Source organism: Melopsittacus undulatus, chromosome Z (genome assembly GCF_012275295.1).
Source record: "Melopsittacus undulatus isolate bMelUnd1 chromosome Z, bMelUnd1.mat.Z, whole genome shotgun sequence".
NCBI lineage: Eukaryota > Metazoa > Chordata > Aves > Psittaciformes > Psittaculidae > Melopsittacus > Melopsittacus undulatus.
The window spans coordinates 102,818,138-103,053,638 of record NC_047557.1 but is presented as its reverse complement, the minus strand read 5'-3'; the positions used below and the strand labels follow the sequence as shown (position 1 = coordinate 103,053,638).

Genomic DNA, 235,501 nt, shown 5'->3' with positions numbered 1-235,501 from the left:
ACGTTGGAGGGAAGTTCTGCTATCTTGCAATGTCCTGTCTGGCTGAGATCACAACTTGGACCTTATAAAAACCGTTCAGATTCTCAAACACAAGGACTGACATGCTGCCAGTTTTTCTTGCCTTCCTGGCAGAAAGGCTGATTTAGGAGACTGCAAGTGTCTCTCTTGTGTTTATTTATATTTATTTAGAGGGATGAGTTAGATCCTGGTGTCACAGTACACCTGAAAGAGTTGTGTGGTGGGATGGCTCACATTTTCTGCATCCTAAGTGTATGACATCGTAAGAGTCAATGTGATCACCATGCACTGGTAAACGCCACAGAAAGAGATCTTCCGTTCAAAGCAGAGGGAGTTCAGGTGTTTTCTAGCTGGCGCCACTAAAGCTGTAGAGGAAAGATGGAAGTTCATGGCTCTGCAAGATTAAGTGTGACAGAAAGCTTCAGTGTGGCTGCTCTCACAAGAGCCATGCATGATGTCCTGTACTGGTCACTGGATTTTGAGTATTTCTGCATTTTTGTGGTTTGAAATGCACAAGGAAAACCCTGCTCCTTGCAGAAAAGAAACTTGACAGAAATCTTCAAAAAAAAGGAACTCCATGTGTCAATTGCTCATCACTTTTATGGGGATGAAGGCAACAAAGCAGAACTCTGGCTTTTGGAAACAGCTTATTTGACAAGGATGTTGTATACAATCACTGTGGTTGCTTCACAAATCATCATTTATAGATGATAGAAAGGAAATACAGAAGTCAGGCAAGCACCAGAATGCATTGGAGCAGAGGTGCAGTATCTGTGCTAAATCCCAGTCAGAGCAAGTTCCTCCCAAGCCAAAGCATATCTTGACCCACATGTGGCTTCCAGAACAAGGAAAAATGTGATGTCCTCTATGAGACATCTCTCCAAGGGCAGGCTGGTGAGCTCCTTCAGTCTTGTTGCTATGGCCTTTCCATTGTATTCAAGGTAAGTTTTAAAGTTGTATTTTGATTTAGAAGCAGTTTGAGATAGATAGACTTGTCTGAGTTGGCACTGGAGGACCCAAAGTTGCAGTAGGCCAGAGGAAGGATGGCGGGCAGCTCCCTTCCTCCTCTAATCTGCTTGCAGTTGAAACATCTCTGTAAGTAGTTCTTTCACAAAAGAGCTTAGTTGCCCTGTCCTGGTTTCAACTGGGATAGTTTTCTTAATATTACTATTTTCTCCTTACTACCAACCCATGCTCGAACTGATTTTATTGTTGTTTATCTGCCTTTTCAGTTTTTTTACGGAATGACATAAAAAGGTATTTGACCATGGCTGCACTCTGCCCTAGAGCTGTCTGTTCAATAGCAGAAAGGAGGGAATCCATAATCCAGGAAAAGCCTTGCTGGATCTTATCCCCATGTCTTACAAAATAATGCAGTGGCAACACTCATTTATTGTCTTCATTATACTATAGTACTCTAACATCTCAAGTGGTGGGGGAATGGGAAAATGGGAAAACAGGAGATAAAGAAAGAAGCTTGGAGCCCTATGCAGGTAGGCCTCCAAGAATCAGGTCTCATGATACTTTACCACACCTAACACAAGAAAATAGTAAGAAAATAAATTTGCTTATTCAGCTTTTGAATTAATTTCACTGACCAGCTTCAGCATTCTTTATGTACATACGCGGTCTAAAGCCAGAAATCAGCACTTGCACTGAAGCTTGGAGTAGAATAGCTAGTCTAGAGTTGGGAGGAACAACAGCAGAGCTGAAACATGCATAGTCCACAGCATGCACTAGAGTACAGAAGACCCTATGCTGGCACCAGGAAATGTCATTCAGACCTATTGACAGTAACTGTTTGCTCTGGCAAGGTTTCCCGGATCACTGACCCAAGTCAACTAAGCTAAGGGAACACAATACATGACAAAGCAAAGGGGTCATGTAGGTCTGTGCTCTCAGCACTGTGAGACCCAGTGCCAGACAGACAAAACACAAGAAAGATCCAGGGATTCTGCCTCTCAGAAGCCTTCCCCACTGCTGGGATCCCAGGCTGAAGGCCACTATAGAAGATACAACCCCAACCTTGTTCTGACCAGTTGTTAAGCTTAGCCAGCCAGCTTTTAGGTGCCTGCCAGCTGCTGAAAGCCTTATGAGGCTGTGTTCTTTGTGGCTGACCTGTCAGTAGCAGGGCTTTGCCCATTATGAGCTTTCCTTCTTCTCCAGAGCTCCTCTGCCCTCTCACAGTCTGGTTTGCAATGTCCCTCCCAGTCTCTTCCAGGAAGTGTTGTCTCCCAGAACACTGCTGCTGCCTCCTCTTGCACCGTCGCTCCCTAGCCACTTGTTCTTATGGAAACATACCTGTGCCGTGTGCCAAGCGTTTCTGTCCTCCAGCATCATGGGTAATGCCTCCATAATAAAGCAGCTCATCTGACCTCTAACAAGCCTGTACCCCCTGGAAAGATGAGGTTATACAGCAGCTCTCATGTACAAAGAAGCTTTGCTCAGGCACCATCCCCTGAGGCCTCCTCACTATCCCACTCCCAAGCCATGTGTGAGCCTCAGCTGAGTGCCCCTGAGGCTGGGCACTGCTTCCCCAGGTCTGGGTGCACTCAGGGCAGACCACTTCTCATGTGGATGTGCACTCAGACCACATCCTCCCTCTGCAGGTGCTGGGTGGCTGCACGCTGGTGGAGGGCAGGACAGTTCAGACAGGCTCTCGTGGCCCAGGGCCATGGCCCCACTGCAGGAAGATGCTCAGGGCTGCTCCAGCCTGAGGCTTGCTGGCAGCAAGGGCTGCTGGAAGACAGAGATAGCAAGGAGAGGTCCATGGCTGTGCTGGGCTGTCCTCAGGTTCCTGAGGCACTGGGGAGGCGATGACCTCCCTTGCTGGCAGGGGTGGTTTGGCCAAACCTGCCTGCAGTGCCCATTTGTGCTGCTGGGACTTTGGACACTGAGGGTTGGATGTGAGCTGAGAAATTCCTTCGTTTCCCAAGCACCAGGCACAAGGCTGCAAGCCTGCTCCAGGGAATACACTGGTGCTCCCTAGCTAGACAGGGAGTATGGCTGTGGGTCCATGTATGAGCCAGCACAGGCAGGACACAGGAACAACCACATATCCACAGATTAAATGAAACCTTCCCCAGCAATACTCTGTTGTTTTCCCACAATCAGCCAAAAAGGCACCAAAGGAGATCTGTCAAAGCCCCTCAGACCTTATCTGAGCATCTGAGGAAGAGCAGCTCCAGACCTGTGTCTTGGCTTCTTCCATGGCTTCAGTGAAGAAGGGGCTTTCTTTAACACAAAGCACCTCTAAATGCCAGCTTAGGCTAGTTTGTGTGGCTGGCATGGTGCTCTGTGTGACAGCCACACTATGACATATAGCATCAGTGAGTATAATGCCTGAAAGCTTTTACCAGCACGTCTGTGGTTTAGTGCTAGTTTGCTATTGCAGTAGGGAAAACCTAGGTGTGGTCAAAAGGCAGTGTTGTGTTTGCAGATCGTGGCAATAGAGGATGTGGCCCTGAGAAATCTAAATATTTTGAGATTTATGAGCTATGCATATGCCTGCTTATCTGGTTCTCAGTGTCCTTGGCCAAATGCTGCGGGGCTAAGAAGAAATTGAGTGGTTGCAGAATATTTGCATGTCAACAGACATCTCTGAGGGCAATTTGAAAGGGCTCCATGGCTGATGTTATGACTTGGACATTATAATGTTAATGACGTGGTTTAGTGGTGGAATTGGCAGTACTGGGATAACAGTTGGACTTGATAATTTCAAAGGTCTTTTACAAGCTGGATGATTCTGTGATCCTGTGAAGAGAGAGGAACCTGAAAGGAGTAATTTTCTCTAAAAGCAATATCTGTTCAACGGGAATGGGAACTGAAATGGCAATGGGAACTGAAGTCACAGAACCCAATATATATGGAGAAGAGTTCAAGGAGACACATGAAGCTTGACAGCTGTAGCAGATGCAAAACATCATAACAATGCAACAACACCATGCTGTAAAGTTCTTCCTCCACAGACATTTCACACACCACCCTACTTATTATTTGTCAATGTTTGGTCATAAACACCTCAGGTTATTTGGCTTTGTTTGGAGTTCTAATGGCCCGAAATCTCTGAAGCTGTCTACAATTCACCCATTCTCCCTTTTTGTTCTGGGATTGCTCCCATTGAAGGGAAAGGATGTAGTATGGACACTCAGCTGGTGTATCAATGACCTTTCCACACACTGTTATCTTTCTCATATAGATACCTCTGCTCTGATGGAGAGCTGGTACCAAGACTTTGCCCTGGGCAGGGGAAGAGAAGGCAGTGAGATGTCTACAGAACCTGGCAGGAGGTCTGACAGTGTGCAGTCTAGACTTAGCTCACTTTTCCGATCAGTGGGAAGGCAGTGTTGACCCATGGATCCCAATTCTGCAGGAGGCCAGGTGAATAGAGCTGTAGGTGGGAGGCTGCACTCTGCCTGTCACCCTTCAACCAGTTTCAGAGGGGGCTCCCCAACCCCCTGAGCAGCTTACCAGGACAGGTTGCCTGGTGAGCACTGGCATCTCTTGACTGCACAGGCACTCCTTCTGTTTCCATGGGATGAATGGACACCAGGCCACCAGTTCCTTATTACTTTATGGAGCTGATGTGTTTGGCAATTGGTTGAAATATCCAATTGAGAAACATTGACTCTGTGCATGCATTTGCAATTCTAAGGAGTACTACAAGCCTTTTTGTACTATTAAAAAACAGTACAAAGCAGCTCTGTTAAAACTAGAGCTAATGGACGGTGGAGGCCAAGCACGGACAAGGTTTGAAGGGACTAAATGCTGGCACTGCTGGCACATCACAAGCATGCTGTAGTGTGGGAGCATGATTCACCCCTGCAGGAGGAAATGCCTAGCTGACTTGGCCTTCAAATCTCAGGCAGCAGCACCCAGCATGGCTGGCTCTGCGCAGTTGTGGCAGCAAACCTCTGGCACCAGTGGGCAGGAACAAACAGCCCCTGTACCCGGCTTGCAGGGCCATCCTGCTCTCAGGCCTGGTGGGTGCCTTTGAGGGTCTGAGCATGCCCTCCATGCTCCTTAGTGAGGGGCAGAGGGGGGCCTAGGCACTGCAGCACCAGGGGCAAACAGGGGTGTTCCCCCAGAGCTGGCACAACAGGAGCACAGTGCAGGGACTGGCACGTCAGACTGTTTATTAATAAAAAAGTCACAATAACTTACTCCCTTTGTCACACAAAGGGCTCAGTATAAAGAGCTCTGGCATCTGAAGGTTGACATGGGTAAGTTAGAGGTGGGTGCTCTTCTCTTGTCATCCCCAGGGAAGCACAGCCAGCACACTGGCCACGCAGGGCCACGGCACAGGAGCAGCCTCTGCCTGCAGTTGGCTCAGAGGCAAACACAGCGGATGTACTGACCAAAGGCATTGGGTGCCAGAGGGTATGCAGGGTATGGTGAAGGAGCAGAGAGAAGTGGCTGCTTCTTCCCAGAGTGCTGAAGGGTCTGAGGAGCACAAAGTGAAGCAACAGGACAGTGGCTGTTGCAGGCAGGGGCACGTGGGGCTGGCTGAAAGCAGCCCTGCCTCCCCGGCTGCTGCCTAACACAAGGTCGAGCCTGGCAGAGGCAGGAGGGGAGCTGGGGCTATTTGTCACACTCCAGATCCTGGGCCCCCTCAGCACCCTGGTAGTGCATCTCACAGAACTCCTGGATGCGACTGCAGGCCTCCAAGATCATCTCCTCAGGCACGGTGATCACCACACGGAAGAAGTTTGGGTACTCAAAGCACTGAAATGAGAAAGGATGAAGCTGGCACATCACCTGGGACAGTGCTGTAGGTTTAGAGTCCCACCTTGAGGTCACATACTGTGTCAGCAAGGGAAAATGGTCAGTGTTGGACGGCAGGGCTGGGCTATTGCTCCCTTAGGTTTGGGGTATTTTTGGTGGGTTTTGTTTGTTTGCTTGGTTTTGGTTGGTTGTTTTTTGAGGGTTTGGTTTAGGATTTTTTTTTGTTCCATGCATATTTCCCATCTTTATCTGTGTAGATATGATGCTGCAAGGGTGACAGGCCATACACAGTCTTTTGGACTATGCAGGACCCCAGGAATGGGCTGGAGAGTACCTAAGGACCCATCCATATTCAGCAGAGGAAGGGGAACTGGAGGGAAGTTGGCACTGGGCACAGATGTTCTCAGCCTGTAGTCTAGCCTTGGGCCTGCAGGAGTGCAGGACTGAAAACAGCAAAGAAAGGAACATAGGTGGGAGCAGTCCCAGGCCCCTTAGGGAGCAGGAAGGTGGGGGGGTACATAGGGTTCAGGACTATAGTGTTATCTGCCAGCTTGAGAAATACAGACTAAGCCTGAAGCTGACAAGATCCTGGCAGCCTGAGGGCTACTGGTGAGGCAGAGGCTGCCAGTACCCAAGCCCATCCACCCAAACAGCACTTGGAGTTCACAGCCAGGACAAACACACCATTGCAGACCATGGACTGCACACACAACTCCCAGCCTGTCCCCAGACCTAAGGGCTGCAAACCTTTACTGCTTCCCTGCCCATGATTTGGCCCCACAGCCCCCTGGGCTCTCAGCGTTAGGCTCACCGTGGCTGGCAGGCAGAACACAGACTGCTCTGAGATGAGGCGCTCCGTGAACTCCACATCGTTTTCAAACTCAGGGAAATGTTCCATCTCAATCTCAACCTGCAGCACAGTGATGTAACATGACAACCGAGGGCACCAAACCAGTGTCCCTGCTCACCCGCATGACCCAGCACCTTCCCAGTCAAGTGCAGCTGTCTGCCCTCATGTTTCACTCAGGATGTGGGCCGTCTAGAATATAAGGCTGTAAAAGAGGCAACAGCCTAGGCAGAAGACAGATATGGTGGTAGGAAGAAGGTTCCATCTTCAACCGGACATAGGATAAACTGATGTGTGGTGTGGGGGCTTCCCATTGCCATCTGGCTTCAAATCCGGGTAAAACAATATTGTCTTGCAAAGTACAAGTCACTGAGTTTTGTGGAGGAGCAAGTGAGAGAAGTGTACTATCCTCTGCTATGTGAGAAGTGGAGAACATAGTCCAGCCATCTAAAGTGACCAAGGGACACATCTACTGCACAGGGCAGTGTGAAAATGCATGGAAATGGAGACCTGGTGCTAAGGACCAATCTGAAAGCACTGACAAGGAGTGGAAACAAGACTTAGTGTGAGTGATGATGATCTGGAAATGGCATGTCACCCTCGTTGCTTACCATGAGGTACATGGCTCCAGCGGGCCGGACAGGACGGAGGCCAGGGATAGCAGATAAGGCAGTATAACAAAGGTCAGCATTGGACTGAAAAGCAGAAAGGAGAAATTTCAAAACAGGATAAATTCCAGGAAGCAGCTTGGCGAATAGAAACCAAGCTCTGGACCAGAGTTATAAACACGTTTGCCCACTGCAAATAAAGGGAACACAAATGCAAACAGCATGGGTGGTCATGGCCTTGAGTGCAGGAGGTGTGACTGTGCTGAGCTCAGCAAGCCAGTGCCAGGCTTCCAGCCCCCCGGGTCACCAGCTGCAGGGCTGGGATGTGTAAAACCTACTGCAGCAGTATTTCTGCCCCAGTTAACCATGCTTCCTGCTGGAATTTGATTTGTTGGGCTCCCCTAGTCACAGACAGAACTGTACCTTCAAGTGGCATGGGGAGGGATTAAGAGCTCGAGGGATATGACACCTTCCAAACAATCCATGAACAAATTGCACTGGCCTGTTACAGCACGATTACCTTGAGGATGCTGAGGGTGTTGTGGTAGAACTCAGGGGGTGTTTGGCGCAAGATACGTTCCAGTGCTCCTTGGACAAGTGTACAGGGCCCTAGGATCCTTTGACTCAGTCTTACAAGGCCATCTCTGATCTGAAAAAAACATGGGGATATTCACAGCTCAGACAGTGCTTTGGTGAAGGGGCAACTATTTCCATATTGCTACAGCTGCTTACACCCCTCCCTGCAATGAGCATACAGAGTACTACTGAACATCTGCTTGATTGTATGATGGATATTTGCAGAGGATTTACAGTATTGTCCTCTGTTCCACAGTTGCAGATTGCAATGTCAACAGAGACAACCTTCAGAGCATTCCAATCTGACTGAAACCAGGCTGGAATATAGCTAATACAAATAAAGGCAGAGCTGTTCCAAATATCCTCAGGTTTGGGCCCACAATCCATGCTTTCAAAGCCAGGTAGGGACAACCAACATTAGCTCTTTTGCTCACTCAGCTGGTCCTCTCTTCTCCTTCTTCCTCTGCAGAAAGCCCTCTAGGTGGAAAGGTCACTGCATCAGATGGTTGTTATTCTAACACAGCTGAACAAAGAAGCAGGTAAAGCACTGACAGTACTGCCAGGTGCTTTGTTCTTTCAAGACAAACCATGTAAGAGCACATAGAGACCATGCATGGACTCCATGTGCTCGATGCAATACACATGCAGTACTTCCAGTGGAGACTGGAGCTATTTGAGAAAAGAAGGAATTAGGACACAAAAGGAAGAAGTAGCAGCAGAGACAAAGAGTGTGTTACAGCATAGATGTGAGTAGAAAGCCATGTATGTGAGCAGATGGAGTAAGGAAGGAACATGAGAAGCTGAGAGGTGTAGAAAAGCATGTAAACAACTGGGTGACACCCATGTAAGAGTAGTACATGCCTGCACCAATTAAAGCCATAGTGATCCACACGCTGAAGACACTACAGGTCTGGTGCAGTGACACCAACACTGCAGTTCTCACCTCATTACCAAAGATGTCTCTTCTGTCATGAATTAGGATCCAGCCCATGCGCCAGCCAGGGACAAGCCACCGCTTTGCCAAGCCACCACAGGACAAGATCGGCACATTGGTGCTGAGGGTTGCAATGGGCTCAAATTTGCAGTCATCAAACACCTGTGATGGGAGGTTACATTAGGGCTGCTCCTGCCTCTCACTGTGAGAGCAGTGGGGTGTGCATGAGGCACAGCAAGGTCGGCAGGGAAGCAATGGGAAAATGGTGACAAAAGCTCACAGCTTTGGGGTATGAACGTAAAGTGCGCTCACATGAGAGTGAGTCATTTGGGAAGAGGAAGGTCACTGGACATGAGGGATACACACGTGACTGCATCAGAGAACTGGGAGCTCCAGGCATGGACCCAGGCACCATAGAGGGGAGTGGAGTTTTCACTCACCTCTGGAGACCCGGCTGCCAGCCACAGAGCAGTGCATCAGAAAGGACAGGCAGCATGAGGGTGCAAAGGACTGCACCAGACACTCACCATGTCTCCATAGATCTCATCAGCAAGGATGGGCACGCACTGTCTTGATGCCACTGTGAGAGAGAGGGCATTTAGCCTGGCCACCCTGCATCCTCCATGGGAGCACACTTGCCCTTTGCTGGAGGGCTGACTGGGCTCTGAGGGAAGCTCAGGGCAGAGGTTCCCTGTTTTCCTCCCAGAGCAGTGTATCCTGACAGCCCAGGCACTGGAGATCCCTGTGAGGGCTGAGCCTAGTTCTGCTCTTGCCTGTGGGAGCAGGCAGCACAACCTCCCACCGACAGGCCAGGGCTTGGGAAGCATAGTGCTCCCTACGAACATGCTCCCACTATGGAGCCAGAGTGGAGAAATGAGCAATCCAACCCACACAGAGCATTTAGGGGACAGCAAGACACACACTCTGCATGTTCTTGCCCGGATAAAGCAGCACTTTCACACTGAACAAGTCCTGCTTCCTGAGCTGGAGTCAGTCCTAAAGTGAGAATCAAAGCCCTTTAGCCATGATGCCACAGTGCCTGAGACACGGGCAATCATGCCCACATATGCACAGGCAGACTCACCTGCCAGGATCTTCTGGAGGTGTCTCTTGCTGAACACAGAGCCACAGGGGTTGGACGGGTTGTTCACAATGAGACAAGCAGTCTTCTCATCCACCAGAGACTCCAAGTGCTTCAAATCAATTTCCCAGGCTTTCTCTGGCTAATGAAGAGAAATGGAAGCAACAGCTGATGAACTGGGCTTGCCACACGAGGAGAGGTGGGACAGGGTGCTCAGTGCTGCTCATGGCATCTTCGCTCAGTTCCCAGGTAGCACCAGGGTATTTCTGGGAGGCAGGAATGTCAGAGCTGCCCTTCCCAGGTTTGCCATCACTTACCAACAGGTTGTAGAGTTTGACCTCAATCCCCATAGACAAAGCCAAAGTCTTGTAGAGCGAGAAGCCAGGCCGTGGCACCAGGATGTTCTGGCCTGGGTTGGCCAGCACTGCCAAGGCAAGCTCTATGGCCTGGCTGCAGCCACTTGTTAGGATGACATCCTGCAAAGAGGACAGTGTAAAGCACAGCCATACGAAGGGCCCCAGCCATGCGGGGCTGACATGGTGCCCAGGCTGCTCAGCCAAGAGGACAAGTCCTGTCCAAGAGCAGGAAACCTCCAACAAAGGGGAAGCTCAGCTCCTCCTGGGGAGCAGGTAAAAGGGCTCAGGGCAGGGATGGGAGCAGGAGGGTGCTGTGGGGTAGGGCCATGGGGTAGGCTTCTGTACCTTGGCCTCCAGCGGTGCCTCTGGGCTGGTGTAGAACGCAGCCACAGCTTCCCGGCAGGACTGGTACCCTGGGGAGAGAGGAGCCAAGCACAAAGGGAGCTTTAATGAACCATCTCCTTCTGTCACTGGAGCAAGGCTCACATGGGGAAACACGTTTGTTGGTGACGCTGTCCCACGGTGGCAGAGCCTGTCCTGCCCCAGGCCGAGTGCAGTGCAGCCCCAGCTGGGACAGGCAGGGACACAGCCCAGCCACCAGCACATCCCTGACACAGAGCTGGCAGGAGCAGGGTGAGGGGAGCTACAGAGCTGCAGGAGGACAGGAGCTCTGGCTTGGCCTCCACTGTTCAGTGATGGATGGCACAGGGCAGCCTGCCCGTCACCACTGTGTCCTGTGGGGCTGGTGTGAGCTATGCTCTGAGCACTATGTGCAAATAGGGCTCATGTTGTCTGGCAGTGCGAGATCTGAAAGGAGCACAGCTGCAACCCTGAGCCCTTCTGAGTGCCTGGAACTCTGCCTGTCCCAATGGTGGTGGGGGCAAACACAGCTTCTGCAGGAGGCTCTGGGCCTCAGATCACGTATAGATGGGTCCTCAGTGTATCTAGGGGACACACGTGCTTGTGTGTGCATGGAACTACTGCAGAGGGCAGCTGCAGGGTGCTACAGGAAAGCTGTCTGTGGGCCCCAGGTACCTGCTGTGGGGTAGGAGCTGGCACACACTTTCATTCCACTCTCACAGGAAGAGCTTTGTCAACTTACCAACAGATGGAGCATAACCATTGCAACGTCCTGAGTCCAAAACCTCCTTCACAGCCCGAGTGACCTCATTGTTTGTGGGGAGGTTTCCAAACACCGTTGGGTCTCCTTTGAGATTGAAAGACAGTGAAGTTCTCACTGATGTGTGGCAGACAGAGCTGTGTGGTTGTCTGGCCTGTCTGTGGCTGTTTGCACAACCTTTGTGCTTCAGAGCCCTCCAGTCTGCCAGCACACAGCAAACCCACTGCCCGGTGGCTTTAGCCACAGCACTGTGCTCACCTAAGGACAAGGAGATCATGGCTTTCTTTGGGTTGGGCTCCACCTTCATGCTGTCTACGATGGCTCGGACAGGATTGAAGGTCTTCTTGGACATCTCAGAAGCCCTGACAGCCCATCTTGGCTTCCGGCCCTTTGCCTTCCCCAGAGGTATGCTGTTCCCATTGGTCTTGAGTTGAACATCCAGCATAGCGTGGTCTCCATGCTCATCATGGCCATTCACTTGGATCAGGTAGGACTCCATCCCGAGAGCTGTCAGTGTGAAGTGGATTCCTGGGCTTAGTTAACACATGCCAAACAAGGGATGTGTCCATCTGGAGACACAGCCGATGGCTCTCCATAAGAAAAACTCAAAGCCACAGACCCTACCTACTGCCTATGGACAGCTCAGCAGCAGCAATTAGGGCAATATTCAGGGCCATGATGGAGTGAAAGCCTACGTATATGTGAGGGCACCATGCAGTGGGAAAGACAGAGGCACCCCTCTGTCCTAAATGTGCCACATGGACTTGCAGTGCTGAGGAGAAACAAGGCCCACTGGAGCCACTGGCTGAGTGTTAACAGCACGTTGTAGTTACCGTTTGGCTGCAGACTCAATGTTCTTCTGACAGAAGAGACAGGACGTCCTCCTCCTCCCTCTGCTATCAGCCTGCACAGTTCAACCCTAAGAAGCACATCCAGAGCATCCTTCCAGTCTGCTACAGAAATGCAGCACTGTTTGAATCAAATCTCTGATGCCAGAAAGGCAGTTCTAGTCCAACATTGTCAGGATGCTAAGGGCAGTGGCAGGGTGTAGGTTACATACACTTGCCTCTGTCAGCAATCACCAGCCCCAAGACCCTGGATCAAAATACAGTGCTTAGAAAATGGTGCAAGACCAGTACAGCCAAGAGGGAAATAAAGGAGGTGACACTGACACAGGCAAAGGGCTATAGCCCTGCCTGAGACTGGGTAACAAGCAAGGCATAGCAGAGGAACAGCTGCCTTTTAGGCCTCAAAATGCACACAAATGTGACTCACACACCACAGCATGTGTACCCAGAGCATGAGCCTGCCCCACTAGCATACGTCTTGCTTACAAATACAGCTTTCCATCTGCAGGACGCTAGGGACCAGGTACAGGGCAGGCAGAGGCATCGTGAACCACCAAGGCCATTCTTGCTGATACTGCCATGCTATCTTGTAATCCTGCCACAAACTGCTTATGCTGTCTGTACCGCACTATTTGCCTTATCCACTGAAAGGCAATTAGTGAACAGTGGCTGTTTCCTGATGGTAGTTACTTAGCCCATTCACAACACAGTTACCCCTCACTTGCCGCAGAGACCAAGCTGAAAGGGCTGTAGCATTGCCTGATTCAGGTGGGATTTGCCTTCTGAGCAAACTTCTCACTGCTTCAGTGAAGTTTGTACCTCGAGATGCTCCATGCTGCTGCAGTTACCCTGCCAGCATACCTTGTTAGGCTGCTTGTGGCCATTTAGGCTGATCTAGTAGGGTCACAAAGCAAGACTTCGGCATCTTTCTCCGCTACTAACACCTAACACCTTCTGAGTCTCATTTCTGCCTAAGCAAGGCAGCTGAAGGAACATGCAGCAGGGATGCATAGAAACTGAGCAAAGAAAGGAGTTTGTATCTGAGCTCAACAGCAGGGCTGAGTCCCACATGCCCAGGGCAGATCCATCCCAGCAGAGCCTTCACACCACCCTACAACACGGTTCTTGTGCAAAGGGGAGCTGCGGACACAGGCACAGTAGATGCCTTCAGCATAGGCAAGATCTCCCCACTTCTCCCCCGAAAGAAGGAAAGTCCCAGAGCAGAGCACGTTACCTTCTTCAGCAAAGAGGGAGCCACCAATAACCTTGGGGGTCCAGTCCCTGCTTTTCATCCAGGACAAATCCCCTTGAGAAGAAATCCCTGCGGATTCTTGCCCATGAAATAAGCCCCAAAACTGGGCGTTGGGACTGAATCATTTGGCCATTGGCTCCCAGAGAGGGCTGCTCTCCCCACCCAAAACCACCCTCTCCTCCCCATTGCAGCTGTGTTCAAACACATAGGACATGCCTGTGCATTAACTCTTTCTGGGAGCAGGTGAAGAGGGACAGAGCTTGGCTTCCTGGGGGCCCGGCTGTCCCCTTCAGCACAGAACTCAAAGGCTGTGGGGGCAAATCTGCACAGAGCCCAGGTAGCCCAGCCCCAGCATCTTGTAATGCATCAAGAGTGAATTGATGGACCCCAAAGCTTGTGGAAGACATCAGTCTGCCCTGATCTCAAACGCTCTCGGCTCCTAATGCACCAGCTGAGAGTGTTGTGGCATTGTTACAACAGGAGACATCTTCCTCCATGGGCTGAAGGGAGGCAGGCACTTCCCCAGCTGGTGTCTTGGAGGAAGCAGGACCTGAACTGCTCGAGGAAGCTCTATTTGCCATGGGCTTGGTGGGGTTTGGTGGGGTTTTCTTTTTTTTTCTTTTTTTTGTGTTTGCTGGAAGATCCAAACAAACTCCTGATTTTGACAGAAATGATCCAATTCTTCCCTTTCTGGTGCAAAAGCACAGATGACGTCATTTACAGAAGGCCCTTCTTTGCTAAGTGACGTGAAATCTGTGCCTTCTTGGCCCTTGCCTCCTGCAGGCATCTGACCCTTCCTGTCTCCCAAGGGCTGCTCCAGGTGCTCCCTTACTTGGCAGCAAACAGGCAGAGATCAGAGAGCTGCTCATGGACAAGAGGGAACCTTGGAAACCGATGAACGCCTTCCCTGCGAAGGGCAGCGGTGACTGTAACTCTGCCTGTTTCCTCCTGCTGCTTGTCCTGGAGGAAGCACCACTGGCACTCACCCTGTGCTCATCACACCAGTGACAGGGCTGCACCTCCTCGGGCACAGCAGGGGCCCCTTCCTTCCTCAGTGGGGTGATGTGGGGTCTGTGACCCACCAATGACCACACTGGGCAGTGCTGTAGTGGGCACTGCTGGGGCTGCAGGAGGCTTGGACTGGGGGCAGCAGGAGGTGGTGGGTGCAGCCCCCCCACTGCAGCCAACCCAGGGGTTTGGGCAAGGAACAGCACCTTCTAACACACTCCATACACAGGCTCCTGTCCTGAAGCTGCACACGTCCACACTGTTTTCTTTCTGTTTCTCTACAGAAGCCTGACGGGAGCGACCCTCAGACGCCCATGCAGTCCTCGTCAAGGGACCTATGGGTTATTTCCTTCCTTCCCATCTCTTGCCGTGCTGCAGCCCTGCCAGGGTTAAATGTGGCACTGGGAGGCCTCAAGGACGATGCTGAATGTTCTGCCTAGCAACAACCCTGAGCTGATGCAACCCCCTCTACCGTAACACTGCACAGTAGTGAGGTTCAGGGGAGGGCATGGCGGTGCCCGCTGCCAACAGGGCTCTGGAGACAGACCCAGTTACATAAGGCCGAGCTCCTGGCCAGACGCAGGGGCAGGACAGGGTGTGCAGTGGGGTCAGTGTGTTCCTCCTGCTCTTACTGTGCCTTCCTCATCCCTTCCTGACTCCACACCTCTGGGTGCTCTCACAAGGGGTCTGCAGCCCCCCAAGGCCATGGAGCCTCCTAGGGCTGAAGCAGGAGCACACAGATCAGCAATTCACATTGTAAGAACCTGTCTGAGCACCCCTCATGTGGAGCAGTGACAGAGGTGGCCGAGCCCTGCGCTGCCTGTCCTGCCTGTACCCCAGCAGCCCTGAGCAGCCTCCCTGCTGCAGTGTGCTCCTCTTCCTCAGCAGCTCTCCCCACACACCTCTTCTGCTCCCTCTTCCTGTGTACCTTGGGAAATGGATTTTCATCCTTTCTCAGTGGAAGGAGGTACTGGTGATGGCTTCAGTGGTAATGGCTTCAGTGGTAATGGCTTCAGTGGTAATGGCTTTAGTGGTAATGGCTTCAGTGGTAATGGCTTCAGTGGTAATGGCTTCAGTGTGGCTTTGGTACTGCCTTGGTCTAGTACTGAGACTGCCCAAAACCCCATTCCTGTGAACAGGGGCCAAGCCAGCAAGAGCAAGCAGATGCCTCTCTCAGGACCAGTCCGGTTACAAAGCAGGACTGGAGCAGAGGCTCAAGCATCTCTGCCCCGACAGACGTGTGTCTGTCAGGCTGTGGGCTGGGACACCCATCAGTGGATCAGTGCCCCACAGACAGACCCCTGGTGTGCACTGATCCACCAGGGTCAGTGAGGAACAGCACCCGTTACCTCCTCACACTGAGTTCCAGTGATTTCTGTCTGCTCCGTTCTGACACTGGTACAGCCCCACCAAGCTCAGGGTTGGTATCCACGAATACGTGTGTAGCCTGACCTCAGGGCTTTGCATCTCCAGTTGAATCAGCATTTAATAACCAAGTATGTGACTTTTCCTTTTTCTTCCTTTTTTTTTTGAATCAACTTACTGTTAATTTCTCATTTAGAAGATCAAACAGCCATGAAGCCTCCTTGGCTCTCATTAATTTTGTGACAGCCTATTAATTCCCACAGCACACTTATAACACTGGAGCAGGTTTCCTGAAGTGCAGGGACAAGCCTTGTCTGTTACAGGTCAGGCCACTCAGAAAACACATTCACAGTTCAATCTGCCTGTGGCATGGGCAGGGCTGCTGTGCTAAACCTACATACATCTGCATGAGTCTCTGATCAAGCCATGATGATGGCCCTGCCTCCAGCAATCTGAATTGCCTGGCATTCATCTGAAACAAAGCACAACCTCTGTCATCTCCTTGCACAACCAGAGCAGAAGATCAATGCCAAGAACCCAGCTAAGCCGTGCAAAGCTGCACAGACGTTGTTGAAGAGCCAGAAAGTTGCCACAATCCACACGGTGACTCCAAACCAGTAACCAAGTGACTCAAGAATGCACAGTATTTACTGCACCTCTCTGGTGTACTGAGGATCACCTTCATTTGATCTCAGAAATAAAATGAGAGGCACCAGAAAGCAAACAGCACAGAGCAGCCATGGAGCTCCTGCCTCAGCGAGCCTGGCTTCGGGATGGGCAGCACCAGCATCTGGGTCTGCTCCGATCACTGCACTCTGGCACTGACCAAGGCGCTCACCATGCAGGGCACAGTGTGCTGGGCAGGGCAGTGGCAGTGCCAGTGCCTGGGCTCCGGCACAGCTCCTGTCCACAGACCCTGCCCAGGCTCAGAGCAGGCACCAACACACCCCATGGGCAGGTGTCTCTGTCAAGTAAAGCAGGAATGTCAACCCCAAATGGTTTCGGGACTGTGACATCTTGTGGGCCTCCCACAGCACCAGTGCCTGCACATGCAGTGCTGCAGGCTGGTCCCGGCCCTCCCCAGCATGGACCAGTGCAGCACTGGAAGGGAAGGCACACTCAGAGTACACTGCTGCACACTCAGCCTGGGCACTACATTGCTTGAGGCTTCCTGAGAGACACGAGTGACCTCCAGGATCGTGGAGAGCCAGAAGCACTGGGGAGTGACAGGCCCAGCAGCCACAGCCAAGGACTTGCAGCCCTGTTACAGGTACTGAGAGGAGGGTTCCACAATGTCTGAGTGTTAATGGCTCTTGGGTACAGGCAAAGCAAAGAGAAACACCTTGTCCAGCCTTGTGCTCCAGGTAAACAGTATGTAAGTGCATACCCTGTGTTTGTTGTGACCTCAGAGACTGGAGCTGTTGCATGCCTTGTGGCAGCTGCCCCCTTGGTGGCCTTGGAGCCACAGGGACCAGCCAATGGAGATGGGATGGAGAAAGGCACAGTGGCTTTGTGGGGCAAGGGAACACCATGAACTTACAGTGAGCAGGGTGTGCAGCACCAGGCACCTTTGTCTCTCAGAGCACAGCCAGACCAGCCCCTCTCATGACTGTGAGACCAGTGATGGGAATCCATCATCTGCAGCAGCAGCTGCTCATGTCCTTACACCGTGGTGCAAGCAGGGTGTGTGTGTGAAGTACTGGGGGGGCTTGGGGGCACCTAAATCACATCCCTTTTGCTTCAAGCTAAACTCGTTGCTTCCTGACCACACCAGCAGAACATGATTCTGACATCAGCTTCATACAGGTTTGAATGCTGCTCAGACACTTCCCCATTTACAAGTGTTTGAGGTGTTAAAGAGACACCCGTCCTGTCAAACGGGAGGGCTGGGGCAAACTGCTTCTCACAGGGGGTATTTCTAGAGCTTTCTTTTGCTTTCCTCTGGATCCCCTCCAGCTGATCCACTTGCCTCTGGAAACACAGTGTGCAAGACTGGAAGCCTAACAAACAGCTCTGCAGGAGTTTCTTCATGTGTCCTACATGTGACATTCCTGTTTATACACCAGAGCAATGTTAGCTTTTTTCGCAACAGGATGACATTGTGGACCTGGGTTCAGTTTGTCAGTCACAATAACCTCCCGTTCTGTTCAGCAGCAGGGCTGCATCGTCATCATGCTGCGCTCATTGTTCCTGGGGTTATTTATTCCTGTGGGACAGTCAATAAATCTGCCTGCAGTGTCCAGGACTGATTGTGCCACAGCTCCAGCTGCCTCACACTGGAGAAATATGAGGCAGTTCATGACTTGTTCCTTCCACTTCACCCTCCAGGTTCCCAGGGAGAGCACTGAACCAGGTCAGAACTCCTGGCCCATGGCAAACCCGGCCAGGCCGTTCCCCCTGTCTGTGCAGCAGTGTTAGGAGCAGCTGGACACAGTGAAGCCAAAAACAAAGACAAGAAAAGCCAAAGCAAAGATGAAAGTTAATGATGGTGTCCTCGGTTCGACTGCTGCTGGTGCAGGGAGAACAGGGACCCAGGAGCTGGCACTGACCAAGCTCAGCTCTGGCACCTGGAGCAGGAGGGAACTGACACAAGGTGTTTTATAGACAATCCTCATACAGCAGCAGCAATGGAGCAAGACTGACTCAGTTCTGCAGCATCTTGAAGTCTGGACCTCACCTGCAGCAGCAGCTCTGTAGTAAACCTGAGTGCGTCACCAGATCAACACAGCAGCGCTGCCTAGTTCTGTCCTCGAACAAGGAGTTCTGGCACACCAGAATTCCAAAGAAAGCTTCGGCTCAGGCTGTTGGATGACCTGATGTGAATGAAACACGTATTTAATCCTCTCTTGTGACTCATGATTATGTAACTCTGTCATTCATGCCACTCTCATGGCAGTTAAAAGCTCTGCTGAGCAGAATGGCACTGCCCATGATCCTAAAAGTATACAAACAGTTGCTGAAGCTTTTAAGCTCATCCTGTCCTTGGCAGCAAAGAGGCCTAGGTCCTGGCACAGAACATGAGTGATGAACACATGCACAACACAAGGTGTGTGCCACAGCCTCACTGCTGAGCATCTGCACCATCCCCAGGGCCCTCATCCTGGGCTCCCTTTGGTCTTCCCATTTCCTAACTTACCATGATCACACAGCTCCTGTCCCTTCTATCAGAGCTGGAGGTTGAACAAAGACTTCTGTTCTGCTGCTCCCTTACCCCAAACTAAGGGAATTTAAGGTTATTTTTCTGGTCGTTCCTGAAGTCAGGCGAAGAACTGAGGAGTATTCAACAGTGCTGAGGTGCACAAGCACAGCCATTCATAGACTATAAAATCTATCGGTTGCTGCTGCTGCTCCTGCAAGGACAGAAGGGTGAAGCTACTTCACTGTTGCCACCAATCTTACAGGTGGAGGAAACGTATTTCTGCCTCATATTGACAAATCTGAACCTCTCAGGGCACTCAGACACTGAGGCCTCAGTCTAAGCCTGTGTCCAGAAAAGTCTCTGTTTTCCTAGATTCAATGGAAGTCTTTGCAATGCTAAAGCTTTTCCAGGCAGGGTTTGGTCAAACTCTTGTATGAAATCATTCACTCTGGTTTCCCAACCTGTCTCTGTGTGTCCAACTTGTTCCACTGTTGCTTTTCTCCCAGGCCAAACAGCCTCTCCAGAATCTGCCCTGAGGAGCCTGTGGGTCACTCACACATGGGTGAGCTCTTAGGCAGTTGCATTCACTCCTGCAGCCACCAATAAAGGAGCAATTCATTGCCTGTGCTGAAAGGTGTTGGCTGTGGCAGCAGCCTCCTGGGAGAGGATGGCACCAGTCCCACCATGCAGCAGGATATGAGTGTACATGGAAATGGGGCAGCCAGCAAGAAGGTCACATCACATTGTGTGAAGTGGTCTCCAGCAGACACAGGTTTGGTTCCTTATGGATCAGTACAAGGTAATGCACTTGCACACGGCCTGCAGAGCACTGGCAGCGGCACACAGGACAATACCCCAAAGCGCTGGTGCACAGAGGCACAGCCTCCCCATGACCGGGCAGCTGGAGGGGGCAGCATCCCGTGTGCTGCCAGGGGGAGCACAGGAGCAGGCAGGGTCCCGGTGCCCGTGTGCAGCCGGTGCGGGGCAGCCGGGGCAGGGGAGCCCGTCCAGGGGGGATGGAGCCGCCGCTGTGCGGGGATGGAGCCGCCGCTGTGCGGGGATGGAGCCGCCGCTGTGCGGGGATGGAGCCGCCGCTGTGCGGGGATGGAGCCGCTGCTGTGCGGGGATGGAGCCGCCGCTGTGCGGGGATGGAGCCGCTGCTGTGCGGGGATGGAGCCGCCGCTGTGCGGGACGGACGCGGCCGCAGCTCGGGTGTGCGGACGGGCAGAGCAGCAGCACCAGGCTCGGGACCGCCCGGGGCTCGCACCGAACCCACAGCGCAGGAAGAGCCGCTCCCGGTGCCAGAGCCTCCCCTCGGCCCCAGCGCTGCAGGCACCGGTACCGGGCGGGCGCACCAGGAAGCGAGCGGCACCGGGCGGGGCGGGGCCGGGCCGTGCGCAGGTGCCGGGGGAGCGGCCCCGTCCCGCCCGCTGCGCACCCTCCCCCGGCCGCAGGAGCTGCGCGGACACCGGCGCTGAACCGGACCCAGGGCCGGGCCATGGAGCAGCAGAGCAGCCCCCGAGCCCCGACGGCGGAACGCGACTGGGCGGGCGGGCAGTGAGGAGGGGACCGGAGGGGACGGGAGGGGACGGGAGGGACGGGGCTCGACGGGGCGGGCAGGGGACGGGGCGGGGATCGGGACTGGACGGGCCGGCGGCGGTGAGGGCTTGGGAGGAGGGGGAATCGGGACGGGGCGGGATTGGGCGAGCGGGCAGGCGGCCGGGAGGAGGCCGGGGGCGGTGGGATCGGGGCGGGCAGGTGGATGTGAAGGGCACAGGCTGGGATCCGGACGGGGCGGGGAGGAGGAGTGAGGGATGGGGAGGGGGGGCAGGAACCGGGACGGGACGGGCAGGAGGAGTCAGGGATGGGGACGGGGGGGGCAGGAGCCGGGGCGGGCAGGAGGGTGAGGGTGGGACCGGGGGCTCCGGGACTGCCGTTTCTATCTCCGCCGCCTCTGTCCTCAGCTCTGTGCCCGGACCGGGCCCGAAGGGGCCGCACAGCAGCCGCTCCGCCGCTCCGGGGCCGCTGTGGAGCCGCCGCTGCCGGTACCTGCGCACGGGCAGGGGTGAGCGGGCCGGGGCTGCGGGAGCCGCTTCCCCCCCTCGGTGCCGGGACCGGCCCGGCCCCCGCAGCACCTGTACCTACACTGTGCTCCCCGCAGCCTGCTGCCAGATGGTGCAGGCGCTGCTGGCCGTGCTCATCCTGGTCTGCGCCTCCGTGTCCTGCGGGCCCCCGGGCGGGTACACCGGCCTGCCCGACCTGGGCGGCATCTACTACTACCAGTTCGGCGGCGCCTACAGCGGCTTCAGCGGCGCGGACGGGCAGAGGGCTCGGGAGCTCGACCAGCGCTTCTACCGGCTGAAGCTGCCGGTCGGGAGGGCGGCCATGGCCGTCGGAGGCTGCCTCCTGGCCGCCTCCTGCATCCTCCTCTCGCTCGGGGTTCTGCGGTTACCCTGGCGCTTCCCAGCGTGGCTGCTGCTCGAGTGTGCCCTGGACGCAGTGGTCGCGCTGGGCATGGTGCCTGCGCTCTACTTCTACTTCCACTTTCTGCTGGAGGTCTATAACTCATCAGTGTGCAAAGAGAGAGAGCAGCTGTACCAAAGCAAAGGCTACCAGGGCTTCAGGTGCAGCCTGCATGCAGCAGAGGTTGCGGCCGGGCTCTGGGGCTGTGTGGTTGCCCTGGCATACCTGCTCAGTGCCGGCCTTGCAGCCAGAGCCTATGCAGCCGTTAGGACACTGAAGCAGAAGCCAGTGCAGTTGCAATGATCACTCCACCCTGGCTCTGGGTTTCTGCACCCTCCTTACACAGGAAGGCAACAGCTCCTTCCCGCTTTCCTCACTCCTGAGCAGTGCGTTCTTCATGCTGCCCCAGAGCACACACTGAACATGGGAGAGGGAAGCAGTCCCTAACCTGGATTTGCATTACTGAGTTATCAGTGGACACGAGGGTAGACCTGGTGTCTGTCTGTGCCTTGTGGCTGTCCCATAGCAGTGTGACCATCCTGCAGCTGAGCAGAAGCCTTTCCCTCCCCTGCACCAGGGCCTTGCTCTCTCCAGTGAGGTCTTGCTCCAAGTACTGCTACTACATCCTTCTGTAGCTGAGGCTCCTTACAAAGGGCATGTGACAGTTCACTAAGAACAGAGGCCCATGGTTGTGGCATCTTGTTCGTGCGTTCCTGTATGTCTGCTGGAACTAAGGACCTCTTGAACGTGGTGTGTATGGAGCCATCAGACAATCTGAAATAAACGTGGAACACGATCAGTACACTCTGCCCAAGCTGTGATTTGATGCCTTTCATACTCCTGCAGGGGGCACAGTTTTGTATAAAATGGTCATTTACAGAACTTGTATCCAAGTTTTGCTTAAGAAGATGCCCCATGCTGGGATAATCAGATGAAAGCTTTAAGAGCTCGAAGATATGGTTTAGGATAGAAGTATATTGTTTTCAAAATACATTTTTAATGTACGAGCTGAGCAAATGAGATGCTGCTCTTGCACCTTATAAAACAAAAAAAAAAATACAAATTTTACTTTTAAAAAAAACTTCTATAGGTAATTTAACAGGGAAAGAGCAGCACTGGAGACACAAAATCGTGCCTCAGAATAAAATGTCACTTCAGAGCAGTGCCCACTTTCTATGGATGTGCATTGTCCATATGAAGGTGGATCCATCACTGGTCTTAGACCTGTTTTGCCCACATTAAAAACTCCCCCAAACCCAAACCAAACATACCAGAAACGTGCTGTGTCCTGGACAGAGCTCCAGTTTCATTGGCACCAGTGGCTAAATCCTCACAATTACAATTCCATGGAACGCTGTTGGAACTAGAAACATGAAAGTAGAACAAATGCTAAACAGTAACAGTCAGTACTCCAGGCGGTGTTTGCTTTTCCTTCCCTTTCAGTAGCTGGATGTACAACCTCTTTCAGTAGGTAGGTGTGCACATACATCCTACACTAGTGCAGGGGTTTATGTGGACAGTGCACTGTTGTCTGTACCTCCTGGCTGCTGCAGCTCCTGCTGGAGCTCTACAGTCCTGGTTAGAGCAACAGCTCAGGACTCCTGGGGCAGGACACAGAAAGCTGCTCGGTAATGGGTGTCATGAATTCCACCCTCAGTGTTCTGCCCAGTACCTTCTGTATGGAGGCTGATGAGCAGAGTAGCACCAGAACACAGAGACCCTTCAGCACAGCTACTGCTCACCTCGGCTGTGTGTGACTGAGGCACTGCACAGATTCCCTCCAGCACAGTAATGGAACCAGAATATAGAGTTAGATGAAAGTAAAAACTCTTTTATTGCTAAGTCAGATGAAAAGTTGATGCAAAAATATTCTTCCTTCCTGGACTGTCCCTATACATCTGAATAAAGAATCAATGGAATAGTGTTTTCCAGCAATCTTACATGATTTGCCTCTCCAGAGAAATACAAACACAGGCTTCAGTGCTGAAGGTGCATTCACTGGACAATAAAGATGGGAATTATTATAGGTGTATGCTCGAGTGGGATACAGAGAATATTCTTTTTTAACAGGAAAAAAGATTATAAATAAACAGGTGGTGCGCTGCAATACTCCTTTAATATGCACTGGGTCATGAGAGTCAAGTTAAAAAAAAGTAACATTTTAAAATGTGAAAAAAGAGGAAAATAACCACATTTGAGTGTTCAGACAACAACAGAACATCAGACAATGACTGCCTGAAACCAAAGAGGTGAACCTATCGCCCAAAGGAGGCCTTTGGCAAATGACAGGAACCCATCCCTGCTGGAGTGCAGGAGCTCTGGGTGCCCCCAGGGCTGCCTGTGTGGCTGCATGTCCTGTGCATTAGGAGGATTTCAGCTTCACAGCAGCCTGTCCCCAAGAAGGGGAAACACTTGCTCCTTCCTGGAACAGGTTTTACCCTCTTACCCACTTGAGGATTCTCATCAGGTCCCTGATGCCGCGCTGCTTTCACCAAGCCCTGTTCTGGTGCCTGGAGGAACCTGAAGTCTACTCATTACCCGTAATCCTTCTGCCCCAGCTGCTGGTCACAATAAAACCTTTATGGGTTTTTTGGAAGCCTCTCTGGCCCGGGCAGGGCAGGCAGGTCAGTGTCTTCAGAGCACCTGTTCCCATGAAGTGTGGTCACCTGCAGAGCCAGGGCTGCTGACACAATGAACAAAGGGATTCACAGCCAAACCTGACTGACTGCATGAGCACAGCAGGTCTGCATTGCTCAGACTGCCAAGAGAACCTGATGACCCCAAGCCAAGAACACCCCTCCAATAGCAACTAAGAAATGGGACATCCTTAGTGAAGTGTCTCCATGGACATGATGTATCTGTGCAAGAACCACAAACAAAACACAGGGAAGAGACTGGAGAACAGGAAAAGAACTGGGAAAACACTTTCTATTTATCCCCTGCTATGAGTCCTTCATTAGACTTGCCCATTCATACCTGTTCCACCTACAGCAGTGCTCGCAGGGAGCTTGAAATGTAAGGCGGTATTAGTAAGAGAAAAACAAAAGAAGCAGCTTGCTACCTCGAGGAAGACAGGAGAACAAAAGATGGTGGTGGAGGAAAGCAGTCAGGATGTGCTGCCCAGAACAAGACAGTTCATGTACCAGCTTAAGCAGAGAAGGCTCTGGACTCCACCTAGTGTAAGACAGCAGTCTATGTTCTGTCATGACTGTTCACACCCATAGGAAATAGGAGCTGGCTGTATTAAACTCTCTTTCTGCTTCAAAACCTGAAACAGCACTGGGTACAAAGGCTACACAGGAATTCCTTGTGTTCCACTCTGCTACTGCTGTGAAGAGGTGCAGCTCATAAATCTGTATGCTCCACTGCACAGCTTTATGTTACTCAGTCCTTTCCCACTGAGCTAGGTAGAGCCATTCATGACTAACTCACTGTGGGCATACCAACTCCATGCAGTGCTACTGGTTCACACTTGTAAGGAAACACCAGATTTTCCACATCAGTGCAAGAAACAGATACCTGATTTGCATTAACATCTGGCACTCCCCCAGCGTGAGGCTTGTCCAGTCTTAGAAAGAAGAGTGTGTTTCTGCATCAGTCATGTACTGAACAGAAGGTGCTTAACAGCCCTGTCAGGCATCACAAAGTGCTGGGCTGGGCAAAGACATTTGGTGAAACTATCACCAATGACAACTGACAGTCACATACACTGGGCTGAGCCTTCTCTGTGCACTTACATAGAGAGAACACGAAAGAGGCTTCGGGTTTAGTCTTCTTATGTTTTCTGCTGTTGTTTATCTGCTTAACTGACCCAAATTCTGCTGTTTCTGAGAGTCTAAGAATTAGCTTTTCTCTCATTTCCAAATAAAACAGGCATTTAAACAGCGAAAATCTGTGAGAGTTTAAACCTTGCAAAAAGGTTGGGTTGTTTCATGATTGCACTGTGAGTAGCACAAGGTATATCCTGAAATGTTGCACTCTCATGCATGGTGAGAAGAAATCCAAAGTGCTGTGAAATCTCAGTAAAACTCCATTAGTGTCAGTCTAATCCCCACAAGTGTCTGCACAGTTATCTCCTTCTGAGCAGGGCCTGAGTTTGATCAAGAAAATGCAGCTCAAGCCTCTCAGAGCTCTTGAGAAGAAACTTTCAAGTTTTCTTCGTAAATAAAATAATGAAGACAAGGCACTAGCCCACATCAGGCAGGATTACTGCACCGCCAGCAGGACGGGGTAGGTGCTGCCCAGCTCTGCCAGAGTAGGACAGATCTGCATGCTCCAGGGGCAGGGGTCTACACACAGCCCTTACAAAGGGGACAACACAGGCCAGCAACCCACAGCCTGCAACAAAAGTCCTAATTGAAAGTGTATCTGCGAATGCAGACTGGCTTGTTTGCCACTAGAGGGACTGTTTAAACATCTTTTCCAATGCTGATAAAGATGCTACTAAGGTGAAAAGTTCTATTTTCCCTTTTGCATTGAAAGCTAAGCAGGAGTAACTATGCTTGCAATTTGTCTGTGGCCAAACTGGACACGTACCATGAAATGCAGGTTGCTGTGGATCTGGGGTATGACTCCAATTGCAGAGGCAAGCAAAGATGCTGTAGCTGACAATGCAGAAGTTTGTATTGGTGGAACAGAGCACTGAATGCTTCCCCAGCATAAGGGCAGCCTCACTGCTCCCTGGCTTAGAGCAGCACACCACCGTTTACAACGGCATGTCCTCTTAGACACGGTACCACTGAAACAAGCATGAGCTCCTGCTTTCACCCCATGTTTTCTGGGTAAGGAAGCCTCTACTGGGAGGCATCCATTAAGGAGGTGGCCAAGCTGCTGCTGGGCTGGGCTGCTGCTTACAGAGAGGAGCACCAGGTCTGTGTGTTAATCAACCAGCCAAGAGCTGATCTCCCTGTGGTCCCTGTGAGATGCATCAGCAGGCACCTGCTCAGCACTCAGCTCATCCCACACAGCCTGATCCCATCATGAGCTTCACACTACCTGCACCAGTGCTGATCAGAACACTGGTATCCTGAGTCCTTCACTGCCTTAACGATGTCCACTGAGAAAAGCCCCATACACACCTCCTGGGGACTGTTCTCTCCCCTGACCCTATGTAATAAAGTGCTGGGCTGAAGGGGAGCAGAACAGCTTAAGTGCAATCAATAAAAGTGCTTTCAATTATTGCAGGAAACCATTCTTGGGTCAGCTGCATTGCAACTGGCTGTATTCTTTCAAGGAATAACAAAGTCAGGTGCTGGGGAGGGTGGGGAGCTGCATCAGAATTAATGGGACTCCAAGCACTGAACATTGCCCCTCAGCAGCCTCCTCACCCCCCACGCCAGCCCCTAAGCTGCAGATCTGGCAGAACCTCAGGGTTCAAAGGGTTACAAGGCAGGTGTTGGAACATCTGCCTTCGTTCTAGTGCCTGCATGTATCCCAGGTGGTCCCTAGCACAGAGCTACTGGTCCGAGTGCTCATGGAATACCCAGGACACTACAGTGAAAAAACAACAGCCCAGACCTTGGCACACCCCAGTTCTTCCATTAAGGAAGGAGCAGATGCCTGTATTCCTTGCAGATCCCAGCTCCCCTCGGAGGTCAAGACAGCCCCTGTGGGACAGGGCTACCTGGGACAGACAGAGTGGGAGCAGTACTTGTAGGATTACAAAGCTGTGTCAAACTCCTCTGGCAGAGTTGCTGCATGTTCCTCTTTCTGTTCCTGATCTGCTCCATTCTCCTGGTGCTGCTTCATTTGTTCCTTCACTTCCTCCTCCAGATCAGGTGGCACCACAAATTGATCTTCTGGCTCCACCTGGGATGGAGCAGCAAAATAGCCTGTCTTCTTCTTGGGTGCCTCTGTGGCTACTTCTATGAGGTTTAGGCTCTCCTCCAAGGGCACTATGGAACCATTGGAAAGCTTCTTTCCATACAGACAGCATGTGGAAAGAGATTTTTGCAGTTCACATTTCTCCCTTACCCCTCTCTGCACAGTGTTCACACTGTTCTGTCTCTGAATGACAAGGACAAGCCCAGAGTCATCCTCTGGCCCTGGAGCAGAGGAGCTGTACTCTGCAGCAAGAGGTTCAAACTCCAGACCCTTTCCTTTACAGCAGTGAATGTCAACCTCTACCTCCACTTTACTACCATTTGTCATCACACCTTCCACAGGCTGCTCATCATCACTATCCAGACCATTGTCAGACTGGTTGCTAGAGAAGGTGGCACTAGAAGGCTGGCGCTGGAAGATGCTTGAGGGAGGCACAGGATGCAGACTGCAACGCCGCTCTTGCCGTGGTAGCAAACCACTATCAAGACTAACAGCATTGTGTTCATCTGAAGCAGTAGAGCCTACCTCACTGCTAACCTCAGAAGCAGACAGTTCACTGCTGAACTCTGAGGCAATTCCACTGCTGGATGAAGGTGTTGCTGGCTTGGTGGTAGAACTAAATCCCCCAGGACCTGGCAGTGTGAGGCCATGCATCTCACATGTGCAGCTGTCCTCACTGATGTTCAGACACACCACCATTGCACCTACATTGTCTTGGCAACCATAGCTTTGGGCTAAAGTGCAGAGTTTCTTTGCAGCAGCTAGCGGGTCATGCAGGTGGCGCACGGCCGAGACAGCCTCCGTGTATGAGAGGTGTTCCCAGAGAGCTTTGTTCCCTATCAATAGCAGCTCATCTTGAACAGTCAGCAGAATGGAATTCACGTGTGGTTTGGGCAGGATCCAAGGATGCAAATACGTGCAGCCCAGCATCCGCGTACAGCAAGTCACACCATTGACCTTATTGTCCTGCAGACAAAAGAAATAGGGCAATGGGTTAGATCTGCTATTAGGCCATGTGCAGAGCAGACTTTCCCCTGCCCACATATAGCTCTGCAGCCTTGAGAAATGCCAGTACACAGCACAGTACAGCGGAAAGGGATCTAGGTCAAGGGACCATAGCACAGACATTCACTGTACTTGATCACTAGGTACAGTAACTGCTCTTCACCCATGCTGGCAAAACCACACTTTTATCCAAAAAGTCATTTTGTCACATTCTGAAGAACTGCAGGAAACTGCTGTGAAATGCACAGCTCTGCCTCCTGCAGCACACCAGTTATAGAAACTCACCCAGGAGTCTTACTGAAACTTATTTTGCAGTATGAGCAAGATAGTGACTTTTTACTTCCTTGTTGCAAGGCAGATTATCCAGACATTAATTAATTTCTGTCTATTTTCTGAACTATTTCCCTCTTTATTAACATATAACTGCATTCTGAAGTGCTGACACTGCATCCTGAGGAAGAAAAGAACAAGCAGGAATATTACACTACTGCTGTAACCTGGAGGTATTACCTATTTTTTTCCTCCTTCTCTCACCAAGCTATCCTTGGTATCCTATACCTGTAGTTCTCAGGCCATAATACATATTTTACGAAATTCCATTCTGAATAGCTAATCAGCAAGAGAAGCAGGGCAGGAAGCACCATAAAAATCACTTGAACACCTTCATGCCATCCTCTCCCCTGCAGCAGAGCTCCTGTATTTCTACAAAGCTTTAAAGGAAGGGCAGAAGCTGAACTGGAGGGTACAAACCAACCTCTGTTATAATGGCTTTTTGCTCCTTGACTCTCTTGGCTTCTTCTGGGCACTGTTCAAGGCTGAAGACTTTGGAGAGAGGCAGTGGTTTTCCATTTCGGCACAGAATGGCTTGGCAAGTCCCCACATTGGCTACCGTCAGAGAAAAGTTGCTGGCTGGATCAGCCACATCGTGACGAATATAGCAAAGGACAGCAGAGGATCCCAGCTTCTGCCCAGCCATACCCAGCTTCCTGTTGGAGAAGAAGATGTAGGAGGGCTCCAGACTCCAGTGACAGGCATTCTGGAGAGCTGCCTCACCCCACTTAACACTTTAAGTGATACCTATGCAGGTCCCACCAGGACCAACTTGCTCACTGTCCTACCTGTGGGAGACCAAGAAGGTGTTGGACATGAACATGGTGTCTGACTGCTGTACCTCCTCCAGGAGCACATCGGCCATGGTGCACTGCAACAAGCGAGGCAGCTCCTCATTCTTGTCTCCATCAAACATGCCATACACAGCTTCCATCCCCTCTGCAAAGCTCCCCAGAGCCAGGGATGACACACACAGCCTGTTAGAAAAGCACACAAGCAAAGCTAATATGTCTCAGAAGATTGTATGGTCCCAAAACACACAGCCATCAGGCACCTTGACGTGAGTACTGTTTGTAGAGGGCAGCAAAGCTCCTGCCCCTCATTCACTGCCCTATGGGATGTAAAGCTGCATTTTATTATTGGAACTCCTAATCCCTCCTTGCCTACACTCAGGAGATGGCAGTGGGAACAGCACCAAGAAAAAGAAAAGGCATCTCTGCAAGGGTAGTGAGCTAAGTCCCAGGGTAAGTGTGAAAACAGGGAAAGGACAATGCTGGAGGCTTAAGTAATAAAGACTTAGCAGGAGATCTGGAGAGAAAGAGGGATGGATGAGCTCTTGAGCAAAACAGATCTTCCTGGGTACTTAGAATGAGCTCCACCCAGCATACTGAGAAGACAAAGTGTCAATGTCCAGCGGACCACAATACTCACTTATTTCTTTGGCCTGCCATCTCAGCTACTCCATGACTCCAGAAGGTGGAACTGAGTGCTGAGTCTGCTGTGAGGGAGGACTTAGCATCAATCTTCAGCGTGGTAATGTGACTAGAGAGAGAGAGAATAGAAGTCATTATCTCCTAGACCCTCCTGAGCAGTTTGTGGCCAAAGGACCTTGTCTAATCTAGAGTTTTAGACAGCAGTCTGTGGAAATAACTGCACCAAGGAGAGGAGTTTAAGGTCTTGACCTGCTGGAGATGTCTGTCTACTCCTGCCAGAGACACCTGAGAGAATCTCATACCACCTGAGAAATTGGTTGCTGCTCTGATGACTTGGCCCCAGACTTTTCCTACAAGATAGAAAACCTCAGGTGCCTCAGTGGATGGTATAACATTAAGTTAGGTGATACACACTTTACTATCCCATTTCCCCTCCCGGGAAGGGTAACTCTTCCCTGTGCAGGTCACTGCTGCGTTAGCATCACCATGGCTCACCTGAAGACATCCAGTGTCTTGTGTTCTAGCACCAGGTTTGTGTTTCCACTCAAGTCCAACTCTTGCAAGGTACCCGGCAGTGCCTCAGGGATTAGTATTTCAGTTAACTCATTGCAGCTCAAGTCCACAAACTGCAGTACCAAAGAAAGCACAATATTCTCTGTTGTGTCACATGATCAGTTACTCCAGTGCTCTTTCCAGACATCACACAACCCCACTGTTGACTGTTCCCACAAAACAGGTCACTGAGAATGGGTCTGATCTATCAGTAGAAGAACAATTTATATGCAGCAAATATTTATAACCTACTGTAGTAAGGACTCCAGTACTGAAATAATAGGTCATGTTAAAGGTAATAGCAGGCCTATACATACAGACCTGCCTAGCTATTTAACACTCCTTTTCAGACCAGAAATACATTGAGCCAGCCACAGAGGGTAAAGACTAATGAGAGATGAGACATCTTTGATCAACTCTAGATCAGTAGATCTAGAATGTATATTCTGTCCCTTCTTCCTGGGTTGTTCAAGCAGAATGCTGGCATCTCCAGTTCCTCCACTAACAGTTACTCTTCATCCCCCAGCCCAAACTTTCCCCTGATACATCTTTAACCTCTCCATCAGAATACCTGAATATGGGGCAAATGCAGGATCTCTGGAAAGATGCTGATTTCATTAGAGTGTGCAATAAGTGTGTGAAGCAGCTTGCAGTTTGCCACTGTTGTTGGAATTGTTTTCAGTTTGTTGCCACTCAGGTTCAGCTCTTCCAAGTGTTCCAGCTTACTAAGTTTGCTGAAGTGGAAACAAAAGAATACTACATCTTAAAGGCACAAACTTGGCACTTTCTAACCCTGCAGATAAGGTATCCAGAGACAGTGCCCTCTATGAGCTACATTTCTAATTTATAGACAGCAGACCAAAAGTTCTAAGAGATGCTGTTGTAAGAGCTCAGGGTCCTCAAGCCTGGCTTGTATTTATACAACAGAGAGGTCCCTTTACCCCTGACTTGTAAAGCACCGAAGCAGAAGATTATAGTGTCTTAATTTTAAAACTGGCAAAAGCCCCTAAGCCATGCCTGTACTTTGCAGGATTAAATACATTTACATGAAAGTCATGAATGTATTTATCATTATGCATAGGCAGCTGAAGTTCTCTTAAGCTATGCTTGGAAAATCATAACATCCCAGAAGCCTGGTTTGGGTTGAAGAGACCTTAAAGCTCATCTATCTCCAAGCCCCTGCCACGGGCAGGGACCCCTTCCACTGGAGCAGCTGCTCCAAGCTCCTGTGTCCAACCTGGCCTTGAGCACTGCCAGGGATGGGGCAGCAGCAGCCACAGCTTCTCTGGGCACCCTGTGTGAGGGCCTTGCCACCCTCATTGTAAGACATTCCTTTCTTATGTTCAATCTAAATCTACCCTCCTTCAGTTTAGAACTGTTGCCCCTTGTCCTGTCACTACAGGCCTTTGTTAAAAAGTCTCTCTGTGCCTTTCTCATGAGCCCCTTTTATATACTGAAAGGCCTCAGGAAGGTCTTCCTGAAGCTGCCGCTTCTCCACAAACAGCTCCAACTCTCCCAGAACAGGAACCACTGCAGCCAACAGAATCCTGTGCTAATTCCCCTTAACATGCTATTCCTCAGTTTAAGCGTGTGTAGGAATGACAGCCTCTGTCATCAAGCCACTGAAAGAGTATATTGTTTTGACCCCAATTCACACACAACTGCAGGAACACAGGCAACATCCTCCTCGTGAGCACTATCTTACCCACCAACCTCACCTACCTTGCAGGGAAAGTCTGTAGGTGGTTGTTTGCCAGATGCAGGATCCGTAGGCTCGGGTGTCCCACCAAGATAGGAATACACTGATCTGTGAGGTTATTATTGGTCAAATAAAGCAGCTGCAGCATGCTTAGACTTTCCTCCCCTGCACACGCAGAAGGCAAGGACTCCAGGCCGTTTGCAGATGCATTCAGGTACCTGAGGCTAACCATAGCAAGGGCAAAAATCAGACTTCACATCACATAAACCACTCAATTTATAGCAGGAAAAGGAGTTATACAAATGCCAGTGTGGACAAAGCAACATTAGACAGGAGGCCAGACAACACAATGTAACATCCCTACTCAAATTAAGATCTATGAGTCTACTAATGACTTACTAGCTATCTAGCACTGCAGAAGCACAGCATTTTACAGTAAAAGTGCATACTCAAGAATCTGTGAAGGGGGTGGGTAACACTGGTGAAAGCAGACTGCATGAACTCTTAGTCTTTAAAACAAGGGTTGACTCATGAATGAACAGACAGTTATGAAAAGTTGTTCATTTGTAAGGGTGTCTCCCGCTGTTCTCCAATGACTTGATGTATTTTCTGCTGAAACATCTGAAAATCCACATGGCTTTTTTCCTTTGAGCCCAAATTTACACACTACTTTTAAAGACAGAGCTCTTCAGCCAGTATCTTAGAAACAGTTGCAACTGAAGTTAATTTTTCAGTTGACTGCTGGGTTCAGCAAGCCTAATTAAACCTGTAATTAAACTATAACATGGACTGATGCCCTTGAATCAGCTTGATGACTTCCTTATGGCACCTGAATTACAACCTCTTAAAGTGCAAGCCTCATTATCTCCTATGTAAATGGCACCTTGCAAGGACAGACACACAGATGCCACTATCAGCCTTTATAGTACCAAAGGTCAGTGCAGACAAAAAATACTTGCTACAGCCACTCACTTCAGAGCCTTGACAAAGAGGGTCTCTGGGAGTTTAGTCAACAGGTTGTGCTGAATGTCCAGCACCTCCAGTGGAATCTGTTCTGCAAGAGGTGGAAGGCTCTGCAGACGATTGTGTCCCACCATCAGCTTCCGAAGGCTCAAGCTGCTGAGGATCCTAGAAAGACAAAGGGTTTTTCTGTCAGTCTGGTTCACTCATTTTCACATCCAGAGTGGGAAAAAGTAGTATTTAATCTGTTTTAATTTGACTGTACAGCAGAGAAGAATTAGAGCAGACTGATTTATAAAATGCAAACAATGACAAAGAGTAAGAACACACATGGTAGAAGGTGCCTCAAGTCACTCTGAATGCCTGCAAGTGTGTGTACGTTTTCCTCTATGCTACTGCAGATTACTAACTTGTGATAAGACTGTGAGCATTCTCTCAGGCAAACAGAAGAAAGGAAGTCACAAGCATGGATTTAAATGCCTGTTTTCATATGTAGGCAGAAGGAAGTGCTTCCCCTGTGCCAATTTAAATTCAGAGCTTTAAGCAGCTGCTTAGCATTCCTGTATTACTTCCGGGGCTGTTGTCACATTCTCCAGAACTGCAGTTCTTATTGAAGGAAAAAGCCTCTATCCCCATGAACTTCCGAGATTTGTTTACAGGAATTCTGAGAGAGGATGTCTGAACACACCTGGGCATTGCCCAGAAGCTGCCCATTTGCATGAGGTGATAATTTGGGATTGTGTTCTGAGCACTCTGAACAGAACAGCTTTGCAGAGCTGAATGTTAAAGCTTCATTAGCACACTGCTCCACGCAGATCAATTATTTCTGTCTGTATGCTGTGGCTTCTCAAAGCTAATTACACTGGCAAGGGAAAAAGAACCAAACCAAAAACCATTCAAATGAAGATACACCAATTTCCTCGTTCAAACTGATTCACACAGAGCTGGATGGGCATCTCCACCCAAAACTGTCACCACTTTCTTGCACTTAGTTGTCTCAAAAAACAGTTGTATCAGACAACTTCACAGTGAATGATGTCAACTATGTGAGGCTCTTTAAAGCTTTAGTCTGACAGATTAACCTGATAACTGGCTGAAAGTCAGCACTAGCTAAGTTGTAACTGTACACAAGACATACCATGTTAATGACAAACATACTGCAAGAGATCCACACTGGATGTAGTTAATTCTAGCACTTAGGAATCTTTAAAAAGGCATAAATATCTTGTTAGAATACGTATTTCTGCGTCTGAATTCTGCAGGTTTAACATAACATACTTAAAGTTTGGTTCTTTTCATCCACTGACATGGCTAAAACTATTTTCTAAGTTGTCATTACTGCATCCTTGTTACATCTTTTTCTTACTTTTAATGTATATAGTCTTGTCTCTGACAACCATAAGAATGTTACTGCTGAATTTTCTAACCTGATGTTTTAACTGCTTCAACCTGCTCTCTCCATTTCTTCACTGTAATCCATCCTTCCACTCTATTAAAATATAGCTTACCCTAGAATCTGTGCCTTATTCATATAATCACACCCCACCAAACACATCTGCAAAACTGCCTCAGTTCTTGGCTCCCCTTTGCCACATTTCTGCAGAAACTGAAAGGGAAACAAGGAGAAAGGACCTGGCTGATGGTATGTTTTATAAGCTACCTCTGAGATCAGACATACGGTATCTCTGCTGTCTCCCTGAGACAGATTAACAGATGGAATCTCTGAGGGGCAATGCAAGGCTTATTAGGGTCTCACCTATGACCTATGTTCACAGAAACTATGGTAACAAAAACAACTACTTCAGGTGCAAACAGCTGCAGTAGAAACCAGAAGCACAGGATTAAGTCACCTGGCCCCTATTATTCATGAAGCTGATCTGGAACTCAGTTCCTTCCAACATTTGAATAAAGAGTCTTTTGATGCTGCACAGAGAAAGTAACTGAATGATATCTCTGCAAAACAAGGAATAAAGCAAATGGAAGTGCACTATTTCTCTCTCCTCAGTCAGCTCACCATAGAAGAAAGCTCAGCTCTGTATAAGAAGGTTTGCTGACCTCAGTGGAAGCTCCACAAGGAGGTTGTGGCTCACATCCAAAACTTCCAGTTTCTTTGCTTCACAGGCCCAGTCTGGGACATACTGCAGTTGATTGCTGGAAAAAGCAAGGGGGAAAAGCTAGACACCAGCACTCCACATGGAACATACCCTGTTTGAATACCACAAGATATGAGTGACAGCCAAACCAAAAACAATAAGCAGAAAACAAACAACAGTATCTGAGCTAGTCATGTGGAATTTATCTCACAGCTAGTTGTGTAATACCAACTGAGCTGGTGCATAACTGCTAGAAAGTCCTCATGCGAGGCCCTGATGATCATGCTTTTGGTTTACAGCACTGACATCAGCAGAACAGGCCACCCTGTGTCATCCTTCTATTGTGCTTCAATCTAAAACCAAAGCAAAAGGCAATCAGGTCTCATACTGCTGCTCCAAGGGCAGCCATCAGCACTGAAGGCAAAAGCAGAGATCACTGGCAGCTACTCTAAATGTCTGCTCCACAGACTCCCACCATTCAGCCCAGCAGGCTGCTCAGTGGTCCCTGTTTGTTTTTTTGTGCTGATTACAGCCTACAGCTGAAGGACAGCCAGTCACCTAGACTAGGTTCAGAAGGGCTTCTGGTCTGGGTCATCATTCTTTAGTGCTGGGCTTTCCAGTGAAGATGGAGCGCCTTCCCTTAATTGCTCTCAACTCTTTCAAAAGACTAAAAGCTCCAGAAAGTTTCTTCAGAAAACAGCAAAGGTGTCCAGATACTTGCTTTATATTCTGTGGTGTACAGTCACTTACTGAGAGAGTTCTAGACAAGTCAGTTGATCCGGAACTCGATAAATATTGACAGCTGTCAGACCTGATGAAATAAAGCAAACAATTATGATTGCAGAGCTTCAGAGGGAAAGCAGACTAGTTAGCAAGGGAGGCTCAGTCTTACTTAATGGACACTCAAGGTCTCTACTCATCCTTCCCAAGACAGAGTTCACACTTAATAACTCTGCCATATGGCACAAGAGCTGCTCCCTATTCCATTTCTCCATCTGCCACATGGGCACCAGAACAAGGGAGAACTATATTTTTTTATTATTAGTGGATTCACAAACACATCTCACAGGCAAAAGGAATTCCCTGGACAGTAACTCAACACCACAACCTCCTTCATTACACAGTCTGCACACATACAGACATATATGATCCCTAGGAGCTGACCTCACAAGATCCAGCACACATGGTTTCACTACTGTAACATCAGTGTAAGTATTCTGTTTGTAGGTAGAAGCCTGTCCTGGGTTCAGCAGTAGCAGTCATTTTAATCCTTCTTAGTAGGTTAGCACTGTGTTTGATTTTAGTCTGGGTACAATGCTGATAACACCGATGTTTTAGTTGTTGTCAAGTAATGTTTACTTCAATCAAGGACTTTTCGGTCTCATGCTCTGCTAGGGAGGAGGGGCACAAGAAGATGGGAAGAAGCAGAGACGGGATACCTGACCCAGACTAACCAAAGGCGTATTCTATACCACAGCACATCATACTCAGTATAGAAACTGGGGGCAGTTACCCAGAACACTCAAATAGCTGTCCGGGTTGGGCTGGGTATAAGTTGGAAGGTGGTGAGCAATTGTATTGGGCATCAGTTGTGTTTGTTTCCCTCTTCCCCTTTATGTTTTCTATTCTCTCCCCTTGTTATTCCCCTCATCATTAGTATTATTGGTGGTAGCAGTAATGGTTTGTTATACCTTAGTTACTGAACTGTTCTTATCTCAACCCATGGGAGTTGCATTCTTTCCATTCTCCTCCCCATCCCTCCAGGAGCAGGGGGGGAGAAGAAGGGAGGGAGTGAGCAAGCGAGCGCCTGCGTAGTTCTTAGTTACTGCCTGGGCTTAAACCACAACAAGGGCAAAGGGCTGTTTTCTTCTGTTCTCAGGGCTTGAAAGGAAGAAAGTAAGTTAAGAAGGCAGAAAGACGTACAGTTGCTGTTGGCATAGAGGGCCCGAAGGGAGAAGCCACTCAGCGTCAACTCTTTCAGCTTATTCCGCTCACAGTGCAGCTGCTCCAGGTTGCCCAAGGAGCTCAGGTCCAGATCTGTCAACTTATTGTCTCGTAAATCCATGTAAGTCACAGATTTGTTCCCCTCCAGAGTGTCAGCTGCTGCTCTCTTCAGGTTGTTCAGCCTAAACACTCAGAGGTAAGAGTTATAAAGTCAGAAAACAGGACACTGGATGTCAGTAAGAAGAGAGAAGATGGGAGAGGAAAGGAAGAATTACGGTGAAGGCTAACGCCAAAGTTAAGCACAGACAAATGTGTGAAGAGCAATGACAGATTTCTGGTAGTGAATACAAAGAAAAATGCTTCCTTTGTCTGAACTGCTATTTGAAACTGTTTTATGTATTTCCCAGTGCTTAAGAGATTCTGAAGACCAGTCTAGAAATGAAGCCAAGCCAAGAGACAGCTCCTTTGTACTGACACAGGGAGCTAACACAGAAACTAGGTAACAGACTGCTTCACCACAAAGTTCTTTGTCCCTTTCTGAGAGCTCTGCAGTTGGCAGCCTAAATAATCTGGATCTCATCTCAGGGCCGGGGGAAGGCAAAAAAGGGTCAGAGAGATCAAAGAACTGCAGCAGCTCATAGTAACAGCATTATCAAAACAGGAAGCAAAATTAATTCCAGCACTTAGGAACTGCATTCAGTGGCTTCAGGCATTGGTCAGTTAACCTGCCTCCTCTAAGTGAACTCTGCACACCCTTAGAAACAGAACTCTCTAAAAGCTAAAGAATCAGTAAGAGAAAAAAACCCTAAACCTAGTTTATTATAAAGTGTGCTAGAAGTTACACACCTCCTCTGCTATAAATGGAAAGTAGCAATCTGCTATATAACCATATGCAGGTTTCAACCCCTTACCTCAAGTCCACACTTTTGATGTGACTCATACGGTTCAGCACTGCCAGGTCCAGGGTCTCTAACATGTTCCCTGCCAGCGCCAGTTTGTCTATGAGGATGAGCTTCTCACAAGTTGCTGGAAGTTCACAGAAGTTATTGAAGGAAAGCCCAAGACAGCTGAGCTGTTTCAGACTTCCCATCTCTTCCGGTAAGGATGTGAGGAAATTCCCATCAAGCCATAAGGTCTGGAGACTGCAGTGATGAAAAAGACAAAGAAAATAATTCAGCAAAGAGAAGCAAACATCACATTTAGCATTTTCAGTGACTTTTTTCCCTATTGCTGGCGTTAAGTACAGCTATTTTTAAAAGTACCTAACAGCTGATTTTATTCTTATGCACAAGAACTTACTGGAGTACTTTTATCATGCATGTAACAGGCTTGGAACTGCATGTATGCAATACTAAATAGTTCCTAAATTATTCTGGAGGTAAACTTCCACATTAACCTAACTAAAATACAAATCAGTAATCACATTGTAAATGAAAGATAATTTACTTAATCACTTGATTTTCTACAAATTGCACAGCTTAATCACAATTACTGTCCCATGAACACACTGGTAACAGGTTTTTACATTCTAGTTGTCCTTTCAAATCCTCAGAAATGAACAGTGTAGCTTTCTGTTGCAAGATGAATTGTTTTAAAGTTTACATGGCTTTTCAGACTGAAAGCCACAAAATACAACTCCCTCATTATGATGATGTTCCAACAAAGAACTTTCTGAACACTGCTTAGCGATGGCAGAAATGCAATCTGGGGCCATAAAAAGTTCTTACAAATAAAGCTCAAGGGGTCATAAAACATGACTGAACACATAACTAAGTTGTAAATCTCTGAAAATAATAAAGCCAGCACACAGCTCTTTCCTCATAGCCTGCAGATAGCTGAAAGATTGCTCTGGAAATTACTTGTTTATATCCAGTGTAGCTGCAGACACTCCTTTTGTAAATATACAAGCTGGGGCAGAGCAGGCCACAAGAAATGAACAGCCCAATATCATAGGATTAGCTAGGTTGGAAAAGACCTTTAAGATGATCAAGTCCAACCGTTTCCCAGCACTGCCAAGGTCACCAGCAAACCATGTCACTAAAGGTCTCATCTGTATCAGTATTTATCTAAACAAATGCAGTAACAGTCTTGCATTTAAATTTATCTAAGCTTAAGCTTTTACGTATTCTGCGTAGCTACTGGGGAAAATGGAGAGGGTTTTTATTCCAGTGAACACTTTAAGGCAAAATTTTCAGAGAGAATTGCTCAAGTATTTCCATGTTAAGACTCTCTAAGACAAACCTGAACCAATTCTGTAGAAAACCATCAAAACATACTAGTGCTGACAAAAGTCACTAGACCTCTGCAAGAAGTAACAACAATTTTACATAATAAATTAAAACTCTAATAGAAACCACACCAGCACTGAAAAGCTTAGAGGCAAATCAGAAACAGAAATTCAGAAAGTTACACACCTTTGCAGTCACAGAAAAAGGCACATTAACTTATTTAAGGATCAATGCAATTGTCTTCAGACAATTCTTGACCTGGATCATGTTTCTTCATCTTTTCCATATGAGCAGCTGTAATGTTTTCATAGTAGTGATTAAGGAATTGTACCTGTCTTTGGTCTTATGAGGTACCCTTATACTTGAAACTTGCATACGGTTAGGAAATCTGCAATCCTTTTTTGTGTGACACTTTTGAATACTGCAACAATTTAACCAGCATGCTCTTGCTCATATAAATAAGGCTAGGCCTCTGAAATTGAGAGCCATGTGTATTCTTCCCTATTTCTGCAAAGCCCCATTGGTCTCCATAGATGTTCCACTGTACCCATCTGCAGTTGTGGAAATGCCCTGACAGCATGGTTTTCAGAAACTCCTGTTTTTATGGAAACATAATATTTATGTTTACCTGATAAGGTACCATCATAACAGTTGTTAAAAAAACAAAACAAACAAGAGAATATAGGAACAAAATGAAAAGACAACAGGCAAGGGAGTGCAAGATAGCAGCTGATGCAAATAGAAAATGATGCTTCAAATTTACATAGCAATTGGACATAAACCCACAAGAAATCATACAGGTCACCCCAAAGTAAAAAAACAAACACAAACAAAACCCCACAAAAAACAACCTAGCCTTTACACTTACTCCTCTTCAGCAAGGTGGTGCCTGTGATTCAAGGCATTTTAACTGACTGTTAAGTGTCTTCCTTAGCCACTCCAAAATAGGCAAAATCCATTAATCTCTGTTAGAAAACTGATTTACACTAATATGTTTTACATAGGTAGTAGAATAGGCAGGGAGTCACAAATGATGAATGCAAACTTGCTACATAGCAGTGACTTTAAGTGGCTACTGTATAAAAATACTGCAGTATCTTCATTTTCAAGGAAAACCAAACCCTATTGGACATCTGGGTTCTTGACTTCTACTGGAAGCAAAACCATCACTCAGTCTTCATGGACAGAACAAGGTGCCCTGGCACCCACACTTTACTAAGTAGTACTCTCACCTCAGCTGTGCTCAGCCAAAGAACAAAGGATGTTTATGACCACAGATAAACAGAATATACTCACTTCAACAGTTTGCCAATCTGGCTTGGCAAGGAATGAAGTCCATTACAGGAAATATTAAGCTCTGTCAGAGTAGAGATCTCACATAGTGACACAGGAAACTCTCCCAATCTATTATGAGACAGGTTCAGGCTCTTCAACTGAGAAAACCTATTGGCAAGAATACTAGTTAATTCACAATCTCCATGGTCTGAAAGCAAACCATACAGAACAAGTAATGAAGAATTAAGTCATACACTGGTGATACAGTCAGTAACTCACTATGGGAGTTTCTGCACAAATCCAATTTTAAGTCATGGTATTTGTACCTCAGGGATGATGCTACCATGGTCTTACTGTGAGGGGAAAAAAAAGAGGGGGGGGGGGTAAGGGAGGCAAAGAACCTTCTGAACCCTGACTCCTGACAGGCTTCCTCCTGGCGACTGTTACTAAGATTATTGAGACTGAAAGCATTCGGTTCAGAAAATGCACCTTCAAAGAATTACTTAACAAGCTACAATTGTGCAGCTTGGGAAAACAGCAGCCGAAAACATTAACTGGAACTGTTCAGAGAACAGAACAGAAGAGGGGAATGTCCTTTTCAAGCTATGCACAACAGAAAGCCTAGTGGAGTTCTACAAGAGAAAACGAGGAAAGTGCTGACTTCACGCTGTGAAGCCCCAAGACCTGCACCCATAGGTCTTTCTTTGGATGAGATTCCACATCTACAGTGCCATTTATTTGCATGAGTGCCACACAAGTACTGTCACAACCTCCTCAAGTCCCCACAGTCCCACTTGTCTTTAACAGATGTTTGCCTGTTCCAGCTCCTTCTATCACTGTGCTAGGTCCACACAGAGGGAAGAAGTTGAGCATGGGCTGGGGTAATATGCAAAAGTTTCTTCTCAAAGAGTTCTCTTCCTACAGGAAACAAAAGTGTTCTTCCCCAGGTAACAACATCATCCCAAACTGGAACCATGAGAAATTAATTAGTGGGAAAATTATCATAATACTTTCATGACACAACTGTGAATCTACCAGAGAAGTACTTCTTGGAAACATGTAACTCATTGATCTGCTCTGACTGCCATATTTATTGTTAGGCAGTGGTAAGTATAAGGTTAATTAGCTATTACTCATAGCTGGAGATGTCTTAAAGCACAAGACTGAAAGGTTTGAAATCTTTTAAATTTGAAAGAAGAAATTCTTTATAGTGACTCCTTTTTCAGATTCAAAATACTTGGAACAATTTGTGTGGGAACGATGAATTAAATTTCTCTGTTTTGCTTTATAATGTTTGAAGGTGGTGGTAGTGGTGGCATTTTTTAAAAGAACAAGCATATCTGAAACTTTAACACAGGTGGTTTGTTTTGACAAATCACTTAAATAAGGGCCAGGCATTTTATATGTGCTGTGGCCACAGACAGACTCTCTTGTAATGCAAGTGAAAGATGCTGTATTGGTAACAGCCTTCCTAAAAGGAACATGTTGCTGATCTAACAAAGATTTAACAATGATACAAAAGAAATCAGAAGCCTGCACACAGAAATTCACTTTCAGTAATGGAAAAGGTGGAAACAATGAGGGCACACCTCCAGATTTGAGCATTCTCATTAACTGCTTCAACTTTAAGAGACTTAGGACAGATCACAGTTCTCAGGTTTTAAAATCAGAAAACATGTTAATGAAAGTGCTTTTTCTGGAGTTCTACAACAGCATTTTGTATGGCATCTGTCCTTAACACCAAGCAACTCTTTCTCTGTGATTAGCAGAGTGTGCTGAGAAGCTGCCCCAGGAGGCACAGCATTAAATAAAACAGCATATCCAATATTTAAAATTCATCCCTCTGGAACAATATCAAAGCAAACATAGAGAGTATTAAAGTTTCCAAAACCTGGAGGAAAGCTGGTACATTGACACAGCTGCTTCTGAGACTCCTTGAGCAGACTGTCATACTGAATGGGAAAGACAATACTCAAAAGCCCTCTGAGCTTCCATTCTGTTCCTTCTCCTTTGCCCTGACACTCTCAAGCAGTAGGGATATAGGAATGGAATGCAAACCCAACTCTCATTCAAGCTCTATATATGAACCATATATTAGAGGGAATAAGTATCCTGAAATAGTTATGGCTCAAGTTTTGGCCTGCACTTTCACAGGGCATATTGAGATTAAGCGAAGAGTTGTGCAAACACAGCCATAAATTCTCAATGGGATGCCCACCCTCTGTTCTTCAGTCCAAACTGGTGCTCGTTTGAAACACTCCCAGTTTAAAACAACATCCTGCTCTGCTGCCAAAGCATCCCAGTGCAACCCTGTATCTATTAGCTAGAATGGTGATAACAGCACACACTATGTATACACATGTGCACACACACATTTATCATGAAGATCAAACTGGATAATGCTTTCCTGTAAAGGGAGATAGCTGAAAGGCAGTACCTTACATAGAATATAAGCTGGAAGATGTAACAAAATGGGTGGGGTTATTTAATTTTCTTTGCTTAACAACTCCCTCTTAGTTAATTATTTTGTTCCATTATTACAGTTATAGCTAATTAGACCCTTAGAATGTCAAACATTTCCTCAAGGGAAGAGACCTGACCACTGCAAAGAATTCTGCTGTTTGGAATTGTCAGTCCCTGACACTTATCTGTCACTGATAAGACCTAATGGAAAGAAGTAAGTTTCTTCATTTGGGGCTGTGACCTGATAAACATCCTAAAAACCTCAGAAAGCAAAAAGGCAATGAGCAGCCTTATGTGGGCTACCTAATGCTACCTTTTTATTCAAGATTGTGTGAAGTGAGGGCTTCTTTTATGGCTTTTGTTTGTTTGAGGATTTCAGCTTCATCAGACATAGTCACTGCCAGGAAAAGAGTCGAGTTTCTGACATGTCAGATCTCTTGTTGACTACATGCAAGGTCAAAAGAAAATTCAAGCCCCTTTGCTGATCCTGTGAACCAAGGACACTGCGTTTTAGAAAATGAAGCTCTCATACAGTTTTCAAAATCATATAATGTGTGTGAAGCAGAAAGCAAAATCTTGAATAATGTTAAGCAGCTTTTCCAATAACAGAATCCATTACAACTCAGCAGTTAGAAAACATTAAGCCAAGTTCAGAATTGAAACAAAACCAATGATTCTCAATGAAAGACTTCACACAGATGAGCAATTTCCCCCCCCCGTATATCTTCTCATGGATACTTAGGCATCTCATTACTCTGTAGGAAGAAAAGTGAAATAACCTCGCAATACATTCCTAGAGATACACAAAACCAGAACAAAACAAACAAAAAATGTAGTTTTGCAAAGCTTCTCCGAATACATTTTTCTTAAGGCGTAAAATGTTACAAACACAGAGCCATTGGACAATATTACTACAGGTTTCTTAATGGCTTTCACAAGTCAGAGAGTAGTTCCTTGCATTCTTTTTGGCATGGCTAGTGTAGATATCAAGACTAACCTTCCTCTAGGTTTTTATGGTTTTCAGGAACTGATTTAAAAATACTTCTGTAAGACTCCTTCACTTACCTAAGATGCCTGTATTATGGCTCCATGCCACACAACCGCTACTCTCTTAAAAGCAGATCATTACCATTTCCCAAAACAAAGCTGAAGTCCCACAGGCCCTCTGCTAACTCTAAATGTACATGAAAAACTCACCAAAATCGGCTTTCCCAGATCTGCACTTCTCCTTACAAACACCCACAAAAGCAGCATAATGCTTTCCCTCACCTTTTATTTTATACCCCAAAATGTTCTCTCTTTAGCCAGCAGCCTTATTGCATCTTGTCCATACAAACGGCACATCACTCTACAAGGCTCACCTCAAACTTGGCACAAAAAGTTTTTGGAAGGGAGTTTATGAATGTGAATACTGTCAGTTTTGTTGGCAGCTTATGGCTGCCTGCACTACTCAGTTCTGCTTCCTGGGCCCCTCATTTGTTACAGCTTCCTGAAGATCAATCTTTTCCCCATCCCCATGAAAATGGGCAATACATTCCCCCTCTTCTCCATCCCTGGATGCGCACGACAAGAACTTCAAATGCAGAAGAAAAAGAATTCTTTGCAGACCTGCAAAGAGAGTCAAGGCTCCCTGCTCCACTCGATCTCATAAAATTGTGTCGCAGGTTGAGGTAGATGATGTCTTGACTGTAGAAGAGGTGCTCAGGTACTTCCTCAAGGCTGTAGCATGAAAGATCAACCATGCTAAGTCGCATAGACACAACCTGAAAAGGAAGAGGAAAAGCTGCAACAGGGCAACAATTTTCTCTGTACGTCTAATGTAAGGCCAAGAACTGCCAGGAGTAAACAATCTGCAAGAACCTGAAAGAACCCATTGTACCTGCAAGGTAGAGTCCATGCAGGACAGTGAGTCCACAGAGTATGAGTTTATGCCATTTGCTACTTTTGTTTCTGAAAGGCCCCTGAAAAGGATGCTTACCTGGAGACCAACAAGGACACACACACAGAAAGCCCTGCTCTGCACATGCAACTGGAACTGCCTAAAAGCTAGACTGCAAGAGAGCCAAATGGAGAAAACCCTGCCTTTGTCTGAGGAAACTGCTGAGAAAGCATAACCTCCAAATGCATTCCAAAGATCCAAATAGCAACAAGAAGCAGTCAACTTTCAGTTCAGTCCTTTAAGGTTTACAGAATCTCTGCCTGGCCTAACAATTTCTTCCTACTTTCATTACCTTATTCAGGCTATAATACTGGAAATATAATCTGTTATGATGAGAAGGCTTTATAAATGATGATTCTGCAACACATCATAAAGTCTTTGCAAATATCAGATCTCCTTTCATTAAGTATGATTTGTTTCAAGGTCTGCAGTGCTTCATTCCAGATTTTACAACCTGCTTTATCTTGAACTCATGCTGTATTTCATAATGTGTTTTATATATATATATGTATATGAGGTCAAAGTGTGGCTCAGCATTAAACTATCACCATGTAATTGTACTTTAATATGGAGTGAGGAGGCAGCTTTGAACAAAGTACACTTTCCTGATCTCTGTTAGCTCAAGCCTATCAGGGTAGCACCATGCCAGTCAGGCCACACAGTTCAGGCAGATGCAAGTACAGCAACAGGTACAACTTACAAGCTTCTATGACTGTAAAGTCAATCAGTCCCTGGAGTTTGCTGTACTGACTTGTGATTAGCTGCTCTCAGAGGAGGTGCAACAGGGCTGAAAACCATACAGAACTACCACTCCACACTGTTGCACAGGCAGAGAGAGAAAGTAAGACTAAAGGAAAATCTCTGTAGTCCTGAGCACATAAGAAATGAAAGCTGGAAAGTGTTGGGAACACTTACCGGCATCCCAGCTACATCTCTGCCTGCATCTCAAACCCCTCCTGCCCGTGCACCCACCACCCGGCTCTCAGCAGGGCCTCACCGTGGACGCCTGCCGGTGCCACCGCTGGTACTCTGCCAGTGTCTCAAAGGAAACGTGGTACGTTTGAGCCTGTGCTCCAGCAGATGTGAAAGCCAGTGTGTACTGCCGGCGCTTCATCTCTTCAACCTGCAAAGGGAAAATCACAACCACAACAGTCTGCATGAAGTCCAGCAGTTACAGTGGCTCTGAGGTGTAAGGGCAGGTACTACGAACTACCGGTAAGACTGCATTTTGCTGAAAACACTGCTGTAGTTACTGGATAGAAACACAGAGGTAAATCCATCTTAATATCTTTCTGCTGAAGTAGATCCAAGAAGCAATCATTTCTAGAATGCCCATTCTCAACACTGGCTACTAACATGAAAGCAGAACTAACGTCTAGTCCTCTGATTAGCCTTAAGACCACCTAAGCGAAGCTTGTAGAAAGGGGTTGTACAACTCTCTGCACATGTTCATGGACTAATTTGTAACAAAAGCCTAGGTTAACTTCTAGTGTGTAATACCCATCATTACAATATCTTCCTTTCTAAGCCACAGGAAACAAAACAAAACAGCCTTACCTTCCCTCCAACCAGGGGCAAGATGTGCATCTTCCCAGCATGGCTGTCTTTCACAGAGGACACAATGAGGCACGTACCACAGAGGATTACCAAGCGCTCTGCCCACTTGTGCAACTGGGTTTTTCCTTTGCGTACATTATATACTCCAGAGAGCAAGATACGATCTAACTGTTCCACTTGACATGGCTTTTCTAAAGAAAAATGGGACATTGGCATTTCTTTTCCCTTTGTTCTTCACTCTCAGCTGTGAGTTCAAACAGCAGCACAGCCGTAACGGTCAGTAATTGTACAGAACAAGTAAAGACAAAACAGGCTGCACTTTAAAGAAAAAACAATAAAACAAAGCAAACAAAACCCTGTCATGGTTTAGAGAGCAGAGAAATTTGAGAGACATCCCTAAGGAGATTGAAACATGAAGGTTGCTCTCAGTACTTGAGCAGGCCCAGAGGAGGCCATGGAAATGGTCAGATGGCTGGAACATCTCTCCTATGAAGAAAGGCTGAGAGAGTTGGGTTGTTCAGCCTGGAGAAGGCTCCAGGGAGACCTTTCTTTACCCTTTCAGTATCTAAATGGTGCTTGTAAGAAAGACACAGAGATACTTTTTACCAAGGCCTGTAGTGACAGGACAAGGGGCAACGGTTATAAACTGAAGGAGGGAGATTTAGATGAGGTCTTAAGAAGCTCTTCCCCGTAAGGGTGGCAAGGCCCTGGCACAGACTGCAGAGAAGCTGTGGCTGCCCCGTTCCTGGCAGTGTTCAAGGCCAGATGGAACATGGCTTGGAGCAAGCTGCTCTAGTGGAAGGTGTCCCTGTCTTGTGGCAGGGGGATGATCATGCCACATGATGATCATCCAGCTCATCCCATGGCAAGAACTGGATGAGCTTTAAGGCTCTTCCAACACAAACCAGCCAGGGATTCTATGAATTAATGCTGCAGGGGTTGGAAGTAGGTGGTCTTCAAAGGTCGCTTCCAACCCAAACAAAATCCCCTATGTTCTGAGCTGCAGGCTTTGCATAATCCTCCATAGCATTTCCTCTAATTACACCACTACCTTTAGAACCACTTTGTCAGCATTTCTTTTACTTTCTTAGAACAGGTCTCCTGAACACTCTTCAATCCTTACACTCCTTCCTCCACAGCCTCTGTCTAAGCAGGACTACCTTCCCATCCTGACTGAAATTACTCAATCCCATTTTTTGCCTACTTGCTTCCATGAAGTTGAGTCACTGTTCCTGAATCTTTAGTAGTTCCTGCTTGACATACACAAATTGAATTGCTAATTTTTAACTCAGAAGTTCTCTACACCCTTATACTTGATGCCTCTCCTCCTTCAGGTGAAGTAACTTCTGACTCCCTATACCTTGTGCTATAAACCCAGACTGTATAAATCCAGCACCTTACACTTATTTCCATCTCCACTATACTTCTATGCTGTTTTGCCTGTTCTGCACACAGCTCCCAAATAGAAGGGGTTTTTCTCAGGTGGAGAAGCTGAATCCTTATGATACATTTTTCTGATACTGAATAAACAATGGATGGCTAGCAGCTTAGTCAGACTATCCACTTCCACTATGCAAGAACAATTTTTTATTAAAAACACATTGATTTCTTTTCTGAAAGGCAAAAAAGAAATACACAGGTGAAGTATTTAAAAGCAATAAAATAATTTCATTATCAGCCTTTCTCTCCTTATTCCTTTTATATTTCCTCTTCAATGAATTCCTTTTCTGACTGCTAGCAGCATACACCAATGCTGTATGGGGCCTATGATTATCATTCTGTTGCTTCTTATGCATGTGGAATCCTGCTCAAACTGAGTCAACAGGCCAGTCAGAAGTCTTGCTCCTGTGGTCAAATGCACTGGGTTTCTAATGGCAGACAGCATTATTCTTAAACAGCTGGCACTTTTACTCTCTATTAAAGACCTACCTTGCCCATACCCATACACCTTTTGGAAGTGCAACCTTCAGGCATATTTAGACGGAACTGCAATGTTTCTTATCTCATTAGGATCTCTAAGGCATTGACTGTTAACACTGGAAACTAAAGACAACAGAGACATCTTGTGTCTTCCACTGGAGCTGTCTTTTCTTAAGCCACCGATAGGCCCAAGAGAACTACAGAACTGTGGGATTTCTTTTTTTTTTTTAATTAATCTTGAAAACTCATTATTTTTAAGAAATGCTTTTGGGTGTTTGATGTAGCCATTTAAAAACCCAAAAGGTCAACGACCTGGGCTTCAGCTGAGTTCCACCTCACAGTTAAACCTACAGGAATAGCAACAGTGTGCACACCCACGATTTCTTACCACTGTAAAAGCGAATCATACAGCTGAGATCAGAGTTTGCTGCCTCTTCCTGCATTCTGACAGGATCATCAAAACCCAGCCCAGCCAAGTAGTCATACACAATCTGAAGTGGTTTTTCTGTGGGCTCCAGCCGCCTGTCAAAACATACAAGAAAGTAGTTTGAGAACACAAAGAAAATGAAACAAGTCCCATTGCAGTTAAAGTGTAAGGAATACCAAAATGAGCAGGGACATCTCCAGCTAGATGAAACTGCTCAGGGTCCTATCCAACATCACACACAACAAATGACTAATGCCTCTGGTGATCAAGCTTGAAATTTCAAAGCCTCAAGATCAAGTTTGTTCAGTAAGACTTGTTTCATACTAAACTTTGTTGACTAGCATACATTGTTCACATTGCATGTCTTAACACAAAGTGTTTTATTACTGTATGTACTGAACCTTGGTGTGCTTCTCAACAGAAGAACAAAAGTATTTCTATTCTTTTTAATGATTATATTGTAGTACTTCCACTACAACAGAGAGCTTTACAAATGGCATCTCATAACTGAAGCAGAACTGATGTCATAAAATGTGCACCATTTACAACTATCTAGTCATCCAGACTTCCTTTGCAGTCAACAAGACACACCTCAAAAACTAAAATGATCTCAGGTATTTCAAAGACATACACTGAAACTCTTGACTGCACACACAGGACCCCTGGATCAGAAACAGGATTACTCTCAAAGTTAGGGTCCAAACCAATGTTTTTATCCTGAAAAGACAATGTAGTTCATATGCAGCTGATCCAGAAAACCAGTTCTTACTGTTCAATGTTTGCTAAGCCTGATTAGGGCAACTTGGCTTCCCCCTTTTTGTTCTACATGGAAACACATCAACTTGCTAGCCAGAAGTCTGTACATGAGATAACCCCCTTCCTCTCACTTCAGAACTTGTCTCTTGGAGCCTCTCCTGACTAATAAACTGATATTAGGCCTTGCAGACTCTAGTCTTTAGTCAGCCTAAATATAATTGGAAAGCTATTGGCAAATTTCAACCCATAAATAGGCTTTATTTAAGGAGGAAGACCTTGTTCTGCATCTTCAAATCCACCCACAGGATCACTCCCTGGTAGTGCTGGTTAGCTTGGAAATCTTTCTTACTCCTTCCTTGAATGGATTAGTAGAACTTACATTTTAGTTTCTGAAACATCAGCTGCCCTACCCACAGAAAATGTTTATGCATACAGTGTCTGTCACCAGTCATAATTTTGGTCAATTTTTAACAGGTTATCCTAATTTCATGAAGCTTCCAATGTGACCAAAAGCAATGTCAGAGAGAACAACTTGCTATGTACTTTAAGTACACTCCAAAACTCATACATGAGGATAATATCAATGCATTAATTTTAAGTTCAAGATGTAATCAGGTGATTGTCAGCAATGCATGGCATTGCTGCTGCTACTGCTGGTTTGTTGTGGGGGTTGGTGGTGGTGCTTTTTTTCAAAGAGAACAAGTTTTTGGATACTGACTTTCTTTGTCCCCCTTCTCTAAACCAGTGAAGAAAAGGAAATAAAGAGTGAGACAGTTTATGCAAATTCAGATAAACTTCAGCAGAAAGCACAATCCATCCCTTTCCTTAACCAGGCCTAACTATTCTCTCCTTGTACCCTCTCAGATGCTGACACACATGTATAACAATGACACAGTTTTCTGCCATGTTCCCAATTATCTGTGATTCCTTCTTTGAAGAAAAATCCTGTGAAATGTAAATACACCAAAACTTTCCAAAACAAATGGAACAAATGGTCAGAATCCACAGGAGTTCAAGGTATGTAACGCCAAGTTACTGAGCTCAGACACCTGCTGCTGTTTAACCTGCCAACAATTCAGTACAGCTATTTCTAGTCCCTGTTACACTGACTGGAAATGAGTTTAATCTCCACAGCAGGTTTAAGGCAGCACCTATTCAGGTTTAGTTATTCAGTACTAATTCCATCAAATATCAAATCTCAAGACCACATGAAAGTTGCTGGTACCATTTAACGTGTCTTAGAAGCAGAATCTAAGTTTGACTCAGTATCACAAGTATAACTTGCCTCTTGCAACTGGGATGACCCCACTTGATGTCATCCACTTCATTTCAGAAGACTTCTTATCTCATTGCAGATATAATTTGCAGAGCATATAAGCAAGGACCAGATCCCATGTGATCCAAAATAAAATGGAAAATAGTTTCCAAGCCAAATAAAACTCCCCCAAAAAGTAAACAGCAGTTAAGAATGGAAATTCAAACAGTGCTGATCACCACCTGCAGCACCACAGTCACTCTGACACTGCTCAGCTTCTTGGAACTCCTGGAAAAAGAGCCTAATCCAACTACAATAGAGCTCTTTATACAATAAGCATGAGAAGCTGATTTATGAAATGCTTTTCCTTTCCCTGTCTTGTGAGATGAACACGAGACAAGGGACTGGGGCAAAGGAGTGTAACGCCCTCAATGCTTCTTTCTCTGCAGGGATTTCTTCAGTTCAAATACAGGCTCTTGATCTTTTCAAGATCTTCTGTCCAGATCTAGCAGTTTAGAGCCAAGCACTTCAACAAATATGTAACTGAGATTTATGTTATCACTTAATTTTTTCTGCCACAGAAACAGATAGAGGTAATCTTGGAAATGACAAACTGTATCCTGGAACAGGCAAGCTACTAGAAATTGTAATAAGTAATAGATTGCACTGAACAATACTGACTTCCAATACAGTAAACTCTGATGTGTTCTCCACTCCTCAGCACAGAATTCAAGAAGAATATGAGATATTTGACTGGATCTCCAAATGCCTTGTCTGAGTTTCCCTTGGCTACACTTAGATTCCAATTTCTTTGCTATTAAAGCCTTATGCTTGCCAGAAAACAGCTTTTCTAGCATGTGACTCATGGCTCAGGAACCATAAGTGCTTGAGCATCACTCACAGAAAGAACACTTAAGTAGTCTGCATCTAGATCTCCTAAGGAAAAACCAGACACTGCAATTTGGCTGCTGAATGGACAGAGGCTTTTGTGGGTACATGCTGAATGATATGCTTGTACACCAGAATTCAGTAAGAACCTTTATATAGTAAAGGGATAAGCACTATTCACACCACACAAACTAAACCACAGTTGTACAGGTTGCTCAACACCCTCTGACACTCCTGTGGTTACCCTCCTGAAAAAGCTAGATACTGTATTCCACCATACTTTGCACTTCTGGAGATGAGATCTGATGCTTCATTATTTTTATTCTTCTCATCTTTCACTTCAGCAAGAGCTGGGCTGGTTCAGCCTGGAGAAGAGAAGGCTCCAGGGAGACCTTAGAGCAGCTCCCAGTGTCTAAAAAGGCTACAGGAAACCTCGAGAGGGGCTTTGGACAAAGGCCTGTAGGGACAGGACAAGAGGAAGGGTTATAAACTGAAGGAGGGTAGACTTAGATCAAATATTCAGAAGCTGTTCCCTGTGAGGGTGCTGAGGCGCTGGCACAGGGTGCCCAGAGAAGCTGTGGCTGCCCCATCCCTGGCAGTGCTCAAGGCCAGGTTGGACACAGGGGCTTGGAGCAGCTGCTCCAGTGGAAGGGGTCCCTGCCCATGGCAGGGGTTGGAGCTAGAGGAGCTTTAACGTCTCTTCCAACACAGACCAGTCTGGGACTCTATGAATTAAAGCTGCTGGGCATTAATTTGAATGCTGATTTGAAAACCCCCTAATTTTCTTACAAGATGTAAAGCATATTACATTGTACCCAATGTAATATGCACTGGATGCTGGCATACATAGAGAACATCCTGCCTGTCACAGCACCTGCTATTTGACACAGACAGCCCATTATATCTGCATCAGTATCACATATCAGATACTGGACACTTCCATTCATCAGAGAAGCAGCTCTGTTAAGCAAAGGTGCACAGGGTAAGGGGACAGAAAAGCCAGTAAAAAGTCGTAAGAGTTCCAAAACTCCTGCTGCAACTGCAATGTAAGCAACAGTCAAATGTTAAAACCTTTGTAGTTTAATTTTTTGTTGTGAAGGGTATCCAGATACCAAACAAGGTATCCAGATACCAAACAAGGTATCCGTGCTATTTTGTTTAATACTCCCCTCTGCTGGAAGGTGTAATTTGTAAACATGAAAGGTTGCTGACATACAGAAAGATTCTGGCTAGAAGAACTCTAAAGATCCTTGAGATGCACTGCGGAGAATAAAAGGAAGTTCTGATAGAAACTGACTCCCCTGTGCACAGACTTTAAAAGGAAACAGAAAATGATCATGAAGACACCGCTGAACACTTAGAATGAATTCTGTTATTCTTCCATTCATCATTCAGCTTTCAGTCTTCTAAGTCAGATGCCAAATCAATCTCTGCCATACTCAGTGTCTGCAAGTCACCTACTGATATCAAAGGGTGAAGAATTCAGAAGCTGTTTGGGAGGTAAAGGTACCTAGAGTAAAACGCAATCAGATTCTTAATGGAGTAATTTGTATTTGTGAACAGGTTATTACTGTAATCAGCAAACTTTGTACAAGGAAGGAATTATCTCAACAAGGCATGAGCATATCTTGAGTGTTCTGTCATCTTCCTGTGGACATGCAAGTAGGTCCCATCCAGGCCTGCTTCCTGTTACTAACACAGATGCTACTGAAGCAATACTGGTAACTCTCATGTCTCTACTGAGGGGGAAGTAATTCAGGGATCTCTTCTGTGGCAAATACATTCTGAGATTTATATGCAACAGACACTCTGCAATCAAGAACTCTTCATTAAATGAAAGACAAAGCTTGACAAAGTGCTAGACACACGGAGAGTCAACAAGAGTAGGAAGTCAACATTTACAACTCCAAAACACTGGCAGCAGGACTGATTTGGGAATCCAGTGCAAAGCCTGCAGAAATCAGATGGGCATGGCTACCCAGTCCGAGAAGAGACAGATACTGAAAACAATTCAAACACAAAAGCCATTTCAAAAGCTAAACAAAGTCAAAACATGCCCCTCTGAATACACCTACAAGCTTTGCCTACTCCCATGAGCTGCAGTAAAGGGTCTGCTCTTCTTTCTGAATGCTGGACAAATTGCTCCCTGTCAGGCTCCAAAACAAGCCAATTCCCTTATAAATTCTTCAAGCAACAAATGGAGATTTTCAGCTGCCTCAATGGCTGTGTTCAGGTGTCTATCCCTATAAATATCTATAAATCTAGATTGACTGTATGTACCTATATACAGAGCTAGAATCAGCACTTCTAACTGAACTATCCCTGGTGACACTAGCCAGACTGGACAGGGCAGGAAGGTCTCAATACTCTTTACCAGCAGCCAGTTTTAACCCCATCCTATTCTCCACATTCCTCACCACGACCTCTCCAGTTCCCTGCCTCATCCAACACGTTTTTAAAATCTGGACATGTGCAACTTAGGATTGTTTCAAGAACAAGCTACCAGTTTCACAAACCAGCTTCCAGTTTCAAGAACCAGCTACCAGTCCTCTTCAGCTGTGCTGGCACAGCTGCCCAGCCTCCAAATGTTGCTTCCCTGAGGACAGGAGTGGCAACTTTATAACTGGATCTTAAGTCCAGAAGAGCCAATGCAAAGTCTAAATCTTAACAACTCTAATGGGATGTTGTAAACCTAGAGGAGTCCGTAATACACCCACACAGCATAAAGTTCATAAACCCTGAGCTATTTTCAGCCTAAATCAACTGCAGGCATAAAATATATAACCTCATGCTTAAGCCTTCTTTATACAACCCTTACAACACTGTCTTTCTGTATACCTTTAATTATTTACCTGGCAACTCTTCTTAGCAAGAAAATTACTAAGACATAAATATTACATAACTGAAAACACTTCACATGTGTCACTTACTCAGAATAACTGTTTACAGCCTCTTCAATAGCTTAGTTTTTCTGGATGCTAAAATGTCCATAACACAGAATATAGCAAAGGAGTACATGAACAGAAGCCTCTATCTGCAGAAGGAGCACACGTTTCTGGCTGTACCATAACCAGACCCTCCCAGCTAACACACCTACGGCCTAACCAGATGTGCAGAAGGCACACCACTGCTTCTGTGTTATGGACAGCATTACTGACGGCTGCATCCAACTGCTCCTTATGGAGGCACACAGTGAAGGAGCCTGTCAGCACAAACCCGACGTTCCTCCAGGTTCATCCCTCGCAGTTCTCACCTGACAAAGTCTCCATGAAGCTGCAGAAAGAGGTTCCTGTCGCCTTCCCCACCGCATATCTCAGCCGCTGGAGTCTCCACCGTGCAGAGGACCAGGCGCAAGTCTGAAGCCGCAGCTGCAGAATCTCCGCCATAAACATAAACGCAGCCTCGTCCGACATCCTTCTTCAGCCAGTCCCTCTCCCGGGACCCAAACCGGCTCCGGTTCAGGCAGCTCCTGCTCCCGTTGCGCTTCACGTTTCTCTGCAAGGCAGCGGAACCGGAGCCTCAGCGGCTACACCCGGCGGCCCCGGTGACCGGCCCCGGTGACCCTGCAAGCGCAGGGGCCTGCAGAGCCCCGACCGGACCGGACCGGACCGGCGGCAGCGCCACGGGCACCGGGCCTCAGGCCGCGGCTGGCCCGAGGTGCGGGAGCCGGTAGCTGCCCCGCGCTGCGCAGGCCGCGGTCCCCTCACCTCACCTTCAGTACCCGGATCCCTCCGCGGGGTCCGGTCCTGCTCCCCCTCGCTGCGCCCTGCGCTGCCGCCGCCGCCTCGTCCTCCTCGGGCCCCGGCCCCGGTCCCGGTCCCGGCTCAGCCTCCCCCATCGCCGGGCGGACACCGAGAACCGCGGCAGCGGCGGCGGTGCCGCCTCCGCCCCACCCCCGCCTGGGCCCCGCCCCGGAAGCGGCCTCGCTTCCGCCCGTCCCTGCCGGCCGCCCGCAGCCCCGTGCAGCCCTGCCCCGGACACGGGGGATCCCCCGCGGGTACCTCCGAGCGCTGGGCACCGGCACCGGCACCCGGCGGCCTCCCCTCCTGTGCGGGGCCCTCCCGTTGGCTCAGGCCGCGCAGCTGCTGTCAGTAACGGTGTGCAGGTTACCAGGCCTTAACCGCTGCTCCCGGGCAGCCGGAACAGGACCAGGCACATCAGAAACAATACAACAGAAGCCTCTTGCTTTCCCTGTAACCATCAATGGTTCCAAGCACCAACACATGGCAGCCTGTCACACATTCCATTCCTGCGGCACCAATTCCTGGTCTCCCCTCAGCATCAGAATCCAAACATGCTTTACAACTATTACTGTACCAAACACTTTCAGTTCTATTACATGTTTCCTTTAAACATCTACAGCCTTTCCCTGTGTCTGTCTGTGTTCTGCTGCACAGTGCTGTGATCCATGCATGCCATTGAAACCAGTCAGTCACAGGAAAGGACACCTTAACACTTCCAGATGAGACAGCTTTAAACATAAATCAAGTTTCCACCGGGTTTTCCGTAGGGAAAGGCCTGACCGGAGTGCATGTGTGGCTGAAGCTCTGCAGTTCTGTAACCACCTTGCGTCAAGAGTATATCCATAAAGGAAATTCAATAGGCAATACAGAGGAGGCGGTAGCTGGCAGAGAGAAGTGCGGGTATGTGTTGATGAAATGTTACCTAATACAACATGACTATGACTAGAAAACACAAGGAGGAACCGTTCAGCAGGTACGTGTGCACCTCTGACACAGTGAGGTTACAACAGGCCTGTCCCAGGGCCATGTGTTGTGTACAACAGGGCTTTTTAATGAGCACAGGAATCAAGGGCAGGCTGCAAACAGGGAAACCATTCCTCACACTTGGATCTCATCACACCCTTCTAGCACCTGACAAGTACTGCTGCTGGTGATGGACCAGCTCTTCTGGGGGACAGTTCACATGAGCTGCTCAAGTGTCCTGGGCTTTACTCACTTTGCTCTCTAAAATCTCCTGGAAAGTCTTCCAGATTCTGTCATTATTTCACATCAAACATTAAGAATCAGTAACTCCAACCCCACTGCACTTGCAAAAAGCAACAATGCACAATTTTAAATCATTGAATATTGACTCATTTTATTAGTCACTTCATAATTTGTTCAACCAAAAGACAATACACACAGCAGAAGTCTAATGCATCCCATGGAAATGTTTACATCTGTTATGCTCCTCATTCACCTAAGACTCCATTTACTTTGTTTTTTCACATCTCAAAAACAGGTCTGCAGAAGTTGGAATGCCACTGGGCTCCCTGCGCAAAGGGCACGGCTTCACCTGGAATCTGGTTGGGTTTCCTGGGGGTTGGTTTTCACTTCAATGTCCAAGAGGTCGGATGGGGCTCAATGGAAGATATAAATTACAACAGCAGGAAAGAAAAGGGAATATACAGAAGAGCGACAGTTCCAAGGGAAGCAGCCCAGCAGCCCCTTCCCTCACAGCCCCAACACAAAACGAACATAGAAAGCGCACCAGCAGATGTGAAAGAAATAAAACCATCGTTGCTGCTCTGTCTTGCAGCCAGTCCCAGCTCGGGGAAGGCACAGTCACCTTTCCCACCTGCTTCAGCATCTGCTGCATTACAAACCCAAGGTACTGTATGGGTGGCAGTCTCCTCACTGCTATTGCTTCAAAAGGTTGTTCAAGGTTATATTTTGCCCCATCAAAACCTGTACGAAGTTGAACCTTAGGACCTTCCCGTGTCTCCTCCCCATTCCAGCCCATTATGGCCACTGTCCTCTCTGTCATTTTTTCACTCAGAATACATTCACTTGGAAAAAACCCACCCAGACATTCAGTCTCTCCCAGCTCCAGAATCTCCAAATAGGTATGAATAACATTAACCATGAACTCTGTATCTTGTTCCCTTTACATTCACCTTATGCTGAAGCAAGCAAAATGTTCACCAGACCTGTGAGAACTGCTGCACTGAACTAGTGGAAAAGAAACTCACCATATTTATCCTCAGAGTGCCCCAGACATGGACACACAAGTAATCCCCGGTGAGAAAACAAAGCAGCAGCACAGAGCTTGAGCTGCACTTAGGGGTCAAGGAGCAAGTATCTGGTACTGCAGACAGGACATGTGAAACCCACCTGCCCACGTAATGTTAGCACCTGGCCTGAGCTGGGAAAGGAAAGAGCTTGGAGGAATGTTCAGCTGCTACAAAGGAGTACTTCATAGCCAAGGGATGGCTTCAAGCAAAATGCATTTCAGGTATGTGAACTGCCTCCTCCAGCTCCACTCAGAAATACAGGGCCAGCACCCATTTTCCTGAACACAAACACTGTGTGTGGGGGCCAAAGGAGCCAGGAACATAGCAGGAATTTACCCTATCCACCAGACAGAGACTAACAACGAGCCCCAGCTGCTCTAGGGCATGGAAAACAAGACCAACAAGAGGGACAAGGTAAGCTGTTCCCAACCATGCTGCGACAAACAGGCCATTTGTTGACAGAAAAATGGTGAGAGACCATTTACTTCCTTCTCCCCATCTAATCTGCATCAGTACTCTTTCTCAGCAAAACCAATGGAGATGGTGGTGTGCCAGCTTTCAGTACAAGGGACCATGTACAATTCTATGAGGAGACTGGGAGAGCTTATGGAGAGTTCAGGAACTAAGGTAAAGACTTTCCATTAGCTTTGTACTTGGGATACTCTCAGATCTCACTGGAGTCAAGATCTAACAGGCTCAGCCTCCAATGCTATGGAGTTTGAGTTGGTGGGGTTAAAAAGACACAACTGCAGTGAAAGCAACAACAGAAAATGCTAAGCACCTACAAACAGACTTCAGCAATCTTCTGCAAGACTGACTGCTCCATGATGCTTCTAGCTGAAGTGCAGTATCTATCTCACCACTGATGTAAGGAAGCGATTCTTTACTGTTAGGGTGCTGAGGTACTGGAATGGGTTGCCCAGGGAAGCTGTGAATGCTCCATCCCTGGCAGTGTTCAAGGCCAGGCTGGATGAAGCCTTGGGTGATATGGTTTAGTGTGAGGTGTCCCTGCCCATGGCAGGGGGGTTGGAACTTGATGATCTTAAGGTCCTTTCCAACACTAACTGTTCTATGATTCTATGATAGACAAGGCATGACCCTACTACAGCCCACAATTACTTTTACAGAAATCATATGTCATTCTTCTAGATTTTATAATCCCATACTGAAGCCAGTTCCAGTAGAACAATAAAGCTCTTTGCTAATCCAAATGCCCACACCTGTTTAATCAGTAAGGCAGCAAAAAATCGTGCTCCAAGGAAAGGTAAACTTACTTCACTACACAGACCAGCACTTAAGCCAGTGACAATCAGTCCTATTGATATTACTTAATGAAGTTAAAACCAGACTAAGGAACCTTTAGCAGCCTCTTGCTCCCAATTCAAAGGCAGAACAGGTCTTCAATTTTCCAAGTACATTGTGCACCACTCCTGCAGTAGTTTTGGCAAGGTTTGGAGCTTAGTGTTAGCACTTCTGCAGACACAAAAAGCTGTATCTAAGCATGCCATCAGAGCACTGAATGATCCCTATCTGAAAAGTCCTGGAACAGAAATAAAGCAGATGTACCATCCGTTTCTTTTCAGAAACACTGGGTTGGGAAGGTGGAGTTCCTTCAGCTTGCCAGCACACACACAGATGAAGATGTAAGATACATCCTCCCCTCTTCCTCCCTGAAGAGAGCTCAACATCTGACTAGGTTTGTCACAATGTGCTTTACGTCCTATACATTATCTCCATGGGAACTCACAGAGCTTTACTACCTCAACAACAGTTCACCCTAGGAAGCATAAACGAACTCAGCTTTCTGTAAGCTTAGAAAAGCAGTGGACCTCACATCTTTTGATCCAAATACTCAAGCTGGCTTCCATTCAAAAAAACAGTTTAGTGACTTTCAGTCTGAACCTGAACTAGCACATTTCTCTGAAAGGGGAGCAAACTACAGGGATCAATTCAGTAACAAAATGGGAAAAGGTCTCTTTAAACTGCATGGTCTTTATTTCAGTGCCAGTATTACAGATACAACACAAATATCCCAGTCAGAAGTAACTCAAATGGGATCCAAGGGGTCTACAACAGGCTCTGGAAATAAAACTGGGGAGAACGTCTGGAATAACTGGGAAGATCAACTTTGCAGCATAGTCTTTGATAAGTCTCCCAGCAGGAACACAGCCCTTGCTCAAAGACTGATCTACAAAACCACGTATGTCTCTTCTACCCATAAATCATAATTAATGGGTTAAAAAGGCTTTGAAACCGTCTGTGGTAGAAAACCAGCTGCTCCTTGGATCTCTACATCTCAGAAATCACCAGGTTTTGGGGTACACTTGTCTGTGAATCTGCATGGCAGTAGCCATTGATGTAAAGAAGAAAATTCAGGTGTAAGCTCTTCATTTCCAAGTACAGCAGCAAAGCAATTTTATCAACTCTCACCAGCATCTATTTTCCTGCACTGTTCCGGGTCTGCAGATGAACTCTCAAGGCCTAACTTGCTCTTGGTATGTATCACGTAACTAAGAGGTGGGTGTATAGTAATGCACTGAATAGGCCATAAGCAGTTTCCAGCTCCTTCAGACATAGGGAATACAAAAAGAAAGAGTCAGGGCAGCCTGACATTCCCCAAGTGCCCAAAATCTGAGCCCCAGATGAAAGTGCCTGAAGGAATCCAGCTAGTAATGAAGGACAATACGCCTTGCCCACACCAGAGGAAAGAGACAGCAGAAAGAAAGGGCAGCTGTTCACTTGCTGCAGAGAAGAGAAAGTTTCCCTGCTAGAAATTCCAGACTCCTCTTCCAACCAGGCTCTGTTTCTTTGCAGGGGGCAGAGATGGGGAAGGAGAGAAGGGAATGTTGCTTCTGGCTGTGGATGCATGTGTGAGGGAGTGCACAGTAGCCTCCAGAAGCCACCAGCCTCATCAGCGGAGGAGAGATTAGTCTTAACAGATATGCTTCAAAGTCAGCAATCACTTCAGGAAAATTCCTCCTCATCAGCAGGTCTCATCTGTTCCCCATGCCCATGGTGCAGTTTGGGGGATTGCCAAGGATCACAACCTTCTTCCCAGAGTTCTTTTGATTGGGTGGGGTGAGAATAAGAATGGTGCCAGAGCCTCACTGCCAAGACTGAGGGGGAAAGTTGTTGACTTCTGCTAGGTCCTGCATCGCTGAGCCCTTGTGATTATACGTCAACTTGATCCGCATCCGTAGTTGTTGCTACAAGAGAAAAGGAAAAATCCAAAACAAACAGAAAACAAATTCAGGTCTCACTAAAGGTCAGTGAATCCCCACACCCAGCTCCCCTCCGCCACCCCACAAATACAAAACACAGACCCTCCCTTGCCAAAAGAGCTTGGTGGAAGAATGTGCAGGGTAAGCTATGACACTGCAGATTAGTGCTTCCTCTGACAGGGCATTGATCAGTCTCTACAACTGTCAGATCAGGTACAAACTCTCATAAAAGCCACAGCACAGCTCCTATCCACATCTCTCTATGCACTGGCCCTGTTCTCTCAAGCACTGAAGTCATTAAATACAAAAATAGATGCCTTAAAATCCCAGTTAGCAATGGAAGAAATCAGGAGGCATATCCAAACTCTGCTGCTCTGCACTGGGGCATGCAGGGAGAGGTGTCAATTTCCATACTAGCTGTTCATTCAAAACAGTTGTCTGGGAACTTCAAGTATTGCTCTGTAGCACTGTGAAGGAAATAGCCTAAGAAAGACTGGAAACAGGCTCTAGGCATATTTCCTCTGAGGCAACAGCTCAGAAGTTGTTTTATATTGTCATTTGGCTGTCATTCAGATACTAGGTGGCCCTTAATAACAGCCAAAGCACAGTGTACTCCAGCCAAGCTCCCTATTCTCACTCTCAAAAAACCTGTTTCCCAGGTTTTGCTTTAAGCAACAAAGTTGACTATTTCTGGCCTTTTCCCCCATGCCTACAGGGAAATACAAAAAAGGGACAGCAGAGGGAGGAAAGGACAACAATGACTGCTCCAAGCAGCCTCAAGACAAAGAAGCTATACCTTATCACTGACAGGTCAATATGATCAGCAGCAGTTTTTGCTATGTTTAGTATTGTTTTGTCAAAGTGGCCAGTTTTGAGCCAGCATAATGACAGTCCATGTCCAGGTGAACAGACTGATTTTTTACAATACTGACAGCTACCTCCGAAGTAGCAAGGCAACATTCCAAAGTTGCCTCAGAGTATTCCAGGTAAATACAAGGTTTCATGGAGATGGCTCTTGCAAAGCTGTACTTTCAGGCAGTAGCAATCGAAAGGACAGTAAGAGAATCACATGTGCCTGAAGTGGAAGAGTTGGCAAAGAGTGGGGAAGAGGATAGAAAAATACTATTTTGCACCTCTGTATTCTGAAGTGTTTGTAAAAGTTCTGGTGTCCAACAAGAGAGTACCCCATATCTGGATATCTGTGGGTCCCACCTGAACTGATATACTGCGACTTCTGCCACCCTACAGGAAAACTAAACCCTACCAAGTTCCTGAAGTAACTTTGAAAGTGACCTTTGAAAGGCATCCACAGCACCACAGGGAAATTGTTAACAGATGTATAAAAGACAAAGAGAATAGTCTTCTGCCTTTAGACAAAGGAGAGCACCCTACACAGAGATAAGGGGAGACGCATGGAAACCACAAAAGCTATGCACTAGAAAACAGCCATTTCAGTCAAATCTTGGGCCGAGATTTGATTTTTTCTGATTTGCACATCAGCCTAGCAGCAACACTTAGCATCTACAACACTGTTAACTTGTGAAAAACTTATGTTTTAATTTCTTAAAGATATTGAAAATCTTAAGGTCTCCCACAACCCAAGAAAGAAGTGATGCCAATTTTATTTCTCTTTCTGCTACGTGAATACTTGCAAAGCCTCTTAAGGAGGACATGTGGTCCACCCCCACCCTCCCCTCAAGTCTGTTGTATCCCAGTCTTGAAGCTTGTCTATGAAGTCTATAAACCAAACAGAATTATGATTAAATCACACCTACATATTCTTCCCATCTGCTGTTTAAAAATACACTAATCAAATTAAAAGTAAGTAACACCACTGGAGAGAGAGAATATTTTGTTAAATTAGGTATCAAGCTATTTTTGTAGAACAAACATTTCAAGTAATGCCACTACAGACAGCAAGAATGAATATTCAATGCAAGAATGTATTTCAATGCAAGATACTTGCCTTTCAGACATCACTTTTACAACTCATACAAACACCAGGTTGAGCTCCTCTAGAAAGGCCATCTAAAAACTAACAACCATTCCAATGCAAAAGACATCAAGAAGCTAGGAAAGCTGTGAATCTGTTTTAGCAGTATAACCCAACAGAAGGCAAATCCTGCACCCAGCACACCTCTTGTCTTTTTCATTAACATTTCCTAATCCTAGCAAAAATGACTGCCATTAAAACACATCATTCACTCATCACTCTTCACCTCTCAGAGATGCATCCCTGACTGACTGCCACTAAATGCACAATTCCAAGACAGTATCTTTAATTACTGTTCTTGGTATCACTCACCTTTTGTGGATTCAGGACTTTAATGACCTGTGTGATGGTCCCCGAGTTAAATGCAGGGATGACACTGCTGCTGGGAGACAGGAGCTGCAGCTGGAATGTCTGAAGAAAGGGTGAAGAGAAAACAATTTTATGCTTAATCAAGAACATAAACTGATTTGTTTGCAGACTGAAAGTGAGGAAAATTAAGAGTTCAGTTCCCAACTCTGAATAACCAGTTCTTCTAATTCCCTATCTGTAAACAACAAAACCTTCATTGGCCCACTTGCCTTCTACACAACTAAGATCCAGGTGGCAAAAATAATAGGGGGTGAGGGCTTACTGTAGCGTATCAAAACCAGCAAAGATGCATTGTTGCCAGTGTCACACACTGGAACAGTCAAGACTGGTCAGCACACCTGCAACTCCAGGACGCCCATTCTTTCCTTAATTCCTTCTATCTGTATTTTAATGGCCTCCATTCATTTGGCCCCAGTTTCATTTAGGTATAAAACCAACCCAAATCAAAGCATTACTAACTCTTAGAAGTGAATCCCCCAGAAACGAATGCCTTTTCCCAAACTTTAAGAACATTCTAATTACACCCTGCTTAAATGGTTTGCTCTACTATGAACTAGTCAATATCTGTGTCCCATATATCGTGCTGCAGCTAACTGCAAAGACAATTTGCTGCTTAAAAGGAGGACCATCACTGCTCAACCATGCCGAGACTCATTTAAACTTTCATAAGCATTTAAGGGCTTCGAGTGTTTTTTTTCCCAAGTATTCTGAGCTTCAAAGATCAATTTATATTTCTTAGAAACTAAGAATAAAGAGAAAGAGATTAGTGCCTTCACTTTTATTTTGACCTAACGTTTCTCTGACTGTGGTTTAGCAACTTTCCTAGAAAGTGGTGATTTTAAAACAAGATTTTGTCCAAGCAGAAATAGTCCAATCTAGTAGAAATCTGTGTTTTACTGCATATATAACTTTTACTTTCAGACTAGAAAGACATGACCAAATTGAGCACTAAAAGAACCTATTAACAGCTTCTGTTCTTGTTATCTTGTAAATTTCTGTCTACATGAAGGCACTGATGAAGTATTTGCAGCTGGCCCTCAACCTATCCCTGTATTCACCCTAAGAGGCTCTACCTTTGGTACTGCAGCTTGGAAAACAAAATCTGTCATATCCAGTTCTGTGCTGTTAGAGGCCTGTATCGTGATTACGGTGACACTGGGGTTGGTGTTTGACCTCTCAAAGGTGAAGTCAATCTTCAGCCCATTCTTGCTGTATGCAGTAATTGAGGGGATTCCTGTAGAAAACAAAACAACATGGAATCCATCAGTCTCCAGAATCTGGAGATAATTCCCAGCACCATAGAATGTACTTACTTTACCCCAGACATGAAATCTTCTGAAGATTAAATGCACCCCTTTCTCCCGCTCCAATGTCTCTGACACACTTCCAAACCACCCCCTCCCCTTTTTTTTTACCATCCCTTGTTTATTATTCTAGTTGGCTGCTGTGCCCCTTAGGCTAAGGATTTACATGTCCCTAACCTGCAGAAATATCATTGAAGAGAGGCTGTGACGGAAGCCCATCAAGCAGGAATGGAGGCTGTGCTATCTGGGGTGCAGGGGCAGATACTGGAGAACCTACAAGAAACATTGAAGGATTATTACGTAGCTGTCATGAAATAAAGAGCAATTACTCCTTCTCTGAAGACTGACTACTGCATATCATATTCCTTTACATCAAGATCTACAAATCATCTGTGCTGACATCCTCACCTTCTCTGCTTTCACTAACAAGGACTGTCTCCTCTTGAGCTAAAAGGCATTCAGACAGAATTCACTCCTCACATCTCCCAAATCCTTCCTGGAAAGGCTCACAGCATTCCCAAGCTAGAGCATAAAAATGCTCAAGTCTCAGCAGCTAATCATGCTGTGACTTCATTCCCTGACTCCCACCTGTATGCTACTATAGACCTTGGTAAAAGTAAGTGTGAAGTCTAGCACTTGCTAGAAAGTAAAGAACAAGCCAGTTCATCCCACCCCAGGATTGAGAACAGAGACTTTTAAGAGGTACAGGCTGCTCACCTGTCAGGTTGAGGTCTCCCAGGAGGTCAAGGAGCTCCCCACCAGCAGAAGCTGGCTTGCTTGTAGGTGCAGTGGGGATTACAGGTGTTATATCGCTTCCCCCCAACAAGTCCAATAAATCATTTGCCTAATGAAAGAGTGGATGTAATTGTTACATATTCAACTTCCTGCAGCTTTCCCTTGCAAATGTGATGGATTCTACTTGCTCTCAGATTGAAGACCAACAGAACTGCTGGCCAGTCAGAGAGGTTCTAGTTTGTCTATAGTCCCATGCCTCATAAGAGATCTAGCTCCCATGCTCTTGGGACCATGGAGATAGTGAAGGACTGAGTCTGTACACACTGAGACAGGCTGGGAGATCTACATCTTTACTTCACCCTGCTCTTGCCCCCCCCCCCAGCAATCTCCTTCACACACCTGTTCTTGACACTAGAGCCATCAGAGTTGAGATGATGCAGCCACCACCAGGCCAGCACAGCAAAGTGGCAGAGAGGGGGAGGGAGACTGTCTCAGCTTACTGTGGGCAGTGGCTAGTACAGTGTGGTCTGACAGGCAGTGGAAACTTATCCAAGATGAGTTTCCATTACCTGGCTAGCAGGCTGCAGTCCAGAGGGTGGAGGTTTGGTTTCCAGTACCGCTGGCTCTGTCTCTCCATTGGTCTGTACAATCTCAGCAGGGCCATTTGTGGTGACTTTCTCCATTACTGGCATTCTCTCAAGCAGGGCTGGCCTGAAAGAAGCTGACATAGTTACACTGTGCCATCTTCCTGGATCCCAATCCAAATACTCAGTCATTCAGGAAATTATAATCACAGGGTAACCTGCTTTCTAGCAGGGTAGCTGTAGATCTCTGTGACAGCTTGAGGTGGTCAGAAGCAATCATGGCATTCTGTGCCAGTGCAAATATATTAGACAACAGCTAAAACAAACCAACCATCCTGCCTCCTGTTTTCCCCTTGTACTTGACACACTTTCCACTGTAGTGTTAGGATAAATAACCCATTTGAGCAATGGTGGAGTAATTGTAGGCATGGGATACAACTCCTCTGTTCCATATGCACCTGAGTCAGAGTCAGCTTATTTGACTTCTCTTTGTAGAAGGGTTAACCCCTTAGAACAGGTGACAAAGGTGGACAAGGAAATCACCATGCTCTCATTTAGCCAAATCAAGTTTCCAAGAAGATTAAGTTCAGCTCTAGAGAATACCTTCCTGAAATGATACAGAAACTGAAGAGGAGGCATGGGATCCAGAATCCTGACATCAAACCAAAAATTAAGGAAACCTGTATTGACAGAACTAGTCTATATAATACAAGAAAGGCCATTACTCTTGCTGATCAAGCTGCAAAGTGCTGCATGTAATAGGGGTGAGTCACAGTCTTCTGGGCTGAAAGGAAGAATTCCAGTGCCAATAAACCCAACAGTGGGCCACATTTTTGACCATGGACAACGTCTTAATAAGCAGAAACTATTAAACATTGACCTTTACACTGTAATGAACACCAGAATATACTGGGGGAAAATATAGTTCTTCACTTGTAAATTAAACCAAGTTACACAATTTTCTGAGGTGCACCATATCCCAGCTATGAATAGGACACACTGCATGTGATCAAAAGCCAGCCGATCACTAGACACTGCTGTCTGCAATAGCCAACTCAGATCAAAAGCATTCATACTAGATTTTTCTCAGCTCACTCATATGGCTTTATATGATGCCTTAAGCATGAGCTCATATGCCCATTCTCATAAATATCACATTTCCAAGAACAATTTTGAGTTGCTGCACAGATTCCATGGGATGAGAGAAAAGTGGAAATCACAAGAATTCTGTGTTCTATAAACAGTGACTGGGATAGTACCTATGGAATAAAGGGACTGTAAAGAGTCTTTGAAACAAGACTTGGAGCCACCAGCAAATACAGGCAGTATTTAGTCACATGGCATCCCATTTTCTCTCTGTCCTTTCATCTAGACTCTAAAATGAATGCTCCTCTGTCCAATGGAATCTCATGGAAAGCTTTTTAGGGTGAATGTAGTTAATTCCCAGAAGATCTCCTCCGATCTTTTGATCCTTACTGAACAGAAGAATTTGTGGTGCTCCTACATACTGACAATTAAGTCCTGCTTACAGCAGATTAATGACTATTCTGCAAAGAATTATGGCTTTAGTTATTGAAATAAAACTGGGTTATAACTTTCTCATAAAGAATCACTTGAGAAAAGTAGTGATGAACGGGCACCTCTCAATGATAAGGTGTAAAGTGATTAAATTGCTCACAAATTTTAAAACAGAGATGCTGAGTGGTGTGGTGAAATAGTATGTCTTTGCATGCAGAATCTGAGATTTTAAGCAGATACTACAAGAAGATACTGTAAATTTAAGATCTGAAAAGATTTCTGAAAAACTGAAATATACTAACAGTTGGAAGAATTACCTCAAGTTCAGAGCATAGTTTGGGAGGACAGGTCAATGGATCTCCGCTTTATTCAAAAGACATTTTAAAACCTTACGACTGTGGTAAGGCTAGCACAGTAAAAGCTACTTGCAACACTTATTCAGCTAGCAAATGTAAGATTCAACATTTGGAAGTAAAAATTAGTCAAGTTCAAAGAGCAATGTTGCAGCAGAGAAGGTCTCTGCCAAAAGTCATAAGTTATAATCTCCCAAGATATGTTAAGTTCTTAAAACATTCACTAACTCTGTTCACTAATCCATCTATAAAGGGACTCTAGCTCCTCTATAAACCGACTAAAATCACCAAAGCTCTCAAACCACAAAGTGTGGTACATAGGAGATCAAAGTAGATTATAATGATCCTTTTCAAACTCATCAGCACTTACCTCATGTGATCATATTTCTTGAAAAGTGCATTATATTCCACTGCCCTCTGCTGCAGCTCCACATCGATGCTGCTGCCGTAAATGGAAACTACCTTCTTAATGCGACTGTGCGAGGCAAGGGGGAAACAACACCACATCATTGAGTTAGCAGAAATAAGCAAGGGATTAACATGTGTCATTCACAAGACATCCTCTGCTTAACAGGTGTACTGCCTAAGTACTCTAAAACAGTAGTGTCTGCTGTTTTCCTGGGGTATCTACGCAACATCCATTTTTGAACTGTCCCTTCACAACAGCATCAGCAGGTGATTAATATAACATCACCAGGTATAGCATCAGAAAGTTCAACTACCCACACCAACAAATCACCGGTAGGAAATAAAGCCATTTTCCTCTCCATCACCCAAAAAAGGAACTGGAAAGGACAGTCCACTGAAAGCAAGGACTTTTCTTCCCCACAAAAAGGTTTTCAAGCAACAGTAACAGCAATTATTAAGTCCCTGCACAGTAGAGGACCGCCACAGAGAAAACAGTATATATCAGCAGAAGTCTTCCACCCTGCAAGCAAAGAGGCCTGTAAAACCCAACAAATAATAAGATGATTCTTGCAAACCATGGAAGCAAAGCATGTTTAAGGAATACTTCCACTCAAGACAACTGATGCCAGCATATTTGCAACACAGCTCTGGTGCAGTACAACAATGAGAACTCACTTGACAGTGCAGGTGAACCTTGTGGAAAGCTTCATGATGGCAGTGAGAGCATAGCCTCGTGTAACAGATGCAGACATATTAGATATCAGGACACTTTCTAAAATATCAAGAACTTCATCCTCTGTTACCTGAAAAGGTATAGAAAGGTTAACCTGAGGGAGAGAGCAGCCCTGCAGCAAGCCTTGCAGGGCACACTGTAAAAACCTGTCTCATGCTTAACGGCCATGTTGTACCTCCTCTGCAACTTGGTGAGCCTGCAGCACTGTGTTCACAGTGTACAAGACACAAGCATCTATGTGGAGATCTTAGGAGATAAGTTTTAAAATACAGCTCCTGTTACACACAGTGAACAGCAGGTTTATCACCAAAATACTCAACTAACACCCTACAGCTCCCCTGCAAGCTAGGCTAGCACTGAGAGCACACTGCTCTGCCAGTTGTAGCTGCACTCCATGCTGTGAGTGTTTAGGCAGCTCACTCCTGTGGCATGGGAAGGAGATTCCTCCCACGGTCCATCACCTTCATGAACACCAGTGCTAAGTAACTGCTGCAAGCATTCCCCTCACATAGCCAGCAGCAACCAGAACCAGCCTCAGCCAGGTACAAGCCATACCTGTATTGGTTCCTCTTCTTCACACTGACCAGACACTAGAAGATCTCCATACTCTCCTATGCACCAAGAGGCCACTTGCACCAGCGGTTGCTGTTTGAAGAAATAAAAACAGATACCTGAGATAAATGGATACCTGTATGACAAATTAAGCCATCCCCATTCCCCAGAGCAAGCTTAGCCCACCTTCCAGCCAAGGATGTTCTCAGCACAAGAATCAGGAATATATGATTTGATCAAGAATTTCATAAGAGAAGTAGATCAAACAAAAAGAATATACATGAACTTAGAAAAAAAGACATGCCTGCCCTGCAGTATGTCCCTTGGAGCTACAGTGTGATGTTAACTTACCTTGCGATGCTTAGTAAACATGCTTATTGCAGTACAACAAGGAAACTGAAGCTGTTCAAGTTTGGATATTACCTGGGAGTAATCACCAAGGATGGCTTTGTAGAGTCTCTGCACAGTGTAGGCATGCATCTCCACACTATTAGTTATTAGCTGGATCAGATTGGGAACAGCATCATCACGAACGTAACTTCCTGCCTGCAAGAACAGCTGCTATTAGGTTTCACTATCCAACTTCCCAGTTAACACCCAGCATCTCCCCATAACCTTCACAGAGTTACGTGATGCATGGAAATAAATACCAACCTACTCATCCCCAAGCACTTTATGGTTAATCTTGAGTAGGCTCAGCTCAGGTGGATAGATGTACAGAACAATACATTTCCCCAGTGAACTCAACTATAACCAGAGAAATACATACTATAGATATCCTGAAATTGTCAGGAGGGCAGAGTGGGAACATAAAAATCCTGTGCTACAGGAGAAACAAAAAAAGCAACACAGAAAACTCCTCTGTTAACTGGAAGGGTTTAAGTCTAAGACCCCCTGGGGGCAAAATGCAGCTTATTCAACCACTTGCTCAAAGCAAGACTCTGCCAAACAAGCAGAGGATCTTGAATCTTGCCTGCATCTCACTCTTTGGTTAGAGGATAGGAATAATTCCAAGTTACTGCTTCACCCCTTTCTCTCTGCAAGTTACTTAAGGCTGTGTCCACTTTCCCCTGAAAACACTGTATATTGGAACCACAGACAGCACAAGAGCTATCCTGATTTAGAAGCTACTGCAGTAGAAAAACTGCTACACACTGTATTCTTGTGTTTTTGAAATCATGCTTTCCTTCTATAAAACCAGTCATATTTACCAAGTTTACATGTTTCTGACTCGAATGCTCTGAGTCACTACCATCTAAGCATACTTCTTCCTCTGTGTGGCAGCATCTGTTATCTGCCAGCCTTTATAGCCATCTCCAACTGGATGGAGATGAGTAACTTCCTACAGAAATAAGATTTGGTACATAGTCACACACAGGAGAGGCAGCTTCACTTACCGTTGTTAAGACTCTCATAATTGTGTCTATGTGCCAGCGTTTGGAAGGAGCGTATCTGACAACATTAAGAAAACAAGTTAGAGCAGTAACTGTTAGCTTTCAACACCAGCAAGAAACCCATCATCATCATAACCTCCCCCATTCAGTTATTTCCTGGCCCACTCTTTCTTGAGGGGGTAAACATCCAAAACACACACACACACACAAAAAATCCTCACAAAACAAAACACATTTCACATGCCTTGACTTTTTTGTGTTAATGCCAACAACAGAAACATGCATGAATATACAAGGCTGTATAATATAGCACAGCCGTACCTTGCACACGTAGTACTTCAAAGTCAGGCTGCTGGTTACAATGGCTCAACAGTAATGGCTCAACTCATCTCAGTTTTACAACTAACCAGAGAAGCTGTGTGTGTGGATAAGGCCAAGGACACGATGACAACACAACATGTATTCCAGTGTGTAGCAGCAGTCAGTACACTAGACTGGTTTAGTGACATAAGAGCTATCCATATGAACCATACTAGTGGGTCCTGTTCCTCAGAGTGAGTTAAAACCGACAGACGACACCACCACACACAGATAAGCAAACGGAGATGTGATCAACATATTCTCTTCTGGGGGATAAGGAAGGGAAGGAGCAACACAAGAAGCTCAGAATACTGAGAATGTACAAAAAAAATAATAGCAAGCAAATTGATCTCATACTTTTCAGCTGCAAGAAATATTCCAGATGCACAATCTGCCTTGAATTCTGGTTCACAGGAATCTAGGAAATACAGCAACTCCTTCATCATTCCACGGACATTGTTCCCATTAACAAGAGCAAAACTGAGTTCCATTGCACGCCTAGGGCAAGAGACAGAAAACAGATAAAGTATTTGCACCCAGTGAAGTAAACAAAACCACCACCACCAAAACCACCAAACCACAGGTCCAGCTACTCAAATGCACTTACCTTTTCATTAGGAGAGAAATACTAATTAACCCTGTGAGAACAGTCTTCCACATTAAATGTATCAGTGTCTTCCTGTTCATGGACAGACAATAAATACTACCCCCCAAAAAAACTAAGAGAAAGTGACATTGTGTGGTGCTCTATAAATACCTATCCACATGTCCTAAGGGCTAGAAATATCTTTCAGCCACCAGAATCCATCAACCTTAAGGTCTAACTTCCCAAGTATCTGTAATCAATGGTGGTCACTTCTGACACACAAATTCAGTAAGTAATCCATGTTATAATACACTTCCTCCAACTTCAGGGATCCGAAAGAGTCAATCTCCATATAGTAGAGATTCAAATACAGTAGAGACTTAAAATATTAACAAATAGGCTTTGCTGTATTCTGTCAGATAGACGACATAGGACTTCTAGAACCCAAAATTACCCTGGTGCTCTTCTGAGAACCCACCCCCAACTTGACACCACACCTAGACAGAGTACTGGCTTTTTGTTAATCCAGAGACTAGTATTTAGTCCTTCTACTTGAAGCTTCTGCAGCTGATTCTAGCACAACTCTTTCATTCTTCTGACTTTTTTGAATTAAGGCTACTATCTTCAAATGTGATTTGATTTCTGTACAATGTTGTCAATGAGTTATGCTAAAATGCACAAAAATAGCTTCACTAAAAAAAAATGATTGTTCTTTAAAAATTGAGCATTTGGCATAACCCAGAACCCAAACCTCCAAGTTGTGTTCTCTTCATAATATCAGGAACTTTATTCTCTGTGTGCCACTGCGACAGCCCACCAGAAGGCTAGAAAGATCCTCACAGCACATCACAGAATCATAGGTTAGGGTTGGAAAGGACCTTAAGATCATCCAGTTCCAACCCCCCTGCCATGGGCAGGGACACCTCACACTAAACCATATCACCCAAGGCTTCATCCAACCTGGCCTTGAACACTGCCAGGAATGAAGCATTTCCAACTTCCCTGGGCAACCCATTCCAGTGCCTCACCACCCTAACAGTAAAGAACTTCTTCCTCAGATCCAATCTAAACCTCCCCTGTTTAAGTTTGAACCCATTACCCCTTGTCCTATCACTACAGTCCCTAATGAACAGTCCCTCCCCAGCATCCCTGTAGGTCCCCTTCAGATACTGGAAGGCTGCTCTGAGGTCTCCATGCAGCTTCTCTTCTCCAGGCTGAACAGACCCAACTTTCTCAGCCTGTCTCCATACAGGAGGTGCTCCAGTCCCTGATCATCCTCGTGGCCTCCTCTGGACTTGTTCCAACAGTTCCATGTCCTTTCTATGTTGAGGACACCAGAACTGCACACAATGCTCCAGGTGAGGTCTCACGAGAGCAGAGCAGAGGGGCAGGATCACCTCCTTTGACCTGCTGGTCACGCTCCTTTTGATGCAGCCCAGGATACAGTTGCTTTCTGGGCTGTAAGTGCACACTGCCAGCCCATGTTCTTGCTCATGCTCATGTTCATGCCCAACCTGTAGCTGTGCCTGGGATTGCTCCAACCCAGCTGAAGGACCTTGCACTTGTCATGGTTAAACTTCATGATGTTGGCATCAGCCCAGCTCACAAGTGTGTCAAGGTCCCTCTGGATGGCATTCCTTCCCTCCAGCGGATCAACAGAACCACACAGCTTGGTGTCATGGGCAAACTTGCTGAGGGCACACTCAATCCCACTGTCCATGTCACCGACAAAGATGTTGAACAAGACCGGTCCCAACACCGATCCCTGAGGGACACCACTCGTTACTGGTCTCCAGCCGGACATTGAACCACTGACCACAACTCTTTGCATGCAGCCATCCAGCCAGTTCTTTATCCACTGAGTGCTCCATCTATCAAATTCATGTCTCCCCAGTTCAGAGACAAGGATGTCATGTGGGACAGTGTCGAATGCTTTGCACAAGTCCAGGTAGATGACGCCAACTGCTCCACCCCTGTCCATCAGTTCCATAGCCCCATCATAGAAGGCCACCAAATTGGTCAGGCAGGATTTCCCCTTAGTGAAGCCATGCTGGCTGTCACCAAGCACCTTGTTGTTTTTCATGTGCCCTAGCATGTCTTCCAGGAGAATCTGCTCCCAGATTTTGCCAGGCACAGAGGTGAGACTGACTGGTCTGTAGTTCCCTGGGTCATCCACTTTCCCCTTCTTGAACATGGGGGTTAAATTTCCTTTTTTCCAGTCATCAGGATCTTCACCTGACTGCCATGATCTTTCAAATATGATGCACAGTGGCTGAGGAACTTCATTCGTCAGCTCCTTCAGGACCCGCGGATGGATTTCATCAGGTCCCATGGACTTGTGTATGTTCCAGTTCTTAAGATGGTCTCAATCCAGATCCTCTCCTACAGTGGGCCCAAGGTCTTCATTCTCACAGTTCCTGGTGGTGTGGTCAGAGCTTTTGCCCGTGAAGACCGAGGCAAAGAAGCCATTCAGAACCTCAGCCTTCTCCAAGTCCTGTGTAGCCAGTTCTCCTGATGGCTTCTGGAGGGGGCCTACATTGTCCCTACTCTGTTTTTTAGCCGCTACATACCTATAAAATCCCTTCTCGTTATCCTTAACATCCCTAGCCAAGTTTAATTCTAACTGGCCCTTAGCTGTCATAACTTGGTCCCTTGCTTCCCGGACAACATCCCTATATTCATCCCAGGCCACCTGTCCTTGCTTCCACCTTTTATAAGCCTCTTTTTTCCTCAAATTATTTCTCAGCAGCTCCTTATCCATCCAAGGAGGTCTCCTGGCCCTCCTGCTGCACTTCCTTCTAGTTGGGATGCAACACTTCTGAGCTTGTAGTAGGTGATCCTTGAATATCAACCAACAGCCTTGTGCCCCCCTGCCCCCTAGGGCTATTTCCCATGGAGTCTTACTAAGCAAGTTCCTGAACTTCCTCCCCTATTTCAGTTATCTTTTGAAATCACCTGGATAGTTGCTGAACTATTTTATTTGCACTGCTTGTTTTCAACAAGTTACATCCAAAATTATGCCAAAAGGCCTAAAGTCTGTTTCATAATACATTCTCCAAACAGCTCAGACTTCAATGAGTGTTTGACTCAAGCGATTCTCATTAAAGTCATAATGTTGAGATGTGTGAGCTCTGCTGTCATCTTTTCACATACTTACTGGCAGCAACCCCAGGATCAGTGCCAGTCCTCCTTGCTCCAGTGCCAAGCTTGCCAACTTACCACACATTAACAGTTATCTTTTCTGATAGCTTAGTATTTTCCCAAAGTTCATGAAACATCAACAACTTAAACCAGGCATGTTACCCAATCCAACAGTATTGGGCACAAGCTATTTGTTCTCAAGAACCTAGGAACACTGGACAGCACTGCTTCTCAGTATCTCCCTTGTTATTACTGCAATCATAGAATGGTTTGGGGTGGAAGGCACCTTAAAGCTCACAGTTCCACCACTCGCCTCCCACAGGCAAGGTCAACTTCCACTAGACCAGGCTGCTCAAAGCCCCATCTGTCAATGCGTTATTTTGCTTTTTACCTAATTGTTATCCAGGGACCTAGAAAACACAAAAGTGTTCAGAATTAGGATGGAAATACTTAACTAAATAATTACCTTTTATCATCTGGATCTGTGCCTGCTTGAAGACCTATACCATTATTTGAATTGGTTTTCATCCCTCTGGTTCGTTTCCAGCTCTTTACACCTAGCCCTACTGTGTTAACAATTTTTCCATGGCTTAACTTTTCAGTTACATTACAGAAGACATATCAATACTACAGATGCACAGAGGTACACTGCAATCTTAATATTACACATTAATCTCCACACATGTAGCTTACCTTCAGTCATATTACATGGCTCATTTCTGTCACAAAGTTCTTAATAATGTAGTTCAACCATAGTAAGCAGACAGACAAGACTTGAACTAAATGGCAAAGCTGTTCTGATTTATACCACATGTACCAAAGATGCACTCAAGTGGTTAAAAGATTATGTGAGCAGATGATGCTTCAGATAAACCAAGCCAGGTATTACCTCTTTTACTCAAGTCACAGCAGTTGAAACCTGGTATCTGAGAACCCTGACACCCAGTCAATATATTGCTTAAATGAAGATATTCCATTGTCAGCACCATGAGTGTCAGGATGGCAACATCATGGTCTGCTGATGGATCACTCAAAGGCTTCATCCTTCAACAGCACTTCAGACATGAAGCTCTGTCACTTGTAGCACACTGACGCTTTCCTAGCAGACCCCAACTAAATGCTTTTGTTTCCTTCTACAAAAAACCTAGGGACTTTGCTGTTCCACAGCCTTGCCTCATGCTGGCTCTGACACTGAACAGCAACAGCATCCTGACTTGCTCAGCATATAAGATACAAGTTTGTGTTTGATTGCAACTGTAAAAACAGATTACACGATACCCATTACACAGCAGTTAAAGTCAAGTTTACAGAAGTGAGACAGATCCAATTTCTTTCCTATTCTGAATATATTAGACTGAGCAGTGCTCTTAGCAATCTAGATATGAATAAAAGATGGGCATATATTTGAAAAATACCTGTCAGAATGAGTATCTATAGCCTATCAGTTTCATAAGAGGGGAAAAAAAATAGGTTGAGCAATTTTGAAAGTATATTAATGATGTGATGATAGCCTTCAATGATGGGGCTACAAAACTGATGGACAGGGGTGGAGCAGCTGATGTTATCCACCTGGACTTGTGCAAAGCGTTTGACACTGTCCCACACGACATCCTTGTCTCTAAATTAGAGTGTCATCCATTTGATAGGTGGAGCACTCGGTGGATAAAGAACTGGCTGGATGGTCACACTCAGAGAGTTGTGGTCAATGTCTCAATGTCCGCCTGAAGACCGGTAACGAGTGGTGTCCCTCAGGGATCGGTGTTGGGACTGGTCTTGTTTAACATCTTTGTCACTGACATGGACAGTGGGATTGAGTGTGCCCTCAGCAAGTTTGCCCATGACACCAACCTGTGTGGTTCTGTTGATCTGCTGGAGGGAAGGAATGCCATCCAGAGGGACCTTGACACACCTGTGAGCTGGGCTGATGCCAACCTCATGAAGTTTAACCATGACAAGTGCAAGTTCCTACACCTGGGTCAGAGCAATCCCAGACACAGCTACAGGTTGGGCAGAGAAGAGATTCAGAGCAGCCCAAGGAGAAGGACTTGGGGTGTTGGTTGATGAGAAACTGAACACGAGTTGGCTTCAGTGTGCGCTTGCAGCCCAGAAAGCAACCGTATCCTGGGCTGCATCAAAAGAAGCATGTCCCCATGACTGACATGTCATATGCTGCACTGATCTCAGACCATCTATTATGGAAAGGATAACTATGAGGAAGAGACTTCTGATAGAAACAGCAAGCAACTGACAGCTTAAAAATTGCATCTAGATGAGCAGCATTCCATACAGGTTGGGAAAAAGTGAGATCAAAACACTCAAGAGTATCTATGAGCATCTGACAGAAACAGGAAAAAGTTACTGTTATGAGTAAAAGGAACATAATTGGACTAATGAGAAAAAGACAAGTTTAAACTGAATAGCAGAAGAAAGGTCTTCTTCTGGTTTGAAGTAAGGCTACAAGCTCTCCCACTGCCCAGAGCAGCAGCAACATACTGCTATTTAAGTGACAAATGAACACCAAGAATGCATAACAGGATGTTGTTTGTAAGCAAATTCTTTGCACTATCAAGTCTGAATTCTACCACTGTCTAATCAAATTTAATCTAGAATACATTATGTGGACAGCTTAGCACTGCTTGAAGACAACATGGCACTGTTTGCCTGGGAAGAGTAGCAATATGGAACATGTCAGAGTAGCTTTGATTAGGGTCATACGTCATGGAGCTTTCCATCTTCTGAGCACACAATCTCATCTCCACTGAGACTCCATTTTGGAAAAATTCAGGAAAACAGAAAGGGCTTTTTTGTCCACTCTTAGATGCCCAAAATGTAAAAGCAGCCTCCCAAAGAAGGTGCCTGCGCATCCTCATTACCTTCCTTGAAGTATGAGCCATACAGTGTATTAATACCAGTCTCACTCACAGTTCCCCAAGATTATTGTAATTTTCTCTCCCCTATGTCCTGTTCACTCTCCATACACTGTCAACTTGAGAGTCGATGTCACTGATATTTCAATTACCTTTTAATGGAGACATCCAGATCCTTCAGGCAGTCAACAATCGTGCTTCTGTGCCGCTGTACTGCATTATGGTCTGTCTGCACAGTTTTCAACAATGATGTCAAAGCTACATATCTGAGACAAGGACATGGAGGAGTGAATAGTCTGACAGTAAGAATTTCTATGCACAGACACTCACACTCCCAGAACTTAGTCCTGTTTTGCAACAGAACACAGCTCTTGTACTCGGTAACAAAATCTTCCAGGGAACTGTCTGGCCTGTCTTCAAAGATGAGTAACCACCTACACTGTGAGGAGCACAACAAGACCCTGATGCTGGACAAGCACTCATCCCAACTGCAATTATGTCAGTTGTTCTGTCTTCACTAAGGTTTTGAAAAATCAAGGCAATTAAACATTAGACCTCTGCAGATCATACACTCAAACCAGCATGAGTTGTAACTCCCACGGCTGGAGTCTTCTACCTACAACAGGATTTGTAATCAAAGTAACTAGAGATGGCATATCATGCACTCAGACTAATCAACTTAAAGGCAGGTCCACAGTGAAGATTTGCACAGGTAATATAATGCACCAAGAGAAAAGAAAGCTAGACAGTCATACTAACCCCAACAACAGTACTTCCCAAAGATGTCTACTGCAAAGCTCTACTGCAGTATAATCTTTACATAATTGCTTTCTCACGCACTTTAAACTGGCTGTTGATAAAACACACCTCATGCAACTTACCTAATGTTTTTGTCGTTGTTTAATAAGAAACGGCCCAGGATGTTAATGGCTAACACCTATAGAGGGAATGAGGGAAGGTCAGTGATCAAAAAAAGCTTCTGCTCATCTCTACTTTCAAGATGATCTTAAAGGCAATGTGTCCAAGTTACTACTGTGGTTCTTGGCCAAAAGCGTAACAAAGAACTCTAGAGGCAGTCTCAGCAGAAGAAAAATGAAGACAAACACAGCATAGGTTCTCTCTTGCTCTCAAGGGAGCACAGTCTGCAGGAAGTTTTGCTATCTTTTGTTATTAAAAAAAGTAAAAAAAAAAACAACAAAAAACAAATAACACTTTCTGAAGCGGCTACAGTCTTATCTAGAGCCAACTGCAGAGCTATGTCTGGGTGAAACAACTTGGCTTCATGTCCCCTACACAAATTACTCTAATACAACCTGGGGAGGGACAGAGGCATAGCAAAGGCAACTTACCCGCAGCCCACTCTCAGATTTTATGTCCATAATTGTCAGCACAGTTTCATAGAGAATGGCATTTCCCACATTTTTACTTGTTTCTGTATTAGTGGCAACCTGGAGAAAAGAAACAAAGTCAGTGACTCCAGTGCAGTCAAAGCAGATCCCCTGTGTGCTATTCGGCAAAGCATGTGGTAAAACTAACCAATTACTAGCAAACAAGCATCCCATCTAGTAATGTGTCCCTTACAGCAAAATTCAACCCAGCACAGCAAGTTGCTGTATCCTCACCAGTGCTGCTGAATCCAAAGTACTAAGAAATCAAAAGTTTAAACTGCTCATCGACCTTTCAGACCTCACCTGTGCAAGTATATCATTCATTGCTTCACTAGAATCATCATCATTTCGTCCCAAAATTCTTAGTAACCGCAGGATTCGTACCTGTTTGACAAAAACAAAGCAAAGCAAAGCTCACTGGATGGCAGTGTTTCATCCGGGGTCATGAAACACGCAGCACATTTCCTGAGGAGTAGGAAAGAAGCAAAACAAGCTGCTGATTTCAATTCCTAAGCAAAATGATTACCCTTAACAAGACCTTTACCAACAAGAACAGGCTTATGCTGTGCTCGTTTTCTTCCCAGTAGCCAGAACTGTTAAGAGTACCCCTGCCACCCACTATGGCACACACTTGCATGACTAACACATGTTGCTGCTTCCCCCTTGTCACAACTTCACATAATAGGATAAGGTACTACAACTGCTGCTCAAACTAAGCCAGGTGCCTTTCACTCAGGAAAGAGCATCTGCACAATCAGCTCTAACAAAGACACAAAATCTTAAAATCAACACAGCTGCCCTGAGGTACTCACCTCATCACACCTAAGACTCAAAACACAGTGCTAGAATTAAATCAGTTTGAATCAGTTCTTACCTGCAAAAAGGGGTCGCTGATCCCAGACACATCATGCTCTGGTGAATATCCAGACATGATAAGGTTCTTCAGAATACGAACTAATTGGGGAACAAGCTGTGAAGAAGACAGTTGTCCTGTTAGGGTGTAGTTCCTTCCCTCACCCCAGCTCTTAAGCACCGGTCCAAGAACAAATCTTGTATTTGAAATCAAGTCAGGCTATGGATTTCTCCACAAAGTTCAACCTGCACACCTAAAGCTGCTGTTACTCGAATATCTACAGCTCAGCTAAGGCACAATGAGAAACAGTTAAGCTGGGTCCTGAGCACCATGTTGCATCTTTAAAGAGCTAAATCTACCAGAGCTTGGCAGTTGAGACATGAGAGGAAATACCAACTTGAATTCCCCTCTGCATAAAAAGAGAATTTGCTGGGACTATAAAAATGGTATAATTCCAGGACTTTGCTCCAGGGCTTTACATTAGTTCCCAACTAATTCTTCGCATGCATCTCCATGGAAGCATCACGCACAGCCAAGTGTCTTATCTTTTCAAGTACTGTACTGCTATGATTACATTATTAACAACTCCTTCAAGTTTGACAATCGATTCAACTTAGCTTCTAGAAGGAAAAGCTTTGTGATCTGTTTCCTCTCTAAGAGCTTCCAAACAGGACAGAAAATGGACTTCCCTCCAGTCTTCCCCCAGGGCTCTACTGTCAGATTGTGCAAGTAGTTCCAGGGTCTGTTCTCTTCATCACAAACTTCATGCAAGAGCAGCAAAAACACTAAAATGACCAAGCTCTTTGCCTCACTGTTGTTAGAAGGGTTCTGCATAGCAACAGAGAACCTGATGGCAGCACTGCTACTATGCCAGATTTGGGAGCACAAAATCGTATCAACTTATACTGTTCATATTTTAAGGTTTCTTTCCAACTATGCGGGCTAAAAAATACTTTCAAAAGCAGTTCAGATTAGCCAGATGTTGATGTCTATGGTCTCCCAGTAGACGTATACCCATGGGAATAGGTTATCTTTCAAGACTTGTACATAGCTTTGAAGAAATGCTACCTATTTCCGAATGCTTGGTTCAATACCCTTCATCTTAGATGTATCTAGCATTTCTCCATAGCATGTCACACATGCCAAGCAACTAATCAGTTTAGGGAAGAACATAGCAAATAAGCCAATTATTAAAGCAGATAAGCTGTAACAAATTTACTATTTATCTCCAAAAACCATCATAGCAGCTATGAGTAACAAAACAGTCTTAGACATGAAGTGGAAGCTAATTTTTAACATATCCAATAAAAATCTTAGGCTGAAAGTCAGTAACTGGACTCATTTTCATTAAGCTATAAGAGAAAAAACACTCCTGGTGGATGACGTAGAGATGTAGATCTTTATAAGCTTTATTCCTTTCATAGAAGTTTCTTCCATCCCTCTCTACTGGTATCATTAAAATAATCTAGACACTGTTTGGAGATGATGTGACAAACTAGACAGAAGTGTTATGGTGGTTGCATTAAGTGGATTTTCCCTTCCTGAATCATGGCCAGCACCAGGACAGCATCATTCTCTCAACTCATGCATGACAATTAGAGTTTAGCAAAGTGTTCTCTACAAACCCTTCTCAATGTTTTAAGGTTTCACAAACTTTCCCACCCTTGAGATGGGCTGCTTCTGCATTCATGTTTGCCTACAAGTCAGGAATTGCACTCACGCTGTTACCAGATTAGAGATTGCTTCTAGTAAAGTGTCACTTCTGACAACATCAAATCACGAAGGCGCTTCAGGTTCAAGACAGACAGTAACAGAAAATGCCAAAAGCACAGCGTGACTTAAAGAGCACAACAGCTGCATGTAGACATACCACACAGGCAATGTTTTCTGGGCTGAATACCTGTACGTTTGAGGTACAGTGCAATAAGAAAACCATCGGAGTTCCCCCATCATGTCTTTTTATTCCTACCTTCACTGTTCAGGAAATACATACCCCTCTAAAAACAGGCATTTCACAAAACAAACAAAATGAAACCATGAATTTCTTATCATCTGCCTTAAAGAGGAAACCAAAAGGTGCAGCAACATCTTTTCTCAAGACAAATGGAGTGACCTGCAGAAGCATTCCTGGAACCCTGATTAACATTTTCTTTGCCTTCTAATACACAAGAGTTATCAGGACTGAGGACAGAACAAAGAGAATCATTAGAGCTATGGATATTGATTGAGGGTCACACCACACCACCCCAATCTTCTGTTGTCAAATTCAACCATGAAACACATCAGCAATGCAGCTGTAGTCAGTAGCTCCTTGCACCGCAGGAAGCCCACTTACAGGTAGGCAAGTCTCTCCTGCTCCCTTTTGGGAAGCACCCAAAGTTCAGGAAAACACAAAGCCCTGGTTTTGACAAGAAAGAAAACCAGGGCTACAGTTGGCTTAGGCAGAAAAAAATTTCCACAAGTATTCCTCAAATGAGAGTGAGCTTGAAGAAAGCAGAATCATGTCTGGAGAAGGCCACAACTGAGATTCAGGGCTGCCATGGGCATAGAGGTTTAGTGACAAGACAAGACCAGCACAAAAAAAGCATTGCACAAGTAAAATCAATCTAAGCATGTGGCACCAATCACAGATGTGGCATTAAGAGGGACTGCTTCACAAGTGATAAGCATCTACAGATTTAACGCAAGCATGCACCATCTAGAAGAATTAACTCTTACCTTTTCATTCTAACACACAGCAGGATTCCAAACAGACAAAAGGAACAAAACAGATGAAGCAGGCATTAGGGAGAAATCCATGTTATACCATTCACAGCATAAACAACTACACAGGATAGCTAGAAAAGAATGTACCTCGTACCTAAATTTTGTGGACTCAGCTCTTTTCTCTTTTCCCATCACTATCATCTCAACTGAGAACTTAGTAGCAGGGATGGCTACCTTCAAGATGACCCTAGTCCCACTTCCATTCCTGCTTTGATCTATGCAACCAGGGCAAGGGAAGATGCATGCCAAAATGCTAAGATGCATCAAAGGATGCACTGTTTGAGATCCCTAATGGTACAGACAAGCCAGGAGAAAAGAGTACATAAGCACCTTTAATACTTTTCAGAGGAGCAAACAGCCAGTTCTGTTCTACCAGCTTTGCTCAATTTCTCCTTCTTCCAAGAAGTCAGAATTCTAACCAATGCAATTTTCAGATGTCCTTCTATTGGTAGTGTTTCATACAACAATAATACTGCATGATAAACTATAACAAACAGCATGAGGAAGCTCGGGGGTGGGGAGGAGAAGCAAACATTCCTAACCAGAGGAAGTGACACTGACTCTCAAACCCTTAAGTTAAAATGATAAATACTGCAAGAAAACATGCACCAGAGCCCAGTTATCTACACAGCTAGAAGTTCCAGTGGTATTTTTGACCCAAGTTCATAAAAATATGTGGCTGTGGTTAAGGTACTGAGGTGTCAGTACAAGCTTGTTTTTCATCTTTGCCTCTTTACGTTTAACGCATTTGTGATGCCAATGTCACTATGCATTTAGCTACAAAGAGTGGAAAAAAACCCTAAGGGAATAAAGAGGATATTTTATACCTGACTTTCAGATGAGTTTCATACTGCACAATCTTCAGACTGATGTCCTGTAACTTACCCAACTTACTGAAGGGGATTAGAGCTACACACTTACAAAATTCTCAAATGTAATTATTTTTTAATTTTGATAACAAGCAGACATCTCAATGCAAATATTTCATTAAAAGACATGTACATGGCTTTTGGCAGGGATACTAAGAGGACACATAGTAAAAAAAATAAAATAAACAAATAAACAAAACAGCCCCAAAAACCCCACAACACAAAACCCTAGCAAACTAAGCCAAAACCCCCATAAACTCCTCAGCCATTCATAAACAAATCCATTAATATTAACTTTACAGTATTATCAGTTCACACTTACCTTTCTAAAGTGTGCAAGCATGTCTGGGCTTCTCTCACACATCTCTGTGAGGAGGACAACTGATGTGTGAAGAACACCTAAAAGTAAAGGGAAAAAAAGAAAAAGTATCTCCATTTAACATAATTTCACTGGTTCCAGACATTTTACAAAGATTATAAGGAAACAACAGGAAATCGTGAAAAAAAAAATCATTCTTGAATTCAACATATCTACCACAACATATTTGTGCTTGCTGCTGTGGCCAAGGGAAAGTGGACAGCAATGTGCTCATGTCTTAGAGCTGCAATTAAAAGTCAAAGGAGGTGAGGAGTGAAACTTTTGTCTGCAGAAACCTGTGTAAATATAAAGTCAGATGGTAACAGACACAGTTTGACTAGATGATTTTTAAGGTTCTTCCAACCCAAACCCTTCTATATTATATACACACAGAACCCTACAAGGACAACAGACACATTAATTGCATTGCAGGTGTTGGGTTCCTCACACTTCCTGATTTTTCTCTTCTGACTTGGGCACTGACCTGATGTGACCTCAGAAGGTCTCAGGGCTCTAGAGAAAGACTCCAGTAGCTGCGAGGCAACACCAGTGCCTGTGCACTGGCAGCCAGCTGCTGTGTGCCCTGCTGTAGCAGAACCCCGTGTAAGGAGCTCTGAAAACAGCTAGAAAAGGCACAGCATTTAGAACCCTCTTAACTAGACGTCAGTGGTGGACAGTATGTGAGAAACTTAACAGTGAGCATCACTGTACGTGCACGTTGCACTGTAACACAGCAATCTCCCTCAGATGTTACTGTCCCACACGACATCCTTGTCTCTAAATTGGAGAGACATCAATTTGATAGGTGGAGCACTCGGTGGATAAAGAACTGGCTGGATGGTCACACACAAAGAGTTGTGGTCAACGGTTCAATGTCCAGCTGGAAACCAGTAACGAGTGATGTCCCTCAGGGATCAGTGTTGGGACCGGTCTTGTTTAACATCTTTGTCACTGACATGGACAGTGGGATTGAGTGTGCCCTCAGCAAGTTTGCCCATGACACCAAGCTGTGTGGTTCTGTTGATCTGCTGGAGGGAAGGAATGCCATCCAGAGGCACCTTGACACACTTGTGAGGTGGGCTGATGCCAACCTCATGAAGTTTAACCATGACAAGTGCAAAGTCCTACACCTGGGTCAGAGCAATCCCAGGCACAGCTACAGGTTGGGCAGAGAAGAGATTCAGTGCAGCCCTGTGGAGAAGGACTTGGGGGTGTTAGTCAATGAGAAAATGAACATGAGCCGGCTGCAGTGTGTGCTTACAGCCCAGAAAGCAACCGTATCCTGGGCTGCATCAAAAGGAGCATGACCAGCAGGTCAAAGGAGGTGATCCTGCCCCTCTGCTCTGCTCTTGTGAGACCTCACTTGGAGCATTGTGCACAGTTCTGGTGTCCTCAACATAAAAAGGACTTGGAACTGTTGGAACAAGTCCAGAGGAGGCCACGAGGATGATCAGGGGCTGGAGCAGCTCCTGTATGGAGACAGGCTGAGAAAGTTGGGGCTGTTCAGCCTGGAGAAGGCTGCATGGAGACCTCATAGCAGCCTTCCAGCATCGGAAGGGGGCCTACAGGGATGCTGGGGAGGGACTCTTTACCAGGGACTGCAGTGACAGGACAAGGGGTTAACGGGTTGAAACTTAAACAGCAGAGGTTTAGATTGGATATAAGGAAGAAATTCTTCACTGTGAGGGTGCTGAGGCACTGGAATGGGTTGCCCAGTGTCCTGGTTTCAGCAGTGGCAGTCATTTTCTCTCCTTGGTAGCTGGTGCAGTGCTGTGTTTTGACTTTCGGGCTGAGAACGGTTGCTGATAACAAGTATGTTTTGAGTTACTGCTCAAAGGTTTGGTTTGTTCAAGGCCTTTTTCTGAGCTCATGCTCTGCCAGGGAGAAGGGGAGGCCGGGAGGAAGGAGAGACAGGACACCTGACCCAGGCTAGCCAAAGAGGTATTCCATACCATAGCACGTCATACCCAGGAGGTAACCAGGAGAGACCCAGAAGGGCTGGAGCTCTGGGGGAATGGAGGAGGTATCAGTCGGTGCTCGGTCAGGCAGAGTGGGGTGAGTTATGGGTCGGTGGCTCTTCACTTGTTATTTCCATTCTCATTATTATTGGTGGTAGCAGTAGTGATTTATGTTATACCTTAGTTATTAAACTATGCTTATCTCAACCCGTGGGGGCTACATTCTTTGGATTCTCCTTCCTAACTCTCCAGGAGTTGGGGGAGCAAGGGGGGGGGGGGTGCATGAACGAGCTGTGTGGATTGGTTTAAACCACGACACCCAGGGAGGTTGTGAATGCTCCATCCCTGGCAGTGTTCAAGGCCAGGTTGGATGAAGCCTTGGGTGATATGGTTTAGTGTGAGGTGTCCCTGCCCATGGCAGGGGGGTTGGAACTGTATGATCTTAAGGTCCTTTCCAATCCTAACTATTCTATGATTCTGTGATTCAGTTATTCATTTGCTGGAGCTGTTAAGTCTGCACTGGAGAGCTCCTGACTCAGAAAGTGAGCAGAAGCTTCCTTAGTAAGCAACATTTTCTACAGAGTTGACAACATTTATATTCCACAAGCTATGCAGCTTTCTTACCTACTACAGGTTCTATCCAAAATTTGTTTTGAAATGTGGATTTATCTATAAAACTTATATCCAGCTTTCTTAACACTGGTGTTGCTTACTTACCAACAAGATCTCCCAAAAGGCTGCTAAAAGGGTTTCATATATGTTCTGTTTTACAGAAAGCTCAACACAAAGCCCATGGGTAATACTAATGGAAAGGAGATGTTCATTTTTAAGGATGAGGAAAGCAGAAAGGATGATCTGGTTCTTGAATGCAGGTGAACCAAGACTCAACTTTCTGCTTACCCAACACTTTAAGAAGAGCATTCTCATCTTTAAAGAGGGAACAGGGGAAACAGAACAGCTCTAAGCTTTTTAGAGTTGCATTAAGACAAAGACAGACAATCTTGTGCTACCAAGATAGATCATGTAGGCATCATTTACTGAGTCTTACAGACCACTGCCTATGTGAAGCAGTGCCTACTCTAAATGTTCTGATCATCACATTTTAAATTAAGGTAAACTACCTGCACCATACACACCATATTCCACATGCATTGCCCGTTAGTACTACTGGCATTTACAACTACCTTGTCTTGAGACAGAACTTCTCCCTGTAATGGGTTTTCAGCACTGCAAGCATCTACTGTACACCCACCTAACATGCTTATTGCAGATGTGCCACAGGAGTAAGACTCTGGGAAGTGAGCACTAGGCTTGATGCAAATTAGTCAAGGTGTTACTATTAGAAGTTCTCTTAAATGATCTTCTAGAAGCACTTACGAAAGAAAATGCATTAAAACAGAATAATCTCACAGAGTAACACTGAAGTGAGAATCTGTTTTCTGAGGTAGTTCCGATGGAAAACAGCACTGAAGAAAGACTCTTTCCTAACAGTCATACAGGTATCTCAGTCCTGGGAATGCCTACTAAAATGATGTCGAAGAATCCCACAGTCCTATGGTAACAGAACACACATAAAAAACCCAAACTCTAAACAATGCACTTCAGAGTCTGTTTAGGCAGAGTACTGGATTAAAAAAAAAAAATCACAATCTTTCTCATTCTGCCTACTCTGAAATTTACCAAAAAACATTTGAGTGAAAAAGTTCCTTTTGTCACCTTTGCTGTGTAAAATGCCTGCTGACTGGTAAACTCATACACACCCCTTCCTCCTGAATGACATTTGCTTTCACTGCACAGAAACAGGAAGAAACAAATCACACACATACACCTCAAAAGTTCCTTCCCAACAAAACATACAGGTAGTGCACCATCCCGTAAAGAATGGCATAGCCTGACTAAGTAGAGTCTCAGGTATTACCGTGGTTCTTCTCATTCAGCAAGTTTTTGGTGGCTGGCAGGAACATTTCCATGAGTTCAGGCACCTTTCTAATGACATGAACCGCACACAATGCTGCCTGTATAGGAAAAATACCTCTGTTAGTACATACCATAATGACAACAATACACACTTTGAGAACTTCCAGTACAGTGGGAACTACAACAAATTTCATAATATACGAAGGCCTGGAAAGTTTATGCTACATTTTCCCATCTTTCTACCACATGAGATACGAAACAGCATCACAGAATTCAATAAAACTACTACAAGTGAGGAGTGGTGAGAAAAAAAAACAAAAGAAAAAAAGAGGCACTGAGCTACAGAGTAATACTTTCACTAGTAACAGCTCATTTTTACATTATTCACTTCAGAAGTGGTAACAACTGCAAAGCAGTTCTGCCTTTTAAGACTATTTCGTTCTGTCTTCCTGTTGCTAGGGAGGGCATAATGTATTGGAAGCAACCAATTAAATTTATGTCAAATGATGGCTCTTTTTTCCTGTGAATATCACCTCCTTTCCCACAAAATAACTGTAATTCCTCCCGCAGGTGATGTGTCCTGTGGAAAACAAAGAATGCTGCAGAAAAATTGCCTATTTCTTCTAGAGTACAGAAGCAACAGGATACACTGTTCTTTGCTGCTGCTTGAGAATCAAGTGAACTGAGGGCCTCTTCTCAGAATACAGCAGTATCTCCTAGCACTGCTTTTTCCTCCAATCTCTCTCTAGGTCCAGCTCTAGACAAAGAAGTAACAACTCATCTCTTCCTAAATCCTACTGACCCTCACCCTCCCTAAAACTGAACCATTAAATAAATGTAAGAGAGCAAGGGTGATTACACTTTGCAGATGCTATGGTACACTTGCTACGGAAACAACTTAAAGCTGCTTGCCTGTTTCAAGCCCTTAACTTCTCTCATACACTACTGCTGGAGACTGTCAGAATAGACACAACTGCCTCACCTGTTGGAGGCTTGTCCTTTAGAGACTTACACATCTTCTGGCTACAGACAGACAAGGAGTTTTGACCTCTGTCTGTCTTGCACCCTGGGCAAATACTCGGGCAGTGTGATTCAAGCCTTCTAGTATTCCAGATATTAGCAAGGCATCTGATCAACCTTGAGTTTTAATCCATAACGAAGTATTCAAAAGTTCCTTGAAGTACCTTCTTCCTAAGATAGGAGTTGGATGTTTTGAGGAGCTTTTCCACCTCTCCTGCAAGGTCTCTGCACATTTCTGAGGAGCCCATGCAGCCAAGAGTGCAGAGTGCCAGCCCCTGCACATACTGCGTGCTGTGATTAAGGTCACTGTAAAGGGAAAGAAAAAGAAAAAAGAGAAGTCAATAAGCATGTGCAGAGAACCTGAACACACAGGAAAAGGCATCTGTATCTGCAGTCATCTAACCAGCTGCATACCTGGTGCAGGAGAACTCTTCAGGTTCTCAGCTATTTGGGAGCATAGAATCATAGAAAAGTTAGGGTTGGAAAGGACCTTAAGATCATCTAGTTCCAACCCCTGCCGTGGCATCGTACCCCCATAGCAACTTTGAGTGCATGTGCCACAGAGTTTGCTACTACTTCTACTTAGAAACTCCAGTTACAAAGATAAAATACTTAGTTAAAACCACCAGGTGGGTATCTAGGGATTGAGCCAAGAAGACAAAAGACTCACAATTCCATTAAAACTTCTGAAGATAAAATGCTGTATTTTGGAATTTGCATGCAGAAAAGAACCTAATATGAGGTACAGTCCTTCAGTGACTCTGTGGGTTGTTCAGGTTAAATATGTTCTAAGACAGGCTTTAGCTTCTGCATTTACAACCAAACAGTGTAGAAAAATCTATGTAAAAATATCCTCTGTCCTGAGGATAGTTACAAATCCCACCACTCACACACCCTGAAAATAATCCATGCAAGAATCCTGCTCAGCAATCCTAAACATTCCTACACCTGAGAAAGTTGCAAAGCAGTCAATGAGACATTAAACCACCTAACAGTAGGTGCCATTCTTAAGGCTGGCTACCAAAGTCAGATCAGGTGTAAGACAATACAGCTCTCACATGGCAATCCCAACAGCCTTTCAAACTGATTTCTATACTACGTTTCCATCTGACTATTTGGTATTTTTGTTGCCACAGTATCCAGGATCACTGCTGAAGAAAGTAAGGGGTATGATTCCTGGCTTGGAAGCAAGGGGAGCTGCAGACTACATGATGGGAGAGCTGTGAAAGTGAGTGCTATGTAACCAAATGCTCACAACATGCAGAAGAGCCAGAGACAGTATTCTGGTTGTAACACCAAGCAGTTATGGCAACATGCAGACAAAAGTACAGACAGTACATGCCACTAAATGGGTTGGTTGTTTCCTTCCTTTAAAAGATTTTTGGCAGCTACATAAAGCTGTGTGTATAGCAAGTATGTGCTTACTTTTTTCTACCAAAAATCTAGGTTTTGTTCTAAATAATGAAAGATAATGCCATAAATCAAATGCTTTAATGTCTAGATAAAAGCAAAACAAAGTGGTAGATGCAGAAGGCAACGAAGAAAGGAATAAACAACCCACTAAGGTGGTGGGAAGCTGCCCACCCACTTTGCTCAGCTTTAGCCTGACCCATTTCCAGTTCAAACTCTAAATGCTTACACGCAAATTCATTTTAAAATAAATAATCAAGAGAATTCTTAATCTAACTGCCTGGTTGTAACAGAGAAGCCTTACAGGTATGACACTTCAATGAAAAACCCTTGAATCTTTTTGATTTCAATGAAAAATCCAAATGTCTCTTCTCTCCTAGACAACCAAGTCCAAAGTTAGCAGATCCTCAGGCCTGCAGTTTTCTCAAGTTGCTCTCCAAGCACTTTAAGACTGCAGCCCAACTGAAGATCAGTACTTCACTTGCTAGTATCTAGGAGGCTTATGCTCTAAAAGTAAATAATAATAATAAAAACAGACACCACACTAACCAACCAAGCTTCTGGATAAATCAACTAGAACGCAGTTATTCCACTCTTCCTCCCATCCATCTTGAAAAGGAGTGTTATGGGGAATGCACTAATCATCTACTAAACTATAATGTAAAACAGTCTCAGTTAAACAGCATTCTGCTGAGAGAAAAAAAGAGTAAAAAAAAGAATTTATGTTTTATCCTCTCTTGTCTGATTTTAGCACAATGCCAAGCAGACACCAAATTACAAGTTGCCATTCCTGCTTCCAAGAAAAACTATCCACCAGGACCATTAGGCCAACCTTAAAAAGAAAGCAGGACACAGTGCCTTGATCCTTAAAGTCTGACAACAATTCAGAGCTCATCAGCAGAAGTCAAGTAACCAAACCAGGCCAACACGGCTGCAGCAATATATATGACTTTGTGACATACGATGGCGATTCCAGACCACAAAGTTTTAAGAACATCCTGATTCAATTGTATTTAGAAGGTGTATGGCCCTTTACTGATGCTGCATTATGCTCCCCTGGCTCCTTCCCACTGCACACTGGGAGATAACTAATTTACAGAAATGCAGGAGAGTTCTCTGTGACACTTAGAGGTCTTCTGCACTGGCCCAGCAGCTTACTGTGGTCATTTACTTTTCCTAATTTTATTTATCTTAACATAGCCTCCAGAAACACAAACTACCATTCTGCAACACTTGTTCTATGAAGTGCTGTTTGCCACTTACATCTCTCGAGGACCAATACAATTTTATACTCTCTTCCATCTAAGGAAGCTAGACAGGATTATCCAGTACAACACAACACTGGAACAGTCTTGTATGATCAACAGCATATACCAAACTGAAGATATCAGTTTTTTAACAGAGGGGAAAATACCTAAAGTAGTCAAAATATCATTGTTAGAAGTGTGCTTTCAGATCCTGAAACCTCATAGCATGTGTTGATGGAGAGAGAGGTGGTACCCTTACTTCTTGATGCAATTGGTCATAAGAAGATGGACATCCTGTCTCTCATCCAGCAGCAACATGGCACCTAAGTACCCAATGCGCTTGTCTGTGAATTTCTGAGAGGCAATGAGCTTGAGGCACTCCAACTGGAAAAAACAAAAGGAAAAAAAAGAAGAAAAAACAAAAAGACAGAATTAGCTTAAACTACTACTTAGGTAGAGGAGAAACAGTTTGAATTTCGAAGTGTACTCGTTTAGGTGTCAGAATGCATTTTTTAAAGTATATTTTATTCCCATTTTGGCAACATGGAAACCAAAGAAAAGTTATATGACCCAAAGCTCGCAGCAAGCCAGCAGGAAAGCCACCTGAAGGAGCCAAACACTGTTGGCCTCCCATGCCTGACCTCAGATGTACCAGATATGTGGGTTTATGTCTGATCACAAAAGTAAAAGATAACATATTTATAGAAGCAAAAAACCCACCATTAAAAACAAAAAAGTAAAGATCTGGAAATCTCTATTATGCATCACGTTTGATCTGCAATGGAAATTTCTGAACTGGGCTTAAATGGGTTCATCTACCTATCAGAGAGAGGATCAGTGCTCTCTAAGTTGTCCTAACACGGGCAGTATCTGAAGGCAGCCTACAGGGATGCTGGGGAGGGACTCTTCATTAGGGACTGTAGTGATAGGACAAGGGGTAACAGGTTCAAACTGAAACAGCAGAGGTTTAGACTGGGTAAAAGGAAGAAATTCTTTACTGTGAGGGTGCTGAGGCACTGGAATGGGTTGCCCAGGGAGGTTGTGAATGCTCCATCCCTGGCAGTTTGGGTTGGATGAAGCCAGGTTGGATGAAGCCTTGGGTGATATGGTTTAGTGTGAGGTGTCCCTGCCCATGCCAGGGGGGGTTGGAACTAGATGATCTTAAGGTCCTTTCCAACCCTAACTATTCTATGATTCTATGTAGTGATAGGACAAGGGGTAATGGCTTTAAGAGGTAAAAAGAGGGCAGATTTAGAGTAGATATTAGGAAGTTCTTCCCTGTGAGGGTGCTGAGGCGCTGGCATGGAGTACCCAGAGAAGCTGTGGCTGCCCCATCCCTGGCAGTGCTCAAGGCCAGGTTGGACACAGGGGCTTGGAGCAAGCTGCTCTAGTGAAAGGTGTCCCTAATTGTGGCAGGCGGTTGGAACTGGATGTCTCCAACACAACCCTGGCTGGGATTCTATGATTCTAAAAATCAGATTTTGCTTGCTTGTTATAATCTGTAACTAACTTGCTAGCCAAGTAAACCAGAATATAGTCAGAGATAGTTAAGTTTTTGTACAGCTCTGTAATCTCTATTTGAACCCCTAAAGTCTGACTAAAACTATATGCACTGTAGCCACCACAAGCTACCCTTTAAGAATGTAGAAATGTCAACTAATGTTCAAGAGCATGAAGGAGATCCCTAAGATAACATGCATAGCTGCCACCTGCACTCAGCTGATTAAAAATTTAATTGGTAACCCATTTTTAAACTTAACAATTTCTTACTGCAAAAAGATATTAACCACATTACTACACACTAAAATGTTTCTCTATAACAGAAAACTGAGTATAATCAATATCTACTTTCTAGACAGGAAATAGCAGAAATGGCCTCTCAAAGCTGGTAAGAGCCCTGTGCCTCACAAATATATCCTGCAAATCTGTTTTACAAATTAGCTGGGGCTGCAAGGCAGTGTACACAAAGCTTGCAGCAGATCATTGTAAAGGAAGTACAGGGGCATGCACAGGCAGAAATATAGGGTGTCATGAAAAGCTTTTCATGGTCCCTACCTATAGGGAAGCTTGAATAGGGCAACAGACAAAGCGAAGATACAAGAAGCACACACAGATCGGGAAGGTAAAGTTGTACATGATACTGGTAAAGAAACTGAAGTGCCAGAGAACATAAATGCTATGGCTTAGTCACTGACAGCTCACAGCTACATGGCATCAGAACATACAACTCAACTATCCAAGAAGTTGTCGCTATGTCAGCTAGTGCAAGGTGACAAACGTTAAAAAAAAAACACACAAAAAAAACTTGAAAGAGAGTTTAGTTTGCTAGGTTTGAGGTAGCTGGAAATACAGAATAAAGAAACATTTGTGAACAATAATATCAGTCATCCATGTGCATGACTGAGTTTCAACAATGGGCACAATCAACCAGGGAAAAGGTAGAGAACACTAGATATTGACCTTTTATCCTTCCAGTGGAAAGTTATCTTAAAGTTACCTTTCTGTGAGAGAATAACGCACCTCTGAACCAACTTTCTTACCCACATTTACAAGACACAAGGCAAAAATGCAGTGTAAAATTGATGACGCTTAAGCTACAATGCAAGAGCCAAAGGCAGAAGACAAATGTCTAAGACAAAGCAGAAGGAAACTAATGACTGCAACAGATACTGTAAGATATATTTCTAGTACTTTTGAATTTGAAAGGTATAACTGACATTTACCACATGAAAGGCTGGTGAGCTCTTGTTTCACTTGTATACAAATACATGCAAGCTAGCTCCATGAGAAACATGAGAAACATTATCAGCTGAAGCTCTTACTATGTCTAATTAGTGGAAGAGATCTTGATACCATTATACGTGTTTCATTCAAGGGAACAATTAAAATCTGCTACATCAGTACTGTAACAGATACACTAGTAAAGCCTGATGTAGCCAGACTACAGCTTACCCAAGTTTTTACTTACACAGCCACTCTTCCAAAAGGATTTTTTTTGCCAAGTAGAAATAATGACAACACTAATAAAGTTATTTCATGATTTGCCCAGATTGCCTGGCAATTCTAAGCTTGCAGAAAAGGCCTTTGCACATGCTCAAGAGAGCCTGCCATCCAGTGCACTTCAGCATGCACTGGTTAAATGCAGTGCTCATGCTCCTGTTTTCGTACAACATCTCCTGGGTCAAAGCCAAGGATCCCTGACATAGAAAGCAGATCAACTATTCACTAACGCTAACACCTTCTCTAAATTCTGTTTTATTACTGATGGCAGCATCCACACTCTTAGCTGAAGTCAGCTCTACTTACACCTTTAAGAGAGGCTGTCTAACACAGCCTGTGGCCCTCTCCTGGTTTTTACCAAAACAAATTTGCTGTGCATTTATCCTGTCCCTCTCAGAAACCTCCTGTCTACAGTGTTGAACTGTCTATCTACAGCACTCCACTGCTGAAACTGCAAGCATCTTCAGCAAATCCTCAACTCATGCAAATTATACTCCACCTACACAAATTAGCACTTTGAAAGAATCCTTCCAGATATAAGCATTGAGGACATACAGAGATGTTCAACTTACTTCAAGAATACTTGTTAAAACCTCATCTCAGCCTTAGGCCCTACACCTTCCTGAAAGTGCACCTGATAAACTACACGAGAACAAGGCCACCAAATGAAGTAGTCTGTTCCCAAAATAGTTAGCACTCATGCTTCTGTTTGAGATGCAGCCACACTGGCAATAACAGATAGTGAATAGTCTGGTTTATTCTCTTCCACTGAGAGTGAAGACATAATTCTCCACTACTGACCAAAGCAGAAACTGGTCTAATCTTCCATATACAAGATTAAATACTCAAGCAAAATAATCCCAATAAAATTTAAACACGTTCCTAACGTAGGTTAAATGTAGAAATTCAAGATGACACTTATCTGTAAACACTGTTCATTTTTCTTGCAGCTATTATATACTTAGCCTTCATTTTTGCGACAGGAAGTTTCTCTCTTCAACCAGGAAGCCTGGCTACATGAGGTGTTAACAACAGGGTAATACACAAATTCACCTGCTCTTACTCAGTAAGTCATGATCCTGAGTGAATAATCCAATGAGGTTATGCACTTTATATGCAACAGCACAGCCCAGACTCACTCCTTATCACCAAGACTATTTGGAATTTGATATTGGTGGATTGAGTTTACTGTTTTATTAAAATGCCACGATTGATAAATCCAATCCTGAATGGAAAGACTCCCAGGACATGAAGCTACTTTAAGGTATACAACAATCTGACTTTAGCTTTATGGAAGGCCTAGGTTAGTTTATTGCTAACGGGACACTTACTGACTTCTAAGCAAAACAGACCAAAGACTAAGAAAGGCTCAACCTGAAGAACATCTTGCAGATCAAGAACTCTCATCTTCTTGTCTCCCTTTTCCACAATCTACCTGTGTCAAAACCAGTGTGCCACAAATAAACCAAGAGATGGAAAACTCATATGAGCATTCTCCAAGCTACCCCACTGAGATGGGCTAAGGAACACCAATTCCCTATTGCTGGGAACAGACCAGCTCTTACGCTCTTACCTGCCTAGAATAGACTGCTATAGGAAGAAAAGGGTACAGAACCTTCTTTGAAGCATCCGGTATTTTCCATCAGAGAAAGATGTTCTCACACAAAGTGCTGTTTTGAACCCACCTAAAAATACCCATGTGTACTGGACTGTGGTTCAAGAACTACTGCTCCACAGAAACATGGTTGGTGAGGAGCAGACAATATGGCAAAAGTTGACTAATCCTAATTTTCATAACAAAATATGTAACTCTCCAAACAGCACACCTCGCTAGAAGTCAAAATTAATCAATGTAGGATCAGAATATATACGAAGATAGACCTCAGAACATCCCAAAAAGCAGACAGCAAAACTGCAGCTGGGAATGCTCTAAACAAGTCAACATGCCCAAAACACACAAGAAAGACTGGCATATGCATACAGCACAGCAAGCATGGAAGTCTGACCTACCTGTCCAAAATGCGCAGGGTATCCCAGCATGTGCATGTACAGCAGCTTTGCCACATTTCTGCATCGGTATGTGTTATCTTCCTCTCGGAAGGATGACCGGATAGCAGCACATTCTTTTTGGATCATCTCACGCTCTTCTGCCTGGGTTCTTGCGGTCCGGATGGTCCGGATCAACTCCCGCAGTCTGATGGGGGCTGGCATCCTCTAGGAGAAGAAAGAGATCTGTAAACCTTGTACTGCACCTAAAGGCTTTGTAATGGTCTCACATTTTGGCATATTTTTTCTTCTTTCTTACCCTAAAATCACATACATAGAAGATTTAGGAAAATGCAGACTGCTTCAGTAACACAGTTAAAAGTAAATCTGAAACCCAGAGGAATTCACTGTACCTTACATTTGCTTTTCCAGAATATTAGAAACAGCAATTGCTATGCTTTGTGCTGTCAGACTGAGCATTACATGACTGAAACCAGCAGAAATAACACTCTGCAAGGTATGCTCTCATATTCACATCATCTGCCTCTTTCCAGAGAAGTCAAGCTTCAAAGAGAGTTGATACTAAAATCATGACAACTTAAGACAGGAATCCTTTACAAAAAGCAATGCATTTAAGAACTTGCACAAGATTTCATAGAAGTGCTTCAAATAACCTGCAAACTTGTGCCATATACTTCCTTCTTAAAGGAAATCATCAGAAAAAGCAGATGGAAGAACAGTCCGAACTGTGTGAGTATTTCAGAGAATCTTCTTTTGAAAATCAATCAATCAAGTTCACACCATCCGTATTACACACCAAACAGAACAATCCTTTCTGAAGAAAACCAAGCCTGTTGCATTACCATCTGGTGTCACTGGTATGAAAGAGTGCAGGAAAAGGGTCTTCTAAATGAACTCCAAGTAGTTTCACTTCGCCAGACAGAATAGTGATGGAACCGTTTGACCTAGAGAACAAGTTATCCTTCTGAGTGTCCCTCATGAGGAGAATTTTTCTCAAACAAAAGTCAAACTTCAGAATCATGTTCAAAAGCTGAACTTTCAGTTTAATCTCATCAGAGCTGACTTTCTGCTTTCTGAGAGATCAGGCTGTGGAAGCCTGTCTACAGTCTCCTTCCACCCACACTACATTGTGAATGTAACTAAGCCATTCTGATAACAGGTAATGTCACATCAAGTTGTAAAACATTGCCATGGCAGTTGCTACAGGTTTTGCTGAGGTCACCATCTTCCCAGTGACAGTGTGTCATATATTTCAAGCACTGCCGTATCAGAGAAAGAAGTACATTCAGATGCTGCACTAACTGGCTTGCACAACACCACAGAACGGGCAGACTGGGAAGCATACAAGAGGTAGCAAGGGACTTGTTTGCAGCAGAAAAGCAGACATGCACATCCAGAGAGGAAAGGCGGCCTCACTATAAGCCAGCTGAATGCAGCTCTATAGGTGTAGATAATAAATATGGCCTCCTGCAGAATTCATACGTAACACTGTTTCTTCAGTCAAACCATGTTTCCATGTTCATATTGCAGTTCCCTATCTTCATACCTAGAAAGTTTGAATTTACAGAAACACAAAGCATTCTGTTTTGAAAACGGAAAAGTAGAGATGCTCTTTCTGCAAAAGGAAACTGCCCCAAATTGCTGACATGTAGGATCAACATTATTGGACACATTAATCCTTAGCTTTGCCTCGCTCCCCATGTGAACTTGCAATTCTTCCTCACACTTACTGTGGTATGAATAAACTAATGCTTACTATGCAATCAGATGCTGCACTAACAAGCATCACAGAAATGGCCACTGAGAAGTATGAAATCCATCTCCAGAAAAGAATCTGAACATGCCATAAATAAAGTCTTTGTGTCAGTCATGTTCTTTTCAAGCAGCTTGCAATGCTCCTACACTGACAAGATCTTTACACAGTATCGTACACAGATCTTTACACACACACAGAGAAGCCTTTACTTACATGGAGTCTAGTGTTTAAGCTGCAACAAGGCACAATACAACCCCCTCTCAAATTCTACAAATCCATATAACATGTGCTTAAGTCCATGTTTCTGTTCTGAATAGTCATATTGGAAGTGGTCTCAATCTCCTATAAAAACAATCCTCAACTAATTCGAGTTGACACCTCACTACATGAAGAACATAGAATCATAGAACAGTTAGGGTTGGAAAGGACCTCAAGATCATCTAGTTCCAACCCCCCTGCCATGGGCAGGGACACCTCACACTAAACCATATCACCCAAGGCTTCATCCAACCTGGCCTTGAACACCACTAAGGATGGAGCATTCAGAGCTTCCCTGGGCAACCCATTCCAGTGCCTCAGCACCCTCACAGTGAAGAATTTCTTCTTTACGTCTAATATAAACTTCCCCTGTTTAAGTTTGAACCCATCACCCCGTGTCCTGTCACTACAGTCCCTAATGAACAGTCCCTCCCCAGCATCCCTGTAGGCCCCCTTCAGATACTGGAAGCTGCTCTGAGGTCTCCACGCAGCCTTCTCTTCTCCAGGCTGAACAGCCCCAACTTTCTCAGCCTGTCTTCATATGGGAGGTGCTCCAGTCCCTGATCATCCTCGTGGCCTCCTCTGGACTTGTTCCAACAGTTCCATGACCTTTTTATGTTGAGGACACCAGAACTGCACACAATGCTCCAGGTGAGGTCTCACAAGAGCAGAGTAGAGGGGCAGGATCACCTCCTTTGACCTGCTGGTCACACTCCTTTTGATGCAGCCCAGGATACAGTTGCTTTCTGGGCTGTAAGCACACACTGAAGCTGGCTCATGTTCATTTTCTCATTGACCAACACCCCCAAGTCCTTCTCCTTGGGCTGCTGTGAATCTCTTCTCTGCCCAACCTGTCACATGACTTGCCAACCCTTCACTGCTCTAATTGGGCAATCAAAGGCAGCAGAAAGTAGATCAGAAATGGCATACCCTGTGCAGTACACCCTTCCTGACAACAGCAGATGCCCGGGTCAGAGCACGAGCAGAGCAAGGAGCTAGCACCAGTTCCTCACAGTTCTCGTACAGTCTTTCAACCTTTTGCGGCCCAAGAACTTCCAAAGCCAGGAATAAGAAACAGCCTGGTTTTATCTGGAGCCCAGGTAAACTGCTGGAATTAAAGATATTCTGCAGGACACAACCTGAGTTCCACACAGCTTCGCTGCATGACATATGAAGACACAGCTACTTCTGCTCTGCACTGCCAGCTGCTTGCTTCCACGGATGCTCCCAATTACTCTACACACTTCCATTTGTCATCCTTCCCTCATCCCCCACAGTCCAAAAAATAAAGCCTCACATCTAAACCCTTCCGTAACTGATTTCCTTTGTTGTCTTGCCTGTGCATTCTACACTTTTCCCACATTCTTTCTGAAAGGGGAGACAAGCAAAATGCTGCACACAGCAGTTAAGAGGTAGATGTGCCATTGATTTGTTTGTATAAAATGTCTACTATTTTGGACACTATTATTTTCCTTATAATTGGTAACACTCAGTTTGGGGTCCAAATTGCTACAAAGTGCTCAGCTTGTGTTCTTCACGTAACAGTATCATGAACCCAGAAATCTCTTTCCTGGTTGCCAACGGTGTGCTTAAGCCCCTAACTTTTACCCTGGACTCAGCCAGTACACACACAAATCACACTGCTCTAAACTGATTTCAATAGGTCACACTCTTATGGAAAATTGTGAAGAAATAAAAAAATACTACTGCAGGAATATTTCTCTGCAGTCTATGTGCAGTATTTCCACAATCACTAAATCACCCATAAGCAGGCTCATGCTGAAAGAGGTGGCTCCAGCCCCCCCCCTGCCCTAACACTGGTATTCCTGGGACAGTGCACCACATGAGACAACCTGGACACCTGAACACCAGCTTTCTGTTTTCCTCCCAGAGTAGTCTCAAGACTCATCAGTTTGGTTTGTGCATACATGGAGGCGGCAGCAAGGACACAGCTTTGGGAGACTCAAAGGGGACTGAGAAAGACGGGAAGTGTTCCCTCCAGCAGTAAACCACACTTATGCCATGGCTCTACACCTACCTTAACTGATGTAAAACTTTAATGCTCCTGAGAAGACAGGCAGTGGTTATTACAAGTTAAAATCATAACTGACTTTCTTATTTTAAAGAAAGAATTCTTTGGAAACTTTCTTAAACACCAACACACAGTCTGCAAACAAAACTGAAGTTTGGCAGCAACTTGCCTTGATATCACAAGTCCTTCTGCTCCCACTCTGTATTTGAAGAGCTCATAAACTGCTGAACACTGATACCTACAGCCTCGGACTCGTGCAGTCACACTGCCTTCCTTGCCATGGGATCAAAACATGCTGTAGGTATGCCCACAGAGGGCTTCAGGAAGTTAAGTTTGGCACTGGATGACAGAAAGGACAAACTGACTAAATAGTTTTAGTCAATGGGAAAACTACATGGAATGAAGTTACCGTGCAGCTTTTTATGAACATTCGTTTTGCATCCTTCAACAGTTCTCAGGAAGGACTTCCCACCTCACTGAGAGCGCAGGTAAAATGAAAATAAACACCAAAAATCCATCATGCAGCCACTGAACAAAAGGAAGAGTCTATATTTACAAATGCCCTTGCATAAATAAACAACCAGCAAGCCAGCTTGTAACCACAACCACAGAAAAGCAAGCAAAAACGAGCATTTTGAAAACCAAGGAATTAAAGATTAAGACTCATGATCATGACAGCCAAGTTATGTGGAGACAGTGTTCTCACAGGAGAATGGATATTTGGTACATGAGCTCTGAATAACGCCCAGGGATACAGCAAGGCAATGGGAGGCCTGAGGAAGCCTAAGCAAGCAAGGTAAGAAGAAGCTGTAATTCACTGAGTGATGAGAACTGTGGACTGTTGCCAAGCGTTCGAGGTCAAGTTCTCACACCTGTGCTTAACCAATTCTATGTTAGTCACTAAGGGTCTTCAAGACAAGTATCCAATCATGATATGCCAAATTGCTGTAGGTGTGTGTAAGTAATAGGATATAAGGAGTTAATGCTTTGCAATAAAGGGCTTTTTGTCTGATCACACTGATCTCTGACTGAGTCGTTCCGCGGCAAAGTTACGAGGTTACCTCCTGGTTTTGCCCGTGTAACACATCAACATGCAGTTACTATATATGTAGTCCAATCTGAACTACTTCCTAAAACCAATCCTATCTCACACACACTTCCTGTCTGATATACAGCAGATCTGCTTTGAGAACATGAAGAGCAAAAGACAAAACTATGATTTATTTTCCAGCATTCAGAACTTCCATGCTTTTGCTGCAGCTCCACACTGTTCTTTTCTAGGTAGTTTTTAATTAATCATTCTGCTTTTTAAAAAATAAAATTTGAATTCTTCCCATATAAACAGTTTCACACTGATCTATATAAAATACTCATCACCTATTAATTTATTTTAGGTCATCTGTGATTTTACAGCCTTCAATTGTATCTACACCTCAGCCACCTCCCTTTCCAGGCAGTAGAGTCCTACTCTAATCTCTTCCTGTATGGAGCCATTGCACAATTCCTTCAGACTGCTTTGTACCTATTAGAATTCCACTGAAAAAGAGTAGACCTATAAAAAAAATTAAAGTAATGGGTACATTAAGAGTTTACAAAGATTTTTCTTTTCTCTGCACTTAGAAAGTTAAAAGTGTTTAAACTCACTCTGCCTGTTTGGCTGCTGGGGAATTGGCATTTCTAATAAAGATCTTATAGATGGCTTTAAGACCTTGGACTTGAGTGACAACTGAGAGCCCTTCACCATTTATTTCTCTTAACAGTAATGTCTTTTCAGTATAGGCATTGCTTTGCATTTATTGACAACAAATGCATTTTACCATCTTATTGCGTATTTCCCTTGTATCACAAAATCCTTCCACAGCTTTGGAATGAATCTATCACCTCACTACTCACTCCTTCAGAGTGCTGCAGGAACATGCTGACTGGCACAAGTTCACAGCGTACCTCTCAATAACCACCTCCTATTACGAAAGCAGACATTTTATGCCATTGGCTGAACACTTTTCTTTCTTCCCCTAGCTACTTATTAACTGACAATACAAACTCTTGTGAAAAAACATGCTATAAAAACCTTTGGTTAGAGGCTCTGTCAGGATTTCTGAAATAAAAAACACCCCAAAACCCAAGTGTTTGTAATCCTGATAATCTTTACCCATGTTCTAAGGACTTGTCAAGATCCATGCAGTTCCTGGGCCCCTCCTGGAGTCCTTTGAAAAAATTACATAGAACCACAGAATAGTTAGGGTTGGAAAGGACCTTAAGGTCATCTAGTTCCAACCCCCTGCCATGGGCAGGGACACCTCACACTAAACCATATCACCAAAGGCTTTATCCAACCTGGTCTTGAACACTGCCAGGGATGGAGCATTCACAACCTCCCTGGGCAACCCATTCCAGTGCCTCAGCACCCTAACAGTGAAGAACTTCCACCTTACGTCTAATGTAAACTTCCCCTGTTTAAATTTGAACCCATTACCCCTTGTCCTATCACTACAGTCCCTAACGAATAGTCCCTCACCAGCATCCCTGTAGGCCCCCTTCAGATACTGGAAGGCTGCTATGAGGTCTCCACGCAGCCTTCTCTTCTCCACGCTGAACAGACCCAACTTTCTCAGCCTGTCTCCATACAGGAGGTGCTCCAGTCCCTGATCATCCTCGTGGCCTCCTCTGGACTTGTTCCAACAGTTCCATGTCCTTTTTATGTTGAGGACACCAGAACTGCACACAATGCTCCAGCTGAGGTCTCACAAGAGCAGAGCAGAGGGGCAGGATCACCTCCTTTGACCTGCTGGTCACGCTCCTTTTGATGCAGCCCAGGATACGGTTGCTTTCTGAACTACAAGCGCACACGGCTGGCTCATATTCGTTTTCTCATCACATAAACTACCACCTACTCTTGTTGTAAATAAAGCACCCATTAAGATAGTGACATACCAGATTTAAAAGCTGAACAGTTCTGTGTTCCTTCAGAGATACTGTGAACTTCACTTCCTATCGGCAATTTATTACTAATTTTATGTATTCATTCCAAGAGCTGTTCTTGTGACATTCAGTTTGAGAGCATTCATCAGATTTCAACATGGGTTTTTCCATATAAAACACTGATGTAAATAATGTGGATTTATTTTTCCTATAAATTTGTCAGACTTGTAGCATATGTCTCTATTATGCATCGTATTCCTATACCAAGCAACAAAACAGTCCTACCCAGGCACATGGTGTTTAGGTGTCACCAGAACATTAAAAAAATATTAAAAAATGCATCTCATCCATGCTAAGGTACTGACAAATGAATTATGAACACCAGTTGAAAACAAGATGTCATGGTTTAAACCCAAAACCGCACAGCTCATTCACTCACTCCCTCCCTTTCTCCCCCAACTCCCGGACAGCTGGGGAGGAGAATCCAAAGAATGTAGCTCCCATGAGTTAAGTGTAGGTTAATAACTAAGGAATAACACAAATCACTACTGCTACCACCAACAATAATGATAAAGCAAACAACAAGTGAAGAGGATACAACACCTCACCAGCCACTGACACTCACCCCACCCTGCCCGACCGAGCACCGACCAGTACCTCCTCCATCCCCCCAGAGCTCCAGCCCTTCTGGGTCTCTCCCGGTTACCTCCTGGGTATGACGTGCTATGGTATGGAATACCTCTTTGGCTAGCCTGGGTCAGGTGTCCTGGCTCTGCTTCCTCCCGGCCTCCCCTCCTCCCTGGCAGAGCATGAGGCTCAGAAAAGGCCTTGGACAAACCACACATTTGAGCAGTAACTCAAAACATACTTGCTATCAGCAACCGTTCCCAGCCCGAAAGTCAAAACCCAGCACTGCACAGGCACCAAGGAGAAGAATTGACTGCTACTGCTGAACCCAGGACACAAGAATAAGGACAAGAAAATAGGTTAAGAAGTTTGTTTAAGAACATAACACCAACCCTCCCCCCCAAGAACTTCAAACAAATATTAAGTAATTATTCCTTTTTACAGGCTCTCTCAGAAACTGTTACATCTGAAAGACAGTCAGACACAGCTTCCACATACCCACCAAGAAATCAGTTCTCTCACAAGTGCCTCATGGTCTCAGTTCCCATCTATACAGCACAGGTAATACCAACCTCCCTGGGATTCTGCAGGCATAACAGCTTAAATACTCCTGTTACTGCAGTGCTATCCCAAGCAGCAGTCTGGCAAAACAAAGTCAGTCACTCCACAGAATGGCTTTCTACCAGTCCTACAGAGGCATCTGCAGAACACATACACCAGAAGATCCACAGGTTGCCCACAAAAACTTTAATTGCAGCTCTCAGCTCCCTGACTACATCAGGTGACAAGCATCAAGACGGTACTGACAGAGGGCTACTGAGTAAACAACCAGAGGACTGGGGGAATCCCAGGCAGCAGGGCCTGCTGGGGCAGAAACCACCACTTCAGTATAAACCACACCTGTATGTGCAGCTCAGGCATCTGGACAAACAGATTACCCATGAGAGTGAAAATAAAAACAATACGGAAGAATTACACAAGCAAAACATAAACAGGGTTAAACAATTTAGAGCTCAGAAGAATTAAACACTTAAGTGATCATCTAATTTTGACTATATAATTTGTCTTGAAATGAGACAGAATTTTGAATTTCACACTCGGAACCATGTGAAACCGTAAGAAAAGTCAGCTTCAGGTGAAAAACCCAAAGCTATCAGGCAGCAAACTGCCATGAAGAATAAGATTTTACACACTTCTCTATATTATACAAATGCATTTCACCGCAAAAGATGACGAACAGAGAAATGACAACCATGTCATCCAGTAATAGCAGACCTGAAGTTTAACTTTAGCTGGCTAAATGCTGCTTAGAACTTCCTTCAAGGTAGCAGGTCCTGTTCTTCAGGACTAGTTAACATTTTTCCCCAGTACAGGCAAACGTTTTTATTCTTTGCAAATTAACATAAATTACAAGGCAGTTTTTCAAAGTAGTTACCTCTTTCACCATTTTGTTTCCAGCAGCAGTTTCACTCTGCCATTTCTGTGCTAACTGCAAGCTCTAGACATCAGGGATGATCCCTGAACACCAGTTAGTATCTATAATATCAGGTAGGACTGAATCCTTCTGCCTCATTAAGTCTGTTTTCCCCTTTTCTTTTTGAAGGTCTTGCTCGTTAGAGTAACCTACTAGCAAGACCAAAGCTTGTGAAAGAGTTAGTTACCAGACTCAGTATAAGGAGTTACTGTCAGGGCTCCTTTTTAACTAGCCTCTGGATTGCATGAAAGGCATTAGCTCAGTGATTCTCTTCCCTCTCCTTTTCCTGAATTCTTCCCCTGAACCAATAAAAAAGGCATTCTTTATGCCACCCATTCTTCGTAAATGGTCAAAGGGGGAGGGGGAGAGGAAGGAAAGTAAGCAAGGGAACAAAAATCATAATGTATTAAAACCATTTATTTTCTATCTAAATTATGCTCATATACTACTGTTTTCTCCCCTTTTACAGACTTCTACTTGTTAAGCTGGTTCTGTTTCAAAGTTAAAATACTTTGTTCAAAATGACATTACGCCAGTTATTTAAGTATAGAACCTTACTAATTGTCTTTGAACACAATCATATTCAAATATAACTGTTCACCAAATAACTTTTTCTATCTACAAGAAGCACCTAATACTACCAAAACCCCACATGTAAAATGCTCATGTATTTCAGCCAAACACATGAGCCTCAACATATTCCTCTATCAGGAATTGCACTGTGACTTACTACCTTTAAACACGTAACTGAGCTGAGATCTTTCCTCTGGGAACTATTCAGGAATATTGGCTTATGTCTAAGAAAAACCCAAATAACTAACAAACCAAAACTCCCAACAATCACTCTTCCACTGTATTAATGAAATAAAAAGAAAAAAAAAGTTAACCCATTTAGAACAAGCTACTAAATCAGCAGATGTTTTAAAACTCCATTATTATTCAGCCTAAACCATAAACCCCATTCAAAGCACATGGAATTATTCACAGAAGAGCTTCACTGTTGGGGGAATTGTCTGAATTTTCAGTTCAGTAAGACATCCAGTGATAGCCTTTCTTGTAAACAGTATTTCTGAATCTGGCTCACCCTAGAGAGCAACCCAACACTGAGGAAGTGCTCATTTAAATACATCTAAACTATACAGCTTCAGTTGCTCCATCCCAGTGCATGCGCAGGTAATCACATTCCCCAGGCAAAATAGCATTTGGGAAATTATGCAATTAAAGCCTGACACCTCCCAACTGAAATCAGTAGCAGAATGCCCCTACTCACTTCAGCGTACCTGAATCAAGCATCCTGTACACAACAGCAGATGATGTCTAGACTACATGAAAGGAATAGCTGACATGATTAACTACAAAACACCAAGGGAATCAACTATCAGTGGGCTTCACACTTCTATCAGATATTAAAAATAAATAAATAAACATAAAGATATATTGTCAGTAAACCCAGAAAGGTACACTGGAGGTAGAGACAAAGCTGTGAACAAAAGCAGAGGTAGTGGTGTATGGTCTAGTGTTATCAATATTTACACAGAAAACAGTAAACATCTCAGCAAGGAGCACCACCAGCACAAAGAAGGGCAAAGAAGGGCAAAGGCAACACCAGAGTTGAGAGAAAAAAGCAATGATGCACCTAACATTCAAGGAGTACAAAGTCTCTCTTAGAAAAAGCTATCTAATACAACAGAGAGCTAGAAAGCAGAAAGCAAGTAACATCAGAAAATCAAAAATAAATTAAGGCAGGAGGGAGCTTCACACTACAGTATGGTAACAAAAGGCACCAGTGTCACACTTTCCATTATACAAAGACAGCATGGGAACAAAAAAAAAAAGACAAGTGAAGCAAGAAAAAAATGCCACAAAAGAAGAGCTAAAAAAGTCTCAGAAGAAGTGATGGTCCAATTTCCAATTTCATTCAAACCCCAAGAAATGCAGCACAAGAGTATTCAAGAGGCAAGACACAGTACTGCTCAGAGGCTGAGGGGGAAAAGAACCAGGACAGTGACAGAGGATATTATGCTGCTGTTCTTAAAAGATCTTTGTGTTGAACAGATCCTACAAGCCTGATATAGTGATCACAGCCTGACCTCTCCTCTTTGGCTTCCTGGGGCTGCAGCCCCATAAAAGCAGTCAGTGAGACAAGGTAGGTACTTCTGATGAGGTTCCCATTCCTGCCCAGCTGTACACATACGCCAAACCAAACTCCTTCTGAAATGCCTTCAAAAGGTGCTTTGCTGAGCTTGCAACCATTACAAATATTAACTTCAACAGCTGCCAGAGAAAACAGTTATTTCCCTTTCTTTAGAAGCTAGTGAATGAAACACTGTAAGAAGAGTTAGCACATGCACACAGCTGATCAGTGTGACAGTTATGATCAGAATTACAGATTTCCTGCCTTTTGTTTCTATACTTCAATCACTGCTGACCCACATTACCCTTGTATTCCTCACCTGCTTTCAGTCTCCTAACTATTTTGATCGGTAAAGGAATCTGGGTATTTTACTTCCTGCTTGTTTTCCTGCAGAATTAATACAAAAAATAAATGAATAAATAAAACCAAGCTACTAGTTGGTATTGCTTTGTGACCAAAGGCTATTGCTTTGTGACCAAAACCTCCCACTTTTCTTTACCTTGATTAATGCTGATTGCCAGACTAGATGTCACATTTTGACTTTCATTAACAGAACCTTGACAATACACCAGGTAACTTCAGCTATGCCCTAGAAAGTTCCAGTTGTAGATTTTTATCTATAACATCTCTGCCAAACCCAATAAAGGCTGCTACTATTACTTGTGATATTAACAGTCACTTGTACTCACATTAGTGTAACTGTTTCTCGTGTTGCAGTCTCATCACATATTCCTTTATTAAGTCCAAAACTCTCATCCAATGAAGTATTATTGCTGCCAAGACAGAGCAGACCCTCTTCCTCAGAGGAGTATCATTTAGAATGAAAAAATACCACTTTTGATCAGAAAAAATTGCTTTTACTGTGAGGGTGCTGAGGCGCTGGCACAGGGTGCCCAGAGAAGCTGTGGCTGCCCCATCCCTGGCAGTGCTCAAGGCCAGGTTGGACACAGGGGCTTGGAGCAGCTGTTCCAGTGGAAGGGGTCCCTGCCCATGCCAGGGAGTTGGAATTGCATAAGCTTTAACCCAAACCAGTCTGGGATTAAAAAATAAATTAAACCAAACAATACATCTTCTGAAGTTACATACACTGCCAACTCAAAAATAACAACAAATATTCACAACAAAGGCACAAGAAGCTTTATTGAATGAGTGCCATCAGCTTCAGAAGCCATTAAGATTTTTAAGAGACCTTTCACTTTGAAAGGTGACTTTCCAAACTTGAACTATACTAACCAGTGCAGTCTGTTTGCATGCTAAGAACAGACAACTCCAGTTCCTTTGCTACTCACATAACCTTCTCACACTACTGCCTGACAAATTCACTGATCTCATTGTAGCTCACAATGATGCCACCGCAAAACTCTGCACACTAAGGACTCACCAAGAATCAGAACCTTTTTGTATCCCTCACTCTCTCACTGGGATATTGCAATAAGGGTACTGCAGGATTCCTCTGTTCATATCATACCACCTTTAGGAGAGACATGAGATCAGCAGTCACACAAAAGGCATTGAGGAAGAAGTTTTTTTTGTCAAAAAACAGGGAAATCTGAAAGTTATCTTACAGACTAGAGGCAGAAAAGCTGAATTCCTTCACAATTCATAGCATCATAGAATAGTTAGGGTTGGAAAGGACCTTAAGGTCATCTAGTTCCAACCCCCTGCCATGGGCAGGGACACCTCACACTAAACCATGGCACCCAAGGCTCTGTCCAACCTGGCCTTGAACACTGCCAGGAATGAAGCATTTCCAACTTCCCTGGGCAACCCATTCCAGTGCCTCATCACCCTCACAGTGAAGAATTTCTTCCTTAGATCCAGTCTAAACCTCCCCTGTTTAAGTCTGAACCCATTACCCCTTGTCCTGTCACTACAGTCCCTAATGAACAGTCCCTCCCCAGCATCCATACAGGTCCCCTTCAGATATTGGAAGGCTGCTATGAGGTCTCCATGCAGCCTTCTCTTCTCCTGGCTGAACAGCCCCAACTTTCTCAGCCTGTCTTCATATGGGAGGTGCTGCAGTCCCTGATCATCCTCGTGGCCTCCTCTGGACTTGTTCCAACAGTTCCAAGTCCTTTCTATGTTGAGGACACCAGAACTGCACACAATACTCCAAGTGAGGTCTCACAAGAGCAGAGCAGAGGGGCAGGATCACCTCCTTTGACCTGCTGGTCATGCTCCTTTTGATGCAGCCCAGGATACAGTTGCTTTCTGGGCTGTAAGCACACACTGCAGCCGGCTCATGTTCATTTTCTCATTGACCAACACCCCCAAGTCCTTCTCCTTGGGCTGCTCTGAATCTCTTCTCTGCCCAACCTGTAGCTGTGCCTGGGATTGCTCTGACCCAGGTGTAGGACCTTGCACTTGTCATGGTTAAACTTCATGAGGTTGGCATCAGTCCACCTCACAAGTGTGTCAAGGTCCCTCTGGATGGCATTCCTTCCCTCCAGTGGATCAACTGAACCACACAGCTTGGTGTCATCGGCAAACTTGCTGAGGGTGCACTCAATCCCACTGTCCATGTCACTGACATTCCCACAGACTTAGTTTCTCCTTCTCAACTCACAGGAATTTAGAAGTGTTCCTCTCCTTTTTCCACTGTGGATGAATTGAGGGGTTCCCACTGAACCCCTCAGAAAAAGCTCACAAAGTGTCTCAGCTCCACTGGGTTCTCAGGTCCCCAGCAAAGTTCTCAAATCCTGTGCCAAATACCAGAGTGCACATGAATAGGCAAATGAAAGAACTTGGCAACAGTATGTGACATGCAAACAGTGAGAAATAACAAGTATAATTTAGAGAAGGGGAACAGAGGGAACGGGCACACAAAGCCCCTCTATGCACTGTCACACTGGAGTAGAACAGGAGAAAAAGAAAACAACACAAAAACCTCTGCCAATTTAAATCTTAGGATGCCAGGGGTGCTATCAGGGGGAAAACCACATATCTTTTACTTTGTTTAAGCCAGTATGGGCCAAACCCACTTTCCGGTCACACATCTGAAATGCCACCCTTCCAAAGGCATGTCCTGCTGGTATTCTCTTACTGTTCATTTTACATTTTAAGCATCAAAAACTAAAGGGTATTACTAGCGTTGTTAAGCATCACTTAAATGTAATAAACCACACAACTGTTCTATCTGCCATAAATACACGTGCAAACATTAAAAACAATGCTTACTACAAAAAAACTTAACATTTCTCTATAGCTGGTAAGAGGACAGAGAACTGCAGCAACCCTGAAGAAGGGACTTGAACCTGCCTTCACAGACAGATCCCCAAGCAGCAGCCTGCCGCTAACACAGACCCGTACTGGCAGCTTACTGCAAACGTCTGTGCCGAGACCACAGCGGTTCTGCTTCCATCAAAATCCACGTAACCGTAAAACAACGGGCGGAGAACTGCGTTCCAGACACGGCTGTCCCGCACACCGGAGGGGGACGGAGGCTGCTGCCCGGGGCCTCCTGCACCACGGGCAAAGTCACACCGCGCCCCGCACCGCCGGGCTCCGGGCTCCGCACCTGCCGCTGCCAGGAGCGCTGCGGGAGACCGGCCCAGTCCCACCAGAGGCGACAGAAGCCGCCGGCACCGCCGCTCCAGCGGGCACCGGCCGAGGCTCCGCCGCGCCCAGCGAGGCCACCGCCCGTCCGAGAGCCCGGGGCAGAGTCCGGGCGGGCCTGGACACCGGGTGAGGGCCACAGGCCGCGGCCGGGGACAGACGCCGGCGGGCGGCCCTCAGCAGGCCTCACCGGCAGAGGGGCCGGCAGTGGGCTGAGGCAGCCGACGGCACACGGGGACCCCGGGGGGTCGGGACCCCGCAGGCCGTGGCAGCAGGGACCCGGCCTGGCCGGTAGCGGGGGAGGGGAAGGGAGGAGCACGGAAGGGACGGGCGCTCGGAGGGGGGGCCGAGCAGCGGCGGCGGGGCCGGGGCCGCACTCACCGGGCCGGTCCCAGCACAGGAGGAAGCGGCGGCGGCCGTACACAGGCATTCAAAATGGCGGCGGCGCGGCCGCAGCACCGCTACTGCAGGCGGAGGGATCTGCGCTCAGGAGCGTTCCCTTCCGCCTCCCGGCCCCCGGAGGCCGCAGCACCGGAGCGCGGCGGCGGCCGCGGCGGGGACACCGGGGGCACGGCTCGTGGGCAGCCCCGGGGGGCGGGGGGGACCTCCCGCACTACTTTTCTTGGCGGAAGAACCCGCGGTATCGGTTCCGCGAGCGGCGATAGGTCTGCACCGTGGCAGTCAGTGATGACGTCACGCGCGGGGCGGCCCCCTCCGAGGCTCGTGCCCGTGGTGGGGCCGGGCGGGACGCGCCGCCCGCAATCAGGGTTCCGGGGCCGGGGCCGCTGCTGCAGAGCGGGCGGAGCTCCGAGCTCCGGTACAGCCGCGGCTCCGCCCGGAGGCAGTGAGGGGGGCAGGAGGGGGGAGGCTCCGGCCCCAGCACCTTTTGTGCCTGCGCTCCCCGGACCTCCCGCTCGCACCCCCGGAGGGAGGCGGGGCAGGAACAGCGCGGCCTGCACTGTCGGGGGGGAGGCAGTTGCCATGACAACCGGCGCGACACCCGCCCCGTGACGTCATCCCGGACTGCCTCGGGCATGTTGCCTCTGACCGACGGGTGAGGCACTTCCGTTGCGCGGCGTGCTGCGTCATCGGCGTCATCTGCGTCATCGGCGTGCGCCGCGGCGCTGGGAGGGGCCGGTCCGGAGGCGGCCGCGGGCGGCGCCGGGACCGATGCGGGCGGCGGAGGAGGAGGAGGAGCCGGGTGAGCACCGGGGCCGGGGGGGGCGGGGCCGGGGGGCTGTGGGGCTGTGGGGCCGGGGGCGCTTGGTGCCCGGGTCCAGGAGTGGGGCTCGGAGCGCTCGGGGGTTCTCGGTGCCCGGGTCCCGGACTGGGGCCGGGGGCGCTCGGTGCCCAGGATCCCGGAGCGGGGCTCGGGTCCCGGAGCGGGGCTCAGGAGCGGTCGGTGCCCGGGTCCCGGAGCGGCACTCACGGCTCCCTCTGTTCCTGGCGCAGGTGAGGCGGCGGCGGAGGGGACCCTGCGGGTGCCCCCATGAGCGAGCGTGGGGCACCATGAGAGCGGGCCACGAGCGGAGCCAGGAGTGCCTCCCGCCGAAGAAGCGGGACCTGCCCGGTGCCAGCGCCGGCACCGAGGCCGGACGGGCAGGGGGTGCCCAGGCCTCGGGTGAGGGCTCCGAGTGGGCCCGCACGGCCGGGCCGGTGCCCGCAGCCCTGCGCTATGGCCCCGGGGAGGCCGCGGAGGCCGTGGCGGGGCTGACCGTGGACCAGTACGGGATGCTCTACAAGGTGGCAGCGCCCGGCACCTTCTCCCCTCCGGGTCTGCACTCCGTGGTGAACGTGAGCCCCCTGCCCCCTGCCTTCAGTGTGAGCTCACCCATCATCCCGCACCCGGTGCCCTACCCTCCGGTTCACTACGCACAGATCACCCCCACATCCCTGCAGTTCATCGGCTCGCATTACACAGTGCCCTATGCGGTCCCTTCTGGCTTCCTGCCCAGTCCGCTCCTGTCTCCCTCCACCAACCTCAGCACCTCTCATGTCCCCCACTTCGTGCCATACGCCTCTCTTTTCACGGAAGAAGCCACTCATTCCCCCCAGACTACCTCTCCTACCCACACCTTCAGCAAATCCACGTCTGCAGTCTCTCCTGGCCAGATGCAGCACCATGCTGGGACCCAGCCGTTAGACACTGCACCAGGTAGAATTCCTGTTTATTATCAGATATCCCGCCTCCCACCAGGCTATTCAGCATATGAGACACCTGCAGCAGGTAGAAACCCAGAGTCTCCTCAGCAAGACAGTCAGCTGAATTCAGAGGTAGCTGCTGCCAATGGTGGACAGAGACATCTGGAGCATAATGTTTCGAGGAGGACCAGTGAGACTGTGGACTCTGCCATCACTAAAACTGAAGACTGTCTACCAGGGGCTGCAGCAGGATGTGTGGCTGATGGACAGTTCCTTTCAGGTTACCAGACGGTGGGAACAGAGGACTCTGTGCCAGCTCACAGAAGCACCCCAGATGCTGATCTGGAGGTTCAGAGGGTGGTGGGGGCGTTGGCATCTCAGGATTATCATATTCTGACAGCCCGGAGGAAAGATGACCGGAGCCCTTTAAACCTTTGCCATAATATCCCTGATCAGCAGGGGGAGTCAAAAGATGTGCTGAGGAACACAGTGGAAAGGACTGCTGCTGAGAAGATCCAGTCCAGGAGTGTGTATGTAATGTGCCCTGAAGAGCCGGTTAGACAAAGACACTTAACCAAAGGAATGGTGATAGCCAACGGAAAGCCAGTCCTGGCTCCCGCTGGATCTGAGCCCCTCAGGTCTTCCATTTCAGAAGCCCTGGTGGGGCGGAGCTCAGATGCACAGGCTCGAGGAAGCGTGCTGGAGAAGGACCCTGCCCAGCCACAGCAACCCAGCTCCTCACACTTGCCCTCTCATTTCATGAAAGGAGCCATCATCCAGCTGGCTACAGGAGAGCTGAAGCGGGTGGAGGACCTGCAGACTCAAGACTTCGTTCGCAGTGCAGAGGTGAGCGGGGGCCTGAAGATTGACTCCAGCACCGTGGTGGATATTCAGGAAAGCCAATGGCCTGGGCTAGTTGCACTGCATTTTGTGGTTGGGGAGCAGCAAAGTAAAGTGAGCATTGATGTGCCCCCAGAGCATCCCTTCTTTGTGTATGGCCAGGGCTGGTCCTCCTGTAGCCCAGGGCGGACTGCTCAGCTCTTTGCTTTGCCCTGTCACAGGCTGCAGGTGGGTGATGTCTGTATATCAATCAGTTTACAGAGCATGAATGGCAACTCCACTTCTCAGGCTAACTACACTCCCACAGATCAGTTGCTATCTACTAGAGAGACAGCTGGAAGAACAGCTCAGGGGTCCAGAGAACCATCTGACAGAGCTGCTGAAAGAAAGAGCCACACAGATAGGAACAGCGCAGCCCAGAGCTCTCATGCGGAGCCCTCTCAGCCTGAGACCAGCAGTCAGCACAGCTGGACAGCCCCAGCCTTCCAAAGATACAGTGTGCAGGCAGAGGAGCTGCGGCCTTCTCTGCTCCGTCCCTCTTTCATTCCCCAGGAGGTCAAGCTGTCTATTGAAGGGCGTTCTAATGCAGGGAAGTGAACCTTGGAGGCTGTGAGCTAGGGCATCCCTTGTAGGTGAGCCTCACCATCGGATGGAGGAATTGCACAGACTGTGTGGCAGGTTCACCAGCAAGGCTGCTTTCTGCCCTGCAGGACTGGATTTATTCCAGTTGAGTGGCTGACCAGCTCCTCTTGGGGAATCAAGAGGGCTCCAGTGCCTCAGGGAGCAGCAGCAGGCTAGATGGGGTAGAGACCAGGGGTGTGCTGATGAGCTTGAGACTGGTGTTCTGGAGCCTGGGGCTTTCTCACACCCTGAATAACTGGTTCCCTGCAGAGCAGGGTCCAAGCATTCAGGGTAGGTGGAGAGATGAGGAGGGCAGGCACGGCTTAGGGTAGCAGATAAAATTACTGAAGATTTTATTCCTCTTTTCTCATGATGGGGAGAGATGTATCCCCACTGGAGTTTAGGGGCTCTACTCCCACTATCCCTTTTCTTCACACATGCACTTTAAAAGGACCGTTCACCGATGGAGCTCTTGCGGGCAGGACAGAGATGCTTCTGTGGTGATTCTGTTCAATGTCTCTTCCACTGAATCCAACTGTTCTTTCTTCTTGCAAGGAATGTACAGATGTGAATGAATCACAGAAATTCAAGGGGAAGGACCAAAAGGATGAGTTTGGGTGTAGCTAAATAGGAAACTTGAGCACTTGGAATAGAACACGAGTTAGGATGGGAGATGTCAGTTTTCTGCTATAAAAAACATTTAATCATTTGTCATCAAATGAAATCTTCCCATCTTAATAACATTAAAAAACAAATCTCTTGGGCTTACAGCTTTTGCAGAGGCTTAGCCTGTGGATGGATGGGGGTTTGTTTGGACTTTGGTGTTTGGTTGGGGTTTTTTAAAGCTGGAGTAAAACATATTAAGCATTCTCTAGAGAGGGATGGAAACATCCCTTGAAGAGACCAAGACTATTTTGTAATTAAATCAGGAGAACACTTTCCAGATGGCTAATTCTTCCCTGCAGGCAGCTTCCTGGATAAACTCTAGACAAAAGAGGAGTTTTAGTGCATGTGCGGGCAAGGTACAAAGTTTCTGCTGAGTACAGTTCTCTGATTAATGTAGGGACTCTGAAAATACCACAGCACCATGGGGCACTTTGGGGTGGTTTTGTGTTAGTTTTTCTGATACTTCACTTCAGAGTTCCTCTGTAGAACACGGCAAAACCCAGAGTAATCTTTTTCATGGTGAGATTTAATACAAATGTATATTAATACCTCGTTATGGTAATAACACTCTTCAAGTGAAGGCTTGTGTAGTTACACTAATTTGCCCTCTCTGGTGTGTTATGACACCAGCTCTAACTACGTATCTACAATAGGAAGTACTGAGTATCATGTTGATGAAGACTCTTCCCTGACTTGGATTAAGTGTTCCTTGTATTAAGATGCCCATTTCTGTGCTAGGACCAGTCTTTTGAGAAGGTTTCTCTTAGTGTGCAGGTCCCCGGTGCATGCTGGTGCTGCTCCTGATGGTCAGCGTTCTGTTTTCCGTCTCCCTTCTCTCCTCATGTTCTGTAGGGCCTGCCTGGCTGCCAGGGCACTGCTCCTTCCTTTTGCTGAGCAGCTTCTGTGTCAGTCCCTCTGCTTGGCACAGCTGCAGTGCTGGTGTCTCTGCACACCCCAGGAATGTGTCCTGTAATTGTCTGGCTTCAGCTGTGTGACAAGGACGTGCTCTGCCTGGATACAGGCATATAGAGTCTTCAGAATGTCCCTTCCATGCAGGCCACCCGTCCCTTTCCTAGCCCATTGCTAGCCCTTTCTGTTGCCTTTGAAATGCCTGCACCAGGACAGTTTCTTTTCAGGCCTTAGGTGAGATATGTGCTACTCTTGCCTTCAGTGTTTGTGCCTCATGGGGATTTCTCCAGGATGAGGATGCTGCCTGTATCATGTGTAGCTTCCCCAAACGACACTGCTTCCGATCTCAGCTGCGTGTGCAGTGTGTGCTGTCGTGGTGAAGCTGTCATGTGAAGATGCTGCCTCCCTGGACGCAGCAGCTGCGGGAACAGATGCTGTTTTCATGTGTCAGTGAATTGTACTGTCTGGGCCCAGGAGCCTCATTCCTGTGTGTGTTTTACAGTTGCTATTCATGGGACTCTCCAACGCAAAGACCTCGATTAATGTTGGTTAGTACTTAATGCTCAGGATATCCAGGGTGTCTGTGGCCAAAGGCAGAGGAGCCTGAGTTCTGTTGCCTGTGCTTTGCATGGTGCGTGCAGAGGAGTTCAGGGCTATGGCAGGCAGCTATAAAGGATCTTGCACACCACAGTGTGTGAATGTAGCCAGCCTGGCTGCATGCATGGAGGGGATGCCTGAGCAGCTGAGGGGTGCAGGGCCCCTCATGTGCCTCCCTGAACACAGGAGTCTCGGTCTTTCAGAGGGAGGGTTGGAGAGCCTGCGCTAGCTCATGTAATTACTCATAGATTAGTTACTCATGTAACTACTGTACTTCTAGATCTCAGCAGCACTGAACAGTGGTCTGAAAGGGCAGACACTGGTGCATGAGGCAAGATGCTGTGTGGCTAAAATAGGTTTGTACTGTAGGCAGCTGAAGAGCTGTGAAGGTGCTTGCTCCGGTGCTTGCTCTGGTGCTTGCTCCGGTGCTTGCTCTGGTGCTTGCTCCGGTGTTTACCTGGCCATTGGCCTGACTTTGGCTTGCTGCTCATCTCTTGAGCATGTTTCTGAGCTCTGTGAAATGGGGGTGAATTTGACCTCGGTGCTTCTACCCGGACTCGGTGTCAGTGCCACTGCTGTGCTCTGGTGCCAGCTCTCCTATGGAGGCAGCCATGGGGCACACCTCGTGGCAGGGCAGTGACAGGAGGGGTCTGGGGATCAGTCCTTGCCCCAGAGGTGGGAGGCAGGAGGGGCCCTGGCTGCCGTCCGACCCACATTAGCAGTGCCTGTGATTGCTGGGCTCTGTCCTGGCTCTGCTGGCCTGTGCTGCTCAGCCCGTGGTGGTTGTGCTGAGCGCTGAGGCTGTCCTGACATAGGGGATTGTGAGGCAGGCGCTGCTGCAGACATGCTATAAATGAGCCCATGGAGGAGGCTTTTATGTTTTAGGTTTACAGGGAATGGAGGAGGTAAAGGCAGGAAAACGCTGTGGAATGAGATGGTTATCTGGGCCTTTCTGCTGGCAGAGCTGTGATAGGCTTCTTGGAGGAATATACTGTTTTCCTGCTGCTATTGTGAAGGGGAGGGAGCTGTGGAAGAGGCCTCCTGGCCTTACCTGGCTCACATTCCATGGCAGGAGTCTGTAGGATGTAATAATGGGTGTCTGTATCCATCTGTCCCATCTCACAGACCACTCCTGGGGCCCAATGCCCAGCAGAGGCCGGGCCTGGTTGTAGGCTCTGCATCACTGCAGCCCCAGGAACATGAGGCTTGTGACAAGCGCTCGTCATGAGCAGACTATGCAGAGGAAGCTCTGCCTGGAAAGAAGGACAGCGGCAGGGGCTCCTCTGCCTCCCCTTTCCAGCAGGAGTATAATGCACTTTCACATTAAGTGTCCCTGTCCCTGCTCCCCACCCCACACTTGAAGTCACTTTGCCCGGTAGAGAACTAACACCCCTCGTTACTCAGAAAACACTGTAACAGATGACAGCAGCTTGAGCAGCCCCGTGCTGGCTCCTGCCCACAGCAGCACATGTGCCTTCCCCAGCGCCACTCACAACTGCTCCTTGTCTTTCAGGCTGTCCTAGGGCCTCAAACCTTGCAGAACCTGCTAAGGTGGCTCCAAATGCACACTCTGCACAGAGTCAGGCCCAGGGTGTGTTCCATGTATGACTTAAAATGCTGATGGTCGAGGCCCTTCCATGATCTTCACATCTGTCTATGGAGGACAGGACCTGCCCCTAACATCCTTCTGGGCTGCTGTGGCCCCCTTGAAAGCACACCCTGTGCTCTGGTTCCAAGGCACCAGGGAGGGTCTGCCCCAGCAGAGCAGAGACGTGGCCCTGGGGAAGGGGCTGGGCTGCCAAGGCAGGGAGGTCTTTGTAGATAAGTGCTGATCCCTCAACTATAATCCCAGTTATGTAATGGCTGTATTAACATGTAACCGACCGCATTGTATCTAAAGCCTTAGAACTAGTCAGGTGCTCCACTCCAGCCTTGCTCCTGCCCCTCTCCTCTACCTGATCTTTAACAAAGCATTAATAATTATAAGGATAATCTCTATTTTATTGTGCTTTTTTTGTAACTGTTTTAAATAAATCAATTTGTACTGTATATTTGTACTTTTGGTGAGATCCTTTTTCCTGTTTTACCATTTTAAGTCTGTACTTGGCTACACACAGATTGTATTTTTATTGTTAATGCTCTTATGAATATTGCATTTAACTTGTTGACTCTGTAAACACAGTATATATCTATATATATATATCTATATATAAACCAATAGCTTTTCCTTTCGTGTTTGAGACTTCTTGCTCATCTGTAGCATCAGTGATCATGAGGATGTGGCTTCTCTGGTCTTACATAGTGATCTGGAGATGGTGATGAGGGCAGGGTACAGACTGCATGACAGATGGATTACAGCCATAATTCTGTGCTCAGATACTTCTGGGTTTATGTGGTCTTCCTTGGACACCTTGGAATAATGATCAGGTGCCAGTGACACTGCAGGGGGGGTCCCAGCTGCAGGTGGCAGTGAAGCTGAATGCATGCTGGCCAAGCAATACAGACACAGCACCAGCAAACACTGAAAAGCAGCCTCTGTCCTTTTGAGCATGAAAACAGGCAGCTCAGACCAGCAGTGAAGAGATCAGAGAACAAAGGATCTGAATAGATTGTTTCCAGATCTGGTGTGTTTTCCCATGGCTCACAGATGACAGTTGTATGTGATGAATTACATAAATGGCTTAGATTCCCTACCATCCGGCAGCTTTTTCCAGACTTGGTTACTGAGCTTTCCATGACTCCTCCCCAGCTCACCCCTTTTCCACATTCTCACTGTAGTTTTGCTGCTGAGTGTGGGAGCAAAAGCAACTTTTGACCCATGTGTTTCTTTTTGCCAGTGGTCCCCACTCACCCAACAGTGTTACCTGCAGTGACCACTGAAAGTCACTGTTTGTCACTATGAGAATTAATAGCCTGAGTGTGATCCGTGGTCCTACATGGGCTGTGTATCAATACCTCTGACTGTACTGAATTGGTTGAACAAGCTCAGCTTACTACAAAGTCACAGAAGAGCTGTGGTGGGAATGGAGCTCTGGAGGTTCACCCAGTCCAACCCCTGCTCCAGCAGGGCCACCTCCATCCAGCTGCCCACGACAGTGTCTCTGGAGCATCTCCAGGCTGGGAGACTCCACAACTTCCCTGGGCAGTGAGAAGTGTTTCCTGATGTTCAGAGGGAACCTCCTGTGCTTCAGTCTGTGCCCATCACCTCCTGTCCTGTCCCTGGCATCACTGTAAGCAGCCTGACTCCATTTTCTTCACATGTTCCCCATAGTATTTATGCACATTGACAAAATCAAGCCTACTCTTGTCTGGGCTGAACAGACCCAGCTCTTGGCCTTTCCTCACAGGAGATGTTCCAGTTCACCCTCATAGTAGCCCTTTGCTGGGCTCTCTGGTACATCTGTGCCTCTCTTGCACTGTGTAGCCCAGTACTGGACACAGCACTCAGGTGTGGCCTCACCACTGCTGAATAAAGGGGAAAATAAATCCATACAGTACCAGAGTATTGACTTACTGTCTACCATTCAACCAACTCTTTCACTTGCAAACCTGAAATGCTGTTTAAGTGAAAATGAACTTGGGAGTAAACCAGCAAACTTGTCTGCTTACCTCTGTGAACCCTTCTGTTAGCATTTATATGGGGTATCTTAGAAGAGGAACTTCGTTTCCTCTTAGTTTTTCCATAAATGATACTGCAAAAAGGCACATAATGATAGTGTTAAGAGAAAGGGAGTGCACAGCCATTTCCAGGGAGACAACATCCTCTTTTGCTTTGTCTTTTTGGGCAGACACTGCAAGGAATTTATGCCTGGAGGAGCTGTGGACTACCAAAGTCCTCAGCTCCGTAGTTCACACTTTGTAGGCTTTCACCTCCAGCAGAACTGCAAGAACTGCAGCAGCCCAAACCCATTTAATAGGGCAAGGGTGCAAGAACAGGACAAAGCACAGAAGGTAAAGAAGGGAACTAAATAAACATGAGCATTAATTTATTTTCCCTCTGTTCACAAGCAGTGACTTGGTCCCCAGAGCAGAGTGTGTCCTCGGAATCTGCTCCCACCAGGGATACTTTGGCAGGCATCTCCCAGCTGTTCCCCTCCTGTGCTCAGGAGGAAACCAGAACTGTCAGGGCATCAGCCAGGGACACACAGGAGCCTCCTGAGAGGAGAAGCTACCGATGCCCGTACAGCAGAGATGGCACAGTCCTCGGCTGTAGCTTAGTGCAGTGCACTGTTGCTCTGCTCCTCAAAGGTCATTTTGCCCAGCAGCTGGCTCTCCAGCTCCACACTGCTCACTGGCAGCTGGAAGAAGTTCATCTCAGCTGCCAAAGCTGCCATGGCAGAGGGGTCTTGGCCAAACTGTGCCCGCAGCATCATGTCCATTTTCTCCAGGCGCCGCTTGAGCCTCTTGGCCTCGCGCTCCCGGATGAGCCGTGCCTGGCGTTTCTCTGGGGTCTCATTGGCACGTTTCAGTCTCATGGCCTCCCGGTCCCTCTGCAGCCGCCGCGCCCGCTGCTCGTCCGTCTCCTGCATGCGCTGCAGGCGCTTGGCCTCCCGATCCCGCATGCGCCTCACTTCGCGCTCCTCAGGGGTCTCGTTGTCCCGACGGCTCTTCTTGGCCGTGCGCTCGCGCTCCAGCCGCTGCAGCCGCACCTCCAGGGGCTCGTTCTGTCTCCGCAGAGCCCACTTGCGCACACCAGGCGCCTGTGACTCCAGCAGCCGGCGGTACGCTGCACAGTTGTTGCACACCAGCAGAACAGCCGCGGGGTACACGGCGGGGTGAAAGGAAACGTCCTTCCCTTCGGCACCGGACGGGCCCTGGCTCTGTGGAGCCGGCAGCCGGTCAGCACTCAGCATCTCTGGCAGCTTCGCACTGGAAAGCGGAAAGAGCAGAGTCAGAGACTCAGTGTTGACAGGAGCATCGCCACCTCAGACTGCCCAGGCAGCTTCCTACAGCCCACGACAGAGGCCTCTGCTGAACCATTCCTGCCCATAGACACGTCTGAGCATCTAAAATGAAGCAGTATCATATCCAGGAGTCAGAAGCAGGTTATCTGGATTGTCAGAGCACAAGAGTAGTAATACCTACTCTTAGGCAGCAATGTGCTCCTCCCCATCATCTCTAGATTTCTCTCGTCTATTCTATAGGACTGACCAGTCTTATTATCCACTGGTCAGTGGTTAATCTTCCACCAGGCAGGACACAAAGAACATTCTGGTTTCTACCTGTAGTCCTGCTCTGCAAATGATCAACCCACCTGGGCAGTACAGACCCATTCTGATGGAAGGGGCAAAGGAAGCAGCTGGTTGATCTCCAATAACTGGAGACCCCACTGCTTCTTGCATAGCTCTAGTTCTTCACAGAGCAAAGGAACACCCTTTCAGCAGCACAGCCCAGGGAGGTCTTAGCAGGTGATGCAGAGCTGCAGGCAGGAAGGGATCAAGGGAATTCCACTCACTGGGGGTGTTCAGTAGGTCCAGAGCCATGTGTCATTCAAGGCACCTGATCTCTACTGTGGGTACTCCAGCCCACTCCCCACGCAGGGTGACCCTGACCTGTTGAACGTGGCGTGGCTGGTGAAGCGTGCCCCGCACACTGCACAGTTGGACAGCTGGTCCTCTGAGTGGATCAGGAGATGTCGCCCAAGGGATCCTGGTGAGCTGAGGGCTCTGCCGCATACAGGGCACGTGTAGCTCTTGGCGCTCACCACTGCCGCACTGTGCTGTGGAACAACAACAAGGTGGCTAGTTACCAAGTGCCCAGTCTGAGACAGGCTCAGCAGATACAGCAAACCAGTCAGCCCTGCCTCTTGGAATGGGAGCACTTTACCACTAAACCTCTGTCAGACAGCTCCTAGACAGCTCAAGACACCTAGGGTGTCACAGGTCAAACAGCAAGAAGAAGACCTTTCTACAGCTCCACTCTGATACAAGAGAAACAATTAAGGCCAAAACACTTGGACTGCAAGACCCTTGTTTTCAGAAATGTATCTGAGAAGCTCCCGTTGCTGCACTAAGCATGACTGGACTAACCACAGGAACGACACTGGTGAGGAAGCACTTAGATGGAGGCAGTCACTTCATGCAGGGTAAGTGCCAGTTCTGCTTCATTTCTCCTTTTACAGACTTTGATGTATTGTGAAGAGAGCACTGACAACAAAACCAGTGAGATTCTAGCATGGTTTTCCTGCAATACTGGAAGAATTTTAGAGGAAGAACAACTGTTTCATGGGTAAGAACTGTGATAAAGATACAAAATAGAGAACTGACTGATTAGGAGAAAGGTTTCTTATCTCACTGAATAATGTAAAAATTGCCTCCATGTTTAATCTAAAGGACTTCCTGGTCCAAGCCTGCAACTACATGCAGAGACTGCCTTGGGCTAGAGTTGTATTTTCAGATCTATAGACTGGTGCCCTGCTGATTCTTTCCCCAGGACACCCTCTGGACAGTCTACTGCTGTAAACCTTAGTCACATCCTAGCTATAAGCTCAGTTCTGAGACTGCAAAGGTGAGAACAAAGCCACCCTGTGCTTTGGGTTAGTGTTGAATATGGGGCTTAAGGCCAGAGATATCCCTTACCTGGTACACGTGAGTGATGAGCTGCTCTCTGCCTCCACACTCCAGCTGGCACAGGGGGCACTGTGACAGTCCCAGCATGGGGTCAGCATTCAAACTCCCAGGCACCTACAGGGAGGAAAAGCCACCCTTGTGTAAGGCAGACACACCACTTTCTGTTAGTACCTGGTCAGTACCACCAGGCAGGGCTTGGCCAAACCAAGGGTTGTGTGCCCAGTCCCACTGGGGCTGGTTTGTGTTGTTGGACTCTGAAAACTACTTTATGTAGCCTCTGAGCAAAGCTCTGGTGTCTGCAGAACAGGCAGAGGCCTCAAGGCCTCCGTGTACACCCAGGCTCTTCTAGCACAGTGGCTCTGGTACACAAGGCCTGCTCTGTAGCAGAAGGGAGCAGAAGTCAGTCAGAGAAAGACACAAGGACTTAAAGAAGGAGGCACACTCTGCACAATCATCTTGGCCAGCCAGGAGAACCATAGTTCCTGCAGGCTACCTCCTGCTCCTGGCAGCCCAAGAACTCTTCATATGCTTTCCCCTCCTGTCAGGAGGTGTCGTTTGGAGGAGGTGGGAGGGAGAAAAAGAAACAATGATGGGGAGAGAAGGTGTTTAGATGGTACCTGTCTCACCCCTGGGAAGCCCAGGTGAGTGCAGCACTAGTACACACTTGCCTCATTTTCTCCCATCAGTGGGGCTTCAGCCACAGGTTGTTCAGCATTCTCTAGCTCTTTCTTTACTTTCACCACTGAGCCATCCTCCTCAGAGGTATGTGAAGAAACTTCATCCTGCGTGGTTTCCTCGTCGTCACTGCTACCTAGAACATGCAGAACAGTAATTCTAAGTGTCAAGACCCTGAGAGCACTCATAAGCCTTAACCGTCCTGACTAACATTACCTGGGTCCTCTGCCCACCCCTCAGACCAGGGGCTCTGTTTAAACTCAGGCTGGTGCACTTCAAGGACTGAGGTGCCCAGATGACATGTCCTGTTACCCTGCCCTGCTTGACTATCACTTGGGCTGCCACCGAACCTCCTCCTGTTACCACCCTGCTCTGCTGAACTGGGGCCGCATCCTGCTGGTGAGGTCATTGCCCACCCTGGGGAGCGGTGGTCCTTGGCTCTGGGCTTACATTCCTGCAGGGAGCAGCCCTGCTTTGGCTGTATGCAGACAATCCTGCACAAGAGCCAAGGGCTAACCCAGAGGAGATGGGCAGGATGACCTCAGAGGACCCCATAAGCTGTGCAGCACCTAGCCCCTTGTCACGGTGTCCCCAGTCCACTACCTTGCCATTACTGGAAGGGGCAGAACTCACTGCTGCTGGAGTCGGGGTCTCGCAGGTGACAAATGGCTGGTCTTTGCTCACCAAGAGCTCCAGGGAAGTTGGTTTTCATCATGGCTTGGCGGGCTTGCTCCTCCAGCCCTGCGAAGACTTGTTCCCCTGGCAGCCACAAGGACAGAGAGTCAGACTGATGCCACTGCCTTGCTTTCACCACCAAGCCTTGCCAAAGCCAGAACAAGCATGGGCTGCTCACCTGCACTGTGCAGCACCTCTGAAGTCACCTCTCAGAAAGCATTTAAGTAACTCTCTGCTTGCCTACCCTGCAACACCAGCCTCTCGTACCCGCTGAGGTGAGTCCAGCCCCTGTGTGTAGAACAATCTCACTAGCAGAAACATCCAGCATCGGGCTGCACTCTGCACACTCTTTATGTACCTCTCCAGCCACAAAAACCCTGTGAGATCCCATCTGTCTGCTTTTTCTGCTACCAACCTATCTGCCAGTAGAGCCACAGCACAGCTCTGGGTGGAAGACACTGGGGGATTACAACAGCATACCAGATCAGGCACAGTGGTATATGGCTTTGGAAATCATGAAGTCCTATTCCCTGTAATAACATGCAACTTGCACAAAACCAGTACCTCCCTGCATTCCTGACACCTCATCTGCCCTCCACAGGGCTATCAAAACCAAGGCTGGTCCTTGTCATGTCCTGTCACCACCCTCTGTGCAGGACTGAGAATATGCTGCCCTTCAGGAAGGTGGTTTTGCCCAGCGCTGGTATTGTCCTGCTTACATGACAGGTAACTTGCTTCACTGCCGTATCTTGCCCAGGAATGGCTCTGGCTAGAACAAACCTCAGTGGCACTTCAATGCTCAAAACAGGAAACTAAGGGAATGAACAGAGGGAGCTGAGATGCTGGGTTAGGAGAGCTTAGTCTGTTTGTTGGAAGACACTGATCTCTAGTACTTCAACTCAATAAAAGATGGCAAACAAATTGAAAGAAGAGATTATTTGTGCCTCTCTAAAAGAAAACTTCCTACAATGTTCTCTTCTAAGGAGAACTTATGGTTCCGAAGAGTAACAATAAAAGGCAATGATTAATTTTCATATTAAATCAAATGTCTTTGTTCCAAATCTGGTCCTGATTTACCCCTCACTGGATGAGCTGGGAGCACTTGGGGCAAGATGCTGAAGTTCCCAGTGGGCCAGCTTTGGATTAAATCTATCAACTGATGTCCAAGTTCTCAAGAATCATTTAAAGCATAAATGCAAAAATGCTAACAAAGATGCAGTGCATTTTTTACATAAAACCAAAACATAGCTTTCAGAAGAAAATGGTACCTTTTAGTATAGGGTCACAACTGGCAACAGCATAACCAGGGCACTGCATTCTTGAGCTATGAAAACAGCACCAGCCCTGTTACAAGGATAGATACGTTCCTACAGGCTAACCTGTTTCATCCAGCTTTGCCCCATGTTCATACTCACACTGCCTTTCTGGTGCTTACCTCCCAATTTCCAACAGTGCTTTAAAAAGCAGTAATTTAAGGAAGATTTCAAAGACCTTCAGGAGTTTCATGGAGACAGTGGGAGAGGAGTTTTAATTCCCAGCATCCCCCCAAAGGCATTTGAAGGCATTTATCATTCTGTTTCAGAAATGTGAGAGGTTTCTGTGGAGAAGACTCGAGAACACAATCCACGTGGGCTGATGAGAGGTGCTGAGGAGTACCCAGAGTGTATTTGTCACCAAAAGTAGCAGGTACTGTCGTGACTGCTGTGACACATGTACCCCCATCAGAAGCCACTCCAACACTGCATGGTTTTCATAGCCTGGAGTGCTGCTTTTAGTTCTGGACCACAACTGCACACTGGTGGGACTGAGATAGACTGTATGAACAGCAGACATTACAGAATTACAGTGCCTCTCCAAGAAGCAGATATGCACCAACCACCAGAACAAAAGCTAAAGAGCAGAGACTAAAAAAGCATTGCAAGACAAAGGAAACTATGGTGAATGAAGAAACCTGTCGAGCAAAGGACAGATGTAAAACAGTGGTGGGAGACATGCTACCTGTGGGAGTTACAGAACAGGATTCCCAAACACCACTCTAAGTCCCAGTGAAAGTAGGTAGGTGCTTGTTTTCTTTCTCCTTTCCCCTCCCAGATGGCTTACATTTCTTACAGCAGCCTGGAGTACTACAGCAGCAGGTTCCTGCTCAGATACACAGATTATGCAGACAGCCTGCAGGATTTGTGATCTTTACATAATGTACCTGAGAAGGAAACTCCTCCTGTCAGTAACACTAGCGTCAACCACAACAACTGAGAGCACTCGTGTCTGCCAGTGGCCTTTCTGTACAACGTACCCAGAACCAAGTTAGCATTGATTCAGCGCAGTGCAGTGAACTGTCAGCTCACAGCCAACAATGCAAATTGTTAACCAAACCAGTGCTGTTAGCAGATGACATCTTGTGCATTCTCCACTAGCCTGTATCTAAAAAAAGCAGCATGGAATTGGGAAAGACAAACTTTTAAAAATGCTATCTTTAGCTTATACAGATTTTCTTATGTATTGAATTAATACTGTCTCCAAAAGAACTTAGCAAACATGGTACTGTTCATCTACTGATGGACTAATATTTGTTAGTATGGAGTTACACTTGTTTCTGCACACACATGCCCACACACAGACACTTACACCCCACCTCCACCCCACTTTGAATCCACTTCTATTCATTTGGAAAGGGAGAAAGACAGGTGACAGCTTTACGATCACTAGTATCAGTAAAGGATGTTATGCTCAATAGTGAACTCACACTCTTCTGCAGAAGTTTCTTTATTAAATACAAAAATGGCTGCAGGCTGACCACAACACTGAAACAGTCTGACCACAACACCAAAACAAGTCACTGCATTTGTTTTACAAACAGCTGGAAATGTAGGACAATAAAAGATCATAAAAATGCCTCAGCTTTGCATTCCAGTTCTCTCCATACTCTTGTAAATGAGTGGGATGCCAGGTGAGCAGCTGTGCAGGTAGGGGGCAACCCTGTGGAACAGTGCAACAGGGGCGTAACGACTGCTAGGATCTGGTGCTGTCTCGACTTTGTAGCCAGAAATGATATTTTTCCTGAGCCCTTCCCTTCTTGAACTGTATGAATGCAGGATAGCTCTCAGGTGTTCTGGAAAACAAACACACAACAAACAACCCCCACCCAAAAATCCACAAAACAAAATCAAAAGAAACTGCATCGTTCCCCTGTCTTCCTTCCTAAACAGAAAGGTCTCTCAGATGAGCCTCTTTACTCCCTCCTCATACATCAATTTAAGGTCCCTGTTCATGTAGGTCTTCTGTGTTCCTTTCCTGGACCTGAAATTTGCAAGTGTTTCCACCACTGTGGATCTACTCCACCTGCCCCATCGCTATTTTGGGTTGTCCACACTGCTGTAGTGGTTACTGAAATGAAAAACAACACAATTGAAAGAGTTAACAACAGCAGCCCACAGAGCCCTTTAAGAACAAAGGATTTTGATGCAAGTAACATTTCTGCTTGGGTTTGAATGGTGGGTGCTATTTCTCACAAGACATTTTCTCTTCAAACTGGGAATATTACAGACAGCAGAATTCAAGGAACACTGAAGAGCCCAGAATGTGTGCGTGCCAGAGGGAGAGGAAAGGAAATAGAAGATTAATAGGATATTTGTACCAGGATAATTGTCTAACAAAACCTGTTCTCAAGAGCTCTAAAATAAGCATCAATTGCAGGGGGTACAAGCAATAGAGAGAAGAACAGCCCATGGGACAGCGGGGACAGAAATAAAAGTGCACACTAACACCTGCAGCAACTTTTTGGCAAGCAGAAGAGCAGCAGAAGAGCAGCATAACCGATGGGATGAAAGCACAGCACTGGGAGAGCTTGAGCGCAAGATTAGATGAATTGCTTAGAGAGATTCTGTACCTTATACTTCAGACTCTGGGAGAAAATAGATCAAAAGGAATCAATTAAGGTATCTTCACAGGAACAATTCAGTTAAATTGTAGTTTACAGTTCAATATGGAATGGGCAATGCACTGCATCTATTCCAGTATTGCTATTTGCCAGGTGTGCTTTTCATGCACCATGTGGCAAAATAGAATTAAATTATTAAGAACCAATTGTGTGCTGCAGCCGCACCAAAGGGGAGATGACTACAATTAACACTGTAGAAGGACTGGCCATCATGCACCAGGAGACTTTTGTGATAACTTTCATCATTGTTTCTGTATTACTTTGAATTTCCTCACACATTTTTAACTTCCATTTAAAACTGTTTCGTAACCACACAACTTCCCAGCTGGTCAATCTGCATGCTGAACAGAATGATTCTGTGTTAAGCGAGGACAGCAAGCCATGCTGTTGTGAGAACAAGGTTAAACGGGGGCTATGTCAAACCTGGAAAGTAACCCTGGAAAGAGGTGGCACCAAGCAAGCCAAGCGAGATCTGCAGCTGCCGCTCGCCCTTGTGAATCCAAGAAAGAAGCTAACATGGAGTAGCCATGCAAGAAAGAAGTAGGCACCATCCTCCCACAGATCTGTCCAGTTAGATACAGTGGTACTTACGCAAATCCAAAAGAGCTTCCCCAGCCCCATAGCCTGCCAAATCAGACCCCAGCTGCAGACAACTGCACAAAAAGCTGCATACCTGCTGTCCCTTTTACTCCTTTCCTCCCAACCACTTCAGTCCCTGTGAAGAAGTCTCAGTAACGTGACTGCTATGTCTCAGCCTGACTCCTCATCCTGCTGGCTCACCCAGTTCGTGGAGCTGATGCTCTTTGCGATTTTCCTCGTGAGTGCACTGCATGGCATTTCTGGGCCCTCCAGATACACAGCAGGCTAGATAGACAGAGAAGTCCCAGTGATGTGGCGGTGTTCATCATAAGACAGGCAAGATTTCCCATCCTAAATTGGAGACATCACCATTGACATGTTTCTTGTATCTTTCGGTCCCTTTATTTTCTTGTGGTCCTACTTACTGCTTCTGATGGCTCCTGTTGTATAGTTGCTCTGTAGCAATGTACTGCATGTAAAGGAGGTGAACAGGTTCCAGAACTCCCCTCTATGTCATACCAGATGCCAACCCCAACGTCATGCTCGCTGGTAGCATGTTTGTCAGATAGCTTCCCCCAAGACCAACACTGGAAATACAACCACTTGTATTGCAGGTAAAAAAAGCTGCCGTTCACTGTGAAAACAGCATATAACTGAACTCCATCATATGTATAGCTTTGTATATAATAGTTCAAGCTTCTGAAGAACATCACCCTTCCACAGGAAACTGCATGAGTTTTCTCATGTGAAGTGCAAAAACTGCCTGCCTAAACATTCATGAAAACTCTACCTGAACCAGTAGAGCTTAATACCCTTCGTTTCCACACGAGAGACCACAGCTCTACACCAGGGAAGACAGTGTAAATGCATGACTTACTTAAGTCTGATCTGAACACCAGGAGTAATCTGTGGGCACTTTCAGAAGCAAAAGTGTGTGGACAAAAGATGTGATACTGGCATCACAGGACAAAGCACAGGACAAATCATATTCCTCTAAGGGAGACAATTTCAAAGTGATTAAAATGCTATCAGGCAAATCAAAGCTCCACTCTGCCCATGTGGAACCCAGCACCAGAAACCGAAACAGGAAAGCACAAGTCAGTGCAGATGCCAAAAGTTATGCCTCAGACCCTTAGATGGCCACCAAGGGAAGCTTTGTCAGCTCTCCCATGCCTGGCTCTAGCAGCCAATGGGGCTTTTAAGTCCCAGCAGAGATAAATTTCTCCAGTACACTCACTGAGCATACAAAGTGTTAGGCTATATCCCAGTGTATTTTCTCCTAGTACAGAGAATAGCAAGTGTAGATTCCTGTTGCTATACCCATATGGAAAGGCAACACAAAGAAACAGGAAGAGACATGCAAGCCAGCAGTATCAGCAAAGTGAGGCAGTGTTAGGGCTGCAGCATTCAACTCTCTGTCCCATACCCCTGGCAGCTACTGAACTTAGCAATACCTAGGGCCCTCTCATCAGCCTTGCTTGCTTTCACAGATCTACAGAAGCAGGAATTTGTTTTCCTCATTCCAGCCCAAATTCTAACCATGTCTCTAGCAACACAGCTGGATATGAACAAGGGCATGGCTTTAGTCCCCAGAATTCCTCAGCTGCAATCAGTCAAACAAAAGCCATACATGTGCAGTTTCCCCTTTGAGCCAAACATCCATACGCGTTCCAGCTCCACTAACAGCTCCCTGCAGCCTGCCCACAAGAAGTGCTGATGTACAGCATCTTCACCATTTCAACTGCCAGGGGCTTGGCAGTGCTGGAGAAACAGAGATCTGTCCTATCAGCTCAGCTCAAAAATAAGCTGACAGATAGCATTTATCTGCCCAGTAAATTACTTGCCCTGCAAGGAATGGCTTTACTTACATTTACTTACATTATCTGGTAGGAAGCTGAGGTAGTGAGCTCAAGGAATGTGTCCGAGGTCAGTCAGTTGAGTCTGTGGTAGGGCAAAGATCAGAACCCAGGAATTCCTGGCTTTCTGCTACACACTTTCACCTAGAACTGCCTTTGCTACCCAAGATGGGCTAGAGCCCTCAAGTCACATCTCTTAGTATACTAATTTGCACTTGTGACAGTGTGAATGCAAGGCACAGCTACAGTCCCTGCACATACACAACCTACCTTTACAGCATTACCTATTTGTTCAAGTCTATCCCTGACATGCCAGGACACAGCCAGCTCTCCTGATGCATAAAGCTCAGTTTCTTACAATCCCTGAGACGAAAAGTGAGTAACCATCATTCCCCCACAAACTGTGCCTTGTCATCATTCCCCTCCTCCCCATCTCACTCCACAGCAATCCACCTAGGGCAAGGATCCCACGATGCTGTTTCACATAATACTCACAGTGGACTTTGCTAGGAGTGGTCTGTTTCCGACGGGACATGTTTCCCTGACCTGGGAGCACAGACTGTTCCTTCCCTCAGCAGAGGGCTCACCTGAGAAGAGAAGAGCCTGTCACGCACACCACTGGAACCTTCTGAGCCTCTGGCCAAATGCAGCTGGCTCCTCGGGTCATTCCCCACCCTTCTGCCTACAGGGCTTGTTCTACATCACCACAGCCATTTTCAGGGCCAGCATACAACATGATTCACAGGCATTTCACAAACCACCGTGTATACACAGTCCCACTCAGCTCTCAGGCAAAGTTACAGGCAAACCTGTCCCCAGCATACAAAAAGCTCAGACTGTCCCACTTCAAGAGCAACTGCAATCTCATCCCAAATACCCTTCTCCCTCCTGTCCATTCCCACAGCCTTATCCAACCTGCAGACGCTGCCCCACTTCTGTCTTCACAACCCGACAGAGCACACAGGGCCTCACCGTTGGCAGAGGGCAGACGGGAGCCGGCAGCGCTGCTGTCACAGCCCCAGACACGGCTGCAGCAGCAGCCTGGGGCTCCACGGCCGCCCCTCGGCCGGACTGACCTCACCCCCTGCGGGCAGGCACAAGGGGCTGGACCAGCGGCTGCTGGACCTGCTGGGCAGGGGGCCTGGAGGGAGGTACCTGGGCACACACACCCCGTGTCTGCACCCGGGGAGGGACCACGGACACCGCGGCTCACATCAGGGATGCGCTGCCCCCGTCCCTCACAGGGAAGGACACACCGACCCCCTCAAACCATACAAAGGGGAAATACGGACCCCGTCCTCAGACGGGCAGAGGAAGGGATATACCCCAATGGTCCCCTCAGACAGACTAACAAAAGGAGTTAAACCCATTTGCCCTCAGACAGACACAGGACTCTCGTCAGCCTCCTCAGACACAGGAATCCCGTAAGCCTCCTTAGACAGACGAACACCAGGATCCCATCAGCCTCCTCCGACAGAGGGACACAGGGATCCCACCATTCCCCCCGACAGAAGGACACAGGGATCCCACCGTTCTCCCGACAGAAGGAACCAGCTGTCAGGACAGCACCAGGAGGCAGGAAGGATCCATCCCGCAGGCGGACACACGGATGCCGCTGCCCTGGCAGAGCCACGGCCGGAGGAACCTGCCCAGGTTCCCACATACGCCCGGGGACCCCTCCGCCAGCCATGACAGACGGAAGGACCGGCCAGGCCCGGCCCCGCAGGCAGAGGCACCGACCCTGGGGGTCACGGCCCGGCCCGGTCCGCTCCTCCTTACCCGGTCCCGCTGCAGGCGCCGGCAGCCGCAGACAGACAAAGGGCCGGCGGACAGACAGACGGGCAAGATGGCGGCGCCGCCAGAGCGCGCGGCGCGGGCACGGGGAGCCCGGCCCGGTGCGGGCAGGGGCCGTGCTCCGCTCCCAGGCTCACCTCACCTGTTGCTCATGGGTCCGTCCCAGCCCGCAGCCCTCGGCCGCCCGCGGGGGGTCATCCGCGCCGGTCACGGGTCTCGCAGGCCCGGCTCCGTCGTTGGCCGCTGCCTCTCCTCAGGCCGGGGCAGGACGGGGCTGCCCCGCTCCGCCCGAGCTGCGGGGTCCCGTGCCCTGCAGGAGCAAGAGCTGCGGGTTACGGTTCATCCGAGAGCCGCCGCGGTGCGAGCCCAAGCACCTGCCTGGAACCGAACCGAACCGAACCGAGCCGAGCCGCCCCGCAGGAGAGCTCTCCCTCCGCCGCAGCCTGCCCCGGGACACCTCACCTCGGGACTGCGCCGCACCGAGCCCCGCGGCGGCAGCGCTGCAGGCACCAGGACCGGCTCAGCCTCGGCCCGACCCTCCCTCACGGAGCCACAGCCGCCGCCGGGCCCTCGGGGAACCGGAGAGCGATCTGCCCGCCTGCCCCCTGCACGGAGCCTGCAGCCGAGCGGCTTCCATCCCGGGGAGGCGGAGCCCGAGGCCACAGCAGCCGCCGACGGAACCTCCACGCTGGGGGCGGGCACCGGCGGCACCTATTGGGTGTCGGACTCAAGCACTCACTACATGTGGATCGCTCCGCTGGATCACTTAGTGCCTCCTCGCCGCTCTCCGGTGCCCCGCCGCTGTTCTCCCCTCCCCAGGACACCGGCTCTGTGAGGTGTAATCGCGGACGGTGTCGCGGTGGGATCGCGGACGGTGTCGCGGTGAGGCTGTTGCACCAGATCCGTCGTGTCCCGGTTGAGGTGTGGGAGCACCGGTGCTGAGGATCCTTCCGCGTGCGGTGAGGTGGTGCAGCAGGCGCCATTTTAGGTACTGGAAGCTGCGCGGAGGACGGTCGGTGAGTGGGGTCGGTGTTGCCGAGGCCGGGATGCGATCGTGGGCCAGGGAGGTGCCGGTGGCCAAGGGGGTGCCTGTCCCCGAGTGCCCGCTCCCTGGGCTGAGGGCAGGGCCGGAGCCTGCCCCGCCTGCGCTGTGAGACCTTCTGTGGGCGCTGCCTCAATGGGGACGGAGCGGGGAGGGGTCGGGGCCTCTGCCCTCACCTCACCCCGTCACGGTGCAGCTGTGCCGGTAGAATCATAGAGTCATAGAATAGTTAGGATTGGAAAAGACCTCACGATCATCCAGTGCCAGCCCCCTGGCTCCTGCGCTGGCCCCTTGGAGCTGCTGGGAACGAGCGCTGGGCCCCTGGAGAGAGCCTCGTTGTGTTGTGAGGGTGATTGAAGTCTGATCACAGGAGCTGCGCCTGTAGCAAGGGACGGGAGGAAAGGATGGGGTCAGCTCTTGTGGCTGGAGCCTCATGCGGGGCAGTGGGGGCGACAGAAGAGTGGGGCAGGATGGTTGGAAAAGAAGCGGTGAGCTCGCTGCTTAGTGGCTACTTTTGAGTTAATCTGTTAAAACAGGTTGTTAATCCAAATAGGTGTTTACGAGGTACTTCTACAGAGACACTGCAACTGGTGCTGAGACTGTTTCATGCTGCACTATAAAGTTCTTCTAATGTTGTAGGAGTGTGTTCGAGTTACAGAAGGGCAGAACTTTTTTATGGCATCAGACTTGGATCATGCATATTTCTGCGGCAGCTTTTTGTGAGCTTGGTTGTTTCTGTGCATCGCTGAAGTAACTATTGATGTGTGAATAGATCACCTAAATAAAACGGATAAACTGTAGATAAGATTTGTTACAGTGCAAAGCACTTGTTACACACAAAATGACATCACTATCCAAAAGTCTTATAAAGTTTGTTTTTCAGGTACAAGTAAAAGTTTTTCAGTGTGATAGTTCTTAAATATTTTTGATGAATGGTTCTTGGCATAACAAGATGCTGTAACCAAATGTCTTCTGAGTTAGTTTTCTGTAGGGCTGAAGAGTTGAACTCCTGAGAGACTGGAGACATGTTGGAGCATGAGTTCAGGAAACAGGAAGTAGGAAGTGTGGGGGATATGAAATGGCAACTTTTTCCTCCTGATGACAGGATTGTAACAACCTTAGTGTTTGTACAGTCCCTGGGTTAATTATACAGCTAGTTTACAGTTTGCATATTAATAGGCTTGGTTCTTGCAGTTGATTTAATTTCCTATAAAATGTGGTTTTGTCAATGAAGTAACAGAGAGGATTTGGCTGTGATCGTTGTCACAGATGGCATCTTAAGGCATTGGTTTACTTCCCTCACCTTTCAAAGCATAGGAACGAAAGCTTGTCTTCTAGCAGCTATGCTATTTATTGTGAGATCTGTGGGGTTTTTCTATTCAGGCTTCTTAGATTTCTGGAGCTGAACCTCAAAACACATCTCAGTAAGCTCAGTGTACTGGACTGAGCACAGCCACACTTTCCTAGACCACTGCTGGTAAACGTTTCTCTAATGTTCTTAAAGCTTTACTGTGCTGTGCTATTGACATCAGTGGCTGGTGTCACCTAGGTTAAAGAGACCCAGGGCCTTATCTTATTGTTTTAAGATGTATTTTCTAACCCTGTTCATATTTACGGGGTAATCCCAGGTTTTGATCATCATAAATCCGTTTCTGGGGTCAAAATTCAGTCTATCAGAGTGGGACTATCCAGGAAGTTTCTATTCCCTGTTTCTATTCCCTGTTGTCATGGATAGGTGCAGGGTTGTAAAACGGAAAAGGGAATGATGGGTGCTGTAGGTCCGGTCATATTCAGGAATAGCAGGCCTGGGCCTGTTTGTTTGGAGAATTCAGTGGTAGGGTTTTATGTTTGGGTTTATTTTGTCCTTCAGTAAAGCCGTGACTGCTCCTTCTGCCTGGCAGCTCTTGGTTCCACTGACTTTCCCTCTTCTCCCACAGCAAGCATCAATCATGTTGGGCACTGGGTTCAAGGCTGAGCGCTTGCGAGTTAACCTGCGCCTTGTTATCAATCGCCTCAAATTGCTGGAGAAGAAGAAGAGTGAGTATTTGAGGGGACAAGTGCAACCCAGGAGGCTCTTGGGGCTCAGGAGCCTTGAGACTATTCTGGAGTTGGGGTACTTTCATGGGCCAAGTATGGAGCAGTTGTTTGCTTTCCCTTGCTGGACCCAGGCCTTGCAGTCTGTCCTGGTGTACCCAGAGGAGCAGGCTGGCCACCTTTGTTGGTGCACAGTCTGTGGGGCACATGGGGTGGTAGCATTGGGCTGTGTGTGGAGGGACATGCCAGTTTGCCCCAGGAGGGGCTTTCCTGGCCTTTCTGTACTCACAGCATGGTGGGGAGGCTCTCCCCACCTGCCCTGCTCGAACACGGATAACACTGACTCCGCAGGAAAATTGAAGGTGTAGGAGTTCTTTCTGGCACCATAAAGCCCACTCTGTTCTTCTCTGAGTTACTGTGCTAGGACTTAGACACAAGGGCTTGACCAAACCATGGTTGAGTGTCTTGCATTGCAGAAGCTCAATGAAGGAGAGAGAAAAGCTTGTGGTGACCGTGTGGTGGGGACTGTGAATGGGTATGGAGGCAGCAGCTCTGCCAGCACAGTGATGGGTCTTGGGGATATGTGCTGTAGCTGAGCTGGCCCAGAAGGCAAGGAAGGAGATTGCAGATTATCTGGCAGCTGGAAAAGATGAGCGTGCCAGGATCCGTGTGGAGCACATCATCCGTGAAGATTACCTTGTGGAGGCCATGGAGATCCTGGAGCTGTACTGTGACCTGCTGCTAGCCCGCTTCGGCTTGATTCAGTCAATGAAGTAAGCTCTGACCGAGAGGGTGTGCTGTGGGAGAGGGTGCAGGCCCCTGGGCTCAAGGGGGATTGCTGTTAGGGGCAGGCCTCGGGTACAGAAGGGGACCTGTGTTTGGGTGTTCTGGGGATTTCAGAGAGCTTTTTTTCTCAGGCAGGGAAAACTGCAGCCCAGCTAGGTTGATGGGACCCTCAGGCTAAGCAGATTGAGGGCAGCAAAGACTTATGTGCTTGGTGTGGAGACAGGATTGTCTTCTATTCTCTACAGGGAGCTGGACTCTGGCCTGGCGGAAGCAGTATCTACACTGATTTGGGCTGCACCACGACTCCAGTCAGAAGTGGCTGAGTTGAAGATTGTGAGTAGGGTTATTTGAGGGTTGTTACTTGTGCAGGGTGGGGGTGACACTGCAAGAAGCTGGTGGATGTCTTTGATCCTTTATTATTAAGGCAGAGGACATGTTTTTATGGGTGCAGTACAGGTGTCCCTGAAGCATCAGGGATGGCTAAGACTGCTCGACTGGGACACTCAGTAGCAGAAATGATAGCAATACAGCAGATATGTAGCATGTGGTTTCTCCTATTGCAGGTTGCTGACCAGCTCTGTGCCAAGTACAGCAAGGAGTATGGGAAGCTGTGCCGGACAAACCAGATTGGGACAGTCAATGATAGGGTAATGAACTGGTGGAACAGCAGCAGCCAGCTGGAGCAGGCAGAACAGACATGCCTGCTGTGGCTTTCTGCCCCCTTTTTGGGTCACCAGTGGCTGACGCCTATGGCTCATGCAGGGTAGGGTCCTGCCTGCTCTGGTGCACAGTGCTGCGGTCCCTGGTGGTGGGGCCTTGCTGTGTTGGCTGCAGATGCAAAGGAGCAGCACACATGGAGCCCTGGCCTGTGGCTGCCAGCAGCCTCCCTTGCAGCAGTGCTGTTGTGGGAGGAAGGGCATCCCTCCCTGTAGCAGCTGGGATGAAGCTTTGCTGCACTGCTCAGCCCCATGAGTGTCTCTCTTCCCTGTGTTCTAGCTGATGCACAAGCTGAGTGTGGAGGCACCACCCAAGATTCTGGTGGAGAGATACCTCATCGAGATTGCTAAGAACTACAATGTGCCCTATGAACCTGACTCCGTGGTGATGGTGAGTGAGGCATCTCTGGAGCTCCTTCTGGTGTTTCAGTGACTGAAATGTGTGGGCTTTCAGAGCACAGGGCTGTGGCATTGCAGCAAGCTCAGTGATAATTGTGCTTCAGTATTTTGTAGACGGCCTTTGCGTACATGATCCCTGCTCCTTCCCACAGCCCTACAGCATGTGGCCATAGTTAGCCATGCTATAGTCCGGTTACCTTTCTGATTCCCATTAATATCATTGTGTAGCTGCTGTCTATTCTGTCCTCATTGTGTTGTCCCATCTTCTCCAAGCTGCATCTAATGCTCTTCAGAGGGATGGGATCAGAATAGGGATATGTTGGTGAGCAGAATTCTTCCACCCTCTCCAGGCTGAAGCCCCTGCAGGCGGAGAGGCAGATCTGATTGATGTGGGATTTACAGATGATGTGAAGAAGGGTGGCCAAGGAGGGGGAGGAGGTGGTGGGTTTACAGCGCCAATGATTGGTCATGATGGATTAGTACCCATGCCAGTGATGATGCCTATGCCCATGCCAACACCAACTCCACCCTTCTCCTACCCGCCTCCAAAGGGACCGGTAAGTGCCTTTGCTTTGATGTTCCCTTTTTCTGTGGAGGACTCCAGTTGTGGTGCTTAGCTTATGCCTGCTGCCTTGAGAGTGTCTGTACCTGATAGCTTGATGTGTCAGGAGGTTATCATGTTGGTGTGGGGCTGCTTGGGATGGAAAGTGTTGGTGGTGCAGCTGAAGCTTCATGTTGCTTCTTGATTGTGGAAGTTCCTAGCTCTGTTCTCGAGCCAGCCCTCTTTGCCTTCAGGGAACAGGGAAGTCCAGACTTAACTCCTGAGTCAGTCTTCTGACTGCCAGACTTTTGACCATGGGTTGGAGCTGCATTTTGGCGTTGGTAGGCTGGTAGTGTGCCAAGATTCAGTTAAGGAAATGAGGTGAGTTTTGTAGGGTGGGAACAGCACATAAGAATGCAGAAGTGCTCTGCCTTCAGACCTGCCAGAGAAGACCAGGCCAGTGGCTCTTGGAGATGTCTTATTGTGAGGCTGGAAAGTGGGAGCTGGAAAGACCACTGTTCTCCAAATTCAGCCATTTACAGGGTATCTGTATAGATTGCAAAGTGGTGGAACGGTGGGATGGGTTGGAATCTTTATATGATTCCAGCACTGCTGCAGTGGTTTTTGTAGAAAATCTGGGCCAAGCATCAGCTGGCTGTTGTCCCAGGCATACAGTGAGGACTTGTGCCAAGTATAGGTCTTTTGAGGCACTGTTGTGTTAGAAGTAGAGACCTCCTTTGTCCTTTGTGATGCTGCACTCTGGAAAATGGCTCTTCTGTGCTTAATGCAGGGTATTGCCCTCTTTGTCCTGATACTTATAATGCCTTGGAAGGTGAAGTGTTTAGTCATGATGGCTCTTTAGAATAACCCACAATCCTGTTATCTGGGTTTGGTTGTTCTAGGTGACTACATCTGGGTTAATACTAGTAAATCTTTTCCTTATAAGTATAAACTATACTGGGTTGGATACTTTCCTGCATTTACCTCAGATTACTTTCCATGACTCCCACAGCAGCTGTAGCTATCATGGTTACTCTCCCAGGTGAGTAGTTTGGTGCATGACTGTACTCTCCCTGTACAGGAGAACTTCGGTGGTGTACCAGTGGGGACCTACCAGCCTTTCACCAACATTCATCCACCACCAGTTCCGGCAACCCCACCAACATACGAGTCTGTAAGTGCCTGAGCTAGATCACCATTGTAGGTAGCACAGGGAACTGCAAGAAGAGAGCTGTAATAACCACAGAAAAGGCAAATGTTGATGATACAGATTGCTGTTGACCTGTGTAGCTCTGGGGGTGGTGCTTGGTGTTGCTTACAGTGTGGTGAATCACTGAGTGCATGTGATGGGAGGATGACTTGTGACCTCATTCAGCTGTGTGGTTTGCCTGCAAAAGAAAGCCAAGATTTATTTTACTGCTTTCTTAAAATAGTGATAAACAATTAACAAGTAGAGTCCACAAATTCTGATTTTTTTAATGTGAGGGCATATTGCCTTTGGTCTGCTTAATTATGGCTTTTGAACTAGCACATAGTTAGCCTCGATTACGATTTTGGCTGACTTAGATTATGTATGTTTAAACACTTCCTCTCCCAGACTTTTCTCAGTCCTTGGGGACAACAAAGGAGAGGATGGACTCTTTTCTTTCTCTGCTTGACTATGTTTTTGTTGCTGCAGTTCATGACCATGCTCCCATCTTGCTTTCAGTGACATGCTGCTTGTTTTTGTAGTATCCTGGGTATAGGGATGAGCATTGCCAGGCACCCCTGAGTGCTGACACCTTGTACCAGCTATACAGCAGCCTTTGGGTGCAAGAGGTGCAGGCACAGACACAGGAGTTGTTAGCTGGGTGGGGACAGATATCACTGGCTGCAGCCTGCAGGGAATGAGAAGTTACGCCAGCACAGCTGACCATGGGCCTTTGTCCCAACTGGACAAAGACCTGAGATGGAGTCATTTCATACCTTGCTACTGGTTACAAAGACATGTCTGTCCTTTATGAAAGAAAGGAAGCGGTGGCTGTGATTACAGCCATGGATGAAGAGGGCTGTCTTCTCACACTTATGTCTGTAATAAATATTTCAGACCTGATAGTGGACATGCTCTGTAAATCCAGTTCTGGAATATGGCCAGTGGAGACGCTTTAATTGACACGGAGGGAAAGTCGAAGCACTGCCTCCTTTTCTAGGGTAGAAAGGCAGGTTCCTGTGAGTGTGCTGGGAGCCAGGTCCTCCAGCCCACTGGTGTGGCTTCTGCTGCCCATGAGCAGTACCTACACATCAGTGAGATCCTCTGATGTGTAACAAAGAGCTGTAATAAGTAACAGAGTCTTTTTCAGATTGCTGAGCCTAACGCTGACAAGGACACTCCTGCGCCGGTGCCTGGTGAGTACATCCAGAAGTTTGGGAAAGCTGGAATGGTCAGGGGCTGTACTTAGCTGAGGATCCTGGTGTCCCTGGAAGGAAGCTTTCCACACAGGAAGCAATTTGTACAACCTGATGCATTTTGAGAGCATTATTTGAGTCTGGAGAGGATTCTAACAGAAGTGCAGAGTATCCTCTCAAAACAGGGCAGATCCAGACTTCCACCTGGAAACTTGAGAACTAGAGTCTGATGTAGGAGTAAGTACTAGGTCTCCAGCTTAAGCTGTGCTGTGTGAGCAAAAATGGGTGTTGCATGATAAAATAAGAAAACAACAGCTCTAAGTGGTAATGTATTTTTACACAGTGTAAATAATACTGCTCTGCAGCAAGAGAATGAAATAAATATGTACCAAGAGAGTAGACAGGTTTTGTATTAATGTCAGGGTTGAAGTTGCATACAGCAGAGCAGGGCTAGTAGTGATAGCTGTTATCCCTTGGTCCATCTGCCTAAAGTCTTACGAGGTGCTTCTTACAGCATAATTAGATGGTAACACGATTCTCCTGTCTTGTGCAGTGTGATTTTGCTCTGTGTGTTTTGAAAGCACTTGTTATCTCTAGCACTTGATAAAGGCTGAGAGGCTTTTTAGAGTAAGTAGACCCTTGACAGCTCCAGCAAGGTTTTCTCTGGGGAGTGTTCATGTGTGCTGGACAAGATAGGCCTCTGGGTGCACTGGGTCTGGGTGTATGCTTCAGTCTCAGCTGTGTGACAGTGTGATACCAGCGTGTGTCTCTAGGAGGTGCTGGAGTGAGGAACCCCAGGGCTTCGGATCCTCGTACAGTCCTGCCGTTGCAGGCGAGAGCAACTCCAGCCCAGGCACAGTGGGCTGTAGGCTGAGGAGGGGCTTGTGCTGCAGCCTCAGCACAGGGCTGCAGCAGGAGTCCGGATCTGCCTCGGCTGCTGCTCCTTCCACCCACCTAAAGCTGAGATGTTGTGGTTTTCCCCAGTGAGTTTGTGTGATCTCAGCTGCCTGACCACTGGTCCTGTTCTGAAAACCACGTTGGTACTGCTGGTTTTGGTAGAACAGCCTTCCTTTTGTGTGGCCTTCTTGTGTCTGTGGTACTGAGGTAAAATGGTATTTTTCTTACTCTAAATAGGACCCGGGCCCAAGTCAGAGGCTCCTCCTAAACCACAGGCTGGAGCTCCTAATACCATTGATAACTTTGTGCTGCCAGAACTGCCATCTGTACCAGACACGCTGCCAACAGCATCTGCCGGCGCCAACTCTTCTGCTTCTGAAGACATTGACTTTGATGATCTTTCTAGGAGATTTGAGGAGCTGAAGAAGAAAACATAAAACTGACTGGGCTGTAACCCCAAGGTGAAGGGCAGGAGCTGTGATGGCTCTTGTCACTGAAACTGACTCCCCTTGAATTTTTCTCTGTTAACCGCAAGTGAATGCTCTCTTCTTTTTGAGCTCTTTTCTCACTGTATTAAACCAACTGCTGCCACTGTCCTGACCTTTGTTGGTCCAGGAGGTGAGCTGCGGGAAGGCTGGTGAGACTGGAGCAGGAAACAGTTCCTCTCTGTCTGGGAAGCTGTACAGAGAAGCTGTGCTTGGCCTTCAGTCTCGAGGGCAGCATTGCCCACAGGCTCCCCCTCTCTGCTCCATGGCATCTGTGGTGAGGGTGATGAAGTGTCTTTGTTAGGATTTAACTGGGGCTGAGGTGGGCAACATGGTTGCGTGTGAGGAGATGTGACACTGCACTTCAGGTTGTGCCCATCTGCCACCTCCCTGGCCCTGGTTGCAGTTAGCCTGATGTCCTCTTTCACTCCCGCTGGCTGCTTGAGCCCTCTCCATGGTGTTGGCCAGGTCCTCAGCCCTGTCCCCTGTCCTGACCCTATGGGCACTGCAAGTGGGCTGGACAGAGGAGCTTGCAGGTTGATCAAGGCTAAGGAGCGCTGACAGGACGCGTGGAAGCAGCTCTGCTCACATGGAGCGTGGTGGAGGGTGCTGGTTGTACCCATGCCCTGTGGTGCTCTGGTGTCTCTGTACATAGCGGTTCCCGGGACCCTCCCTTGGCGCTCGAGTGGTTTGTACGGCGCGAGCTGGTTTCTAATAAAGCTGGGGCTGTAGCAGCTGTGTCTGGTGCTGTAGCAGCTGTGTCTGGTTCTGTAGCGGATGTGCCTGGTGCTGTAGCTGCTGTGCCTGGGGCTGTAGCTGCTGTACCTGGGGCTGTAGCGGCTGTGCCTGGTGCTGTAGCGGATGTGCCTGGTGCTGTAGCTGCTGTGTCTGGTGCTGTAGCAGCTGTGTCTGGTGCTGTAGCGGCTGTGTCTGGTTCTGTAGCAGCTGTGCCTGGTGCTGTAGCAGCTGTGTCTGGTGCTGTAGCGGATGTGCCTGGTGCTGTAGCTGCTGTGTCTGGTGCTGTAGCTGCTGTGTCTGGTGCTGTAGCAGCTGTGTCTGGTTCTGTAGCAGCTGTGTCTGGTGCTGTAGCTGCTGTGCCTGGGGCTGTAGCTGCTGTACCTGGGGCTGTAGCGGCTGTGCCTGGTGCTGTAGCGGATGTGTCTGGTTCTGTAACGGATGTGCCTGGTGCTGTAGCTGCTGTGTCTGGTGCTGTAGCTGCTGTGTCTGGTGCTGTAGCAGCTGTGTCTGGTGCTGTAGCAGCTGTGTCTGGTGCTGTAGCGGATGTGTCTGGTGCTGTAGCTGCTGTGCCTGGTGCTGTAGCGGATGTGTCTGGTTCTGTAGCGGATGTACCTGCGGCTGTAGCGGCTGTGTCTGGTGCTGTAGCTGCTGTGTCTGGTGCTGTAGCGGATGTGTCTGGTGCTGTAGCGGATGTGCCTGGTGCTGTAGCGGCTGTGCCTGGTGCTGTAGCGGCTGTGCCTGGGGCTGTAGCTGCTGTGCCTGGTGCTGTAGCGGATGTACCTGGGGCTGTAGTGGATGTACCTGGGGCTGTAGCGGCTGTGCCTGGGGCTGTAGCGGCTGTGCCTGGGGCTGTAGCGGCTGTGCCTGGGGCTGTAGCTGCTGTGTCTGGTGCTGTAGCGGATGTGTCTGGTGCTGTAGCGGATGTGTCTGGTGCTGTAGCGGATGTGCCTGGTGCTGTAGCGGCTGTGCCTGGTGCTGTAGCGGCTGTGCCTGGGGCTGTAGCTGCTGTGCCTGGGGCTGTAGCGGCTGTGTCTGGTGCTGTAGCGGATGTGCCTGGTGCTGTAGCGGCTGTGCCTGGTGCTGTAGCGGCTGTGCCTGGGGCTGTAGCGGCTGTGCCTGGTGCTGTAGCTGCTGTGCCTGGTGCTGTAGCAGCTGTGTCTCGTGCTGTAGCGGATGTGCCTGGGGCTGTAGCGGCTGTGCCTGGGGCTGTAGCGGCTGTGCCTGGGGCTGTAGCGGATGTGTCTGGGGCTGTAGCGGCTGTGCCTGGTGCTGTAGCTGCTGTGTCTGGTGCTGTAGCGGATGTGTCTGGTTCTGTAGCGGCTGTGCCTGGTGCTGTAGCGGCTGTGTCTGGTTCTGTAGCGGATGTGTCTGGTTCTGTAGCGGCTGTGCCTGGTGCTGTAGCAGCTGTGTCTGGTGCTGTAGTGGATGTGCCTGGTGCTGTAGCGGATGTGTCTGGGGCTGTAGCGGATGTGTCTGGTTCTGTAGCGGATGTGTCTGGTTCTGTAGCGGCTGTGCCTGGTGCTGTAGCAGCTGTGTCTGGTGCTGTAGTGGATGTGCCTGGTGCTGTAGCTGCTGTGCCTGGGGCTGTAGCTGCTGTGTCTGGTGCTGTAGCGGCTGTGCCTGGTGCTCGGGGACCGCGGGCGAGATACGGGACACACCGGATCCGGCGGGCTCGCTCCGGGCTCCGCCCCCTCGGCACTCGCCCCGGTGCTGCCGTTTCGCTATTGGCTGCCCGGCCTAGCCTCAGCCAATCACCGGGGGGGGGGGGGGGGGGCGGAAGTGACCGTCCACGTGTCGGGCTGGGCAGATGGCGGCGGCGCCGCTGCGCGTGAGCGACGGGCGGGGAGGGGGGGGGGGGGGACCGGACGGGACGGGGAGGGGGGGGCGGGGCCGGACCGGGGAGGGGGGGGGGGGGGGGCGGGACCGGGAGGGCTGCGGGCGGGGGGGCCGGACCGGGGGGGCGGGGTCGGACCGGGAGGGCTGCGGGGCGGGGGGGGCACCCCCCTGACGGTGCCGCCGCTGATCATGTCCCGTAGGGGAACAGGGATGGAGCGGGACGGGACGGGGCGGGGGGGGGCCGGACCGGGAGGGCTGCGGGGGGGGCACCCTCCTGACGGTGCCGCCGCTCTCATGTCCCGTAGGGGAACAGGGACGGAGCGGGACGGGGACGGGGGGGGACGGGGGGGGAGGCCGGACCGGGAAGGCTGCGGGGGGGGCACCCCCCTGACGGTGCCGCCGCTGATCATGTCCCGTAGGGGAACAGGGATGGAGCGGGACGGGACGGGCCGGGGGGGCCGGACCGGGAGGCCTCAGGGGGGGCACCCTCCTGACGGTGCCGCCGCTCCTCATGTCCCGTAGGGGCGGCTGCGGGTGCTGGCGGCGCTGGGCGGCTGCGGACTGGTGCTGGGCTCGGCGCTGGCTGCGGGTGATGAGCGGCTGTACGCGGCGGCGATGCCCGTGCTCCGGGCACTGCCCCCCGAGGCCGCGCACCGGGTGGCTCTGCGCGTCGCTGCCCTGGGACTGCTGCCTCCCGCCCGTCCCGACAGCCCAGCCCTGGTGCGGCAATGATGGGGGGGGCACCGGGACGGGGATGGGGGGGGGGGGAACGGGCGCTTCCGCAGCGGGACGGGAGATCCGCAGCCCCCGGGGGTGCCACCGGGGCACCGGAGGGAGCGGAGGACCCCCGGGCAGAGGAACCGGCGGACAGGGGCTGGGGAGAGGCTCCGGTTCCCAGCCGACGGTATCTGCCCCTGCCCCGCAGGAGGTGCGGGTGTTCGGGCACCGGTTCTGTAACCCGGTGGGCCTGGCAGCTGGGTTCGACAAGCACGGAGAGGCGGTGAACGGGCTGTACAAGATGGGCTTCGGCTTTGTGGAAGTCGGGACTGTAACACCCCAGCCCCAGGAGGGGAACCCCCGGCCCAGGGTGTTCCGGCTGGTGGAGGACGAGGCTGTCATTAACAGGTGGGAGCCGAGGGTGCAGCTCTGCAGGGTACCATGGGCTGCCCACACACACCTGGGTGTTTGTGTGGGACCAGCTCTGCTGTGGTGGCTCCGATGCAGGATGTACTGAGCAGAGCTGAGCTTCTCTTCCTGTGTCCTGTGTCCTGCTCGGGTGTTGTGGACCCAGCACAGCCTGAACCTTGCCTGTTGTGGTGCAGGTATGGGTTCAACAGCCACGGCCATGCTGCGGTGGAGCGCAGGCTGCGGGCCCGCCAGGACACACAGCTCCGGCTCACTGGTGGTGAGGCAGCTTCTTTGCTCCTGGAGTCTGCAGGGTGGGTTTGGGGTCTCCCGTGTAGGTTTTTGTCTCCATGGGTTCCATGTAGGCCAGGAAGAGTGTGTAAAACCTGTGTCCATCATGGGGGGACCCTGGCCAGGCCAAGGTGCACTCAGACAGCAGGAACCCTTATGGGGCTGTAGCTCTTCTCTTTGGGACTGTGACCAGCACCTTTCTCCAGGCACTTGCTCTGCAGCAGATGCTGCATTTGCTGCTTTGGGCAGGATGTGTGTGCTGAGAGCAGCCAGAGCTGGGCAGTTTGCAAAGGGAGTCTGTGCTGTGTGGCCAGGCTGGAGGCTGCAGTGCTGGAGGTGCTGACTGGGGCAGCTGTGGTGATGCTCCTGTTCCTGCAGGACATTCCCAATCAAACCCCCATGGTCTGCATACCCCCATCCTGACTGTAGCTGGTGTCAGGTGCTCTGGGCGGTGGGTGCTCCTGCTGCTATGGTTCAGTCATGTCTGTGTTCCAGCGGGGATGCCCCTTGGAATCAACCTGGGCAAGAACAAGAGCTCCACGGATGCTGCAGCTGACTACGTGGCTGGGGTCCGGACACTGGGCCCTTTGGCTGACTACCTGGTTGTGAACGTGTCCAGCCCAAACACGCCAGGGCTGCGGCACCTGCAGGCCAAAGCTGAGCTGCAGGACCTGCTGACCAAGGTGGGTGACCCTCACAGCCAGCCCAAGCCACAGCTGCACCAGTGGGTCCATCCTGTGCCCAGGTAGTGCCTGCTCTGCTCCAACTGGGTTTGCCAGCCCAGGGAGGAGCATGGTGGCACCCTGGAGAGGTGGGCAGAGCCACCAAGATGTCCCCTGGTCAGCTGTTGGCACAGGGCTCACTGGGGCACTGTACTCCATGGAGAGGCACATAAGCAGTGGGGCACTGCCATCTGCTTTGCCTCCCTACCCCATGGCAACGGGACCCACTGTGGGCCTGTGCAGGTTGCATGCCCTGGCAGCATGTGAGGAGAGCAGGGTCCGTGTGGTGCTGTTGTTGGTGGTGGGTGCACGTGTGTCCCCAGCACAGGTTGCTCTGTGCCCCATGCACTGCCCTGCAGGTACTGGCAGCACGGGACGCATTGACCTGCACACACAAACCAGCTGTGCTGGTGAAGATCGCCCCTGACCTCAGCACACAGGACAAGCAGGACATTGCCAGCGTTGTCTGTGAGGTGAGGGGAGCAGGAGGCTGGTAGGAGCTGGGGGCTGTGTCCTGCCTCACCTCTGCAGTGTCAGTGCAGGACACTGTCCTGGCAGGTCACCTCCGAAGGGACAGGCAGACCTGCAGCCCTCTGGCTGCTGTAGGACAGTGCCCTGTGTAGCTCTCAGTCTATGATGGCCTCCCTCGGGCAGGGAGAGGTGGCTGCTTTGCCCCAGGTCCCGTTGCTGGTGCCTGTCCCCAGAGGGTGTTGGTGGGGTGAGAGCAGGGGTTGCTCATGGACCCTGTGCTGCTTCCCCTCAGCTCGGTGTGGATGGGCTGATTGTCAGTAACACCACCGTGAGCCGGCCCAGCAGCCTCCAGAGCAGCCAGCGCTCCCAGCCCGGCGGCCTCAGTGGGAAGCCGCTGCGGGAGCTGTCCACACAGACCATCAGGGACATGTACACCCTCACCCGCGGTAGGGCAGGGACCTGCGGGCACAGCCGGGTGTTGTCTGTGCTGTTCTGACCCTGTGTGTGCCATAGGCCGGGTGCCCATCATCGGGGTGGGGGGTGTGAGCAGCGGGCAGGATGCCCTGGAGAAGATCCGTGCTGGAGCCTCCCTCCTGCAGATGTACACAGCCCTTGTGTACCATGGACCACGGGTGGTGCAGGTGGTGAAGCATGAGCTGGAGGAGCTGCTCAGGTGAGTGAGGGCCATGTGTGCCCTAGGGCAGCTCCAGGCAGCCATAGGGCAGTGCTCGGGCACAGTACTGTGGGGCAAGGCATGGTGCCAGGGCAGCCCATGGGCACACACTGTCCTTGTAGGGAACAGGGCTTCAGGAATGTCATGGAGGCAGTTGGAGCTGATCACCAGTCCTGACACGTTGCAGAGCCAAGGTCACACTGGAGGGGGTCTGGACAAGCAGGGAAATGTCTTTCCAGTGCTGGGCAGGCTGGGACTAAGCTGAGGGCCTGGTCCCAGCCTCTGGGGAGGGTCAGTGCTGGTGGGGAGCAGGGAAAGGAGCCTCCTGCTGCTGCCCAGGGCTGTATTTTGGCTCTCTGGTGTTTGGGTTCCCCAGCAGAAACCAGCACCAGGTAAGGCTCTGCTGGCTCAAGGAAGCCCCTGCGGGTCAGCCCTGTGTGCTGTGGGCTGTGCTCTGCCCCAGCTCCTGCTGCAGCACTGCCCATGGAGGACTTCCTTCCCCTGTGGTACTGCCAGAGCCGTGCACCAGACAGTGTATGGGGTGTCCCTGCTGCCTGGGACCCCAGGCCCTGCCCTTGCTGGTGCCTGGTCCTGCACCACAGCAGGATCTGCCCTCATCCCTGTGTGGTACTGATGCAGACCTTGGTCCTGCCCAAGCATCAATAAATGTTTGTTTCCCCATGTCCTGTGTGTGCTTTGGGGACCCCCTGGGGTCAGAGGGATGCAGTCCTTACCTGTCTGGTGCTCCTTGTCAGACCATGTTTATCCCATAGCAGGAGCCCTGCGGTAGCCTGGCTCTAGGATGGATCCACACAGAACTCACCAGAGCTTCCTTCAGAGAGCTCTGCTTGAGGCTGGGCCCTGGGGGTGCTGGACACTGTTTCTTCCCTTTGCTGACAGCACAGAGGTGTTGGGGAGAGCTGTGGTTATGCCCTGTTGGTTGTTATGAAAAGGTCCTGTTCATGCTTCCGGACTCTGCTTTGCCTTTGGAGCCTCCAGTGTTGACTGTGGCTTTACCCTGTGGTGATCTCCAGCTTTCTTGAACAACAGCCTGACCTGGACACAGTGTTCCCTGCTCAGCCCCACAGCTCACCCTGCAGAGCAGGATTGCAACACAGCCCTTCAACCAGCCTTGTTTACAGGAGCAGCAGTGCTGACTGCTCGCTATGGCCCCAAGCTCACATCAGGGCTGGCTCCCTCCTGCTCCCCCATCCGCAGCCCTCATCTCAGAGGTGTTCTGGTTACTGCTGCTCTAACCCTGCTGCCGAATTCAACAGCATTTTGTGAGGGATGGTGCAGGACATGGATCAGACCCTGGTGCATCCTGTGCTGCACTCCAGCTTCAAGTGTGGCTGCACGACTGTGGCTGTTGCTGGGCCAGAGCTGTCGTGGTTTGTGGCACACACACCCTATGAGGGGAGGAAGGTTGCACAGGGTGGGAAGGACTTTGCTGAGGTGTGGGACCAGAGAGGTCCCTGCTGAGCCTGGAGGCTGCAGCACAGGAGGTGCTGGTGGGATCCTGGCAGGCCCAGTTTCAATGGGTACAGGAGGTGCCTGCGCCCCACACACTGCCCTTGGCTGTGCCGCTGGATGCAGACCCTGCTGCCCCACACTGCCCTGCTCTGCCCCACACTGCTCTGCTCTGCCCCACACTGCTCTGCCCCACGCTGCTCTGCTCTGCCCCACACTGCTCTGCTCTGCTGTGCCCCACACTGCTCTGCCCCACACTGCTCTGCCCCATGCTGCCCCACACTGCTCTCTGCTCTGCCCCGAGCCGCTGCAGCCGCTTCCAGCTGGGCTCTGTCCAGCAGCCGCTGCCGCAGTTCCCGTCAGGCCTGGCCCCTTCCTGCCCCGAGGGGCTTTGGCCGCAGGTGCTCGGGAAGGGGCCGGTGCTTGCGGGAAGAGCTTGGCCCGGTCACGGTGTCTTGGACCGGACACGCTGCAGCCTTGGCTGCCCGGGCTGGGGCTGCACAGGGCACTGTGGGGGGGGCAGAGTGCAGGGTGTACCCAGTGTGAGAGGTGGGATGTAGAGTACACCCGATGTGAGGGCTGCAGGATGCAGGGTGTACCCAGTGTGAGACGTGGTGGGATGCAGAGTACACCCCGATGTGAGGGCTGCAGGATGCAGGGTGTACCCAGTGTGAGTCATGGTGGGATGCAGAGTACACCCGATGTGAGGGCTGCAGGATGCAGGGTGTACCCCAGTGTGAGAGGTGGGATGCAGAGTACACCCGATGTGAGGGCTGCAGGATGCAGGGTGTACCCCAGTGTGAGAGGTGGGATGCAGAGTACACCCGATGTGAGGGCTGCAGGATGCAGGGTGTACCCAGTGTGAGATGTGGGATGCACCGTACACCCCGATGTGAGGGCTGCAGGATGCAGGGTGTACCCAGTGTGAGACGTGGGATGCAGAGTACACCCTGATGTGAGGGCTGCAGGATGCAGGGTGTACCCAGTGTGAGAGGTGGTGGGATGCAGAGTACACCCGATGTGAGGGCTGCAGGATGCAGGGTGCCCCCATTATGAGGGGTGGTAGGGAGGGTGCAGGGTGTATGGGGCTCAGGCCCTGTGCCCATCACCTCCCAGCCGTGGTGGGTGCCGGTGCTCTGTGCGGCTGGCAGGTGCCCTGCAAGCCCTGCTCAAGGCAATGGAGTGGGGCAGTGCTGCAGGGCTCAGTCGGTGTCATGGTGCCAGGGCACCAGGGCTGCAGTCAGATCCCTTCCTGCATGTCTGTAGCTGCAGGATCCTGGAACTTGTTGGCATGGGGCTGTCCTGGGGCCTGTCCAGCTCCAGGACCTGCTCCAGGCTGTGAGCCCTGGGGTTGTTTGTGCTCTTCCTGCTGGGAAGCTGCTGGCTGCAGGCAGTGAGGGTCAAGAGGTCTGGGGCAGGGGCTGCCCCAGGGCGAGGTCAGTGGCAATAAAAGGCATGAAGAGGGAGCCTGGGACAGCCCCAACCTGCAGGAGGAGGCTGCGGTGAGGAGACGGAGCCATGAGCATGGGGTGAGTGATGCACTGTCTGCCTGAGGACTCAGCCCTGCTGGGGGCTGTGGCAGGACCGGAGCGGGGTTGGAGGTGCTGGAGGTCCCAGCACTGCAGCCTCATCCTCCACAGCAGCAGGGTCCGGGTCTGACCCAGACGACTTCTCCAGCCTGTGTCTGGTGCCCAGAGCCCCTGGCACAGTATGAGCCTGGCCTGGAGCACTGGTTGTGCTGGAGCCCAGGCTGGGAGCAGGGGTAGGATCCTCTGCTGACTGTGTCACTTCTTCCCTGCAGACCTGCAGTGCTGCTGGTTGCTGGCCTGGCCTGGACTGTGCTGACTGTAGCTGCCTCTGGTACCTTACAGGGCATGGGTGGGAGCTCAGGGGCATGGACAGAGCCAGGGGCAGGTGTGGGGCAGGGAGATGGGACTGGGGGTGACCCACTGGAGGTGGGGGCTCTGTCCTAAGCTGCTCCTCCCAGCCAGCTGAGCCTCCATTTCCTGCAGAGTGGAGCTGTGTGAAGCCTGCGGAGATTGAGCATGGGTACGTGGAGCACCTTGTCAAGTACCACTGTGACCCGTACTACCAACTGCGCGGCGCTGGTGACGGTGAGGCACAGGGCCTGGGCACAGCACCAAGGTTGGGGCTGGATAATGCAATCCTGTCCTGTCCCCCACCAGGCTTCCTTGGGGCTACAAGTAGCTCCCCTGCCCACTCAAGGTCAGGGAGGCACAAGTACCTTTGTGCCTCTCTGGCTGTGAGGCTTTCCCCTGTGCAGAGCAGAGGTGCTGACTCTGGTTTCCCTCTGCAGGGACATACAAGTGTGATGAGAACCTTGCATGGGTGAGCCTCGGAGCTGGCAAGGAGGCACCTGTCTGTGAGCCAGGTGAGAGCAGAGCTGCAGGGGCTGCAGCGAGCAGGGTGTCCGGAGGCTGTCAGTGTCTGCCTGTGCATCCAAGGGGCTGCAGGGGCTACAGCAAGCAGGGTGTCCGGAGGCTGTCAGTGTCTGCCTGTGCATCCAAGGGGCTTCAGGGGCTACAGCAAGCAGGGTGTCCGGAGGCTGACGGTGTCTGCCTGTGCATCCAAGGGGCTGCAGGGGCTGCAGCGAGCAGGGTGTCCGGAGGCTGACAGTGTCTGCCTGTGCAGCCAAGGGGCTGCAGCAAGCAGGGTGTCTGGAGGCTGACAGTGTCTGCCTGTGCATCCAAGGGGCTGCAGGGGCTGCAGCGAGCAGGGTGTCCGGAGGCTGACAGTGTCTGCCTGTGCAGCCGAGGGGCTGCAGGGGCTGCTCACACGTTCAGTGCTGCTCCCTGGGGCTGCCTCACGGGCTCACCAGGGCCCTGCTCTGCTCCATGCAGTGTGTGGGAAGCCGAAGAACCCCCCGAGGCAGATGCAGCGCATCATTGGGGGCCTGCTGGCTGGGAAGGGCAGCTTCCCGTGGCAGGGCCGGCTGGTGACACGCCACAACCTCACCGTGGGGGCCACACTCATCAGTGACCAGTGGCTGCTGACCACGGGCAGGAACGTGTACCTGAACCACACTGACAGCGCTACACCGGAGGAGATCGCCCCTACACTGCAGCTCTTCTTGGGTGGCCGGGAGCAGCCTGCTCTGGCCATTGAGCAGGTGGTGCTGCACCCCAACTACCCCAAGGCTGTGGATCTGGCCCTGCTGAAGCTCAAGGAGAAGGTGTTCCTTGGAGAGGAAATAATGCCCATCTGCCTGCCCCAGAAGGACTATGTGCAGCCAGGGCGTGTGGGTTATGTCTCAGGCTGGGGCCGTGGTGCCACCTTTGCCTTTTCCAGCATGCTGAAGTATGTGATGCTGCCAGTGGCAGAGGGAGAGAAGTGCCGGCAGTACTATGGGGCACGGAACGCATCCTCCTGGGTGCAGCCCCTCCTCAGCAATGACACCTTCTGTGTGGGCATGAGTGAGCTGCAAGAAGACACATGCTATGGGGATGCTGGTGGTGCCTTCGCCGTGCAGGACCCTGATGACAACACATGGTATGCAGCTGGCATCCTCAGCTATGACAAGACCTGCAGTGCCTCCAAGTACGGTGTATATGTGGACGTGCAGCGTGTCCTGGCCTGGATCAAAGACACAGTGGCAGCTGGATAGAAGAAGGGCCATGTGGAAATAAACCTGCCCCACACCCACCTCAAGCAAGCTCTGTCTGTGTGTCTGTCTGTGCATAGCGTGTGCATGCCCTTGGTGGGGAAGTGCCTGTGGGGTCTGTGCAGGGCTCCCCTGTGGGGATGCTTGGGGGGCTTTGTCTGCAGGGGCTGCCTCGGGCTCTGTGGGGTTCTCCCCTTCCCCCCGGGTGTGGGGTATCTGTGGGGTTCCTTCCCCCATCCCCTGTCCTGTGTGGGTGACTGTGAGAACCCCAAACGAGACTGGTGAGGGTCTGTGGGTGGTTGGGAAAGGAGCTGGAGGTGCTGATTGATGGAGCTGAACATGAGCAGCTTGTGCCCAGGCAGCCAGGAAGCCTCCAGCATTGTGGGCTGGATCAGCACCAGTGCAGCAGCAGGGCCAGGGCAGGGATTGTGCCCCTGCACTGGGCACTGATTCGGAGAGGGCTCCATGAACAAACTCGCCAAGAGTTTCAAGCTGACAAGCAGGTGTTCTTCACTGTAGCACCAGGAGACACGGGGGTAGCTCCTCCTAACGTGTGTCACCATCTTGCTACTCAGGCCATCCTTATATAGTCACTGGGCACACATGCATATTCATGAGGCTACACATGAATTATATCAGTTTCCGGAAGGTTTCCCGCATGTACACAAAAATGTGGTGGTGGTCGGTAAGGGTCGTTTACTTCTCTAAACGATCTTCCTAACTTCTGCTAGCCTCTGAAGCACCAGCTTCACTAACATTACAGACACAGTAATTATCCTCTCCTACTTATCAGTTAGTTTACCTGTTCCCACCCTGGACATCTGCTAGTGCTGGATACTGCCCAGTAGATGTTTACACCAGCTGAATGGGTCCGTTAGCACCTGAGACATAGCACTTACCCTGTCATTCTATACCAGTTAGTTTAACTGCACCAACCCTGGACATACGCCAGTCCCGGATACCCCCATCCCCAGCTCCTGTTCCTCCATTCACCCTTTCTTACCCCTTCAGCACTGAGGTCCCAAGGCCCTGGCACTACCCCCGAGCCCCGCAGTTATTGGGTACAACCCCCTCGGACTGACGGCTCCTTGGAACCGAGCTCACCCTGTGCTCCGGTGCTCCCGGTCCCGGCCCCCCCCGGCCGTGCCCGTGCCCCGCCCCCTGCCCGCCCAGTGCCCGCCCACCGCTCGCTCCCGGCCGCGCCCGCTACACCCGGAAGTCCCCCGGCTGCCACATGACCCCAAACAATACCCTCACACCGGAAGTCCGCCAAGGAACAGGCAGCACGTCTTGTCTAGCGAGCTGCACTCTATGGTGCCCACCGCTCCTATTGGCTCCCGCCGCTGTGTCTGTGGTGCGCGCGGCTAGAGCGGCTCTTCTCGCGGAGCATTGTGGGGCGGCGGCCCTGGGGGAGCGGGTGTACCGTCACTGAGGCAACCGGAGCGGGGGCAGAGCTCCGGTGCTCAGCTCCCCGCCCACCGGCGGCGATGGCGGCGGCCGAGGGCTCCCTGCACCGGCTGGCGGGCAGCAGCCCGGACACCGAGCCCGGCGGGCTGGTGCTGCGGCAGCGCAGCGCTGCCCCCGAGCCGCACGTCTTCAAGGCGCCGGCTCCACGGGCCTCGCTGCTGGGCCTGGATGTGCTGGCGGCCCAGAAGCGGAGGGAGCGCGGGGAGGAGGAGGAGGAGGAGGCGGAGGAGCGCAGGAAGCGGCCCCGGGTAGCCTCGCACAAGGACCGGGAACAGACCCGCGGCGAGGAGGGCACCGAGGAGGACGGCGACGACAGCGGCCGGAGCGGCCACGGCGTCCGCAGGTTGGTGTGAGCGGAGGGTGCTCGGTGCCACCGGGGCCTCCGCGGATGTTGGATCCCCTGTGGGGGGTGAGCGTGAGCACCGACAGCGTGTACGGGGCTGCGGCGGGGGGGTTACCTCGGGTAGGACCGGGGGCACCTCTGTCGGGTTGAGGAGCTCCGGGCAAAGCCGTTCGCTGCTGCCCTGCCGGGTGTCACGGGCAGGGGCTGTCAGGCCTGCGGTCAGAGCCATCCCGGTTGTGAGGTTCCTTCCTGCTGCCTGCAGGCAGCGGCCTGTTCAGGAGTGCACCTGAGAGCATCAGAGACGTGGTGTGCTGTTAGCAAAGGATGGAGAGAGCACTGTCAGCTTCTGCTATAGCAGAGGTTAGAAGTAGGGTTGTGTGAGTCAAGTTGAAGGCCAGCTGTTCCTCAGCACTCTTGAGCTTTTCTTCTCTCTGCTCTGTCCAGGCATTACCGTTCTACCCATATGGAATCACCTTCCTACACGGGGGGTGTCAGTGAGGAGTTCTGGGAGCGCAGCCGGCAGCGTGAACGGGACCGTCGGACACATGGTGTCTTTGCCTCCTCCAAGGACGAGAAGCAGCAGAAGAAGGAGCGCAGTAGGGACCGGGACCACGATCACAAACGGCACCGTGGTAATTGCTTAGAGATCTTTGTGACTCTTATTGCTGAGAGCTTGGGCTCACACCTCAGCCTGTTTGCAGTCCTTAGCTAATGTTCATGGTGGTTTCTCCAGCACATCTGAGAAGTCTCCTTGTGCACTTGACCCATGATCTCACTTTACTTTTGCAGAGGAACGGGACAGAAGTCGTCACAGCAGCAGGTCAGAGAGGGACAGCTCATCGGAGCACAGCAGCAGGAGGAGTGAACCAGAGAGTCCCAGGCATCGGCCCAAAGGTAGGAGTGGGACCCAGCAGAGTTCCTGTGTGAGACCAAACAGGAAGGGGGTTGTTCTTTTTGTTGTTAATGTTTTCTGCTGCTTTTGTCAGGACAAGTGTGGGTCGAAAAGCCGGTATCTTTTAACATTTGTGGTTAGGGCAAACCTAAAACTCCTAGCCTGACCTGGGCCCAGGAGCAATCTGCCAGCCATGTGTGTGAACATCTGGCTGATCTCTGTGTAGCTGGGTCTGTTCTGGGTCTGTGTGGTAGAAATGTGGTCACTTGGCAATTTTCCTTGGAATGCTGGCCCAGCCCCTTCTTTTAAATAGGGGCAGGTGGGTATCTTCCCTCCGTGCTCCTTGCTAGAAGGTGTACAGTGGCTCCTGGTCATGGGGGGGGTCACTGTTTGAACATCAGGTGCCAAACCCCATCTTCTCTGCTAGATGCAGCCACGCCGTCTCGCTCTGGCTGGGAGGAGGATGACAGTGGCTCCAGCAGTGCTCGCCGCTCACAGTGGGAATCTCCCTCGCCCATGCCTTCCTTTCGAGACTCAGAGCGCAGCCACCGGCCATCATCACAGCGAGACACGGACCGGAGAGACCGGGACAGGTATCAGTGGCTGCGGCTGAGCTATTAGTTGCAGAAAGGGGAGGGTGTATGTGAGGGTTGTGCCTGGCTGTGGACACCAATTCCTCTCTTGTGCTGTTTTTCAGGTCTGTGAGGAGCAGGTACTCGGATAAGACACCACTGCCCACCCCATCCTACAAATACAACGAGTGGGCTGATGACCGGAGACACCTCGGGTCCACACCACGGCTGTCCAGAGGGAGAGGTGAGGAGCCTGGGCTGAGCTGCCGGGGAATATAATGGAAATTCCCATCTCCTGCGAAGCACCGGGTTGGGTGCTGTAGGGTTCCCCCTGCGCCGCTCTGACCCGCTCGCCCTTCCAGGCCGGCGGACGGACGGGGAGGAGGGCATCGCCTTCGAGACGGAGGAGGAGCGGCAGCAGTGGGAGGACGACCAGCGGGTGAGAGCCGGGCGGGTGGGCAGCGGGAGCGGCGGGCGGGCTCCCCCCAGCGGCCACATGGGGAGCAGCGGCAGCGCCCAGGCCGGCACTGGTGGCTGCCGGAGCCGGCGGAGCTGAGGGCAGCGCCTCTCCCCTCCCAGCAAGCTGACCGGGACTGGTACATGATGGATGAGGGCTACGACGAGTTTCACAACCCCTTGGCCTGCTCCTCCGAGGAGTACGTGAAGAGGCGAGAGCAGCACCTGCACAAGCAGAGGCAGACGCGCATCTCAGCACAGCGGCGGCAGATCAACGAGGTAAGGGCTGTTGTGAGCTGTGGGTTTTGCTGTCCCTCCATAGATCTTGTTGCTGGCTGCAAAGCCTCTGCTGTCAGCTGGGAAAGCACAGTGTGTGTCCTGGCCCAGGCTCACAGGGAAGCTGTTGCTAAGCTCCCCTGGACAGTGCAACCCTGTACCTGCTGCACAGAGTAACTGCAGTGGTTCACAGTGTGTAGGGCAGCAGGAATGTGGAGGGCTATGCTCTTGCTATACTCTTGCTGTTCTGGGGTGTGAGCTACATTGCAAGGGTTGTTTGCTGTTGGCCCAGTGATAGTGATGGTGGGGGTTGCTGCCCTTAGCACAAGTGGGGTTATGTCCTGGCTTTCTGGTGTGTTCTGAGTATGGCAGGGGCCATGTGGAAAACGTTTCTCCTGCATTTCCTTGGAGACAGTCCTGTTGAGCATGTGCTTCATCTGGCCAGTCTGTGTTTCCTGTACCCTGCTGGTTCCAGTTACTGATTCTTCCCTAAGTGCTTGGTTTTAGGCTTCCTAGGCTGGAAGCATCAGTTTCATTCTATTGTCAGTGTGGGTCCCAGACCCCTAAGCTCTGGTGTGATCTTTTGGGCTTTCTGTGGGGCTTTTATATTCTTTTTAACATGCTGTTTCCCTTAGGATAACGAGCGCTGGGAGACAAATCGGATGCTGACCAGCGGTGTGGTTCATCGGATTGAAATAGACGATGATTTTGAGGAGGATAACTCAGCTAAAGTGCATTTGTTGGTGCACAACCTGGTGCCCCCTTTCCTAGATGGAAGGATTGTCTTCACCAAGCAGGTAGAAACTGTGGCTGCAGAATGGTGGCAGGGGGCCCCAGAAGTGTGCACTCTTCATGCTGAAGCAATACCTCTTTCCTCTAGCCGGAGCCAGTCATCCCTGTCAAGGATGCCACCTCAGATTTGGCCATCATAGCCCGGAAGGGCAGCCAGTTGGTGCGCAAGCACAGGGAGCAAAAGGAGCGTAAGAGGGTATGCTGTGACCTTTTGGCTTACTACCACACTGTACATGTTATATTGTTCCTTACAGCCTTTGTTTGGACTTTGCAGAATATAGGCTTTGGCAGCAAGTGATAATAAGGAGTTTATATTTTTGTGACCTGGGATATTGTTTATCCAGCATATCTGTCTGGATACTCTCTCTATCCAGACCAGTGTCTAAAGACCTCTGCTTTGGCTCACTTGGAAGAGGCAGTCTTGGTATAGGAATGCGGAGTGTGTTCCGTCTTCTAGCACTGGAGAACTGTGGGGCCAATGTGCTTTCATAGTCTTATGAATGGAATTGGAGAAGAATGATTTGTCAGTGCTTGCTGTGGCAGTTATGGTGCTCTCTGTCTTTCCAGGCTCAGCATAAGCACTGGGAGCTGGCAGGCACAAAACTGGGAGACATTATGGGGATCAAGAAAGAAGATGAGAAGGATGAGATGGTGACAGAAGATGGCAAAGTGGATTACAAGTATGAGCTTGGTTTGAATTACTCCTGCTCAGTCAGTAATGGGGCCTATATGGTGCCCATTTGCTTAGCAGATTGTGTGGAAAGACAGTTTCAGAACTTGTGGTGTTTCCTCAGGACTGAGCAGAAGTTTGCTGAACACATGAAAGAAAAAAATGAAGCCAGCAGCGAGTTTGCCAAGAAGAAGTCGATCCTGGAGCAGAGACAATATCTGCCCATCTTTGCTGTGCAGCAGGAGCTGCTTTCCATCCTCAGGTATGGCTGCTAGAGAGCTGGTCAGAGAGCATTCCCAGGGCATTGACCTATATCTCAGAAACCCAAGTGAGAAATTCTCCCAGCTGCATGGCCTGTTTGGAAGCTGCACCCTCGGGAAACAAACCCTGCTGCCTTGTGTGGTTGGTGGCAGTTCTTCTGTCTGACTGGTGAGATGCTTGGCTGACCAACCAGCGCTGTGAGTGCAAAACCCCTTTATGGTGTGTGAAGAAATAACTTTTTCCCTTTCTTCAGAGACAACAGCATTGTGATTGTGGTGGGGGAGACGGGGAGCGGGAAGACGACACAGCTGACACAGTACCTGCATGAGGACGGGTACACCGACTATGGCATGATCGGCTGCACGCAGCCCCGCAGGGTGGCAGCCATGTCCGTCGCCAAGAGGGTCAGTGAGGAGATGGGCGTGCGGCTTGGGGAGGAGGTGAGCCTGGCAGTGGGTGCAGGGTGGTGGGCTGAGGGCAGCGAGTGCATGGGACTGTTCTCAGACCTGCTTGTGTCCCTGCCCTCCCAGGTAGGCTATGCCATCCGCTTTGAGGACTGCACATCCGAGAACACATTGATCAAATACATGACAGATGGGATCCTTCTTCGTGAGTCCCTGCGAGAGGCTGACCTGGACAACTACAGTGCTATCATCATGGATGAGGCACATGAGCGCTCGCTCAATACTGATGTGCTCTTTGGCTTGCTTCGGGAGGTGTGTGTGAGCCTGGACAGGACAACAGCACAGAGGACATGAGCTGGTCTTAACGCAAAGTATTGACAGGGACAGGTCTTCTCTACCAGGTTTGGGGGAAGGAAGCAGCTCTGCCACATCTCTGCGTTTGCTGCTCCACCATCCTAGCCTGTGATTCTAACCCCTAGTTTTAATTAGCTGTTAAATCTCCCTAGTGTCAGAAGTGCTACCAGAAGCTTGCTGGCTAGCTGTCACTAGGTACAGAGATCTTTGCTGGCTTAAGGCTTCATGGACCAAGGTTGGTCTTAACTGCACAGAGCAGTTAAGTAAGCTTAACTGCATCTGCATTCCCTGGCATTAACAGCCAGTGACAGCAGAAGCTCTGTCCTGTGCTGTTGTCTCAGTAACAATGGAAGCATCCTGCAGCCATGCCCAAGGGCCCTTTTCTTACTGTTCCATTCATCTGCTTTCTAGGTGGTGGCCCGACGTTCAGATCTGAAGCTTGTTGTTACCTCAGCCACCATGGATGCGGATAAGTTTGCCTCCTTCTTTGGAAATGTTCCTATTTTCCACATTCCTGGACGCACCTTCCCTGTTGATATTCTTTTCAGCAAGGTATGGTTGATGTTGCAGAGGGAAGTTCTGTTGTGACAGAAGGGGATTGATTCTTGGGTGTACAGCACTCTGTGATGGTCAAAGGATAGAGGGGGAGAAGCTGTGCCATGATGCAGTCTTGCACAAAGGGTGGGGCAGGTCAGATGTTGGTGTCTGAAATCTGAGTGTGCCTTTCAGACCCCACAGGAGGATTATGTGGAGGCTGCAGTGAAACAAGCCCTGCAGGTCCATTTGTCTGGTGCTCCTGGAGACATTCTCATCTTCATGCCTGGCCAGGAGGACATAGAGGTGAGCTGTAAGGGTAGGCACTGTCCTACCCCCTTGTTGTTTATGTTTACACCCCTCTTGTGTTACACCCCATCTTATGGTTACACCCCTCTTGTGCCTAGGTGACCTCAGAGCAAATCATAGAGCACCTTGAAGAGCTGGAGAAGGCACCTGCACTTGCTGTTCTGCCTATATATTCACAGCTACCATCGGACTTGCAGGCCAAGATTTTCCAGAAGGTGCTGATGTGTGCTCTGTGGTAGGGGTGAGGACAGGGGAAACTAGTACAGGGAAGACTACTGAGGTAGCGAGAGGTGCAGGCATGCCTTTTGTACTGCATGTAGAGAGTGAGAGAAAGGGTGTACCTTCCTCAACTTTCCAAGAATCACCTCTGTCCTTCTGGGCTCTATATTACTGCCCTGCATGCTCCCTGCAAGGCAGAGGCCCTTGCTTTGGGATGTGACTGACATGCAGTATGCTTGCAGGCTCCAGATGGCGTCAGGAAGTGCATTGTTGCCACTAACATTGCAGAGACCTCACTGACAGTGGATGGCATCATGTTTGTGATTGACTCTGGCTACTGCAAGTTAAAGGTAAGCCATGATTTCCTGTACTATTTATGGCTGTCATCTCTGGGTTTAGTTTGAGGGGGTTCTGTGACTGGGTAGTGACCCAGCCTTCCTCTTTCTTCAGCCTGTTCTGCTTATGTCCTGCAGGTCTTCAACCCCCGCATAGGAATGGATGCACTGCAGATCTACCCCATCAGTCAAGCCAATGCCAACCAGAGGGCAGGCCGAGCTGGCCGAACAGGCCCAGGCCACTGCTTCAGGTAGGCATGTAATGGTATTCCTGTTCCTGTCCTATCTGCAGCTTGGCGTCAGGTTATACATACTTTTTTCTCACTGGAGCTGTTTGTTGTCCTGAACTTATGGGGGTATGAGAGCAGTAGGCAGGCCTTGAGCCCTTCTCTTTTGGACCCAGTGCCTCTGCAGAGGCAGATGCTCCAGTTTCTTCCCTTGCCTGTCTTCACTTGTGGCTGTTCTGCCCTTGATCCTGTGAGGATAACAGCCCAGCTAAGCAGTTTTCTCAGCACTTTGCTTTGGGGCCGGTCTATGCCCAGGGAATTACTGTGCTTGTGAGGGATGTGCACTGTGCTGAGCCCGGGTACCCTTAGGTGCTGGGGAGGCCACATGTTGGCCAGGGTAGAGATTTATCTCTGATGTCCTGCTGGCTGGGGTGGGCAGTGGTAGGTGAGTCAGTAATGGACACCATAGCCTGAATGTGAGGAGCATGCTCTTGGCATCTGTTCTCCAGGCTCTACACCCAGAGTGCCTACAAGAATGAGCTGCTGACAACGACAGTGCCTGAGATCCAGCGCACCAACCTTGCCAATGTGGTGCTTTTGCTCAAGTCCCTGGGTGTGCAGGACCTGCTGCAGTTCCACTTCATGGATCCACCCCCTGAGGACAACATGCTTAACTCCATGTACCAGCTGTGGATCCTGGGAGCCCTGGATAACACTGGTATTTTGGCTGCTGGGGCAAGCTGTTAGCCCGTGGGACTGGGACCTTCCCAGCTGCTGATCACTGTGCTGTTCCTATAGGTGGTCTGACCTCAACAGGACGTCTCATGGTGGAGTTTCCACTGGATCCTGCACTCTCCAAAATGCTCATTGTCTCCTGTGACATGGGTTGTAGCTCTGAGATCTTGCTTATTGTCTCCATGTTGTCTGTACCTGCCATCTTCTATCGGCCTAAGGTACGTCTTTGCTCTTTCAGCAGTCTGGGGCTTTCCTCTGGTATTTGACTAACCTGTGTTCTTTTCTCACCCTTCAGGGCCGAGAGGAGGAGAGTGACCAAGTGCGGGAGAAATTTGCTGTTCCCGAGAGTGATCACTTGACTTACCTGAACGTTTACCTGCAGTGGAAGAACAACAGCTATTCCACATTGTGGTGCAACCAGCACTTCATCCATGCCAAGGCCATGCGGAAGGTGAGGCTGTGGCAGTGAGGCTGTGGGTGGGAGCATTACACAGGAGAGGGGTCTGACTGCCACACACCCCTGCAGGTGCGGGAGGTGCGTGCCCAGCTCAAGGACATCATGGTGCAGCAGCGGATGAGTCTGGCATCTTGTGGTACTGACTGGGATGTTGTCAGGAAGTGCATCTGTGCTGCGTATTTCCATCAAGCTGCAAAGCTTAAGGTGAGAGGTGTCTCTGCTGGTCTGAGGCTGAAAAGCCCTGTCTGGGAGCTGGGGCGCTGATGATACTCCTCTTTGCAGGGCATTGGGGAGTATGTGAACATCCGTACGGGCATGCCCTGCCACCTGCACCCCACAAGCTCTCTCTTTGGCATGGGCTACACACCAGACTACATCGTGTATCATGAGTTGGTCATGACCACCAAGGTGAGCTTGAGCTGAGGGCTAGTCAAAAGGCTGATGGGTGCTCTCATGATGAGGGAGGTGGGAGGGCTTTGCTGCGATACTAGGAGTTGTTGGAGGGGCTGTTATCAGCATTTCTCATCTATACCAACTAGGCATGTCTATGTCATCTGCAGAGTCCTGTTTGTTCCTTTCCCAGCATTTTTTCCTGACCTATGTGGGACATGTTTGAACTTCTTTGCAGTCTCACCAAGTCCAGCCCATAGCAGGTTCTGGGGTTGGCAGGAATGATCTTGAAGGGGTGTAGCCCCAGTATGAGAAGTGCCATCAGCAAGTGGGGGAGTAGGGGAGCTGCCATGGCTCTGGAAATGGTGCCCAGGCTGCAAGAGTGCCATCCTGCTACTCTGGCCTTTCCTCTGTCCCTGCAGGAATACATGCAGTGTGTCACTGCTGTGGATGGAGAGTGGCTGGCAGAGCTGGGCCCCATGTTCTACAGTATCAAACATGCTGGCAAATCACGTCAGGTGAGTTTTGTGTGCAGGATGAGCCAGCAGACAGGAGGCCCACTGCATACCCGCAGGGTGTGTGCTCTTTGCCGTGGAGGGGGCAGGCCCGTGGGCCTGCAGAGAGTCTGCTGCTGGCCAGCTCTGCCTCTCTGACCTGCCCTGTCCTGCTCAAGGAGAACCGCCGCCGTGCCAAGGAGGAAGTGTCTGCCATGGAGGAGGAGATGGCGCTGGCCGAGGAGCAGCTGCGTGCCCGCCGGGAGGAGCAGGAGCGCCGCAACCCTCTGGGCAGTGCCAGGTAGGTGCTGGCCCTGCCTGGCCGTGGGATGGCTGCTGAAGAGCAGGAGTAGTGAGCTAGCTGCATAGAGCACACCCACTTTCCCATGGGTGCTGTGGTGCAGGGAAAGGTTACGTATTGCACTGATCACCCCTGTTCTCTCCTGGCAGATCTACTAAAATCTACACCCCTGGCCGGAAGGAGCAGGGCGAGCCCCTGACACCGCGACGCACCCCAGCACGCTTCGGCCTCTAAGGCAGCAGTGCCTGTTGCCTTGAAGCTTAAAGACTTTCAGGAGAGGCTGAGTCTTAGGAGTGTGCCCAGCCCTTCTGATCACTGTATTCTCTGAGGCACTCTATGGCTTGTGCCCCAGGAAGGATATGGTGTTTGGCACTGATTTTGCTACAGAACAGAAAAGACTTTATTTGTTTAAAAGTTGTCTAATCCGTGCTTTGTTTTGCGCTGTTTCCTGTCCCTTGGGCAAGAGTGGGGTGGAGACAGCCCTGTAGAATGGTGTGGGGCTGGTAATGTGAAGTTGTTGCCCTGTAGGACACAGGGCAAGGCACAGCATTACACTGACCTAGAGGGGAAAGGCACCCTGGCCCATACTACTGCAAAGGCAGTTTTCCCACAGCCTGTGCACAGCTGCCCTTGCCCACAGAAGTCCACAGGGCCAACCCTGTTTCAAGCCAGGCTGTGCCAGGGTTTCTCACCTTCAGCTGCTCACACTTATGGTGCTGCTCATCTGTTCTAACTATGAGGTATGTGTCTTCTTCCCACAGTGTGTCTTGAACATGCCTGGAGAAAGGGATGCAATAGAGAAATGAGGGGATGCAATAATACAGAAACACCCCTGATCTGCTGGCAGTTCAGGAGCTTGGCTAGTCCAGCAGCTGTCCATCTGTCCCATAAACTGCCAGCAGCAGTAACTGCTGTTTGGGATAGCTCAGCTCCACTCCTGTGTTCAGAACTTACTCCTTTTCACCTAGCAGCTCTGCAGTCTGCTTGATTTCCCGCTGGATCTTGTGCCCTATTTTCTCATTTGAATGCCTGAAAACAAGATGTGAGCTGAGCAACTTGGTGTGAGATGGCGGCAGCCACCTGCCCGTGTTCTGGTAAGGCTTCTCACTCACACTGGCTCCTTCACACACTGGCTGATGTTGACCAGCAGCAGCTCCGTTTCCTTGTGCAGTTTGCCACTGTTGGAGCATGCCAGAGGTTGAGCACAGTGCAGGGCTTTTACCTGGAAAGAGTGACCGCAGTGCCATGTGTAGTTGCAGTGCTTGCAACTGCTCTTCCGAGCCTCCATGAGCTAAAGCTGAAGGCAGTTGGAGAGCCCAGGCTGTGCTGGACCAGGAGCCTGGGTTGAGCAGAGGGTTTAGAGGGTGATGCCTCTGGAGACCTGCTCTGGAGCACCACTGTTAACCTCAGCACTGCTGCCCTGAACTGCTGTTCTAACATGATAGCTCCATGCTGAGGTGCTTCCTTCCAGCAGCTGAGTGAGGAAGGGTACTTTAAGGAGAAGGTGGTGTGCTTTGCTGCTCTCAGACTCTCAGCTTCCTCCCTCAGCAGCCTGGGAGCTGCAGAATGCTGTGCCCTGTCCCTTCCACATCTACCCTGCCTGTGGACCAGGATCTGTTCCCTGGTACTAGGGAACCCATCCTGTGCTCCTGCTTCTGGGCTATGGTGCTGCCTCTTTTCTAACCTGCACCTGCTCCATGGCCTTGCTGAGCTCTTCCTGGAGGAAAGCCAGCTCCACCTTGCAAGCAACTAGCTCCTCTTCTTGCATATGCAGAGCTTGGGCACTGTCCGTGTATAGCTCTTGCCAGTACTGGGCTTGGCTCCTCAGCTTACGTAGCCCCTCCTGGAGGGAATGGGCCTGTTGGTGGCACAGAGAAGCAGTGAGAGGGTCACAGGCTGAGCATGGTCTCCTGGTGCCCTGTGGGGAGGCCTGGGACATGTTTACCTCTTGCTTACGCTCCTTCTGGGACCCCTGCAGCTTCTTCAGCTCCCAGTGGAGCTGCTGCATCTGCTTCACATAGGCTGCAATCTTCTCCTCCTGCTTGGCTTTCTCCTGCTGGGCCTGGGCCAGCTCTGCCTGCAGGGTGGTCACGTCCCTCACCTATGTGCAGAGTCACGGGGCAGAGATGGTGCTGGCCAGGCCATGGCAGGCTGGGCTACCCAGGGCCAGGGCTACCCAGGGGCAGTGCTGCCCAGGGGCAGAGTGAGCCCTGCACCGAGGGCTGCCCTGTCCCTGCCCTCACCTGCTGCAGCAGCTCTGCCATGTGCTTTCTATTGGAGGCCACTTCGTGCTGCAGGACTTTAATGGTCTCCTTGGCTTCACTCAGCTGCTGCAGGTTCTGCTGCTCCCGGGCCTGGGTGGCTCCCAGCTCTTCCTGCAGCCAAGCCAGGTGACACTGCAGACCCTGTCTTTGCTCCTCCTGTGTCCTCAGCTGAGAGAAGGCAACGCATCAGGGAACGCAGCATTGCTGTCCTCAAGTGAGGTCTGTGCCCTCTCTCCTGCTGCCGATTCCAGCACACTGTCCACTCCTGCAGCATAGGCTTTGGGTGCAGGGCTTTATTAACTCTCTTGAGGGTGCTCATCCACTCCTTTGCCTGCAGCAGCTCTTGCTAAAGCTTTTCTTTCCCATCCTTCTGACAGTGCAGCTGCCCTTGCAGCTCTCATGGCATGGCAGCCTCTGCTGCTGGCACTGCGCAGGCCCGAGGTTACCCACAGGGGCAGAGGAAACTGGGGCCAGGCTGGTGGAGGGACCCCACAGCAGGTCCTGCCTGCTACCTACCTGCTACCTACCTGCTCCCTCAGGGCTTGGAGCTGTTTCTGGCTCCTCTGCAGCTCCTCTGCAGCATGGGCCACAGTGTCCATGTGTTGCAGTGCCTGCTCAAGGGTCCCCTGATGCTTCCGCTGCCCCTGGCTCAGCTCTGCCTTGAGCTGCACTGCCAGCTCCCTGTGGGCATGGGCACAGCCTGAGCTGCAGCAGCACCCGACTGCCTGCCCGTGATGGAGCGGGCACAGGGAGAGCCCTGCTGGGCTCCAGCTGTGTGGGGCTCACCTGCCCTGAGCCTGCTCCACTCTGCTGCTGGCTGCTTCCTCCCGCAGTGCTCCCAGCACGAATGACACCTCGAAGCCCTCATCCTGTTGTGGGTCCTCCCCCGGGCACTGGTATGGCTGCTCCCCTGTGCGCTGTGGGGAGTCCAGCCTGGCAGTGCCTAACTGAGCTGCTTGAGACAGTGGGGCTGGCACTGCCTCCCCCTGTCCCAGGGATGAGCTGTCACTGTGGTGCTGGGGCACTCGTGGTGCCTGTGCCCCCCTGGCTGCTTCCCCCCAGGCTTGGGGGCTGCCCATCCTCCTTCCCAGGACTGCACAGGCAAACCCTGTCTGCCCCTTAACTCTGCAACTGGTGATGACCCAACAGCACAGGGAGCCTCTGGTGGCCGCAGGGTCTTGCCCATTCCCCACTGTTACACCACTATGGACAGAGTGTTGCGGTGTGTGAACACGCAGCAACTGATGGCAGGCACTGCCTGCTGCCTCCTGAGGCCCTTTTGTGCCTCACCCTCCAGCCACATCCTGGCCTTTATGGGTGCTGGATGTCTCCTTGGTGCTCTCTCTGCCACTGGGGCATGTGCCAGGCTGCAGCTCTGGCTGGAGCCACCAGGACTGTGGCAGCCCAGGGTGCTGGCTGCAGGCTCCAGCCTTCACACGGTTCAGCTTTAGATGCTTTGGATGCTCCCTGCCTTCCTCAGCACTGCCTGGCTCGGCCATCCTCCCCACCTATGTTCTGTGTGGATATCAACACGTCTTAGCTGCTCCCTCCTGCCTGCAGAGCCTCATCTCTGCATCTACCATTGCCTGTGTGAGCAGCACTGCTGTATGCTGTGTGCTGGCTCCTGCCTGGCCCCGTGTGCCAGCACTGACCTGCTCAAGCAGCAGTGTGTGCTTCTTCAGGATGTTGTAGCTGATGTCCACATGGCCTTGGGCAGTCACATCAAAGGTGACCTCTGTCTGCACTGCTTCATCCTTCTGCTCCTGGGGAGAGGTGCATCACTGACCTGTGGGTGCCCACCCCTGGGATGGTGCCCAGAGTGTCAGTGGGACCCTGAGGAGCTGCAGTCCTCCAGCTCTGCTCAGGTGGGTGTACTGGGCCATGCCAGCCATGCCTGCCCCAAGTCTACGGTGCTCCATACAGGGGGAGGTGCTAACTCCTTGTCCCACACGTGGCTGGCAGGACACATCCTGCCCAACCCTGGGCACTGATCACCAGCAGTTCCCACAGGCAGGCTGCTGGGCAGGCACGGTGCCTTGCCCAAGGGGTAAGCACATGGCCAAAGGTGGGGAACTCCTGCAGCCCGGCCTGTGGCACCTGTCAGCAGTACCTTGCCCATCACCGCCTGGCACTGCTGCCGCAGAAAGACCAACTCAAGCTGCTGCCACTTCATTGTGCTCTCCTGGTGCTGCAGCTGCATCAGCAGCTCATGGTTGATGCCTCTGCAGAAGTCCAGGTCCAGCTGCAGTGCCTGTATGCAGGCTGGCTCCGTCTCCAGTGTGTCCCAGCACGCCTGGGGCTGCCCTTGACATGGCTCTGGCACCAACACTTGCCTCTGGCCCTAGGACACAGAAGAGCAGCACTGCTCTTGCTCAGACCCTCTTCCAGCTGCTGCCACGCACCGGGGCTGGATGAGGCTGCTGGCAGCCCAGAGAGCAGCACTGGGGTACATTGGTAACTGATGGGTGCAGATCCCCCCCCACCAGTACCACCCTGTGTGTGGTTTAAGGTCCTCCTGGGCTCATGAAGCCAACCCCTGACCCTGCTGGCACTACAGTGATGCCAGCAGCAGCTGTGGCTGCTGTGGGAAATGGCACCAGTGGGACCAGTGCAGCTGCAGGAGTGGACACCTGAGCCCTGGAGAGGAGCTGTCTGTTGGACAGGGCCTCCTGTAGCACTGACCATCAGCCTGGGGATCCACAACCAGCACCTGCAGTGGGAGTGGGGTTGGCACCGCTCACCTGGGGGTGCCGGGTCCCTGTCTCCTGCTGGAGCCGGTGGATGCAGCTGCTCAGGTCTGATGCTGCCCCCTCCGGTGCTGGCAGCTTCCCACAGGGACACTCGGGCTGGCCCAGGGCTGCAGGAACCTCCTTGGATACGCCACAGTTCAGCCTCTCTGCCACTGCGGGAAGGACACAACACGGTTCAGGCCCTGCTGCTGCCCTGGCAACCCTCGGTCCCAGGAGGTTCTATGGTGTGTTCCCAGCCTGGCCTGGGGCAGCCCCACTGCCCGTGGCATTGGCTCTTCAGCTTCCCATGGCCAGAGCACCCGGTATGGGCAAGGGGGTTGGAACTAGATAATCTTGAGGTCCTTTCCAATCCTAACTATTCTATGGTTCTATGGTGACACCCCAGGCCTGGGGCTCCTGCAGTGCCACAGCAGAGCTGAGCCGGGGCCCAGCGCCCTCCCCATGGCAGTGTGGCCCCACCGCTGTCCGTGTCCTCGCTGCAGCCCTCCCGTGCCATGCTCCTGTGCTCTGTCATGGCCGGGGCAGGCAGGACCCTGCCTGCAGCCCCAGCCCGGCCGCGCTCGGGGGACAATGCCCAGAGCCAGAACCCGGTGACCTCATGCACCTCCTGGGGAGGGTGTATCCATGAGCCCCATCCTGCCCTGTGCTGCTGTGTGTGCTGAGCATCCTCGGCCATGGCTGAGCCTCCCGAGGCTCAAGCTGCCCTCTCACACCCTGCTCTGTGCTGCTGTGTGTGCTGATCATCCTCGGCCATGGCTGAGCCTCCCGAGGCTCACGCTGCCCTCTCACACCCTGCTCTGTGCTGCCCTGTGCATGTCCTGGCCCTGAGCCGGCCCCAGGGCACACAGCACCTCTGGCTCTCAGGGGAGCCGTTGATCACATCGACCCAAGCGGCTGTGCCTGTGCCTGTGCCCTGCTTCACCCTGTGCCCTGCTTCACCCTGTGCCTGTGCCCTGCTTATCCCTGTCCAGAAACGTAAAAATAACAGAAAGGAGTTGTCAGAAATGAAATTTCAATCCCTCCACACCCTCCCTGTCCATGAGGGTTCCCAGCAATGATCAATAGTGTTTAACAGAGAGGGAGGAACGTTTTTTCCCCTCTTAAAGCATCAGAACTAAACCAAACCCAAAACAAACTCTCTGCCTGTGTGTGTTATGGTAAACATGAATGAATCTGGCCCAGTGATGGCAGCAGCCTGGGTGCTGTTGCTGCACAGCACAACCTCTCTGCTCTCAGTCTGTGAGTGGAGGCTGAGTGTGTCCCAGACGCTTCCTGGGGCAAGCACAGCACCCATGGGTGAGGAGGAGCTCTGAGGATGGGGTGAGCCCGACTGCCAGCATCTGGGGGTCCACAGCAACCCAAACCTGCAGGTCCACGTGTGACACTGCCCTGCTGGGGACAGGGAAGTAACCTCCAGTCAGTTTCTGGGGCACAGGAGACCTGCTCTAAGGGGCACCCTGTAGCAAGTGGGAGCTCGGGAGCAGTTCATTGACCTGCCAAAGGACCATGTGCGATGGTGTCTGGACAGGCAGAAGCAGTGCTAGCTCAGTGCAGATGTGTGCAGCAGTGCAGATGAGTGAAGCGCAGTCCATAGAGGCACAATGGATGGTTGTGCTGGCTGGTCCAATGGGGTACGTGGTGATGAGTTTGGGGGAGCCCTGCACCCCAGCCATTGCGCTTGTGGCTCATCAGCTCCAGGCACAGGGTGGCTGCTCTGCTTGCACTGTGAGGGCTGCACGACACCTGGGTGGCAGCGCTGGTGTCACCGGATGCCAGTACCACCTTCAGTGTGACTGCACAGGGGTGCCTGGGACACACACCAGCTGCTGGCTCTGCCTGAACCCCGGAGCTCCCGATGCTGTTCCCCTCCCTGCTGCTCATGCAGTTTCACAGGTAAGCTTTCTAAGGGGAATCTCCAAGGCCAAGCTGGGCCCAGAGGGTGAACACAGATGTACAGTCATAGGAACCATCAGTTGCCATGACAACCCGCTGCACCAGCGGGCTGCAGCCATAGGCAGTGGGACAGACGCAGCATCAACAGTCCCACAGCAGAGCCACTTAAACCCCACTGTGCACAATGCTACTGAGTTTAGCCTTCATTTCTACCAGTGCAGGGGAACAGGGGGTTCTCTGTGGGTTTCAGTGTTGTTCAGGCAGGGGCAGCCAGGACACGGAGCCCCCATGGTGCCACCCTCGGCCTTGGTCACAGTGCTATTGCTGCTTTAATTAAAGCTGGTTACCCTCCCCAGCAGCACCCTGCATGTCGCACCCATGCTGGGACTGAGCTCTGAGCAGCCCCTACCACTTGCCTCGCACAGCTCTGCCCAGCACATGGCTCAGAGCTCAGCACAGCCCAGCACAGCCCAGCACAGCTCAGCACAGCTCAGCACAGCTCAGCACAGCCCAGCACAGCTCAGCACAGCTCGGCACAGCTCAGCACAGCTCGGCACAGCTCGGCACAGCTCGGCACAGCTCAGCACAGCTCGGCATTGGGCTGCCGTCCTGCAGCAGAGTGCACCCACATGCAGCCAGCAGCACCTTGGTGCACTTGCAAGCACTGCTTATGTGGCTTTCTCACTTGCTGCAGCTGATGTGCTGCCCTGGGGCTGACTGGGAGAGCTCAGCCCTGCTCCAGCTCCTAGTGAGCCTGACCCACAGCCGCCTGCTGGTGCCTGCCTAGTGCTGAGAGGATGGGAAGTCAAAGTGGACTGTGTTGAGCAGCACTGCACAGAGCTGGGGTGGGAGATGTCTCACTTTAATTACTGCAGTAATGTTATTCTTTTCAGTACCACGTTAATTGAAATTAAACAGCTGCCACATTCTGGCTGGGACAAAAGTGAATCCTTTTTCATTCCCCTCTGGTTTAATGAAGACTGACATGCTGAGAGAAAACAAAGGCAATCAGCTGCTACCTCTCACCCGCACATGCACCAGCAGTGACTGGGGACCCTGTGAGCCACAGAGACACTGTGAGCACCCACAGCCCCAGGAAGCCTGGCCCCATGCCCCAGGGTGCTGCCTCCCACCGTATCTGGCTGGGGAAACACAACAGGGTGCCCAGTTGTGGGGCATGCCAGCATGGAGCCAAGCCCAGGAACTGAGGGCAGGGGCACAGCCTAGGCCGTGATCCCATCTGTTAGGAATCATCCAGCCACGAGCCATTCCCAGCGCGACCCCTTGGCCCTCCTGAGGGCACCATGTCCCTGTGAGCTCCTCCAGCTTCATCCCAATGTTCTAAATCAACCACCACCCAATGCAGCCTGAAAGCCTAACCAAAGAGAGCAGTGTTAGCTGAGCAGGGGACCTTTCTTCAGCCTTTTGTCTGGTTTAGGACTAGGTGCTTGCTTGGGATGCCATTCAGTACTTGAAAATATGCAAAATGAAGCACTGGTACAAACCTCATTAACACCCGCCTCTAACATCATTAAGATGTTTCCAAGAAAATTAATTGAGAGACTCATTAAAAATAAATTAAGAAAAATGTGTTGCAGAGCGCCTGCTCCGAGCTCGTAAATCACGGCTCAAAGCTCCAGGCCGCTGCACAGGCAATTAACGCCAGCCAATTTGTTTTATCCTGACTGCGAAAATTAGAAAGCAGACATGGAGATTAGATTAGGGATGTCTGTCAAGCGGAACTTGGAGTGAATATTTTAGGATACAAAATGGAAATCAGGAAAACAAAGATGGGACTTCATTTGGAAGAGCTGACAGCCAGAGGTGGGGAGGGAGGAGGGACATGTACATGTTTTCTGTTCCAGGGAGCAGTACCGTGTCTGTATTTAGACAAACACCCACCCCGTGCTCCTGCTGCCAGGCAGCTCCCTGTGTTCATGTGCGCATTGACAGCCCTTTGTGGCTGCAGATACTGCTCACAGACACTGTGCAGAGCCAACGACTGCCCCTCTCGGGAAGCAGGAGCTCGCGTTGGGAGCGTGCTTTGAAGTTGGGTATTACACAGCCTGAACCAACATGTCGCCTCTGTATACGCTGATTACACACTTGGATTAGCAAACACAGTGCCACTGGGTGAGACTACTGCTTGGGACTTAGTCAGCTTTGTGCCATTAGTGGCCCTTTGTCCATCTCTAGCACCTTTCATCAGAGGATCTCAAACTACTTGATATTCATGAACTGAACTGCAGAGCCCTTCTGCAAAATGAGCAAGTGTTATTATCATCCCCATTTTGTGCAGGGAAGCCAAAGCACAGATAAGTTAAGGTCTCGCTTGTAACCCTGTGAATGCATAAGCAGCTTGTGCAGCAGCAGCCATCACATTTGCACGTACCAGCAGTGTGTTGGACACAGGAAAGGGCAGTTGTGCAGCTGAACATCCAGCCCAGCTGCAGCACACCCATGGTGCTGACAGCCATGGTGCAGTGCCAGCCATGGTGCACACGAGGGGCAGTTTGCCAGCGTTCACCAACAGCCAACAAAGCGCAGGTCAGAGTGTCCAGCCTGTGATAGCTGCCAACAGGAACCACCTGCAGTGACCTGGGCACGTGGCCCTGCAGCAAACATCACCTTGTTCCCCTGTGTGGACCTAACAGCAGCTCACTGCTGGCAGAGGGGCTCTGAGTGCTGCTCCTCATTCTGCTTCTGAGTTCTGCTGCTCCCACCAGCTGACACTGGTTGTATCTGTGGCTGCAGGTTATTTCCCAGAAACCAGCCTAAATGCCAGTTTTTAGAACACAATGGCCTCACTTTTGCACACAGGAAAATCCCCTGGACAGGGCAGACCTTAAATCCTTGCTTTGTTTGCTTTCTTATCTCAAGCTGTCTAGGTATGTGCAATGCTCATGTCCTGAGGACCAACTTCTTAATACACCTGAGAGTTTTGGGTGGTATTTTAAAAGAACTCTCCATGTATGTAAACCACTATACAGCTTAGGAGCCTTCTCTTTTTAAACTGCATTTTAACCTTTCTCCAACAGCCCGTTCTTCACTGTCCCCTTTGCAGAACAGAGGGAATGCCACCTTTGTGTAGCCATTGAGAGTCAGTTCAGTTGTATTTCAGTATTTAATGTATATGCAAATAATCACACACCCACAGTCCTGTCTGGTTTTGTTCAGATATATTTACTGGCACCAGAGTGGGTCAACCCCACTGATGGAATGTTTTTTGGTGATTTTTTGGGCAATGCTGAAAGGTGGAAGCACCTTATAACATAAGGAACTTCTGCCTTCCCATTAAATGTGGGACAGACCCTGCACATTCGTGCCCGCTTTCCCCCACCCCAAACACTGCCTCACTGTCCCCATGTGGGTTTCTGGACTGCAGGGTCCCTATACCCGTGCCCAATATACCACAGCTGAGCAAATGGAAAGGAAGAATCAGTCTGGAGTAAAGCCCAGATGGGATCACTTTAAACTGAGCAACCTCTTGGAAGCACAGGGAATGGTGAACCTCTGCAAATGCAAGGCACCTGTATCAAAGCAGATGGTAGTGTTTTTACCTAACAAATGGAAGAAAACAAAGACAAGACTGATCAAATAATTAATGGCATACTCCTGCATGCAGGGATGAGGGGACAACAAAGGATGTATCCAACCACTTCAGAGTTCTGGGTGCTGTGGTGTGCCAGGAACAGGCAGGTGATACTATGTCAGTGCAAAATGTAAGATCCTGCTCCCAGCAGCACAGAGACTTGCTCAGGATCACAGGCAGGGTGGAAGCTGCTGTGCTCTTGGATACCGATCACAGCTTGTGGGTACTCAGAGGCAGCTGAAGCTGATGAGGCAATAGTGGCTGAGCTGGCTCAATGAGGAGCTGCCGGCTCTTGGAGGTGGCAGGATGCTCAGGGTGTAGGGGCTGTTGGAGCTCTGGGAAGGGCTCCAGGAGCAGCCACAGGCACTGCCTCAGCCTGCAGGACTCCAGGGATGCTGAATGCAGGGTTTGGTGGGGGAGAGCAATGGATAACTTGCTCACATGTGGGTATGTGAGTGGTTTTGTGGAGGACAGAGTTGATAATAGAACCCTCTTGAATCCAGTGGAGGAAAGTGCATTTCTGATGAATGCAAGAGGAAACAAGCTAAACAAACTGGGGAAAAGAGTATGAATTAGTAGTTACATCTTGGCAGAGTAAACAGGAGTGTTGCAGATGTGCCATCAGTGGCCACTGAAGGAGAAGTTTGGACTGTGTTTCCACCTCTGCTCACCAGCCTCCAATGCCAAAGCAGATGTTAATTCTGCTGGGGTGGGAAACATGTTCCACTGGTGCCCTGAGCCAGAATCCCCATCCCTGTGCTTGTTGCTGGGCTTGTGCTCTAGGGGTGACCCAGGCTCTGGGCGAGCTGAAAGACAGCCTTGGCTGGAAGCTTTATGCAGGTTTTGGTCCTTCTCAGAGGGGCTGTTCCTGTGCCACAGGTGAACTGTGGTTATGTGTGCTGAAGGGACCATGGCCATGTTTGTATCATATTCCGGCTGAACTCCTGAAACACTTCTCATTTGTAGACAACATTTTCTATGCTGTGCCTGTGCATGAAGATACACTTACTGTTTGATTAACCTCCTTTCAACTATTTATGAGTTATGGAATGAGTGGAAAAATACTTGTATGTAAAAAATTAGTAGTGCTAAAAATAATCCCAACCACCTGAAAAATAGCTACATTTGGGTTTAACTTAAGGCAGATTCATCCTCATGTGGCCTTACTCCTTCCTGAGAAACAAACACTTGCAAATGCAACATAAATGCTTTTGAGCATGATCAGATGGGCTATCCTAAGCAGGGGTGGGGATGACAAAACTCAGGAAGACTTAAAGTTGGTAACAGATTAAAATGAAAGAAGAGGCAAAGAAAGAGTGGGAGAACTAAAAGGAGGCTGAGAAGGGCAAAGAGGGTGACAAAGTACAGGCCAAAAAGGCACAGAGATGGAAAAAAACAGAGGTTGAAAAAGGGCAGAAGACCCTGCAAATGTATGGGAAGCCACCAAGAAAGTAGAGACTGAAAATGGATGGCAGACAAACAAGGAAGTAGAGAATGTAAAGGGATGGGAGGCCAAATAAAGGTGGGAGGTGGAACAGTGGGGAGATCAGCAAGAAAGAAAAGGCCAAAAAAGGGTGAGAGGACAACAAAGGGCACAAGATGGGAGGCCAACAAGTAGAGGTCAAAAATGGGTGGAGGCTGAAAAAAATCTGTGAGGCTGAAAAAGGGTTTAAGGTCAAGATGATGTGGGAGGCTGACAAGAAAGCAGAGCATAGAAAAGACAAAAAGGACAAGAAAGTAGATGCTCTTTTTGTACTTTCACCCCTTTTTGGCATCACACCCTTTCTAAACTCTTCTTTCTTGTTGGTCTTGGACCCTATTCAGCCTCCCACCTTTGTTCAGCCTTCCACTCCTTTTCAGCCTCTACTTTCTTTTCGACTACCCATCCCTTCTCAGCCTTTCACCCTTTTTGTGCTCTATTTTTCAACCTTTCACATAATTCTGGTCTCCAAACACACTTTTAGCATCCAGCCATGGTTCTGGCTCCACCTCTATTTGACCTCAAGTATCACATCAGCCTCCAACCACCTTTTAACATCCCATCCTGGTTCAGCTTCCTATCTCATTTTGGCTTGTTCAGTCTTCCACCCCTTCAAACCCTATTACTTCTTGCCAGCCTTCCATTCCATTTAATCCTCCAGCCATTTTTGGAACTCCATTGCATTTTAGCCTTTCTTGTCAACCTTCCTTCTTTTTGGTGTTCAACCCCTTTTCAGCCTGCCAATGCTTTTGGCTTCTAATTCGTTTTGTTGGCCACTCACAACTTTTCTGCCTCACACCCCTTTTCATCCTCTCCATTCTTGTTGGTCTACCAACAGCTTTTGGTGTCGCACTCTTTTCCAGCATCACACCCATTTTCACCAGATATTTCTTCTTGGCCTTCAACCCTATTTTGGCCCCATACCTCTGTTGGGCCTCTGACCTCCATTCAGACTCCCACCCCTTTTCTGTCTCCCAGCTCTGTTTGGTCTCCCACTCTTGTTTGAACCGGTTTTCAGCTAACACTTTCTTTTTCCCTCCTCTCCTTTTTGGACTTGCACTCATTTTCAGCCCCTACTTTCTTGCTGATCTCCCATTGCTTTGTGCTCTCTGCTTTCTTGGTGGCTTTCCATACTTTTGTCAGGTCTTCCACCCTTTTCGACCTCTTTCTTGTTGGTCTCCCACTCCTTTCCAGCATCTACATGCTTGCTGTCCTTTCACCCCTTTTTGGCCTCCCAACCCTGTTCAGCCTCTTATTTTCCTGTTGGCCAACAAGCCCATGTAGGCCTCCCACACCTTTTCAGCCTTCACATTCTACTTGTCCTTCTGTCCCTCCTTGGCATTTCACCCACGTTCAGCCTCCACTTTGTTGCAGGCCTCCCATCCCTTTCTAACCTTCCTACCCGTTTTCAGGCTCTACTTTCACGTTGGCCTCTCACTCCATTTTGGCCTCTATGTTCTTGTTGGCCTTCACTGATATTTGTCCTCCTGCCCCTTTTCGGCCTCTTCTTCCATGTTGGCCTCCACCCATTGTCAGCCTCTCTGTCCTGCTTGGCCTCGCCTCCCTTTCGGTGCTCCCGTCTCAGCCGTTCTCAGCCTCCACGTTCCTGCTGCCCTCCCGCCGCTGTTCGTACCCCTCCTTCCCGGCCCCTGTGCTCGCTGCGGCCGCTGTGCTCCCGGCTCCGCGCCCGGTGCGGCGGAAGCTGCAGGTCCCCCGCGGTGCCGGGACCGGCCGGCAGGGGGCGCTGTCGGTCCGCGCTGCGGCGGCTGCGGGCACCGGCCCGGGCCGGGCCCCAGAGCTTTGTTCTGCCGGGGCCGCGGCCGCTGCCGGTACCGGTGCGGGCTCCGTTCCGCTCCGAGCCGGGCCCGAGGCCTCCGCGGGCCGCGGACGCTGCTGCACCCGCCCCTTGCACCGGGGCCCTGCCCGGGTGTTCCCGGCGGTCCCAGCCCGGGCAGCAGAGGCCGGTGCGGGCTGTGGAGGGTGCGGAGGGGTAGGTGCGGGATCCCGGGTGTCGGGCGGGGGGCACTGGGGCTGTGCTCCCCTTGGAGCCGGAGCCGCTGGATCCGGGAAAGGACGAGAGCAGTGTTTGCGTTCGTGGGGTTTTAATGGCTTTAAAGGTTCTTTCTGTGGTGATTCCCAGTTCCGGGTGTTGGCAGGACACTGGTGGCTTTGGTCTCATCCCACCGGGCGCTGTGTGGAGCACTCTGTGTTTGGCTGGGGGGAAATCAACAGGCAAAAATTACCAGAAGCAAGGTCAAGGGTCTACAGGGGAGAAATAACAAACAGGAAAGTCTCGCATAGTTTTGCATTCTGCAGTGAAAATGATCTCATTATCTCTTCCAGGGTCCAGCCAGCCACCTGAAAAATACCTATTAAAAAACCATTGCAGCTCTTGGAGAGGGTCCCCTCCAGAGAAGGGAGAAACGAAGAAATGGCTGTGTAAAAACAGGAGGGGGAAATAGCTACAGTGGCAAAGCTGGGCTGGGACCTCCCCTGCTGCATTCCCAGCCCAGGCTGAGAGCCCCAGCCAGTTCCTGCCACAGGCAGAAGTGCTCTGTGCCTCCTCTCTGCACCTTCCCTTGTCCATAGGAGGTGCTGAAGGAATCGGTGGTGTATGGGAGCCACCCAGCCGGGTCATGCGGAAGCCAGCCCTTGACAGGCCCATTGCTCAAGCACCAGGCCCCTTGGCTCATCTGTGCCTGGTGCTGCTGCTGGGAGAGGATCTGTGGTCAGTGGGAGCGTGGAATCTGTGTCTCCCCTGCCCTCCAGCTCTGACTGTTCAGCACCTCTAGCTGGGGTAAGGGCAATGCATGGGTAAGCACCAGGGCAACCATGAAGGGCACCAGTCTGCTGGAGCTGCCTCCACCCCAGTGCCATTTGCTGGCAGTGCCTTGCTCAGTGCTGTCCTGTATTTACTTCATCGTGGCAACCATCACCACCACTGCTACCGCAAGCTGCCTCTTGGTTCATGTCTGAGGGTTAACGCCATGCAAAAGTTGTGCAGGAGCTGCCACTTTTCTGTAAGGAACCTTGAGCCACAAATCAGAAAGCAGAAATCCCACTGGAAGAAGGAAGGAGTGAGTGAAGGAAAAGCAGTGTTGCTCAGGTCTGGGCACTGTTCCTTCAGTTACAGCTACTAAGCTCCCAGGAGATGGGTTGTGCACCCAGACAGGTACACCAGCATTGGCTCAGGGGACCTCCTCCCAAACTAGTGCCATGCAGCAGCAGGTGGGAAAAGGGGAAAACATGGAGGCAGAGAACACAGGGAGACAGAAACCAGAGAGAGAGCTGGGTAGGTTGAAAAAGACTCTTGCAGTGGGAACCACAGGGAGAACCCCATTGGAGTGGGTGGGCACAGGAATGCAGAAATAGAGGCAGAAAGAGAACATCCTCATGCCCTTCCTTTCCTTACAGTTAATCCTCAGTCTTTGGCCAAAAAAGGAAGGAATATTTTAAGATACAGAAAAGATAAAGCATAGAAAGCTTCATTAGCTCCACTGGCACAGCAATAACCAGAGGGGAAAAAACCCAGTAGGCGTGATACAAAGGGACTGACTGCCAAGGGAGGAAGCAGAGCATTTGCCATCTCTTGATGTCTTCAAGCCCCACTGAGCGCCTGCCGAAGCTGCTTTTGTCAAACAAGTTACTGAGTTAGCTAATGACATGGTGAAACTTTCTTGACTGCAGGTGCAGCAGGTCAGACCATGTGGTCCCTGCGTGGTCCCTGCCTGCTCACTCTGAATCTACAGGAAAAAAACATGAAGAAGGACTAAGAGAACGTGTCTTATCTGTGTGCCAGTCCTGTAGCATGTACAGCATCAGTCTTTGTGCTTGCTGTGAGAAGGGAAGGGGGATCTTGGAAGGAATCCTTGCACAAGGTTGAAAGGGTGCCTGTGTTCCATAGGCATGGGTGTTTTGCTTAGGGATGCTCTGGATGCAGGGCAGACATAGGCTGTTCCTAGTGGTTCTGCAGACCCCGAGTTTGGCTTCAGCAAGGAGCAGGTTTTTGAGCAATTCCGACAGTGTTGGCAGCTTCAGGCAGGGGTGGTGTTTGAGGGCAGACGTGCCTGGAAGAGGTCAGGGCTGCAGTGTTGTTAGGATCATCTGAACTCCGTGTTCCTTGGTTTCAGATGTTTAGCAGCTGTCCCTGTGGGGAAGGTGCAGTGCGCAGCCAGATGGTCTTTATCCTGCTAGAGCTCTGGGATGTTTGCACTTTCTTACAAGATTTCCCTTGCATTCCCAGCTGCTGTAGCTCTGTTCCCTCCTCAGGAGTGAGGGCTTGGGGCTAGACTAGATAAAGCCAGATAGAGATGGTTCTATGGAAATGTTTGCTCATTGCCCAGAAGCAGCACAAAAGGCAAACTGACTGTTAACAATCATTAGGAAAATAATGGGGAGCATATCACGGTTATGTCACTGAACAGATCCACAGTGGAAGTTGTCCTATGATTACCATATGCAGCCCTGTTCTGCCTCCTAAAAAAAAGATCTGGAAGCATTTCAGAGAAGAGCAACAAGAATGATTAAATATGAAGAATATTTTCCATGTGAGCAAAAAGTAGATAGTCTCTTCAGCCTGGAGAAGAAATGACTGAAGAGGATTATAAAATCAAGTTGGGCATACAGAGGTTGTCTGCAGTATGATTTCTCACTGTCCCTTTAGTGTAAGGAGCAGCAACAGCCCATACATTAGTAGGTAACAACTACAAACCAAAAAATAGGGTTTTTTTGGTGTCATATCAGGCTGCTTCACATAGGATATGGTGGGTTCTCAAAGTTTGTATACATTCAGAAAGAAATTAAACACTTTAATGGGAGAAAAAATCCACTTACCTTGACTAAATCCACTTGCTTCTGAAGCCTGAGCTGTGGATCCCTGGAGGCTCACGGAGTTTGGGAAGCCCTGTGGTATCTGCGTCCCCTCTTCACACTGCCTGTGAGAACAGTTCTTGGCAACTGGCAGAGATGAGAATGGCAGAGATGAGACAGTGCACTAGACAGTCTTCAGCTAATCGCAGAGTTTTCTTCCCTTCGGTGCTCAAGGCTCCTTCGCAGGGGCTGATCCTGCCCTGTCTGTGCAAGTCTGTTCTCCTTTTTTAAAGAGCTGTGTCCAAAAAGCCTTGCTTAAAAATTCACAGTGGTGAGTCAGCAACTGTCCCTGTACACACAAGTGCCAGGATGCCTGTGAGCCGTCTTTGACCACCCCCTCCTGAACAACACTCTCTTAGCTGTCAGTGACAGCAGCAGAAGCTTGTGTCCCAGTCCCCTCTGTGATGAGGTTCCAGGGTGTCCAGCACAGTTTGCTGCTGTGCCAGCAGCCAACATCACTGCAACCTGTGCTTTGTTCTGAAGGGGTCAAGGGCACTTGTACCCCTGCGAGTCAGGGAGTGCCTATGTGGTAGTGCCAGCTCAGGGCATTGGTGCCTGTAGTAGTACATTGGCCTGTAGAGTGCAAAGGTCCCTGGGGCCTTAAGGGGTGCTGGGGTAGCTCCTGAGGGGACTTGGATGTGCCAGGGGAGGCTACAGGATACGAAGCACTACGGCCGCAGCTGAAAGTCAGCTGTTCCCACATCAGCCATACATGAGCTCCTGCTCAGCCCAGTGAGTCTGGAACATGGGGTCCTGTCTGAGGCAAGTGCTGTAGGCCTCCAGAGGACAGTGAACAGGAGAGACAATGCTGTTCTGCTCCCCAGAGGGAATGGGGAAGTCCCAGGTCACAGGCACACACTGCCTGTGGGAAACCTGCAATCGCCTGGTTCGCCACAGGCAATGGAGCTGGATCTGTGCACCCACCTGTACTGAGCAAGGGGTGTCTCAGCCAGCACTCGTCTGAGTCTCATCCTCTGGAGCTAGTCACAGGGCAAGGTATGATGCTTAACCAGTAGTGAGGAGGGACAGAGTGTAAAGAGACAGCAGAAAAACTGCAGGAGCTGTCAGGGCTGTTTGCCACAACAGTTCTGCCTACACCTGCACAGTTACATTGGGCAACATTTGGGCAGTTTTCTAGGAAGTATTTGACCATTTATATTTGGTGAGATTTCCTTTTGTTTTTTGCAGAGTAGATAAACCAGTTTACAGCCACCTCTAATCATACCCAACTTTTGCTTTCACAGACTTCAAGTGCTTGCTGTGGTATGTGTAGGACAGGCACCCACCAAGCACTGCCTTCTGCATTGCACTGTTCACAGCCAGGATCCCCTAGTCCTGTAGAGATGGTTGTGGCTGTTGGAGCAGCTCTTGATCCATCTGAAGTAGCATTGCTTGCTCTCTGGGCTCTATATCTGAAACCACCTTCAGCCCTTCCTCCACTCTTGGGTACCTCACCACACCATTGAGGGTTCTCGCCTTCTCAGGGCCATGTGGGCACAGCCTGATCAATGCTCCCAGCCAGCGTGAGTCTCACTGCACAGCTCTACTGTGGAAATAGGAGAGCCTCGTGTAGGTCTTAGAAAGAGAAGACACAGGGCCTGTTCTGAAGAGCACTCAGCTGTATCATGCACAGCTGGTGGTGAAGGAGATGGGGTGCTGAAAGCATGGGAAGAGCTGTACAGGCACACACTGATGTGGGCCATCCACATGCTCCTGGGTGGCTCAGTTGGGACTTCTGAGGTAACCATGAGCTTTGCCTGCTGTTGGCCTCAGCCATGACTCTGGTTGACTTCATCATCGTGCTTGTTACTCCAAGCTTGCCCTTCAGCCCCACTGAGCTCAGGAAACTCAGTTATGCTTCAGCCAAATCAGAGATACACTGTACTGGCCAGAGGAGACCCTCAGAGCCACTGCAGCTCCTGGGCTGGTGGCTTCTGTAGACTGTTATGCCAAGGCCTGCTCCAACATCATTTGTGGCTTTAAGCCTTAACCTGCTTCTAACACTAGCAACTATCGGCGTAGTTTTCCAGCAGGTTTGTGCAAGCATGCTACTCCTCCTTTGGTCAACTGGAACGCTGGTTTGGGCTACAGCAACTGGTGTCTATCAGGAGCTAGTATAAGAATCTGCAATAAGCTATGGAGAGCGAGATGAATCACAGTGGTGTCCTGGTAGGTGAAAAACTGCACTATTATCTCTGCTGCAGAGTCGTGGGCTCTCTGGCAGGTTTTCATCTTCATGTGGTGTTTGGGCAGTTGCCATTCCTGCAAGACAACTTCAAATGAATGAAATGAACGACTGCTTTTCATATTACACAACATGATTCCAAAAACACCAGCACAGACTCACTAGTCAGATTCCAGGAATTAATCACCAGATTGCACAGTCTCTGTCTGGAGCAAGCTACCAATGGACAAACTGAAAACAGTTTTTTTGCAGCTCTACTGAAACTTCATAGTCAGTTTTAAGCCTCTTAGTGTAATACTGAATGTAAGTTCCTGCTGAGGGCTATCAACTTCGGTATGTGCAAAGCTGCAGGGGACAACCTGTGCCATGCCTGCATGTGACAGAGCGCTTCCCTGCACCAGTGGTGTGACTCAGATCAGAGACCAGCTTCCTGGGATTTCCCATCAGCATCCTTTAAGATTGCCATCCAGCACAAGGGATCTGTGCAGCCACAAGGTGAAATCCACCAGGGAACAGCATCTTCAAAACACACAAAGGGATCAGCACAATCTGAGAACAGCAACATGCTGCCCTCTGTTCCAGGTGGAGACATGTTGCCTCCTGCGTCCTCGGGGATGGCAGAGGCTGGCCTTTCAGATATTGCTTTCCCAGGTGAGGTATGCTTGTAAATGCACACGGTGTCCAAGTTCTTACATGCTCTTGCAGTGTAAATCCTAACCTGGCTTCTCTCAAAGTATTTGCACACATCCTGCCACGGTGCTAGGGAATGTCTGCATGGTGTAATGCAAGCATACACGTTATATATTTGTAAGTAAATCAGAGCAGTGGTGTTTTGGTGCTATAGGACCATAGCAAGGCTACACATTATTCACAGCCCCTGTATGTTGGAGGAGCAGGCAGCATTTGGTGCTGCAGCCATGCGTTGGCAGCTTTGCTGACTCATGTCCTATGCGTGCTGTGTTGGAGGAAGAACTGTTGGTTATGTGATCCATATGGGGATATTGTCCCCAGCCTGCCCTGTGGTTTTGCCCCTTCTTGTATGTGACTTCTTCCACTACTGCAGCAGTGAGTCCACAAAAAAGTTCCCAAGAGTTCCACAAAAGCTCCCAAGAGATGGAACTGATGGAACACGTTGTAGGTCTTCTTAAAGCATCCAGAAAGGCACTCCTTTAGCCATGCCCATTCCTACAGCTCTCCCAGATACCAACACAAGGAATACAAGTGAGAGAATCCAAGATAATTTCCCTTGGCACTGTGCAGAAAAGGTGCTCAGTGGGAAGCAGGGGCAGGCCATGACAGCAGGTGTTGCTTAGTGCTGTTCCTGTTGTCCTCTGCTTTGTCAACACGTGCTGTTCTGCTGCACACAGCTCTCTGTGGTGGTTTGGTAGTCACAAATCCTCCATCTTTTCATCATGCAGTGATTCCCCATAACCATTATTTTTGTATACCCTCCACTGCAAAAAGGGAGAGGCCAATATTAAGCTGCAATGAATCTTCAGCACTTCTCTGTTACATCATTCTGTTTAGTGTCAGAGTATGGTAAACAGCCAAATATCATACTAGAAGCATGGTTTTAACAAGGGTAGCTCTGCCCAGCCTGTTTCCACATGGTGCCCAGCAACGCAGTGAGTGAAGGGGGCCCCTGCTCTAGTTGGAAATGCTCCCCTATTTCTGGAATTTGATAGTACAATATCAGAATTATGGACTGCAACACTTTCCATTCCTTTCTTTCATTCTAAATTAAAGACTGTCTACTGAAGACTCTCACTTCAAAAACAGCCAGGCACTTTCTAATATCAGGCAAAATGCCTGAAGAATAAATTGCTCCTGTAAGAAATAAAGCATTTTAGTTCTGCCACAAGCAGAGAGATCTGTGTTTATAAGTCTCTCTAAAGGCAACTCCATCTTTCCCGCTTTCCTCTCATTTTCTTTTGATGCACAAAGCCTGCATACCACAGTGCTGTGATTGGATTCGGGTTTGGAGCAGTGTAATCGTAAATATTCATTGGAATCCAAGCTAGTTTTCCCAAGTCTCTCTTAGAGGCTCTGCAGCTATACAAACAGCTGTGGCTCTGCATTAGCCTCACAGCCTGGAGGCTGCCTATTTCTCCACAGCCCCAAAGGCTGCTCCTTCAGAGGTTGCAGAGAGAAAAATCAGCCTTGCAGACCATTCTAGTCAACGCTCTATTATTTTCTTTATTCCCTCTGTAACACCAGTGTTGTAGACCTGTGGGGTTCCTACACAAGTAACCCTGTTCACCTTCGCTCGCAGTTCTCTCTGGCTGTCATGGCTATGTATCTGTGGCCCTGTCTACCTGCTGATGGTGCTGGGATGTCTGTATGAGCTGGTCTGCATCCTGCTATGCAGTATGTAGTATATGTCTGTGCATGTTCCACCCTACCCCTGAGAACCCATAACCCAAGTGGGTGCTGCTTCATATTAACATGGTTGCTATGTGTCAGACAGCTGTGAGGCTCTGTGGTTGGCAGCACACATCTGCCCCTCTGTTGGTTACTGAAAAGAAAGCAGATAGACCCACCACTGATACCCTGGCAGTTCTACCTGACAAGCTACTGAAGTTCCATGGCTGTACTCAAGCAGTAGGAGGTAGACAAAGGGCAGTAGGCTCCTATAGCCATCAAGGAGCAGAGGTGAGACCTTTCCATCAATCAGATCATGACTTCAACGTGGCCTGGGCCAGCCCCTACACAGCAAGACTACATGGCATCAAGCTGACCTTACTCTCCAGACAGCCTGACTGATTGCCATTCCTGCACAACTCATTTGCAAAGCAGGACATGTAAGAAACTGAACACAGTTATTCTACTGAAAATAGAAATTGAATCCAAAAGTTCTGATAGCAAATCTACAGTCCCATCTTTCCCTCATCTTCTGCTTACCATCAGTAGTGGAACTGCAGTGCTCAGGCCAAAGCCTAAGGCACAACAGCACATGTCATGCAGATGGTAGTATCAGAGGCTTCATCACCCACTGACATCCTCCAGGCTCTGCTTGCTCTTTTCAGCATATGTTAAAGCATGTGTTGTGGCTTTTGGGTAACTTTTGACTAGATAAGTAGGTGGTAAAAGGGGCAAAATCCAGCTTTCTTTGCACATGCTGGTTCCTGGGTGCAGCTTAGCAAGCAAGCTGCTGTATGAGTTGCTGAAGGGAGCAGTTCAGGGGCTGTCAGCTCTGAACTTGTGTCCCTCGCTGCTGCACTGTTGCTGATCCCTGTCTGCCCTGGGCTGGGTTCTCAACCAGCTGCACTGTGCCCTCTTCTCACTCAATGGAGCGTGTTTTTGGCCAGAAGCATTCCGGACAGCAGGTTCCCCTGGAGCATGCATAGGAGGACCAAGTCAGCAGCCCAGTATGTTCAGGTGAGCACTATGGCTTCAATATGAGGGATTAGGCAGCTCCACTTACCTGTGGAGGGCTGGAAGGGGAGAGTCTCTCCACATACAGAGATCTCCAGCCAACAGCACTCACAACAGAGAAAAGAGAGCTGAAGGAAGGCACTTAAGGATAAATTTACATGGGAAAATGCTAGTGTGCATGCCCCAACAAGTCTCTCCTGTGAGCAAGCCTGCAGGAGCATAACAGTGAGGTGGAAGAATGCTCTACAAATCAATGTTGCTACCCAGTATGGGAACACAGCCAGCACAGCTGGAGATGTGACATCAGCTGAAGCACAAAGTTGGGACCAGGTGAACCACCACAGGATGCGAGCACACTTCCAAGACTTTAGTCCAGTTGCTTTGCTAGGATAGGGAATCAGCCTAGGAAATTATATGTTGGTATCACATGAACACTAAAGGAGATGGTGGTGGGACTCTGAAGAAGGCAGAGCTGGGTTTCAAAGTATGAATAAGGATAGATTTAGGAAATGAGCAAGGCTGGCATGAACCTCAAGAAATCAATAGCCAGTATTGCAGTTCTAAGACAGGGGAACCTACAAGTGCCCTGTCTTTTGTTTATCTCTCCTTAAAAGTTCTGTTGTGATGCAGAATCCTCAGGCCCCTGGCAGCCTGTTCATGTGTTTTGTTCTCTTCCCCATTAGAAAAATCTTCCTGGCCTAAATCCTTCTTGATGCCCATTAATTCTTGTGTGTGATTTCATGGACACGGAGAACAGACGGCTTTATTTCCCTTTCCAGGAGTTTCTTACATGCAGTTGGTGGTGTGATTTTCCTTAGTCATGCAGGAGAAAAAACCCCAACAAAATGGCCAGATCAGAAACAACAAAAGAAAACCTGTCTGGTGGAATGCAGTTAAGAGTGCCCTGTGAGAACAGATAAAGTGATAATGATAACACCTACCAGAGTTAAAAAAGCTTTGTGAGGAGAGAGCTGTGCTCCAGGAGATCTAGATCTCCTTGTGGTAGCCACCAGATCATCCTCTTTACGCACGTTCCTACCACACAGGCAGGCAGCTCAAGGCTAGCTACCTTGAGATGTGGTGGGAAGAGAAGGAGACAGCCCTAGAGAAAGTCCAGCCTTCAGGTGAAGGGAATGAACATGGAAAACCATGTACGTGCTCATGAGCCAGGCTGGTTGGTGTCTGAGTAGCGGAAGGAGCCAGTCCCTGTGGTCACTGGGGAAATCCACCCTCTCCTCTCCCAGACATACTGTGGCCTTTCCCCATGGTCAGTGTAATGCCATGATGTACTCTGGGAAGGGAAGCTGCAGTGGGCTCTCCAGCCTCTGTGACTGTCCAGGACCAGACCCCAGCCTGAGACACCCTCAGGGTCACTGGGATGAGGACAAAGCAGTCCCTTTGCTGCAGAGAAGCCTTCCTGTCATAAGCTGGAAGCACAGCACTTCTAGCTCCGTGTTCCGAAGCAGTGAGAGTGGTGTTCTTGGGAGCTCCTGCTATGATGATTTATCCAGGTCACGGTGAGGACAGCTGGCTAACTGAGGTTAACAGCTTTCTCAGTTTCATTTCAAAAAGACATTAGCATGGGGGCTGTATTAAACAACGATATGCCAAATCCTGATTCATTCACCAGGAGAGCTCATGATCAGGTTGGGGACTCAGCTGACAGGCAGGGCTGTACTTCTAGCCTTTCCTTAAAGGGCAGAACCATAACTCATGCTCCCAGTACTAAATTACATCTGACGCTCCTTGCAGAGGGCTTCTGGTATGCGCAGCCTGCTACAGGCATCCTGGGACTGCCAGTCATGGGAGTCCGAAGCCCCAGATCCAGAGATTTATCAGCAACTGAGTCTGGCTCAGGAAAACAAAGGAAAAAAGGTTTCTTTCTGTCTGAAAGGACTTTGGAAAGGAAACACAACAGAGGTCTGTAAAACCAGAAGTGTCACAGGGAAGGTAACTAAAGAATGACTGCTCATGGTCTCTTCCAATAAAGCAACAGAAATTGTCAGGGGACAGGTTCAAAATAAACAAGAGGAGGTTGCTCTGCATCCCACGCATATTAAGCAGTGAAACTTGCTGCTACAGGACACTGCCAAAAATGGGTAATACCTGAGTTACAGAAATGGTTTGACAAGTTGTGGATGAAAATTGTTCCAGGGCTGTTAAACACAAAGACTCCTGCTTGGGCTCAGGAAGCTCTTTCACTACAGAAGGTGAGGTGAGCACCTTGGGGCAGTATCACAAGCTTCCCCTGTTTTCCCAGGGGAAGAGTGCTCTTTCCCAGGCATGGGCATAGCTGCTGCCAGACACAAAGCTAGGTGGAACACTGTTCTGACCCAGAATAGTGTTTTATTTTGATGCAACAGGGCTTGATGTTTAATTGGGAGTTTTGTAAAAGAAAGTTTAGACCTGGGCTAGTTTGTCTGCCACTTTCACACCAATACCAAGCAGCTAGGCTCAGCTGAGCTCAGTATCAATGGATGGAAGGATGCGAAAGGAGAAAGACTACCTACAAGATGAAACAGAAGTGTGATTCCAGCCTTGCCATGATGTCCTTGCACAAATCAATACATGGTCACCCATATACCTAGGTAGAACAAAGCACAGGCACCTGCTGACACACTGGCAGATCCATTTGTGCTCCGACATCTATGAACGCAGACAAAGGGACACAGACTTCCCACATCCAGCTTCACCAGTGGCAGCAGCAGAGCAAGCTCACAGCGAGCAGCTCAGCCACACACACAGACAGAACAATGGAGGACTGGGTAATAAATGGAACAATATCTCATTATGTTCCTTCAAATGCAATGAACATAATCAATGCATCATAGTCATATATTGTTCATATATGTTCGAATTCATATGTACCTATTCACCATCACTGAATTAAGTGAAATAAAATGCTTCCACTTAGAATAATAAAGGCATCCCTCCCCGGTTTTAAAATGCTGCTCAGACAAACCAGCTGTTCTGAGCTCATTCCTGCTATCCAGCATGCTGGTACCCGATACTCCAATATCAAGAGTACTTGGTTTAGTCTCACAGAACACTGAGAATATTTAACTATCAAGTTGTTGAAACAGATACAATATTTCTGGCTTATGGGGTACTGAAAGAGATTCGAGGCTGGTACCATGGAGAGACGCAGGTTAAGCAAGTAATCCCCCAGTGTGCAGCAGCAATAGCTGCACATATTTCCAGGATCAGCTCTCTTCATCTCTGCCACATGGATCTGAATGACAGCTTGTGGTTGAAATATGCTCATGACTACAGGTGCCCAAGTGGACATCAGGCAGACAAGCCTGTGGCTGAGGAGACGAGGGAGCAGCGCGCTCTCACAAGCCAGATATTCACATGCAGAAGGAATACACTGAGCAAACATTCTGACTCCTGGCAGCTTGAAATACAGAGGTGGGAAGAAAGGACCTGTAGCAGGGCAGGGGGAGAGACTGGCACAGGGAGGGCTGGCACATGTGCTGCCCCACAGGCCTCTGACCAGGGCTGTGGGGCCATGAGGGTGCTCCCACCCTCAGTGTCAGCAGGTCCTGCAGTGAGTGGAGAAGTTAATCCACAGCAGCAGAGCTGAACAAGTTTTGTCTCCTGGCACACTGCACGTCACTGCTACCATCAGTGAGGACAGTGCTGTCCTGCACAGCACTGTCTCTGCCGGCCGCCCTGTTCCCTTCTCTCTGAGGTAGTCAGCAGTGGGAGCAGCATCCAGGATATCTGTGCAGTACAGCAGTCACACCCTCAAATCGAGGGCAATGCCAGCACCCATTTACAGTCATCAGAGCTGTATGTGTCTCCCAGTTCCCTGTTCTCCCTCCTCACCGGGAGTTGACACTCTACTTTCGCATCTTTAGTCTTTCCTTATGCTGCCATGTTAACAGAACAGTAGATTATCACTATTGCTGTGAATGCATTAAATGAAGTTCCCTTCCCAGACAGGGCTGCCAAGCTAGAGTGGACTGGCATCTTCTCCTACCTGCTCCTGAGCTTCCTCCTGCAGCTGATGGCTGGCCTCAGGTCCTGGCTGAGCTGCTGGATCCGGCTGCATTTCTGCTCCAGCTCTGCCTTCCTCTCCCTCTGCTTGGTCTGCAGTTGATAGATCCTCTGCTCTTGAGCATCCAGCTATTGACCCGCCCAGGGAAAGAAAGAAAAAATGGAAAAAAAATCAATTAATACTAAACGGCTTAACAAAACCCCGAACAGCACAGGCCTGATGCTGCGGGGGGTGGGGATTGTCAGCAGGAGACACCCCCCACACACATTAGCTGCAAAAACCTGATGTTCTGGGGACAGGAAGCCAATATGGTAGGTGTGATCTGACATGCACGCCTGCGGCAGTAGCGGTGTATTCAACTCAGGGAAAGCAGAGGCTGCTGCAGTGGGTACCTGCCTTTCCTCTGGAGGGGAATCAGGCAACCTGGGTGAGGGAAGCAAACAGCAACTGAGCAAAACCAAAGTTATTCTAACTAATAACTAAATAACCAGCTCCTGGTCTGGCAGCATGCTGGGGCTCTGTGCTCCTCACCCTGCCTAGAGACCCCTTCTGGCATCTTCCCTGTACTTGCTGTCCACAGAGCAAAAGGGAAGGAGCTCGAGTGCCCCTGGCTTAGTGACAGAGCTATAGAATCATAGAATAGTTTGGGCTGGAAGGGACCTTAGACCATCCAGTTCCAACCCCCCTGCCATAGGCAGGGATACCTTACACTAAACCATGTCACCAAGACTTCGTCCAACCTTCTTGAACAAGGGCTCAGCGTTTTCACTTCTTGGCTCCCAGGTGGAACAATTTACACAGGGAGGGAGCAGAAGGGGATCATGAATGTCAACCAATGAGCAATTAGCAAGACAAGGCTAAAGTATCGATCCTAGAGCTAACAGTTCTGCAGCAGTTCTGTGGCGGAGCTGCCCAGCCACTGACCCCAATGCCTTTGCAATCAATGGACATCTCAGAGATGCTGCTGGCTGCCTTCTGATGGGTGAGAGGAGCCGCAGCCAGTGGGTGCAAGTGTGTGGGGCAGGGGCAAATGCTCTGCCTGGCTTTTGCCCTGCTTGTGTCTGGGAGCAAGAGAAAACACTGGCCACAGAATCTGCTTGGTGTTTTAAATTCAGCATTAAGAAATCCTTTGCGCTGCTGGCCAGGGGGTTGTACAATGCCTTGCCATAACTGCAGTACGACCCTCAGTTATGTTCGCTGCAGGTGACAACAGCATGCTGCTGTTAGTGCTCTAGAGTGTCTGGAAACAGCTGTTTGATGGGGAACAGGGCTCTACAGAGCTTCCAGGTAACATACCAAGGTAACATGCAGGGGACAGACACTGCAAGCATCTTGCTGGCACTGGATGTGAGCAGTCCCTGTGTTGCTGCACAGAGCTGCAGGAACAAAGCAGAATGTAGAGCGAACAGCTTTGTCTCCCTGGGAGCAGGGTCTGCCCCGGATGTTGTGCCCACTGCCCCTGTGCGGTCCCCACACTATGTGGGGCTCCCAAGAGCAACACCTCCCACAAACGTCTGTCTGCCCTCTGGGCATGTATCTGTGTGCCCTGGTGCTGCTCGGGGTCCTGCAGAGCTGCCAGCACAGCTGGGCCCTGCCAGCAGTACCACAGCCATCCTGCAGCACAGCAACCGAGGGGACTCATTAATGTTCACTGTCTTACTAAACCTAGAGAGAATTTCAATATTAATTAAATGCTAACTGATTAGTAAAACATATTTAGTGAAAACTGTCACCCAGCTGTCAACATTCAATAAATATATTAATAATCAATTTGCATATTATTAACATAAAATGACGTTAATGTCTACATTAAAGATGTATTGGAGACATTGTTACTAGCACAGTATCCTGGATTCCTCCAAGCCATATTCTGTATGCATGTAACCCATCCAAACCCACAGTGAGAAAGGTTATAGCTGTCCAGCGAAACACACACTGAGACTGAAAACAGAACATGTTGGAATTCTGAGTGGACGTGAGTGTGCTGCACATGTGCTTAACTGCTCTGCAATAGCAGGGACCCTCTCTGTGCTGAGTGCTGGATACACCAGTGAACAGTGTGCTCTGAGGAGCAAAGGACACACTCCAGTGCTGGGTAGAGGGACAGCCTGGCTCTTGGGTCTTTGCGAGCAATGATAGTCTGCTGCCACTGCAGTGTGAGCACAGGCTGAGCCAAGCACTACAGACATTCTCCAAAGCCTTGCTTTGTCTTGTACCAATCCCAAGCTGGGAAGAATGCCCAAGACTCCTGTGTGGTGGTTTCTTCCTGTCTGTGACAGAGAACAGAACGAGCACTAGGGCATGGAGGACTTTCATGTGCCACCTCATTCAGTCTGGCACAGACAAAGCACTTTCTTCCAGCTCCCTCTGTGCTGTGCAGGGCTGTCAGGCTGTGGCTCTGACAAGTTCTGCACCACTAACCATAAGTCCAGAGTCTCAGCTCCTGCACTAAGGTACAACATCCCTTTCACAACCTCAGGCACAGAGTTTCCACAGTAGTCAACAGTCCTCTGCCCTGGAGGAACAGCCAGGGAAACTCCTGGCAGCCAGGAAAACAGCAAAGCTGTTGTGTGTGGCTGGAGTCTGCAGCACAGATGAGCTGGCTGCCATGCAGAAACAAAGCATCTGAGGATTGCTTGCTCTCATCTCTGAGACGGGAAGGAGCAGCAGTATATTTAAAATCCATGCAAGGACTCATCACCTGGCTGGGGACACAGCCACCTGCTTGAACAGACAAGCTTCACAACCAGCACAGGCCAACAGCCAAAGAGGCTGAAGGTACACAACACCTCTCCCTCTCCCTCTTGCTCTTCCTTTTCCCTTTAGCTTTCCTTTTCCTTTTTCCTTTTCCTTTCCCTCTCCCCTTTTCCTTTTCCTTTTCCTTTTCCCTTTCCCTTTTCCATTTTCTTTTCCTTTTCCATTTCCCTTTCTCTTTTCCTTCCCCTGTTCTTTCTTTTTCCCCTTCCCCTTCTCTTTCCCCTTCCCCTTCCCTTCCTTTCCCTTCCTGCATCCATGTCTGCTGCACAGCGCAGGGCTGCAGAGGGGCAGTGGAGCCCCATGTGAGTGGGGTTTCAGAGGCATAGCCGGGTCCCAGCTCCCACTAACTGGGTGGCAAAGATGTGCCTCTGTGGTGCAGAGATGGGCATCCACCAGCCGGCACTAGGCTGGACAGCTTCCAAAGCCTTGGCCTTGCAAAGCTTTACCCACAGGAGTACTCTGAGATGGATGAGAGACAGAAAACTGATGCCTCCTCAGCATGCAGAATGAACACCCCCTTCCCGTGGCTGCGAGGTAGGTGAGTGGGTTCTGGAGGCAGAATAATTTGGGAACTTTCAATGCAGTGAGGCTCCCCACCAGCTCCCCAGCAACAGGAATGCCTGTGACAACAGGGGATGTCTATGGCTTCATGAAGCAGCACCTGTCTTTGGGTCCGAGTTAGCTGAGAGGATGCATCCTGCCTAAAGGAGGGCTGCTTGGCTGAGCTCTCCTTCTTCCCCTGCTGCTGCTCAGAGATGAGCTGTCCTCTCCTTCGTCCCCACACAGACCCACGAAGTGATCTGCTTGCAGCAGGAAAGAAGGTAGCATGTTTAGGGTGAACATCCCCCACCCCCAGCCCTTCTCTCATTTAAGTGGAATCAATTGTGCCATTTCTGCTTTGCTTTTCAAAAGCAATTACTTTCATGTCATTTCTGCAGACATTCACAGAGAGTGAGAGAGTGAGGGCTTGATTATCCCCCCTCCCATCCCCATCCTGTGGCTTCCGCAGTGGCGGTGAAGTATTAAATTAAATGAGGTGTCTATGGAGCGGCGATGGTTTCAGGTCAGAGGCGGTATGGAAAGCTGTATGCTGCACTGCTCCTGTATATGTAAATGGATATATTAAAACCACTGATGTCAACTTGCAGCACTCATCTCCTCTGCTCTCGGGTGATCAAAGCTGATTGCAGAGGCAATTACTGCAAAGGAAAAGAAAATCACGGCCTCCTGCTCATCCCTGAGCTACCGGAGTTTAATTGCTTAGTGTAGCTGAAGCTGCCTCACCATCTCCCTGGTGTACAAACGCACACATGTGGGAGCAGTGCACGCCATGAAACACAGACAGGAGCGGACATGTTTGGGGATGGGCAGTGAGAAGCACCCCAAGCAGGGGAAGACCACAACATGAAAAATAATGATGCTTAAAAATGAATTAAACCACTACAGCAGGCAGGGCCGTATCTTAGCAAGCTGCTGGATCAATAACGCAAGGAGAAAATCAGGGCAGCATAATAAATGCCCATAAGACAACCTCTCTCATTCTCCACTCTTTGGTCTTAGATTCACAGTAAGACTTCTTCAGTCTTTTACAGGTTGTAGCTAATCAGGCTCCCAGATCCTTGTGACATAAGTAAGAATCATGACCCCTGTTTCACAGCTGAAATGACTTGAAAGACAGGTATTGCTGCCTGCCCTGGGAAGTCTTGACTCCTCACCCTGTTCTTGCCTTTGTATTTCAACACACTTCTGCACTATGCCCAGCAAAGGCAGGGGACATTTCAGTGTAAGCACAGTGCTCCACCAAGTTGTAACCAATACAGCTTCAGAACCAGCCCGAACTGTCTTGCTGCACTGCTGGCCAGTGCTGGCCAGACTGCAAGGGTACGACTGCACATGTTGCTTATTCAGACAGCTTCTCTCAGTGAAGCACGGAGAGCTGGGTCAAGCTGGCCCCATGTATGCACGCTGCCTGCTGCCCTATGCCTGCTTCTCCTGAGGCTGCATAACTACCTCTGCTCATGTGCCAGGCTGTGACAGCACATGCTGCACATGGGCACGTGCTCACTGCATGCACATCTGAAGATCTGGCACTAAGGTGTTCCAAGGTGGCAAGGAGGTCAGTGAAGATGATGGGGGCAAACAACAGATCCACCTTTCCACCTGAGGCAGTAACACATCTTTGGAAGAAGTAACGGCGGAGAAGTGTCAGCCTGCCCCTTCACCCGTGTCTGAGCCAGTGTCTGTGGGACCTGAGCAGTGTGAACCCACCTTGCTCAAGCACCGGGTGCCTGCTCTGATACACCAGCAGACTTGTTGTTACCCCACCATTGCTGGAAATGCTGGTGCAGACCATTTCCTAACCCTGTATCTAATGGGACTCAGGGAAAACCCCAGCAGCCTACCAGTGCCTTAGGCTCGAGATGGACAAGATACGGCTGGCAAAGTCTTGAGTTACACAGCCCATCCAGCAGCCCACAGGCCCTGCACACTTGAGGGAATTCTGGGCTGTGATCACATACAAAGCCTGCCCATATGCCATGTCCACACTGCACCACAAGACAGGATTAGGACATGTCAGTGAGCACACGTTGGTGAACATGTTAGAACTATGCCTTGTGCCTGAATAGGTGCTGAAAGATGTGCTGATGCTATGTAAGCACCAGTGAAAGTGCTGTGCTGGCCTGGCCATCAGGGTTTTCTGTACAGCTCTATACAGTGCAATGGAGCTCCTGTGGCTCTGTGGAGCCTGGCAGGGAGGGAACCAGCGGCCACCCCAGGGAAGCTGGAGTGTGAGGCCTGGCCCCTGTGGGCCTGCAGCAGGGACAGGAGCTGCCAGCAGAGCAGGTGGCACCACAGCATCCCAAAGGGAGTGCTGAGGGAAGGTCATGGTCAGGCTGGAGACACCTCCCTTGAGGTTCCTCTGTGACTTTATAGGCCACTGGGAGCACCCCTGTGGAAGCAGTGGCACCACACACAAGGCAACAGAGTCCAGATTTCATGTTCTGTTGTACTCTGGTTCTTTTGACTGGCTGCCATGATTGGAGGCTGTGTCTATGTCCTCCCCTGATGATCAGGGAATGAAAGATAGATCTGGAGAGCAGCAAATGCTGCAATGCACAGCCAGAACGAAAGGCAGACCAGTGGAAACACCTACTGGTGAGGGCAGCTCTGCCACCCCATGACCACTGGCTGGGCCCCAAACAGTGAGTGTTTATGAACCTGTAAGAGTTACTTTATCTCCTGAATTTTTGACCCTTGAGGGTTTCACTTTCACACTTTTCTTCTGTGTCACTGGAAAGTGGATGTTTGTAACAGCAAAAAAAGCCTGGGACTCTTCTTCCTGCTTGATTCTACAGCTGGAGCTTCCAGCCTCACAGAGCATCACAAGGCACTGAAGCAGGTGCTGTGATGTGCTGGGCAGCAGGAGTGCTGCAGAGAGCCCATCTCACTGCCCACTGGTGGGCTCTGCCACACACCCTCCTTCCCTCCCATGGAATGGTGCTCGCATCTCAGGCATGCAATTCATTTCTGTTATGAGCTGCCTGTCTCTTTTTGTTCAGCTGAGAGTGCTTGGAGCCCTTCCCCCACATCCTCCTCCACTGTGCTGTTTTTATTCAATTCAGCACTTGAGGGAACGGCAGATGAAATGTCTCTGAATCTAAATTGCCAGCGATAGATCTAACAGCCTTTTTCCCTCTCCCCCTCCCCAAACTCCCCTCAGACAGAACGCTCCAGCACATTGTCTCTGCCTCACTTGGCTCCAGCTGCAAAATGCCAGCACTAGGACAGGAGTCCAACAGCAGGAGCATGAAGTGGGAGGACTGGGTCTCCCCTAAAGCAATGCCCTGGGTCTGCTCCTTGGCAGTGTGGGGAGAGCCACAGGCAGAGCTTTCGCTGACTTGCAGGGATACAGGGACACAAGGTCTTCTGTGACTGTGTCACCAGCAGAGGCTGTGGGGCTCACACCACAGCAAGGGCTTCTCAGGGAGATGCACATGCAGGACATTTCATCATTTCAACCATGCCAACGGGCAGGTAGAGCAGGGATAAGGCTGAGCAGAGCAGCAATCATCTGCTCTGCAGGCAAGCACAGTGCAGGTACTGTGCCAGCAGGGGTTGGCATGCTCTCTTGCTTGTTCTCATGACATCTATGGGGCTCTGCCTCAGGATATCCAGCCTGTTCCCCAAGACTTGCAACTGGACTGGGTACAGAACTACAGTTACAGGTAGACAAACACATAGATAATGCCATCACCTTCGGTGCTGGGAAAATGAAATGCTTTTTGCCCTTTGGCTGCAGAGAAAAATATGACAATGTAGGCAAAATATTATTGAAACCATAAATATCTTTTTCTGAGTGTAGACACAGAAAGTGAGACATTAACTATATGAGGTATGAAATACTTCACTAATCTCAAGAGCCTGGTAATCCTGAAACCTAACCCAACAGTTTAAAAGTGTAAAAATTTGCAATATTATTTTAAGAAAAAGACTAATTGGTGTGTTTATTCCACAACTGTAAATGGCAGCTATTTTCACTGAGATACCAAAACCCAACTGACCTCTACCTTGCTCCCCAGGTCTTTCAGTCCTGTCTGAAATTCATTTGTAATGCACAGATGGTCAGTATAAAAATCTCTTTCAGAATGAAAGCGTATGTTGACAACAAAAGCAAATAAATGGGGTATAAAAATAAACATACCAAGAGGCATCATGCTGACTGCATTACAGATTTTCATATTTAATTAAAAGAAAATCTGCCTTTGGGTATCTGTCAGGAGAACAGAGTCCTGCTGTGGAATCCGCAGCCTGTCCGGGGTCTGTAATGGGATAAGTGGCTGCTTCTGGGGTGGGATCATGATCTGGCCCTGGTGCCATGTGTCCCAGTAGGAGCGATGCCTCAGCACAATAGCTGGATCACAGGGCTCCATGGGTACCTGTGTGTGCCACATCCCGCAGTGGCCTCTAGAGCAGGGCAAAGTCTGTGACACCAGTGGTGAGGTACAGAACCCAAAGGACACAGCATGGTCCTCCCAGCCCAGAGGGGCATGTGTTTACCATCACTGTTCTCTCAAACAGGGAAACTGAGGCCAAAAAGGGTTCAGAGACTCATGTCACGCCATGCTGGGACTTGGTGTACCCCTGTACAATGGTTGGCTCCCTTCCAGAGGGATCTGTGACCCTGCATTTTCCTATCACAAAACCTGTCCTTCCTTCCCCTTGTTACCTTCACCTCATAATCCTGCTCCTGAAACTCTCCTGGACCTCCTTGGAAGAGTCAACAGTTTCTACTGAGCTTCACAGGGAGAGACCCAACAAAGGTGTTAGCACTGTCTGGAGCAGCAAACATCTCTCCTTTTCTGAAAGGGCTTGGAGACGTGCAGGAAGCATTGCACAGTGTGAGAGGAGAGGTTTATGGAGGGTAGCATCAGCAACAGCCAGCTTCAGCAAAGCAGATCTGAGATGTACATGACAATGCAGGAGGGAGGAGAGCACAGGAAGAAATGGTGTGCTTCATTGTGCTCTGACTTACAAAGCTCTTTGTAGATCTCTTTCCCACAAATAAGCAATTCATATCATTGAATGCTGTGTAATTAGATTTTCAAAAGGGTCTGCAGTAGATGGAATTGAGAGATAGGGAAAGGCAGGGGACAAACCCCATCCCAGCCTTTGGTGTGTCGGCCTGACGACAAGTCTGGTATGGGTTTCCACTGAAATCTGGCTTCTTATCTGAAATGAGAGCTTGCTCTTCACAGATTTTCTACAGTAGGGCTGCCATGGATCCAGGCAGTTTTATACCTGTCATGAGGAATAATCAGACAGCTGTGCTTGGTGTGAAGTGCTGGAAAGGGAAATGCTGGGGAGACATTGCATGTGTGAAGAGGAGCAGAAAAAGGATCATAAGGCAATGTCTGAATACCACCAAGACACAATCCAATCCCTCTGGGAGATCTCTGAACTCCCTCCTCAATGGAAAATCCAAGGTTTTGTGATGAAACAAGAAATCCACCAGCAGGCAGCTCAGAATACAGAAATCTTCCCTGCCCAACGTTCCTGCATTATGACTCAGTACATGAAGGATGTAGACAACTTCCATCACTCATCTCTTACTGCAGCATCCCTCATCTCTAACCAGCGCATCAGGTGATAACAACACAGGTTATTTGGCACACTGAAGTGAAAGTCACAGCATCTGGTTTTCAGAAGCAACGGATCTCTGCAGCTGCCATAAGCATCAGCTGAGCTTAGAAAATCCTGGATGCTGAGGAAGGAGAAGCTGTAAAATCACTATACTATTCACTGATGTGCATCTGCACTCTCATGGAAGCAAAGGGAAGCCCAGCAGAAGAAAGTGAAAGACAGTCTGTTTGCAAAGAGGAACACAATAACCGTGTGACATGGAGGTGCTCTCCTCGGACTGTGCTGTGGTCTCCAGCCAGCACTTCTCCTGCAGTTGACTCACCATCTCACAGATCTTTAAGGAGGTTTCATGATGAAAACTCAACTGAACAAGATCCAGCACAACCTTATCCTAATTTGAAGTTACTCCTGCTTGAGCAGGAGATTGGACTCAGACACCTTGAAGTCCTTTCTAGCCTCTAGTATTCTGTGTGGTTTTGATCCTAATTCTTAATTCGTGCTAAATAACACAATTAAATGAGCTTAACAAAGACTTGTTAAAATGCCTCATGTGACTGAAATGTTAAATTACAGTTTCTCAGAAGAATGATATTAACTGCACCAGTTCAAGACATTGTGCAAAGGAAGTGCTGTAAGTATAGTGTGAAATGAACTCAGCTAAATGCTGTGAGTTCCATGGTGACTACAAACACCAACAGGAAACAATCAGATAGGAAGACACAACATGAGGTGCAACCAACCAGGGAAATCAAAAGTGGCAAGTATGCATGTACTGGAAAGACTAAAACAAGAGTTCTCTTGAACCTGCAAAGAATGGTACTATTACTGACCTATGATGCTAAGATCACCAGTCTTTCATAGCATCTTTTCCCAGTCTCATCTAAAAGGTTAACAGCAAAAAAATGACTATCATAGTTAATACCAGGGGCAAACAGCAAGGATTCAGCCTCCAACAGGTACGGCACACAGTTTAAAGTTACATATTTTCACCCTATCTGGGTTTAAAGAATCTCAGCATAGGGTATGTAAAGAATTGACTGAAGCAGTTTAAGAGCATTTAAGACCTCAAGAACTATTGGAAGACTGACAAATGACAATGAGGGTAGAGGGAAAGAAGTCAGAGAACTATAGATCAGTCATCGTAGCTCCAATTTCTGGAAAGTAATTAACCAATTTGTAAGTACCTAAAAGATAACAAGGAGATGGGTAAAAGACACATAACAGGACTTTTCAAGAACAAATCTTCTCTAATCTATGTCAATTCCTTCCACAAAATGGTAAAGGTAGATAGAAGAGATGCAACAGGTGCCATATATCTTGACCCTTCAAAAGTTTCTGATGCTGTCTCACATAGACTTCTTGTCAGCAAGCTAAAGAAATGTGATCTAGATAAAACTATTAGATAAGGTACTCAGACTGCAAAGAGCAGCTAGAGGACGAGAAACACAAGCACAGCTCTCCCTCAGCAGGATGCCATGAGGCAGCAACAGCACAGGTAGCACTTGGAATATCCATTCTCAAGGAATGCTGGCAACCTTCACTGTTAATGCAAGCATGAAGCTAGTGTGCAGCACTGGAAACTAAAGCGTAAGGACAAAGAGCTGGGCTTCTCATCTGGAGAACAGGTTCCAGTACAAAATCCAGAGTATCAGAGAGCTGAGTGGCTCCTGGTGATTCCTGCTCTATCTCAAAAGGATTCCAGGGACTTCTTCAAGCCTGATTGCCATGATTATAGAAGGCACCTCATTCAGACTTATAGAAATTTAAATGTCTCCTTTGTAGTTGTTCTGCAGCTTTTGCAGTTTGGTGGAGATAGAAGTCTGTCACTCAGGGTGACAGCATAATGTGTCCAGCAGTATGCTTCCAAGTTAGACAGAAGCTTTAGGTTTTCAACAGAGAAAACTTCTTGGCCTTTATTTTCTTTCCTCCAGCAAAACCTAGGGTTTTTCTTCATCTTTTAGATAAAAGCCTGGAAAAAGCAGTCAGCAGCAAACTGATAAAAATCTGAAAGGAATGCAGAACTTTTTTGAGGTGGTCATCACATGTCAGTCAATCTACCTGGGGCACAGAACTCAGGAAATTTGGGCTTATGAAATCTTCATATTTTACACTGGAATGCTGGCTCACTTCCTTTTTACCAGAGGCAAAGATTGTAAAAGTATAACTAGTCATGCCAAGGTCAGGATGGCTACAGTAATGTTGCTGCCAAGTTCCAAGCTAGAATGATTTCTGCTGGAAGATCATTGATACAAAAATGAGCTAAGCTGCTAGTGGCTAGTGAAGAACATCAATGAAAAAGGCCTCCATATACCAGCTGGTTTTTATATCTTTACTGATGCCGTAAGACACTCCTGATGCACACAACCCTATCTCCACTGAAGCAGCTGTGAACTCTTGTCTGCTCCCTGACTAACTATGCGGCTGGAGGCAAGTCATTCTGTAACCTGGTGCTGAGACACTGAATAGAAGCAGGAACTTCACTGGAAGACCTTCAAGAAAATCCTTATCAGTCTATCTTGAGATTTCCTGAGGAAAAAATTCCCCAGCTCTTCTTCAAGGAAACATCTGAATTGCAAATATGAGGAAAGTGGAAGATTTGATACACATGGCTGTATCATCCTTGCAGTTCATGGGAAGGGTTGTAAAGCTGGGCTGATTATGCTCACTGGAGACCAAGAACATGCTTAAAAACCACACATGAAGGCTGTGGCTTTTGAAGTTGGTGCCAATGCATTTGTGCTTTCCTCCAGGGCGACAGAGGCATACCTGTCAATATGGAGGACCTCATGGTATCTTGATAAAGAAATAAACAGTATTTATAAACACTAAAAGAGAAACATGTTTTGTGAACATTTTGCAGATATGATGCAGGGCTCCACTTCCATAGGTGTAGCTTTAGCAAGGAAACAAAACTCAGCCCAAGCCTCCTGGCCAGTGTCAATGGGCCATATCCCAAAAAATCACCCACCACATCACAGGCACTCCCAGTTCTGCAGAAGCTCTCATGAAAACAGCTCTTCTGGTATCCCAGTCACAAACTACCATTTACTAAACACTTATTTGAACCCCTGCTCCTGTACCCAAGAGAGATGACTTGTCTTGAGCACAACTTGCTGCTGAGATAATGTGATTCAAGCTAGAGAAAACAGATGGGATTTGCAAGCTGTGAAAGCAGCCCACAAGAAAAAAGCTTCAGGGCAGCACAGTGCAGTGAAGACAAGGTGCTGCTTGTACTGGGGCTGCAAAGGGCTCTGTTACACACCTGGGTCTTCCGAGGAGAGGGTCTGCACTGTGTTCATGGCTGCTGCCGCAGTGTGTGGTGCTGTGTCCTTGGTGGACAGCTGGAGCTGCTGGTGGTCAGAGGCTCTCAGACTTTCCCCAGGCACTGCTGACTGGAGGTTTCAAGGTGAGAGGAGAGAATATCACACAGATCAAAGGAGAAGATAGGAGGAAAACCTTCACCTTACTCTGCACATCCTATCAGCTTTGTCAGAATAAAAGCAGGGCTAAGTCCTCCTGCTGGACTCCTTCCCACTCTGGAAACTCTTCAAGAACAGACATTTTCTATTAGCTGTAAGCTCTGCACACATAAGAGAGAGACTCCAGTGTAGTATCTGCACAATAGCATTTCCATGCAAACACTGTACAGTAATGGGACATTTTCATGATGTAAAGCAGCAAGGTCACACCATGTGTCCAGGCCGCCCTTGGAAAGGCACACTCTCTCCAGATATTGCAGAGGAAAGCTTAGAATTGCTCTTGGTTCATTAGGCTTTGCCTGAGGGTTTTCTTCTGCTATTAACTACAAACAAGGTTCAGGTTCTTGTTACTCAGTTTCATGCATGCAATGCAAAAAGGGTGAAGGGGAAGGTTTAGCAAGAGTAATTTATAAATACACAAAGACAATTCAGATATGTTTATAAAATCCATCCAACACCCTGTGTAGTATGTCACCTTAAACAACAATATTGAAAAAGCATTGAAAAAGCTCTGTCAATACAGCAACATCTTTTTCAGCATAGAAATTTTACATCACCATTGGCACAGAGTCTGTGCGTAAATTACACCCAGCAGAACACACAGCGTAATTTCCTTCCCTGTAGGCATCAATACTGTGTTCCCCTGCAGCCTGCCTGCTTCTCCGAGCTTTATGACCCTGGTGAGATGAGCTCTTACTGTTTTTTCCCTGTTACATTTTGATATTTCAAAGCATGGCCTGCTTCTCACTCCCATCTCCCCGCTCCACATTATTAATGAATTGGAAAGCAGACATCATTAGTTTTTGGAGACCATTTCTTTTAAAATTTACAGAACCCTTCATCTGAATCCCCAGAGCCAGTCTGCTGTTCTCATCTTAGAATCTTATTAGCATCATATCTCCTGGATCCTGCCATGCAAACTGCATTGCTATGCACTTTCTAGCACTTGACCCTTTTGCGGACAGAATTAATTTCCTCTTTGAAGATAGAACAGCATGCTGTTGTGCTTGTTAAAGAAAGAAAACTCAAGCTAGAAGACAGGAAACAAGCAGAGGATATTCTCAGTTAAATATAGGCCATGAAAAGGTATTATATAGGCAGGCTCAGAAAGAGAAGGACTGGTCAAAAGAAATAATAGATTGATGGTGCTTTATTACCAGAAACATCTTCCAAAAGAGCATGCAAATAAACCCATTAACAACCCTACTTGGGATTTCTGGCCTCGTGGCATCTTCCTTTTTAGCAGCATTGTCTTTGTCTGCAACCCTCTGCATCCTCCATCTGTATTCAAAATATCCTCAGACTTCTAGTTGCAGAATTAATGCAAATAATGCGAAGAACCAGAACTTTCTTCCTTCTTGGGGCAATGAAAACTTGCTCAAGCTGTATTTGAAGTGGAGGAGTAAAAATAGCCCCAGGAAAAAGAGGCCGTTCTCTCAAAGAATACCTAGCATCCCAAGTACATTGATGTCATTATTCTTGTCCCCACAAAAGGCACAACGTTCATAACACAGGAAGTAAACTGGAAAATTTAAAGTGTTTGTTGCTCAGTTTGGGCTATTTCCAGTTCCAGAACTACTGGAACTGCAGCATCTGAATTGGTTTCACAATTTTGGTTCTGCTGTTTAGTTTTACCAGCAATCTTTATGATGGCTGCTATAGAGGAAATTCCTTAAGATGAAGGCTTCATCATTTGCATAAGCTCATCAGGAAGTGTTAATAAAGAACTCAGAAGTTTATTTTTAAGTAATTTCTTGAAAAAATATAAAGCCAAAGAGCATTGAGAAAGGCTTAAACCTTCTCTATCAGCAAAGTTACCAGTCCTGGACTCGGGAATCAGAAAGGGTCCTGGATGGCTGAAAAAAAATGGAGGTGTGATGGGTCACCAGTTTAAGTCAATGTTTGCTGGATTGCTCGTTTCTCATGGCTGTACATAGCTCAAGTGAAGGGGGTGGAGAGGGAGCTAGTCTCAACCACAACAGGGAGCCACAACCCCTGCAGTCCCAGTAATGTGGTGGAGCCCAAAGAACGAGGAAGTCTCCAAAGCCAGGCAGAGGATGGACATAGGGCAGCTCATTCACCTCTGCATATTCTGCCCTGTCCACCAAAGCCAGCCCAGAAGTCAGCCCTGGACATGGTCTTTGCTGTGAAGTTTGGTTCTACCTTGTTTAGCTCACTCAGCAGCCAAATCTTGATGACAACATACAGGCATCTCTTTCTACCGCAGCAGAGCACACACCAGAGAAGCCAACGAGTTCCTTTCAAAGAGCCATACTCAGCAAACTGGTCACTCTCTTTCCCTTTTCTATCTTACCCTGGCCTGTAACATCACTCATCCCAGGAAAGCAAAGCTCACAGGCACAAATTCCTCAGAAAGTCATAGGAAGGTGCCTTGTAGAAGCCCCAGATGATTTTTACAGCCTACTGGGCTAGCGATAGCGACTGAGTAGGCATCTTCTCCATCCCCTTATCCTTTACCATGTCCTCCAAAAGAGCAGGAGGAGAACTGCTGGAGAACTGTGACACTCTTTTCTTCCTGTTTACTACTCACCTTCTGAAAACATGGGGGATGCTTGTGCAGAATTCATCAGGCAAATGGTGTCAGCAGCAGCAGCACAAGTGCCAGACACAAACTGGCAGAGCTTATGAATAGCAGGATGAATGATCTATAGCAAAAGCCATGGGCAAGAGCTAGCCATTAGTCTGGGGCTTTGTAATGCACTCCTCAAGTACATTACTCACCAATCCATCAGGCAACCTGCTAAAGAACTGAGAGATTCCAGCTCTTTTAAATCTGTAATGCAATGGCTGGCAGCCTGCACTACATGCCCTAGGTTACAAGGGCACGGAGGAAGACAATTCATTTTGTGTCATAGTCAGTATTTCTTCTTTTCTTTTTCCGTGTGTACTTAAGAAATGGACCTTCTATTATCTGCAGATTAATAGCCAGGAGAATGCTCTGGTGTCTCTGTTAACATTTGCTACTGAGGAATTCTTTCAAAGAATGCCTAACCCTTGCAGTTATCATTAGCTGGGCTAAGTATGGAAACATGTATGAGAACAGACATATTCCTTAATTTAAAAGTAGTGCCTACAGTTAACTGTTTTAGAAAAATACTACAATTACAAGGCACTGTTAGACCACTGGATATGACAGAATTAAGGTTGCCAGCAGTATCTGGGATCTTCTGAATAAGTATGTGATGTGGACTCTGGGTTCATGATCCTGTACTATCCTGGACTTAACTCATTCACAATCATTACCTAATCTCAGTACCCTTGTGAGGAAAGCTTTTATTATCTGCCAAACACCAAACAGAGACAGAGAGAGATCCAAGCACTAGATGTGTCCTCTAATTTTAGGTACTTGATTTGAGGTGTCTAGTTCTGATTTGTGAAGAACTTAACAACTTTGTAGCGTTTTATACATTTCAAGCAAAACTGTGAGTGCTCAGCAATTCTACAAAGAAACATCTTCATATTCCAAACTGAAAATTCTGAAAATAGAGACAGTCTATGAGGGTTCTGGCTTGTCCACTGTTTCCAGTAATGTAACAAACCCTTGGCTGCATCTCTGAAAGCAGTTCCTCAAAGAGACAGTTCCCAACCCACTGCCTGTCATTCATTCAGCACTTCCAGGTTTCCACCACAGCTGCATGAGAGATCCCATACAACAACCACCTTTGCTGGCCTGTTCACAGAGCAGTGACCTCACACACAGCATGTCCCCAGTGCTCAGTGGTGTGGGGCAGCACAAGTGGTTGTGTTGCACAACAAGACTGAGATGAAGCTGCCCCAGTGTGACAAGTTCCCGAGTTTTGCCATTTGGGAATGCAGCGAGGATGTGGGACTGGTGTGCTCCCACAGCCACATGGCACACAGGGAATGGGGTGGAAGAGAACCCCAGGCATTCCCAGAACGGCTGGAGGATGAGGATTGTCAAAGTTGAGGCTAATGCTGAAGGCAAGAATTCAGGAAGCAGGTTGCTAAAGTATTTCTGGAAAGAATGTTGAGACCTTTACACAGAAGGTTTTGTGTTTTTCAAGAAAGCATCTGTAAGGTTCCCCCACCCCCAATCTTAAAAAACTCATGTATTTTTTTCTGTTAAAATTAATTTTGGCAAAACCATTTGGTTGGTTGTTTTGTGGTTTGTTTCTTTTTTTTTATTCAGAAATATAAAGGGAAGTCATGCCAAGACAAAAACAAATATAGAAAATTTCAGGACTGAAGTGGGTAAAGAAGTGGCAAGCAACCAAAGAGAGAAACTTTTAATGGAAAGTGTCAATACTATCTTTATGTGACTATAAAAGTTAATATTTACACAGAAATTCAACACAGGAACTTTGAGCATTAAAATTTAAATATTAAATTAATTTTTAATACATAGTTCTAGGGACACTTTTAACCTTTCCTTGCCACAGTCAAAGTCTGTAGTAAGGAACATACTAAACCCCTCTCTGTTGTCCTCTAACCCTGTTTTCAGCATCCCTGGCTGCCTGGACAGATGGTTTCACTGAGATATGGATTCAGGACTCTGAGCAGGGATAGGAAATACTACTCATATCCAACATGGGTGGACTCATGTTGCAGTAAGCACCTTAAACTTCTCATTTCATGGCTTTTGAACACTCATATTTGCAATTCAAAATCACTGACATATTTTGGCTTGTTTTCCTGTTCTGGAGTTAGTCTGTCAGTAGCAAAAGGCAACCTGATAATATGAGACACAGCCAAAGTGCCTGAGTGAGCTCTGCTGCATCCCCATCCCTGCCCTGGCCAGCCTGAGGCCCATGTGTACAGGTGCAGGAGTTTAGGGTTGGCTGGGCATGCCTGGATCTGCTCCTGTGCCTCAGCACTCAGATGTCGCTGGAGAAGATGCACTGCATCAGCTCCTGCATTTCGCAGTCACTCCCATTTAGCACCTTCCTTGTCATGCACTGCTTGCACACCTGGTGAGCCTGTCCTTTTTGTAATAGCCCCTGTGCTCTTCAGGGGAGAAACACAGACTCCACAGACTTCAAGGAAGAAGGAGAGGGAAAAGGACCTGCAGATACATGCTACTGGTAGTCAGGGAAGTGGAGAACTGAAGAACAGGAGCAAGTTGCAGGTGACACTGCAGAAAAAGGGAGAAGCTATGAAGAAACAAAATCAACTCACCGACTGGAGTGTAAGAACAGAGGGCTGGGAAGCAGGGAACTGGAAGAACAAATAAGGAATGAAAAAAGAATGCAAGAAAAAGCATACAAGCATGGCAGAACTGAAATCAAAGCCTTGTCTAAAGTATCACTTAAAAGTCAGTTTAAAAAGATTTAAAGAAACTGTTGCAAAATTTAGTGCAAACTCTTAATTTGGGTTCAGAGTAGCTTAATTTGGTAATTACTCAATGTGTGTCTCTTTTAAATGAGGATAAGAATGTTTAGACAGTGTTTCACACCTGTTAAATAATTAATTTTTAAAGACAATTCAAACTTTAATATGGATGATGCTTCAAAGCAGCATCAAAGAAGAAGAACAAACCACAGAGCAAACGAAAAAATTCACAGTTAGAGAAACATGAAGAGAAAAATATAAGGCTAAACCACTGAAAAATCCACAGGATTTCTTTGAATCTTTTGTGAAGGGGCAGACTTCTGCTCTGCAGGGTGGGAGGCCTGGGCAGCCCAGATCCCTGCACCAACTGTGTTGATATTGGCACGTTCTGGGTGTGCATGTCTGAGGAGCATAAGTGAACATTCACACCCTGTAATTTGGTGTTTACCTGTAGGCTTAGAGTTGTTCTTTGCTATATTTTAAAGTCTTACAATATTCTAGTGTAGTACAATTCACTGGGAATTTCACCATTTTGTGGGAGAGCATCCTGAACCCTTGGTTTAGCTATTCCTGCTGTGCTTGGACAGGTCTCTGCCTGTGCAGGTGGAACTGGGCAGTTAATGCTAGAACAGTGTGAACACTCCCAGGCTATGCCAGGCTGCTCATACCACTGGAATCCATGCTGCTTCTGTCTGAATTCTGTTAGCACCTTTCCTGGGCACTTACTGCAGTTAAAATGTCCTTTGGTGTATTCACTGATGGCTTCCACAGCTTCACAATGGAAGGAGCTGACTTGAGGCTGTGCGTGGGAAATGCAGAATGAACCAATCCAATGCGACAGTCTGTGCAGACCAGCACACTTCAGAAAAGGCACAATCCATTCCAGTGGGACAGAAGTGCTTCTGTTGGCTCCTGCTGCAGTATGAATTTCGCAGTTTTTCACTTTGAAAGAGTACTCCATTCCCTCTTCTAACAGCACAGCATCCTGCTTCCTCTTTCTAGACCCAGGTTCTCAGTTCACAAGAGCTCCTGCTTCTCCACCATGACCTTCTTGTTCCATGTAGGGCTACCTCCAGCTAGACTAAGAAGGAATCTCATCTCCAGCTCTAACTCCACCACTTCTGACACACATTGTTGAGGAGCTGGCAGTATACACCCTGTGTCATACCCATGTCATCATACAGGCTTTCTTCCACGATTGGGCTTTCAATACACAGATCGAGTAGCTGAGTGTAGGAACAGCTGTGCTGCTCTGAAGCTGTCTGCCTAAGCTCAAGGTTGCTTGGAGCAGATTTGACACCTGAAAGCAGGCAGAACATACCTCTTTAGCCTTTTTCAAGCTTTGATTTGCTTACCTGAGTCAAATATGACAAAGAAATAAGTTGCTCTTTAAAATCCAGCTGAAACCTCAGTTCTTGTTTCTCCATCACTTGCCCTGGTAAAGTGAGACTGAAGCAAAAAAGAAACCAAACCACTACCAGAAAAGTACAATGGAAAACTGAGATGTGGCCTTGGTGGGTGAGTCAGGGCTCGAGCAGCTAGACAGAAAGTGAAGAGCTAGGTTCTGCATGGTGGCATCAGCTCTGGATAATCTAGGTAATGCATCAGACTTGTGACAAAATTCAGACTTGCAGCCCTGGTCACATTCCTTTTCTGCAGCAGAACAGACTCTGATCTTCAGCAAACAGCTTGCTCATGATCCCAAACAAGTCATTGACTGAACCCATTTGAAATATTTAGTACCTCACCATCACAAGGAAAGCCTCAGTCCTGTTTGCCTCACCATGCCTGGTCTGGTAGAGAGCTGAATTCAGGCTGCAAGTCCTGGCCCAGAGCTGCATTATGTGGCTTCAAAGCCCCAAAGAGGTGTCTTGGGCTGTCTGGACCCTCTTCAGGAAGATGTTCAGCTGCCTGTGACTGTTGCTCCAGATTCTAAGTGTGGAGAACCATGAGGGAGCCCAGCTCATGGGCTGTGTCATAGAAACAATAGCCATTTCTCCATGCTGCAATATATTAATGTTTCAGCATGCAAATCATGCCCATAGATATAATTTATGCATTTCTTCTACTTCTCTGTCCTTGTTCCTTGTTCCCAAACGGAGTCAAAACCACCAAGAATGACTCCAGGCATCAATGAACACAGAACTGACACAAAAAGCAGACCTGTTATGCAAAGTGAGCACTTGGTAATCAGCCACAAGGCTATGCAGGTTCCAGTGCTGGGGCTGAAATGGGAAAGAAGTGGCACTCAACAATGACATGGGAGCAGTAGGTGTTCATTCACCTTGAAGGCTCCCTGTGCATGAACTCACACACACAGAGAGCAAACACAACCCTGCTATTCTATAGGGAGCTCTCACCCTCAGGCTAACCCTGAAGCAAGCATTAACCTACTTATTGTGCCCTTGGGCAGATTGCAGGATGCGGAAGCTATCTGGGGAGCAAGGTGAGCAGATCTCAGCATTTAAGTAGAATATCCTATGATCACCTGAGAGCAACAGTAGAAATTCCTCATCAGTTTGATAAAGTTGGGGAGAAGCAGGTTACTCTCCTGTGCTTGTTTTCCAGATGTCTCACATGATTAGACAAAGCATTAACTGCGTTAAAACAGAAGTAACACTGTTTTAGGAGACCAATTGCTATGGCACTTTGAAACCTTCAGTCAACTTCTTCCTTCTGCCATGAAAGATCTACCTGCCCAGTGAAAGCCCAGGCTCCTCTTCTGCCCATCTCACAGGATGAGATAGAGAAGAGGGATGTGACCACCTGCCCTGCTCACAAAGCACCCTCAGATTTCAGCTGCTCTTGCAAGAGCAGAACACCACCTGCCAATGTGGAGAAACCACCAAAATCTCCTATCTTGTGGGCCCCTGGCTTTGCTTGTCAAGCAGCATTTATCCTTCAGAAGATTTATCTGCATCTCTTGTTTTCCCTTGCTTATCACCAAACTTGGAAAACCTTCCATTGACTTGTTACCCCAAATCTTTGGGAACTAACATCAGTGTTTCCATTGGGTCATATAATCACAGAAGCAGCATGTACTGCCGCAATTTTAGTGCTCATCATGGTGCCACCTTTGAAATACACATATATAGATAGTAGAGCAGAAAGTCCTCATCCACATTGGTGTGAGGACAGCACCATGAGAAGCACCAAAGGCAAAGACAGAGAAAACGGAATCACTGAACTGGCAAGGAAAGTGAGCACCACTGAAGAAAGGACTGGGACAACAAAAACATGAGGAAAAGCAACAGACAGTACATGGCCCTGGGTGAGCAGGAGCCATGCACATAGGTATGAACAGGCAAATGGGATGGGGAGCAAAAGGGAGAGAACACCAGCTGAGAGCAAGCAGGAATGGGTTATCTATGTCTGGCCTTTGCTGAAGAGCTTTCCCTTCATCTACAGCTAGCAATGTTTATGTACTTTACACCTCAGTATGTATGTTTAGAAAAGGAACCCATGGTTTTAAGGAAGAGAAACCACGAATCACCCCAGTGAAGAGTCTCATTCTACAAAATCAAATTCTTCAGTTACAAAGCAATATACAAGTATCTGACTGAATTTCATTGCACTAAGATGTTTAACCATTTCATTGCCTATCAGAGTTACGTCCAAAAATACAGTTCCAGTGACCACTGCAGAGAGAGTACCGGAGCCATGAACAGGCCCTTGTGATGCTCAGGACCTTAACATTGGGCTGAACCTTGAGAAGGGTTCTGATTTTCATCCTGTCTTGTTTTTCTGAAGATGCCATTCATACAGAATGCTCTCTTTCCCGAGTTGTAGCATAGAGACAATACCTGCCTGTAGCATCTTCAGTATTTCTGAATTATGCTCTACAGAATCATGCTGTACATTGTCATCTCATTGAATCTTTGGCTCCATTGGCCAGAGGTCCAGTGTTCTGACTGCCATCTTAGTTTTATCTAGACCACAAACAAAGGCCCTGCACATTACAGCCTATCTGTCTGACTGTTTTTCATTGTATATATTTTCTCTTCCCTACAAGTGATCAGCTTGCTTCCTTTTAAAGCCTGCAGTCAACTTTAATCTGCTTAGCTGGGATTAATGACAGATTTGTTAAAGATTTAAAGATTTTACACACCTTGCTTACAACTGTTGTTATCTACAACCATCAGGCAATAAGCCCCACGCAGACAATCTGTTCTTAATGTCAGGCACATCCATCATATGTGCCAGGGCTGGTAACGCAATGCTGATGGCTGATGCCTGTTGCTGACAGACTGGTGCTCAGGAAGCACCTGAATCTGCCTGCAACTTGCCCATCCTGTGCAAAACTGAGGAAGGGTGGGACAAAGCTGTGAGCTCAGAACTGAACTGGCAGCAACAGCTCACACTGTCATGGAGCTCAGCACTCATAGGAGTGGAAAATCAGGAGTGTTCTTCCAGCCCAGGCTAGCACTGCCTGATGTTACATGGCTTATGCAGGAGAGGTGAGGAGGAAACTGGAGGCCCTGGTGGTTACCTGTAACTATATCCAGTTGCTTAACCCATCATTGATGTTTGAGGAATTGAAGGTGGCAGAGGTTTCTTTAAAACAGGATTCTTTAAAACAAGGACTCTACACTCAGGAGGTACTGTCAGCAGCCATATGGCTCAGCTGTGCTCTGTGGGGAGGCCCCATGTGCAGAGAAGCCTCAGCTCAGAAGTCTGCTGGATTAGTGTTTCAGATGGCTTACCTCCATCCAGGTGCAGAAAGCAGGAACTGCAGACAGGTCCTGGAAAGTCTCAAGAAGAGCTGCAGGGAGTTCTTCCAATGCTGCAGGTGAGGAACCAGAGAGGCCACATATGGGAGGACACTGGAAGAAAGCAACAGGGGTTGGTCAGGTGCACTCTGTTCAGCTGGCGAAACCCATCACCTCAGTGGGAACACAGACAGTAAATGAGCTCCATGAGTGATTTCCATGCTACTGCTCTTGTTACTTGACCCACAAAACCCACAAAATCTTGGCTGTCAGATACGGAAGTTTCAGTGCATGTGTGGGGTGAGCTCTCTTTCTCCCACCCCGAAAAAGCTCTTTCATTCCTAAGTACCAAGCTCATTCTCCAGCATCAAAACCACAAGAGAATGTTCATGAGTTTTGATGGTTTTATAAAAGCATCAAAAATGGACACATACATAGAAACCTCTGCCCCTGGAGCAGGGGGAGGTTCCAGCAGGCAGCTCTCCGTGAGACATGAGGTCAGAGGATGGTGTGGCAGAGCTCCCAGGGATCCCTGTGCCTTCAGGAGAGAAAGGCAGGTACCAGCAGTGCCTGAGTTGTGCATTGCGCACCAGGAAGGAGAAGAGGGTCCTGTTGTTTCTCCAGCCCTACACCTGTTGATATTGTCCTGGTGCCACATGGGGTAGAAGCAACAGGAAGGAGGGGACACCAGGTCCAGCGCCCAGGGCCGAGCAGAGCACAGAAGGGTAAGCTCCAGACGAGCTGTGGTTTCTCCCCAGATGAAGACTGAAATCCTCATGGTACCTGTGGATTGCTCCTCAGCCAGAGGTCCTCCTCCCACTCCACAGCCCCAGACCTCAGTGCTGGCCAGCCTTGAAAGACCATCAGGTAACATCTGGAGAACCAACTCTGGTGCTGGTGCAGGATCTGCTGATGCTCCACCCAACCCCTAACAAGTAAAGAGGTGTTTTCTTGTTCCCAGCTTGCAGAAGCTCTTCTGACAAGCCAGGCAGGGTGGTTTGCCTTGAGGTATCAGCTCTGACTCCTGACATCACAGGGCCAGGCTGCTGGATATTCCCTGGGGCTCCATCCCTCTCCTTCCAGTGGCCCTCGGCCCTCCTGCCACCGCAGGTCCTGTCTCCTCATGGGACATCTGGCCTCCCGCAGCCCTCAGTGCACACACTGGTTATTCCCAGTATCCCTGATGCTACACAGACTCCAGATCAGCCTCAGGTACATTTCTGCTAGCTGCACTAGTGAGGAGCAGCATGGGGACAGCCACCCCTCAGGGCAGGAGGGAGGCACCCAAGTTGAACAGCCATAAGCAAAAGATACGTTGAGCCTGCTTCTGCTGCCTCTTGCTTGTTAAGACCCAAGACATGCCAGTTTTGCCTTCCATATATCTAATGCAGAGGGTCCTTTTAAATTCCTACACCAGGAATCCTACAGTCACAGGTAAAAGCACAGTTTCTGAATTCACTCCTTTATTCTGAGATGGCCAGTGTGATATACACTATCAGAGTCAAAACTTACATCTGCTAAATAAGCTTTATGGAAGTCATGTTATTTTAAAACTGACTGGAGTGAGAGATGCACCAGTTTAGACAGTAACTAACACCAAACAACTGGTTTTAAAACCAGTGAGATAAACATGCATGGTTTTCCAGTTTAAAAGCAGATTATCAAGAAGCAAATCACACTTTCTTGCCCAAAAGCCCTTTCAGGAACCTCCCAGAGCCACAAAAGGCTGAGTCTGAGCTACTCCAGCCCTGGGCTCAGCCACCCCACAGCTTGCTGGACATTGCCCAGGTTGGGCAGGCTGTGATCCACACACAGAGCCACACCACAGCATTCTATGTGCTTGTTACTGTTGACCCTCTCCCAGTGCAGAGCGCTCAGAGCATGGCACCCCCATGTCAGACAGCCTACCTGCATCCTCCTGATGATGCCAAGAGCTCCACATGGGCAGAGAAGAGGTAAAAAATGAATCTTGATACCTGTCCTGCATTCCCGGGTATTGCAGAGACCTTTTCACTGCTGAAGCTGAACTCTCTGGGCAGGAAACTCAAGGTCTGTCCCCACGGGCACTGCTACCCCTGCACTGACCTTGCAGCTCTTCAGAGGTCAGGCACGGGGCTGTGACTCGGAGCGCAGGTTGGATGTGGCGCACTGCAAGCCAGCAGTAATCTCACCATGCCTGTCAGAGGCAATGCCTCAGCACAGCTCCTGCGCACACTGCTGCAGGGCACGTCCCTGTGCCGGTGCAAGTCCCAGGGACACAGGGGTGAGCCCAGCTGACCCAAGGGAGCAGGTTCCCTTTCAGTCCCACTGCCCTCACCAGCCAAACGCCTCCTGGAAGTTCAAGGGAGCAGGTGGGGGTTTGTCAGAGGGAAAGATGGAAAAGAAAACGAGGGATGGTGGAAAGGGGACTTGGTTTTCATTAATGAGCATTTGAGCTGCTGATCCTGAGGAGGACTTTGAAACGCAGGCACAGAGCCCTCCTGGCAGGGCAGACAGCCCAACTGCCCTCCCCGCAACTCACTTTTATAAATTCTGGAAAACACTTTAAGACAGACACTGGCACTCATAAATTATACAAGCCATTTGCATATTCCAGTCATGAGACATTATGCAAATGTGACCTGATTTGCATAATGGATTCCTCTCGTCGCTTCACTTGCTTCATGCTTTTAAAAAACAAAATGAAATAAAATGAAAGCAGGGGAAGGTGAAAGCAGCAAGTCCCCAGCATAGCTGCGTCCCTCCCAGCTGCGCCATCACTCGCCCTCACTTGCGGCAGAGATGGGTGCAAGTTAGAGTGAAAGCAAAATACCAACAAAAAGCCCTCACATGGTTTATTTCCCTCTTAATTACAAACTAACTTTCCCCTGGTTGAGATGCTTCACCCCAAGCGATGTATCTGAGGCCATTAAGGAGCCTAAAAGGAGCCCTGAAGACAGGACAAGCCTACCCCGGTCAGCATCCTCTGCTGCCCCACCTCAGCAGTGGTCACTCAGGTGCTGTGCTAAGCTCTGGGGCATGGTTTCCCTGCTGCAACTTCTACAGAGCTTGCCCTGCTGTGAGGAGAGAGGGTGGAAGAGGCGAGGGGAGGGGTTGCTTTGATTGTTTATAGCAAATTCTAATGGTGACACTTTGGAGAACGAGGCAGGAGCACCCCAGTCATATGCCAACGTCCGTCCGCCCGTCTGTCCATCCATCCGTCCATCCTCTGCAGTCCTGGGCTCTGCTGTGGGCTCTTCCCTGCCCCCCTGCACCAGGCGGCAGAGCTGTGCCAGGCGGCTGGCGTCCTTACCCTGTGGGAAAAGTTAACTGTAATTCTTCAGCTTTTAAAATCAATTAACCCGTGTGTTAATTAACATCAAGTCGACGGGAGGAGGGGGAGGAGGGGAGAGCAGGAGGGAGGAGGGAGGAAAAGAGCTGCAAGGGCGGATGGCAGCGGAGTTGGCACAGTGCCATCCATTCAGTGGCAACGCCACAGCTCCCTGTGATCGCAGCAGCGGGTATATGTTACGGGGGCCCTGTGCGTGGGCCAGACAGTGCGGTAAAGCCAAGGGAGATTATCCAGACCCCCAGGAGCAAGCGGCAGGCAGCGACAAAGGTGCAAGTGCCAGGATTACAGACCAGACTCCTCTGCTGCAAGCCCTTCCTCGGACGCACACCACCATGAGGATGGGGGCTCCCCCGCCAGCACTGCTCAACTCGGACTTTCAGCACTTTTTCCCCCCTTTAAACATCACTCTGCTGCAATGGAGCCAGCACAACGGATGCTTTCACACCCTGTGAGACAAAGGCCGTCATCTCCGCCATGACACCACTCTGTTCCAAGCCGAGGCCGGCATCTTGGAGTCTTTAAAAATAAAGGGAAAAGGGAAATGCGAACAATAAAAACAGCAACAGAAAAAAACCTCAACAACAAGCCCCTTGTGCCCATTCTCCATGCCAGGGGCAACATGGGCATCTGGCGCAGCAGAAGGCGTTTTGTGGGGCTGGCTTTTTTTCCTTTCTCTTGTTTTTCCGCAAGCTGGTGGCGCGTTTGCCATTTGGGTTCGTTTGCAATTAACTCCAAAAAACCCACACCACACCCAGCCCAGTCAACAACAAACAAAAGGGAGTAGCTGACATCGAGGGAAATGCCATGAGATGCTGCAAGAATGCAAGCTACAGATGATGCCATTTGCCATTCGGACAACCTCAGGGAAAGATGCCAATTCTGCAGCTTGGGAGAGACTCCAAGAAGGGAGCATGAAGGTCTCCGAGTAGCACACCGAAGGAAGGAAGGAAGGGAAGAAGGAAAGAAAGAAGAAAGGAAGGAAGGAAAGAAGGAAGGAAGGAATACTGCTCTTATTATAGGGCAGGATCACAGCTGCATACAGCCTCTGCTGGGAGAAGAGGGAATGTTTATCGGTGTAGCAAGAGATGCCTGTATGCACATAGCACAAAGAGCGGTGTGCGGATGGACACACATACACATACACACACAATGCCTCCGATAACTGCAGATGAGGTGTGTGAGGGTGGGGGTGTGCATGACGGAGATGTGCGTATACTTCTGTGTGTACACACATGCCTCTGAGTGTGGATATATATTTGTGTGCACGCATGTAATACACACACATGCAGGGAGATGTTTGTTTGTGTGCTTGGGTGACAGAGAAAGACAGGGTGAGAAAGACACAGACACATACACACACTCACCCAACATCAATATACATCCCACTTTTTGACCTAGGTATACACCGAAGACAAAATAAAAATCATACTCCAGCAGCAAGCAGGCAGTCAGAGATTTATCTACATTCACTGCTATCACCAGGGAGATGAATGGGGCCGATCTGAAGCCCTTTACAAGATCCACTATGGGAGTGAAGGAGGAGGAGGGATGCCACACAGACATGCACAAACTTGAAGACAGAGAGATTTGGAAGGTGCTACTTGTGAAGCCCAGGTGGCACTCCGGAGGGGCGAGCAAGGGACGGAGCCGCAGAGGCGCTCTGCAGGGTCCGGAGGGCTTGGGGCTCTTGGAAGAGGGTGTCAAGGGACCGCTGGCTACTTACGTTGTCTGCGCTGCTGAGGATCCTGCAAGGTGTTCTGTTGGCACCGGGCGCTGAGCCAGGGAGGGGCACTGGAAACAAAAGGGAGAGACAAAAAATAAAGTCATACAGCGGGAATATTAATTGCCTCTCTTGCGGATTTTACAAAACACACAAAATGTTTTCTTTTTGCTTGGTGGTTTTTTGTGGATTGGCGCGCTTCCCTTCTGCATGGAAAATACTAGCGTGGGATTTACAGCCCAGCTACAGGGCTTGGGATTAACAGCGCTGGCATCTTTTGGGCATATTTTTCTTTTAATGAATGAGCTTTCGCTGTTAATGAGGAATAATCGTTTGGCTAATGAGCTTTGAAACATTAAGAGAAAAGAGGGTTTTTTTCCCATTAATCGCCCTGGTGCGACCGCATGGATGGATTACAAAAGACAGCAGTAGGAACGCAGTACAAAGGGGGGGAAACGTCTCCTGGAGTGGGATAAATGCAGAGATGGGTGATGCATCCCTGCGTCTCTCCTTCCTTCTTTCTCCCTTACTCTCTCTGCCAACTGCTATGGGTTTCCATAACTCCGCAATCAAAGTGGATGCTCGGGAAAGATTATTATAGTCAAACAGTGAAGCGTCGGCGGTTAATGTCTCCAGTGTTTAATCATCATACAGTAGAATGGTTTTATGCATATTTCATTTGCATATCATTAAGCTGCGCTAGCGCGGGACGTTCAGAGCTGGAGAGGTACAAAGTTGGGGGGGAGAGAGAGGGAGAGCGGGAACGAGACACAGGGAGGAAGGTCCCTGTGATGCCTATCTTCAAAAGCCAGGGACTTGTTCCATGATCTGTCTTCTACTTTTACTAAAATCATGATGACTTGGAAACCTTTGAAGTTGGATATAACCTTGGATTCTTCTAATTCCAGCACAGTGATGTATTAGTAAGGGGGAAATGATGCTGCGCTAGATATTTAAAGGAATATAAGCTCCAGTGGAATGGAAATAGGAGCTCTTTGGGGAACGAACTGGCAGCGCCAGCCACAGCTTCGACAAACACCACACTTCTGGGTTAATGCTAGTAAAGGATATCAGAGTAATACGAAAGAAATGAAGACAACATATACATTAGGATGGGGATTATATTTCTCTACTTTTTTTTTCTTTTTAAAGGTATGAAGAAGGATGGAACCAGTGGTAATTTACACGCTAATTAGTGAACAGTTGCCTCTTTTTGTGTTTGTTTTTCTTCTCTCTTTATTTTGGAGAGGGGCGTTGTCACTGCCGAGGTGATTAATCAATTATTTGGTAGCTCAGTTCCTTCTCCACTGGCACTGATCAGGAAGAGAAGGTGGTGGTTTCAGGGGAAGAAACACAGTGGGCTCTTTGTAGATCTTATACATGCACAACATATTAATTGGGGTCTTTATAAAGCTCCCTCAATAGACTGTTTCTTTCCTGGAAAAAACAGCAGCTGGTTAGCCACCGTTGGCGACTCTTCAAACATCACTTTTGCTGGGGGCAGTTCTGTTGCTATTTGTTGTTGTGCTTTATTTTCTTTCTCCATGGCGGGGGCTACACGTGTGATGTGACCAGTGCCCATCGCTTCCGCATGGCAGACAGACAGGATCAGTGCCAACACAGTCTCCTGAGCTGAATGTGGAACTTTGCTTCAAAATGAAATGCTGGTTTATATTTAAATTCTCCTCCCTTCCCTCCCCCACTTTTCTTCTCCTCCAAGTCTTTGTCTTGGTTATGAATATTCAGATGAGCTGTGATGTGATTACACTGTACAATTACTTGTGCCCATGGTGGTGGCGAAGGCACTGAGGAAATGAGCTTGGAGCTCATTTGGGGTTTGTTTTCCATATTTTTCCCCTCATCTCTGTAGCGCTGCGGCACATGCAGATGTCGCTGTTGTTCTTTATAAAGCTGTAATGATATGCGAAAGCATAACGACCCATTTGGGTGCACAGCACCAACGAAATATGATTGGGGGGGAATCCTGACTGAAGGAATGTCCACATAAATTATTTTTATTTAAATGAGCTGAAGAGGTGGCTGTGAGGCCGAGGAAGTCACATGAATACATGCATAATGTTAATAAGAAGAAAGGTTATTGCCAAGGAGAAGAGGGTTTTCTGCACTGTGCTTGGGACAAACAGGCTCATTAGGGAATAGCACAGCCCACTGCGTGGTTTCCTTATTTATCATTACTCATACTTAAGCCAGGGCACCAGGTGGGCTTGCTTCCTGGAGGCTCAGAGTGCTGGGAGCTGGATGCCTGGATGATTCCTGGTTTTCATTCAGAAATCTCAATGAAGTGTGTGGTGGGAGGGGGGCAGGAGAAGAGGAACTGGAGGGAGAGCATGTTAAGTGCCACAGCTCTGTGGCAAAGGAGGGGTCTGGTGACAGCCTCGAGGGTGGAGTGACAACATGCAATGCACTGGAATGGAGATACTGATGTCACGCTTGCTGGCACTTCTCAAGGGATAGAGCTGTGACACAGTGCCCAGTGGTCCCTGATGGTGCCGTGTCCCACTGTGAAACACAGCCTGGGCAGAGCAACTCCTGGCCATAGCACCATCAGGGAGTCTGCTGGGAGGCAGTCCAGGACCTGGCCACATCCACCTTCATGGCACCAGTAGGCATTGCAAGTACAAAAGTATGTGCATGTGGAAACTGGACTCTTGGCTGCTCTCTTCTGCTAAGAAAGGTCTTCTGGGCCAGAGATTCGCACCTGCGTGCATCAGCAAGGGGTGAGCAAAGTAAGATACAGCAGCAAACAGCAACACCCTCACTTCAGCTATGTTTGACAACAGCTTTTGGAACATCTGTACTGTCTGTGTTTGCTCGTCACTAATGCTAAGCGGCTCTGCCTTCGCAGCCACCTATGCAGCCCGCCCAGCCTCTACCACACCCCTGGTCATGGGCAAGGCTCATCCTGCAGCCAGACCTGGTCTGCAGGGAGGGAGCATTGCTCTCCTCTCTACCCAAAATGTGAGAGGCAGGACAGAGAGGAAAACCTATTGCAGATCAGGCCCACTGTGAGAGGAGCTCTCCCCTGCTCCCAGGCTGCAGGCTCTAGAAACACTCCTGAGCAGCTCCTTGGCTGTAGAGCGGTGTGGCTCTGCTGCCTGCAGAGGTATGCTGATTGTTGCAGACAGGGAGGTAGCACAAGAACCTATTCAAAGGAGGCTGTGGACCTCTGAGCAGACAGCAACCAGGCCTCCTTGGGCAGGCCCCATCACAAAGAGAGACCCAAATGGGAGAATTACGCTCTAATCTGTATCTGCCTAAGGACCAATGTGCAGAGGATGCAGTTACCCATAGCAAAGAGAGAAGTTGATTCCCAGTGCTGTTTGAAGACTTCCAACCACAGGTCCATCTAGCTGTCATCTGCTTCCAGCTCCTCCCTGCATCGTGATAGATGCATCTTTGTCATGCACATGTGCACAGCCTTCTGCACGGACAGCCAGGAGACTGAGTAGAAGGCAACAGACTGCCAGCTCTGATCAAATACAGGACACTAATCTGGGCAACAATCCTAAATCCTGGCACTCTCTACTTAGAGTTTCAAATGTGCACAAAGTCAGGACACAGGAGATAACCCAGTTGTCAGCCTAGCTCAGAAGTTAGATGTGAATATCCTGTCCATGCCCACACAGACCACTTGAAGGCACAGCTAGGAGATGTTGCTGTTCTGATGAAGTTGTGCTAAAATGGACCTAGACCTAAGCAAGTAGTTCAAACCTAGTCTGTTGTAAGGAACTGAGCAACCATGATCATCAGGAGTGATCTGAGTAGATCACCCACCCTGCTCACCCTAACCAATTCCTTCTTAACCCATGACAGCGGTGCTGCTGCTCTTCACCATTTGGAACTGCAGCCCAGAAGGTGCCACCTGACCCTGCCCTGTCTTTCTGTTCTCCAGCCTCAAAGCAGTTTAATGCTGAGGCTAAGGCCAGATGGAACCTGGGAATATGGAATAACCAATACAAACACAAGGTGACTCTACAGAAGGACCATATTACTTACTATGCCTTTGACACCATTCAAGATACTGAATCCTTCTTCCAGCATGGTTTTGCCCTAGCAGCACAGGGCTAAACAGTGCCTTTGCATGCTGTGAACCATACTCATTAGGGAAGGGCAGGAGCCTGAACACAAATCTGCCCTAAGGTGGAGGGTGAGATAGAACTGAGACAGGCTCTGAGGCACAGAGGTGGTGGTGCATTCTCACAGTCCCCTTCCTGTGCTGGAACTGGTGGACAGTCTTTGCTGCAGAGCAAGTAGGGCAACTTCCCCTGACCAGATCTTGTTACCAGACCCTAAAGAGGGTTTTCTCACACAGCTGTGGAGGAGGCTGAAAGCCAGATCAATGCTCCAGTAGTGGCCTCACCTGGCTGACACTTCTCCTGCAATCCACAAAGTTCCTGCTCCCATCACATGCAGAAGAGCATACAACATGCCAGGAAGAGGGCCAAAGGAGGGAGAGGCTGGGAACTGCAAGAAGAGTTCATGCAGGCTGCTGCCTGCTCCTGGGTAGGAGAAACCCCAGGGAGGATGAGCTGAGCAGCTTAGGACCAAAAGCCGAATCAGGCGCTCATTTTACAAGTGCTCCCAAAGAGCAGCAGGAAGGAGACCACAGCTAGGAGAAAAGACATGGAGTGAGATCTGTGTGCAGCAGGTCCATGGGTGAGGCAGGGGAGGTGATGCTGCAGCAGGTACCGAGGTGGTGATGGTCGTCCTACAGTACCTGCACTGCAGGGCACCCTGCTCAGCACAACCCTGAACGTGCTGCACACACCTTCTGCAAGGGCTTTCTGGCCTCCACAGGCTGCTGCTGCTTTTTGCCATGCCTGAGTGTGAAATATTGCCTCCCATGGCCCCAGCATTTTCTCATTACAAGTCTGTGACCGTTTGGAAGTGATTCTCCCCATGGAGGCTTTAGAAAGGGGCAGCTCTTACTACAGGAACCATTGCTCTGTTTGTCAATTTACCAAATACCCTGAAGAAATTGCTATTTAGAAAAAGGAAATTCAAGCATTTATAGAACATATTGCTATTCAAAAACCAAAAGAATTGTTTTGCAAATCATAGTACTGCTGAAGAGGGGAAAGAAGTACATCAGTCATTTGATATTACATATAAGCAGTTTATTAAAGAATTAAATATTTATAGACTATAAAGCAAGCAGGGCGATGAGTCGCAAACAGCTTGCTGAGAAGTATGTTATAAACAATGAGTCTGTCAGTAACTAATAAAGTATGGAGAACGCAAATGTTTCTAAAATCACCAAGCCAGCTATGAATCTCCAAAGCTGAGATGCTGCAGGACCTGCTAAGGTTCCTGCTGCAATGTGAGCCTGGAGCCAGTGTGGGAGGGACAACAGTTGATGATATCTGTGTGGAGTGCAGACACATGCTGAGCATTCGTGGGAATGCACATGATTCAATGCCTTGGAGAGATTTAATTTTTCACATTATTCTAAACAGAGATCTATTAATAGGAAGTTCAGAAATTTTCAAAGCATTCAAGGCACTTCCCTCTTCAGTTTTTCACTGCATTTCAGACAGAATTACCGTTTGTGATTCAGACTGAAACTCTGTTCTCTGCAAAACCTTTTCGATTCCTCCCCCACAACAAACAGGTGTAGGTACCCTGGGCACCTGCTTCCCTGTCCTGAACAGTTCTCTGGATTGAGTCACATGCCCAGCCTGACTCAGGTTTGGAGAAAAGCAGCTCTCCTCATGAGACACAGCTCATTCACAACTACGATTTTCAGAGGCTGTACAAGACGAACAAACAGACTGTAGCCCAGGGGGACAGGAATACCTTTTTGTGTGCAGACATTGGCAGAAACTGCAGTTGACAATAAAAGTGTGTTTTTTTTTCCTAAGTGAAAAAGACAGGTTTCATTTTTCAACACAATACGGGTATCTGTCACAGTAATTTGGGGCATTGCTGGTTTATTGCTAGTGGAAATGAAAGACTCTCCAGGTTATTTTTTATTTTTGTGAAGCCAACCCATGGCCTAGAAATTGTTTCTAATGTAGGATGAGCTGGCACCTTTGGTCATGTCAAAGCTGATCCCTGTTGCCGGGATGGCTGAAGCTCCCAAGCGATGCAGGCATCTGTGACCCTTTTGAATTCTCTCTCTTTGCATGACAGCATGACTTAGACCCCCTAAAATATTGTTGTAATCACAAATCCCATTCCTCAGACAGTCACTGCAGTGACTATCTTCCTCCTAAGGCAGCAACCCAAAGTGTGGTCTGCTGAGATGAGGAGGGGAGGGTCTACAGAGACAGCTGAGAGAGAAGAGCTGCTGCCTCCTTCCTCACCCCAATTAAGTCCCTATGAAGCGACATCTTTAATTAACACAGGAATAAGCTCCCAGAGAGCAGTAACACCAGTCAGATACAGCTCTTCCTGTGCCGCTGGAGCCACTGCTGTCTCCACCAGCTTCACCCGTGCACCAAGTGCTGCAAGAGTTCTTAAGCATGATGCCCAAACTAAGACAAGTTCAGCTGAAGTTCACCATTGTTTTCACCGATGTTCTCCCTCCTTGCAGTCCAGCTCTCATCTCTCTCCATACCAGCATACCATGATGTTTTTCACCCCCTCAGATTTCTTTCCACCAGTAATTTCACCAAGTATTATGCTATCACTCTCCTTCCCTGCAACCCTAAAATTGTGGAACACACTGCAGTGTATTTGGGGTTACTTGTAGCAAGGGTCTTGTCTCCATGTCACAGACAAGCTGTTTGTAGCATATGAAGGTCTGTTCTTGATCTGTCCGCATCAATTTTGTTGGAGATTTCAGTACTGTGCTCACCTCCTTCCAGCTCAACTCCACAGGGCCATCAGGACATATCAGTTCATGACATAACTCACTGACCCAGGATGTGACAGAGTTTTCAAGTCTCTATTCCCTTTTTGGCCCTTTGCTCCTTCGGTCTTTATCTCCTGTCTCCAGTCACCCTTCAACACTCACAGCTCCCGATGCCCTCCTCCATTACTGACTCTCTTTCTTCCAACCAGACATTTTGGTGGGTTTTCTTTTGTTGATTGAAAAGTAAGCACTGCTGATTCTTCTCCCCTCCTTGTCTGCCGCAGTCACACTTCAACACTGACACCCTGTTTCCTAAATGTTTGAGAAGATCCTCACAATTGCCAATGCTATCTCAATGAACAAAGTATTACAACCCTGCTAACAGAGAGAGAACCTGCTGCCCAGCTCCACCAAACAGGCTGGGATATTCCTGCTTCTGAAGCTCTTGCTTGTGCCCAGGCAGTCCCATCAAGCACATCTTCTTCAGGAGGAGGTTGCCTCTCCTCAAACGTGGAGACAAGCTCTGCTTTCACCATTTTGGGACAGACTGTGTCCAACTGAAAGGGCTCCTGCCCTGGGAATAGGGTGTGCATAGCTCTTCACTGCAGGCTTTGACTTGTCAAGACCCTCCCCATTTGCTGTCATACTAGCAGGACATGTGCCTGGTACCACTAAGTGTCTGGCATATGAATGGACTTGCCTCAGTGACAGTGCTATCCAGATCCATGACTATGAGGTGCCAGGTACTTCCACTACCTCTTAAAGGCAGTAGGAGAGACAGAGAAGCCAGGGCAGTTGTGTGAATGCTCAGAGAGAATGCTGTAGAATCAGAATGGTCTGTGCATTTTATTAGTATATTCCTACTCACTGGCATTGTGACCTGCAGGATGGAAGGTGAGGAATCCTGGCAAAGTATAGATTCAATAGCAGCATGCTCAAGCAAGCATCAGATGTACAGGTTGAGTCATAAAGAGGTATTATTTAAAGGTGTGCTTACTGCTATTCCAGTAAGCATTTTGCAGATCTCTACATGATGCTAAGCATTAGCAATGCAGGTCATCTGCATCACTCAGGCCAGGAAACCCAAGGAGGGAGATAATGACAACTGCTGTATGAAGGCAGCACCACGCTGAGCCTAGCCTATTTCCATCAGCACGCAGTGATCACGGCATTCCCTCGCCAGTATTCAGGTTACATTGAAGTCAGTGCAAATTTCCCAACTATGTATTTCCTATTCGCATATACACACAAAGCCTTTTTGTCACCCATGCTCTGCAGCCAGGAGCTCATGAATGTGGAATGGTCTCTAGACTCATCTATAGATGAGCTGCTCCAAAGGCTGTGTAAACGTGAGGCAAAACTGCCATGGAAGGATGGTAATAGGACAGGCAGCATCAAAAATCTAAAGCTTTCTCATACATCTTCATGATTAGAAAGGCCTCAAGCAGCATAAACTGCACATTGCAAAGGCTCAGCAGAGCAGCTGTTCACATGTCCCTGAAAACAGGTATTTCATTGTCCTGTATTTTGCATACCTCAGAAGATGAATGTATTTTGGAAGATACCAAATTGTCTCCAGGCACACTGTCTCCCATGCAGTAGCTCTGTTTGTACCTTATACGAAGTAGGTGCTATGCCATCCTCACAAATTCAGGTTTTAAATACAGCAAATACACATTGCATCATGTATTTGTTATGTATGTTCCCTACGAATATCAAGAGGGGTTTATTTTACTTTAATGCACTTCTTCAAGGAATATCTGGGCGAGGTTTCTGCTTACCACAGTCCCTCTGTCCGCCTGGGCAGACAGACAGACGGGCATGCGACGGCCGTGGAGCGTCCGGCACCTGTCCCACGGGGCTGCCACCTCCTGGCAGAGCAGGGGGAGCACGCTGTTCGCTGACATCATGTGTTGCAGCGATGGGACAAGAGGTAATGGGTTTTAACTGAAACAGAGAAGTTAAGTCAGAGCTAAGGCAGAAGCTGTTCCCTGTGAGGGTGCTGAGGCGCTGGCACAGGGTGCCCAGAGAAGCTGTGGCTGCCCCATCCCTGGCAGTGCTCAAGGCCAGGTTGAACACAGGGGCTTGGAGCAGCTGCTCCAGTGGAAGGGGTCCCTGCCTGTGGCAGGGGTTGGAGCTGGAGGAGCTTTAAGGTCCCTTCCAACCCAAACCAGTCTCGGATTCTATGATTCTATGGCTGTCATGCTGCCTGGCAGCTTAACAGCACAGTCCTTGAGCACTGACAATGCTAAGAGTTCACTTTGCTACCCCTGCACTCCAAAGCAGGGGGTATTGAGCATCCTGCACCCTTCTGCAAACGTCATGCTACGGTTTTATTGTGGATTTCATCTAATATACCTGGATAACTTCCAAGGAGGAGAAGTGGGTGTCACTCCATCAGTTCTCACCCAGATTGCCTCTCTGATCTGAGCCGTGGTGCAGCTGATGAGATGCCACTAAAATGAGGGGCAATAACAAATGTGAAGGCTTGTAACAGAAGAGGATATGGACAGAACTCTCCCTTTTAGCATGGTGGGGTATCAAGGTTTAAACAGCTCCAGAAACAGCACCCTTAACTCCTTAAGAAGGGTCTGCAGCAAAGACCATGAATATTTAAATGTTTACATTGTGTGGACAGAAATGAGCTAACCTGAAACATGCACCACTACAAGACAGTATTTCTCACCTGATTAACCCTTGGATGCAATTGCTGCAAAGGCTCTTGTGCTTTATGAGGTAAGGTTTGAGTTGGTTGGTTTATTTGTTTTGTGGTTGGTTTGTTTGTTTTTAAGGAGATAATCAGAAAGAACATTTGGCAGTGGAGAGGCTGCCTTGAAACTGCTTGCAAAGGAGCTTTTCTGTATTTTGCTAAAAAGACTATGGTTAACTGATTTATCCTAATACATTATTTTCCTATATTCCTATTTTCTAAATATATTTCCTATATCCTATAGTCATCTCTGCTGAGGCCATTGAGAAACTCTGAGCAAGACCCTTTTCTAATAGACAGAAGCTCAGTAAACATCCCCCAGCTTGTCTTGTGTAACAAATACACTGTTATTAAAGAAAAGCTTCTGAACTGAAAATGATCAATGTGCTCTTAGGAGCTAAGAGGTACCTGTACTTACTGAAAGAAGAGAGACAATTTTAGAAGCTTCTGTTAAAGTCTGCTCTCTCCTCCTCCCTTTTAAACCAAAAGAAATCATACAAAAGTGGGACAGAGGGAAGAAATAGTTCAGGTAATGTACAGCTTGAGTCTCTTGACAAGGTCTTACCAAAATCGTGCCATTGTTTCTCCTGGCCATTGAGGTTTTAAAGGTTTCTATGTCCAGGTTTATCCCAGCATCATGAATACAAACAAAGGGAGGGGTAAAGCAAATGTAAGGTGAGAAGAAATGTCTAAAACTTGAGCTGCTCCATGTCTTGACAGTGCAGCTTCCTCTCCTTTGGATACAAAGAGACCAGCAGGGAACAGTAATAGGAGAGGTAATGCAGGGTACCATCAAGGACTACAGATGACAGTTCAATAACTATTCTTTCTTCTCCTCCTCACCTAGCTGCCATAAAATAAATGCCATGTGCCAATTCTTCCCTGCAACACTTACATTTAAACTTCTTCTTTGGAACTGGAATTAGATTGATGGCTATTACTGAAATAATCAGATTCCCCAAAAGCCCTTTACTACCCAAGGTACCCCTGTTTCCCAGGTTTCATTAGTGTCTTTTGTCTTGAGCCTTGGTTTATTTCACACGTAGTCCTACATGGAAGGACAAGATAGACTTGTGCTACTTTGCTCTTGCCACAAATAAAGGAAGGGGTTGACACAATTAATATGTCTCAGTTTACACCGAGATAAATAGTCATTAGAATTTAGTGCAACTTCATCAGAGTGCTCGAAGTCATGCCATGAGCCACATCACTCCAGTTTCCTTGGGGCAAAACATGAAAATCATAAAACCATAGAATGGTTTTATCGAAGGGACCTTTCAAGGTCACCTAGTCCAACCCTCTGCCTGCCACCTTGCAAAAAGCTGTCTCTGAGCTCCCAGAAAACATGTAATACAGAATCACAGAATTATTTTGACGGAAGGGACCTCCAGAGGCCACTGAGCCCAAACCCTGCTCAAAGCAGGTCTAATTAGACCAGGTTGCTGAGGAACTCGTCAGTATATGCTCAACCTTGTGCCTGAAGATGACAACCAAAATCTGCATATGATCTGGTTCACAATATGAACAGTTCCACTTAACTGGAGAGCACACGTCTGCTAACACTTACAGACAGATGGACCAGAGAGCTTTCAAAAGAACCCCAGGGGTCCACGGACTTCACGTTCAGGGCTGCTGATCTAACCTTGTTGCTATTTAAGCCATTAATTCTTAAACACAGAAAACAGATTATTCCCTTCCCCTTGGCAGCGGCTTCTTCATGTTTGAAAGCTGTTGTCGTATCAGCCTCCTCTACTGCTGTCATAAAACTTGCACCTAAGAGCCAATGGGACAGGGCAGAAAACAGTTTGGCACACTGCCTTTTGCACTGTTACGGATTTATCTTTTTTGAAGTATCACACAAGCAGCCATTTTAGAAACAATATTGCACTAGCACCAAAAGCTTTCCGGAATTGATTCACAGCCTCCTCCATTTACTTTCATAAATAAAGGCAGAGAGTCAAGTTGTTCTCTTGTTACCAGGGCTGACGAAAGGCTGGACCAAAACAGCCATTCCCGTCTAGCAAAGAGCTCCCATGTTTTCATTCATGACTGTGGAAATAATGTGCTCTTGTTTGTACAAGCACACTGAAACTGCTTGCTCTTGAGAGGTGAGAGGGATTCCTGAAGAGTCCGACCCTTTGTGATTCAAAGTGAACAGATGCTCTTGAGCAGGAGCAGGTCAGGTGGTAATCTCCTCTATTCTGTCTGCAGCAAAGAAGCAGCATAAAACACATCAGGAGTTTGCACCGAATTTCTGCTGCAAGTAGCTGTCTCCGGTAGGAGAGCAGCTTGTGATTTTGAGCACAGGATTATATCCAAGAATGGAGGAAGCAGACATGAGACCACAGTACAACAATGCCTGGCCTGGTTTTAACAAGTTTTCCTCCTGTATTACATAATTAAGCAAACAACAGATTGCCTTTGAAGACAGGCAGTAGTGTATATCTACAGAAGGTCAAAAGGCTTGGATCCTACTTCGAGCTTTGTCATATGCTTTGTGCCCTGGATCTGTCACATAACGGCTTTGGAAAGAACAAAGAAATTGAGAAAAATTGGAGTATTTATCAGCCACTTAATGGAAATATTTGGTGGTCCCAAGCAGGTGTGTCTTGCTGTAACCTTATCCAAATATTTCTGACTTCCCATGACTGCTGTGTTATACTAGATGACAAACTTCCCTGAACACAAGCACTGCATACACTTGGAATGCCCAGTGAGACCAGTGGGTGGTATGGGGAACACCCCATTAAACCTGCATGCTGCCTTCAGGCTTATGCCTTTGGGAAATTCCTTCTGCATGAAATTCTCCTCATCCCCACTGATCAGCATTTTAATTTAAAGGGTTTTTTAAAGGATGTGATTTTAACGAGTGCAAGGCTCAGACCAGAAATACTGTATTTCTTTCTCCTGAGTGATGAAGTAGGCACTTGGACCCTCTGCATTGATTTCTAATCTGCTATTTCATACTCTTGACAGTGAGCCCTGGAAAGTAGGTTCATTCAGCTACACCGTGAAGGTTTCTGTAAGTAAAAGTAGCTGTGCTGGTTAGGCCAAAAAGGACCTGAATATCAGTGTCACAACCCTTACTCAGCTTACAGCTCTTCAGCACAGCTAACTGGAGTAGTAACATGATGCGAGAAAGCACATATGAACTCTGATAAGAAGGAACAAAAAGTGGAACTCCACTCTTCGGGATGCACACAGGTACCCCCTTCCCATGGAGAGGAGAATGACTGAGAAGCAGAAAATCAAAATGGCATGGATCTACTGATCAGAAATGCAAATGTATGGGGACCACCACAAGTAGACTCACACTCAGATATGTTCCTGAGCATACATGGATTTTGTCTCATTCACCATGAGCACCAGACCCACAATGGGTAGTAAGCCTATTCTTGCTTCCTAACAACCTAAGAGAAAATCCACCAATACAGGCACTCTGCATTCTCCAAAAAGTGCAGCAATTATACTCCCATTAAACCTTGGTTTAGGTTTCTGATGGAGAACACCTATAATCAAAGTGACAAAGATTTTCCTTTCCCAGGTGCAAACAAGACCTTTATTGTTCATTGTGCTAAGGTAAAATGTTTTTTTTTCATTTCAGGCACTTCTGTTTCAGAGATCAGGAAACATTCACTCCTCTTCCTGAATAAAGAAACTTCTGAGGTTTCCTTCCCGGGCCCTCCAATGAGCCTCCTTATGCCTCACATTAGCTCCCTGGGTCTGGCTGCTTGCAGAGCTACCGGTGTGGGAGATCACAGCCGCCTCACACCACCCACCACTGTCATTTTTGCAGAGCCTGAAATATTCTTTAGATTCATCCACTGCTGTAAAGTCAGAGCTGTAAAGTCAGATCTTTTCCTCCTTTAAATGTGACTAGCTATTTACTCCCTAACAATTCTGCTTCAGAGCTGATTTAGCATTTTTATTGGAATGTGAAAGCTCTTAAAAGAAGAAAAAAATCTAATCAGGCAGAAGAGATAGAAAACTTGCTGAATTTTTCTCCCCCCTTTGCACCCCTTCAATCCTATCAAAAGCACATCTTCCATTCATTGCTTCCCGATGTCATTATGACAAGCGGCTACAAATCAATAGCAGAGGCAAAGGCAGGCCTAGCCCGCACTCACCAAGTGATAAAGATTCACTCTCAACCCCGATTTGCTAATAGCACATAATAGCAGCCATTGGCGCCCCGCATTAAATCATACATTTCACTCGGCGTTTATTATGGGATTTTTAAAACTCCTCACCAAATTGGATTTTCTCGACGGTCTCTAATTTCCACATTTATCATTTAACATTAAACTCCTCTGTGGGGAGGGGGTTGGGGAAAGGGGAAGGAAAAGAGAAGCCATGCAATTCTGTATTTTCCTCTTTCTTTTTTATGAAAACCCATAAATAATCCCAGGTATCATTGCCATCAGCCCTGGAGTTTTATATATATAAAATACCAGAACTTAGGCTAGAATAGCTCTGGGACTCAGCCTACCTTCATGCAGCCCTGCTAAAGAAGAGGAAATTAAAGAGAAGCCATAAGGAAACACATCTTAAAAAAGAAATCCAATAAACAAAGTAGTCAACAAAGTAAGATGGCATGAAAAGCATTTTGGGAAATTACTGTGGATTTCCTCAGCTGGAAGAGCCATGTAGCAAGGAAAAGACAGACCAAAAACCAAAATAATAAAAAAATTACCCCCACCCCCCAATGAAACACACCAAATAAAACCTTATTAATGTCTTTTCAGCTCACAGAAAATTCATTTGACAAATAAAGTGAAAACTTATCCATAAACTCATCTTTTAAAGCAGATTTTTCTTATAACTCATTTCCTTGTGATCAGGACTAACACAGAAAGGTGACATACATTTTAAAAAAACATTTTTTTTTTAATTTATTGCTTCATCCCATTTGGCCTAAAGGTTCCACCACATGTGAGGCTGCTGAGCAGATAATGAGATTTAACAGCATCTGCAAGTTCATACACAAGTTTTGGAGCCATCTGGCAGGTGATTACCAACCAGAGCAGGCAGAGCCATAGATGGCAAATGATCTCTGAATGCATGTGCAGGAGGAGGCAAAAAGGACTTGGGTTTTGGTAGTGTGCCCATGCAGACAGTTCAGTCCAAGCACCCCGACTACAAGCGTAGTTGCACTGCCCCAGCAGACTACTTGGAATGGGTCTCTTGCACACTGGTACAGATAAACTGGGATTTTTCTCATTCAGGTCAGTATGATCCTATGGTATTTTATAGAGGAATGCAGCTCCAGGGATGCCCCTGATGCATATGCAGACTGACCATAGTTCTGATCTCTGTGAGGTGGTAATTGTGTCAAGTATGGTCTTTAGCTGATGCTCCAGCTGAAGGGAGCCCCTTGTTCAGAGGACCTTTACTGAGGCAGGAGGACCAGAAAGCAATTGTGCAGCTGTACAGAAAGAACATGCCATAGGCTGGTTTCAGACTTAGACACTTAGAGACCATCAGTGAACTGGTGCTTTAGTTCCAAAGTATAAAACTAGTTTTCATCTTCACATGTAAGTAAGCCCATGTGCTAAACTCCAGAAAAGATACTACATGATTACCTGCATCTGCCTACTGTAGAGGAGCCAAAGGAAAACAGTATGATAAAAACAGAGGACCACCCTGCTCTAGAGGGAAAGTGCAAGGGATGCAGATGTGTCTGCAACCAGAACAGATGTTTCTGCTTACAGCTGCAGTGTAATGGGCATAAGAAGCACACGTGAGGTAAGAAACCCTGACAGTGACCAGAAGGCTGAGCAGAAGTGACCAGGGAACACCCTACCTCCACCCTGGCCCACTCCAAGTATGAGAACACACACGGTAGTTACTGCTTGTGCACCAAACAGAGCTCTGCTCAGCTCACAAGTATCAAGGTCCATATTCCTCCACCTGTCTTGGCCTTCAAGGAAGCATCCAGATCCAGGGCTATTCGAAGCACTACACATTAAGACATGAATGTGACTCTAACGTGAGCAAAGGCCTGTGACTTCTGAAACATAAGGCGATATGATAACAGGATGGTGAGTTTGGTTTTCACTGCTTGTGGTTTCCAACCCTGGGATGTGAGCTCCATCAGCTAAATCCCAGTTAGTGCAATCACCTCCATTCACAAACTGCTCAGCAGTTTAACCAGCACTCTGCTTAAAAGGACTTGAAGAGTTCTGCTAAGTTTTGGCTTCACTGAAGAGCTAAAATTTCTCGTAAGATCTTGCCAGTTCAGCTGCCACACATCAACCATATCACAGGCAACAATTCCAACAGCTTCTGGCCTTTCTGCGTCTGCATCAATGTAATTGTGAATCCCACCTGAATGCAGGGACAGCTTCTGTTTTACGCTAAAATTATTTTATCTTGAAACTTACAGCAGAAGTCAGGATTCTGGAGCCTCTCCTTTGAACTGTTACCTGTTAGACTCAGCATCTGCAGGAGCAGCAAAGGCTGGTGAGAGTAAATGATCCTGAGAACTAGTCACCTCTTACAAAGCAAAAGCATGGCCTTTTCCTCCTTAAAAGTGCTGTAACTTTCATGAAATACAATGGCTACAGGTACTGATCCTGAGGATTAGCCATGACTCGACTAAATGAGTCACAAATTGGATACCTGGTATCTTCACAGGAAGCAATGTATGTTCCTCCACCTACAGCCAGAATGTGAATGTGGCCAACTCAAAACTGAATCGCCATTTGCTTTCACTAGAGACATATGGTTAAAGCTAGAACATCAGTAAGAGCTAATCTAGGAACAGAGCAGAGGGAAAGAATATTACATTAAGAACCTTTTTTACTTCAGTTGTCTCATACAGTAAAAGGCAAAGCCTCAGCAAAGACAGACATCTCACTTCACAGTAAGCAATTTTAAGGATGTGCTTCTTTTTCCCACTTTTTTTTCTTCCTGCATCCACTTTTTCTGTGGCCTTCCCCACTCAGTTTGAGGGTCCCTGCTACTGTTTCTTACTTTTCAGTGTTGTACTTGCATTCAGGCATAGGCACAGTCCCCAGGTGCTGGTCTCTTTGAGAGACAGTTGTGAACACACACTTCCAACGCCTCCCACTGCCTGCACTGTTTCTTACTGCTCCAGAATCTGAAACATCCTGTGGTTTATTGATTCACCTAACCACACTTAGCCACTGAGCTTTATGTTTTCCAATCTTCCTGACCAATGCATCAGAACAGGAAGTGTGTGACACCTGCTTAGTAAGATTCCATGGGATAAAGCCCTAGAGGGCAAGGGAGCCCAGGACTGTTGGTTGATATTCAAGGATCACCTACTACAAGCTCAGGAGTGTTGCATCCCAACTAGAAGGAAATGCAGCAGGAGACCTCCTTGGATGGAAAAGGAGCTGCTGAGGAAACTTGAAGGGAAAAAAGAGCTTCACTAAGAGGAAATCCTGCCTGACCAATTTGGTGGCCTTCTATGATGGGGCTATGGAGCTGATGGACAGGGGTGGAGCAGTTGATGTCATCTACCTGGACTTGTGCAAAGCATTCGACACTGTCCCACATGACATCCTTGTCTCTAAATTGGAGAGACATCAATTTGATAGGTGGAGCACTCGGTGGGTAAAGAACTGGCTGGATGGTCGCATGCAGAGTTGTGGTCAATGGCTCGATGCTCAGCTAGAGACCAGTAACGAGTGGTGTCCCTCAGGGATTGGTGTTGAGATCAGTCTTGTTTAACATCTTTGTCGGTGACATGGACAGTGGGATTGAGTGTGCCCTCAGCAAGTTTGCCAATGACACCAAGCTGTGTGGTTCTGTTGATCCGCTGGAGGGAAGGAATGCCATCCAGAGGGACCTTGACACACTTGTGAGCTGGGCTGATGCCAACCTCATGAAGTTCAACCAAGCCAAGTGCAAGGTCCTACACCTGGGTCGGAGCAATCCCAGGCACAGCTACAGGTTGGGCAGAGAAGAGATTCAGAGCAGCCCAAGGAGAAGGACTT

At 48.5% G+C, this 235,501-nt stretch overlaps 11 protein-coding genes, 1 long non-coding RNA gene and 1 other non-coding gene across 31 annotated transcripts; 6 read left to right on the top strand and 7 right to left on the bottom strand.

Annotated features, from left to right (window-relative positions):
• Nucleotides 1–5,136: 5,136 nt before the first annotated feature.
• On the bottom strand, nt 5,137–11,880 carry TAT (tyrosine aminotransferase). The gene is made up of 11 exons (XM_034073000.1): nt 11,523–11,880; nt 11,247–11,351; nt 10,490–10,557; nt 10,106–10,264; nt 9,792–9,930; nt 9,235–9,287; nt 8,717–8,869; nt 7,718–7,846; nt 7,201–7,284; nt 6,554–6,652; nt 5,137–5,742 (listed from the first exon to the last, which is right to left on the bottom strand). The coding sequence occupies exons 1-11, from the start codon at nt 11,761–11,763 to the stop codon at nt 5,599–5,601; spliced, it is 1,374 nt and encodes a 457-aa protein (XP_033928891.1). The 5' UTR covers nt 11,764–11,880; the 3' UTR covers nt 5,137–5,598.
• Nucleotides 11,881–20,002: 8,122 nt separating this feature from the next.
• Nucleotides 20,003–22,141, top strand: MARVELD3 (MARVEL domain containing 3). Its single transcript, XM_034073122.1, has 3 exons — nt 20,003–20,433; nt 20,841–20,941; nt 21,038–22,141. Exons 1-3 carry the CDS (start codon nt 20,003–20,005, stop codon nt 21,640–21,642), a joined length of 1,137 nt encoding a protein of 378 aa, XP_033929013.1. The 3' UTR covers nt 21,643–22,141.
• Nucleotides 22,142–25,142: 3,001 nt separating this feature from the next.
• PHLPP2 (PH domain and leucine rich repeat protein phosphatase 2) lies at nt 25,143–55,754 on the bottom strand. The gene is made up of 19 exons (XM_031043921.2): nt 55,599–55,754; nt 55,140–55,381; nt 48,949–49,082; nt 46,641–46,831; nt 46,081–46,206; nt 44,753–44,907; nt 40,703–40,849; nt 38,090–38,320; nt 37,158–37,360; nt 35,985–36,045; nt 35,197–35,292; nt 33,154–33,309; nt 32,205–32,405; nt 31,054–31,216; nt 30,426–30,556; nt 29,929–30,039; nt 29,286–29,474; nt 28,922–29,153; nt 25,143–28,128 (listed from the first exon to the last, which is right to left on the bottom strand). Exons 1-19 carry the CDS (start codon nt 55,722–55,724, stop codon nt 26,998–27,000), a joined length of 4,026 nt encoding a protein of 1,341 aa, XP_030899781.2. The 5' UTR covers nt 55,725–55,754; the 3' UTR covers nt 25,143–26,997.
• Nucleotides 55,755–56,959: 1,205 nt separating this feature from the next.
• On the bottom strand, nt 56,960–112,024 carry AP1G1 (adaptor related protein complex 1 subunit gamma 1). 3 transcript variants are annotated; one of them, XM_034072615.1, is made up of 24 exons: nt 111,953–112,024; nt 96,817–97,020; nt 92,066–92,190; nt 89,314–89,455; nt 88,131–88,227; nt 84,219–84,295; nt 82,980–82,988; nt 80,283–80,378; nt 79,712–79,792; nt 79,370–79,468; nt 78,902–78,957; nt 78,173–78,286; nt 71,784–71,924; nt 71,070–71,124; nt 70,096–70,218; nt 69,676–69,765; nt 69,063–69,190; nt 68,350–68,454; nt 66,094–66,235; nt 65,507–65,633; nt 64,967–65,062; nt 64,559–64,719; nt 63,429–63,527; nt 56,960–61,108 (listed from the first exon to the last, which is right to left on the bottom strand). In XM_034072615.1, the coding sequence occupies exons 2-24, from the start codon at nt 97,015–97,017 to the stop codon at nt 61,007–61,009; spliced, it is 2,466 nt and encodes an 821-aa protein (XP_033928506.1). In that variant the 5' UTR covers nt 97,018–97,020; nt 111,953–112,024; the 3' UTR covers nt 56,960–61,006. The 3 variants fall into 3 exon arrangements, with proteins under 3 accessions (XP_033928506.1, XP_033928507.1, XP_030899773.1); XM_031043913.2 differs by lacking the exon at nt 111,953–112,024 and adding an exon at nt 104,981–105,047 and having other exon boundaries at nt 59,875–61,108; XM_034072616.1 differs by lacking the exon at nt 82,980–82,988.
• Nucleotides 76,124–76,209, bottom strand: LOC115945537 (small nucleolar RNA SNORD71). The gene has a single exon (XR_004079848.2). It is a non-coding gene; the product is annotated as a small nucleolar RNA SNORD71 (small nucleolar RNA).
• A 702-nt stretch (nt 112,025–112,726) lies between the features above and the next one.
• On the top strand, nt 112,727–119,577 carry ATXN1L (ataxin 1 like). Its single transcript, XM_034073010.1, has 2 exons — nt 112,727–112,772; nt 113,024–119,577. The coding sequence occupies exon 2, from the start codon at nt 113,081–113,083 to the stop codon at nt 115,148–115,150; it is 2,070 nt and encodes a 689-aa protein (XP_033928901.1). The 5' UTR covers nt 112,727–112,772; nt 113,024–113,080; the 3' UTR covers nt 115,151–119,577.
• A 1,734-nt stretch (nt 119,578–121,311) lies between these two features.
• On the bottom strand, nt 121,312–134,084 carry ZNF821 (zinc finger protein 821). 15 transcript variants are annotated; one of them, XM_034072744.1, is made up of 9 exons: nt 133,894–134,084; nt 133,569–133,741; nt 132,133–132,224; nt 131,660–131,722; nt 125,224–125,349; nt 124,584–124,726; nt 123,925–124,029; nt 122,899–123,065; nt 121,312–122,215 (listed from the first exon to the last, which is right to left on the bottom strand). In XM_034072744.1, the coding sequence occupies exons 5-9, from the start codon at nt 125,303–125,305 to the stop codon at nt 121,561–121,563; spliced, it is 1,152 nt and encodes a 383-aa protein (XP_033928635.1). In that variant the 5' UTR covers nt 125,306–125,349; nt 131,660–131,722; nt 132,133–132,224; nt 133,569–133,741; nt 133,894–134,084; the 3' UTR covers nt 121,312–121,560. The 15 variants fall into 15 exon arrangements, 10 of the variants coding, with proteins under 10 accessions (XP_033928635.1, XP_033928634.1, XP_033928631.1 ...); XM_034072743.1 differs by having other exon boundaries at nt 133,574–133,741; XM_034072740.1 differs by lacking the exon at nt 131,660–131,722.
• On the bottom strand, nt 128,000–130,012 carry LOC117437918 (uncharacterized). The gene is made up of 2 exons (XR_004550546.1): nt 129,876–130,012; nt 128,000–128,649 (listed from the first exon to the last, which is right to left on the bottom strand). It is a non-coding gene; the product is annotated as an uncharacterized lncRNA (long non-coding RNA).
• An 80-nt stretch (nt 134,085–134,164) lies between the features above and the next one.
• IST1 (IST1 factor associated with ESCRT-III) lies at nt 134,165–143,447 on the top strand. 2 transcript variants are annotated; one of them, XM_031043918.2, is made up of 10 exons: nt 134,165–134,419; nt 136,411–136,510; nt 137,100–137,280; nt 137,539–137,626; nt 137,857–137,940; nt 138,290–138,400; nt 138,759–138,965; nt 140,031–140,123; nt 141,289–141,334; nt 142,469–143,447. In XM_031043918.2, the coding sequence occupies exons 2-10, from the start codon at nt 136,423–136,425 to the stop codon at nt 142,666–142,668; spliced, it is 1,098 nt and encodes a 365-aa protein (XP_030899778.1). In that variant the 5' UTR covers nt 134,165–134,419; nt 136,411–136,422; the 3' UTR covers nt 142,669–143,447. The 2 variants fall into 2 exon arrangements, with proteins under 2 accessions (XP_030899778.1, XP_005143349.1); XM_005143292.3 differs by having other exon boundaries at nt 134,165–134,447.
• LOC117437973 (DNA-directed RNA polymerase II subunit RPB1-like) lies at nt 143,024–145,481 on the bottom strand. Its single transcript, XM_034073121.1, has 3 exons — nt 145,408–145,481; nt 143,542–145,074; nt 143,024–143,033 (listed from the first exon to the last, which is right to left on the bottom strand). Exons 1-3 carry the CDS (start codon nt 145,479–145,481, stop codon nt 143,024–143,026), a joined length of 1,617 nt encoding a protein of 538 aa, XP_033929012.1.
• A 103-nt stretch (nt 145,482–145,584) lies between these two features.
• Nucleotides 145,585–149,253, top strand: DHODH (dihydroorotate dehydrogenase (quinone)). The gene is made up of 9 exons (XM_034073120.1): nt 145,585–145,683; nt 145,813–146,010; nt 146,216–146,415; nt 146,613–146,695; nt 147,202–147,389; nt 147,788–147,901; nt 148,192–148,345; nt 148,413–148,572; nt 148,695–149,253. The coding sequence occupies exons 1-9, from the start codon at nt 145,585–145,587 to the stop codon at nt 148,747–148,749; spliced, it is 1,251 nt and encodes a 416-aa protein (XP_033929011.1). The 3' UTR covers nt 148,750–149,253.
• Nucleotides 149,254–151,524: 2,271 nt separating this feature from the next.
• LOC115946167 (haptoglobin-like) lies at nt 151,525–153,699 on the top strand. Its single transcript, XM_034073050.1, has 5 exons — nt 151,525–151,571; nt 151,844–151,902; nt 152,055–152,156; nt 152,360–152,434; nt 152,904–153,699. The coding sequence occupies exons 1-5, from the start codon at nt 151,561–151,563 to the stop codon at nt 153,665–153,667; spliced, it is 1,011 nt and encodes a 336-aa protein (XP_033928941.1). The 5' UTR covers nt 151,525–151,560; the 3' UTR covers nt 153,668–153,699.
• Nucleotides 153,700–155,080: 1,381 nt separating this feature from the next.
• DHX38 (DEAH-box helicase 38) lies at nt 155,081–164,566 on the top strand. 2 transcript variants are annotated; one of them, XM_034072949.1, is made up of 26 exons: nt 155,081–155,474; nt 155,919–156,106; nt 156,264–156,368; nt 156,794–156,959; nt 157,064–157,182; nt 157,301–157,377; nt 157,518–157,673; nt 158,306–158,467; nt 158,551–158,658; nt 159,030–159,142; nt 159,257–159,394; nt 159,647–159,797; nt 159,924–160,109; nt 160,563–160,703; nt 160,881–160,991; nt 161,093–161,209; nt 161,456–161,563; nt 161,687–161,799; nt 162,285–162,493; nt 162,574–162,728; nt 162,806–162,961; nt 163,037–163,171; nt 163,250–163,375; nt 163,780–163,875; nt 164,031–164,152; nt 164,302–164,566. In XM_034072949.1, exons 1-26 carry the CDS (start codon nt 155,152–155,154, stop codon nt 164,384–164,386), a joined length of 3,666 nt encoding a protein of 1,221 aa, XP_033928840.1. In that variant the 5' UTR covers nt 155,081–155,151; the 3' UTR covers nt 164,387–164,566. The 2 variants fall into 2 exon arrangements, with proteins under 2 accessions (XP_033928840.1, XP_033928839.1); XM_034072948.1 differs by having other exon boundaries at nt 159,647–159,833.
• Nucleotides 164,567–235,501: the final 70,935 nt, after the last annotated feature.

Coding starts and splice junctions, on each gene's coding strand:
- TAT (XM_034073000.1), bottom strand. CDS start 11,763: ATGGAGTCCTACCTGATCCAAGTGAATGGCCATGATGAGCATGGAGAC. Junction 8,870..9,234: donor ATGAGATCTATGGAGACATG/GTGAGTGTCTGG, acceptor CTCCCATCACAG/GTGTTTGATGACTGCAAATT. Junction 7,285..7,717: donor ACACCCTCAGCATCCTCAAG/GTAATCGTGCTG, acceptor TCTGCTTTTCAG/TCCAATGCTGACCTTTGTTA.
- MARVELD3 (XM_034073122.1), top strand. CDS start 20,003: ATGGAGCCGCCGCTGTGCGGGGATGGAGCCGCTGCTGTGCGGGGATGG. Junction 20,434..20,840: donor CGCGACTGGGCGGGCGGGCA/GTGAGGAGGGGA, acceptor CTCTGTCCTCAG/CTCTGTGCCCGGACCGGGCC. Junction 20,942..21,037: donor GTACCTGCGCACGGGCAGGG/GTGAGCGGGCCG, acceptor TGCTCCCCGCAG/CCTGCTGCCAGATGGTGCAG.
- PHLPP2 (XM_031043921.2), bottom strand. CDS start 55,724: ATGGGGGAGGCTGAGCCGGGACCGGGACCGGGGCCGGGGCCCGAGGAG. Junction 44,908..46,080: donor GGCACCGGCAGGCGTCCACG/GTGAGGCCCTGC, acceptor CTTCCTTTTCAG/GTTGTGTCTATGCGACTTAG. Junction 31,217..32,204: donor CTACAGACTTTCCCTGCAAG/GTAGGTGAGGTT, acceptor TTTCCACTTCAG/CAAACTTAGTAAGCTGGAAC.
- AP1G1 (XM_034072615.1), bottom strand. CDS start 97,017: ATGCCAGCCCCCATCAGACTGCGGGAGTTGATCCGGACCATCCGGACC. Junction 65,063..65,506: donor GGGAGACCTCAACCTGACAG/GTGAGCAGCCTG, acceptor TGTTTCTTGTAG/GTTCTCCAGTATCTGCCCCT. Junction 61,109..63,428: donor AAGTCCTGAATCCACAAAAG/GTGAGTGATACC, acceptor TTTCTCTTGTAG/CAACAACTACGGATGCGGAT.
- ATXN1L (XM_034073010.1), top strand. CDS start 113,081: ATGAGAGCGGGCCACGAGCGGAGCCAGGAGTGCCTCCCGCCGAAGAAG.
- ZNF821 (XM_034072740.1), bottom strand. CDS start 132,172: ATGTCCCGTCGGAAACAGACCACTCCTAGCAAAGTCCACT. Junction 125,350..132,132: donor CACTCCTAGCAAAGTCCACT/GTGAGTATTATG, acceptor TGTGGCTGCCAG/GGGAACAAGTCTTCGCAGGG. Junction 124,030..124,583: donor CACTGATGGGAGAAAATGAG/GCAAGTGTGTAC, acceptor TCCTCCCTGTAG/GTGCCTGGGAGTTTGAATGC.
- IST1 (XM_031043918.2), top strand. CDS start 136,423: ATGTTGGGCACTGGGTTCAAGGCTGAGCGCTTGCGAGTTAACCTGCGC. Junction 137,627..137,856: donor AAGTGGCTGAGTTGAAGATT/GTGAGTAGGGTT, acceptor CTCCTATTGCAG/GTTGCTGACCAGCTCTGTGC. Junction 137,941..138,289: donor TTGGGACAGTCAATGATAGG/GTAATGAACTGG, acceptor CCTGTGTTCTAG/CTGATGCACAAGCTGAGTGT.
- LOC117437973 (XM_034073121.1), bottom strand. CDS start 145,481: ATGATCAGCGGCGGCACCGTCAGGGGGGTGCCCCCCCCGCCCCGCAGC. Junction 145,075..145,407: donor GGTCCGACCCCGCCCCCCCG/GTCCGGCCCCCC, acceptor CCCGAGCACCAG/GCACAGCCGCTACAGCACCA.
- DHODH (XM_034073120.1), top strand. CDS start 145,585: ATGTCCCGTAGGGGAACAGGGACGGAGCGGGACGGGGACGGGGGGGGA. Junction 145,684..145,812: donor GGGGGGGCACCCCCCTGACG/GTGCCGCCGCTG, acceptor CATGTCCCGTAG/GGGCGGCTGCGGGTGCTGGC. Junction 148,346..148,412: donor CATGTACACCCTCACCCGCG/GTAGGGCAGGGA, acceptor TGTGTGCCATAG/GCCGGGTGCCCATCATCGGG.
- LOC115946167 (XM_034073050.1), top strand. Junction 151,903..152,054: donor GCTGACTGTAGCTGCCTCTG/GTACCTTACAGG, acceptor CATTTCCTGCAG/AGTGGAGCTGTGTGAAGCCT. Junction 152,435..152,903: donor GGCACCTGTCTGTGAGCCAG/GTGAGAGCAGAG, acceptor TGCTCCATGCAG/TGTGTGGGAAGCCGAAGAAC.
- DHX38 (XM_034072948.1), top strand. CDS start 155,152: ATGGCGGCGGCCGAGGGCTCCCTGCACCGGCTGGCGGGCAGCAGCCCG. Junction 159,395..159,646: donor GAGCTGCTTTCCATCCTCAG/GTATGGCTGCTA, acceptor CCCTTTCTTCAG/AGACAACAGCATTGTGATTG. Junction 161,800..162,284: donor GGCCCAGGCCACTGCTTCAG/GTAGGCATGTAA, acceptor TCTGTTCTCCAG/GCTCTACACCCAGAGTGCCT.